We start from the raw sequence: 288,358 nt of genomic DNA, 5'->3' as shown, positions 1-288,358 counted from the left end.
TTCCTCAGATAGATTGCGCTGGATACCTTACACACTGCTTGTAGCAGATTTTAGAACTCTTTCCTTGTGTGTAGTTCTAAGTACACTCCCAGGAACAAAATGATAGTCTGATGGGAATTATACACTTGCATCCTAAAGTTTCTTGTTTCCTGAGCTTGGTTCAACTCTGTCTTGCATTTTTACCCGCTCTCCACTTATGTCATTGAACACAAAGTAGGGGTGACACTGCCAAATCAGAATAGTTTTGTAGAGAAGTGCAGGAATTGTGCCACATGTTTTTGATGTCTGTGGTTTGAGCAGCAGCAGGCAAAGCTGCTGGCCTGTGTGAACTCGTCACTTTGTTATGTAACACTCTCCTGTAACTTTGCTTGCTTCATGACCACGTCCAGCTAAACTGCTGAGAGCCCACAAACAGTGTGCCAAGAGTGTGTGGGTTGCAGGTGTCTCTGGCTATGAGTAGTGATGTGTAAATCTGCAGTGCTGGAAAGATCCATAAAGTTGTACCATAGAGGTACAACTCAGTGAGTTCCCATAGACTGAGAGTTTCTGCTTGAAAAGCCCATCAGCAAACACACTTCTGTCACCTACATGGTGAGTAATGTGGAAGAAAAGTTTTCTTCATTCAAAGAGCAAAAAGTGATGACTGAGAAAACAGATTTTTTTCCATCTTGTTGCTAGCTGGAATGGGATATGCTACTGTCACTCTATTTATTGAGACTTGTCATGTACATCATTGCCCCTCAGGACCCTCAAAACTGCTCTTCCTGTCCATCCCTCCTTCACCTGCTTGTCTTCTGGAGCCTGCTCAGACTCAGGAGTACATCTAGACTTGAGTAACTAGCCTTCAACACTTCTTGCTCTTCTTCCCTTCAGAGGGAGAGGGACAAACCCTGGCGACTGCAGCAGCTCTCCTGCATCTTGGAATCATGGAAGGAACTATGAGCAGTGTCTGTAAGATGTTTCAGATACTTACACTAATTTCACGATTATAAGCTGCACCTGATTATAAGCTGCACTTCTGGGTGCCAGCAACTTTTCGTTCTTTCTCCATATATAAGCTGCACCTGATTATAAGCCACACGTTACAATACAGAGTGTGATAAAAGGTATCTATTCTATCACCATCTGTTGAGGGTGGGACCAGTGATCCTTATCTCCACGGGAGATATTCTGTTAATGGCCCATCCATTGAAGCCAGGCAGGGCATTGTTCTTTATCTTTTCACAACCCATCCTTCCTCCAGCGAGTCATTTTCTGCTAATGGCCATTGAGTCCCACTGTGTGACTGATAAAATTACTTCATCCCATTGGAAGTTGCTCCAGCCAGGGGGAAGAGCCCAACATTTCTTACCAAGATAAAAACAGAGATTTTGGGACACTAAGGGAGCCCCTGTCTCCACTGGACTCCAGAGGAAAACTGGATTTCTCCACATCACCACTGGACCTTTAGAGGGAAACTGCACCTTCTGCAGGAGCACTGCTTCAACTGAACCACATCTGTCACTGCAGGAGGATGCAGCCACCATTTAATGGGACTGCTACCAATACCCTGCCTGACGGGGTGTCAGGTTGTACTCTGACTTAGTCAGAGTTTGGAGTTTGTTTCTTTGTAGTACTGTATTTCTATTTTAATTTCCCTGGAAAGAACTGTTATTCCTAATTCCCATATTTTTGCCTGAAAGTCCCTTGATTTCAAAATTATAATAATTTGGAGGGAGGGGGTTTACATTCTCCATTTCAAAGAGAAGTTCCTGCCTTTCTCAGCAGACACCTGTCCTCCAAATTAAAACAGCAACTTTTTATTCTTTGTCCACGTATAAGCCACACATGATTATAAGCCACACTTCTGTGTTCAGACCAAAATTTTAGTCAAAATGGTGCGGCTTATAATCATGAAATTACTGTAGTTGTTGCATAGTGTTGAGAAAACTTCTGCAGTGTAGATGGGTGGTATTTATTATGTTCCTAGGAATCCGATGGTTTTCAGCCCTCATTCTCAGTTTTGCAATTTTTAAACAAAAGTTTTTAGACTGTGGAGTTTTTAATCTTAAGTGTAGCACCAACTTAACAGTTCTGACATCGGAACTTTAGAGAACCCTTAAGAACTCTTAATTGCTCAGCTTAAAAAAAACTCAAGGCCCAGCACAGAACAGATGTATAGTAATAAACTTATCTCATAATGTCAAATGATTAAACAGTGGATTCTTTTTTACATTTAAATATACAAGACTTTCCATTAAGGGACTTTGTTGACTCTGATAACAGTTTCACAACCATTAAGTTTATTTCTACAGCTATTTGTTAAAAGCCAATAGGGAAAATAATAGAAACTAATTGAAAAGCAAAGCAAACAAAGCAGAGCCTAGAATGTTTCAGTTAATAAGCAATAGAGATTGTATTGATTTCATTTTATAAACAACATTAATCCTCAATAACAATTAAAGTGTAGACAGGTTGCTTGTTTAAGTTATCAGATAAGATGGCCTACTCAGGTAGATATCTCCGGTAGTAATTTGAAAAGGATATGAGGATTCAAGAATCTATTGATCTATCCATCAGGAGCCTGTGTCATGAGAAATGCTCTTGGCAAGATGCAGTACTTCTTAAAACCTCAAAGACTGGCAGTGCAAAATTTCTGCTTCTGGAAAACACTGCAAGCCTAAATGAAAACAGTACAGTTTCAAAAGCAGCTTAACATTTTTCCCCCAAATTAGAGAGATTAATGAAGTGAGGCATCAGATCTTGTGTGCTCCTTGTTCAAAAGCAGTGGCGGTGAATATCTGTAGCCTCAAAGCAGGATCTGCATTCAAGACTGTGGGAAGCTTTGGTCCTGGGTATCCTCTGCTGGCAGAAAACTGCAAAAGCTTTTCCAGAGACACTTCTGCTCTAGGAGCAGAATATAGCCCCTTCTAGATGGTGGCTTAGAACTCTAAGGAAGGCTGGGAAAGAATTATGTGAGTGCAAATTTCTAAAAATAGAAAGGAAAGCTTCTGGCAATGTACACAAAGGATAGCAATGCAATATTCACAGCTCAGGTGTTGACAGGTATTTATTTAGAGTTACTCTGTGACTCTGTGTGCGTGGTGGTGAATGAACACTTCTCAAGGTATGCTGGTGCAGCTGCCTCTGGAGGTGCTCCTTTGGTTTACCTGATGGTGTGGCAGCAGCTGGGAAGAGAGCAGGGCAGGCTCCCTCTTTTAGGGTCATGGGAAGTCCAGAGGCTTACTTTGATTGCTGGTCCATGCTGAAGACCTGGCTTTGGCCAAGAGCCTCCAGCACAGTCTGACTAACCAGCAAATTGGTTCTTGTCTTGTGCCTAAACCGCTTGTGTGCTCATGAATATGCTGCTCTCTTCAGCTCATGGTGGGCAGAACCTGATCTGGTGGCTTGCTATCCAAATGCCTAACTGCCCACAGTCTGTGTGGAAAGGTTGCTTAACAGGCGTGTGTTCAATGCAGGGATCCATGGTGCAAAAATGACTGCTTGGGCTCAGGTTCCTGCTCTGCCACAGGGAGCTTGGATGCTGTGCCTCGTTCACCAATACTGGAAGTTTCTCAAAGCCCCATCTGACCTGCTCTGGAACACTTCCAGGGATAGGGCATTCACAGCTCTTCCCTGGGTGACCTCTTGCAGTGTCTTCTCATCCTCACAGCTGTTCTGCTGAAATTGGGTTGATTTTTATGGACTAGTTCAAAATCCATTTGATTAAAAATAAAGAAATTACAATATAGAGGGAGATTGAATGTGATTCTATGATCTCATGTTAACAACACACATGGGAGAGAATATACTTTGATGTCAGTTGCTGTTTTATTAAACATACAGCACAAAAGTGTGAAATAGTAGAACAGGGATTGACACGCTGGTTTCCTCTATCCAGCTGAATGTCCAAGAGCACTCTCTCTGGCCAAGGTAATATCTGGTTGGTCCAAGTAGTGTGGAATAGCTTTCAAAGGAAAGAGCATTGTTCCCAAACTGCCTTATGGGCTCTTCAGGGAATGAATTAAAATTCCTTTATGGTGAGGAGGAGAGCAGAGCCGGCTCCTCTGTGGATATAGGTGAGGTCACTGGTTCTGAGCCAGGTGGGCAAACTAGGAGTAACCTTCTCTAGCTGTATATTTTGAAAAACAGAGTGCGCTACTACCCCAAACTGCATCATGGTCTTTCTTAAGCACCAGGTTTTGAAACTTCTGCTGGGTGTCCTGTGTCCTAGGAAAATGTAGGATTTATGATAAGGTCTTCTCAACAGCAGTTTCTCCTTTCTGAGCTGAAATGTTGTCTTTGGGATCAGGTTTATGACTCTGGAGAAGTAAAATCAAATAAGACCATGCTAGAAGCTTTTACTTCAGCATTCTTTGTTCAAGATAAGATGCATTGTACTGTATACAAATCACATTGTACAATGGAGCAATACACTGCATATATTGGCATTCCTGTTTTTTTAATATAATAGAATGGGTTGTGTTGGGAGGGACCCTAAAAATCACCTCAACCTCCCTGCAACAGACAGGAACACCTTCCACTAGAACAGGCTGTGCAAAGTCCCACCCAGCCTGGCCTTGAACACTTCCAGGGAAGGGCATTCACAGTTTCTTTGGGCAACCTGTTCTGGTGTCTCACCACCTCACCACCCTGTTACCTAATCTTAAACTCACCGTCTTCCAGTTTCAACCCATTACCTCTTGTCCCATCACTACAAGTCCTTGAAAAAAGTCCCTCTCCATCTCTCCTGTAGGTCTCCTTTAGGTACTGCACCACACAGCTCAGCATGATTGGCAAACTTGCTGAGGAGGCCCTTGATCCCATGTCTGTGTCACTGACAAAGACATTGAACAGCACAGGTTCCAGGACCAGTCCCAAGGAACTCTGGTTGTCACAGGCCTCTGCTTGGACCAGGGAGCCCTTGAAAACAACTTCTTGAGCTAGTTCCTTATCCACTGAGTGCCCCATCTCACAAATCCATGTCTCTTCAGTTTAGGGACAAGGCCGGCATGTGGGACAGTGTCCCAATGCTTTGCACAAGTCCAGGGAGATGATGCCTGTCACTCTTCCCTTACCCACCAGAACTGTACCCCCATCTTAGAATGCCACCAAATTTTTCAGGCTTTATCTGCTTTTAGAAAAGCTGGTTGCCACCAACCATCTCCTTATTTTCCTGTGCCTTAAAATCCAGGCAGATCTGCTCCATAATCTTGCCAGGCCCAGAGGTGAGACTGACCAGCCTGTGGTTCCTTGGGTCCTTCATTTTTTCTTTTGAAAAATGATGACAGGCCTTCCCTTTTTCCAGTTGGTGGGAATTGCCACATCTCAAATATGATGGGTGGTGGCTTAGCCACTTCCTTGGCCAGTTCCCTCAAGAACTGCGGATGTGTCTTGTCACAAGTCCCATGGACTTCTGCATCTTAAGGCTTATTAGATGCCCTCAAATCTGATTTTCTAAGGTGGACAGCTTTCCACTCTCCCAGTCCCTGCCTTTGGGTTCTTCAGTCTGGGCAGTGTGGCTGGATCACTTGCTGGCCAAGACTGAAGCCATCTCCTGGATAACCAGGTCTCCTGTTTCCCTCTAGAGAGGGACTACATTTTCCCAAATCTTCCTTTTATGTAACCTCTAGAAGCTTTTCTTGTTGACCTTAATGTCGCTGGCCAAATTTAATTTTATGAGAGCTTTAGTTTTCCTTACATGATCCTAGTCAATATCTCTGTATTCCTCCCAGGCTACCTGTTCTTGCATCTACCCTTTATAGGTGGAAGCATATAATTATATAATTAAATAATAATTTATATTATCATAATAAAATAATATTGAAATATAAGAAGAAGAATAGGTATGGTTAATTAAAGAAATCAATAGACTGTTGGAAATAAGAGATGACTGGGAGATAAACTAAAAAAAATGACATAAATGAAAGCATTTACTACAAGCACATGTCTGTTTATGATAGGAGTGTTTGGCCATAGCAAAGGAGACTAAAAAAGATGGTAATGAAAAGGAACAAAAAAACCCTGCCTGCCTTAAGGCAGAAGCTTTCAGTTGCCTCAGGTAGAAATTTCCTGTTAACTTTTGTAGTCCTTGGAGAGTAGCCGACTGTCATCAATTCCTGGTCAATATTTGAGTAATGCTCTTTGGCAAGTCACACCATTTGCTATTTGCTCGATCAATGTATAATAGCCCAATGACTCAATATTATAAAACTCAATGACCTGTGAAACTTCAACATTTACATTTCTGTTAAAATCTCAAATAGTTCTTTATTAGTAGGAACTCAAGCTAAAATGCCAAAGAGATAAGCATGATGACAATTATTAGCTGCTTTTCTTAGTCATACTGAGAAAAACTTTTACTAAAACTAAATACTATTAAATGAATGAAACTGCTAACAGGGGGAGAGACAACTCATCATACATTTGAGGGATTAGAGGATGCAGAAGTCAGAATCTGTGCCAGGCAACCCATGTGAATTTTCTTGGTTTACTCCTCCTGCCTACTATGGCATGTTGTAGTTCAACCCAAATGGGCATAAAATATTTACTGACTTTTTGTGGGAGTCCAACGTTGCACAGGAACTCTGCATGAAACACAATCAGCTATCTGGTTATCAAATGTCTGGGCAGTTTAGCAGGTTTTAGAGTGGTGAGTACATTATCAGATGAAATCCTGACCCTATTTGAAACAAAGTGAATCTCCCAAGGGACCGTACCTCAGTCCTGGAGGGGAACCTTCCATTTACAACCTCCTAAAGTCCTGCAGTTGCAGCCCATTTCCCATGTCCTCCCTGGCTCCTGGCAGCCCAGGAGTGGTGCAGAGGCAGAGAGGACCGGGGCTGTTGCTGCTGGGCTGGGTGCTCACACAGACACCGTGTCTCCGTGCCGGCTGCCAGCCTCTGCAAACACATCTCTGCTGACTGGGCACTCCCTGCATGCTCCCGTGCAAAGTCAAACCTGGAAACTTGAACTGCACTGTAGATGACTTACACTATTTAAAGCTATATGTCTGACAGTCCTGAAAGCATTAAAAACACTGAGGTGGGCCATGAAAGCACATCAGGATCTTGGTCCTTGTGTGGTTACAGCTCCAGCTAACACTCAGAGGTAAGTGAGGTCAGCACTTCAGTTCATTTCAGTGCAAGATCAAATGGGTGAAGCTAAACTATTTACTGTCAAACAGAGTTTGTAGACACCAAAGAGCAGGTAAAATAGAGATGCAAGCAAATGTCTGCCTCTCATCTGTTGTAATTCACAATCTCTAAGCTCAGACAGGTGCTGTGATGTTGTGAAGGTTCTGCATCAGAAGGTGCTGGTTCAACCTCCTGGCTTGAGGTAGAAAGTTCAGATACTTTAATACTTTAGTGTATCAGAGCTACATCTATAGTGGTAATTCTGTGTTGAAAAAGCAGACTTAGGTGCATTAGGATATCGCCACAAATTGAAATGCCTCCTTTTTTTATTTATTTCCTTTCCACTTTTTCCTCAAATACCATGGATTAAAGAATTGTCAACAAGCTAGCTCACAGACTTATCTGCCAGAATAATCAAGCTCACAGACTTATTTGCCAGAATAACCATTTGGACAAACATTCTAATTTATTTTTCCTATTAAGAAAACTCCCATCATTGTATCAGGATTGGGTTCAATTGTGAAGTGAAATCGCTAATAAGAAGCAGCTCTTAGTAATAAGCTGATGTAATTAATGGTGAGAGCTGCTATAAGAAATGCTCTGCTAATCTTTGAGGCACAGCACCTGGGATATTTCAGATGAAGCTAGCAGATGTGAGATAGGCTGAGAGAAACTCTGCTGACCAAGGCTGAGTTTCAAAGGGAGGTCAATGGAGCACATGGAGGTACCCAAGCCTCCAGTGGTCGCATCATGTGAAGTCCAGAGTGGTGAACCTCCACGTGTGCTGCCATACCTGGCTTCCCAAACCTTTGTGGAACAGGAACAGTTGATATAGGAGGCATTTCAAATAACACACACGAGAGAAAAATATTTTCTGGCTGAAGAAAGCGAAGAAATGTAAGATGTATGACTCTCCCAATATCTCTGAAGAGATTTTCTGACAATTTCGGCTGATTCTGACTGTGTTGGCTGTGGTATGGTACCTCTGTTCCACCAGACCTGGCACAATGGCCTCTGTTTACGTTGCACTGTATGAACACTCTGTAAACGTACAGTGTGTATGTAAGTGCAGGTTGTTACACGCACTTACTACTTGAAGCAACTCAGAGCAGCTCTTGGGTCACTATTTGCATGAAGAATGTGTGTGGGTTTATCATTATGCAAAAGGTATCAGACACACCTGCTAGAACAAATGAAACATTTCTAGAAAAAACAAACCTGCCTTTTGCTGTATTGAATATCTGCAGTCTGTTCTCTTGCATATTGCACCATTTCACCACACTTGGAACGGCAATACTGCCTTGGGAAAGCTTGTGCCACCCCATTTCATTCAGCTCCTTAAACAAATGTTCGGGAAACAAATTAAATCTGAAGCAACACGAAACAGGCTGAAGAGGGCAGAGAGAACATTTAGCTCAGGAGAAAAACTAAGGTTATGTCAACATAGTACAATGCTGCACAGAGCCAACATATTAATATTTCTAAGCAGCACTGTACATTTGGATGTAACAACATGAGGTAACTTCTTAAATTACCTCCATATGACAGGTGTTTGCTTGTCAGAGCTTGGTGGCAGTGCAGCTTGGCATCATCACAACAGTTCTCTGCCTCACATGGGGCTTGTGCTGTGTTTGTCCTGCCACATCTTTCTTTTAGATGTTTCGATAGCTCAGTGTTATTTTTGATGGGAAGTGACATCTTTGGGCTGCCTGTGAAACCCAAGCTATGTTTTCCAGGAGATGCAAGTGTCCCTGGCTCCCTGCTGCCTCTGAGGGCAGCCCTCAGCAGGAGTCTCTGCTGAGATCTGGAGCAGCATCGTTCTGCACTGTGGAACATTCCATGCTTTCCTTTCCCCTTTTCACATGCATGAAAGGGGTTTGTCCCATTCTAGGAGTAAAAACATGCTTTGGAGGCTAAAGTTCAGTTTACCCTGCCTACCTTTCATTTATTCTGTTTGCTCTTTATTAAATGCAGTCTCACCCACAGACTGTGGGTCTGTGAGGCTGGTGAGACTTCTACAAAGGCTCTGTTCGTTGTAGTATGTTGAACAAAAAAAATTGAACTATAGATCACACATGTATAAAAAGAATGAACAGGGTTCCCCTCTTTACAATAAGCAATGAAAAAGCCCAGTAATATAGGAGGCAAACCACAAATGTTGTTAATTATCCTAATTATTTGAAGCATGTGGACAAGAAACTGCTTTAACATTGAACAAGTAACAGTGACTAGGGAATAAAAGGAATAGTGAAGCAGTGAATGCTAGTTTAGGGTAAGGTGCAATAAGTAGCAATCTGTTAAATATATTAATACAAGAGCTATAAAGAGTTCTGGCTTTCCTTATTGTTCAGTGTGTTGTTGGGCACTACATTTGTGGTGCATGGATGAAAGAGGGTCTAATAATGGACATGAACATAATAATAATTTACTTCCAGTGTTTCTCACTGCAAAGGTAGGAATTAGCTCTATATAACATTTGTGCAGAGCAGGTTGGAAGTCTGTTTTCAGTGTTGTGAGAGAAATACACCTGCAGAGTCCTGAACCTGTCAGAACAATCTCATGTTTCTCAGTCAGTGATGTGCCACGTCATCAGGTTTACTCACCTGCATCATTTGCTAACTACTTAAGCACATTTTGGCTTGGTTTAGTTTTACTTCCCTGTGCCCCTGACCCCCATCTTAAACTGGATTAGTGCTCAGACCTTTGGTGGAGAGAGAAAGACTTCAGTATAGTTTCTTACTTTCTCTCTGGATTTGGTCATCGTTGAGGACACGGTTAACCTGTGCTGTCAAACAGCAAGGCTTTTTGCTCATGTCAGGGAAAGTGAAGTAAGTGCCTTCATTCTTCCTGTCAGGCTGATAAAATGTAACAGAAAGGGAGTGTGAGGCTACCAAGGTAGAGGAAAGGGTGCAGGCTTACTGCATACGTATATCCCCTTGCACCTGCACACAAATCATGACATGTATTTAGTGAAATCATGCTTTGGTTTCCCAAGGGCATGAATGACTGAGTAGGCAGGGAAGCCAATAAGCCAAGAGAATCTTTCAAGTCACTCCATTAAGGTCACAAATTTTGAATTTTTTTGGCCAGTAGAGTGATCTCTCAAATGAATTTGTGCTTCTATTTTATTTATAAAAACCAAGACCAGGTCTTACACCTGCTTTAAAGTATTTAAGTAATCCTAAAGAATTGAGCATGTTTCTTTGCATGTTTTATATCATCAAATCTGGCAATGCCCCTCACCGCCAATATGTATCCACACATGAAAATAATTAGTTGAATATCCATCCCCTTGTCTGAGAGGCAGTGTCATCTGCTCAGGAGCTGGTTGGAAATACTATTAAAAGATGGAGATATTAGGAGAAATAAACAAGAGTGAGAAGAAATATGCAGTGCTACAAAAAGAAATACTGGAGATGAACGTAAGGAGAGCTATTCAAGTGATACTGACAAATCAAGTTCTTCTCATCCTCTCTATATATTACAAAAAGTGGCTACACAGTAAAATTTAAAGTATACACTTATAACCCACAGCAAATGTCTTCTTTTCCTATTGTGCTTTTGTGGCCTGGCAGACATCTCTTCAACGGAGCCATTTAGCTAGGAAAGCAAATTAACTGTTTTTTTCTGTTTCTTGCCCCTTGAAGCAGAAGAAAAAAGGAGCAGGTGCACACAGCTTAACTAGCTGCTGGTGGTGTTAGTGCAGTGTGTTTGTCCCTCAGGTTCCTGCCTGTGACACTGCACTATCCACAAAACCCACTGATGAGTGGTATTCTGGAATGTCCAGGAAAGTCCTAAAAAATCACCTTGACTTGGTGAGACTGTTTAATGACTGCATCAGCCTACATTTCTCTGTAGAAAGCAAAAAAAAAGGGGGGGAAAGGCAGAAAAAGGGAATCTTCTATTCTTCTTCCCTTGACAGAGTTGTTTGCATTTTCCTGCAGATGATACAAATAATGAAAAATATCTAAGTTCTGCCTTGCTTTTACTCAACAGCATTAACTCCTTTAGGCTTTCTAGCAGCCAAGATAACTCCATTATAAAGTTTACATTTCATTTGGAATTTTATGTACAAAGTCCTCAATGGCTACGTGTGTCTCATCGTCCAGTATCTTTAAATTAAATGTATGATCACTACAGGTTCCCTCTGAACTTAGGAAGGTAGTAACGTGGCTAGGAACTTCTGATGCAGTAATATCCTCGGTTCAGATTACAAATAGCTTTTTAGTTTTGCTTATAAATGAGCTAAAGGATTATGCTGGGGCATCTTTGTGGAGATATCACTGATTTGATGATGGGTTGTTATATCTGTAACTACTCTGCTTTTCCTGTTACACAACTTACAACTGGTTCCCCCTTAACAAATGTGAGAGATTTTCCTCTTGGCCATTTTGGTTTTAGCATAAGCAGTCTCATTTACTAGCAGTATGTTAGCTGTGGCTTCTTGTCTATGAATCTGAGAGACAAACCAATGTTGTCAATTTTTTTCATCACATGGTATAAGGAATTCTCTCTGACTCTTCCCATCTTCTCTCAAATGATCCCCTCCTACCCTCTGTTGATGGAAAGTTCTGCATCACTATCTGAAGAAAGGGAAAATCCCAAGACACGCGTGCACACACAAGTTCCAGGAGTACCTTTTCAACAACACTCTCAGGGACCTATTCCTAATGCAGATCACACGGGCTGAAATCATCCTCTCTTTTTGGCTTAATTACATCCCTTATATAAGTGGAGCCAGCTGGGTTGTTGGTTTTTTTTTTCCCCCTCCAGCTTCTTCAATTCCTAGAAGGTTACTTTAGCACAGGGACTATCAGGTTATTGTTGCCAAGGAGTTTACAGCTGTACTCAGAGAGGATGATATACTATCAGTCATCTCATTTGTATCATCACACACACATTTGGTTTCTTTTTTTAATTTATTTTTTTCATTTCTGACCTGGTGTCCTCCATCATCTGGGTGCTCTTGAAAGGAGAAAATTACTAGAAGTTGCCAGGTCCTTATACTCAAAAAAATTCCCTAATGACTTAACTTCAGCAGTGATGGGGGGTGGGCTTTTCTTCTGACTGTGACCCATCACCTGTGTAAAAATCATCCTCATGGCATAGGGTGTTTAGAGGAAGGAAATGCATCTCGTATTCCAGTTCTTTATTATGCCAGTCATGTTGCAGGACTTCTTTTGAGCTGTGGTAGGACACCTCTCTTTTTCTATTCAACTGTGAGTGTTTAGACAATTTGAAGAACTCTTGTCTCCCTTCCTCTATTTGAGCTCAAGTCCTCAATTACATGTAATTGAAAAAGGTAGAGTAACTGGCAGGTGCCTGCCTCTTTGGAAGGCATAATTATGACTATCTTGGAGACTTGGAATTTTGATGACTGAATAATAAAGAAGACAGATGTGTTTGTGTACACACTGACATCAGTATTGACAGGATGATACAGGGACATTTGTAGCTCTGTAGGATGAGGAGGAAAATGAGGGGTTTGGGCTGCTTTCCCCCCCCGCCTTATTTAGAAAATGAGCATTTGTTCTGTCTTAGTATCATTGGATGAGGTGAATTTCTGTTGTGACTATGAAAGATAATAACAGTTGGAGTTAAGACTTAGGCAGTGATTTTTGCTAGCTAAGGGGTTCCCAGTCAACATATTCAATAGAGATTTTATTTTGATTCTCCTTACACTTTTACTCTCTTTTATATTCTTTATCTTCTCAGCATTCTACGGGTAAGAAATTCCCTTGAGTCTGAAAAGAAATTGGAATGTGTGCCAAGTAATCCTCTCTCCTAAACTCAAGGGTATTCTAAGAAAAAAAAAAAAAAAGCAAGGGACTTCAATCTCCTTCAAAAGCACTATCATAGCCATGTTGTTATGTGGAACAAAAAACAAAACCAAAAAAACCAACAAGGACAAGTACTGCTTGGAGGGGAGCAATAGAATATTTAGGTAACCAAGCTCTTCACAAGGTCTTCATTTTCCCTCTGCCATGACTTGCAGGTGGTGATACTGGGACAAACAAATCAGTTGAGAATAAGCTGTTATCTAATCTATAGCTTAATAAAATATTGGTGCTTCTAGGACATTAACTATCTTTTCGTCATATGTTGTTAATCTGCCTATCATTATTGTGTCTGATATCAAAAAATGTTCTCAAAACACTGTTTGGTCAGCAGTCCTCTGTTGTTTTCCTTTGCCTTCTATAGATTAATATAGTCATCTATTATGTCATTGTATTCTTTCAAGCAATCAGAGCATGATCACTGTTGAAAATGACTCACCATTTTTGAATTTGCAAAGGCTCTAAGTGAAAACTGTTGGGTATGTTCTTAACACACCTTGAGCTAAGTTCAAGAATGATGTGTTAGTTTAGGATGATTTCTTTTACATTTGTTACAAGGACTTAATAAATGGTCTGACTCGGCTAGACCTACTCCAATGCCATGTGGAAGGAGTTCTACTTTTCTGTGTATCACAACTCTCTTCTCTTTCACTGATACGTAAACTTAAATAGCCAGTATGTTAATCAAAATAGTGTGGTGATTATAGAAGCTCTGGTGGTGTATGCAGGGCTGAGAAATCTCAACATAAGGACTGGTAACACTGAGAGTGTCTTTATTTTCTCATCAGTTGAGACTTCTTCTCTCTTGTAAATAGAGTATCTGAAAAAGACCATACAGAAGATGGTTACAATTGCATAAGGAAGTGGCTTTTCTCATCTGAAAAAACCTCAGTTGCCAGGAATATGCTTTTATTGCTCCTGAGGGAATAACGAAATAACATAAAATAACTGAACTGAGTGTAAAATATCTAAGTGAATAAGAGATAAAACCAGCTTTAAATAGTGTCTCTTCTTACATTAGGCTATTACAAAGTTTATTAGATCGTGGGTTTCTTTAATTCAGCTATTCCCCATTAGCTCACATATCTTTATGTTTCCCTCCTCTGTTTTGCTCACTGAACTAAACAATTTTGTTAGCTGAGTATCTATGATGTTGTGTAGTCACATCCTTCAAATATGAAATACTTTCATACTTCTCTTTCAATCGAAACAAAGGCGCTCATCAGTGAGATATCTGTGTTCTAATCTCTCTACCCCTTAATGTGGACTACTTTGTTGTGTTTTATAGACCTGCAAAGCCTCATCTGCCTTTACACGCTTGCACAATGTGCTCTGTTTGCTCCCACAAAGCTATTTTGGCATCTGTCCTGCTACGAACACAGATCTGTCATTATTCCTCAAACAGCTTCCTCATGCCCTCTGCCAATTTTACACCAAGTGTAGAAAGTCCTAGAGTGCACTAACATCCTGAGGGGGGTTTTGTGGAATTAAGCTCACTTCTGTTGCTCATGGATGTTCTTCTGTCTGCATTCACTTTAACAGGCACTGTGCTGGTGCTGCGTGCTCAGTGGTATCACCCAGCCCATTGCCGTGAGAGGTTGGTTCTGCTCTTCACAGGATAAAGCAACCACCATTCCATGTGCTGTGGAATAAAAGCCTAGAAGAAGGAAGCATGTGCTTACAAAATTTCTGGTACTAATTCTTACTGGAAGCACTCCTCCTACTGCAAGCACTACAGCTAATATATAGCATTATTTTTTTATGTAGGAATTGAGGAAAAGCTGCATTTAGTAAGTTAATTTGCTGTCTAAGGTTATCTTCCTGCTTTTACTGGTGAAGTAACCCTGGAAAGTTCATTGCCAAAGGCGGTTCTCCTTATGATATGACTACATTCATAATAGCAACTTAACATTTTTATTTGTATCATTTATTCCTTCTCATGCTTCCTTTCATAAATTGAAAGAAAGCAACTCTCCCAATTTGCAAATAAAGCTGCCACTGTGTCACAAAGGCAATAGCACAGTTGTCTTTGCCAATGGTTGTACCTCTTCACAACCCTTTCTACTACTAGGGCATCAGCTAAGCTTGTGATAGCGCAGTCTGAATCAAGGAAAATTGCAGTGTGAAGATAGAAAGGACTGCAAGAAAGAAGGAAAAGGGCAAGCTCTCATTCAGTTCCTCTATTTAATTTTAAAATAATTTTTCCTAAGATTAAGAAAAAGTCAACATTGCATTTTTTCCTTCATTTGGTCTGGTTAAGGACAGAAAAAATAAGAGAATAGTTGCAAAAATAAAATTAGAAGTATTTCAAATATAAAGAATTGGGATTCAAGAGTCAATGTACATTCATCTGTTGGGTGGAAGTTACATATGCAGACTTTTATAGGGTCTACCCATGTTGTACGGTTTATAGAGCTGGGGACTGTGAGGGAGAGCTGCAGGGGAGAGTTCGCATAAGAAAGGAATCAAAACTAAGGTCTCACGCCATGATATGCATTCCAGCTGTTGTCCTGGATCTGAGAGTCAGAAGTCACTCACTTTCATGAACAATTTCTTATTTTTATGAAATGTTTTGAAGAAAAATATTCTTTTGTCAAAAGTTATTTTAAAAGGTAAAGAGAATGGAGGTCACTTTTTGGATAGCAAAAAATCTTGAATCTTCTGGAGTTTGAACAACTGTGAAGACCTAGGTATATGAACCACAGCTTAAGAAAGGGAACAAAACTTCAGTAAAAAGATTGCAGTTGGGCTAAAATATATATTCCTCTGGTCCTTAAATGTGGCATGCCCATTTGCCCTTCAAGTCCATTTTGGGCTGATGCCATAGACTGTTGTGTAAGAGTGGAGTGCACATGAATACTTCTCACTTCTCCAACACATCTAGTCTGTGTGCACTGATAACACAAATCTGTCCTCAGATTCTGTGCCCAGAAACTGAGTTTCTGCCAGCAGTACCTCTTTTCTAGAGTGCTCATATCAAATGCATGGAAAATATTCATAAAAGTTAGACACATATATACAGAAACTATTTAGTATAGTAAAAAATGAAAGCTCATTATCTGATACATTGGAATGAGGAACATTTAGAATTGTGCAATATGCACTGCAGTGATTGAGCATATTACAAGCTGCGTATGACTGATATCACATAAATGATCATCAGTTTGAATGCAATTTGGAACCTTGCCAGTTACACTTTTGATTAAACACTTGATTCTGATGATGTTCTTATGGTGTACAAATATATCCCCTATTATATGATATAAACTATGCATTGGTGTAGTTCATGTGACAAGAATGTGTCTCATGCTCCAATAATTACTTTTAATTGTCATGGGAATTCAACGTTTCCGTTGGAAGCTGGTGTTACAGTAGTTATTCTCTCACATGCAATTATAAAATTTTTCACCTGAAATATTTCTGTCTGTGTAGTGTTAGAATTACTGCAAGAAGTTATCATTTTCAGTGGGAAAAGTATGTTAATCTTCTGATTAAAACAAACAACAATCAAATAAACAAACAGGAAAAGAGTAAGAGAAATATTTTGGTTGAATTAAAAGTGAGCAGGAAAGGAAGTGGTCAGTCACTTCCTCCAAAATCCTGAACAGATGTGTCTGTCACATCTGTATACAACCAGAGTGCCTCTAGTCACATTCAGGCACAAAGTCACTGGTTTTGTACACAGATATTTCATGTTCCTGGGCTATTTCTCACTTAACTGACTAACTACTCACTGCTGTATAATGCTCTGACTTAACATAATGAGTAGTTGTTTCTTTAAGCAACGTTTTAAAATACCTGAAAAATGTCATTGATATCTGATGTAGAGAGCATCTTTTATGTCCTTTGATTCACAGTGATGTTCTGCTTCTCATAGTTCTGGCATAGGCCTCCTACCTTAAGGGCTAGTTGCTCATGTTTAGCCAACAAACACACAATTAATAATCCATGAAAGAGTCCTTTTCTGTTTCATGTGCTCTGTTGAGTACACACATATGCTTTGGTTGATATTAATTCTGTTGAATAGGAAAATCACTCTTTGGATGTCTAACAAAGCTGTTACATCCTGAACCCAATTTCTATATAAAGATATTTTGTAGGGTTGTTGTTCCCTCAGGTACTCTGCTGTGTTGCTGTTCTTACTTCTTGACAACCTCCGTCAAGATGCTTTCCCTTGCAAAGGGCAACAGCTGGCACCTCATTGGCAACTCCCATGCAGTACTATTTTTCTTTTAAAATAGTTTCCCATCTCTTTGTTTCCTCTCAAGCTCACAGAAATTTCAACTCTGGTATTCTCATTGTACACTCTATTTTATTTCTGGGTTTGTTTTTTATTTTGTTTTATTTTATTTCCTGGAGCATTTTAACGAATTCTTAGGAGTTTTCTTCTGCTTCAACCATTGGCATAGCACAGCACTGCCTGACAATGTGTCCACAGTCATTTCCTGTTCCAAGCACTGCTGTATCTCATATTATATCGCTATGCATAACTCTTGCCAGGAAAAAGGGGTCTCAAATTGATTTTTCACAGAAAAACACGGATATATTTATTTGGTTTGCTACTACAAATATTCTTTTTCTAGGTTGTGACCGGGTGAATTCCAGGCCCATTGAGGCCAATGGAAATCCGTCACTTGACTTCAGTGGAGACAGGATTTCCACCCAAATTTTTGCCTGTTTGGAGAATTAGAATTGACAGTGATTGTTGAAAAAAGCCCTGGAACAACACAGCAATGTAAAAAGAAATAATAATAACAAGGTTCTGTCACTTCTGGTAGTATCAAATAATGACTTTTCAGCACGGTGTGAAAGCAATTCAAACAACTAAGCTTTATCTTTTTGCTTGGTGCTTTTTTAAAAAAATAATTCCCTGTTGTTATTTGTGTGATGATAGGATCAAGGAGACTTAGCCACAGATAAGAACCTCTGTGTTGTATAAACAGAGAAAGAAAACAGAGCCTCCTTCAGGCTTCCCAAAAAAGTGCTTACCAAGAGGTGAAGGAACATGGGAAAGCAGTACATCTACACTGATGGCTGTTGTATGTTGGGCTGTGGAGCAGCACCCTGGGAGCCTATTCCCAAGTTTTTCTAGGTGTGATGGCAGAGAGATTTAGGAGGTGTTTTGAAGGATATAGAGTAGCTCTGTGGTGGCAATGACAGATTTCACTTTCAAAACATGAAGAAAAGCTGAAAGCTGGTAGGGGATTATGAGCTGCTGCCTTTGAGAAGAACTGAGGTGAGGGAAAAGCAAGGCTGGGAAGTGAAGAAAAAGCATCTGTGAAGTGCTAAGGGCAGTAAGAGCAGGACTGGAGAGGCTGGGTGGCCTTTCCTCGGGAGAGGAAGCTGTCTCAATTCACCTCTCCCTCCTGTTACGTCCCTAAATACATCTCTCTGGTGTTTCTAGAGTTGTTTGTAGTCACAATCCAAAATTCAGAGTCTCAAATAACATAACTGTCTATATCCAGATAGTTTTCTCCCACCATCAGCAAGTACTTTTGGAACTGGATGAAGCCCAGCTGGAAATAGGATGAGGATTTTCTTGAAAGATTTCTCACACGGACAACTTTTAGCTGGGTTGGAAACATTTCAAAAGAAGTAATTTTTCACTCTATTCCAGCATTTCCTCATCCAGTTAAAGCCAGGGAGTGCAGAGATAATTTTAAAAGAGAAAGGGACTGAAGCCTAATTCCAAAACTACAGTAACTGAAACCACAGAAATATGATCACGGATTTTTTTAAGAGTAATGTGGTTTTCATGAAATCTATGACCCAAATGAAGACTCAAGCAGGCCACTCATTTGCAAGCTATGGCTTATCTTTATTTAATATACATGACTCCAAAACAGATCCCCACCCCTAAGTATTTTCAAACTTTAAGGCTCTTTGGAACCTGCATCTGCACTTCATTTTCCATATATTGAGAATATACAACTCATCTAAAATCAATTGTCACTAAATATGCACCACAATTTTGAAGCACAGAAGTACCTGAGGAAGATGACTCTGGAGACCATCCTCTTGGTGAAACCAGGACTTGGAGACAGCTGTGCTTAGACACAGATGTGCTGCCCTCAGACACCATGCATACAGTCCAGCCTCTGCCTTTAAAACTACTGAGTGGAACCTGTAGATCAATGCAGGTGTCTGAAATATTAATTTTAATGCTGAGGCTTGTACCCCTCTTTATTTGACTGACATGAGGCAGGTCTCTCTTTTTCATCTCGAGTTCACTCTCTTCTCTTGAATCATGGTACATGTCTGCCTCTGCTCCTTCAAATTTTGATGTGCTGCGATGCTTTTTCTAAACCCTTCCTATATGAGCACTCTGGTAATGCAGACGCTCTTTATTGGACCCTATGTTTTTCTGACAGTGGTGGGAAGAGGAGATAAATTTTTTTCTTGCGTGTGAACTTGGGTGTTATTGTGTACGTTCTTTTGACTGCTAACTATATTTCCTGCTGGCTTTGTTACCCACAGCAGTATGTAACTTTCCTTCCTTTGTCCCATTCAAATTCTTAAAAAAAAGGAATGAATTCAGAAAGCAGTTATGGGTTCACACTTTCTAAATTTTATCTTTTCCTTCTTTTTCCTTACCTCACTAGTAGATTCTTCAACTTCATGAGAATAAGCAATTACTTATCTGTGCTATTCCATAGATGTTCAACATGTCTTCAGTTTCCCAACAAGATTATTCCTGCTCTTTCTGACCATAGCCCATTAAGAGTTAAAAAGGGGTTGTGCAGAAACTTGCTTGATTTTACTATGGCTAGTACTGGACCAGGAACTGCTTTCCTGTCCCTCAGTTTGGTTTTGTAACCATGGCTTTCATCCCAATTGCAATCAATTGTAAATTTTCCCCTTGGGCTGTGAACTTACTTTTCTACTATAAATACCAGGTAGATATGAAGATTTTCCAAACACTAGTAATTTTTAATTGAAATTACCATGTTAACTTTTTTTAAAAACAAGCAAAGTATTTTGTTGCTCTGGAAGTTTTTTTGTTAATATTTTCTACATTGTGAAATTCATCTAAAGTGATTGTTTCCTGAAAAAAAGCCAACCAGTGAAAAACCAAACCAATAGTTGATTTCTTTTTTTTCAAATTTGTATTTTCTGACTGGGAAAGTTGTATGAAGAAATTCCCAAGCGGCTTCTTTACAAGTTTATCAGTTTAGAATAGTGACACATTAGAGAGCTGCTTCAAAAAATTCGGTTTTGCTACTCATACAGGTTTTATTTAAAGCCTGAAACAAAACTTACTGTAGGCAGCCACTCTCTGCATTAAGTGGACTTCAAACTCAGAAAAATCAGAGCCATTGACTGCTATCAGTAGTTTCATGTGGCATCTCTGTGGAACTTAATGAATTTTCTCAGTTTTCCAGATGTTGAATGTGAAGCCCACTGAAAGTGGAGGCACTTGCCCAAGGATATGGCATATGTCAGTGGTGAGATCCTGAACAGCAGCAGCAGCAGCAGCATTTTTGCCCTAGACTTTGGTTTGCAGACTATAGGCTCTGAAGGCATTTATAAAAGAACTTTCTCCCAAATGCATTTTCAACTGGCTGTGCCTAATGTTGACAACAGCCTCAGAGGCCCAACCCAGACCTGGAGTCTCTGCATGAGCAGCTTAAGCCTTTAAAGCACAGTTCTCCATCCCATTACTTCTTTTCAGTGGAATAATAGCACTAAAAACCCCAGCAACCCTATATCTGTAACACAACCCACAGGCTGTTACACTCTCTCTGTGGGGTCACATCCTGAACAGTTGTTCCAGCAAGAAAGTATTTCATGGTCTGTATTTCATCTAGACAAGGTTTTTAAAGTTAGATTGGCTCCCACCAAATTTAGTTTGTTACCCCAGACTTTCCTTGAAGGTTGAAATACATATGCCTGCACTATCAGCCTCACTTAAATTTGCCTTGCAGATCATATATTTGGTAGCTGGGAAAAAAATAAATATAGTTGTGCTTTTTTTCAAAATGTATGTCTGGCAAAGAAAGTAAAGAGTTTACACTTAATTTGAAGTTCATAAGGCTCCTATCAATAAAAATATTCAACATTTTCAATCTGTGGCTTAAAATTACAGCAGCCTTCTTTCCATTATAGAGCTCCTGATGTCTCAAGCCATCAGTTGTCAGTCGTGAATGTATTTTGCTGTCAGAACTTGAACTAACAACTTCCTTGAACAATTTAAATGTTTTGCTTTCTGATATATAAGCAGTTGTGAGACATCTTTAATTCTTCCGGTGCTTCAACTTTTTACACTGTCCCTGTTCTACCAGACCACAAACAACAAATGAGCAACCAATGAGCAACAAATTCCCCAATGCATATTTCATTATCCTGAGCAATATTTTTATGTCTCCTTTGTCTGTCAGAGGCAGAACTCAACTGAAGCATCCCCCCAACCCTTGCACACACTTTTTCTTGTTATTGTCAATCTAGCACCCTTTTTCTTTTCAAATCATGCTGCTTCAGAACCCACTGTTGTCAGAAGCAAGAAGAGATTCTGATTACTTCTTTTTCTGCTCAGATTCAAATACAGTAATTTCACGAATACAAGCCGCACCAATTTGACCAAAATTTTGGTGGAAACCCGGAAGTGCGGCCAATATTCCGGGGCGGCTAATACATTAACAAAATTCTAAAAGCTGCCAACACGGAAGTGAGAGCCCGCGGCAGCCCCAAGCCAAGCTGGAGCCCGGCCGGCCCCGGCTGAGGTGGGAAAGCCTGGCAGAGGCGGGGCCAGCAGTGTGGGGGGCGGGCGGCAGAGCCTGAGCCAGCAGGGCGGGGCAGGGGGGGCGGCAGAGCCCGGGCCAGCAGGGCGGGGGAGCCCGGGAGAACTGGGGCTAGCAGTGCAGGGGAGCATGGCAGAAGCAGGAAGGCCGGCGGGTGGGGCTGCCTGGCAGCGGGGGAAGCCCAGCAGAATCGGGGCCAGCAGCGTGGGGGAGCCCGGCGGTGCAGGGGCCTGCAGTGCCGGTCAGGGCGAGGAAACGCGGCGGCGGTGCAGACGGGAGGGGGCGGCCGGCGTGCCTGCCAGCGGCGGCAGTGCCTGGCCCGCTGGCAGGGCGACTACGTTAACGCAGCGGCGACGCGGCCGGCATGCCTGCCAGCGGCGGCAGCGGCTGGCCCGCCGGCAGGGCGAGTACGTTAACGCAGCGGCGGGGCGGTGCTGACGGGAGAGGGGGGCCAGTGAGCCCGGCGGCGGCTGCAGCACCACCCGGCCGGCCCCGTCAGCAACCATGAGCGGGCCGAGCCTGCCTGGCCCCGCCCCGAGCCAGTAAAGCCCTCTATGCCGCGATCCTGTTACTAATTGGCCAATTTGTGAAAGCTGCGCACGGATTCTCGTGACGAACGAAAGTGCGGCTAATATTCGGGGTGCGGCTTATCTATTGACAAAGACAGCAACATTGTCGAGGCACCGGGGGTGCGGCTTATAATCCGTGCGGCTTGTATTTGTGAAACTACTGTACATTTTTGTACCTTTTCCAGTTCATAAAAATTGCAGAGAGGCTCAGCCGCAGTGGAGCCTCTGGTGGCCATTTTCCTACCAGCAAATTTTCTTCTTTCTTTCATGTGTATAGTACTCAAAGTCCAGTGAACATTAGGTGCTTAAATTAGAATGTGGAACATATGAACCTTCTATTCTATGTCTGGTTCTATCTGGCTGTCTGTAACAGGAGTTTGACAGTTTCCTCCTGGAAAACTAAAAGCACAAAGACAAAAGCCCCAACAGGAAAAGGAATTATTTAAATGCCATTCACTAAAGGCATGGAAATGGGTCCAACCATTAGTGGGACCTGTGGAGTAGTAGTTTGGAGATGTCATAAAAACTGCTCCAGTGGTGAGCCAGGAAGAAGTGCAGCTAGTGGGATATGTGGTGTCTCAGTTAAAATGGAGCCACATTTTAGGAAAATGTATTTAAATTAACTTAATTGGATAACAGTGATCATCCTAGAGTGCTGCTGAGTCTTACCTAGTCCAGTGCATTACCTGTCTCACTCCCACAGGGACTCTTTCTGTAAGAAGCATCTTTAAAACTGCAGAAGCTTAAGCCACAGAATTACAAGAAGGAGTGACTTGTTACAGTCTGTGGACAGCCCAGTGTCAGTGTGACCCAGCACTGTGCTCTCTTGGTTGCATCTTGGGACTGGGTTACCTCTTTGACCCATTCCATAAAAAGACCTGCCCTGTAAATCGTGTATCCTGCATAATCCTTAGGCTCTGAGGTACCTCTTTCCACCTCTGTACTTCTGTTGCCATGGCTGTTTAACAATAACCTGCGAGTTGCTGCTTTGCATCCCAGCTCTTGAATTTCAGAGAGGGCCGGCTGCAGCCAGGAGTGCAACGTGGAAGAGAGAGAGGGCAGACTGGCATAAGAGTGCAAAAAAGCACTGTGGCTCAACCCATTGTGTGTGAAAGGGAGGTCTCATACCCCTAAAGGGAATTACTCTTTTGAACTCTCTCTGGGGTAAGAGTAGCAACATGCTAGCCATCAGATAAGAGATGGAGCAGCCAGATATCTGCTCCTGCACCAGCTCCAGCCTCCCAGCAGTCACGTGAAATCTCCTACTGGAATTTTCACACATTTGCCCAGAAGAAACTGAAGATGATGTGCACAAGCTCTGTTGATCACCACCATTAAAAGTGGCAGCAAGAAAAACCTACTAACAGGTAGTTCATATTCAATCTCCCCAGTTTGGAAGACCAAGGGACCATGAAGAAAATGGCTTGGGGAAAGCATCTTTCAAGAGTAACTTTTTATGTATGGCACAGTTCATTTCTTCACATACATTCACTTGGACATTAACTTCATTGTTATCTGCATCATTACATACCTGTCTTGCAAGTGTCCTACCCCTGCCTCATTTCTTGTACCAAAACAGCTCTGGGACATGGTTCAACACATACCATAGTCTAACAGGCAATCATATCCTTCCCGGGGTGGAAAAAGTGAATTGCTAACGAGTATTCTCTCATTTATTTACTCTATGAATATTGCAACAATCCTACCAATTACATCTCCTGGAGCAGATGCTTTTCTTTGGCTTCTATTGATGTGTTGCTAAAAGCCTGGTGTTGTTAACAATATGACAGGGACAAGATTAATGAGATTCAGGTGTGCCCACCATCTCCCTGCCTTTCATGCCACCCCAGATATGGAGAGGAATATGCTGTGACAAGTAGAAATACCAGCTCTTGAAGAAATGATAAGTGACAAAAGCCCAAGAATGAACATTTGGGAAAGTGATTCATTCATTAGTGTATAAATGCTTTAGGATTTATTCCTGAGTTTATATAACTACTTCTACACCATCTGTTAAGTGGTTTGTCATTGACCAGTTAAAATCAAGAGAATGCTGAAGTTAACTGCCTGCATGATTCTGGAATATGGACAGCTTTGGAGTCAAAGAGAGGTGGACATTGGTTTTTACAGGGTTTTAAATTCATGCCATGGCCTTCCTAATCTGCAGAGTAAAATACAAAGTTTCAATTAAGTTAATGGAGAAATGGCATTATTAAAAGCCTGCTTACTTGTTTATTTACTTACTGAACCTCATTCTGACTTCTCTTTTAATTAGTTGATGTGATCTGTGTTTGGTGGAGGATGCACCATACGTGCTTTTCTGACTGTAGGCATCTCACAGGCACTGCAGCAAGCACATAGCTTTCATCCAAATGGGATGTTGAAGACTGAGAGCAGAGTGCTTTGGGGCACAGGACAAAGCTTTTCCCCCAGGTTGATGAAGGGCCCACCCTTGGCTTCTGCTGGAAAGCTGTAACTCTTCTGGAAAGGAGAGCAGCGAAGATCAAAGGCAAAATAGCACCAAAGAATGAAATTTAACAAAGATTCCTCACCCTGCCTAATTATCACATCGCACTTTGAGTCAACATGCAAAGCTACTGGTGCCAGCTGTGAAAAAGGCAATTAAGAACTTTAAAACAATCATAGCTTCAGAGTTGAGAGGAGAAGCTGTGAAGAGCTATGTACAAGTGGTAGACCCATTGATGAGATGCTGGTGAAGCATGTACAGTGGAAAATGCCTTTGAGAGACTTTGAGAAACATGATAAAGTCTAGGTACATTTTAGATTGTCTCTGTCATTCCTAAAATGGTACAAATGGCATTTCAAGAGGGCAAGGCAAATACTGCTCATCATCCAGGCTGGTGTGCTGCACTGCAAGTGCTGTGGGAGAAGTAGCAAGCAATTTGTGTTCTGCTGTCCTCAGGTGAACTTCTCAAAGAGAATGTGTTGTTTACTAACACTCCAAAAAGAATTTAGGTTGTTTGAAACTAGTCTTATGCTGGTGTTCATCTGAGTTCAAAGTCCCACTTCTGAACCTGCGCTGAGGTTGTCACAAGAGGGCACTTTCTTGGCACTGGGTGACTCTGACTCAGAGAGGAAGGCTGTGGCTGGGGAAACGCTGGATGTCAGGGGTCTTCATCTTGATGCCAGTCCTTGAAACAAGATCACTATTTCATCTTTTTAGCATGTGAATAACCTGTTCCAGGTACCTTGTCGTACCTTCTCGCACCACACACCGAGCATTTGTTGTCAGTGGCAGGCCTGGGAGAGCTGTTCTCCAATACCTGATGTAAGGTTTGTGGAAAGCGGAATTTCATGATCAATTTTACTACACATTAAGGACAAAAAATAAATGCCCAAGCATGTTTTATATATACATATAGGAAGAAATCTATGGTATTTCTGAAGTTGTTTCAAAGCCACCTTGTTTCAATTTGAGATTTTGCTGTAAAATAAACCTTCTTAAAAGCTGCATGTCATTATGTTTTGACTTAAAATTAAAAGAACATCGTAACTCCTTTTATTTTGCTAATATTCCAAAAATAAACATTTTACTTATAAAGATTTTAGGAAAATTCATTCCTGTTTACAGTCCCAGCACATGCACCATGCTGGTTCCAATTCTGTCAGCCAAGCAGCTGTCCTGCCATTAATGCTCTTTAGCAGCTGTGTTCTTTCCACTACCTGGGGACCTGTTAAAAAGCGTTTACAGAGTTTCATGTGGACAGGTGTCCCTGAAAAAGCCATGCTGCCTGCAATGGAATGCAATAAGGGCGACCTCTCTCCCAGCACCCTCAGATACTTCAGATATTTTATTTCAGTAATAAAAGAGAAAAGCAAATTATGAAGGTACTCCACCCACCTACCACTTAGATAATTAAAACAAGGAAGTTGTATAAGTTGTACCCTTGAAAAAGTGTCCCCTGGCACGTCTGCTTCTCTTTGTTTCTAAAACCCTTTCAAAAATGAGCTGGCGAGGTTCTAATGAATGAAGCAGTGCAGCAGTGATCCTGTACGTCCCTGGCAGCTGCCTTTTTGTGTAAGCTAATGCTACTGAAGTGTCTGCTTTCATACTTAGGTGCTTTGAGGAGAGACAGCACAGAACATTAGCTCTCATCTTTGGACACATGAACTATCCTTTTGTTGGACAAATGTACACATACAATTCTCTGCCGTATCTAAACGCAAAAATGTCTTCCCTTACGTTAAAATCAGTTCAATTGCAGAACTGGATGTGATTGTGGTCTTGAGAAAAATAACTCAGGTCATACCTCAGTGGTAACTGTGAACTAAATGTCAGCATTCATGAATGTGTGAGTCAGGCCACCTCACCAAACTTTCAAATATGCAGGATTTCCAGAATAAATAAAAAGAACCTACCTGCCAACATTTTCACATATCCAAGATCAAAGTTAGGTACCTCAACAAAAGTCAGATACAGGCAATGCAGAACCGAGCTTGTTTGCTTGCAGTCAGGGTGGCTTGCTGCTGTGCTATCGGAAAATTCTCCCTTTGATACTGGGAAATGAAGCTGTGGGTTTTTCTTGTTTGTTCCTTAGTATTACTGTAAATCTTTAAGAGCCCAGTGACGTCTGCAAGGGTTCCTTGAGAGTGTGCCGGACATAAGTAAACCCATGTTGTAACACCTCTGTTAATGCTCAAGTGCATTGTGCATTGTGACTAGTACATTTTGTGGTTGAAGGGTGTCATTGTGAGTGGTCTGGCAGATGCTGCCAGGTACAAGCAAACTGGCAGAAAGCCTTCCAGTCAGGTTTGGCTGCATGTAGCCAAATAATGTTTTGCAGTGTCTGAGATAAGGAACAGTCTCTGAGGAAAGGTTTTGTCCCTACATGGTCCAAGTGCCTCATGGAAGTCCTTAGCTTCTGCAGGGATGTCTCACAAACCTGACGGTGGTCCATTGTACCTGGTGAGCAGGAGGACAGATGTGCACGTTGCCAGAGCCTTTCAGGTGGATGTAGGGCATATTGGTGACCTGGCACAAAACAGGTACCTGGGTTAGTTCCAAGCCTGTTGATTTAGCAGCCTCAGACCCCAGATGCAGCACTGCACTCTCAGACTCCTCAGCCATGAGGAGCCCTTGTGTGGGAAACAGGAACCTTTGGTCCAGGCCTCTGTTCTGGACCTGACAGAGGTAAAATCCAGAAAACATAGATGACATTACTAGAAACAGTCCTTGGGTTCTGGTCTGTTAGGTAAGGGATCAGTAGAAGTTTGATGTTGTCTGGCTAGTCCACTGTATTTTTAACTTCTGGTATTTGAAAAAAATCATTAGTAACTATATATCTAATTGTCTAGCCCTCTCTACTGGAAAAAAAAAGAAACCAATGGGGAAGGACAAATTTGGCAGTCATCCAGGAATAGGAACTCTCTTATCTGCATAAGACATAGACCACAGGAATCTTGGTTGAAAGCAGCCTCCGGATTGCTGACCTCTGCTCTGACTTCACCACCAAAATCCTAAGCTTTGTCTTGTGGTTTAAGAAAGCTGTGTTTTATCTGTGCTGGTAGTGTACAATCTCCTCACTTCTAATTTTCTGCCTGACAGTTCCTCTGAGGAGCTCCTCTCTTCTTGCCAGGCCTGTCCTGTTTCCATCAGCTTTACCATTTTTCTGGTTGGCTACAGCTAGATCCTTCTTTTATGTATCTCTGGAGTTGGCAATGCTAATTTTCCCTTTGCAGATGGTGGGTACAACAAATGGAACACAGAAATTCAGGGAGTAAGGCAAAAACTATCACTTCACTTGCTTAGTGAGGCATCTGCAACTGGAAAAGGACTCAAGCTGGCATAGCGTAAAGCCTCTTGGACTAATTTTTTCTCCTTAACTTTATTTTCAGGGTTAAAAATTTTCAGTCAAAGAAAAATAAACAAAAGTGGCCAACATTGCTCTCACAGACATGACCAAAAGGGTTTAACCAGTAAAGGAAATAAGGCTGAGAGATTATCTTAAACTTCTTTCCTATTAAAACAATTCATTTCATATATTGCCACAATGCAACAACTTTATCTGAACTTCCTTTCAACCTCTATAAACATGTCCTTAAAATGAAAGCTGTGAATTAATATTTGAAAAATACAGTCTCAGTGTGACATTGGGCAACAGTTTTTGAGTAGTAGTAATAGAGCTTGCTTCAAAATGAAGCATTACATTATCAGATCAAAGAGAATTTAGTTGGAAAATATGCCTAATGTGTAAACCAGCTGTAAATTTAATGTATTTTTTTCTGTCTTTTAGTGAGTTTTGTTGCATAAAACTGTTATTTGGAAGTAACACTCTGGGGCAAAGAATCCATTGAAATAGTTTGAAAATGTTTATTCAATAAAATAGGTAAGGAAAACTATATATTTTAATCTATGGTATACTGAAGTGAATTGTAAAATTTTCTGCTAGGGAATATCCCTTTTCGATATTCAGTCTCATTCTTTGGAGGTGCAATGTTTTTTCACAGAATGATGAGAAAATAATGGATGGAGAGGCAAAGGGCCTGTTTTAGGCACCCACTCAGCAGAGTGACAGGAATTGGTGCTGTCATTCAGCAAGGACAGCATTGTTTTGTTACTGCTGGGATTATCTGCAGGAGGGCTCTGTGGGAGACTGTGAAAGAAATTACAGAAGAGGAAGTTTCATATATGCATGACCCCAAAATGAATGAAGAAAAATAAGATTGTGTATCTAGCCTTTTTTTTTTTTGGCATTAACATTTAAAGCTCTTAAATTTGGATTCTCATTTGATTCCAGCTACTATAATGTGAGCATGGGTAATGAGCATGGGTATACCTGCAGCATTAGCTGGAGAAAAATATTCTGGGGAAACCACAGATACAACAGAAAATTCAGAAAATTTAAGAGTTGAGATCAAGGGAAGGACTATCAGGGCCCAGACCTTTCCCATGGCTTTTGCTCTCTGCTTACTGCCTCTATGTGGCTTCCTTCCCTTTTAAAGCTGTTTCATCACACTCCAAGCAGATTTTGCTGCATGGGGATAAGAAAGGGGTTTATAGATTTTGAAATTGTTGCCTCATGGTCTGTAGTCCAGTTTATTGTACCATAAATGGGTATCAGCAAATCAGAGTGGGTGAGAAAGCACTTCAGTGTGGTTTGGGTTGGGAACAAGGGGCAGGACCAGGGAAGACTTCCCAAGCCACCCAGGTATTTCCAGTAGGGCCGTGCTTCTATGTAGTCATTTATGTTCCCAGACAGTGAAGGGCTTGGGGTGCCCTCCTCGATGTGCCATTAGACAACAAGTTGCCAGGAAGCAGGGTGAGAGTCACTGCTTTTAAAAGACTTTCACAGGGAGGCCTCACACCAAAGGCTCAGAGGGGCAAGGAACAAGCCTCAGCGTGGCAGACATCCACATACAGGGATGCTCAGGTGCACACAGGAGGATCAGCAAGCTCGGCCAAACCCCGTGCCAACAGCAAGCTCATCTTATTTCCAAATGAGGGCAGGGTCCCAGGGGGGACCCCACGCCTCCCACCCCACTCTCCCTTCTCTACCTGTGTGTTCTTTTCTTTCCTGAGGGGATTTTACTTCTTCCTTCCCCTGGCAACAGCTCCATGGCAGTTTTATGCTGCCAACAGCAGCAGGCAGCAAATGCTTTGTACACCTTGGAACAACTTCATTTGAAGGCCATACTGTGGAACAAACCTGAGCAGCTGAGTTCCTGCATGCTGCAGGGGCATGGATCTGCCTAAATCCTGCTGAGGCAGGAGATGTTTAAATGTCTGGTTACGGTTTTGGGGGAAGCTGTGAAGGGCACACAAGACAATGAAAAACCTAAAGAGTGGGGATTTGGTGGTGAATTATGAACTGCTGTGGTTTTGTAGTTTAAAAAAACCCTCTTAAAATGCCAAGGTGAAAGTTGTTGGGTTTTTTTCTGTTTTGTATTTTTTGGGTTTGGGTTTTTCTTTTTTTTTTTTTTTCCTTTCAATTGTACTTATTTTGAACACATCCTGATTAGGGAAAGAGCCTCAGGAAAGCCAGGTATCCAGAGGAGTAATTAGATCCCAAGAGTCAGTTTGGAAAGCTCAGATGGCTCTTCTGGATGTCACCCCTCACTCAAAGGATAATTTAGTTGGTGAAAGCAGTCTGGACCAACTGCAAGACCCAAATTTTCCTGTGCAGTGAAGTTTGCATTTGAACCTGAACAAATATAAAGAATAGAAACTGGAAGCAAGTTATAGTAACCCATGTCTTTTGCCTGTGTTATTTCACAGGACTGTGGCTTGCAGTCACAGCGAGAGAGGAGGAAGAGGCTACCAGCACGATGGAAAAATCCTACAAATAGTAGAAAAATTTACAGGATAAAGGCCGTAAATTGAAACATGAAGATTCAAATCTCAAATACTTGAATATAAGCTATATAGAGCAAGGTAGGGATGCCTTCATCTTCAACAGCCACCTAAATATCTTACATACAATATTTAAGGGTTAAAAATGCTCTCAAGATATTTGTCCCAAATTCCTTGTAGAAGGAAGCACCACAGCCTTGTCTGGCAGAAACACTGAAAGAGTGTTGTTACTGTGCTGTTACACAGCTGCCTTTTCTGTGTCCCCATCATACCTGATCTCCAAACCTGCCTGCCTGCATGCCTGCCTGCCAGGCATTCCCCCCTGGAAGATGATGGTACCTTCATGCTGGCGCTTACCTGGAGAAGCTCATTCCAATTTTCTGTTTATCTGCCAGAGCAGTGTGATCAGGCACGCCATTTGAAAGATGTATTGGGGTTTCTAAGCCTCATGAAACAAGGTAGAGGTTAACCCAGGCAACCATCAGGCTGTAGTTGAAAATTGGCCTGCCTTCAGAGGATGAAAGAGCAGTGGGAGGGTCTCTTTAGGCAAACACAGCTATCTACTGAATTGCTAAAAAAAAAAAAAAAAAAAAAAGCCAACAAAAAAACCTTGATCTTCAGGATGCAGAAAGAAGGAGCTTTCTGAACTTGGAGAAGGTTGGCAAACAGGAGGTTGACAGGCAAACGTTGGTGCCCCCCACATCGAGGGAATGGGGACTGTATTGCATGGATGTGTTCCAGTTGGAGGAGAGCTTTGCTATGTGGAGATGCTCTCGGGTCAGGTGAAGACAGCAGGATTCTTGCAAACCAGATAGGTAAGTCAGCTCCTCAGAGCTACATTTCAAATGAAACCTGGGCCGGTTCATTATTGCAGGGTGGAACCAGGAATTTCCATGGCTTTGATCAAAATCCTACAAAAGTAATGGTTGTGGAGATGGCTTGCTTTGAAGTTTCAAATTAGAATTTTGAGAGAATCCAAAATGCAAGTTAGAATAGGCTGAAATTTGTTTCAATAAAAACATTTTGGGGGAAAAACATAAAAACCCAAACTATGAACTCTCATGGAAATTAAGGTGTTTCTTAAATACACTTTCAAACTCAATGAAAAATGTACATCATGTTTGAAATCACATTGGTGAAAAGATGGTAACACCCTTAAAATGAAAAAATCATAATATTTTCACTGAAGAGCAGATTGAGTGTTATGCAATATGTTTTCCCTCTTTTTTTTTTTTTAATTTATTTTAATTTCAGCAGAAAAAATACAATACAGACTCTATTGTCATAATGCAGTTTTGTGAGGAGCAAGTTTGGGAATTTTCTCCCTCTTTTCCAACTCGCAAAAGTCTTGAAAAAGTTAAATAAGCTCTCATTTATTTTCTGAACCTTCCTTTGGGAAAATCTTTCAATCTTCCAAACATTTTTTTCTTCCATAAAAATTCTTTTGAGCCAAAATTCTAACTTGCTATCAATCTCTAGTGTAAATGAAACATAAAATCACTTTGTACAAACACTGGTGATCAGAGATGGTTGACCTTAGCCCTACTCTGCTCCTTCTAGGGATTACTGTAACTGAGGTTATTGAGGAGGTAGGAGAAATATTTTAATGGAACTCCAGATGTGGTTTGCATCTGTGTGTGTGTGTACATGAAAATATTATATTTATGTCTGTGTGTGTATATATAGGTACTATATATATGTGTGTGTGAATATATAAAGTACATGGATTTGTGTTTTCCAGTTTACTGGGAACTCATATCAAGACAGTGACGTTTGATTGCATCCTGTGAGATGAATAGTTTACACATAGCTGAAGAACAGAGTCACTATTTAAGCTGTAAAATATTCTGGTTTGCTCCACTTTCATCTTGATAGACGTTAATGTAACTTTCTTTTGCCAAACTGAAGATAAACTGTTTGTCTTGCAGTCTCATTCCAAAATAGAGAAATTACTTAAGTGCCTCACCCCTAAAAGGAACAGTATGTGATGAAATAGAATATGCCTGAACTTATATTTAATTTTGCTGACAAATGTCCTTTGAGTGACTGACTGTACCTCAGCTTCTTTTCCAGTCCTTTATTTTTATGAGTTTTTTTTTAAAATACTGATCTTTCCACGAACTGGTGACACAATGACATTTCAGGATTGGAATTTGTCAGAACACGTTTGATGAAATATATTTAACTAAAATATGCTGTTTCTTGGATGCCAAAACATTTTGCAGAAGTGCTAGTGTTGATGAATAGGGAGTTTTCTGTATCCCAGGTTGAGGTCTCTGGTTATGTCTGATCTGAAAACTCAATCTCTCTAACTCAGAAATAGATGTTTCAACACAATTCCACACCCTTCCATTTTAAAAAGTTTTTGTTTTCATTTCAAGACCATGCAAAAAAATTGGAAAACCTGCACAGTTTTGAAATGGACTTATTCCACTTTCACCCAGCCAGCTCTGCTCGACACCTTCTCTCCCACAAATGACTCCTGCCAGGTTTCCAGAAATGGGTGTGGGACTACAGCTATAGTTTTTTTTTCTTTCCCCAGAAGTCACCTGTCATCTCACTGTAGCTTGAGATTCCACAGACTTCTTTTTTTCCACTGAGTCAGGCTATGAGAGCAGACCACAAGCTCACAGGCAGTCAGGGCTGTGACTCGGCTGGTTGGCTCTGGATTGCTGTTCCAGCTGTCCAGGCTGGTTTCAGCAGGGCCACCACTTTGGGTACATTTTTTAAACACAAACAAACAAACAAACAAACCAAAAAAAGTTTACAAATGTTTGCCTTCAGATTCCTGCACAAGGGTAACTTAATTGAAACCCACACCTGGCTGAGCAGGGTTAGGCTGTGCCAAAGAAAGCCTCTGTGCCTGTTTCATTTGAACCAATGGAGGGAAGATAGTTCGTTAAGTCTGCGGTTTCCAGAAATGTCTCTGATGTGGAGTAAAACTCCTTATGTTTTGAACTCTTGTTTTGTTAAACGAGTGCAATGTTAGTTGTACAGCCTGAATTTTAATGACCTATTTCTTGGTTTAGAAGATGGAGTCACATTTTCAACCTTTGAGGCTGTGGTTAGAGATTAGGTAGATAAGTTAAAAGCCTGACCAACTCCCCTAATTAGGTTTTGGTTCTTGCACTATATGCTGAACTTTACAGGTCATGTTTTCACACACTGAACTCTCAGTTCATTTCCCAACACACCTTGAACTTAGAGTAAAACTAGAAATTTCTTATCAGAAGTATTTTTTCTTTGGATTTCCTGAAAGTCTGGGACTTGAATTGCAGAAAAAGACCTTTTCTTTTTTTCTCCTTTTCTTTTCTCCCAAAATTAATGTATCCTTTGAAATTTGGAATAGTTTTGTAAAGTATTTCTCATGTTAGTCAAAATAGTAACAACAAATACTGTGTTCTTCCTTGAAAAGCAGTAGACGCTTCTTCCATAAAGGACCTTGTGTTGCCTTTTGCAGAAGCATGCAGGGGTCAAATTTTCCACCAACCATATCAGGATTCAAAAGTAAAGAGTGCTTGGAGAGGTGGCCTTTGGAGAATGGAGAATGGGTACCTGTCTGATAGGCTGTAGGCTCCCAATCCCCCCAGCATTTGTGAAAATGGGACTTGGGGTTGATGCCTTGGGTTTTAACTTTTATATTTTTCAGAATCTCTGCTGCTCGGTGTGTAGCTCTGAAACTTCACATTAGATGTTAGCAAGTTCTCTTCACAGGGGAGTTAGGCAAAATAATCCCTTCCTAGCTAGAGAACCAAGGACAACCAAAAAGCAGAAACAACAGCGAGGAAAAGGGGGCAAGCCAGGGGGCTGAGACTTCATAGCCTGGGGCTGTGGTTGGATAATTGACCCCAATATGCAGATGAACCAAAACTTACAAGAGTGTAAAGACTTGTGACCAAGATCCATCTTAGATTTGATTTGGGTGCAACCCCGGCTGGGCTCTTGTACTGCCCAGGGTATATCCTTTCAATACATACCTATTTTATCCCTTTTGCTCTGTCTAGTCTCTGTTCCAGGGCAGCCTTTCCAAGCATCAGGGTGACTGAAGCACCATAGGAAAATGACCTGCAGACCTTTGGGAAGTTCATCCTTGGGAATGGTCTGTGCAAATGGTTTGACACTGGTAGCAGTGAAATTTAGTCTGGCAGATAGTATGTGTTTTAGTCAGTTTAAACTACCTCATGTGTGTGCTCCACAGCTGGTGGGCAGGAATCAAAAAGGAGCTTATAGTGGATGTCACTGAGATGAATGCAGAACATTAAAGCAAAAACATACAATTACACCTTCTCCAAGTAGGAATTTATCATTGTGCCTAGCTGTTACAGTGGGTGGTCTCTGTACTACTAATATGATGTAGCTGTTAGAAAGGTATTTCCATTCCTCATAATTTTCTAGTGTTTACTTACCCTTGCTGTGACACTGCTATTGACTCTGAAGTTGTAATTATAACTAATAATTCAGTAATTCTGATGATATATTGCAACAAATTGACCAACAATTACATAGGAAACAGTATTGTGGTAGTCCCCAGGGACTGCCTGGCATCAGACAACTTTAATTAGATCTGACTAATACCTTATCCAGCCTCCAGGGTGTAGAAGATTTTGAGTGCTAAATGATAGCATTTCTATTAATTTATTTGATCATAGGAAATGTCAGTTTGCTAATTGTTCCAATAAAGGAGTCTCCTTTTGCAAAAATGGCATCATTAACATGGAGGGAAATAATTTCAGCAGCTGAAAGCACCAGTATCCTGAGTTGCCAAGATCAATCAGTTCTGTAGAGACAAGAGGAAGTGCTTGCAGAAGTGTCTGGCTCCCCTACAGGCACTAAGTTGAAATTTCTTCTTCCTGTATTCAGAAAATATTTTGAAATTCAAAATATGTGTGTAGCAATTTAAGTTGGTTACCCAAAGAAGAACTATGCACATGAACTGGAAAGGAAAACTACTCTTCCCCATGCCAACCTGTGTAAGAATGATGTTTCTATTTCAGTGAAACATGTGGCATGTGTCATTCTTTTGTTTTTTTCAATATAGTAATGAGATGCAACATGACAAGCTCTTGAGATTTATAGGCTACCTGTAAAGGATCTTTAAACTACAAGTTAGGAAAAGATAGTCCTTATATTCTGTGTCCAACCTCAAAATACATATACATTTGCTTTAAAAAAATGTGCACTTTCCGCAAGGGGAAATCACAGTTTGCATCAACACCACAGGAGAGATCATCAGATACCTACCTGTCTGTCATGTGGAGGGCTGCCATTCCAGGTATCCCTGTGCTTTCCTCCACAGCGCCTCTAATACAGGCACTACCATAATCCCTGTCTTCCTCTTGAACTGCATTCCCAAACGTGGCTCTGCTAAAAAGCCAGCCCCTCTATGGTGGCTTCAGGGCAGTGGAATAAAAGCATTCAATTACATACACAAACCAAGGAAAGTTAAAATGGATTCAGCTTCTCCCATACCTTTCTTATCTTGCTTGTTTCCTAAGCTTTGGAACAGGAGCCTTGTTTAAACATAAGTTAACATAAGACCCTAATTTTAAATATGGACCTGTAGGCAGCAGTATAACATAAGTGTTAATGCAATAACTTTGAATGCAGACCTTAGCTGAACCCTAGAGCCGTGGTGGTTCTGCAGTACAAATACAGTCATTCAGGGGTGATCCTTTGCTTGGATAAAATGCTTCCATTCAAAAGTAACGATAGTGTTTGAATTAATTAAGTTATAACTGAAGTTTTTCCATGATGCTATCTTAAAACAATAACCTAGCAGTGGTACCCACAGCCTAATCAAAATCAGGCTTTGTGGTTTTAGGTGATACACAAACACTTCTGTAGAACGGAGGTGAAAAATGTGGAACATTTCTAAGCGAATTAGGAACCTCAAACTCACCTTCTGAAGTAATCTTGCTACTTAGGAGCAGCTTTTTCAAAGTGTTTATTGCCCCTTTCAACAGTAGCAAAGGGTAAGTGATAAATAGAGAGCTGCAAGTCATGGGTAAGGATTTCAGCGAGCCTGAGGTACCAGTTCAGCACAGTCCTACAGTTCAGACTGTCACTAGCACAACTGGGTTGAGGTGAGATTTTAATTAATCTGGTGGAATCAGGAAGAGGGCTTGAGCATGGCTATGGTGTAAGATATATTTGAGAGAATTTTTTACTGTCTCTGAACCAAGCTTGAGTTAATCCTGAAGCTAATTTGAGATCAAAAGCACAGAGACTGTTTGAAATCTTATCTGAATCAGACTGCCAGAGCATTTAAGGCAAACATTAAATAAGATTGCTTCAATTACTCCAATCAGTCAATCTTGGTAACTGAGATTGAGTTCTTCAGTTCAGAGGCTGATCAACTACTGTTAGATTCAGGTAATAAATGGGGTAAATTAACTGGCACATACTTCTTAGTGCTCTAGCTGGGCATCTGGAAAGAGCCATCCTGCACATTTGGACAACACCGTGGCACAGACACAGCTGGGGCTCCATGTCCAGGGCTGTTGTCTCCAGCATGCAAAGGGCTCAGAGTCAGTGTTTGAGTTTTGACCTACTGTCAGTTTAGGCGCAAAAAAAATCTCAGCTTTCCAGGGGCACTACCTTTCTTAATAGACCATTGGATAAAAAATTACTGTAACACTCTGTGAAAATTGTATGACCATAGGAGAAGATCACTACAATATGAGATAATAATTAAAAATACTTTAACTGAACCTATAGAACACTAAAGTTCTGGCTGAAATCCAGACAAAATCTGCTCATGTAGAAATGTAGCTGTGTGTGAGGAGATTGGCTGTTTCATCAGCAGTTGTTTGTGTTAGAAGGTAGATAGCTCAGATATCAGATACCTGGCTATATGCACAGAATTTTGCAGATCTTTTTCTACCAGAGCTCTTTTTTTTTTCTTTTTCTTTTCTTTTTTCATGACTGGTTTTTGCTTGCAGACACTATAATTTAGAGTTCAGGTTGGGCAGCTGGAACTCAAAACTAGAAATGTGGGGCCAAGTTTCTGGCCTCTGCTTTCCATTGCCTGCCCCAAGTAAGGTCCCTGGGTACATCCTCACCTCTCTTCCCAGACTGTAAAATTACAGTACAGTAAATTCACGAATACAAGCCGCACTGAGTATAAGCCGCATCTCTGGGTGTTGGCAAATATTTCATTCTTTGTCCATAAATAAGCCGCACCTGAATATAAGCCGCTCTGTCGTTCGCAGCAAGGACCTGCGTGCAACAAAGTTGCCAAATAGTAACAGAACCGCGGCAGGGCGGGGTTTACTGGCTCAACTAAGGCTGTGCAGGCTCGGCCCGCTAGGGGCTGCTGACGGGGCCAGGTGGCCCAGCTCGGTGGTGCCACTTGGGGCTGGCTGCCGCCTCTGGGTTCGCTCGCCCCGGCCCCGCTGCCGCCGCGGCACCGGCCGGGCACGGAGAGCGCGCCCCACTCACGCCGCGGCACCGGCCGGGCACGGAGCACCCCCTGCTCCCGCCACGGCGGCGGAGGGCGGGGGCAGAGACCCCCCCCCCCCCTCCCCGAGCCGTGGCAATGGCTGCGCGGGGCCCCTCCGTCTCTCCCCTGGGCTGTGGCAGAGGAGGGAAGAAGAGAGCTCTCCCGCCTCTCTCCCCGTCCCCCGTGCTGCCTGCAGGGAGCCAGGGCAACAGAGTAACACTTTGTAACAATCGCGGAATGCCGGCTTTTACTGGCAGATGCTCGGCTCGGCGCCCTGGCTGGCACGTCTGGGGTTGTAAATGTCAGAAAATTATTCACATATTAGCCACCCCCGAGTATTAGCTGCACTTCCGGGTTTCCACCAAAATTTTTGTCAAATTGCTGCGGCTTGTATTCATGAAATTACTGTAATTTCACGACTATAAGGCGCACCTTTTTGACTAAAATTTTCCCCCAAACCTGGAAGTGCACCTTATAGTCCGGTACACCTTATCTGATGGACAAAGTTCAGAAATTTGCCTACCTGGAAGTGAGAGCTGCGAGCCGTGGGGGGAGCTGGCAGGGCCATGGCTGCCAGGTGGAGGCGGGGAAGAGCGGCGGCGGGAATGCCCCAGCCCCGTGGAGGTGGGACGGCCCCGCCACAGACACGCCCTGGCCCCGTGCAGGTGGGACGGCCCCTCCAGAGGCAGCCCCCGGGCCTGGTGAGGCAGCACGGAGGGGCGGCAGCCACAGCCTGGCCCCGGAGAATCGGCATGGAGCAGCAGCGGGCATGCCCCGGCCCCGCCGGGTGGAGGCGGGCCCGGGGGCCAATGGCTGCCGGGTTGAGGCAGGGCCTCGTTCAGAAACTGTGCGGGGGGAGCTGGGGGCGGAGCCTCGCTACAAAAAAAAAGTGCGCCTTATAGTCCGGTGCGCCTTATATGATTCTACAAAGTTGCGAATTTTGCCAACTCCCTGGGGATGCACCTTATAGTCCGGTGCGACTTACGGTCGTGAAATTACTGTACTATCAAAGGGTTTGCCTGCCTCTAAAACTATTTGAAGCTTCTGATCTACTGCACAGTGAAAAAGGCTTTTACTTTTCCCCCTGGTTTTAAGCTGCTTAGGACACGTAACTCTTACGTCTATCTTTCATTTTGGTCATTCCCTTTCTTTTTCGGAGTAGGAAGAAAGTATAAAGTTGTTTTAAAAAAATTGTTTGTTTCAGGAAAAGAAACAAATCTGAATTACAGATTTGCAGCTCCCAAAGACACAAACTTGTGGTTCAAACTAGAACCAGGCATAGGTATCTTCTTTTTTCCTTGCTACAAATGCAGCTATTTCTGTACTCATATTGAGACTCAGAGCAAGGCCAACAGATTCCTCGGGCGGGGTCCAAATTCAGAAAAAAGGGTGAGGCCCCAAGCCACCAAGTCACCTCCCATGTAAAAGAGGCCAGAGGAATCAATAACATATGTCCTTTACAGCATGGCAGTAATAGTGGAATTTTATAGTGGCTTTCAGTTATAGCCTTGAAATTGATTTCTTTACCTTCTGTGTATTAAATATACATAACACTTGCTGGGAGCAAACCAAGTGATGTGCATCAGATCCCAGTACATCAAACAAGCCCCAGTGTAATGCAGCCATCCATTTATTTTGGGTGCCTATGGTATATGGTAAACTATGAAGCTCAAAAATGCTTGCCTCTCTTTCCACATATAATTCACAAGTTCACAAGACATAGCTTTAATATTATTAGCAAATTGTTATTTGAGAAAAAAAAATAAAGGCAAATTCTTTTGTAAATATAATAAACATCTGGTTGTGATTGGGGAAGAGATTGCTATTTGAAGTCATTCTGAGAGGTTGATAATGCTTCTCCTAAAACTATCTTCAAAATCCCCTCCCTCTTTTGCCTCAAGGCCTAAAAATATATCTTTCTTTTCCCCTTTGATATCCTCACACTTTCTCTCAGGAAAGATCTAGTAGGAAACAGTGCTTAAGATCCAAGGGAAAGGTTCTTATCTATCGCCTCAAACTACAGCTTTTACCTGCTTAACACCTGTAGTTTGATTGATAACACTTTACAAGATGAGATAAAGACCCTTAATGCCATTAGCAATATTCACACCCAGCAATCTTTGCTCAGAGTTATATGTTCTGTTATTACAGTAGTAGTTTCTATTTTCAACTGCAAGCCAATTTATCGGGGTGTGCAAACTTCACTGAGGACATGCAGTCCCAGCACGAATATGACCAAGCACATTCCTGTTTCATGATTAGATCTGAATGAAAATGAGGAGGCAGTGCCTGCAGTTGCTTTGTATTGTGAAACAGCTGTAGACAAACCTGTTGCTGTGATAGTGTGAGATAGCAGTTGGGAGATTTGGCTCACAAGCTCAGCCTGAAAAAGTTCTTATTCCTGTCTGTGTCTTCTCAGATGTGAAGTACAGGCTGGTGGGATCCTACACAGGTTTGCACACCAACCTTCAGATACCTTTGGGAAATGACAGATATTTTAGCAGAAGCACAACCCTGTACTTTGTTCTGCAGAATTCTTAGTTCACAGACCCAAATTTTGGAATGTCATACTGGCTCAGAGATCCTGTTTTTTCTCTGATCTAGCTTCTTGTGTGGTTACTGTTTGTTTTCACAAAATGAGTGTATGCTGCTCTGTAGTGGTGTAAATGAGTTTTCCCAGGTGCCAGGTAGAACATCAGAGATGCAAACTAATAAAGAGATGCAAAGAAAAAAAGGGAAGGGAAATCAGAAAGCAGGATCATCTTAATGTCCCCTGGGGCTGTACAGTTGCAGCAGTGGGAAAAGAAAATTTCATCATGGTGGATCTGGGAGAGAAGAACATCCAGAAGTTGAGGGCTATCACTTGGACTGCTGGCATTTAAGGGCAGTCCTGCCACATGAGGCTTATTAGTATTTACACCTACCAGTCTGCAGGACAGGACATGGAAGGATCAGTTCCAAGTCCTGAGTGTGCCAAGTTTCTCTATGCTTTGGTCTTCTTCCAAGGCAGTGCTGCTCTCTGTGCCTCCATAGCGTTAAATCCCACCCTGAAAAAAACCTTTTCAACCACTGGGGTGTTCTATAGAAGGCCACATCACTCTGATCAGCTCCTGCATTAAGGTTATTTATAAGCAAATATTCCTATTCATTCCAGGTAAAATGGCAGGCACCAGCTGGCTGGATTTCTGTCCATGGAAGAAGGCAGAGGTCTCCTTCCCATCACTCTTTTGCATCACAAAAAACTCTTCAGGGGACACAATGTTTGTAAAGCTCTTCCTGGTCACTCATTCTGTAGGGAAGTATTTTAGGACTTTTTTTTGGTGTGTGATATTTTTAAATAATAAGATCAATATTTGTAAATGACAGAAAGTGATGCCTTAAATACCTGTTCAAAAGGCAACTGTATTATGATCTCATCAGCAGGATAGTTGAGCTTTCTAATTTTTCACTTCCATTGCAGAGAGTTGCTAATTAAAGATGTCATGTAGACCCACACAGGAAGGAAAGAATTTCACAAAATATCCTGTTTCCCACCCATCGGATGGGAATAGAGTGGGGGGTGAGAGAATGAATCAAAGGATGAGCACAAGAATATAAAGCTAAAGCTGCAATAGCGACAATAAGGGTTTGTTCTCTTCCACAGGAGCCTGTCCCAAGAAAGGATTCCTGATGGGACATTTCCTGTTCACATTACTGTCTTTCTCATGAGAATCCAGTCTCAGACCCCATGCCTCCTTGTGGACTCTGACAGATGGTGGTATCCAACTGGACCCTGACTGAGCAAAGTAAGGAAGAGTCAGTGACGTGAGACAATACTGGTGGTGCTGGAGTGTGAAGCATAATCCACAGCCAACACTCATGTTCCAAAAACTGCAACAAGAATAAAAAACACGTGATTGCTTGTGGCCACTCCAAATAAAAACAGTGCAACAGATGTCAAGAATGCAAAGATACTTCAAGGGCTTTATTCTGTTTTGGGTAACGCATGATGATTTTATACCTATGGGGTCCTGTTCCTATGAAAAGATTTCTTGAGAAGTGTTAAGCATAGCTGATGCTTATCAAGAATGATTAGGAATAATCAAATATATTTGATACAATTACCCTTGGAATAGATGTTCTGCCACTGGCACTTTTGGTCTAAATTCCTACTCCTGTCTGTCTTGAGGGTTTGAGAAAGCAATATTTGCCAAGTAGATGTGCTAAGGATGCTGTTCAGCTGTACAGTGGCATGCTATGCATGCTGTGCCTATGTAGTGGCACCCTGCATCTCTTATTGAGAAACTGGACCCTTCAGTTAGTAATTCACACATTCTGGACCTAGGAATCTCTGTCATTAACTTGGTACCTCTTGTAGATGCAAGTAGAAACCTACACAGACAACACCTGACCTACGAAAAACATTGAAGATTTTTTTTTAAACTGTTGAGTGGGCTTTGGTACCAGGAATGAAAAGAGAAAAACAAAACAAATCCCAAAACAACCCAAACTTATTAACCAGGTATCTAACTCCAAGTTTCAGAAGCTCAGTAGACACCAATATGTGGAGAATATAACTGGGGCATAAAACTACTACAGAAAGCATGTGAGGCAGAAATAACAGAGAAATTTTATAGGTCTGTTATAAAATCTAAAATGGATTTCCCTATTAACAGGACTCTGTTGGTTCTATAGAAATAATCTAAAAGCCACTGAGAAAATTTTTTTTTTTTTCCCCTAAAACAAAATTACCACTTTTTGGAATTACTTTTATTTCCTGCAAGTTGGTAGAAACTTTTAAGAGAATTGATAAGAGAAGGGCAGTGCTGTCCTTTAGATTGAGGAGTCTGGTACTCTTGTCCAGTCATGGTGATGTCTGCCTGGCTGAGTGCAGTCACTGAATCCTGTGGGTACCACATGGATAAATGCAAATAAATGCAATAAATGCAAACAAATGCATTAAATGCAAAGCCAGAGTCCTGTTCTGACAGAGAGCACAGTGAATGTTGCTCTCGAAAAAGCAACAGAGACACAACGTTGGAATATTTATTGTTAAATATCATGTATGTTTGAATTCCTGCTTCTGTTAAACTGATACTCTATTCCTTCTACATTTTATGAAGGGGTTTGTGAATTACTAATCTTAGTTGATACCATTATTGGATAATGAATGGAGATGGTGGAAAAATGTGAGAGGGTGTATTTTTGAAAACTTCATCATATGCTCGAGTTTCCAGTTTTGTCCCTAGTGACACTGCCCAGAAAGCTGTGGCACTCACAGGAGCAAAGACCTGGACATGCACTTATAAAACAGGTATAATTTTTTTGCAATTTTCTGTGGACCTGAGGTATTGGATACACTCACTGCACAATAGCAGCAACACAGTTTAGCTGGTTTAAATACATTTAAATGCCTCTATTACATCTGAAAGAACAATTCCAGGAGAACTGAAATAGAGAGAGCTTTCTCAGTAGTTCCTCTTCCAGAATAACTCTCCTATCACTGATATTCAGGAATAGCTGTACATCCTATCTGTGATAGCACCCACTGGAGACAGACCTACATTGACTGACACCAAAGAGAACATAATCTATTTCTATCATATATTTCCTTATAATATCTGTGAATTGCCCATCAAGCTCATCTCAAAAGAGAAGAGAAGTTGCCTATGGGCTGTGAGAGGTGACAGCAAGCATTACTTAAGGGAAATCCAAGGGATTATGTGCCTCACTGAAAAAATTCACACTTATACTCCTGTATTTGAGTATTTTCATTTCTAAATCCTACTCAGGAAAGGTGGATTCATTTGTGGTTTGTTTTTTAATTTTTCTTTTCCTTTTGCCTAATTGTTATATTTACCTGAAATCACTGTTTATATCATTCAGTAGTTTATCACCAAGAACACCTGTGTGGGAACTGGAGATGATAAGGAAATTTTCAATATATCACTATTTTCTATTAGCCAGGTGTAAGCATGTATAGAAGTTGCTATCTGTCTCCTATTTAAGTAAGATAAGGGAATTACAAAGTGGGGTGTGTTCTACCCATGGTTAATTTGTAAAATCCCACCTGAAGAGATAAACACTAGGAAGCTGTAAATCAAATACAAAAACAATGTCTCAAAAATGTTCACTAAGGGATTTTATAACTCATTTTTGTTCCAGAGCAAATCTTGTATTATTTTCTTATTTCTATAAAACTTGTTAACAGCTATGCCACAGAGAGGTATTCACTTACATTGCACTTGGGAACCCAGCTTCTGGGTTTTATAATGGATTAGTACTTGCAAGGATGTATGGTTGAATACAAATATGGGGAGAGTCCTTAATATAATAGAGTGATTTGGGGCAAACAAATTTTGAGGGGTTGTGCTGAGCTAATATGAGTGTTCATCTTTGTAACTTCACTGCAAGTAGAGAGGAAAGAAGACTTGTCCTTTGGAAATACTCATTTGAAAACGTCCTGAGCTGAGAATGACCCAATGAATGAAGGATGGACTTTGTGGACAGCACTGGCCTGGGAATTAGGATACCTGTCATGTGTTTTCACAACTTTTTCTTTCCCTCACAGATGAAAAGTGCCTAAATAGTGTTGGATTCAGAAGCCTCAATTCTTTTGTGGATCTGTTAATTTCCTCCTTATTTTTGAGTTCTCTGATGGAATACCAGTGCCACTATGCTTCTCACTTCCTTTAGACTGAAAGTTTCTAAACTGCTCTTGCCCTGTGCATATTCCTGTGGCAATGTAAGACGGATCTGCCTCACTCAGACTGATGCACTTGAGTACCTGTAGTCAATCCTTCCACACAGAGCTGAAAAGCATAGAAACACTGTTGTCTAACCCGAGGCTTTCTCCTACCTCCATGTTAAGTATGCAAATATGGAGTCTGGCTTTTCGATCTGTTGGATGCCTAAAGCATCTTACCTCTCTTTGAAGAGTTGATTTTGCTTATCTTACTTTTTTGAAACTTCTCAAATATCTGCTTCTCTCCAGCGTATGAGACAAGAATTCCCAGTGGTGTGGTGCAGACCTCCTAGCGTGCTAGCCCATCACCAGCTTGGAAAACTTTGCCAGTCTTACTCTGCATTGATCAAGATTTATCCCTGTAATTGCACAGAGACTGTGCAGAAATCATGGTTCCTGTGACATGAAACAACCAGGAGACTTTTGTCTAACCTGGAGATCTTGACTTTGCTTCACTGATCAGCTCTATGTTGAAAAAGCCTTGCCATCCTGCTGCTTTTGAGGGTTCTTGTCACGGTTCGCTTTGTTTCCAGTGTGACCAGCGAGTCTCCCTGTGTGAGCTTAGCTCTCTCTGCCCATGCTAGGCAGCCTCCATTGCCAGCAGCTGCTTTGCTAGATGAAGGGACTGAAGTGTTGCTTCCATTGAACTGAAAAGACTGGACTTGGCAAGCTCCTTGCCTTAATGAGGTCTGCAAACTGTCTTTGAATCCCAGACTCCCATGATGGCTATTGTTAGCACTTCTCCACACAGCAGTCTTTATATGGGGTAAAATATTCAAAAGGGCTTAAGTGAAGGTCAATAAGACCTAGCTATTAAAATAAATAAATAAATAAACCCCAGACCCATAATTAACAGATGTTTGTGGTCCTGCAATAAGTGAAACTATTTTAACAGCCCTTTGGTAGAAACTAAATGCTGAAGTAACCCTTTGGTTAAAAAGCAGCATGACTGTGTAGCCTGATGTGAAGAGCTCCCTCACTGAGAATGAAGGAGCCTCTGGGTTCAGGGAACAGCTTACTGCACAGACAAACCAAAACAGAGCAAAAAGGAGGGCACTTGGACGAGCTTCCACCTGCAGAGCTGCACCTTGGGGGAGCATCTTGTCTGCAGCAGGATAACCTGCTGCTTTCGAGGCAGCTGATTCGGGCGGTGGCACCTCACCTCATTTCCCTGTGAGCTGCACGTCTGGGGCATCATAAAGCAGGCAGCACAGAGAAAAGCTGCACAGCAGACTGGCTGCATGGAAAGCCACAGCCTGGTGGTCTCCCTTAAGCTGAGGCATGGTAAGTGCATGTCCAGGGAATGGAGATGGCAACTTCAAAGACCTCAGGAAACCAAAGTATTTGTCTCTTGCATACTGGCTACTGAATCAGAGTGGGGAGAACACTATTTCTTCCTATATGAAATTTAGCCTTTAAATTTCCCTTGCTTTTACTATGTGTGTCCAAAAACAAAGTGTTTCATTTTGGGGATCAGAAGGAGCTTTTCAGTGCACATGAGAGCCTCCTCTTTTCATTTCATGGAAAAAAAAAATAAGAGCAGGAGGAGAAAGGGAAGTTGCATCTGTTTAATGCAAGCTTACAAAATATTTTGAATTCACCAGTCACAGTGAAATCAAGTGCAATTATTCACACAGCTCTACATACTTTGCGCACAGAACCATTGAGATGATTCTCAAGAAGATATTTCACTTAAAAACATTCATTTACACAGTGAAGTAGCAATGTTGAGCATGGGAATATGTGTTTTGGATTCAGGACCTGGGTTTGTGAGCATATATGATGGAAATCAAGTCAAAATCCCACTTAGATTTGAGTTCCTCCTCCTGATAAAGCCTACAGCTTCTGCAGTCTATCTGATTGTTACTTGCTTTAGTTGTAATAACCTGGTGTAGGCTGGAAAAGCTTTTCACAACAAACCTCAGCTCTACTGATCTGACTAGCTTTGACCCAAGTATTAGACTGCTTTCTCCTGCAGGCTGTGGAGGTATGGTGTAAAATGAGAGAATCATTTGCCTTTAGGTTGAACAAATGAAACCCAATTTATGGCAACAAAAACTTTGGAGGCTAACTTGCTGTCTCATTTATCCTTCTAAACGTAAATGAAAATCACATGTAAAATTTTATTAATAAAACAACTGTCACTTTTGGTTATTTTAAGCCTGAACTCTGCCAAATGCAAATACAATAAATAATTTTAGAGAGAAAACTGGGTAAGCCAGCCCAAAATCTGCTTTTGTACTTTTTTATAGAGATGCCAAGACTGTTTGATCAGCATGGGAGAGCGATTTGTTGACTCATGGACCTAGCTCTCTCTGATTACTGCTTACATAGCACTTTGGAAAGGTTGGCCAAATACCTTCAAGTCAAGTACCTTGTTATTATGAACATGAGTGCCAGTAACAAAGAAAAAATAGCCCACATGTCATTGAATAATAAATCATGGAGGCAAATAAATGGCTTTCCTAAGAAATGCTCTATTTACATTTTGTCACGTGACACGGCTTTGCTTATGGTCATGGACGTGATAACACTTAAAAGAATACTTCCTTTTCACTGCAGCATCTTGGCATCAATCATCTCACTGCAACTGCATATTCTGGGATCTGTTTGCAATCAGGCAAACGAAGCAACAAGGGAGATTTAGTGGTAAGACCCATTTTTAGCTGGAATGCTGGAGCTCTGTGGGTAAACTTAGCTGGTCTTACTCAGCTGTCATAAACTACCTCCCTCACACGAGCCTTTGGCATAATTACTCATGCAGAACAGGTATTCATCCTCTCTAAGCACCACATAAATGAGGCCATGGTAAAGTTATGCAAAGGAAATATGTATCCAATCTGATAAGAAGTCCCTAATAATTGCTGGTATTTTCCATAATATTAGTTTAGGGCTCGAGCCACAAAAAAGGTTTAGGCATGTAAGCTCTGCCTAACTGCCTTGTAGGCATTTGTGGCCAATATTTAGATCCTCAAAACCCCTCTCAGCTACTGCCTAACCCTAGAGGCGTCTGAAGTCTGCAAGTGCCTATGTTCCTGCCAGTAAAATTCCTGAGGTGCCCAAAGGTCTGCTCCTGGGCATGCCTGGGACTGCCTCTGTTTTTTCTTTCTTCTTTTTTTTTTTCTCCTCTTCCCTTCCTGAGCTCAGTAAGTAGATACTCAGCTCATGTTTAACCCCTGATGGCATCCACCAATGGGACTTCTGTCAAACGTCTTTTGAGAAGCTCCCCACCAAAAAAACCCACAACCCCAAAGGTAGTTCAGCTGCTGGAAATAGTTTTTTAACCTCAGTCTAAGCTCTCCACAGTGACAGGACACCTGACATCAGGTCCTTTTTCTGCCAGAGAGGGGACACTCCCCCCTTATTGCTGTGCTCCAAGCTAAAGGCAAGGATTGTTATCTGTCTGGGGCATCAGGAGGGTTTCCCCAGATGCGGCTGATGTGCTTTTGCCGGGTGTAGACCTGCCTCTCTTTGCTGTGTGAGGGATGTCCCTGGAGTTCTGCCCCAGCTGGCAAGTGTCCCTGTGTCCATCTGTCCAGCCAGCAGTTCTGTTTCCCTGTCCCTGTTAACACCCTGGGGTGCCAGGCACTGTGCCAGTTCAGCAGGGAGGGCCTGGGAGCACTGCAGCTTTCTGCCTCCAGTCTGGTGATCCAGCATTTGGCAGGAGTCTCAGGCTGTGTTCCAGATGGCCAAACCAGCCATCCCTGCTGCCTTCTCCCTCACCCCACGGTCACAAGCCCTGCCCTCTCTTGTGGCAGTTCTGGCACCACTAGCCTCTTCTGAGGCAATTCAACTTCCTAAAGTGCCAGAAAGATTCCCCCCCACACCCTTGGCAGGTGTAGTCTTCTGCAGGTTTAGTGAGTTATGTCATCCCGTGAAGGGAGCCAGCCACCCCAGAGCTGGCTGGGAGAAAGCCTTGTGAGCTGCCCTGCTGGTGGGGATGAGCTGGTGACAGCTCCAGGAAAGGCTTTCTTCAGGCATCCCAGAAAACTGACTAAGAAGCCTAACTTCTTTCTCTTTCAGAGAAGAAGTTCAGTGGTTGATCTGCAAAATTAGCCTGTATACTGCCTTGCACAGGAGCTGATGTTCACAAAAAGTGGCTAATGTAGGGACCCTACACCCAAGGAAGGTGCTGGCCAACACGACACAGCTTTTTTTTGCCAGCTAGATACTTCTTCTAGTGGTTTTTCAACTGTCTTCAGATGAATCATATGAAAGTAGGAGTGGAAAAGTGCTCCAGGCTAATATGAATCAGGTGAATGGGATGAAGGCATTTACCCCTTCCTGCTTTTCACCCTGTAAAATGAGACTTTGGAGATCAACAATAAAGCTAATGCCAAAGCAGTGCAGGTAGGAGAGCCAGCAGAAGGAAAGTGAGATAGAAAGTCAGAATACAGGTGGGATTGGGAGGAAGAAGCAATAGCCCATCGTTTTCCTGGTGTTTCCTGGATTTAGTAGCCTGCTACTTCACAGTAAGTGGCCACCTCCACTTCTTCAGTTTAAAAAAGCATGATAAAACATCTCACAGATGTTTTATTTGTGACCTTTCTGTTGGGCTTTTAGGAAGGAGACCTCAGCCTGGTTGGGTGTAGCTGGGCACCAGCATTTAGCAGGCCCAGATGGAATGCAAATGACTCAGGTATGGAGCTGTGATTTGCCTTTCTCAAAGTGCTAGGATTCTTTTGGATTTAAATTCTTGTGCACAGGTAGGTGGCTATGTAATTTCAAACTTGTCATTGATATATCTTTTATTTTGGTGAAGAAACAGTACAATAATTTTCTTCTGTGGCTATCAAGATGTGGATGAATTGTACACATACACACACACACACCTATCTGCCTGTAGAATTTCCAGTTCTTGGATGTATTCTTTGACCATGGTTGTCCTGGTAGCAGTAGGAGGTGAATCCACAACTTTCCAACAGACAATCTAATGTTAAATACACAGCAGAGGTTATGCTTGGACCAGAGGGTGGTTGATCTGGAACAGGCTCCCCAGGGCAGTGTAACAGCACCAGCCTGCCGGAGTTCAAGATACATTTGGACAAAGCTCTCAGGCACACGGTGTGATTCTTGGGGTATCCTGTGCAGGGCCAGGAGTTGGACTTCAATGATCCTCATTGGTCCCTTCCAACTCAGGATACCATAGGATTCTAAGGAGCTGGGGCAGTTGGCTGGGATGGCTGGTGGAGTTTGAAAGCAGTGTCTAATGTACGAAATGCAAGTGTAAGAAGGATTTGCACTTCACACCTGCTGGTGGCTCCTTTGCTTAATGCTAGGTCAGCTATGTGGCATCTCTTACTTGGTCTCAAAAATGAATATTTCATTTCTTTGACTTTTCAATATGTGGTCACTTCATATAAATATCACGACTTAGTAGATACATTACAGAACAGCAGGATAATGCCCCCAACTCCTTTTCTGTCATGTATGTTTATCTTAAGATTTTCTGTCAGTGTTGAGTGCTGTATATATGGACCTGTACATGTTGAGCCCTTCTGCATACCTGTGAATTTTTACAGCACCAAAGGCAGAGTCCTAACCATTTGGAGGGGTTTCCTGGTGATACAGAATTGCAAAGTCTTATTAACAAGCGGTGTGTTAAATCCAGTTAGAAAACAAACAAAAAAAAATGGTTTGATGTTCAAGTGTCTGTTCCTCCTAGCTTCTACCATGCGCTTTTGCTTTGCTTTTTCCTTATCTCACCCATTTTCAAGCATGGCATAAACCATGTTTTTTCTCAATTAAAGAATTAAATGCAGGTTAAATAAATAGTGTTGTCAGCTTTTGCTGTCTTACAACAGCTTGAATTTGAGACATATTATAGGAGGTCTTTGGTGTTCCTGCTCTCTCCCCTGCTCTCAGCTCTGCTGCTTGGTCTGTGAGAAAATGTGTCCTCCTGGTAGTGCCATATTAGAAAGGAGGGGTGAGTGTTTCCTGTCTAGTGGAGCTATCATCAAGTTTCAGTCCAAATAAAGCTGAAAGGGTCTGCAGATTGGGAGGCTTTTCTGGTGAGATTTGCCCTGTACATTTGTTTTTATAGTACTATAGTTGCCAATCAAAGAAGCAAGCAAGTCACTGCTTAATCCAATGCAGACTAAACAGCAAGGGGACTGGTTATGGGAATTTGCTTACAAAGAGATTTCCTGTTCTGTTTGGAGGTCAGTCCTAGTAAAAATAAGATAGTAGATGGATTTACTTGGTCACTCAACATATAAGTGTACAAGTGATAATCCCAGGTTAGAATGTGAAGAACATGGGCAGGAATCTGAAAAGTACCCACAGAGAGAGACTTCTTATCAATGGTGTTGAGGGGGGACCCTTTCAAACTGACAAATGCCTTAGTTTTGTCTTGGTTGTCTTACTTTTCAGACTATAACAGGGGTGTAGATCCTTAAAAGACAAATTATGGCAGGTTGTTCTTTTGTAATCATACTGGCAACTTTCTTTCTTAGGGATGAGCTAAACTGTTAGCATGTTGTACAACCTAATTTTCTTTTGGTTATTCTGAATTTTCATGTAAATAAGGGAGTAGTCAGTCAAAAATCCAGTCTCCAGGCATAATTTTATAAATTAGTTAGAATATCAAATTGTTTCTTCTGATGTAATCACACTCTTCTAAATGGGAAGACTAGAGCAAGTTTGTTATTTGTGTTGCCTTGGGGAACTCCAGGATATGTTCTATGTGATAGCGATGCCATATTATGGTGAAGTTAGGAAAAAGCTGTGGTCAAATTCACAAACCTGGGACACCCCTGGGTATAAAGAACCACAGCCTGGGAACTTTTTTCATGAGGCAGTGAGATTTTGTTCCTTCCATTACCCTCTGAAGAGATAGAATTGAAGCTGCTTTTCCAAAGGGGCTTTAAATAAATATTCTCATTCTTCCTATATTTCATAATACAAGTTCTGCAAGAACAGCTTCAAGGATGGTCAGATTGCATTTTTGCTTGGAAGATTCCTCATTGGAAAATTAACCAGTCACAATTTCTATGCAAGTTAGCTGGTGCACTGGGAGGCGCTCCCGCTGTCCAGCAGTGTGGTTAATGAATGATACTGCTGTTTGGATTATTTCTTACTCATGGGCCTTCCAATTTCTTCTGAGGAAAGGAACAAAGATGGGCTTTTCCATCACCTACTCTTGGCTGTGGGTATGATAGTCTGGATGGGAACAGCACGGGCAAGAGCTCCGTGTGAAGGGCTGGACAAAGGGGAGAGCTGCAGTTCCTGGCGACTCGAGATGTTGGCACCTGCAGTTACTCCTGGCTGTACAGTAATTTCACGACCATAAGGCGCACCGGACTATAAGGCGCGCCCCCCGGGAGTCGGCAAAATTCTCAACTTTGTAGATCATGTAAGGCGCACCGGACTATAAGGCGCATTTTTTTTTGCAGCGAGGCTCCGCCCCCAGCTCCCCCCGCATGTTTGCTGGCCGAGGCCCTGCCTCAACCCGGCAGCCATGGTCCCCTGGGCCTGCCTGTACCCGGCAGGGGGTGTGCCGTGGGCCCTGGGGCCCGCCTGGACCTGGGAGGGGCGGTGCCGTGGGCCCCTGGACCCGCCCCCACCCGGCAGCCAGGCACTCACGCTTCCGGGGTGGCAAATGTCACAACTTTGTACATCATATAAGGCGCACCGGACTATAAGGCGCGCTTCCGGGTTCAAGGGAAAATTTTAGTCAAAAGGGTGCGCCTTAGAGTCGTTAAATTACTGTAAATCAACACAGAGGAAGGAGCTCACAGCACTGGCCAGTAAAGTCATAAGAACCACAACTACAGCCACTGCCCTGTCAAAGCCCTTTTACTCCTTCTCTCCTTGAGAAACAAATATACCATCAAGCAATTTTGAATTACTGGAGTCCAATCAGAATTCATCTGAGCTTATACCGTGGATGAACCTTTCTTTTTAGATGTGCTACAGGCATGAGCACGGCCCCTGCCAGTCCAGTCTGTTTCTGGCTGCTCTCTGTCCTTTGTGTTACAAAGCCCTATGAATTTTCCTTGTGTTGAGTAATGTTTTTTGGCCCTGCTCCCCTGTATATCCCTTTCCTAGCAGATGTTCTATTTTAATTTTTAATGTATAAGCTATAAATTTCCTTCTACTCTTCTGAATAACTTTTGGTTGTTAAGCCAACATGTTCATCTTTGTTTGCCATAGTTTTGTTGCTTTAGATATCTATTTGATTTCAGAAGTATACACACACCTGTTTTTATCTCTGATGCATTTCCAGCCTTCATATCCATATATCCAAATGGAAATGCTGATCAAGTTGAAAATCTGTAGTTTAAGACACAGACTTTTGATGAACAAATGCAGTTTACTCCAGTAAATGTAGTTATTGCCTGTTGTGACACTAAAATTCTTTTTATATTTTGAGATCCCTTCAATATTTCAAGATTCAGGCATTTAGACTTAAGCTGGAGTAGAGATCTGTGAGGATTCTTCTTTAGGGTGAAGTGCGTGATGCCTGTAGCAGATAATTTCTTTTCCAAATACACGTTTGATTCTTTCTGCAAATTGTCAACCATATGAGCTGTATGTTATTAACATATAGCAGTTATACTCACTGTTTCTGTGTGTCTCCTGGTGTAATGTCTACTTGTGTTCATCTGCAGTTTGTCTTAATAGTGACATGGATGTCATCATTTGGATGCAAAGCCAAGAAAGGGCAGTAAGAGAAGGTATCCTAGTTTGACAATGAGGGCTGTGCTGCATTTCTTAAACTGGAAAATTACAGTAATTTCACGATTATAAGCTGCACTGAGTATAAGCCGCACTTACGGGTGTCAGTGACTTTTCGTTCTTTGTCCATATATAAGCCGCACCTGATTATAAGCCAAATGTTACAATACAGAGTGTGATAAAAGGTGTCTATTCTATCACCATCTGTTGAGGGTGGGGGCAGTGATCCTTATCTCAGTGGGAGATACTCTGCTAATGGGCCATCCATTGAAACCAGGCGGGGCATTGTTCTTTATCTTTTCACAACCCATCCTTCCTCCAGCCAGTCATTTTCTGCTAATGGCCCGTTGAGTCCCACTGTGTGACTGATAAAATTACTGCATCCCATTGGAAGTTGCTCCAGCCAGGGGAAAGAGCCCAACATTTCTTACCAAGATAAAAACAGACGTTTTGGGACACTAAGAGAGCCCCTTTCTCCACTGGACTCCAGAGGAAAACCGGATTTCTCCACATCACCACTGGACCTCCAGAGGGAAATTGCACCTTCTACAGAACCACTGCTTCAACTGAATCACATCTGTCACTGCAGGAGAACTGCAACCACCATTTAATGGGACTGCTACCAACACCCTGCCTGATGAGGTGTCAGGTTGTAGTCTGACTTTGTCAGGGTTTGGAGTTTGTTTCTTTGTAGTACTGTATTTCTATTTTAATTTCCCTAGTAAAGAACTGTTATTCCTAATTCCCATATTTTTGCCTAAAAGCCCCTTGATTTCAAAATTACAATAATTTGGAGGAAGGGGGTTTACATTCTCCATTTCAAAGAGAAGTTCCTGCCTTTCTCAGCAGACACCTGTCCTCCAAACTAAACCAGCAACTTTTTGTTCTTTGTCCATATATAAGCCGCACCTGATTATAAGCCGCACTTTGGGTTCGGACCAAAATTTTAGTCAAAATGATGCGACTTATAATCGTGAAATTACTGTAAATCTTAATTGATATGAGCAAAATTTGATATTATCTTTGCTTGTGTATGCTAACTTGGTCCGTAAGTGTCAATTGATCCAGTTATTTGCTTTACTAAATCTTCCATTTCTGTATTTAGGTATGAAATATAATTCTTCATCATTCTGGGTGTTAATCTTGTCATCTAAATCAATCCCTTCTTATGACATTGATCCTTTTGGCATCTCTTGAAAGCATTCTGCAGATTTCATAATCTCATTCATCCTTGCTTTGAGTTTCCTCATATGAGAACAATTACAGTTTTAGCCAAATACACAATGCTGTGATGTGGAGAGAGCATGACATATCAATATAGATTGCTGGTGGTGATTCTAACGGTACTAACTCAAATTTGTTAGTGTTTTCTATTTGAAATTGCAGCACTTGTGTTTAGTGCACCAGCTTGTTGCTGTTAAGTTCCCTGGTGCTCCTTGGGTTGGCTGGTATTATTTTGAAGTTTAAGCTGCAGTTTTTCCACATGTCAGTTAGAGTAATTTCCCATTTCCTCCAGAAACTTAGATCCTGGAAAGATGGTTCAGATTTCCCTCTGCAGCAAAGGTTGGGTAATCTGGTTGCTAGTGATTCTGCCCAGGGACTTCCATGCACAGGTGCTATTGTTTGGCAGCATTTGTCTTCCAGTTAGGATGCAGGGCACCTGCCCCACTTCCACCAGTTTTCCTAAATACTGTGTCCACCCAGAACAGCTTGAAGCGCAAGAGGAGGTAAAAATGCTAGTTGCCCAGAGACATGGCTGGGCTGAGCTGAGAAAATAGAGGCACCACCATGTCTGCCTCTTCCACAGGTGGGGAAGGCAAACACAAAGGCCATGGGAGGCACCTGCCTCACCTGGAAGTGTGAAGGGAGGTTTCTGAGGGAACATTTAAGGGCTCCTAGCAGAGGCCAGTCCAGGTCAACTCTTTGAAGGAAAATCTGGCAAAGGTGTCATGCCCTCCCCAGGAGCAATGCAGTCTCCTCGAGTGCCACACATCACACAAAGTACTCTTTCCTTTAGTCCTCAATCTCTCCTCTTCTCTTACATGGAAGCTGTTAGCGTGCACATTAAATGGGCTGCTTTTCTTTAGTTCTCCCTCACTGCACAGCTGACCTTTGTCTTAAGTAAAGTACAGTTCTATGCAAACAATAAAACTGCAACCTCTGTACTCAATTTTTCCTCAAGGGGCACAGTCTCTAGGTCTTTACAGAATTTATTGTGCTTTATTCCATAAAGAACATTTTTACTTTCTATGTTTTGTGTGCTTGAAGTAGGAAAATATTTCACGTTATGTTTGGAGGGAAGAGTAGCTATGCAGTCTTTCACAAAAAAATGTCTTTTGACAGCCTCTATTAGCATTCTAATATATTTACTTTAACATTATTTTGGATTCACTATATGTTTTCTACAAATTAAAGATTATAAAAATCATGTGTTGTATTAAATACTTGATCTCCCCCAAATATTCAGTTACTTTTTACTCACTGGCTTGTCCAAACAATGAATTAATTTTTTTGTTATCTGGATGACAAAGGCCAGCCAGAATGTATTTTATTTTTTTCTTTTGAAGTACTTTCTTAAAGGCTTACATTTCACTCTGAGTAACTTTTTGTAAACTGGTAAAAAATCTGAGTGCATCTAGGGAATTTTAAATTTTAATATTATAGTATTATCACTATTGTAAATTTTGTAACACAGAGAACCAGAAACCTCAGTAAAAACCAACATGTTCTTCTGCATGTAATTTTGCATTGTTCCCTGAAATAAATCATTATAAAGTGTCAAAAATTATGGCTTTGGCTACTAAAGAATGTTAGCGAAAGCTCATATTAAAGGTTTGGTTCTCTTGATCATGATTTGAGTTACACAGGGAAACAAGGAGAAATGTATGCAGATATAAATAAACTAACATTGCTGTTTAAAATGTGGTTGTAGAAAGTCAGACTTGTAGACATGAATTCTCTGGTAATTTTCAATCTTCTGGAGTGGGAAGATTCAATAACAGCAAAATAGATGTTTTAAATATTACCTATGTCTAAGTATTAAAAAAATGTGCCACACTGCCAGTATCATAATGCCATAAATGAGCTGCCTGTCAATAAAGAAATATTTTCTGATGTGCTGTGTATCCTACTGTAGGAGTTAATGAAATATGGATGCTGTCCCAGAACAAAATGAGATGTTTAAGGGCAACAGATTTTGAAACAGCTGTCCTGTGACATAATGAAATGAGATTGGGTTTTTTTCTGGTTTAGCTCAAGAAAGTTTCAAAAATTTCTCACTGTATTGTCAGAATATTTTCTTCTACACATTTCTTGGTGAAGTTTGTATGTGTATAACCCCTAATCCTGCCAAGATGTTTGGAGACCTGTATTATCTTTCACATGAAAAGGGACAATAAAAAGCTTGTCTCTCAAGTTGTAAAGTGGAGAAGTAAAAGGTATGTAAAACAACAGGAGTTAGAAAGAATTTAAATCTAGTTCTCCTGTTTGGTCATTCATAACAGGAGGATTAGAGAACACAGCCATGAAAGGCAACAAATTTAAACAGCTAGAAGATTGTGTGTTGTTCTTTTAAATAAAACACAAAAGTTACATTTGGAAAATATAGCCCTATTAGGTTGTCTTACCATTGAATTGTGAGACAGAGCAGTCACTATTCTCTTAGAGATAGTCACACCACTTAAAAGCAAAATTAATGGGTTGGGTAAGGTTTGAGACAGACATCATCTGATGAGCTCTTTGGATGGTGGAAAGTGCTTTGGCAACAATTTCTTTGAAGAAAGCCCCTGATCATTATGGATAGACCTGCTGGAGGGAGGTAGCTGGGAAGAAAGTGGTGTGTGAGGCTCACCTCAACAGCCCCTCCTCAGGTGGGGCAGTCTGGGATGGCAAAAGGACTAAAGCTGAGCATATCCCATCAGTTGCTCTGTGTGTCTGCTTCCACCTGCTTGTAAGTTGGCCAAATATGCTGGAGGGACCTCAAGGAGAAACCTGAGTGTTCAGGGTCCCAGAGACCCTTACCAAACATGGCACTGAGACTGCCCAAAGAGCCCAGTGTGGCTCGTGCTTCAGCTCATGGGGTGGTAGGAAGTTTCTCTGAGAACTTACAGATCATTGAGGTAGAAAGAGTGAACACCTTCGCTGCTTGCAGCAGCTTGTTCTGACTTCACAAGTCTTCAGGCCCTCTTTCCTCCCACTCGCCCATCAGAAGGGGTGTGGCTGAATCCCCCTAACTGCATTGTGATGGAAGCTCCCAGAAGGTGTATTTTGCAACATTTATGGTGCCTCCATAGATGTTAGTCCTTCCACTGAAATTGCTCATGGAGTCCAGCATTTGGAGTCCCAGAAAAGTTGACAGTCAAACCACTCCAGAGAGACAGACAAGAAGGAAAGTTCACAGAAGGTGCTACCTAATCCACATTCAGGAGAAAATTGTTGCATCTCTTTAGAGCTCCCTTCAGTTTAGGGGGGATAAAACTGCAGAACCACACCTCAGGCTTCTCAGAAAAGAAAAAAAAAAAAAAAGCAAACAAAAAATCTGACAGGAAAAATTTATTTATAAATGATTGGAACAAAAGATATTTCTAAACTAAAAGAAAAGCTATAATAGTAGCCAAAGACATACTTTTAGCCAATTTATCTGCAGACCATTTTCTGACCACAATGAAAATGTATCACATCTGCTTTAAGCGTTACATTTTTTCAATATAATCATTCTTTCATTATTCATTTTTAAGCTGAAAGAATATATTTTGAATGGTACAAAGGACTCCTACCATTATACTTTAACAGTACTCCATACAATTCACCTCTGACCTATTTTAAGAAGCTTCTGCCTTTCTATTACTTTATAGGTGTTATTTATTGTGAGGAATTACCCCTAATTTTAGGGAATAACTGTGTATGTAACCACAACATAAAGAAACTTTTTGTGAAATTCTTCCTTTGTTTACAGTAGCATAACTCATACTAACCTCAGTTAATATGGAAAAAATATCAAGACATTTTAGAACTCATATCTGGATTTAAGATCTAAGTTTGGTTGAGTGAAAGTCCTAACTTTTTCCTATTTTATGAATTTATTTTGAAGTTACTGCTTTTGGCTGGAGCTATGAGTTTAAATACCTTTCAAAACTGTTAACCAATGTGATATGCTTTAAGTCACACAGTCAGAATCAGCCCTGAGGACGGCCCTGCATCCTTTTCTTATGGTCTCTTCCTACCCGAGCTTTAAACCTGATGTTTAAACACTAATTGGTGACTATGCAGGCATTTTCTCACACTAAAGAAGTCTAACAAAAAAGCAAAGAATGCATTTTTTAGGTGAGGCATTACTGGCTCACCTGGTATTCAATAAAGAAATAAAGTTTAAATGTTGTAAGATAGATACAGCTATATGCATATAAAAAATGGAAAATGCACCATCTCGCCCCTTTCTCAAGAGATAAAATGTTCCTCCATACATGAACACAAAAGCAAACAGAATCCTAATTGGTCTTGTAGAAAGCAAATTGCAATCTATTTAAATTTTATCACTGATAACAAATATTATTTTATGTTCAAAACTGCTAGTGCCTCCTTTTTTATCATGTTATTCTTTCTATCATGAAACTGTCCCAGCCCCTTCTTCAATCCCATAGAAAGGACCATCACCTGCATTTCCAGGTGGAGCGGCTGTGGCAGAAGCAGTGTTGGGGCAGGGTAGGACAATGCCAGGAAGGTGTCTGTTGGGGACTGGGGGAGTTTTTACTCTTTCCCTCGGTGGAGAAAATTTTTCCCATTAGCATGTTAAAGAGACCTGGCCCGGACAACTCCCTGGTTTCTAATTGTTCAAGACAAAAGAGAGGGGTGGGGATGAATAGCTGTAAGTCGCTTTGTCCTTGGGAGGAGCCACTCGCGCTCGAAGGCCTGAACTCGGAGGAGAGAACTTCTTTTTTCTCTGTGGTGCGACCGGGCCCTGCACTCCGACACAACCGGGATGCAAACAGTGAGCGGAGGTTTTTCCTTCACCCTTCTGCCACCTGGGACGGCCCTGCCGCTGCCGCCTGCCTGCTCCTGCAGTTGCCATGACTGAGAGAAGAGAGAAGGCCACTCTGTCCCCACTCCACCGGGACCGCGCGGAGGAAAAGAGTGTCTGACTGGAAAAAAGGCTGAGACCGAGTTTCGTACTGTTTTGTCACTGATCTTTTCATTGCTTATGTTGTTCTTGTTTGTGTTGTAGATATATCAGTAAAGAACTGTTATTCCTAAACCCATACCTTTTGCCTGAGAAGCCCTTAATTTCCAAATTATAGTAAACTGGGAGGGAGGGAATTTTCACTCTCCATTTTGGGAAAAAGCTCTCACCTTTTTCTTTTCTGTCCCCTAAACGACAGTGTCCCTTTCCCTCTCCTCTCCCCAGAGCACACCGCTGGTTGTGCGCTCCTCAGAGCTGGGCTCTAACTCCAGCAAGATTGCTGAAAAGGCCAAGAGTGCTCCCATAAATGGCATGTTGGCCTTTATCACAACCCACAGTTCTTGTGGGCATGGTAAAGCTCCTTTCAACACTTGGGCTTTGCTTCTGTTGCTAAACAAAATTTGTCCAGGGAGTGTGTTTGAGCACTGACTGCTGAGCATCCTCACTTTGAGTATGTTCCCTGGTTGTTTTGTCCTGTTCTATGTGGTGCTTCATAAGCCATACCTACTCCTGGCACTGGGAAAGCAGGGAGCAGGAATCCATAGTTTCAATAGGCCGTACAGATAAGCCTGAGCCACATTTAAATTCCTCTTGCCAGGATGACCTTTGAGGTCCAGCAGACTCTACACCCTCCAACATCTCTGTGTGCTCATGAAACACATGCAGCAGACTCACATGACCAAAGCACTGTTTTGGTGGACCTGGACATCATTTCCTACTGGATAAAAAAACCCGAACACTAAAATTGAATTCTGTGTCCTAGGGGTACCACTGCACAGTGCAAAGGACAAGGGTGGGGTGCTAGAAAGGACCAAGGCCAAATAATGTAGATGCAGTCAGACTGGCCTCCAGGCCAGGAATAGTCCCTGGATCTGATTTATTTAGCAGTCTTGACGTAACATTAGAATCCAGCACATGTAAAGTTTTACTGTAGCAATTGCTGGGTTTTTTTCTGATTTCTTTAGACTTAAAATCCCTCTGCATCATGCCAACAGACCTGCATAGAAATCTGGGGGGAAATTAACCAAATTTAATGTAATACACCAGTGAGAGTTTTGTTATTAAATTATTGCAATAATCCATTACATTAAAATCTTAAATATTAAATTAATATTTTTCAATTATTTAAGTAATAACAAAAAGTAAAATTTAATTTCTCTTGAACTTAGATGATAAAATATTCAAAATATTTTTGAATTTTCTCTCTTTAATTTTTTTCTGACATTGCCAGTACCTTTAAGATCTCAGTTCAGAAATATATTCAAACCTCAGGAAAGCATACAGCAATTTCTCTCTCTTAACATGTAATTTAGACATAACAATCTTCATTCATCATTCAGGCAAAACAAAGCTGTTCTGCCCTTGATTTAAAGGTTGCAATGAATGCATATTTGCTCCTAGAAAACCAGGAGTGTTGCAGATCTGAAGTTTCCTCCTATTAGCCAGAATGCACCTTGAGATAAGATGCTCCTGTGCTTGTGGAATAGCTGCAGTTTCCAAAGTGGGAGGTGCTCATCTTCCTTCACCTTCTACCAAAAAGCAGAACTGCATCCAGCATGTAAATCTGCCAGCATCTTAGCCTGGTACATTCATAAATGCTCAAAAAGCACATGCACAGGCTTGGTACTTATTGAACCAATGAATTACTCATATGCATCTGAAGGTAATTGAGTTTCTTTTCTGAGGGTTTGTTCTTAGGAGCCAAAAAGTTTTCTAAGTGATCTAATGGGACTTTGTAAAATAGGCTGGTGTTATAGAATTTTCTTGTCCTTTTGCCCAAAATAGCCCTGTAAGTTCCTGAAACAAGTTTTCACCATTTGGGGTTTAAACTGTGCCTTCCATTCCACTGCTGTACCAGAAATACAGGCTTGACTATTCAATCTTGTGGTGCCCACAACATCTGGTTAATGAAGCCTTAGAGTGAGCTGCAGATAAGTGCTGGGGACTTCATAGACCTGGACCCAAAGAAATGTTAAAAGTTGCCTGAACCAGCTGATTCAGGATATACTTTTGAGGTTTGGCATTCTCATAAAGAACATTTCATGAACACAAAGAAACTTTAATGGAAATGTTTGGGAAGCCTGAAGTATACTTTAATCAACTGTAGAAATTTATAAGAGAATAAAAGTAAGTGAGAGTCTGGGTCATACCACCAAGGATTCCAATCCCACACAGTTCAATCTTGAAATCTATTTGAAATAATGAAACACTGGTTGTCTCTGAGGTAAACCTCCTGACATGAATCAGTGTGTAAACTTCAGCTGTTTTGTTTACTTTTAGTTGTTCGGGTGGGGTTTTTGTTTGGTTTATTTTTTTTATTTGTTTCTCATTTTGTTATCACTACTTCTATTAATTACTGTTTCAAAAGAAACAAAAATACCCCAGACACATCAGTTCAAAAAAGCACAACACTAGATCTTTTTACTCTAAATCAGTTCAATGCTAATGTATTTCACAGAAAGGAGCATGCTTAGGTCAAGACTATTAAATCCCATTAAATATTAAAAGCAGTCTGTAATTCTACAATGAACAATACTAGCAATCACAGTTTAACATCTGTGGAATATGAATCAGAAATATGTTATTTTTCTGCCAAAGAAAATGTGCAAGAAAATTAATTTCTCTTATGGAGACAAGAATTTTGAAATGGGAAGTTAAATGGCAAACTGTTTCTCATTTTGGATTTTTTTTCTTTTAAATATGAACATTAGAAAAGAGCAGGTAGAATGAAGTTTGAACATGTTTCAAAAACCTCTTAGCATGCCATCTGGTACAGCAGGTGTGTTCTTTGCTCTTTGTTGATTGACTTTTTGAATGCGTCAATACCAAGTATCCTAAAGGTAACAACTTGAAAAAACAATGTTAAGGCTCTTTCCAAGCCTTTCCAAGGCTGAAATTCTTTGCTTTGTAGCTTCATTTCAAGACAAATATAAATGTTTTTATAATAGTGCAGTTACCCACTGCTAAGTCTTAAACTCTCTGTTTCTACCACAAGTTTTTACATTTCCTAAAAAATTGTGAAGTAAAATCCTAGGGTTGCTGTTTTGCAGGAAAGCATTGTGGCTGATCATGCTGTTGCCTTCTGGCTGCAGATTTTCAAAGGTTTGAAAGGTTTCAGCTTGACAAACTCAGCCTAGGACATTTACACTAATTTCTCTGACCTGGCCTTTTTGTACATGGAAATTTTATTTATGCACAGGCAAGGTGCTAGGGTAGACTAGGGACTGTTTTCTGATTTCAATGTTTTTGTCTGTTATGATGTACTTCTGCATTAAGCCCAGATGTTATGTAGTAGATTTAATATAAATAAAATAAATGTGTTTCAGCTTGCCCAGTATTGGATTCCCTAAGCTCTGTGCAGATGCCTTGGCATAAAGAGCAAAATCCTTTTTGTGAAATGTGGTCACAATGGATGTGATTTTCAGAGGTAAAATTGCATTTAGCTTTATTCTGGTGACTCTGAAGTGTATCAGAGACTTCCATCAATTTCAGTGGGGGTAGAATAATTGGGTCAACAGAGATGGTTTCTGATGGGCTGATTTTAAAGCAGTGGCTGTTTTCTGTAACATCTCTAACCTTTCTGCCTTTGCTCAGAACTGGCTGTCATATTCTGAGTCGCCTGTCAGGAGTCTAAAAGCTGCTTATTTTGAGGGATATCTCAAAACAAAAGGGGAGGGATATTTGAAAAAAAAGTACTGTACCAACTGCATTGCTTTGCTTATGCTGTTTGTTAAAAAGAACCTGTGAGACAGTGGTTAACGCTCATAGGAACAAAACTTTTCTTGAAGCCATTGCCCTTTGTAGGTTTTGTTAGATCCTATGTCCTCATACATTCCTCTTCATGCCTGCACAGTTCTAGTGTATGTCTAGACCTCTTGGAAGAGTTTAAAAATAGGAACAAAAGCAATATTTCTTTGTGTTGTCTTCAAACATATCCCCAGTCAATGGAAGGCATAGGTGAGCCAAGGCCAGCTGCTTGATAGCTACGTATGTTCAGAGTTTCCTATGAATAATGAGTATGGGTCAAGAATTAAGCCCATTCTGGAATTTAATATCATGAGGTTCTGATGTAAACATCACTCCTGAAGAGCCAGAGTGCTGTTCTCCCCATTTAACAAGAATCCCACTTCAGTGCTCATTCTCCATTCAGCAAAGCAAAACTACATGTGCTACCTTCCATCCTCATCAATAAGGTTCTCAAAATCAGGGCTACGTCATGAGTAAAGTTCCACTTTTTCTTTCTTTTCTTTTAAGCTCTGCTTTTGGTGTCCATAAACTGCAAAGTATTAAAGCTACTCCTGAGTGTTTTTTAGGTTCCCTTAACACAAGCAGGGCAGCTCCTTTCACTCCCTTAGTAGAAGTTACTGTTTTGAAAGCTGAAGACTATTAGGCATTCTGGTTATACACAACTGGCTTGTGTGATGCCTGCTTGTACAATACGTGGCTGTAGAGTCAGCCAACTCCATCTTGCCCAGAATATTTTCCAAGCACAAGTTATGGAGGCTAAAACAATTTTGGGTTTAAAAAAATAGGTTAACCTACTTTATAGAGCCTTTGACACTCCATGCTTTAGAGTTGCTCTCAATTCAGATTCTAATGATTTGAAACCTTGAAAAGCATTGTGTGAAAACCATCTGAGGGGCTGAAATGCATCGAGGTCTGGAGGCACAACTTGGAAAACTCACTGCCCCTTTTTTTCCCCATTTCTAAGGTATTTCAATGTCTCTGATGGGTACTACTTTAAAATTCTTTTTCTTGCTACTCAAGCTTTCCTTGAAACTTATGAGTCAGAAGAGCAATTTTTGGAGAGTCTGGAAATGTAATCATAAATATGTAAATGTAATCTAGAAGAATGGGCACATAAGACATGTTGCTAGCTTAAATAAGACACGATGTGCCAGTTTGAGAAAAATGTTGAAATAATGAATGGAAACTATTATTAGTTTTAAAATTTTTATTGATAATTTTCATTAGCATGTTTACTTCTCTAGTTGCAGTTACTAAGGCGGATCCATTGAAGGTCTGTACTGTGTCCAGGACTCTGCAGGTGAAATGTACATCCTATATGGTAGTCTCCAGTCTAACCATAGCATTTAAGACGTCTCTTCATGTTACCCTAGAATACCTCTTAAAACCCGTGGAGCTTCATAAATACCTGGCAGTTCAGGAGCTGTAACACAAAATTCTGAGCTTGACAGGCTCAGTGCTCTGTTTCTGCCGACAAGAGTTTCTACCTGCCCGTGGTTTGTGAGCTGCTGACTGTCTAAATATTTATGGAAAATAACTTATTCAGTGCTACTTACCTGTTTCCCATTTAAGATCTAACCCTGCGAAATTATTCTTAGGCTTATGCCTGTTTTAATTTCAGCTCTCAAATAATAAAGACCTAGGCAATTTGAATTAATACAAACTGACATTTTTTCTTCCCTCACACAGTCTCTGTTTCTCTGTTCACTTATACATAGGCCCCTAGTTTGTTTAAGTTAGTACAAAATCAAATTGTTGCAGGGCAGACAACTTCTTGTGCTGCAGAACTGCCCACAGCCACACTTGCAAGCCCAGGTTTCCCATGTTAACAGGGGCTGGGCAGACAATCGTGCTGTACAGTGTGAACTTTGCTATGGCTGGCTCCACCTGAACAAGGCAGAGGCTCTTTCCTTCAGCCCCTTCCCCACTCCAGAGTAAATCTCTGCCTGTCAGTTGGTGATATAAAGTGTTGCAGGCAGTGCCATAGTGCCCCTCATGTAAGAAAGCATTGGAAATGCCAGCACAGCGCAGTTCTCTCCTGTTGCTGTTAATAATACTGCTCATCTGTTCAGCAGCCCTGCAGAGAGCTATTCAAAGTGCAAATCAGAGGAGCAGATGGCATTTTGGTATTGTTTTCGTTCGTCTGGGCTCATATGGTTCCAGTGGTCTTTGCAAGGGACTGAGGGTGGGACACAAGGGATGTGTCATGTACCCCTTGGAGAGGTGGTTTCTGCCTTCTGGGAGATCAGCTTCAGCATCCACCACCAAAGCACTGTGAGATGTACTTGGCACTAGACACATCCAATTCCCAGCAAAGCACTTCAGCATGGCATGAGGCATTGGGTGAACAGGGAAAGAATATTAAGATTTTAGATGGGGTTGTGGGCTTTTTTTGAATCAGGTTGTTGGTTTTTGCCTACTTTGTTCAGCTTGAGCCCAAGAGATTTTTAGAGATGCTGAGCACTCACTGCAGGAAAATTGAATAGGAGAAGCAAATGCAGGACGCTTTCAAAATCAGACCTTTCCCAGAAAATGGCAAATAAGAACTGGCATTTACGGGTGCTTGTGTCCTTAATGAATAAAACAGAAACTGGAAAAAAAGAAATTTAGCAAACTCCCCTTAATGTACCAAGAGGGTATTTCTGGTTTCAGCCAGACACAAATAAACATGAGAGGATACAAATTAACTTGAAGCTGACCTAGAAGAGCAAGTGATTTATGATTATATTCAAGAAAAGTGGGTTTGAATGAGTTCCATGAGCCGAGTCATCCCTTGGACTTTACCTAGGCCCTGCTGAGTTCAGAGAAAGTCTTACTGTCTCTCACCAGGTCAGATTCTCCTCCTATAAATGTTAATGGCAGTTTTGCCTGGATGTAACTGGGAGCAGGTCCAGAGTTATCACCTATAGGAAAACCCCACCCCTCCCACATATATATCATAGAATAAATATAATATCAAGTGGTTTAATTTCAGTACACATTTCCCAGGTCTCAACAAATGGTCTTACAATAAAAAACCCTAATAAGAGACATATGTTTTTGTAAATACATAAATAGCTGAAGCTACTCTTTAGTTGTGTTACATGACTTGTCCTTTCTAGCAACTTTCCAATAATTTTTCCCAATTAATTGAAAAGGTACATACAGCCCCAAAAGCCTTTTGTTCATCATATCACAGTGCTTTCCTACATTTCAGTGGCAACCAAGGGTCCCAGATGTCGAACTGTACTGGATACATTTCCCCATCAGCATCTGGCTGCCTGGCAGAAACTCCCAACATGTTGCACTGACAGATGTGAAGTCCCTTGGAGCTGCTTCTTGCTCCAGTAGCAACATGGCTTTGCTGTCTCTCTGAATAACCATGCTCACATGGATGCTCCATGCCTTTGATCCTTGTAGTTTAGCTTTAGGTTGTTTTCTCATGGGTGGTAGAAGTATAGATAGATCTCTTGCTGGGATTATTGGCAACAATTTTAATGCAGGAAACATTCCAGCAGTCACCAGGTATATGCTGGAGTGTCCTCTTTGTTAGCGACGTTTGTTTCAGCCCTATGAATAGCATCTCTAAACGCTAGTGCCAGCTTCCTTTCCTAACATCCAGATTGCCTGGAGAGAGGCACATCTCCCTACCCCAGCCCTGGGGAACCACCAGGCAGGGTTTCTTTGTCAGGATGCTGGGAAGCAGAGGTCAGTATGAAACAGGGCTTGTCTAGGAACGCAGCTAGAAGCACTGACAGCAGCAAAGGAAGGGAGGAAAGCAAGGCAGCAGCTTTTTTTAAAAAATCCGCAAGTGTGTATATATACTTATATTCATGTGTGCAGACATTGCTGTCGATGAACTGTGCGCTTCTGCTTCATAAAAGTTTTGGGTCAGCTGAACTGTTGCCTTGGGCAAAAGGGAAAGTAGAATTGGCTGAAATTTTCCGCTTCAGACCTTGACTGGATTTTTTATCTTTGAAAGATTCAGAGGTGTGTTTGCAATTCCTCTCTCCTCACCACCTCTTTTTTCGCAATGAGCTATAACAAGAGGGAATTAGTTCAAAGAACAGAAATACTTCTGGGTGTTGAAGGAAGGATTAAGAGAACTGGGGTCTGAGATGGAAGGTGTAAGTGAGTTGGAAGCATAGCAGTGTGGAGAAGAGCCAACAGAATTCTCCAGTAGAAGAAAAAACTCATAATTTTTGCCAGTAGCGACTGACGTGTTTCGTGCCGTGTTTGGGAGGAGAGGCACATCGCAGGCAGCAGATAGGACATGCTCTACCCCAGCAGTGCTGCTGTGACCAAGCAGTTAAAACAAAAAAAACAAACTTCCTTCTTCAACCCTTCAGCTGCCTCTGAACCCTGTTACAAGCCCTGTGCACAGCAGTCTTGTTGAAATCTTGCTCTGACACAAGTTTCTACTCTGTCTTAGGTCCTCTAAAACTCCTAAAGTTTGCTTAATTTTATTTGAAAAGTTCCTCAATTTTGAGCCATTTCTTGTGCAAACAATGTTTCCCAATAAAGTTTTGAAACTTCCCATGAAGCACATCCTTCTAAAAGTATTCTGGTCATGTCCCTTGCCTTTGATGGAAAAAGACAGTGTCTGTATGAAAAATAGCACTCTGATTTGGAACATATTTGGGTGAACCCACATGCTGGTATTAATTGGCACAATCCCATTGAACTGGCTCAGTCTCTTATAGGAAAATACCATCTAGACCTTGGTTTTGTTTCTCAACATTGTGACTAGAATCAAAGATTTATGGCAGTCCTCCAAGGATGTTAGAGAGATTGTCTTGCCTGCTAGAATATGAGATGCCCACATTTTCTGCAGGGGTCAAGAAACCTGAAGGTCATATTCTCCTCCTGGAAATTCACTGCCTTTATTTCTTCAGCTGTGTAGCACAAAAACATCTACACATATATGTATGTGTTCAAATGGGGAATGGCTATTGGAAGAAATCTGAATTTGCAAATATAAATTCAGTTCACTGTAACTTTCACACATAGTGTCACCCCCACTCTTTAATCTACTTAGTGTGATTAGCTTTGAATTTATGTCCAGTCTTGGCAGGTCAATTCCTGGTCCATCTAATCCTGCCTTTAGGCTGGCCTTTGCTACATTGATAGAATTATGGCTGTGATTTTTTCACAGTCTCCTGCTGAGAAATCCTGGATGTAGCATGGTGTGACTCAAATTTAGATCACAACCGTTGTTCCTGAGGAACAGGCAGAAATGTTTCTGAATTACAGTAATTTCACGAATACAAGCCGCACCAATTTGACTAAGATTTTGCTCCTAAACCGGAAATGCGGCTAATAATCAGGAGCGGCTAATACAACCTCAGAAGTGCCTGCCAGAGTGCTGAGCCGAGCAGCTGCAAAGTCGGCATTTTGCGATTGTTACAAATCGCTACTCTGTTGCACCGCGGGTGGAGCCTGGCTCCCTGTAGGCAGCACGGGGGGCGGGGAGAGAGGCGGGAGAGCTCTCTTTCCTCCTCTGCCACAGCCCAGGGGAGAGACGGGGGGGGGGGCCCGGCGCCGCCATTGCCGCAGCCCGGGGAGGAGAGGGGGGACCCGGGCCGCCCCTACCGCGGCCCGGGGAGGAGAGGGGGGACCCGGGCCGCCCCTACCGCGGCCCGGGGAGGGGGGGGGAAGCCCGCGCCGCCATTGCTGCGGCCCGGGGAGGGGGGGGAAGCGTGCGCAGCCATTGCTGCGGCTCGGGGAGCCGACGGGAGCCCCGTGCAAGTCATTGCTGCGGCTCGGGGAGCCGACGGGGTGCTTTGTCCCTGCCCGCCGCCGCCGCGGCAGGAGCGGGGAAACTCCGTCCCTGCCCGCCGCCGGCGCCACGGGCGCGGGAAAGCTCCGTCCCCACCCGCCGCCGCTGCCGTAGGAGCAGGGGAAGCTCCGTCCCTGCCTGCCACCGCGGGGCAGCGCCGACCCGGGGTGACCGAGCCCAGTGGCAGCGGCGGCCGGCCCCGAGCGGCAGCACCGGGCTGGGCCACCTGGCCCCGTCAGCGGCCCCTAGCGGGCCAAGCCTGCACAGCCTTAGCTCAGCCAGTAAACCCCGCCCTCCCGCGGTTCTGTTAGTAATTGCACGCGGGTCCTCGCTGCGAACGACAAAGCGGCTTATATTCGTGTGCGGCTTATCTATGGACAAAAACCGAAATATTTGCCAACACCCAGAGATGCGGCTTATAGTCAGTGCGGCTTGTATTCGTGAATTTACTGTACATCATTTTATGAGCACTTACAGAGACAGAACTTCATAATCTGGAGGTCATCCTTTGTTGTCTCCAACACTGAAATAAACAGTTCTAAAATAATTATATGACTGGTTTTCTAGTTAAGACAGAATAAAGCTATAACTGTCTTTTAGATAAATATGATATTGTTTTATCCTGTACAAACAAGCTGTATAGCAAGCAGTGTTTTATTCAGAGTAAGCAGTCATTATAACTGAAAGCAGGAAAAAAGGTTGAATGTGGAAAAGTTCATTATACTGCAAGTGTGTTATTATATTTACAGAGCTATTGTATTTAATGAGAAGAACAGTTTGTATCCCAGCAGGAGAGAATATATAAGTGTTCTAAATTGTGGTCAAAATATGCAAGTGAATTGTTTTTTCGAAGGACAAGAAATTCTACAGTAAGTCAGAAAATAAGCAAAAAAAATTTTTTTGGCATTTCATTTATTTTTTCAATTTGATCAGTTATTAGAAGCATGGTTTGTATTGACTGTTTGTTCTGATAAAAAATTGTCAGGAAAGAAATCCTTCTTCAAAAACCCAATTATTTATATAAGGCAACAAGTATTTATGTTGAGGTATGTTTATAAGCTTATATTTTCTTCCCATGAAAAATAAAACCATCTGAATATTAATTAAAATAGCTTGATCATTAAAGTCCTCTAATCATTACCACAGACACTGGCCCTGGTTCAGGAAAGTGTTTAAATACATGCTGGTTTATATTTTTCTCGAAGTCTCAGGGACTTTCCTAGGTTCTAATATGTGTGCACAAGCATTCTTCCCAGTTTCAGGTCCTCTCCTTGAACTGGTGTTGGCAAACCCTTGTCTCCCTCCACGTGCAGACAAAGCCAGGATTTGTAAGGCAGGTTCACTTACAGCACCCAGTTCTCAAGTTCCGATTCTGCAACTCTCGACTCATGGAATATAAGGCTGAGATATTTTCCTATTATGCAAAGCTGCACGTTTAACTCGCTGTTGTTTTAACCCCCCTGGAAGCTTGAGACTGAAGTCTGTTTCCTTGCTGCTGCAGAAGCTTTGCTTTTCTATTGTGTGTGTGTCCCGGGTTGTTATTGTAGGGTTGTGATCTCGGGCTGTTTGGCTAGCTGTGTTTCTTTTTTAGTTTTAGTTCAGTGAAGCATTTGATCTGAAACAAAGTGAGCTACATGTGAACTGAATTTTTTTTTAAAAAGCACAAATTTGGCACCCGGTTTGACTACATCCATAAATTATGGAAATATTTTTTTTACTTCCTATATCCATAACTTTTGGATAAGTTTTGGGACATAGAGACACATTCCCCACACAATCATTTTGCTGGATTGCTTTGCTGCCGAAATAGAAGCCCGAAATACATCTCTCATGGGAGTATGGAGGGGAAAAAACAAAAAAAATAAGTGAATGACAAACCTTGCCATGCTGTATGAGCACAAACTGAAACCCTTGCGAGTGGATACTGCAAGAGTAACGCGTGTGGCTTGAATTGCTGCATAAATGCAAAGGGAATAAAAGGGATGCGCAGCGCTCCGTGCAGACAGCAGCCGGGGAAATACCTGCAGAGCAGGGTACAAAATGCCCGGCCAGGGGATGGCCGGGGATGGTTTGTCACGGCCGCTCCCCCTCGGGGCGCCGAGTGCGATTTTGGGAGGTCTCGGCTGACCCCTGGTGGCTACCGGGCCAGCCCTGCATCCCTGCATCCCTGCATCCCTGCATCCCTGCATCCCTGCATCCCTGCAGCTGCTCCGGGCATCCGCTTCCACCTCCCTGCTCCATCATCTTCAACAGGTTTACAGCGCAGGCTGCCCCTGCATGAAAGGCGACTTAGAATCCTTGTGCAGCTTTTTCTTGTCCTGGTGGAATCTTTGTTCGCTCGGTTTTGTTATATTTTTTAGTACTTACCAAAAAAAAAAAAAAGTCTGGTTGGTGGTTTTTTTTTGGTTTTGGGGTTTTTTGTTTTGTTTTGGTTTTGTTTTTTGTTTTTTTTTTACACAAAGAACAAATATTTAATATTTAAAAGAAACTCATTTCTCCAAAGTGTCACAGAAAAGGTAGCAATTCAACTACAGGTCCACTCTTAAGAATCCCTATTGCATAAAATACATTTGCATTTCTTTCAGGTTTCCTTGGGAAAAAATAGAGCAGAAAGGCATATTTATTGCCTTTCAGCACACCTGAACTTTTTGACTTTTCATACCTAAAGCTTTTCAGATTTTCAACAGGTATTGGGTTTAGTTTTTTATAAGAGGATAAAAGAAACTCTGTCCGTGCAAATTCTTCAAAATACACTGATTTGTGAGAATTCAAAGTTCATTGAAAGAGATAAACTCTTGGTGCCTGGAAAAGGAGAAGGCAGAGCAACAGTTAAAGAAAGGAAGAACAAATGAAAACACAAGAGAGGAAATGTAGAACAAAGTAAGATGACTAATACACCTTAATACCAAGATTTGTTCTGTGGATGTATTCTGTGCAATCCTAAAGAAAGGATCTTTTCCTGGTTTTTTGGAGGGGCTGGGGTTTTCTTCTGAGTCAGGAATGAATAGGTATTATATAGGGTTGACATTATGCAAATGCTTCCAGATCCAGTCCTGATGGTACACAGGACCTGAGCACATCTTTTGCGCATGTAACACTTGGTTTCAGTCTCACAAAACTAGTTTCAGTGGATTTGCCTTATGACTTACATGATGTGTGTATAAATGAAAGAAGAATTAGGTCTTTTGTTTGGGTTTGATTTTAATAGAGAAAATCTGCAGAACTAAACTAAACCCAGTGGAATGGCAGACTCGAATTTATGTGTCCTGCAAAAAGCATCTCCCCATTCTTTTTTTTCTAAATTTCCATTCAGGATTGCCAAGATACATACAGTACGTGTAAGGAAGCCTTCCTCATCTGAACAGCAGCACGAATTTTTAATGTCACAGTCTCCTATTTTTGAAGGGACTTGCTAAAAAGGAAATCTCACAATCTTGTCACATGGATAAAGATAAGTAATATTCCTACTGGATTCATTATCAAAAAGATCAGTGCGGTTATATTCCCACATTCTCATTTCTACTTTCAATGTATTCCAAGCTCTTTTCCGTTTTTTTTTTTCTGTCTGGAAGTGTTGTATATTTTTCATGAGACCTTTCTGACCACTTCCCACTAAATCAGAAGGGTGAAGTGAATATATCTGGCTATGTTACAGCCCCCTCCTACTGGGCCCTTTGCAAAATGTTTGCAGCCTTTGAAAGGAGGACTCTGTACTTGTACCCACAGAGTTGTAAAACTGTTCAAGAGAAGCAGCCAAAGCACAAAGCAGAGGTTAGAGGGTTTCATGCAGTTTGGTTTGCCTTTTCAGTCACTCTTCATGTCCTCTTGACATTTCTCTTTATACCAAGTGCCTCTACACTAACGAACTCAACCAGTCATGTCACCTAAATGTAATCCAGAATTTGACCCAAAACTAAATTACTGAATTAGAAAGCTTTTTTATTGGCAGTTTTATCCTTATTGTCTTTTTAATTGTTTGCTTAAGAGATGGAGGACAGCTCTCTGTCCCTGCAAATTATGGAGTTTCATTGCCTTCTTGAGGACTAATTCTTGCAGAATAAGGATGAAACTGAGACCCTTTGGGTTCACCTCTGCAGGTGTTCCAGCTCCTGGGTTCCAGCTTTGTCCCTGTAAAGTGGATAGGCTGTTATGTCAGGCACCACTTATGGAATGTCATACCCACATTGCAGCTATGTGAAGGATATCTTTGGGCACTAAATATCCCAGCTTTATGGCCTCTGCCTAGTTTTGAAGAACTATGATCTTTGGTTTGTATTGCTATGAATTGATTTTGCTTTAAAAGGCAAGCTGAAGTCCGTGAGTCATGCCTTCCATTAGGCTGCAGCCTGGGTGACATGGCTGGGAGCACCAGGCCTTTTCATACCTGGTGTAGACAAGGCTCTTTCCCTCAAGCTAGTCCACAGCTGCATTAACAGGATAATTGAGGAGCAGATGATTTGGCTGCACGTAAGATGACCTCCAAATCCTTGTTGGGTTTTACCAAAAGTCTGATGCAGCTGTGGAGTGATGGACAGAACCAAAGGTGACACAGATCTTTGTTTTAACCAAGTCTTCAAACAAAATCTTCAAACAGCTCAACTATGTTCTTTAGTGCTTTTGTAACCAAAATTTGCTCTTGTCTTGGATCTTTAAGACAATTCAAATTCAGCCATTATTAGGTGAGGATCTATGCAGAAGAGTATGAGGAAATTCAGCTTTGGCTGACCGAAATGTTTACCTCCTGGCCTTAAAAGTGTGAAAGTTGTGCATTCCCTGGTGGTGTGTGGATGAATAAAGTTAATAGGACTTTTAATATAAGATACAACCAGTGGATCGAAATCTACCACTGCTTTAAAATATGAAATAGAGACACCTCATAAAACTGGAAAGATTTTTGTTGGTAGCCATGGCAATTTACAGGTGTTAAATTAGCCACAATGGAACTGCCTAGTTCCCTGATGCAACAGAAATATTTTGAGACTTACCATGAAAAAATTATTAAAGCCCTGCAATATAGAGAGCATAAAGTTCAAACAAAAATGGAGAGTGCAAAGTCATATCTGTATTTCTACGAAATTTCATAAAATGGGATTTTACACTGCGTAATACAACCTGCTGCTTCAACCAAAATAAGGAACATAGTTGATATTTTCATTAAATGCAAAGTATTTGTAGACACTGGTGGCAATTAGGTGTTGCAAATGCAGTCATCAGTTTGAAACTGAGCATATAAAATGGTATTTTAATAAAAAATACAGTCACCTTGGTACCTGAATCTACCCTTGTTGTATTGCATGGCAGACACTCTGCATTTGACTGCAGTCACAGGTTAACAAGAAGGGAAATTTCGAGGCATAGAATTAGCTACAGGAAAGTTCTCCCATTATTGAATGAATGCAATAAAGACACAGCAAGATTTACAAGGAAAAATTTAATAAAATATTGACTATAAAGGCTACAACATTCTACGTCTGCTCCACAGCTTATATCCAGAACTGTGCGTGTTCAAAAGTCCATGCAAATTGGACTTAATTTACTTTGCTTCTATTTCCTTCTTCAGGAATATGAAGTGAGCACAATAATTTTCCTTTCTTTTATCTATAAATGGTTTCCTATATAGGAGTTTATTAAAAAGGAGGCAGGGTTTGGCTGTCTAGGATGTTAGAGCGATTATGTCTTGGCAGCTCAAGAAAAGGCTGAGTCCAAGGCCCTGACTGTTTGCTAGAGTCTTGCCAACACCGTGGATTCCCCTGATCAGACTAAGAAATGTATGGACAGTGACAAGTGGACTCTTTCCCAGCTCAGTTTTTTTCATTGCTGCCAACTATCAGCTTTTGGTATGATATTAATCTTTGGCTGTATAGAGGGCAATTGCAATTGCCATGCCGAACTCTGCCATGGATGCCCAAGTTTCTCTGTTAAGTTTCCACATAAAAAAAAGTTACTTTCACTGCAAATATTTCTATTTTGAAACAAGAGAGGGAAAAAGAACCTTGCTAGGGAAGTTGTGCCTTCTTTCTTTTTTCCCAGGAAAAACTCATAAGGTGTAGGGGACACACATGGCTGCTCTCCAGATGGTTTTAAAGCACATAAAGGTCCAATCACAGACATAAGAATTAAACTAATTTCATGTCACATCTCTTGACATATTAAATTTATCCAGGTGTAGTTTACTAATTGGCAGGGTATTGATTTTTCTATTGCATTGCATGGCTGTTTTGAAACTGGACTGGAAATGGTTGTCAAGAACCAAGTTTGCCAGCTCCTGTCTGTGCACAGAAATGCTCTTCAGTGTGCAGCTGTGGTGGAGTCTTTTCCTCAGGGATTCCTGACACGGAGTACATCAGCACACCGTACACCCCTTGAACATCTGAGACCATGCATGTAAAGAGCTAAAGATCCATCCAAATTGTCCCAGAGAGGTCTGGACAACATTCCTATTGAAGGTTTACCCTGGGTTGCAGCTTTTCCCATGATCACAGTTTTCTGGACAAATGGCCTGTCAGGGCACCTGCACCTACTTAATACCATCACAGGAAGAAACTTGCCAGCTCCAGATGGATAATGTGTTAGGAATAGTGGTAACCCTTTGTCTTCCATGGGCCCAGGTTTCAATGTCTTCTTTCAAAAAAAACCCCAAAAACAAAAAACGTAAACAAATACAAACTTTGGAAGTCAAAGGGAGGTCCTCTGCATGAAGTGTTTTGCACAATTTTACTTCTGCAATAGTTAATAGATGAATGGGGGAATGACAGGGGTGAAGTATATTATTTATGCTTAGTATGGCCCAACTGCTTCTCAACCTTATCTGCTGTTTCCTTGCATCCTTGTTATCTTACTACCCATGGTGGTCCACAGTGAGTCTGCCTATATCCTCAGCCAGTAGACAAAGTGACTTTTAGTTACTTTAAAACCTGTGGTGTTGGTGTGCCAGCATTGTCAGTGACTCCAGGCAGTGATTGAACACAGAAGTATTTTTCCCTACATTTATGAAACATAAAGATATTTGTTTTGATTCCATCACTGTCACCTCATTAGGCACCAGGAAAGTTAGGTTATACATTGAATCAGTTTTGCACTTGGTTTTGTTTACTTTTCATAAATTAACATGGTAATTCACTGTAATAAAATTCTCCGTTTACACAAAGATATCAAAAGGCATCGTCCATTATTCTCCTTAATGTTACAGCTTTAGAATGTGCCGTGAAAAGCTCTGTTTATATTGCAGCTGGATGGAGCACTTACCACAGGGCGTCACATCCCAGATATGCTCTGCTGCTCTGCAGCACAGAAATGTCAAATCATGAAGGAAAGAAGAAAGGATCCCACACAACTATCACCACCCCAAAAAAATCACCTTCTCCATTAAAATGTCTCTCATCTCACTGAATTAAACTAAACTCTGCCTACTTCCATTTGCACTCCTGTTTCTTGGCCTAGCAGGTAGCAATGAGGTGCACTCCCAAAGGCATGAGAAGGCTGAGTCCTGTTACCTGCAGTGGTCACAAAGGCTGTTCACAGTCATTAGAGCAAGAGCCATCTGCAGTGAAGGCAGCACAGAATTTGGACAAACTGTGTATTTTATTATTGCAAACAACTGATCCTCCACCATGCACAAAATGCGCTTAAGTCCCCCTGTGCCTCAGCAGATTTTGAATTCAGGGTGCCCTTCCCTAATGATCCAAAGTGGTTTTGTTCTCCAAAGAGAAAATTATTTGTACTGCCTAATTTCTGATGCTGCTTGGTGTTTGCAAACATGTTATTTCTTTCTGCTATGTAGCTTTGCTTTGGGGTTTAAGGCTATAGAAGAAAATATTGTTCACTTCTCACATGTGGAAGTGAGTTACTGAGAGCAAAACAAAGCCTAGCTTAAGCTTCTGTTTCTTCTTTTCTCTCTCTTTCCTCTTTGAGGACTGTTTATGTTAGCATGACCTACAGGGGAACTGGAAGTGCACTAGATGATCCAGCAAAGCACAAAACCTCCACAAGTATGTATGTTTTATTTTTGCCTCCTCTGAACTTTTTTTGGGAAAAAAAAAAAGTAGGTAGAAAAAGGAAAGGATCTGATGGGTTAAAAATTCACTATTGTGCTTTGCATCAGATAACATTCTGGCCTATATTTGCACCAGTCTCGGCTGATGTCACTGAATGGACAACACAAGGTAAATGAGATCCAGCCATGCTTTGCCGCAGCACAAAACAAAAGCACCCACAAGAACAGATTTTCTTCTGGGCTTTCAACATTGATAGTTTGAGAAACAGGAGGCATACTTTAAAAGACCATTTTTTATGGACAAAACTTTTCCAGAAGTTTTATGAACATGTACAGAATATTAAAAAAAAAAAGTTAAAAATCTTGCAGGTTTAATTTTTGGGATGAAAGTGTAAAAATTATGGCACTTAGAAATTAAGCTAATAATTAAACCTTTCATGTAAAATATATAAAAATCTTGTACCTTTGATCGATGACAAAGAGTAATTTTTACTAACTTCTGTATTATCATCCATTTGAGATAAGGGGTGATAAATTAACTGTGTTCCAGAAATCCACAGCTCAGAGAAAGGTTTATCCCAGTTTCCAGCATTTGGTTTGTGGAGCGCTGGATGCAGGTCCTTTACTTGCTGGAGCTCTTCTCCCAGCACACTGGATTGCAGAGGATGTTGTGCAGGATGGATCTAGCCCCGGTGGTAGACAGAAGTGGGCACAGTGGATGTGGTGGGCTGACCTAAGTCCTGCAGAGGTGTCACTGCAGCCACTGCAGATGTGGTGCAGGCAAGCATTGAGAGGCAAGGGGGAGGGAAATCACCACAAACTCTTCCGAGATCTCCAGCCAAGTAAGGGAAAAGACAAAGCAAGAAGTATTGGGATATCAGGGAGTAACAGTACCCAGGGAAAGCTCTCAGCACAGCTAAGTGTTTTAGTGGTTTGGTAACATCTCCACGTGGAGGAAGCCTTCCTACTCCATGGGTCATGTCCCCAGGCTGCCCAGAAGCACATTAGCAGGTGGCTGGGGCTGCTGTCCTCCACACAAATGGTCCCTTGCCTCTCTCCCACTTCCTGAGAGACTCCTCTTGCCACAAGGGCTTCTCATTGGACTTGATCCCAAATCCACATAGTTTATGGAAAGGTTTCTACTAAGGTCAGCTGCTTTGGTTTGAGTCAGTACACAGAGGCATTTTTGAATTTTGGGAGCTCAGAGTGGGTTGCTGTGGCTCCATCACATGTTGAGGAGGATGGCGACAGGCGTGGCAATGTCTGTGAAGGGCCAGAGTGGGTTGAACTCATTCTCTACCTTCCCCCTCCTGCATTTTAGGGGTTTTTATGGAAAACACATTTGTAATGTATTCAATTGCATCTATGCAGTGGAGAATTAGATTGGCATAAAGGTAAACAACTGGCAAATTATTCATAACTCAAAATCTGCCCGATGTCTCTTTGTTCCAAAATGTTAGAAATTAGAGACTGCTCACCAGATGTTATAAAAGAAATTACTAATTTAACTGCTAAACTGCTAAAAGGCTCACTCTAGTAATATTTTCTTGCAGAAAATGTCTGTGTCTTGTTAAATGTTTATTGAATACTGTAATTATATTACATTTGCTGTTAAACGATATTGACATTTTTGAATGAAAAGGGGTTTTTTTTGTGTGTGTGGGTTTTTTTTTTAATCCAGGCAGGATCTATAACATGAACATCTGGTTGCAACCTAATGTGTGGCATTGAAACAAAAAAAAACCCTCCCCACCCTCAAAGGAAAAAACCTTTTGCCAATGTTTTTCTCTGTGTATTGTTTTTTCTAAGTAGCTCGGGCTTTTGTAGCAGCAGCTATGATTAAGTACCAGGACTTTCTTGCTATCAGCAAATGTTTAAAGGCAAGTAACCAGCAAAGCTTCAGCAAGCTGATGGCTGGTGAAATAAGGATATATTTAGCAATGAAACAGCTGTTTCTTGAGCAATAACCCAGCTGTTTGGCTTCGAAAATACCTGTTAGAGTTATTAATCATATTAAAAAGTAGAAAAAAATGCCCTGACTCTGGAAGGCATGAAACAAACATTTTAAATGTCTTTTTTTCCTTAATAAAAGAGGTGGCTTTGTCACTATAGTGAGCGTAAAGGAAAAAAAATAAGGGGAGTGGGGTTTGGAATATTTTAGACGTGCACAGGTATTAAAATAGATGCACTTAATGTTCTTGCCAGCTGCCAATCAAGTTTCCTATCATCATTTAATGGACTATGCTCTTGTAAAATTCTTGCAAAATGCTTTGTAGCGTAGTAATTTCCCTATTCATTCCCTCCCCTAACTTTTTCTGTTGAATTACTGGGAAGGGTTCAGGTGTGATGTTCCCTAACTGCACCGCTCTGCATACATTCAATTTTTCCCATTTCCAGCAGGATAATGGAGGACAGAAATTTTGTCTCCCTTAGGTCTTGGGACCTATCCATAGCTTAAAGAATGTGAATTCTACTGGAGGCAAAGAGTAAGACATAAGCATAAAATTCTACCATCTAACTGGAATGTTAGAGACAGACTTTCTTTCATGGGGTTTCCCTGTCATGCATCAGATTCAATCAAGAGAACCAATTACAGTGTGCTGGACCCAAAAACATGTGAGACCCAATTCGAGTATTTAAATTGCAACTTTTACTACTCATAAAGGTGTTGCAGGCTGGAAACATCTACAAAAGCAGAAGTTTTCTTGTACGTAGATAGGACCCAATCCTGGCTGCTGTATATGCATAAAAAGTAATTCTAGTGGCTCCATTGTTATTCCAGGTGGTCCTACCCTGCACAGCTGGAACCGCTGCAAGAAAGACCTATGTATGTACAAAGCACATGTTCTTTGGACAATGCCTTAATTCACTAGAAAGTGGACAGATACATTTCTTTTGGCTAGGTTTTTGGATTTTCTGACTTAGGGTATTCGAGTTTTCTTTTGCTTTACGTCTTTTAAAGAAGTAAATAGAATAAAACCCATATATGTTAAACATCTTAGACCTGAGCTACTTTTTTCAGTTGGAACTGAATACAACAAGAGTTTTAAAGCATAATGCAATATTTTAATATCTTTTAAAATTACATGTTTCATTTACAGGAATCTGAATTGGAGAAGCTATATTTTTTAATTTACTTCATCACTTTTTATAAAATCACCCATTTGAACAGAAATGTATCTGTCAACAATGCAAATAGTTCAGACTTCCATCAAAGAATTAACTCATGCATTGAAGTCTACGTGGACTATCATAGCTAAAATCTGCTCCCATTTATCATGGTTTACATTTTTTGTATTAAGAGTAATCTGCCTGCTGAACAGCAGAATGACTTGAGGGTCTGGCACCATTCCCTCTCAGACTCACGTGATAGAGGGGATGAATGTGCACAATTTGCCCTGGGGCTGGACATTCCCTTGCCTCACTGGATATAAGCTTACCTTTCTCCTAGCAATCCTGTGACTTCACCAGACTTGAGAAGGTTTTGGGAAGGAGGCAAATAACTAGCAGAGCACATCATGGCCCCTTTTTTGGCCACCCCCAGCATTAACTGGCTAATGACACCATGACATCTATAAAATAAATCACCTCAGCAGCTAGACATATGATAAAAATGTGTTTGGACTCAGTAAATATTATGCCAAATTATTGTGTCCACATACACACAAACTGCTTACAGAGCAACAAACTAGCACTAAGAGAATTTTATATACAAATGGAATCATTCCTAGCTTGCAAAAGCTGTTTTTGTTCTCAGATTCTCCATTTCCCCCAGAACACCATGACCTAGCTTGCACATGCATTTCACTGCAAGGCCTTCTTCCAAATCAAATTGAGGACAAAACTTGCATTGCAGGCAGCCAAATGCCCATATTATTTCAGGTATGTGAATGGGTGGAGTTTAAGCCTGGTCCTTAGCAGGATCAGGATGTCAGAGAGTTGTGGTTTACTCTGTAGTGATTTATCTATGCTGGTATTACAATACATCACTGAAGGCTAACAGAAAGGACCCAGGGGAAAGGATTCTGTAGAAAAGGTAACAGCCAGTGAGGACTGAAGCCTGTCTCCATCACTCACTGTGCTGCTGCACATCCCATTCAGTGTTGTGTGGTTTCACCTGAGGGGCCCCAGTGGCAGAAAGGTGAACGGGGCAAATGAGCTTTTGCTGTGGTTAGTGGGTGCCCTGCTAGGTTCAGTACTGGCTTCTGGTAAAGGTCTCAGCCTCAGAAATAGCAAAATTTGTCTCAAGGTACCACCAACAAAACTGACATGTCGGCTGTTCATCCTTTTTTTTTCCTCTTAGAGGATCATGAAATGCTGGGTATAATTTAATGCTGCATATCATTATTAAACATTATAAAAAGTACAGTAATATAATCACATTTATATTTTTATAAATTATAATTTTATTCATAAATACACACATAATATAGATGTGTGCATATATCTTACAGAAAGAGAAACAGAAAAATCTTGATAATATTATCAATCTAAAAAGGTTTAAAGAGAAAAAAAGGAGTCAATTACCTAAGTGTAATCCTTGAGGGGAAAAAAAAATCAATGTTTGTTGTTTCTGAGCATTTTTAACACTCTGGAGCAAATGTAGATGTCCATTTTTTTTGTGGAGATGATATTGTGTGAATATTTTAAAACTTCTCAAGAACTTTTTAAGCAGCCTAATCATTGCTGAACAGCTATCCACCGAGCCAGAGGAGGATTAAGACGTTTGCCAAGATATGAAACGAATCTGACAAAGAGCCTGCCAGAGTTCCCAAAGGAGCCCTTCCCAAGTGCTGTTAACTCTTTCTCGTTCAGTGTATGGAAAACCAGAGGTGTATATTGTCATTTTGGTTGCTCCTCATGGGATGGGTCCCAGAACCGAAGGGGAGCCTCTGTGCCAATCTCCCATCCTGAAGCTGGATGCTCTGCAGCTGTCTCCTCCCCACATGCTAGTCTATCAAGATACAAATGCTAAAAAATATTAAAAGGTAATGACATAATCAATATTTTTATCATCTGTAAAATGCCACCTTCTGACAGTAAGCATTCCAGAAAATTAACACTATAGTAATATATGAGAAAATTTTTAAATTATTAGTTTTTTCTGCAGTTTTAGCCCTTTTTGTCCACACATTTCTGGGCTGATCACAGTTGGCATGAAATTTTGCAGAACTTTGAAATATTTGTGCATTGATTTCTAAAGCACAGCATTTGCCATTACCCTCTTTCTCAGTCATTGTTGTTGGCTCACTCAGACCCTTCCTTCTACTGTCTGGCTGGATTAGTGGCCTTGTGAAATATTTGTGATCATATCTCTGTTAATTATACTAGAATGGGAACAGAATAGTCTCCAAACAATAAGCATTTATTTTTAAGACTGTACTTACGTACCATTAATTACATCTCTTCTTCCTCATCCAAATTGTAACATTTTATTAGTGTTCCTATTTATTTATTGACTTTTACAGAACAAGGATATGAAGTTAGGTTTCAGAACACAAAGCTTTGGTTTATGTACAGTTATTAAGTGTAGCTGAATCCAAGGCAAAACGTACTAGAAAGTAGAAGATGCCAACTTTAAGAACCTTTTTTGCTTGGATAGTTTTTATTCAGACATGTTTTTCTCTTCATGCAGAATTCAAACATGCTTGCTTGAGCAATGTCATCTGCAGGGTTTATAAAGACAGTGATTCTGTTCTTCCAGGTCTCTGTTTTTTCAAAGACTTACAGTAATTTCATGATTATAAGCCGCACCATTTTGACTAAAATTTTGATCCCGACCCGGAAATGCAGCTTACACTCAGGAGCGGCCAATATATAAAAAAGTTCTGAAATTTCCCAACCCGGAAGTGCAGCCGAGGTGCCGAGCCAAGCACCTGCCAGTAAAACCCAGGATTGCGCGATTGTTACAAATTGGTGACTCTGTTGTGCAGCGGGTGGAGCCAGGCTCCATGCCGGCAGCGCGGGGGAGGGAGGGGGGGGCTCCCTCCTGCCGGCCCCACGGCGGGACTGGAGGCGGGGGGCTCCATCTCCGCCTGCCACCACAGATGCGGGCGGGCTCCTGCCAGCGCCGCGGAGCAGCACCGGGCCGGGGCAAGTGGGCCCAGTGGCAGCGTTGGCCGGCCCCGAGCGGCTCCGCCGAACGGCAGCACCGAGCTGGGCCACCTGGCCCCATCAGCAGCCCTGAGCAGGCCAAGTCCGCCCAGCCCCGAGCCGAGCCAGTAAACCCCGTGATCCTGCAATTCTGCACACGGGTCCTCACTGCGAACGACAGTGTGGCTTATAATCAGTATGGCTTATATATGAACAAAGACCTAAATGTTGCCGACACCCGGAGGTGCGGTTTATAATCAGGTGCAGCTTGTGATCGTGAAATTACTGTAAATTCATCCTGAACATGTGCATCAACCAGCAAGATGTCTTTCTTCCTCCTAATTTCCCACTGCAGGTAAAAAAGTTCTGTCAAAAGCAGCCTGTCATGCATGAGACTCAGAAAAGAGGAAAACAATTTTGTCCCCTACAGTCTCTGGGGACAGCAGTCCCCAAACTTGTCAGAATCAGGAATGATGAAGGGTACTCCTCTGGAACAATGCAGATGATAGACAGATTGCATGGCTCTTTCTCCCAGTAAGCCTGAACAAGGCCATTGACAGTCACCCTGTAGTTCATCTCTTTCCACAGCTTAGCTTGATTCAATTGAGGATGTTTCATTCCTTTTACCTGAAGAATGATGGCATATTATAAATCTTGTCTATTTTTTCAACTATTTTAGTTTCATGAAAGACAATACCTCTCTCTACACATCTGGTCTTGGGTTTACCCTTAGGCCATCATTGCTACAACACTACTTACAAAAAGCAACATATCTAAAAATAATGTCCTTTAAAAAAAAATCTTATCAAGTGAAATGTCAACATTTTCATAATCTAGGAGTACCATGAGCAAAAACAGGATGTAGAAATGCTGGTGGTCTGATCCCTAATTGATTTAAAAGACAATAAAGATAGATTGTTTCTTTTAAGACTCTGCACTTTCTTTTCCTAACTCATAATCCCTGCTCTGCTCTTCTCAGTACTAATCTCTCTCACTGATAATTCTGCATGGATCTCACTCATTGAAAACGTCCTTACAAGGCTTTATATCTCCAAAACAGCTTTCTCTTAGCACCTACTTGTTCTTGGAAGAATCTTTTTGTCATGCCATGCAAAGAAGAAAATTAAAGTCAATTCCTCTTTCTCAGCCATTATGTTTGTGAGCTAGAAGGATCAAGGCATAGATGATATATCATTAACTGTATGAAGGTTGTATGTTAGAAAGAGCAAATATATATGATCCTGGAAGTCAGTGGAAGGACCACTGGGAGCCCAAAGAGGGCTAACTAAGCTGTTTATCCATTTTCAGTTGTTTTGTACATGCTGTGGTTGAAGTACTGACAGATTGCCTAAGGATAGAATTAAAATAAACCTGTGTTCCCTGGTTTAGGAACTTCCGGCATGAACACTAAATCTGACTTAATATTAGCCCTGCCTCTGAAGATTCAAATCATTCCATGACTCCAAGTATCATTTTTTACACTGAAATGTCTTCTGCTGGTGAGTTATAAAAATTTCCATTATGATGGAAATCTACATCACATGGATTGATTTTGTACAGCAGTGTGTAGCACTAGTTTGATCAAATCCTGTTTTGCTATTTTATTGTGCATGCTGTGTGTTGTATAGCATTTTTTTACATCTTGCAACCATGCCAATTTCTTTCTGTAGCTTTGCATCACCTCCTTTCTCTTGTTCTTTTTACTTCATGTTATATATGCATACACAAATTGAGCACCACTCACAATTCTTCATTACTAACATTATCTACATGTAGAGAGCTATCCATCAGTTATATTCCTTCTTTATAAAAACACAACTGTAGTCTTTAGGAAGCTAATGCTAAACCTCATTTCTCTATTTCAAGGCTTGGAAGGACACATAAATCATCACATTGGGAGCTTATAAAGACAACATTAAGTCAGTATCAACCTGATGTAAATATTGCATGTAGAGCTATCTGCCCTCAAACCATTTTGTTCTCTAGTATTGCAAAGCTACGTTGACTAAAATAAATGGAAAGCTATGAAAGTGCCTTTCACCTGATATTGTGATGCTTTCAGGCTCTCACATAGGAGGGTGGTCTCATGGTTACAGCATGGGGCAGGAAGACCTTCTTTCATTGCCTGCCTCAACTCAGATTTTCTGCAGGACTTCGAACAAGTTGTCAGAGCAGGTGCAACAGAATGGAGAGTGCAGACTGTTGATCAGAGTTCAGCATGTACAAACCTGCAAGGGTAAGAAATGAGTGAGGTAAAATTTTCTCTGACTTGGGCACCTGCTTTCGTTGCCTTAAAGTAATGGGATATACTTTGATCTTTCTAAATATTGTATTTCAGTATTTCATGGTTATATATCTACAGTAAATGAATGTTTTCTAGATTGCACTGCACAGGGGTCTTTCTATGAACTTCTATAGATAAGCACATAGACATTTTCCTTGTCTTTTCCCCACCTCTCCTTCTTTTCAGGTTATGCAGGAAGTTCTCTAGAATCAAATCAGTGTTTCACTATTGACAAAATGAGCCATATTGTTACCAGATATTTATAGAATTATTCATTGCTATTTCTCACATGAATATATACATGATCTTTTTTTTTTTTGCAATGTTTTCATAAATCTACAGATGAGGTTGATTCCTTCTGCTGAGAGATTTAATTGTTCGTATATGTTTTCCATGGGAATGATGAAAGCCAGCTAGAATTACTGCTGAGTGAACTAGAGCAATCTGGATTATGATGAATGGAAGTAGCGAGTGATGTAAGCAAAACATTACTGAGTTTGATGCACCTATAATTAGAGGGTCATGATATTTCAATTGAAAGTTGCCATGTCAAACATGGGACAAATACAATGCTTGTCTTTTACTCCTGAAAGCTTTTGAGCAAGAAATTAGTTAATCACAAAATGGCATGTGGTTATTACACAGCAAGCTTGCACAACTTCATCAGAACAGGTCTCATTTACATCAGGAATTAATTTAGCAAGTGAGAGCTAAAACATTGGGAAATGTTCCTTTGGATCTTGAGCTGATCCTGGGTACACAAAGTGCCGAAATCACATTAAAAATTTAGTCTTGTCACTAATGAAGAGCTAACCTTTTTTTACTACAGCTTCTCATACCTGTTAGGTTCCTGGCTTAAACAAATCAGGAAACATTAATCTGGGTTCAGGTTGCTGCCTGGAAATTCCTTGTTTGACTCGTTTAATTTGAATCAAAATGTTTAACTTGTTTAATTAAATGTTTGACTCATTTAATTTGAATCAATATCTCATTTTTTTGTTTGTTGGCCCCATAGAAAATTTGGCTCACAGACTACAGGGTAGTTACGTCAGGACATGTCAGGAGGCAGCTGGAAAACTTACCTCTAAGGATAGTATTTACAGAGATGATGACTGCACTTAAAAGGATGTGACCCATATACAGGAAATCATGGAGATAAAGTAGCCATGTTTTTCTAGTAAAACCTATTTCTAATGAAATCTAAGAGTTTCTGAGACATAACTCAAAACTGAGTGTGAGCAAGAGGAGACTGTAAAAGAACATCATTTCTGGACAAGAAACCAAGCAGGCTTTAATTAGAGGAGACAGAAAGTGGACAGAATACTGGATTTTGGAGGCAAGACGTCGGGGGTGCAGATCTTTGCCTCCTGTTCAAAGTAGTGTGTATAATCAGAGTCTTGGTGGCACACAGTGAACCTTAAGTTCACCTCAGTCCTCATTTCCTGAGGTTCTTTTGACACCATTGAAGTCTATTAAAGACAATCTTCTCTGGCGGTATTTCAAGAGAGAAGGGATATGAAATGCAGCAAGAGCAGAGAAAAATAAATGATCATCAGTAATATCCTTTTAACATTGTGTATGTAGAGGGGGAGTGTGAGCATGTGCACACATGTAAGTAATCTGGATTTAAACTGATTTTTAAATTAAATTCTATCAAATGCACAAAATGAACAGAAAAAAGAAATGTTTCTATTCTGCATTGCCTGCATTTGGATAAGCTTGGCTGGCAATAACTGTGAATAAAGAGAAATAAGAGAAAAGCAATTCATAGTGGTGGTTCTGTTTTAGAAGAAAAAACTAGTAACCAGTTATGGTGCCCCATACAGGCTTTGTTACATCTCTTTTCCTTTGCCTCTCTAAAGGGAAATAGATCAGGGCCAGCACACTGTGTATATTAGCAGGTTAACATACTGGGCTATACTTGCACTTTATTGTAAATGTTTTCGGTACTTCTTCTAAGTCTGTGTTTACCTTGGGTATTTTCTTAGTTCACACATGTGAAATAACAGCTGGGACTTGCCAAAATATAGCAGTCAAGTGCTGTACATGTAGTAGCTTTAAAACTAACACAGGTGTCCTAGATCCCTTACGCAGAATAAACAGAAGCACACGATCAAGAGTGCGTCTAACTCCTCTCTTCTGGAAATGACGTGTCTTGAAATGCTTGATCTGACAATCGTGGCCTCTCAAGAAAGGAGTATCACAGAGGTGAAATGCTGTTGATTTCTACAACAAGTGCACTGTCTTTATTTCTTTCATATAAATGCATTACCGTCATAACTTGGATCTATCTATTTCCACCCTTTTCTTTTTCAAAGGAAAGGCAAGTACATTTAATGAGCTCAGTTCACTCCTGGGTCACACCAGAGCAGAAGGACAAGACCTCCATTGCTGGAAAGACCACCCAGAGAGGAGGAAGCTGCGCTTGCCCAGGAGGGAGGTAAGACAAGAAGGTCCCAGCAATTTTCTTCCAGACCCCAAGACATGAGCACCACAGCAGCCTCACGAGCAGAAGCCATGGGGCCCTGGCCATGCAGAAGGGGTCTGTTTCTTTTCAGTGTGAGCACACCTCACTTCATTTGTGCTGGCAAGGCTGTCTGTGAACAAAACAATGCCATTGCATTGAGCTGCTCAGTGTTTTCATGGCTTCTTTTGCTTTTGTCTCCGTGATTTTACACTGCACTCCTCTTTCTATATCTGAAAGAGAAATGAAATAGGATACAGTACTGCAGTGGTAGTTAATATACATGGAAGAGGAACTTGCCATAGGCTTGCCCAGATGTAAGCAGCTACGAATGCGTAAATAATCAAGAATCCCACTGATAATGCACAGGAGCAGTGGAAATTCAGGACAAAATTCAGGGAGGATGACATACACAAGCGTGCCATGGAACACTTGTGGCATCTTGTTGCTTGCATAAAGGACTGGAAGTAGATAAACAAGTTCAGGCACATACAAGAAAGAATAGCAGCAGGTTGCTCCTCCCAAAGAGGTACTGCTTTGCAAAGGTACCCTTAGAGTAGCATTCAAAGTACTGTAAGTGAAGACATTCACTTGGCAAGTTCACTCCAGAGGAAGTTGCATTTTCCATGGTAATCCCATTGACCTACACTTTCTCATGAAAGAATGTGATTCATACTGCCTGTAAGAATAGACTTTAGGTCCTTGGAAGAAGACCATCGACCCTCTGGAATCAATGTACTCAGCTTAAAAATCTGTGAGACTGGATAGAAGCTTCCAATACTACAAATAAAACTAATTTTGACAGATGCTTTATTAATTCTAGCATACAAATTCCTAAGGGTAGTTCTAATGAAAACAAAAGTTGAAAATTTATTTCTAATTAGACAATGAAAATGTCTTTTTTCATAAAGAGTATAAAAGATTATCCTAGTGAGGGTTATTTGTGTAAATTTCCAATGCTAAAAGACTTATTTTCACTGCAGGACTAATCTAAACTGAACTTCAGATGTTGCCCATAGTTGCACTGGGTTTCTGTGCCTGAAATGTTGTCTCTTTTTCCAGCTGGATCAGTTGATCTGATGAAAGACATTGCTTCTCCTTAGAGCTTACCTTGCTGCTTTTGTAGAGATCATAAATCTTATTGAGTGTTTCATCCTGACCTTTCTGTAGAGGTAAAAGTGTCTTGGATTCAGATCTAGATTCCTGAATACATTTCTTGCAGATAATATGATACATTTAGTTTTCCACATTGTGCCTGGCCAGCACAGGATTAGCATGGCATTAATTGATTGCAGGAGGATCAAGTAAATGGATTAGAAGTGCTTCACAACCAAGAAAGGTGATGATCCTGAATGTAAACTCCCTCAGCTGGGGACATGAGATGAAGAAAATAAAATTTAATGAACTGCTTTGAGAAATGGGAAAAGCCAGACTATGTCCTTGTTTCCCAGTATATTCCAGTTATCTCTTGGGATAACTATATTTTAATAGAATGCCAACTTTATTTTTAATATGATCCTTGAAATTTCTTTTAAGCCACCTAAAATGTCATGGCTTTTTCCTTCATCAATCAAAACATATTTTTTTTAACTGTGGGATGTTTTTTCAGTAGAGCTCTCTGTTTTTCTTTCATTGATTTTCTTTTTAACATGCAGTTGTTGAAAACTTAATTTTGAGTTTAGTCAGCTTTGTTCAAGATGCATTGCTATTCCAAGTAGAATTTGTGGTATGTTTTCTTCAGTCCAGTGTTAGGGATGTAAGGCATGATGGATGATGTTTGGAATGGAAAGATGAATGAATACAGCCATTACCAAAGGTGCTCTCTTGATCTGAAAGAGAAATCCATTTCTTTGTTGCTTCTTGATAAGGAATTTACAGCAATGTTGTGTTGGAAAAAAATTGCATCTGAAAAATAAATTTTTATTTAGACTTAGGACTAAGATGAGTTTCGTGGGTTTTGTCTTTTAAAAATCTTGTGAATATAAAAACATTTTAGAAGTATGGTGAAGGGAGTGTGTTCCTATTTTATGTTCCTATTTTTTTATGGTCATTTATTAATCTTTCTATGAAAATTAGCACTTCTTGCCCTGGAAAATTTTTCTACTATCTGTATTAGTGTTGCCCACCCAATGTTAGTAAAAAGCACTTGTTATTCCTGCTTTTAATTCCTGCCTAGAAAGGTCCAGTAAGTTCTCAGACACAGTGTCAGGTTGGGGCAGGCATGACAGACTGGCCAGGGGTCAAAACCCCCTGACCAGAAGTGATGCAGCTCTGTATCATCAATATGGCAACACACGGGAATCTATACACACAGTTTATTTTCTTCATGTTCCTTCTCAGTTGTGTGGGTGTATTTGGCCATGGAAAGCATCGTAATGTTTAAATGGAAGATACTAACGAAACAGTATCTTTCAACACCACATCCATTTGCATGCTTAATTTAAATACTGCAATTGTCGCCCACTGACTTATTTGGCGTGGCATGAAATCAGCATGAAAACTGCAAGTCTCTTCTGTAAAACAACTCAAACATAGGATCTCCTCCACAGCAAATACTTGTTATAAATGAGCTTGAATTCTCAACCAGCATGAACCTGCATAGCCTCCTATTCCAGATGTTCCTTTACACCAGCTGAGAATCTGACCCAAATAACTTTATGCTTCCTCTCTAATGGTAAATGGTTCTTTACCACATGGCAAAGAAGCAATAACAGCCTTACAGGTAGGCAAAACATCAGGCCTCAGAAGTACTGGAGCAAAAAAACATATTTTCAAATACTTTGAAGGCTAAAGAAGTCAAAGCACCCTCATTCAAGAGTATAATCCTGAAAATACAGTGACAAATAAGATAGTAAACTAATAGCTTAATTCTGAATTTCTGAGTGCAGGCAGATTTGGCTTCTGTTTCTGCAGGTTAAGTTGTTAGCCAATATGATTACCTTGCTGATAGCAGAAATCTCCCAGGGAGCAAGCTGTGCCTGAAACACCACACAAACCCTGACAGGTCTCCCCAACACACACCTCTCCACTCACATCCACATTCTCTTTCCCCTTTAACTTTCCTGGCACTCATTGCCTCTGAGGGGCAGGGATACATCAACTCTGCATCTCACACGAGGGAGTATCACCAAGACCTGGGAGCTTCCCAGGGTGTGGCACTACTGGGCTTGCTAGGGGAATCAGTGACACTGTCATTGATTTTAGGAGGGTTCACTGTTGCTCTCCAAGAAACAGATCCCTAACCTTCATAGCTGTAGAGAAAAACATTAAGTCTGAATTCCCAACAGATCAATAAATGAAGGATAAAAAGAAAGGAACTCCATTTTCTAATGTTAAAGTTTTTTTTTGCTTTACTTTCTTCCTTCTCTCCAACTGTGACCGAACCCCAGGACTGCTGCTCTGTGAACAAGAGGTGGCAGCTGGTGCCATCAGGGGAACTGGGGTGAGCTCTCCTTTCTCTCCTTTCTCTCCTGTTCCTTCTGTCTATCCACACCTGTAGGCAGGGTGTGGGGCAAGAAGCCCCCTTCCAGCCCCTACAGCTGCAGTGTGTCAGGGCAGAGAACTGGAGGAGGCCAATGTGGAGCTGTGCATGCCAGCAACAGGGGGACCACATGAATGTGACTGTAAGGTCTTGGCTGTGTGTCCTCAGACAGGAGAACATGCTGCTTCCCAGAAGTGCTTTCATCCATGGTAAGCCCAATGCGCTCTTTCAGAAAAGGCTTTCAGACACATAGCCCCAAAAAGGAAAAAGGAAGTTTTGAAAGGTGGGATCTGAACAGAGGAAGTGACTCATGGGCTCAAAGAGAGATGGGCAGGGAGTGACAGCCAGCCGAGGCAGCAGAAGCGATCCCCAACTGTGCTGAGTCGTGGGAATGGGGGTGAGGAAGGAGCCTAAGGCTGGGGAAGCTGAGTTTCAGGAGCAGCTACAGTCCTACGCTTGCCTCCTGGGCATGGGATTTTTAATGCATCCCAGCACAACCAGCTCTCAGGCTTTCCAATGGGCTTGGCTGCACTATGCCTGTCCCTTGGAGGTGACTCCAGCTGCTGTTTCCAACAGCAGAGCCCAGCTGGGGCCCACGGGGTGCCAACCATTGCGCCTGTAGCCCCTGGCACACCCAGCCTATAGCCCCTGGGGTGGCCACCCTGCCTTCCCCACCTGCGTGGGCACATCACCACCCACTGTGGCACTCCAGCCCTGGATGCAGCCCTTGTGGGGATGGTCTGAGAGAAGGAAGGGTATCTGCAATTTGCATGAAGAACATGAGATTTTTGCCCTGTTTTTCCATTTTGCAAATAGCTATCTTTTGTCACATTAAAGCAGTAAGAGCAGATGAAGATTTGGTTTTATGGGGTTTCACCAGAGATGTGATATGAGAGTCATATGTGGGGGTTTTGCACTTGTCCCTTGCAGAAAACTTTGTCAGGGTGGATTTAGTCTCCACTGATGGGATGTCCTTTTTTACCTGATGCATGAGCACTTTTCCTTCATCCTCTTCTGCACCTTGTAATCTGTGTGCCCTCTGGTAGAGTAAGTTTTCTCTCCTAATGAGGAAGCTCTAGCGGCCAGGACTTTGTGAACACTAAACGAGGAATTTCCTGGCTTTCAAACAATTTCCCCCCTTAATGACGATGTTCTAATAATATCTTCTTCTTTTTTAATTAACTGATCTCTACTTGATCCCTCATCTGCAGAGTACTCAAATAATAAACTGGCTGCAATTCTGTCCTGTGTCTCCTAAAAGGAAGTGAACCAGAGATAACATGATGTTACCTTTTGTTTCTTTTATTTATTTTTCATTTAAGTATCTTTAATGAGTTACCTTATGGGCCAAGTAAGGTAGATCAGATAGAGTGCTCATTTTACTGTTGAATTAGACCTCTTTTTTGTTAAGTAGTGTTACAGAACTCACTGGTGTAGATAAGATGTGCACTGCAGAAATATTACAAGTCCAAGTTTTACTGGGTTTTGCTTTGCGGAATTGATCAGTCTATTTGTAACATGGATGTAAACAGAACTGCATATTAGTCAAGCACTTCTGGCATTGTTTAAATCAACTTCTTCCCCAGAGCACTACAGAGCTAAAACTGGGAAATAACTAGTTCCTCAACTGCTGAGGTCACAGGAGTGAAACAAGTGGTAAGATTTGCTGTAATAGATTAAAATAATGCCCTACAGTTCCATCTGTAAAAGCTGTAGGCAATTATATTCATGTGCATCTCCAGAACCAGGGCTGAAGTTTGGTTTGAAAAATGTTGCAATTAAACCTGTGACAATTCATCAAGGGCAAGATGTGTACAGTATCACAGAATCACAGCATGGTTTGACTTGGAAAGGACTTGAAAGATCATCTAGTCTCAACATCGCTGCCATGGGCAGAGACACCTTCCATTAGACCAGGGTGCTCAGAGATTTTTTTCCTTCTATGCCCAAAATAAAAAAGAAGTGTGCTGTAGAGCCTTTCCTGAGAGCTAATAAAGGTAAAGAATCACTTCTTGGCTACAGCAAATTGAGCTCATCTAATCTTCATTAATTTCACTCAGCTGTTCAAAGAAACAGTGTTTTCATGCGTCAGGTCCTGCTATCAGATCTTTCCTTTTGTCCATCTTCCTCTTAGGCTTTTCTGCAAATTGAGCTATTAATTTTTTCCCATATATATAAAACTAGGACACACATCCTGAAAATATTGACCTGGAAAGGGGAAATAAATTATATGCCATTTCCTGTATCATCACGTCAAACTTCCTCGGTGTTGGGTTGTGATTTACTTTTGATTTACAGACTCCAACACCTGCGCTCTTCCTAGGATCTACTTTTGTTTTAGTCAGGTCTTCTTGAAGAACCTTCATATAAGGTAATTGTAGCAAGAAATCATGACTTACACTTGACATTTTTAGCTTTCTCTGGTAAGAGTGGTCTGGTAAGTTCAGACCATATAGTCCATATAGTTTCTTATTTATTTTGTTTTCGAGTTAAGGTAATGCTTAGCTGGATCAATCAATGACCAGCTGATAAAAAGCCAAATCAGTAGCAAGTCATACAGTATGTCAATCTAGATTTTGAAGTGCTTCCCTGTGATGGTCATGCAATCAGTGCTTCATGACACTGTGCTCCTCACCCTTTCACCCAAAGAATCAGCTTTTCCCCTAAGCTTTTCATCCTAAGGTGATTACCTTAGCCGTCAGCACTCATAAGGGAGTAAACAGTGGCAGTCATGAGAAGCAGCCCTGAGGCCATCTCATAAATAACTTCACTTATGATAGTCCTAACTTCACCTGATAGTGTTAAACAGATGCAGCAGTGGAGCTCAGAAGTATATTCCTAAATGATTATGTATTGTATGGCTGCCTATGTAATTTCATCCTCACCTCTAATGTGTATCTTTTGGCACACTCAGACTGTTCTGGGTTGTATTCTTAATCATCAAGATTAAATTTAAAATATTCTTCTAATATAGTTTTATGTGATTCACCCATCACTGTCCAGAACTTTTGCATCTACGTGGATCTTGGTGAATGAGCAATTAGTGTATTCCTTTGAAACCCAAAGACAGCTTAATTCTTACTCCATTTTTTTCATTGCTGACTCCAGCACACCTTTACTTATATTTATGAGAGGTTTTGGGCTCCCTCTGGTGGTTTTTGAAAACCAGAAAGCTTGAGCAGAACATAAATCAAATAAATGATAGTTGTGTGCACGAGAAGTTCTTATAATTTGCAGAAGACTGCATGCCTAATTCCTCCTCTGTCTTTTACCACACTTATTTTTGAGCTAGTTTTTTTATAGAGGTATTTTCCTATGGTGATTTATCCCGAGAAAGGAGAAAGGCATAGTGATATATCCAAGAGCAACAAAGTAGGTAATTCAGCTAAGGGGCTGTGCTTTCATTAATGGTTTCACAAACAAAACCTGCACGTGTCTGTTAGTTTTCCACTTATTTCTTCTACTAGTTCTTCAGCAGCTCCTACACTGGATTTTAAATTAATCCATAGCTATTTACTGTGGAAAAACATGGTTAAATTATTTCATTCTTGATGGCTACAGTGAAAATTAGTTATACTATAAATGGAAACTCAGACCCCATTCTCAAATTTTCATTTTCTCAATTTAGCATTTGTGCCTGGAGGCTGAAAGGAAAACAAAAATACTGAAACATTTACCTCAGCAACAGGTTTCTCTTTCTCCCCAGGCTCAAATGGGTATGCCTCTTGCTGATGAAAAGAGAACTTGTATAGAAATGTTCCGCATTAATGAACAGTTAATTACAAACATACAGAACACACAAGGTGAAAACTGCTTCTGATCACCCTCTGTTTCTGCTGAAGTCAGTGCTGGTTTGCAAGCAGCCTGGCAGTGGGCTAGGATTTCAGTGCAGGTGTATGCATAGGGGCTGTGGCCCAAAATCTGCAGCTGAGATGCTCAGGTGTTGGTTGTGCATCTGTTGCATGACTGCTGCAGGAGCATGTGGGCAGCCAGGTGACTGCTGGAGCACAGGAATATCTCCAGGACAGTCTCCTCACCGTTTGTTCTTTTATTCTTTTATTATCTACCCCTTTTTTTTTCTCTCTCTTTGTTTTTTTCTTTCGATTTTTCTTTCTTTTTTTTTCCCCAGAGCAATTATGTGATAGTCTGGACAGGAAAGCAGGAAAGGTATAAACATATATGTGATATACAGGAGTCCAGAGGTATTGTGGTTATATCTCCTTTGGATTTTCCTGCCTTACTAAATAGAAAAGCTTTTCTCTTTTTTTTTTTTTTTTTTTTGCTTCCCCCCCCCCCCCCCCCCCCCCAATACTTGTAGGACAGGAAAGAAGAGATGAAGACATAGGATCAAGAAAGTTCTACCTCAGCAAAGGTGTGTGGTTGTTTTCAAAATACCTCTAAATTACTGTAAATTTTTTGATGACTTACTTGATCCTTCTGTCCAATTTGATTAAAATTCAGGAAACAAATCAGTTGCATTAAAATAACATGACTCCCACCTTTTTTATTTTGATTGTATCTAGCAGACATCATTGGATAATTTGGTCACTCGTCATAGGAAATTGCCATTTAACTTAATATTTGAGTGAAATTCGGAGTCAGAAAAGGCTTCAAATCAGCCTGTGTCATGTAAAAGGGATGCACAAAATGCTGGCCCCATGTCAAAAATGGAAATTTATCCCATTTTTTTCCATGGAACCATGATGTTTACACAAACGGCTTAACTAAAAGTCTTGTTGTTCAACTTTATGTATATAATTATATTTCTGAAATCAGTTAGTAGATTACATCAGGTGCTCCCTTTCTTCTCAAGGTGTTAGTGGTGTCACTTACCTATTACAATTAGGAAATGTGGTTTTTGGGCTTTTGTGTTGTTTCTTGATTTGGGTTTGGTTGTTTTTTTTTTATTTTAATTTATTTTGATTATTAAAAACTTTTTCCAAAGGGCTCAGTCCTGCAAGTTCCCATCCAGCAAGGCACTTAGGCATGTCCTTAATCTCAAACATGGGTCTCATCCCCAGGACCTCACCAAATAGAGGCTAAAGACCCTGCAGATGCGACCCCCCAAGCCTCCTCTCTATTGGTCTTCTGCAGAGCTTCCATAGATTTGTTATAGTAATACGGTAAGAATTAAGCCGATGGCATTTAAGGTATTGTTACAAAAATACTGCACAAAGATAATACATGCTGTATTGTACAGTGTATCAGTTTTCAAACCAGGCAAATGAAGCTTTCTACAAGCTTGAGGTCCTTTGTTTCTTCATACAAAAGGGAACACTCTTGTAGCATCTTACGTGGTTTTGATTATAGCATTTGTGATTCTTTAAATATTTATTCTTCAGTAGTTAAGAAACTTGGTGAAGGGGAACTTTATAAACATTTATCGTGGATTGAATGTTTATGTGGAAAAAAAATGAGGCACTTTCTCCTATAGGGAAGAAATACCTTTACATAAAATCTGTGTCCTCAGTTCAGCAGAGCGTCTTGTTCAGGATAGTTATTGAGAATATATCTGGCCTTACACAGATATCCAAGTTTCTGTCTAGACTCCCCAAAATGCATGAAGTTTGCCCTGAATTGATGCCTGTTCCACGTAGCTGCCCATGGATCACTTCAGTATTAGATGTGCCATTTGGCTTTCACAGCATGCAGCTCTCCAGAAGACAGGCAAGTAAACGCTCACTTCACCACCTGAAACGTTTATTTGCTTTGGGGTGATTGGCAGCAGTGTCATGTAAAACACCACAGGGCAAATTCCATTTGATTAAATAATTATCACATATGACCGAAAAATGTACCATTATGTGTGAACACAAATATAAACTCCCCAAACTCCCTCCACTCTCTCCCTTGCTCTGTTAATTTCTCTTTCACAGGCAAGTGACACAATTACTGACTTTAAACTAAAAAGGTTTCATGGTATGGATGGTACACAGAACTTAAAATATTATGTGCTGATTAAAATTTTATACAGTTTATTTAAAACAGCTTCCCTGAGAAGAAGTGGAAAGTGCATCACTCAATGGACCCCAAGCAGTTTTCAGCAAATTCAATCCCACAGAATATTTCCTAGGGAGAGGCAGAGACTGAAAGGCATTGTTTCTGCCTCCTACTGCAAATAATTAGGGTCTCTTTTTGTTGCCCAGTTTTTCCAGGCCCTATTTGGGCAGATTTCCCAGTGACTTTAGTGCAATTATAACTGTTAAAAAGACTTGCAGGATGGCTTCCAGTTCTCTGAACAGTGAAAGACAATGAAAATGCTGTGTACCTCATAAATAAATATGACCAATCACTAGAGGTACAGCCTGTGATTTAAGTGGGTGCCCGGGGTCAGAGCAGCACAGCTGGGCACCGCTGGCTGCTTGCTGTGACATAGGATCAAGCCTGCACTAGCATTATGGTAAAAACATACCTGCTGGTATTAAGATGGATAAACAGAAAAATCTAGGCCCTGCAGATTCCAGTGAAAAATCTGCCCTCTCTTCCCCACTTCCACTTGTGTTTTTTGTGCTCCTGTTCCAACCACCCTCTGTAAAGACAGCAGAGGCAGTGGATGGGTCTGGCTGAGGGGATGAGGGTCTCCTGTGATGCTGCAGTGCCACCCTCAGCTGACACTTGCACTGTCAGTTGGATAGAGGGAAATAGGGGGACACTTGAGGGAAAGGTTGGCTGAATTCTTTAGCTGGTTTTCCTTATTAAGTTTTTTTGCTTTATTAATTTTGTTGCTGTTTTTAGGCACTTTCAGGATGAAGGTCTGGCACAACATTTTCTGTCATCAATAGGAGCCCTTCCTCTGACCTGCAGAAAGAGAGGTAGTGTCTTCATTTGGGATTTTCAGTTCTTTATTTTCTGAAGTGTTTTGTACAACTCAGTCTTCAGGTAGCTTCCAAATACCACTTTGTCCTAAAGGCTGTCCTAAAGGAAAAGTGCTTGATTTCTGATACTGTGTGTATCTGCTTGATTGGGCAGTAATTCTGGATTCCAGGCAGGTTTATTCTAAAAGTGGCATCACTCTACCTTGGTCGTTATTTTTTGCTGGGATTACTCCAAACAAGCTTGACCTGTTGAAATGTAATGTTTCTCATACTAGTTTCCCAAACTAGTGAGGCTGTTGCTATTTCAGGTGGCTTAAAAATATGTGCACAGTTTGTACTTTGAATGTTTAATAAGCTTAAAACATGAAATATATAATGCAGTTTGAACTTTCTAGTGTTATTTCATCACCAAAAAAGCAAAGTCTTGAGGCTCAGCAATTGCCTTTGTCAGAATGTAAATTCCAGCATGTAATACCCAGGCTGTATGTTTCAGGAAATCAGTATTAACCTATTAGTATGCAGTTTTCCTTGGAGAAGAGCCATCTTCACACTGAGCCTGTATTCCTGCTTCAAACCTTCCTGTCACTGTTCCGTATCCACGACCCAGCCTAAGGCTGCCTTTGACGGTTCTCCAGCCATTTCCTGCATACTGCACTAGCACTAATTGAAAATTTGGGTGGCCTTGCTTATTTATTTTCCTGGAATGTAGTGGGTTATATTTTCATGGCACTTTCTCAGCAGTGCAACGTTTCAATTTCAAAACCACTGCAATATGAGGAAAAGTAACCCCCAAAATTAAAAAAATAACAATAAAAAGCAGCATACCTTTTATTAATTTTTACAGTAGTTCTTTTGTAAAAATATATAATGGAAAAAGAATTCAATGTTGCTTTTGTCTCTCAAGATCAGAGGCAAGAGAAGCAATTTAAATACATGTACAAGATGATCACATGCAGGCACAATGAGGCATGAAACTTCAAATGTACAGATGCCATGGAAATGAAAAGATAATAGAAAGTGTGTTCTTTGCAAGTCTTGCAGAGTTCAATAGCTACATAATGTGTGTGGAGGGAAAAGAGAAACAGCCCCCCTGCACTCTCTAGGAAAATTCCAACTATGTCTGGATGTGCCATTGGCACTAGCATTGTGCTTTGCCTCCCTGGATTTCTGCAGGAATGTAATTCCACAGCAGACAGGGTTAGTATGTAACTGTTACCTCCATGATTGGAGATGAATGTGCTTGGGCATGAGTACCTGTTGCAAATTTCAAGTTTTGGTCAAAAGAAATTCATGATCCCTTGACAAAATTTCTAGTCTACAGAATTCTTTTCTCTTCATGCCTAACTATTTTGTTTTATGGTGATTTTTTACTGTGTGCAAAAATTAAAGGTTGGCATGATCCTGTTAATTTCTTTCCTAATACACTAAGTGCAACTACTGAAGTCTTTTGGGAATTATGTTTGTTACAAGAATTCAGGCATAAGGAAATGTTTAACAATGAATATACAATTAAGCTGCTGATTTGTATCTCAAAAATTACTTGGAGGAAGAGTTAATTGGATTCTATTTTTACCTACAGGCACACATCTTTAGGACTACCCAACTATTTGAATTTATAGATGTTTCAGAATGGAGATAAAACTAGATGCTGAAAGAGAAAAAATTGAAAAAACAAAATGTGTCTCCTATTTCTGAGTTTTCAGGATGCTCTTTTGGTGTTTGATCTATAGATCTGACATTTGGAGACCTTTTAGTCAATCACCAAACATTTCTTGCAATTTACTGAAGCAACAAAATAACCAGATGGGTATTTTGTTTGGTTGGCTTGTTGTGGTATTTTGTTGTGGGATTTTATTTTGAGGTTTTGTTGTTGTTGGGGGTTTGTCAGCCCAAGAATTCCTCCATATTTCCATTTCATTCTTTGAAAAGTCAAGATCTCCCCACTGGGGAAGTTCAGATTTTAGCTAGACCTTTCCAGCCTATGCTGAATCCTGTTTTCAAATTCCCTCATGATACATTTCCCAGTGAGAAAGTTGATTTTGGCAGTTAAAAAGTGCCCCAAGCTAAGGGTTGAGCAGCAATCGATCAAAGTGTAGCTTGCATGCACATACTGTGACTCTTTACAATTAACAGTGAGTTTTGTTTCAGCTGGATATTACAAATTCCCTGAGGTGAATGGTGGAGAGAACTGGGATTGTTCTACCGGAAAAAAGAAAGCTTCAGGGCAACCTAATTGCAGCCTTCCAGTACCTGAAGAGAACTTACAGGAAAGATGTGGCAACGCTCTTTACAAGAGCATGTAGTGGCAGGACAACAGGGAAGGAGTTCAAATTATAATTTAGATCAGATATTAGGAAAAAATTCTTTACAGAAGGAGTGGTGAGGCATCGGAACAGGTTGCCCAGGGAAGCTGTGGATAACCATCCTTGGAAGTGTTCAAGGCCAGATTGGATGTGCAACCTCGTGTAGTTGAAGATGTCCCTGGCATTGGCAGTAGAGTTGAACCTAGGTGATATTTTAAGGTCCCTTCCAACTCTAATCATTCTGTCATTCTATGAAGGGCAACACAAATGAATAATTGAGGACTTCACCTTTTAATTATAGCTCATTAATTTTGCTTTGTAAATGAGAGTAGTAATCAATTGGGAAAGATGGGTTGAAATGGAAGAAGACAGGGCTCCTCTAGCCCTGTCTCTCCTCCATGAGGGTTTCTCTGCCTTGTTGAGGATACAGTCACACCATCAGCTAGGCATTTGGCACAACTGAGACACAGCACAGAACAGGAGGGATCTTGTGGTGGGAATATGTGGCACATTTCGAAGTGGGTTTGCTGCACATAGAGGTTGTATCTCTCCTAGTGCTGAATAATAACTAGTGATTGTCACATTCACAAATACTACTAACTTCTCTAATTCTGATTTCAGCTTTTTTTTTTGCAAACACCTTTAGAGAAAACACCAGGATTTCTGTTAAATCACAACTGATGCTGTCTTTCACTGCAGCTAATAGTTTTGGAAAATGGGCAAATGGAATGGAAACTATTTTAGCCAGTTTTCACGTGCCATCCTTTTTTTTCTGTGGCTAGAAACACTTCTACAATCAAAAGAAATTTGTTTACTCCTGCTGCTTACTCCCAACTGAATCATGACACAGGCCCTAAGTGGGCAAGTGTAACGATATCAGCACAGAAAGCTAGCCAGTACATAGCAAGAGCAAACACAAGCCTGATGTCGAAATTTAAAAGTTGCACAGAGCTACAAGGCACCTTATGAATGTGCCCAGTACATCTTGCCTCTTAAGGAAAGACTGACTATAGCTCCAGGAATAGAATTGCTCCTGGAGGTGCTTTTGCCACTTCTTAAAGGCTTCCAATGAACAAGGTTCGATGGATTCCTTAAACAATCTATACCAATATTTCATTGTCTTCAGTATTACAGTTCTTCTGCCTTTGCTATAGTGTTTCCTGTTCATCATCCTGTCCCTCCCAGACATGGAAAACTGGCTCTTAACTACTGTGGTGCAATTTTTATCCCGCTTTCAGAAGTGGTTGATTATTTCCCACAAGCAGGATTTGGGCATGAAAAACACTATTACTATTATTATTATTATTATTATTATCATTATTGTTGTTGTTGTTATTATTATTATATAATAGTAATATAGAAATAAGACAGAATAATAATTATAAATACATTCAGATATTGACCATATTTTGAAATGTGTGTCTCAAAGAATAAAGTGAGTCAGTGTCTCAGATATGAGCTGACCTGAACTGGGGACTGTATAAGGCTAAGTCCAACAGGCTACTTAATGTGCATGCATAATTTTAAGTATTTGAGTTCAATACTCTTGGTAAAGTGAATAATAGACCTGAAAGTGTTTTCAAGTTAATGGGAACTCCTAAGTGCTTTCTTGGACCACAGCCCAAGAGCTCAGCACATTGCAGGGCTAAATACAGATTTAACAGTCTAAATTTAGGCCTCTGTGTTTTAAAACACTGGCTAACAGTCTTCTCAGAAATTTCTGTGGAAATTGCTGAAGATCTGAAGTCAAGGCCAAACACCCCTTAGACTTCTGTGTCTAAGAATAAATGTCACTAAGAAACACTAAAGACTAGAACTGTAGTTCATTAAAATCAAATATTGTCATGTGTTTAACGGGTGTTAGATGAAGCTGTCTGGTCCAGTGCCTTTGATCATACATTTAAGGCACAGACTAAGATTCACATTTTAATGTTAATTGTTTTTCTGAGATACTAAAATATTTTTTCTCTCTGAAAGGACTTAATAATTATATCTAATTGATGTAAAATGCAACCTCTTGCTAACAGTATAGTTGTGATACTAATCTGAATATAAATTAAAATATAAATATAAAAAGTAAAGCTTTGAAAAAACAATTATACTTGGCCCAGTTTGCATAGTTTATCTATCTCATCCACATTCTCACTCCCTTTTTTCTGAGCCCTACTTTTTAATTTTCCATTTCTTTTTCACCCTAACAGACTTAGACATCATTAGGTTAGGAGAAACAAAAGAGGAAAGAAGAAGAGAGAGACTGATAGGGAGCATTATGAAGGGAGAAAAAAAAAAGCAAACAATAAGGTACTTAGTAATAGATGGAATCTTTATTTGTAATATTAAACACAAGAACTCCTGTATAATTTCCTTTAAAGTAAATAGTTTTGCAATTACACTGAATGAGGCAAGTTAGGGAAACAACTTGGTTCCATCAAAATTAGTCAAACTGGTAATTAAATAATAGTTTTTTGTTACTCAAGTTGATTTTTCACTAGGACACATTAAGAAGTGCTGGCTGCTAATGAAGCAGAGATATGCTCCCTTCCAGCGGAGTGGACCTGTGGTGCTCAGGCAGCAATGAACGGTCCCATGGGTACAGTTCATTTCAGAACAGGAGATCTGATCTCTGCGCTCACGCAACATGATTTCTGAAGTCTGGAAAAATATCTGATGAATAGCTTTTCCCTGCTTATTACCAAAGCATGGAAATTAAAGCAGTTGTGCCAGAGTTTGTTCTCGTGGAAAAGAGAAGTAGAATCTCACCCGGAATTTGAAGGACAAAACATGACAAATAGCCTTTGAAGTGGAATATTTTTTTCCTTTGGGAAAGGGGCAAAATTTTAAGTTGGTTTAGATTTCAACTTCTCCCCAGCTTTTTTTTCACAATACACACAGAACAGAAAGGTTGGTCCCAAGAAGTATTTAAACTGATGCAACTTAGTAGTGACACCCTTGACAGAGCTGTGGTATGCAGCATTCAGTATTTTTAGCTGCACAAAGTAATTTAGTAATTTGTTTCATTGGTGCTGTTTAGAGAAACAATGCCTCTGGGTCAGTAGTGCACAGATTCCTTGGATAAATCTTGAAAGGGAAGAATTAGAGTGGTGTTAGCCAAGAAAGTAAAAGAGTGAGAGAATTTTGTGTACTGTTGGAAATGGTTGAAAGTGCAAATACTGTATTTTTTGTTTGATGTGGAAAAACTGACTGTACGTGTTCTGGAAGAAAACTCAAAATATTGTGTGCATTAATTTATATGTTGTTTCTCTTGAAGCATACCAGAAATCATCTGGGAAAAAACACTGATTGGTAAGTTGTTTCCTTCTCTCTCGCCTTTCAGTGAAGACAAATATATTTCACTTCACAATGAAAGTTTCTGGCTTAAGCTCCCAGATAACAGCCAAATGCTGCCAAGGTCAAAGAATTTATTTCTGTACCTATGTATTAAAAAAAGAAATAGAGCTATAAGATTTAAGTAGATCAGTTTCCAGATGCTGGTTTGACAACACAGATCCAGGTGATTTTCAGTTTAGAAGGAATCAGAAAGCAGCTGGTCTTGGGAGCAAAATACAATGCAGAAAATCTGCTTGGAAATTGAAATATCTGTATTAATTTTTTTTTAAATCTATGGGAACTTCCTGAAACCAACATCCACAGGGATGTTCCATTAATGGTTCAAGAAAATAAAGGGAAGTGGAACCAATGAGGTGAAGAAAGGCTGTGCAGTGATTATAGATTTGTTAGAGCAAGCAAGGATGTGTTGGGCTTCTTGGCTCTGCTCCTCGTTCTACTGCCATGGCTTTGGCAGGTTACTGGTATCCAGTTTAGAAGACATGATGTGGTCATGGAAGCAGCCCTCTTAATTTCAAACAGCTTTAGATTATGTACACACAAGAAAAGAGGAAGAGCTTGTCAGTTATAAATCAGATAGGTTCAGTTTGCGGTAATTATGAAGCAAATTATTTGTACATATAACAAGACAGACAAATAATGATGACCGTGGATTTGTCAAGAACAAACTCTATTAAACCAATAAGACCTCCTTTTAAAATAAGGTAATAGGTGTTATACAAAGGAGAGAAGTATTAAAAAGTCTTCATTGTAATAAAGCTTTAGACAATGTTTCTCGTGAATAAGCAAAGATGATATGGTCCAAATTGAAAAACACATAGTGTCAGAAAAATCAGGGCCATTTCTGAGGAAGAGTTAGCAAAATGGGGCCATTATCAAAAGGAGAGATATATTGAAGGACGTTTTTCAAGGGTGTATCCTGTATCTGATACTCCTTATAAAACGTCCAAAGAATGGAGTAGAGACAAAGTTTGATACATTTGAAGATGACATGAAGAAGACAGCAGATAAAAGAGTGTTAGAGAACAGAATTAAAATTCAGCAGGAATTTGTCAAACTGGCTATGAAGGGTTTTCTTCTTAAGAAAAACACAAAAAATGGTATTCAGTAGGTGCAATAGACATAGCACCATCAGTTCCCCAGATACAGGATGGGGAAAAGTAAACAGGATTACAGTTGCCTGGAAAAAATGTAGAGTGAATCACAGGCAAAGCACGAGTCACCACTGTTACACTGTTGTAAAAAGGAAAATGCCACACAAATGGGGTGGAAACAGGAAAACAGCCTGCAAAATAGGCAAACTAATTATTTTGCTCTACTACCGCATGACACAGCTTAAATTTTAGTGTTTTGGGTTGGTTTTTTTTTTTCCCAAGTTTTTCACTGGAATCATACTTGGCTTGGGGAATTGTGTTTCCAGAATGACATTGGGTGTCTGCAGAAGAGTGCAGAGAAGTTCAACCTTGACTATCAGAAAACATTAAATATCAGGATATATGGGATTGTTTGGAAGAACAAGGCAAAGAAGATGCAGGGCCTTTAAATATGGAAATGACTGCTACAGGGAGGAACCAAAGAGTCCTTTCTACAGGCCAGCAAAGACAGACCTTTCACTAATGGACTGAAATTGCAGTAGGGGACATAATCTGAGCATACATTAGATAAAAAGACCTCTAGTGATAAGGGTAGAGAAACACTGGGAAAGATTGCCTGAGGAGATGGCAAAAGCACCATACTGGGAAGACTTTCAGAACAAGATTGAAAAAACAGTTATGTTACAACAAAAGAGTAGTTGATCCTGTCTTGGGGCAAGTAAAAGAACTAGAAAAGGTGATTTCTTAAGGTCATTTTCAACCTTATGCTTCTTAGCATTTTTCTGCTCCTCAGATTTCCCTGGTTATAATATTCACCTCACAAACTTAAACAGAAGTAGGAGGAGGTCTGGTTTGGATGTCCACATGTCAAAAAAATTTAGGCAATAGCTGTAAGCTTGAAGGCATTCAGAAAACAGTTCTGGAAAGGTGCTTATATAGTGCAGAATCAAAGTTAATCCATACAGTTTGTCAAGAGAAGGTGAAAGAGTAAATCTGCTGCATTTCACAAACATCTTCAAAAGGAAGATATTTCTGTTAACAAGAAGCAGGCTTGCAATGGACAGATGCTGCAGCTAGATGAATTTACCTTTTCAAACAACATTTATATTTCTATCAGGTTTTTTTACACATTAAGGTAGTGTGGTACATGTTAGCATAACTACTGAGAAATCTTCAAAAGTGCAATGATGGATTCGCCATTTCTCCAAAATAAATAAATAAAAAAAATTATTCTTTGAAATAAAATGAAGATTTTTTTTTCAAAACAGCTACAGAAAGACCTTCATGTGAGAATGGCTGAAGGAAATTCTACAGCTTTCAATGTTCAGGTTAGACAAGATGATCATAATAATCTCTCTGGCTTTCAAATCTGTTTACCCAACTTTGTAGAGAGATGTAATGTTTACAGATCACTGTCAGATCTGCATAAATGGATTAGAAAAAGGCATGAATGAGCAATTACTCTAGTGACCTCTATGAGGTATAACACTTACTATTTACCAGGTCATTACATTACAAATTGTCATTTCTATCCTCAGTTTTAACTGCATAGATTAATCTCTTTAACAGCATCTGGAGTTCCATAGAGTAATATATTTATATTAGCAGCATTATATATGACAGCAAATGTATACTATATATTATGGTATATACATCATAAGTTATATATATATGACAGATACATATATATATATTTAACCACACTAGTTTTCTTCCTTTTTTTCCCAAAGAGATATGTGGGGTGGTGTTTCTTTTCTCCAGAGGGTCACATCTGCAGTCACTCACTGTCAGCTTTGTTCTGGAGTCACTGAAGGGGTAGGTGATGGTCACTAAACATCAGCTGGGGAAACCACCCACAGCAGATTCAACAAAGTGCACCACACAGGAAGTTCTGCATCGACAGTATTATCCAGGGCCCTATAGATCATAAGATTCCTGGATGTTGCTTGTGGAAATAGGAAGATTTGCCTGTGTGAATGCCAGTGAAGAAAGTACACATGCCTTTTATAAGGCTTCTGTACTTGCAGAGCTTAGCTTGGTTGTGCTGTTCTGACAAATTCCCAAGGACCACGATCTGCATAAAAACACGGCTGAGCAGCTTTTTAGAAAGAGCAGCTTAAAATCTCTAAAGGCTAGGTGACATTTTCACAAGCAAAAGATCTGTCAGCTTGTCCTCACTTGGGGGGTTAACACTGGAGAGGCTGACTTTCTGTAAGTTCTGGTTCCCGCTTCTTAATTATTCACCTATTCAGGGCCTTTTCACTTATGAAAAGGTGAATATTCAATCAAATCTGCAACCAAACTGATTGGCACTGAAATTTATCACTTGAATGAAATCTAAACTCTAAATTGTTGTTTATTACAACCTTCTGGGTACACAGTTCCCTTTATGAACTCCCACAAAAGTCAATGGGCTTTTTGAGCACAGGTATCACCTCTCAGAGGGCTCTGGGCTGGGACCCAGGAATGCAGTGTGCTAGGTGGGGCCTTCTGAATCCACCAAACCTCTCAAAGAGCAGTTTTCTTTGGCACATCTGATGACAGACATTCAATGAGAAAATTCAAACAAGCTGTCATGGAGGAAAAACGTAATTTTGAAATGGGTGGCAAATGGTTGCACTTTTTAAAAATATGATGCCACTTTTCTTGGAGAACTGAGGAGGTCCTTTTCTGCATCGGATCTCAGCAGAAGACTGCAGTTACTAGTTACAACTTTGGAAGTAATTATAGAAAAGATAGGTACCATCTGCTTTTGTTTTTCCCCAGAAAGATACTGTGTAATGTTTTACAGAGAAAAGGAAGGAGTCAGAAAAGTATTGCTTATTGCTCATGGTATGACATATTCCAGTCTACTAATTTAACCTGAGCATGTTTAACCTATGAAAAAAAGTTAGGAAGTTTGTGGGGTTTGGCCTTAATGCTTTTTGGTCTGGTGGTTGTTTTTTTTTGTTTTTTTTTTCTCTCTCTCATTGCTTTTCCTCTCCTTCCAATAAAATTTGGTCTGAATTTGTCTTTTCCAAACAACTGTTGAACAACACCATCAAAAACTGAAAAAGGAGATCTCCTAACTCTTTTCATAAGGAAAAGAACTTGTGTTCAGAATCCCCCCAGGCAATCAAGAGGTTTGGAAAGAAACATTTTTACTGGTTTATCATGAAAGGAGGATGGATTTATGTCACCTGGGGCTGACAGCACTGCTTGAGTACTTGTGCCTGGGCTTTTGCCCACCATCCATCCTCCTGCACCTCTCCTCACAGAATCACAGAATGGTTGGGGTTGGAGGGAACCTCTGGAGATTGTCCAGTCCAACATCCCTGCCCCGGCAGGGTCACCTGAAGGAGGTGACACAGGAACATGTCTAGGTGGGTTTGGAATGTCTCCAGAGATGGAGACTCTATGACCTCCTTGGGCAGCCTCCCTTATACCCCATCCTGGGAATCCCAACACTACTGCTGGGTGAGTTTCTGCCTATAGGGACAGTGCTTGGGAGTGGTTTTATCTTCATTTATGACTGTTGTTCACAGAATCACAGAACCTGCTGAGTTGTAAGGGACCCACAAGGATCACCAAGTCCAACTCCTGGTCCTGCACAGCACCATCCCCAGAGTCACACCATGCGCTTGAGGGCATTGTCCAAGTGTTCCTTGAGCTCTGTCAGGCTTGGAGCTGTCAGGCTTGGAGCTGTGACCACTGCCCTGGGGAGCCTGTTCCAGCGCCCAGACATCCTCCGAGTGAAGAACCTTTTCCTGATACCCACCCTAAACCTCCCCTGACACAACTTCAGGCCGTTCCCTTGGGTCCTGTCGTTGTTGTCCTTGCCGTAGTCAAGACTGCTATAATTAAGTTTGCATTTTTTTCCCCTTGCTCCTCATCACGGGAGAACCAACCCCCGTTTCCTCCGGACGCCTCCAGGCACTCCAGCGCCAGGCAGGGCGAGCGGGAGGGAGGAAGGCGGGGAAGGGGCCTGGCCTGGCCTGCCCCGCCCGCCTCGGTGGCTCGGCGCTCCCTCGATGCGCTCGGGCGGCGGCTGGCGGGGCCTGCGGGCGGCGGCCGCGGGGCGCTGCCGGGAGCGGGGCGGCCGCAGGTGCCGGATGCGAGCGGCGGCGGGCGGTGAGTGACCGGCCCCGGCCCCAGCCCCCGCCCCGGCCCCCGTCGGGCGCTGCGGGGCAGCTCCAGCCCCTTCCCTTTCCCCCCCTCCCGGCTCCCTGGGGCGCAGGCCGTCCCGCTCCCTTCAGCCTCCCCCCGCCTTCCGCTCCCCGGGCGGGGTCGAGCGTCGCGTCCCCGCCCCGGCCCCGTGGGGACGGCGCTGTCGGCGATGGCTCTCGGGGCGCAGGGGGCGTCGCTGGGCTGCGGCCGTCTCCCCCCCAGCGATGACTTCCCGGCTGCAGCAGCTCTTCCTCCTCCCCAGCCCCCTGCCAGGAGCCGAGCACTGCCGGCAGGGCGGGGGATTCCTGCCACCTGCGGTTCCCCCGGGGCACACGGTGTCCTGCTGGGTGACGCTGCCGTGCGAGGTCGGGCCCGGCCAGGGAGCTCTTCCCGGCGAGCCAGGGCCCGGCAGCAGCAGCGGCTCCGTGGCCTTTGCCTCTGTCTCACGTCTGAGAGCGGCCTTAGGGGAGCGCCGGCGCCCGCTGGGCTGCACGGGCTGGGCCAGAGCTGGGCGGAGACCCAGGGTCCCAGAATTAGCTTGGAAAAGGCTTCTGACATCATCCAATCCGACCCGTGTTAAATGATGGAGTCGTTTGGCTCAGCGAAGTGTGGGTGTGCTGGGTGGGGGGTAGAGGAAATAAGCAGGGTAGAGAGGTGAGTCAAAGCTGCTTACTTGCAGGACTGATTTTTTTGAGTAGGGTTTGGGGTTTTTTTGCTGGTTTTTTTGGTTGTTTTTGTTTTGTTTTGTTTTTTGGTTTTGTTTGGTTTTTTAGATTTTTTTTCTTTTAAACTTCGCATTTAGTTGTGCTATCAGGTTTCAGATACAGCTCCCCAAAATGACTGAGTGCCTAGGCAAGTGCAGTAGGAAAATAACAGGGTAAGGAATATGGAAGGAATTGATATAACATGCTGTTTGAGAGATGGTTGCTTTCATTCACACCTCACTTCTCTGAGACTTAGATTTATTTTCTTTTTCTAACTTCCTACACGGTTTCTGCCTCATTTGGACTGCTTTGCAGTCCAGAAGTGCCCATGAGCTGGGTGACCAAACACCTTTCCTCCTTGCTTCTTCAGTTATCCTAATTAGGAACCTGGAAGTGATCTCTTAGCAAAGCATATGGTCAAGGTCTGAAATTTGGGATGATCTTGTTTCCAAAAGGGAGTCTCCCATTCTGTCCACTTTCACTGTTTTCTAAAATAGTCTTCCTTCTGCAATTTCTTCGCTCATTGCAGGTTAAAGGCTTCTAGCCATAGACTCAAAAGCTCTGAATCAAAAGCCAGTAAAATATTAAGCCATCCTAGCTCTGACAGGACATCAGATTAAATCTAAACTCCAAATATTAATTATTTTAAATGTAGTTAAAAACATAAACTCACATCAATTTTCCAGGTTTCCTCATCATTCTTATAACAAGCGAACAGTCTCCTTTCTCCTTTAGCGATTTTTCTGCGTTGCATTGCTATAAACTTTTGTTTTGCTCTTGATAGTTTGGTTTTGCTTATGATAAAGTTGTCAGAATAGTTAAAGACTTTAAATAAACAAACTCTTGGCTTAGAAAAACAGGTCTGTTTTCTTCCTTTACATGTTGCTCACCTGAAGAAGAAATGCTCTGTAATTCTTACTTCCCTGTTTTTATTGTATCTTATAATAGCTTTCACTGATCCAGCAAGAAGCAGCAAGAGGCATGTCTTGTTGCTGATTTCTTACCTATGGATAGCTTGGTTTACAGTTCTTGTGGTTTATGCCCACTCCTTGGACAACAGTGTTTTTACTTAGGTGGAATTTCTGTTGTCTGAAACATCATTTAAAACAGATGCGGTTATTTTCATTACACAGGTTGGACTTATCTCAGTGAAAATTATTTTAAGTTGTAATGGTAAGGCTGGTTTTCTTTATGGATGTGTCAGAGGTGAAGCAATTTAATTAAAAGGTTGTTATCCATCAAACTTAACTTTATATGTATTTTTTTTTAAAGTCAGTGTATCTTGTATTTTTCTGGTCTTCATTCAATAAATTAAAATGTTTTTACAAACTTGATAGTTGGGGCTTTTTAATGCTCTTATTGCTTCTTCATATTTTAGAGCTAAGTAGCAGTCTAGGTTAATGAAATTCCAAATTAATTAAAAAAAAGTGAAATTCTAAATCATTAATAGTAAAAGCAATCTAAAATTGTAGGATTTCTTGTAAGAGTGAACAAGAGCTTTATGCTAGCTGTTGAGAACAAATCTGAGGCAAACTGGATAGTAAAGACATTAAAATCTAATTTACCAACTGTTTTCCTGAGATCCTATTAGGAAAAAAACTGTATCCACTGATACAGTCCATTCTTTATTATGCTGGTCTTCACAGAGATGCTGGACTAAAGCAAAATAAGTGGGTTGAGTAGAAAGGCAGAGGCCACTGACCTCTTTTATTAATCAAAACTTTCAGATATGTTATGTTAAACCACACAATCAATTTCTTTCAATGTAGTGGTATATTTAGTGTAAATTCAGTAAGTCTTAATCACTATACTTAAAATGAAACTTCAGTTTTGAGTTATTTTAGTTCTGTTTATTCTGCACTTTTCAGCTTTCTGACTTCACTTTAAAAAAAAAAAAAATAAAACCAAGAATGAAAAGGAAAAAGTGTTTATCTCAATAGGATCGTGACTGAAGACTGAATATAAAAAGTGTTCTTAAAACACAGATTCTGACAACTATGGAAAATATCCATTAAATAATACACAGTTAGAGTTCTGTGCACCAGGACAAAAGCTTGTGAAGTACATACAGACATACGTGCATGTATTTTGAATGCCTGTGGGTCACTATTTACGCAAACAGGCAAAGAAAACATTCTGTAGGAGAAGTCAGAAGTACTTCATTTTACAGTCGTGGCCTGAAAAATAGTACTCAGAAGACTGTAGATGTTGCAGTGAATTTATTTCCTATGTGAGTTTTTCAGACAGAGTGGAACCTACTGCTTTACTTGAAGCCAGCTGAAGGCTCAAAATCCGAAAACAGCTGAATTAGTATCTTTTAGCAGAAGTCAGATGTTAGCTCTTCAGCTTAACTTTGACCTTCTGTCTTGGACCACCTACATTCTGTAAATCTGGGCTGTGCAACGTTGTCTTTCAAATTACTTTTCCCAGGGGAGAAATATGGTGTTTGGTAATGGAGGGAATCTTGTTTGTAAAGGTGCTTGGAGGATGAGGGATGATGAGACAGCACATGCACAGTGCAGTCACGTCAGATTCGTGTTTCATCTTTTTTGCTGAGCGTGAAAGCAGAGGTCTGTGTTTACAGCTTGCAAAGTATGAGTTCAAAAATCTGGCTGATGAAAATTTTTGTATTTTACCCTGAAAATTATTTTAGGGAATTTCAATCAGCATTTCAGTTCAAAAGCATGTGGATTATTCTGCCGGTGTCAAAAGCTATAAGGAAAAGGGAAGGGCAGCAGGGAGAAAAAATAATTTTTGTGATATCGTGGAGCAAAAAAAGACTCTCAAAACCCCCTGAAGCAACTTCCCTAGAAACTAAGTAATGACAGAAATACCTGAAAATAGTTATTAATTGTATAATTGCTATGTTACAGGCTTAGCATAGGGAAAGATAAGATATGTATTTAGTATTTTAAACAACACCAGGTCATATGCCTCACTCCTCTGGAGAAATTCTTTGTAACTGTACTTTTTATTTTATTTTGGAAGTATTTAGTGCTTTTTCTCCAAAAAGAACTTGGTCTGTGTAGCTTTTCTTGACTACAACGTTATTAATCTTCAGGAAGTATGTTCAGCATTTTCATTAAAAATACTAAGAAAATACCGAGATTACGCCTGGTGATGAGTGTGAAAGCCTGTGTTTCCTTTCTAATTTTGTTTGCATTGTTTTTAAGGAAAACAAAGTTTCTGAGACACTGGGTCCTTAATGGGTCTGGTTTTCCCTTGACCTTAATGGAACTGCACATTCCCAGATTTTCAGCTTTAGGCAGAGGCAAAGGCAGAGCTTGAACTATATTGTGCAGAAACCAGTGGGGTCTCTGGCAGTGTAAAAGTGTCTGTGGATCAGATTACAGTATAAATCCAGGATTTTTAGATATATTTAGATTTGGTTTTGTTTTTTTTTTTTTTCCTTTGACACTGTTGATAACCTAAAAGCAATGTACCCCGTATCTGAAAGTTCATCCAAAAGCCTGAATTAGTTAAAGATTTAAGTCTATACTAAGTCAAATTTCCTTTTTAAAGAGTCACTTTTGTGTTGAGGACAAACTAAACTGATTTTCTTTGTGATACTCATGTCTCAATTTAAAAAGCAATTACTTTCAGTTTTCTATTTAAGAATTCTGTGAGTCTTGTGACATTTCAAATCTCAGAGTGGTTTTAGCAGGTGTACCTTGCTTCTTGCTGAAAAACTACACACTAGATTTTTGGAAAAAGCATTAACAAGCTATGTATATAGCAGATGAGTTATTCACATGTTATTCACAAGCAGGGGAGTTTGTGTTTCTCACAAGACAACCTCACTGCTCTGTAAGCGTAATTGCTCCACACAAGAGATGGGGTTTTAGGCGGATGAGTGGAAATGAAAATTTGTAAGGCAAAGACAGGCTTTTGTTAGAAAAATACCTGTGCATGCAGTCTGTCAGGGAACTGTTCGAGTCTGTGTTAGACCATGTGAATTGAAGAAAATGCTGTAGCGTATGGCTTGAGTACTTCTATGAGAAAGGCCAGAAAGAGGTGTCGAGGAGAGAACATGAAACGTACAAGAATCTTGGTAACACAAGTGTATGTCTCATCTTTTAAATATTTCTTTAAACAAAAGGAATTGCCAAAATAGTCACACAGTAAGTGTTAGTGTTGCAGTCCTACCTACAAGCAGCCAAGTTAAAACTTCAGCCATGTGAACTGTGTGATTACAGTGGTTGTATGGTGTTTTTATAAAGAATATTGTGTATAGTTACAGGGCTTAGAAAAAAAAATCTGTGGTGTCTTGTTTCTTTTCTCTAGAAAAAAAATTTATCCCATTGGGATTAATTTAGTTTATTTTTCTGAACTTCTGGATCTTTCTGTATGCATTTGCATAAGTATATTTGAAAGATTTTGATGCTTGAAGTATTGTTTTCAAATTTCTGCCTGTGAATAACATGAGGTAGAGGGATAATGCGGTATTAAGATTTTTTACCATTTTCCTATTAGTTAAATTATGTACAAAAATTAATCATAACTTTAGAACAAAAGAGGGATGAATGGCTTGACTGGAGGACAGTAGGATAATGACTTCTAGATGAAGCAAACATTTGTGGTATGTTGGAGGTAGAAGCAGATGTAGGAAGATGTACTTTGTGAGAATTTAGAAATTAATGGGAGATTTATGGCCATCTGCGATACGGTTTTGTATAAAGCTGAGTTGACTTTTTTATATATATGTTTATATATAGATGTTTAGGAATTTTCTTTACAATGTTGCTAGATTATAGTGATGTGTCACATAGTAAATACAGAAGCTTTTAACAAGTAGATGAATTAATTTCTGGGGAGTTGCAATGTAATTTATAAGTAAAGTAGCGGAAATTTTGGGGAGAAACATCTGTGTTCAAACTTTCTTTAATTATATTTTCTTCTATGCTATTACCGTTTTCTCAGCAAGCCAGTATGACCAAAATAGACATTCAGAAAAATTGAATTGGTTTGACTTGAGTCTTGGTAATGAATAGGTGCTGTTACATTAAATGTATCAGCAAAAGTGTTCTTGAATGAACACTAATTAATTAATTAATAAGCTGGGGGAATAAATTATTTTCAGTGGGAAGTTACAGAACTTCGAAGCTATCCTTTTTAAAAATGTACTTGGTAAGGTGAAGTATTTTTTTCTCAGGGTTTTCACAAACACAAATATATGCGTCCATGTATATAAGGCTGTTATTGAGATTTGGATTATTGTAGTTTTCATGGTTTTGTTTAATAGTGGCACTTGGAGATTGTCATTGTCACTTAGGTAAAAAGATTTTGAACTGAGGTGAAAATGTGGCTGTGGTTCTGGGTTGTCCAGATGTGTATGTATTGAATTAAATTTGTGTGCTAGTGAGCTTGATGGGAGAGGTATGTATGTTCATGGTAGCAGAACAGAGGGAAGGAAATCTTTTTTTAAAGTAGACTCACTGAAATAGATTTTATGAGTCTTCAAACGTTTTATTCCGCTTTCTCTGTTTGAACAGGTGATATAATTGGCAGATGAAATGATTTCTGAGCTAAAAGAAACAAAGAACTCCCCCCAATTTTAAAAGTCTCTGTTCATCTGTACTATAGGCTATTGTTGGCTTTAATCTATTTTTAGTGTTTTGCTATTTTTGCTTCTTGCTGCTGATGAGTTACAAACTCGGTGTTATATGTGAGCTCATTAACTTCCTTCAGGTTGTTTATGGTATACAATTCTAATGAACAAAACTTCATTTTACAATGGAATGTTTTTGGAGAAAATTCAGCGTTTTGATGTCATCATGTCATCTGTGTGGTTGATTGTTCTCTGTGGGGAATATCTTTCCCCTCTCCAAATAAATAACATCTCAGAACTCCTGATGTAAAAATAGGTCAATATATAGGTATTTTTCACATTGTAACTGACAGGATGCTGTCATTTAAAATGTACAAGGAAATGGATTTGTACTAGTCTAGATTTTTTTTTTTTTGACATGTGATAGATAGAAGGTTAATTGATGTTAAATGGATGCTTTGTTAGCCCTTCATCAGCTACTAAACTAGTACAGGAGGAGTGCAAATCATTACTACAAAAGGCCAAGACCAGTATGTTTTCTTAGTGAGCTTTATAGGTCTTTTTTCTTATCCCTTCCTTCTTTCCCTCCTTCCAAGCACACAAAACATAACCAGCTGCAATGATAGGAGGAGAGAGCAAGCAGCTTTCCTAAACACACGCACACACCCCACTCTCGCTCCGCGGCCCCCCTCTTTCCTGCTCATACCTCAGCAGAGTGACAGCTTCTAGATGTTGCGTGCGAGTGAGTTCAGCTGGTGCTGTGTGGTCTGGGTGTGTGGTCTCCAGCTCAACCGAGAGGCTGCTAACAGGGTGGATGAGAGAGAGCAACACTGTTTACTTTAATTTATTTCGGATGCCGGAACTGTGCCCGGAGTTTCTCCCGAGCCGGGTTCCACCGTCAGCGGTGTCAATCCCTCGCAGCTGCAGCCCAGGCTGCGGCGGGCGGTGAACTCCTCTGCCGAGGGCTCTCCCAGCATCTGCCCCGGGTCCGAGCCTTTTAATCCCTTGTGACTCAGAAATGTTAATGGCATCGCTGAGTGCTGGGATTATTTTGCTTTCACTCCGTCAAGATACATCGCCATGAAGATGTACCTTGCTGGGTTAAGGAAAGCGGGACCTCTGAGATTCTGCAAAGACGGGCTGTTGTGAAAGCAAAACTGCTGCACTCCTTCCCTGTTCACCCTAAAACTAAAATGTCTAGTGTGGCTGGACTATTCAAGAGCCTTTTGAAAAAACACAGAGTATCATATTATGTCGTTTAATACTTCGAGTCTTTTCTTTTTTTGTCGTTTACCCTCTGTGTCACCAAACTTGCACGTCGTCCCAAATTGGAACTGATTTTTGGCATGTAACTTAACATGTTTGTCAGTGTTAATATTGGCTTGAATCAACACGCCGGATATGACAGGGCAAGACAAATGAGGCTTTGTTTTTCCTCTGTGACGGTGAAATTACCCACTTTTTCTGTGTTTGTTCATCTTTTCATTATAAGTAGCTTAGTGGTGTTATGAAGAGTTTCTTTCCCCTAAATGTAAGATTCGTGAGCGCTTCTTGTTTAAATTGACAAGTCTTCTTTTATTATTTAAATAAACATGCATAGATTCTTAATATCACTTGGAATTTCAGCATTGTTTAGCTTATTCACTTCCCAGTCTTTTCTGGCAGGCTTGCAGGAATGGACTTCATATTATTAATGCAGTGTTGAAGGCTGTGGCAATTCTAGGGCACTGAAGATCTCCAGAGGGGTTAATAAATGTCAGTTATTTTCACAGGGCTGCTTTTTGGACGCTTTTAATTCTTGGTTTATGTAGATTGTCGGTGTGAATTTATATTGCTGGGAAGATAAAGCACAGAAAAGGTTGTAATAGTGTTTTTCATCATTTTGTAATGGTTTTGAGTACAAACATCTAGGAAACATTTTGGTTTGTCGTTCTTGGGGTCATTTGCTGTGTCCCTTCACCGACTTTGTCATAGTGTGTTGTACTCAGGAGACTCTCTAGGTTTTCTAGTGAAAACAAATTATTAGATTTATGTACTAGAAGCACAAGTTGGTGTAGTTTAAGGTTAAAAGGCCATCACCTACATTCTGGAATCTGAGTGTTTATTGCTCGTTTAAAAAGGCATGTCATGAATCTTTCCATTTGGGAATCATTTAATGCTGTGATGCCAGTGTAACTCACCTATTGTTTTCAGGTTGGTTTTCTTGTGGTTTTTGTGGTTGTTATTGTTGTGATTGTGTTTTTTTTTTTTTTAAGTAAACAGCATCTGAGGTATACTGTAATTTGCACATGGCGATGCTTTGCTGTTCCCGCCTCAACATTTTTTTAATTGTGTTCTGTCACTTATATGTGATCAAGAACAAATAAATATCTGATACCTGAAGGTTTAAATGATAACTTGTAACTTAGACTTTCTCAATGATGACAAATTGGGTTTTTCTTCCCTCCATTCTTGACAACTCTGATTCCCTTTGCTACATGACCATGGCACTTGCATTGATCTTGAGTCTGTCTTCCTCCAAGAGAATCTTTTAAGTTCAGTGTCTGTTTCAAAGTATCACTTAAAACTTTTATTAAACAGAATTTTCAGTCACTGGAACCATCTTGCTATTTTGTTTTAGAAGTCAGAAACTCTGTTTTAAAACACTTCAACTGCTATTTTTTACCACTGGTGACATTTGTAAGGTGTCAGAATATTATTGCTCATCTTCCAACATTCCATGCCTTCAGGATGTTTGTTGTTTCCCTTTGGGATTTGAAATTACCAACCAATTTAGCATTCTTCAATTCTGAACTTTGGTTATTAATGTATTTCATATTTTGGTGGTACTTCCAGAGTGTAGCAAGATGTAGAAAGTAGAACTTGCTTTACAGAGCAAGCATGGTAGCTACTGGCATTTTACTTTGGGTTTCTCCTCTGTTTGCCATTGAAAGTTGAATGAGGAAACCTATGTAAGAACTCTCATTTCAAACCAACTTTAAGCTGAAGGCTTACAAAACTGAAAAAAACCACCAGAAACAAATAGACTTGTGCTTTCCCTTACACTGGGCGATATTTCATTGCTTCGTTATTTATTTTAGAGTGGGTTTTCTTAGGGCAAAGGTATACTCTCTTTAGCAAGCTTTTAATGCTCAGAATTGCCTGGATTTTTTTATTTTTAACCAAACCTTTGTGAGGACAGTTTATTTGAGAAACTGGTGTAAAGACAAAGGTGATGTTTATGAAAGGCATTTTTTCAAGAGGATTTTGTAGTAGGTGGTCTTTGCAGAGGTTTTCTAACTCCTTGTGCTTTTATAACAAGAATTATGACAAAATAATAGAACAGTATGGGCAAAATTGTGGAAGCAGTCAATCAGATATTCACATTAAATTGTTGGGGAGATTCTGTGAGGAAATTAAATTTAAAAAAAAGAGGATGGAGAGAAATAAAGAGGGAGAGAGAGAGCTTTGCTAATGTGGAAGATTGTCCATTGTAAAAACCAGTCTTGTTAAAACCTCTTCAGTGAGCCTGGCTCCTGAGAGGAAAGAGCTTGTATAGAAAACTGTCTTTCTGCAGTCTCTCCTTGTCTGCATAAGAATCAGTCTTTCAGGAAGAGGGCTGTTTAAAAAAAAACCAACTATTTTATGTAAAGATAAATAAAATGTTTTATTGAAAATAATAGATTTTATCTTTAGGGATAAAATTGCAACAAAAGCTCAAAATTAGGTGGTTGTCGAGTTTTGTGAAATGAAAGGTAATTTTTAGTGAGATTTGCCTTAAATATTTTTTGAAGATTTTTAGGAACTTACCACAGCAGTATAGTGGCTAGACTTCCCAGTTAGCACCTCAGTCATGTTGACTACTGACATATGTCCCAAGAAGGAGAGGAAATGTTATAAATTAATTGAAGGCTCCCAAGCATTTGCTTGATATTTATAATAATGACATATTACAAAGAGTTCTCTTTGAAATAAATGAAAGCAATTGCTGTTTAAAAAATAATAATAATAGAGCATCTCAGTGCTGTACTGCTTTGAAATGTGTTGAGATTTACTGTGGTATTCTCATTCCAGTGAGGTATTTTAAAGCAATTCTGCAGTAAGTATGGAAATACTTTAGAAGAAATACTAGATCTCAGGAGGCTCAGCATTTTTATTACATTTATTTAGCTCATCATGAAGGGGGATCTAGTGCTGATTTCTGAAATCCAGAAAAATATGTTGTAATATTACTTTTGAGGTTTGGTATTGAAACAAGCTAACTACCTGTGTGCCAGGGTATTTTGAAAGCAACAATAGCTGCGATGCAAGGGAATTACAACATTTGGGAGGGGGTCAACCTACAATACCACACAAATAACACCACAGCAGCTACTATTTTACTTGCGTTTCTCAAGGTTTTTTCCTCTCCATATTACCTGATGTTTCTGAAGATGCCTCTTTTACTTTAGTGTTACTGGTACATATTCCTCATAATTATTTACAGAAAAAATTGCTCCAAAATAAAAAGATGTTTATATTGACTAACTGTTATCTAGACACTTGTTCTTCCTGCAGAAGGTGGTTGTATGCATGGGAGGACATAACACTGCTGTTCCTTTACAGCCATTGTGTATCCTTGAGCTCTGCTGGGGATGTGTGAGAAAAGCTGCAAAGGCTACATGGATAAGATTATGAGGAATAGCTGCAGTTTGTTCTCCTTGCTTTTGGTAAAATTTGGGACCTGTTTCTTCTCTAGCATCATATTTCTATTGTGCTGCCCACTGTTTTGTTGGGCAGTGGTGTGGTGATGTAGTTTTGAATGCAGCACAGATGAGAGGAAAGCTGGCAAAGCCTTATGATTCTAGGATTAGGGATGTTGACAGAAGATGAGGTCTATAATTTTCACCTGTGGTAAGTGGATCAATAGTTGTGCAGATGATGTATCTGGACAAGAAGGCTTGGAGTAGGGAATGCAAGGTAAGAGGAATTACCAAGGTGGCTAGATTTGAAATAGTAACATCCCTCTCCCTCCCTGCTTGAATTTGTGGGTAAAATCTCAGTGGGAAAATTGACAGGATAGGAGCAGAAGCAGTTTGCCTGCAAGATGAGGACCTGAAGCCAGTTCAGTAAAATAAATACGAGTAGGGCACTAGCACAGAGCACAGCCTTCTCTTCCGTAGCTGGAGATGACTGTCAGCTGATTTCTTTGTGATCTGGTGATACAGTTCTTTTCTTCAGTGCTGTTCTACTCTTATAGCCTACATCTGCTGACTGCTTGTTTCTCCAGCCTCATGTTGGGTTCGTGGAAAATGTTCCACTATTTTACTGGAGACTAATATAAGACTATTAAGAGCATCCATATAGTACTATATAACTTAATTCCTTTTTCATCAGTTGGTTGTTTGCAAAAAAACAGAGAAACCAATGTTTAATAAAACACATCATGTAGTTTTTAATGTCAATAAATATTCTGAGGTTTGCCAGGTAAAGATACAAAGCCAAACTAGATGTGCATTGTGTGTGTTATCACGGGCCCTTGCTAACCTCCTTTATACACTGGACATGGCTCACATATTGCAATTTAGTATGTTCTTGCTTGTTCAATATGAATTTACATCTCTTATTGATTGCACACTGTTCAGTCTGGAAATTCTCTGAAGATATTAGTACTTCTGGTTTGTTCCAGGTATCTAAATGCCTTTTCTGTGTTAATGAATGTGTTTTCAGAAATAGCTTTTGAGATGAGTGATAACATTCCTACTTTAAATGTGTAAAACTGAAAAACAGACATTTAAAATCAGACATATTTACAGAATTGAGGTGGTTGTTTAGGACTTCAATATTTCAGAGCATTGTGCAGTATTCCCTATATTCAGGATGCATTTCATACTGACTTCAAGTGTGGCTGTGGGCTCTGAAGTTGGACCAGAATTCATTTTTGTTATAGGAGACATGCTATGCACCTATGGTATGGACAGAAGGAGACAGGAGATCCTGTTCTGAGGGTAGTATTGGATTACTTTTAGCATGAGATCCTTCCTCTCCTTTGTACCTTGTCTATTTCCATCTTCATTTTCAGTGTGTGTTCCAACTTTGGAATGTGAAGAAAGAAACCAGTGGGTGGGAGCTTTGATTCTCATGTCAGATCTAGATACTACCACTGAAAAATGTGGGGAGGCTGTGTAGAAGCAATGGAGTGTGTTGGTACAATAAAACTATTTTGTATATGCAGAAGCAGCTGAAACAAGTATGTCTTAATTCTACTATGTCTTAACTGCAGGTGCTTGGAAACTGCAGTTTTGTTGCCATTTATTGTTAGAGATGGTTTAGAGTGTTTCTTGGTTTATGAACTTGACTGTTTCCAAATAAAAGTAAAAAATACATTTTGATTCAAAAAACAATAGCTAAGAGGAACCTTATGAAGTTTGGCTTATATTCCACATATTTTTTACCAACCTGAACTTCCAAAATTGTTTACACTGTTGTGTATGTGTAACCGAGGTTCTGGAATGGTGATGGTATTTAGTAAATGTTGTAATTCAGGTTATACTCATCATATATGTATCATCATATATATGTGTGTGCATATATATATATATGCTCAGCTTCTTATAGCTGTTTGTAGCTGCAGCATGGTCGGAGGTATCTCAGGAACTCAAGACAACCACCTGTGTATGTTGAGAGTCTCTGTGTCCCAGCCTGAGCACCAGAGAACGAGTCTGGAGACATCTTCTGTGGTTTCCAGAAGTTGTTTATTTTATCTAATCTAAAAGTTCTTTCCCTGACCAGCCGAGGTCTGCTCAGCAGGTCAGTCCAAAGCACTGCCCGCCTTCAGGGCGATATTATCTCTTTACACTATAAACTACGTAAACATTATTTACAATTATCTTCCAATACCTATCCATCTTGACCCTAGACCCCTATTCTAAAAAAAATCTTAAAATTCTACTATTTTACCTTGCGATAAACTAATTTATACTCTACTTATTTTTTGTGGCTTGTAATTCTTCATGAAAAGGTGGTAATTTTTCCCAGGAGCTAAAATCAAAGGCACAGGGGTCTTGGGCTCTGTGTCAAGGCTTCTGAGCCCCCTGCCGGCGTCTCAAGCCATCCAAGGTACCCAGAGGGATGTCCTGGGTTCCCACACTGCAGAACTACTCAAAGGAAACTGCTAATAAAAATAGGAATTTGTGATCAGTTGCATTGTAAACTAAATGTAGACCACATTACATAGGTACCATATTTTTGTTTGAGCTACAGAGCTTATTAATGACAGACCTGTTCTGACTTAATTTCAGGGGCAAAGGAATATTCTTCTAGAAATGCTTCTTCAACAATTTGATGTACCTTGTTGTTGATACGTTGGGGTATTGTTTTGTTGATGATCTCTGCTAGGGCAGTGTTTGCAAGTTATTCTCAGTGCATGTTGACATTGGTGCTTTATACAAATAAGTGCTGAGGGCTTCCTCACATGGGGCTATCTATGTCAGTAAGTCTTATTTTGATGGAGAAGTTATTAAAATATATAATCATAGTCTGTTGCTTACCTTAGATTAACAGTTCTGAGCTTTCTAAGGACTGCAATACTAACTTTCAAATAGAGGTTGAAATAGGCTCATCTGAATTCTGACATAAGTAATTTGAAGTCTGTGTACACATCTTCATTAAGTATTCAGAAGGTTTAATTCTCGATATACTTTTTCTTTCAGAAAGCTAAATTTAGTTTTTTTTAAAGTGCAAAGAAGGTATAATTTTTCTTTATTGTTTTATGACTATGTCAAAAAAGACTTTCAGAGTGGTGTTCCATATTTACATTTATATTTCCCTGCTGTTTTAGAAGAACAGTTTGAAATAGTTTTAATAATTTTTCATATATTTAGTGGGGTTTTAATTTATTATTTCTTGATGAACAGATAAAAGGAACTCAGATTGCGGTAACTGAACAGTCATCATGTCTCGAGCACGGCAGCCCCCACTTGTCACTGGTATCTCTCCCAATGAAGGCATCTCATGGACGAAAGTGACAATTAGAGGAGAAAATTTGGGGACTGGACCTGCAGACCTCCTAGGTAAGTTGGAAAAACACCCTTCTGGTACTGGAGAAGGTAACATTTTGGATGTGATTAGAGATAAATTTTTTGCATGATAGAATCTGTGTTGGATGTTATGAGGAATGCCCTCTACACAAATGTGCACTTGAATCCATAAATTCAGGGATGCTGCCCAATGTGTAACTAATCAGACTGACTGTACCTTTTTAAATGAACCCTGAATCCATCACAGCATCATCCTGTGCTGAACATGAAAATGAAGAGCGGATGCTTTTTGCAGGGTAGATGTAATGAGATTCTCCTTGTTAATTTCTCAGGAACTGAGAATTTCTGCATTGAAATTTTCATGTCATAAGTGTTTTCAGTGTGTTCAGAAAGTCACTGGGGATTGCTATGCCTTGAATTAAAGTCAGTTTATGTATCAGTTGAAATTATGACCAGACAGGTTCAGTGATTTAGCCACACAGTATGTTAAAAATCCTTTTCATTGCTGTTTTGATTTTTAACATGATAATTTCATTAGAATCATCATAGCTCTTGTGCTGAAGGAGGGGACAAGATCTTTTCGCTGATTGTCCTGGTCACAGACCTTGTTGATTACTGCTCTGTTGCTTCCTTTTCAGGCTGAAATGTCTTGGCTTATTTAAATTTTCTACATGTATGCTTGACCTTTCTTCTTACTCTTCAGCTAATACTTAAAGTTTCAATACCAGTTGTGGGTGACACATTTTGGCTGTGTACAGTGTTCAGGATGTGAATACCCTGTGGCATAACACTGTACTTTCACTTTTGTTTTGTATTTTGGCCATAGAATTCTGTTTTCTATATAACTCCTACTGAGAATCAAACAAATGTTTTTGTTATTCTGTGAATGTAAGGTTTTGCCTGCGTGCATTTTGTCTTTGTTCGGTGAATTTCAGCTGCTGTGTTATAATGTCTACATTATGGTGCACCACTCAGTCTAATAAGCTCTGGCTTGCATTTATCTGGGGTTTATGGTCTTCACATTCTGAATAAATGAATATCATCAGCAAACTTTATAACCTCTTTATCTTGTCACTTATAAATTACTGAACATAAGTGATCCGGCATATACCCTGTGGAAGCTTTCCTCAGTCAAAACACTTCATTTGCTGTAACCCTGTTTCTCTGTTGCTGAGCAATTTAGCCATTAGAGGTTCATATCCTATAGCTGCTTCATTTTCGTAAGCCTTTCGAGAAGGACTCTGTAAAATCTACTGGAAATCCAAGTTAACTATAACTACTGGAATTTCCCTTATTTCTTTTGTAAGTTATGCATATGTGTACTTCAGTAATTATGTTAGAGACAATTTGTCTAATTTGTTGTGGAATCATGACTCCTCTGAAGGCCATTGGAATTTTGTTTGGCTTTGCTAGAAAAAATATTTCACTTCATGGTTATAAACCAATGTTCACAAATTCCATTCATGGCCACCACAGTGAGCTTTATGGCCAAGTATAAGCTAGTAGAGTTTTCTGCTCCACTTCAGTTTGCTGTCTCTCAAAAGGGGAAGTAGTATTTTCCTGAGCTGCTAGGTGAGGTTGCAATTCATTATAGAATCCGTATTGAGAAATCCTCAAATAATTGGTGATGTTAAAGGTGAGTGTATTTCTGTGTATTTGTGTGGTTGATGTACTTCAATAGCCTCGTTAGTTCGTTGGTATGTTCCTCTTAGAAATGATGAGTGCTATGTTCTTGGAAGGAAGGCATGTTCTGAACTGGACCGCAGTGTTACGTAGCTGACCAACTGCTCATATTTCTTCTTATATTTCTTTCAGAGTAACATTTGTAACACACAGCTGCTAATAATTTTATGCTTTGAGGTAAAAATAAATAATGCATTGCCTTATTTTTTCCTTAGCTCAGTTGTCAGCTTTCTCCAGTAAGCATCTAAGGCCCCAGATATGTAAAGATTTCTTTTAATGGTTAAATTAGGCATGTGTATGTTCCCTGTTACTTGAATGGAAATACTTGGAAAAGTGAGGCTTTGTAGGTATGAAGTTAAGCAAGTTTGAGTGAGATATTTATAAAGTTTATAAAGTTTGAGATGCATTAGTGTAAAATGAAGAGCAAGAAACTTTTCTTCTGTATATAAACACAGTATCACAGAATAGAAGAACATTCTTTTGTTTTCATTTAAGAGAGAGCCCTTAGTAATCTCTTTGTATCTTCGAAACCAAATAAACTTTTTATTTGTAACTGTATAGCTCATACAAAAATGTCAAATCCAAGAGATACCTGTAACATTTGTGTTTTCAAGGTTTAGCTTGTCTTTTAAGACATTTGTAGCTGTATTTTTTAGACATTGTAAAATTGTCCGTATATAAGCTTAACTGAAATCTGAACGTCTCCATAAGGGTATTATTTGTGCCTATTTATAGAAAGGCGCATAAAAAGTGGAAGCTGAGAATGATGTTCTCAGAGATCTTTGTACTATGCAACAGATTCAAATTAAGTTTTATTTAAAGGGGAGTTTCCTATTTCTGGAGAAAGAAGTATGGTAACTCTGCTATCAGAACTTCTGTCCCAACATGTCTTTATTTGTTTTAGAAATTGTGTTGTGCCATTACTGTGTTTCATGTGGCACATGAGCTGTCGATAGAGACTTAACTTTCTTTTGCATTTCTAAGATACAGGCAAAGGCTGTTTCTTGCCATTTCAAAAGCATTGGACCTTGTGATCTTGTTCTATTGACAGCTTTTGGAACTTCTGAGTAGAAAATAATTGATACAAGGATCTTCAAACAGTTGTTAAAATTTTTTTACCCTACTAAATTACAGTAATTTCACGATTATAAGCCGCACTGACTATAAGCCGCACTTCCGGGTGCCAGCAACTTTTCATTCTTGGTCCATACATAAGCCGCACCTGATTATAAGCCGCATGTTACAATACAGAGTGTGATAAAAGGTATCTGTTCTATCTCCATCTGTTGAGGGTGGGGGCAATGATCCTTCTCTCAACGGCAGATATTCTGCTAATGGGCCATCCATTGAAACCAGGCAGAGCATTGTTCTTTATCTTTTCACAACCCATCCTTCCTCCAGAGAGTCATTTTCTGCTAATGGCCCATTGAGTCCCACTGTGTGATTGATAAAATTACTGCATCCCATTGGAAGTTGCTCCAGCCAGGGGGAAGAGCCCAACATTTCTTACCAAGAGAAAAACAGAGGTTTTGTGACACTAAGGAAGCCCCTTTCTCCACTGGAATCCAGAGGAAAACCGGATTTCTCCACATCACCACTGGACCTCCGGAGGGAAACTGCACCTTCTGCAGGAGCACTGCTTCAACTGAACCACATCTGTCACTACAGGAGGATGCAGCCACCATTTAATGGGACTGCTACCAACACCCTGCCTGACAGGGTGTCAGGTTGTACTCTGACTTTGTCAGGGTTTGGGGTTTGTTTCTTTGTAGTACTGTATTTCTATTTTAATTTCCCTAGAAAAGAACTGTTATTCCTAGTTCCCATATTTTTGCCTGAAAGCCCCTTGATTTCAAAATTATAATAATTTGGAGGGAGTGGGTTTACATTCTCCATTTCAAAGAGAAGTTCCTGCCTTTCTCAGCAGACACCTGTCCTCCAAACTAAAATAGCAACTTTTTGTTCTTTGTCCATATATAAGCCGCACCTGATTATAAGCCGCACTTTGGGTTCGGAGCAAGATTTTAGTCAAATTGGTGCGGCTTATAATCGTGAAATTACTGTACTGTAGCTTAGTTCTGGATTTTAAAGTATTGCTCAATTTAAACATGAATTCAGAAATTTTGGGGTGAAAACATTTTTATTAATTGTTTGGGCCAAGTATTTCAGTTAGTCTTAGTTCCTATCACAATCTTTTTTTTCTTTAGAGAAGATGCTAGCATAAAACTATAAAAGATGTAATAAAACGGTATAAGGTTATATAATTGTATATACGTAATATGCATCTTAATGTATGTGTTTTTTCTTTCCCCCATGAAACTAAAACTGGATGGTTAAAATTTTATGAGTAAATAAGCAAATTTTTTTTTTATTTTTAGTCTTTCTGTGTGTATATCCTATTTCATCCCACTTCCTCCCTTTTGTTCAGAAAGGATATTTAAGAAACAGATCTACTGTCCTTTCTCAAGTAAAATTAATTTCAGTTGTAGTAGGATTCAGTGCCTTTCCATTTTTTTATTTCTTGGATTTCATTTTCAAGATAGTTTTTGGCAGGGAGTAATGCATTTTTATGTCTGACAGCCATGAAAACTGCCAAATTTGTCTGCTGTGTCATGTCAGAGACTTCAATTGTGGGAGAAAATAAGTGTGAAGCTTTGGTACTAAGCCACATATGCTGACCCTTTTCTGTCTCTAAGTATTTTCTAAATTGGTCAGAGCTTTCTAGAAATTAAAAACAAAAGTCAAGCCAAGAGGGGAGGAACTGCTCTGCCTGACTAATTTATACTTCAGTACAGCCAACACACTAGTACAGCCTTGTTCTTTTGGACATAAGGCAAAATGTTTCTAGCTAAGGATGTTATTTAAGAAGAACCTAATGAAGTTGTCCTCCAAATTGATACTGGAGCAGTTAGGATCTTGCCAGTTTTCCAGGACAGCAGAACTCCAGCTACAAATCTTCTAGATTTGAGAAAATAATTAATCTACTCCAGCATCTCGAGTCCTGATCTGACCAGAACCAATCAGTTGCTTGGTGTTTGCTTGGATTGATCAGACTGATGCGATGTGAAATCTCAGGAAGCCTTGGACCTTACGTTAAGGTGCACCTTGACTCTTAAGTTATAAGAGGTATTCTTGAACACTAAAGCTTGTCATCTTTTCCTATGAGAAAATACCTTCTTGTATTTCATAATTTGTCATCCTTCTTGTGAGAAAGTGTAGAAGAGGGAATAGATGAACATTACTTGAACAAGGGAAGCTTATTCATCAGAATCAGTCTTTCATTGTGGATCTTTTACAGAAGAGATTGGGATGGAATATTTGTCAATTAACACTATTTCAGCTAAACAGCCTTCTGTGTCTATGAAAGTACTGCTAAACAAATAAGGTTGAAGAGACATTGTTCATTGTAAATATTTACAGAACATCTTTTTTTTTCTGTACAAGGTCATATGGACTGAACTTGTGAAAGACTTGCTGAATGCAGCTTTTAAAGGTGGTTTCACAGAAATGCAATACTGAACAGCAGTTCTCCAGTGTCTTGCAGAAAATCTATTGTACTACATGAAGGAAAAGTCACAGTAGCCCAAAAGTGGTGAAAGGGATTAAATAAGTTTCAAAGAGCACTGTTTGTGTCTCATGAATTGTCACTGGGAAAAAATACCTGAAGTCACCAAGGAAACATCTGAAAAATGTATTTATGACTCCTTGACTGTAATTGACTGTAGGGGACTGGTGAAGGGTAATATATGTATGTAAAACGCATGTAGCATCATAAATGAATTTGCATTGCAGAATTTCAAAAGATACTTCTATTCACAGTAGTATATTTCTTTTTTTCGTCTTCTTTTTCCCAGGTTTAACAATCTGTGGGCACAACTGTCTCCTCACTGCAGAATGGATGTCTGCCAGTAAAATTGTGTGTCGAGTTGGACAGGCTAAAAATGACAAGGGAGACATTATTGTTACTACAAAGTCTGGTGGCAAAGGAACTTCAACTGTTTCCTTCAAACTGCTTAAACCTGAAAAAATAGGTATATTTATTGTTCAAGTCCACATCTGTTTTCTTTGCTGAGCAAATATATGACTGAATACCTCTTTGTATAAAATGTATGTTTGAAATGCATCCACCTCAGGACAGTTTTCAGTTGTTTAGAAAATGCAGAGTGTATCAATGAAATGTCCATATATAGAGAGGGAGTGAGTGAGAGAGAGAAACTCAGTATATGTACTTGATAAAATCCTCAGTGATGAATGAAAAGTAGCCTTTTATTTTTCTTTATGGAATAGCTCTAAACTTCTGAAATTTTAAGACACTTAATAATATATCCAGTAATTGCTCTTAACTGTACTGGATAAATACAAAATCTGGGCCAACTCATAAGCTTTACACCTAAATCCTGAGCTGAAGTTAATCCTTAAAAGAAAGTTGAGTCTTCAGTGTCATTTCTTATTTGTAATTCAAACCATCCTGCAAGACAAAGTCTTAAGTATTTCTCATGAGATGTTTAACCATTGAAATTATTTTGCCAAGCAGTCTAGGACCTCTGCTTAACCTAGAATCCAGTCTAAATACCCTGTGGATTGAAAATGTTTCTCTCAGAACCCGTTGTTGATGAAGCTGGATAGTTATCTTTCCTAACAAAAGAGTTCCCACAAGAACTGTTTTAGGCTTTTATTCTCAACCCTTCAGTGGTAGTTAAATAATGTAATTTCTACCAAGCTGCACTAATACCTTAGTAACAGAAAGGTGAAATGTGTAAGAGCAAGTGTTATATAGTGGAGCTTTTGGTGACAAGAGAGGAGAATTCACATTTGAAAATATGATGAAGTATGGGGATGAAGTAATTTCTGATGTTGAGTATCTGATGGGTATGTTAAAGGAGGGCAAGGCCAAGGGTATGGCTGGCTCCATTTTCAGCTGAGATTCTAGCACATATTATGCCTCACCTTCATGCATTCTCTGTGGTAACGCATTGAAAGTAAAGTGAGTTCTGTGTCCTTGAAGTCATTTATCTTGGCGTGTGGCCAGAGTTCAGTTACTTTTTGGATGGCAAATGGGACAGAAAAGGAATCTTCCGTAGAGTATGCAAATGAGAAGACTTTCAATTAATTGCTCTTTTGAAAGTAGCAGATAACAAGGTTTGGAAAGATACCAAAATACTTACAGGAATGAAAATACTAATACTTTGTGGTCAGGATAATGCTCCTAATGTACATGAAACTGTGCGCTCTGCAAGAGAGTAATATTTGATGCCTAGCCATGAATACCTTTTCAGCAGCTATAATAAAATAATTTAGCATAATTGCATCCAGGTTGTTTTGCCATGTATCTTTCAATATATTACCTAGGCATGCATTTTATATTTATCAGGATTTTTCAAATTAATTCAGTATGTCAGAAGTTGATGGTGCTGGAGTGCCCTTGTTATTTTAAGGATCTGTGCTTTGTTTTCCCTAGGTATCTTGGATCAGTCTGCTGTCTGGGTGGATGAAATGAACTATTATGACATGCGCACTGACAGGAACAAAGGGATTCCCCCCTTGTCCTTACGTCCAGCTAATCCGCTTGGTATTGAGATAGACAAGTGAGTACCAAATGCCTTTAATCCACTTCTTTAGTGGTTTTCTCTATATGTGTCTTTGTGAATTCCAGCAAAGTTTAATGGTTTGCAGGGCAGGGAAAGATTTAAAAACACGTACATCTATTATCTGCTGGTATTCTGTTTGGTACTCAGAGTTGTTAGTGCACATTGCATCCTGCTTCATAATCCTCTATTTTGAATCAATTAGAACTGTAGATAATCGAAAAGCCTGATATATTGAACCCCACTGATGTTTAGATTTTGAGGACTGGTAAATAACCTAAGGCTTCAGATTTATACATTGTAGTTACAGAATACCTACTGTTGCATTTGAGTTTCACGGGGCTTTTAAGGATATTAGATTGCTATCTGTTTCTAAAATTGCACTGTAAAATGTGATTTATTATGCCACATCTGCTAGTTTATTTTATTGAAATGCTAATACTGTTTTCCAACCCACAGTCATCTTTACTTTAGTTCTTAAGTATGGTGGAATTTATGTCTGTCTTTTTTTTGTCTGAAATAGTAACTTTATAGTGAATGAGAAATGGAATTGGGGGGGGTCTTTAAATGGGACACTCTTTAAACCTGCCTAACTCTTAGAAAAAGCATCAGGAATACTTCTCTCAATCAAGATGCCAGCTCTACCAAACAAAAGGCTATTTAAAATTAAGCTGTTACTAAGGTCTTATCTGCTGAATACTCATGTTTGTGAGGGGAGCTGCGTTGGAAAAAATCTGTACTGTCCATTGTTACCTTGTACTGATAAGAAAGCTGCACTTTCCCAAAATCCAGATTTCTAGTGGATCCACATCACCTTCCAGCCTCTGACTGTGCATTTCTTTCCTAGCCTGAATATGTATTTTTTCTTTGTTTTCAAAGTACTAACCCAATTTTTTGTAATAAGCTAGAGATTTTATCTCTTTGAGTATTTTTCTTTAGCCTTTGGTGTAACTTCTGACAGGTAATTCTTTAATGTTCCTGAGTTTTCCAGTTCCTGACAAAACATGGAGCTTTGTACCTATGGATGGTATTCCAGTGTGTTACTAGAAGACTTTCTGTCACTCTTCCACTCTCCCTCCTTTTTTGTAAATTAAAAACCCCATAACAATCCTTTATTATCACTATGCTGCACAGCAACTAGCAGTGAGTGCTTTGTTAGCTGATTCTCTTAAATTGCTACTTATGGTTAAGACATTGTCCATATGATAGATTAAGAATTATCATGTAGAAACTTAAGCTGCATTAGTTTAGGATTTGCATACTTTAGAGTTATCTGTTTGGATGTTTGTTAAATAGAAAACCAGCCATGTTATATTTTAAATGTTTTTTCTGAAGACGTTAGAAAATTTGTTACTGAAACCTGAAGTTTTGTGTGGAAAGAAATAAATCAGAAACATGTAAATACAGCCAGGAAATAACCTTTTGTAGAGGGAGACAATTAGGAAATCTTGGGCAAGCATATTAAGCCTAGTTCATTGTTCTTGATCTCTGAGGTTCATTGCAGGAGAAGCAGAAAGATCATGGCAAGCACCAGTTGGAGAGACTGATCAGTATGACAAGTAGCTGTGGGAGGAATTGAGGGGTTACATTGTGCAGAGGGGAAAGAGAGGAAAAGCCTGGACTGCCCTCGTGCTATGGTTGACAGCACAGTTCTGACTATAGCTGAACATTGTTTAATTAAAGAATTCCTTCTCAATGGAAAATCTTTCATCATTTTCTTGATAAATTGGAGCAATGTGGGGTTTATTTCTAGAAAATAATCTTTAATACCATGTAGTTTAGCTAAACTCACGTTTGCAAATAGTTTACATATGGAATGGGTAAGTATTGAGAAGTTGTACAAGATAGTGAAAAAGGGCCATTTTAATCTAAGAAAGAGAGTGAATAAGCAAGAAATTAGCAATAACCATTACTAGATATGGGAATATTTGAATTGATTGATAGAATTGATAAAAATTGTTAGACTACTTTAAAATAGAAGACATCCTAATATGAGTATAATAATACTGTTGAGTATGCAAATTGGGATGTATTTTAATTTTGAAGCTGAAATGTTTGGCATTGGTCTCACTTGTTGGGATTTACAACCCTTGCAGCCTGATGACTGACAAAGAAGGGAAAGGAGTGCATTGTATTGGTTATGCAAATAGTGGTAAACAAAATAAACATTAATCAAGGGCTCAGGGAGAAAAGCAGTGAAAAACATGTGATTAAATAGAATAGGAATAAACTATATAGGAGCACACTAGAGAAGGCAGAGGAGACTAGAAGACTACAGACTGAAAGAGAAAGGCCCTCCCTGTAGAAAGTGATTATCAGGCATTAACAAATTATACAGAAAAGACAAGCTGTGACATGGGAATAATTTAGTTGTGTTTTTGAGGGGTTTTGTTGTTTTTACTTTTTTTAAAATATGGGTTATACTTGGTTTTGAAAGTTCCTTTTGTGGCTTTTTTAAAACATTTTTAATGATACTTTATAAATTTAAAATGTGTTTAAATATTAATTGTAGTTTTTGAATCATTCAGGTGGATGCTTTCAAGGTGCTGCAAATGAGACCTTGAAATTAGAGAAAATAAACCTTGTAAGTAATGAAAAGAAGAGCTTCAGTACAGCAGTTTGCGAAATTATTAGGCAAAAAAAAGTTATTCAGACTAAGTAGATAGATGATTGGAGTTTAATTGAGAGTGACTGAGATTTAAAGTGAGCAACAGGTTTGAATTGTGAATTAAAGGAAATATGTAATAGTGGGTCTGACGTTCTGTTAATAATTAGAATACTGCCTATAGAAATATTGTAGGAGTAATATATATATACTCAAAATACGCACTGGAATTGTCTATTTATATTCATATTCAAATGTTGCAAGGATGCAAAAAAGGCAACTATGTATATATAGTAATCCTTCTGGCTGTTCTTTAACGTAATCCAGATATTTTAAATGTTACATGTATAGTCAAGATATTTTAAATCTCCATGTATATGTAACATTCAGGCCATCATCTTTCAGCCTTCAGGTTTAGCAAGTAATAAGTATACATAATTGCTTGGTGATAAGTTCTTTACTTTTTCCAAAAATAAGTTGCAGTTCCTGTGTCATGTAACTAAGAATCTCGCTTGCTAATAAAAAAATACTCACTACCTCAATCTTCCTCCTGAGTCAAGGGGCCCAGAACTGCACACAGCTCTCAACGTGTGGCCTCACCAGTGCTGAGTGAAGGGGGTTGGTCCTGCTGGCCACACAAGTGCTGATACAGACCAGGATGCCATTGGTGTTCTTGCCCATGCAGGCACACACTGGCTCATGTTCAGCCACTGTCAGCCAATAGCCCCAAGTTCTTTTCTGCCAGGCAGCTTTACAACCCCTCTGCCCCCAACCTGTAGCTGCCTGGCAGCTGTGACACAGGCAAGCTTCAGCCTTGTTGAACCGCATACAGCTGGCTTCAGCCCATCAATCCAGCCTGTCCAGATCCCTCTGCAGGCCTCACTGCCCTCCAGCAGATCAATACTCCTACCCAACTTGGTGTCAGTCGCAAACTTATTTAGAGTACACTTGATCCCATTGTCCAGAAAATTGATAAAGATACTGAACCGGACTGGCCCCAGTACTGACCCTTGGGGAATCCCAGTAGTGACCATCCAACAGCTGGAGGTAACTCCATTCACTACTACTCTCTGGGCCTGACCATCCCGTTTTTAATCCAGCAAAGAATACACCTCTCCAAGCATTGGGTTGCCAGCATCTTCAGGAGAAGTCAGAAATACTCTGAAATATGTTGATGGAAAATTTAGATCTACATGAGATTTGTGAAAGAATTGTTTGTTCTGATGTACCACGTACTTCTCCCTCCTGCACGACAAGTCCTTGTTTAACCAAGGGTTCCCTGACTCTTCTAACTACTCTGTCAGATTAAGAAAATTCATTCTCTGCAAAACAGTAACATCAGTCAGACCTAGTGGTGGTTACAAAATTTTTGAATAGTGTTTGTTGTTTTGCGTGTAGCAGAGGTCACTCTGGTGGATCCATCTCGTACATGAAAGCAAAGCCTGACATGCTAAGTACATTCCACATACTTCTGTGTCCACCCACTCAATACAGATGCTTTCCTCTTCCCACGACAGCTTCCAAAACAGTTCATCTGGGAGAAGGAAACAGATGATCTTACGCTGCCATCTAATGGTAAATGTCAACTTGCCACCACGAGATAGGAAGAGACTTTCTGGAGGCTGAGATGTTTGTTTTTAAATGGCTTCTATGGAAATGCAGTAAATGTCATCATTGAATGTGATGGGCGTGTGGAAACTTGATCACAGAGATACATGCCAAAAAATTCTGAAAGCTGCAAAAGGCAGTTGCAGTATAGTCCTAGCTTTATGATATTAAAAAATGAAGTAGCACTTTACTGCTTGTTAGGCTGATGCATCAACTGCAGCTACCAGCCTACAATCTCTTAGATTTCTCTTACCACATTCTGCCAGTTCTAAAATACAGTTGCAACTTTGTTTTCATATGTCTAATGAACCCAATGCTACTAGGGAGGAATTGCCAGAGTACACCCTTGTCTTGTTGCTGTTGGAGAGACCTTTGTTAACACCTTCTGATTTGCTGTGTTTAGTCTACCCTGGTGTCCCTTATGCTGGTCTTTTTGCATGCATTATTAACACAGTACAGCTGGTACAAAGCCAGCTTCAAGGAGTCTGACTGGTACCAGACAGAGGGGGAGTGTACAGCAGCTCTAGCTGGAGCTTGTTTATGCTGGTTGCTATTCAGAATCTGTGTTTATTTGAAGTTGCTCCTTTTGACCTTTTGTAAACTCCTGTGGAACTGAGTTTCAAGTTACCTTTTGGTGACTGTATCTTGCTTGGGGACGCATCTTTAATCTGCAAATATTGTCATATATGCTGAAATTATTACTGTAAGATTCTGAAGTTCTGGGAGCAAAACAAATTTTACAGAAAAATTACTACTTGCTAAACTGCCTTCATTGTCTGGCTTTGCTCTTACTTGGATGTGGCTCCTTGGAGGCTGTCATTCACCCATGGAGATTTCCAGCAATCTCTGGAGAATATAAATCCTATGTATGGATACAGGTTTTGTAGTAGAATTTGTAAGAGCCAATGTATCCTGTACTGTTAAATTAGGTTTATTCCTATTAGGCTATACAGAACCAGAAGTTTGGGGTAGTGCAAGGAGGGACATCTATTGATGGGCACTTGTGGTACAAGTGAATTGATTGGACCCCACATGTTTTGAATCCAAAGTACAGTAATTTCACAACTATAAGGCGCACCGGACTATAAGGCGCACCCCCCGTGAGCTGGCACATTTTGCAACTTTGTAGATCAGATAAGGCGCACCGGACTATAAGGCGCACTTTTGTTTTGCAGCGAGGAGCCACGCGGCGCGCAACAAAGTAACGAATTAGTAACAGAATCGCGCCATCGCGGGTTTACTGGCATGTGCTCAAATTGGAAACATTTTAACAGATTGGTGTAGCCTTTAAATGCAGTCCCAGGCTCTCTCCCCGTGCGCGGGCAGGGCCCGGCACTCCTGCACGCTGATGGCGCCGGCTGGCGTGGCTCGGGACTGCCCGCGGTTCGGGGCGGCTGGGGACTGCCCACGGCCGCCGGGCGGGAGCCGGGAAAGAGCTGGGAGAGAGCTGACAGAGAGCGGGGACACAGTTGGGACAGAGCGGGGAGAGAGCGGAGGCAGGGGAGACTGCCGGGACCCGCTGGAGGCGCGGCCGCCGCGCGGGGAGACAGCCGGGACCCGCTGGAGGCGCGGCCGCCGCGCGAGGAACCAGCCGAGACCCGCTGGATGCGCGGCCGCCGCGCGAGGAACCAGCCGGGACTCGCTGGATGCGCGGCCGCCGCGCGAGGAACCAGCCGGGACCCGCTGGATGCGCGGCCGCCGCGCGAGGAACCAGCCGGGACCCGCTGGATGCGCGGCCGCCGCGCGGGGAGACAGCCGGGACCCGCGGGACCCGCGGCCGCCGCGCGAGGAACCAGCCGGGACTCGCTGGATGCGCGGCCGCCGCGCGGGGAGACAGCCGGGACCCGCTGGATGCGCGGCCGCCGCGCGAGGAACCAGCCGGGACCCGCTGGATGCGCGGCCGCCGCGCGGGGAGACAGCCGGGACCCGCTGGAGGCGCGGCCGCCGCGCGGGGAGACAGCCGGGACCCGCTGGATGCGCGGCCACCGCGCGAGGAACCAGCCGGGACTCGCTGGATGCGCGGCCGCCGCGCGGGGAGACAGCCGGGACCCGCTGGATGCGCGGCCGCCGCGCGAGGAACCAGCCGGGACCCGCGGGAGGCGCGGCCGCCGCGCGGGGAGACAGCCGGGACCCGCTGGATGCGCGGCCGCCGCGCGAGGAACCAGCCGGGACCCGCGGGAGGCGCGGCCGCCGCGCGGGGAGACAGCCGGGACCCGCGGGACCCGCGGGAGGCGCGGTTGCCGGGCGGGGAACAGCCGGGACCCGCGGGAGGCGCGGTTGCCGGGCGGGGAACAGCCGGGACCCGCGGCTGCCGCGCAGGAGCCGAGACCCGCCGGGAACTGCAGCTGAGGCAGGGGAGCCGGGACACAGCCGGGACCAGCAGCCACGGGGAGGGACCCGGACTGCCTGTGTTTCGGGATTGCCTTGTTTCAGCGGTACTCGCTCTCAGCTGGGCGTCTGGTGTGGTTGCCCTTCTCTCCATGTCCTCTGGTATTGGTCTCTGTAGTCTCCTGGGAACTGCTTTTCGTTTACTCAACAGAAGACGTGCTAACGAGTATTGCACTCAGCATCTCTAAGCACCTAATTAGCAGGGTTAGATAACAAAGGACGTTTCATTACACAGACCCGGTTGCTCCCCCTCAGGCGTTGAAGCTGCTGGAGCAGCGAAGCCAGATAGCACCGCCTGGGCTGTCGTCCCAGGTTAGAAAGAGTGAAGGGAAAAAAACTTCCCTCAGCGCTTGTAGCCCGGGTGTCAGCGTTGGTCTCAGAACCAGGATGCTTCTTCACCCGTGTCGCAGTGCAGGGCAGATCCCTCCGCGGAGAAGAAACCTCTCTCCTCCGCTTTCAGGTCGGCGAAAGAGTCCCCCGGAATGACAAAACAACCCACACCCATCCTCCCCCCACCACTTCCTTTTGTCTTGAGCAATTAAAGGGGTAATGAAGTCGTCCGTCCAGGACAATGTGAAAAAAACCACCAAGGGAAAGAGTAAAAAAAAAATCCCCTAACCCCCAACACGCGGGTTTACAGGAAAGGTGCTGATTTTGCAGACCTTTGCAACATGTCGGAATAGCCTTTAAACGCAGCCTAAAAGAATCAAAGCACTAACAAAATACAGAGAAAAATCACTCACTTCTATGAAACTTTCAAACAGCTTTATTTTTAAACAAATTAATCTTTAAACAGAGCGGGCAGAAAGCAGAGTCAGACAGCGGGGACACAGCTGGGACAGAGCGGGCAGAAAGCAGAGGTAGACGCCCACAGACAATGGGGACCAGCCAGGAGCTCTAGCCGGGGCGAGGGAGCCGGACTGCCCGTGGGGAGGGACTGCTCGCTGGCGGCTGGGATCTGGTGCGGTCCACGTCGAACGCACTCTCGCCGTTAACAACCACCCTCAGTAACACCTTCACCCACGGGTAGGCAAGAAGCTTTTCTCTGATTGGTTTATTGTGGTCAGAAACGCGGGTCCCGGCTTCCCTCCGGGATTGTTTGGGCGTGGAGATTTAGAGAATTCCCGCGTTTCTGACCACGATAAACCAATCAGAGAAAATCTTCTTGCCTACGCAGCGGTGAAGGTGTTACTGAGGGTGCGCGTGAACGGCGAGCGTGAGTTCAGCATGGCTCCACAGAGGAGACTAGCTTACAACGCAGATTTTAAATTAAAAGCGATTAACCATGCAAAACAGCATGGAAATAGAGATGCAGCTAGGGAATTCAACATCAATGAATCCATGGTGCGCAAGTGGCGACAGCAAGAGGATAACTTACGACTTGCAAAGAAGACAAAGAAAAGTTTTCGCGGGCATAAAGCAAGATGGCCGCGACTAGAGGACAGACTGGAGCGATGGATTTCCGAACAAAGAGCAGCTGGCAGAAGTTTCTCTACTGTTGCCGTTCGGATACAAGCAAAAGTCATTGCGAACGAAATGGGTATAGAGGACTTTAAAGCAGGGCCATCGTGGTGCTTTCGTTTCATGAAGAGACAGCAGCTTTCCATCCGTACCAGAACGACGGTTTATCAGAGGCTGCCAGCGGATTACGAGGAAAAGGTAGCGTCATTCAGGAGATATTGCAAAAGCAAGATCGCTGAAAACAATATAGAAGCCAAACACATCATCAATATGGACGAGGTTCCCCTCACTTTTGATATGCCACTCACCCGAACTGTCGAGAAAACCGGAACATCCACGGTACCAGTTCGCACCACAGGGAACGAAAAGACATCGTTTACTGTAGTTCTCGGAGTTTCGTCGGATGGGCAGAAATTATCCCCAATGGTAATTTTTAAAAGAAAAACGTTCCCTAAAGAAAAATTTCCAAATGGAATAGTTGTTGCCGTGAACACAAAAGGGTGGATGCATGAAGACGTGATGAAGACTTGGCTAACAACAGTTTATGCTCATGCACCGCAGAGGTTCTTTAATCGAAAAGTGCCGGGATTGCTGGTTCTCGATTCCATGCGTGCCCATAAAACGGAAAGCGTGACAGCCCTAGTGGAACAGATGAACTCGCAGCTGGCTGTAATACCAGGTGGTTTAACTAAAGAACTGCAACCACTGGACATAAGCGTTATTCGTTCTTTTAAGGCTAAATTGCGAGTTCTGTGGGAAAACTGGATGGTAGAAGGCGAGCATTCCTACACAACCACCGGCAGGCTGCGCAGGGCAAGTTATTCCACTGTGTGCAAGTGGATACTGGATGCTTGGAGTAAAGTAACACGCGATACTATCATCCGAGGGTTCGCAAGGGCTGACATCATTCCAGAATTTAATACCAGCGACGGCACCGGGGGTGCCGAACCTGACGACTCTGAAGATGAAGATACAGGCGATACAGCTTCGGGTTTGCTGGATGCCACCACCGCCCAATTGATGGTTTCTGATACGGAGGATGAAGACTTCGAAGGTTTCGAAGGTTTGGCTGAAGATGAATAGAGGCGACTAAAAAGTGACCCTGTTTAAAGACGACCCTGTTTAAAGACGACCCTGTTTAAAGATTAATTTGTTTAAAAATAAAGCTGTTTGAAAGTTTCATAGAAGTGAGTGATTTTTCTCTGTATTTTGTTAGTGCTTTGATTCTTTTAGGCTGCGTTTAAAGGCTATTCCGACATGTTGCAAAGGTCTGCAAAATCAGCACCTTTCCTGTAAACCCGCGTGTTGGGGGTTAGGGGATTTTTTTTTTACTCTTTCCCTTGGTGGTTTTTTTTCACATTGTCCTGGACGGACGACTTCATTACCCCTTTAATTGCTCAAGACAAAAGGAAGTGGTGGGGGGAGGATGGGTGTGGGTTGTTTTGTCATTCCGGGGGACTCTTTCGCCGACCTGAAAGCGGAGGAGAGAGGTTTCTTCTCCGCGGAGGGATCTGCCCTGCACTGCGACACGGGTGAAGAAGCATCCTGGTTCTGAGACCAACGCTGACACCCGGGCTACAAGCGCTGAGGGAAGTTTTTTTCCCTTCACTCTTTCTAACCTGGGACGACAGCCCAGGCGGTGCTATCTGGCTTCGCTGCTCCAGCAGCTTCAACGCCTGAGGGGGAGCAACCGGGTCTGTGTAATGAAACGTCCTTTGTTATCTAACCCTGCTAATTAGGTGCTTAGAGATGCTGAGTGCAATACTCGTTAGCACGTCTTCTGTTGAGTAAACGAAAAGCAGTTCCCAGGAGACTACAGAGACCAATACCAGAGGACATGGAGAGAAGGGCAACCACACCAGACGCCCAGCTGAGAGCGAGTACCGCTGAAACAAGGCAATCCCGAAACACAGGCAGTCCGGGTCCCTCCCCGTGGCTGCTGGTCCCGGCTGTGTCCCGGCTCCCCTGCCTCAGCTGCAGTTCCCGGCGGGTCTCGGCTCCTGCGCGGCAGCCGCGGGTCCCGGCTGTTCCCCGCCCGGCAACCGCGCCTCCCGCGGGTCCCGGCTGTTCCCCGCCCGGCAACCGCGCCTCCCGCGGGTCCCGCGGGTCCCGGCTGTCTCCCCGCCCGGCAACCGCGCATCCAGCGGGTCCCGGCTGGTTCCTCGCGCGGCGGCCGCGCATCCAGCGGGTCCCGGCTGTCTCCCCGCGCGGCGGCCGCGCCTCCCGCGGGTCCCGGCTGGTTCCTCGCGCGGCGGCCGCGCATCCAGCGAGTCCCGGCTGGTTCCTCGCGCGGCGGCCGCGCATCCAGCGGGTCCCGGCTGTCTCCCCGCGCGGCGGCCGCGCATCCAGCGGGTCCCGGCTGTCTCCCCGCGCGGCGGCCGCGCCTCCAGCGAGTCCCGGCTGGTTCCTCGCGCGGCGGCCGCGCATCCAGCGGGTCCCGGCTGTCTCCCCGCGCGGCGGCCGCGCATCCAGCGGGTCCCGGCTGTCTCCCCGCGCGGCGGCCGCGCCTCCAGCGGGTCCCGGCTGGTTCCTCGCGCGGCGGCCGCGCATCCAGCGGGTCCCGGCTGTCTCCCCGCGCGGCGGCCGCGCCTCCAGCGGGTCCCGGCTGTCTCCCCGCGCGGCGGCCGCGCCTCCCGCGGGTCCCGGCTGGTTCCTCGCGCGGCGGCCGCGCATCCAGCGAGTCCCGGCTGGTTCCTCGCGCGGCGGCCGCGCATCCAGCGGGTCCCGGCTGTCTCCCCGCGCGGCGGCCGCGCCTCCAGCGGGTCCCGGCTGGTTCCTCGCGCGGCGGCCGCGCATCCAGCGGGTCCCGGCTGTCTCCCCGCGCGGCGGCCGCGCATCCAGCGAGTCCCGGCTGGTTCCTCGCGCGGCGGCCGCGCATCCAGCGGGTCCCGGCTGTCTCCCCGCGCGGCGGCCGCGCCTCCAGCGGGTCCCGGCTGTCTTCCCGCGCGGCAACCGCGGGTCCCGCGGGTCCCGGCTGTCTCCCCGCGCGGCGGCCGCGCCTCCCGCGGGTCCCGGCTCGGCTCGCAGCTCGCACTTCCGGGGTGGCAAACGTCACAACTTTGTCCATCAGATAAGGCGCACCGGACTATAAGGCGCACTTCCGGGTTCGAGGGAAAATTTTAGTCAAAAGGGTGCGCCTTATAGTCGTGAAATTACTGTAAATGTGCGTGACCTTTACATGGAAGCAAGGACCTCTACATCTAATGTTATATGACTCTATTAACTATACTCAAAATATGTTTGAGGGAAGTGAAAGTGTGTAGTGGCTTGTAACCAAATGTATTTTTATTATACTTCTCATTAATATAACCACTATGTGAAATCTCAATTTCTTTTGTATTTAAAATTGTTGCTGAAGCATGAATAAGACTATTTTAAAATGTTCACTGTAGGTCTAATACCAGATATAGTTCTATTCAAGGTAAAATAGGGTGCCTAGAAGAAAGTGCTAGTATAAAAATCTCGTATGTGTACTTTTGCTGAAGTTGTAAAGGTGGAGTAATGCTTGGGGTTGTCAAGGGCAGTAAGCTTCGTTCTTCTTTTTCTGAGGTTTTCTGGATTCAGTTTGTGGTTCCCAGTTTCTTTTATGGTGATTAGTTTTTAATAATGGTTAAGTATTCGTCATGAAGTGATTCTTGTATAATGAGCAAATCAACAGAAAAATGATTTACAGTTTAATTGCGTGTCATCACAATCTAAGCTTTTGCTACTGGTTCATCTTTACCCCGTAATGTTGAAAGAATAGACCAGAAATACTTTCTCAAGTCACATATGGGCTTGTTTATAAGTAAACAATAAGCAAGTTTTCATGAGAACAACCTCCAAAAACTGACTTATTTAATTTACTAATGGAAGTTAATGAAACAAACTTGTGTGTATGTGGAGTCAGTCTCTTTTTAGATGCATCTGGCCAGACATTCTAGAAATGCAGTTGCTTTCAGTTTGAGCATTTTAGTGTGCACTTCATTTTGAAGACAGCTGTAGCAAATCTGTATGGAGCAAGCTGTAGTGTATCTGTTAGTGGGAAAACTACTGGTAAAATGTACAATAAAAATAAGGATGCTAAACCATGGGGTATAACATATTGTTAACATACCTCACACATTCACATTCATGTTTCTAGTTTGTTGTGACTATGTCTAAAATACGTCTGCACAGATAAAAGCATTGTTAATTTATGGTTCTGCACAAATACATCTGCTGGAAAAAACTCCTAATAACTTTTCAAGGCAGTCAAACATCAAACTGAAAAAAAATTCCTTCATGTGTGTCCGTCTTTCTGTAGACAAGATTCATTTGCAGCAATTGATTGCAAGTCTTGGTCTTTCTAGATATATTATATATTTTTAAATAGTTTCTTTTTTTCCCCCAAGGAATTGTATAGCTCATGCATAAGCTTAAATTGTCATGCATATCCCTTACAAACCTGCAGTAATAAGTAGCATTTGATAGTGGTATATTTGAGCGTGTGTGTTTTTTGTGTTGTATCTGTCTCTTTTGGTTTTGGAGAACATGCATGGAAATTCTGAGAATATGAGCGAAATTCCACTTCTATATTGATTGCATTTACTTAAATAGTGCTTGTACAGAATGTCCAAGTCTTTCCTGAAAACTGAAATTTGTTTTCTTGGTTTTGTTTTTTAGCATTAAAAATGCAACTGTCCACAAAGATATCACCGTGTGTGGATCTAATATAAATGCTTTTTTGTACAGTTGTACTTTGTATCACACGTGAAGTACTATCCTTCAAGTTCATATTTCTGTTGGGCACTTTTGACTAATTTGAGGGTAAAATAAATATCTTAAATTGTCTTTAAATGAAGAATAAATTGAAACTTTCTTCTTAAATCTATCAGCATTTTCTGCTTACTGTCATTCATGAAATTTAATATCATTGAAAATCCCAAATCTCACTACTTATGTCTAAAAGTTTTATTTTAGCATCATCACTTTTTCATTGAACACAGGCAATTGTTGGGACCTTCATTTTTTCTTACTGCATTTGTTTCTCACACTATTTTCCCTATATCTCTACTTTTCATATCTGTCATCACTTTTCCTTGCATATCATTTGATTTTTTTCTGGTTTTTAAAAAGTATTGTTTCATGCCCCTGCTGTAATCAGGTGCTACTGATGAAAGACTTATGTACCATGTCATTATGTACGTAGGTCCTTTGTACCTGCTTGTGCTAATGGCCATTTGGATATGAAAAGAACTTCCAGGAAACAACTCCTCTCTATATAATTGTACTTTTTAATGTGCCTGCCTTTAGATTTGTTTCACTTAATCTGCTGTTTGCTTTTTGTAATAAAAACAGCTTTAACTATCTTGAAACTTGTTTAGATTACAGAAAAAACTAAAACTAACAGATCACTGCTTTTGTGTCCATTTAAATGACTTTCCATATGTGTTAAATATAATTCTTATAACTGACTCTGGAGTGCTGCTCCCACCCAAGTTTGCTCTCAGATGAAAAATATGGCAGATTTTAATTTGCATACAGTATACTTTGCATAGCAAAGCTCACCTAAATTGTGAGTATCAGAGAGGGTCTTCGTTGTCTTTTGAGTTGAATGTTGTGATCCAAAAAGGAAATAGTAAATTTTTGGAATAGATGAGAATATTTCAGTTGAAAGAGACATAAGACCATCTAGTCCAACTGGCTGACCCATTTAGGGCTGACCAAAAGTGATCTTTTTTGCCACAAGTAGTCTCTGAAGATGGGATGCAGCTGGTGGTGAAGATGAGAGGAGGGAGTTCATCTGATGATATATTGAGTGCATGGTGGAATGAATATGGCCAACTGTTGAGTGTGTGTCCGGACTAAGGGATGAAGGTTGTCATGTTTTTCATCAAAAAGTGCTTTAAATATTTTTATTACACAGACTTAAAGTGAATAGAATACATTTTCTGGATAAGTATCTTAGAAACTACTTACAGCCTTAAAAATGCTGTTGAAGAGAATCTGTTTCTACAAGGAATTGGCTTGCATGCATTTGTAAGACTGAATAAAAACTAACAGAACCTGCTGACTGTCACTTGACATAAGCCTGTTTTTCCTTTGTTTTGTGTATGGTGAGCAGGCAGATCACTGTGTACTGTTTTACAAGAATATTATTTTAACTTAGTATTATACTTTTTTCGCTGTTTGTATATGATGGAGGTATATTCTGTATATCTCCTTTTGATGTTTCTGTGTGACTTGTGCTGCTCAGGAATCAGTAGGCAATAATTTTGTGAGATCATTTATTTACAAGCTGTCAAACTTCTGATGTCCTGCTATTTTAAAATCAAATAGAAGCATTTTGTACAGACAACATTTCTGTCATATGTATAATAATGAAATCAAAATGGTAAAATTAGTTTTACTTAGAATTTCAGTCTCAGTCATATTACATGTGTCTGTAATAGCAGATTTAATTTTAAGGTGAGTTACAAGTTAATGTTCCCATCTTATAGGGAAATGATTTAGTGTTTGTTGTTAGTTTGGGTTTTTTTGTGACTGTTTTAATTGTAAACTGTTTAAAAGGCTCTGTTTCACTGAAGAAATGAATATCCATTTTTCAGAGGCAGATTTCCTCAAAAAGATTTAGAGTCGCTGTTTCCCGGGATGAGCGCTGATTTCACAAGTGAAAACTTTTCTGCTGCCTGGTACCTGATTGAGAATCATTCAACAACAAGGTTGGTTGCTTAGATGACGTACAAGTAATTGTTTTAAATGCAAGTCATTGATGTTATTTCATTATGCAGTAAATGTGTCAATGGTGGTTTGCATTTACAGCAATAGAACTGTAGTCAAAATTGTCTCTGGTGTTTCTGCTTGACCTGAAACTTGAATAGACTAGTTTGTTTAATCTGTTTCTAAGAAAGCCTTTGTTTTTAACCAGACCTAATTTATGATGGGGGATTTTTTGTCCCCATCCCCCAATGTCAGATGGAAGCTGTCTTCCTTCAAACTTTAGGAATTAAGAAGTTAGCACAGCCTTGAGTGGAAACTCCAGGTGCTAACTCATGAACAGAGACACAGGTTATGGGACTGAACAGTTTACTAAAATTGTTAGTCTCAATTAGGTTGTAATTAACACTTGAGGAAAATGCTACAGTAGCAGAAGTTGGACAAGCAAGTAGGATCTTTGAGATAAATCCCCTAAAATCTTGACAATTAAAATCCTAATTTAGAAATACAGTTGATAGTATGTACTTACATGAATGTATTATATAAATATATTTTTGCATGTATAACTGAGTTCCAAAATTTGTGTTCACATAATACTGGAAGCCATTTTTAATAGAGAAGATGGAACTTTTTTTTGTTGTTTTCAGCTAGATACTTCAATTGGTATTTTAAAGGGACATACCGCTTTACAAATTGTTTTGGTTTTGTTTCCTGCTGATAGGAAAAGATATGGGTTGCTTCTTCATTTTGGGGGTAGGAGGATGTTTGGTTTTTGATGCTCCAGAAATAACTATCCCACTACTTGGGAAATACTTATATTTCCTCTCAAAAGGATGGTGCTTTAAAGGGCCAGAACAGCAAGAAAACATTATTACCTAATACACATATAGTGACAGCATCTTTTGAAACAAGTAACTAAGAGGAGTTATTCCAAATTAATTCTGTCTGTCAGAATCTGGTTACTTTGGGGATCATCAAGTTTTTTAAAAAATCGAGAGGATTATAAAGTAATAAGGAGTAAACAGCGTTTGATGTAGGTCTTTGTAAAAAATTTTCTCTATGTTTGGCCCTTGGACTGTTTCCACTTTGTTGCTTATCCATGTGGGCACCAGTGACACTGCCAGAGAGATGCAGAACAGATCACAAGTGATTGCAGACTGGGGACAGCAGTGAAGAATGTGGGAGTCTAGGTATTGCCTTTGATTTATGCGTGAAGGGAAAAGCTTCAGGTAATAGGGATGCATCCTGTAGATTCACAGATGACTCTACCCCTGGTTTCAAAAGCAGCACTTTTTGCTTCTGTAACCAGATCCATGACTAAAGAAAAAGACTGCTAGGGAGAAATGGAATTCATTTGAAAAGATGGGGTGGGAGTGTGGGAGCATCTTTGCCAGCAGGCTTGCACTTGGATGTCGAAGACTTCAAATTCGGAATATCAGGGGATGGTGATAATGGCCTGCAGTTAAATGAAGGGACAGAGTGCTACCATGGGGTCAGTAATGGCATTAAGAATGCTGTAGATAGTTACAAAACTAACTGGATGTGTCTAACCTCAAGTGTCTTTGCACACTTACGTGCAGTCTGAGAAACAAGAGACAATTAGACAAACATACTACTGGAATAAAGTGGGATAACTCATGTACCTAGTATTTTGGGATGGATAGCAGGAGGCCACCTGGAAAAGATACTCAGGAAAGAAGAGAGGTACTTGACCTTCATGTGAAGAACAGCTGGAATAAATGTATGGACCCTGTTATGAAGCAGGATGGTTGAGATCTTGTTCAGAAGTCTGGAACGAGTGACATTGCAGTGGCATGAGGAAGTGAACAAAATCTTCTTAAGCAACTTGGGAAAGTTTCCAGAGAGCAGACCCTGGTCCTTGTACAAGACTTCGTAATGCCTTTCGTATCTACATGAGGGAGAGCAATCCCAGGAGCTTGTGAGGAGTTCTGGGAATGACTTCTAACACAGCTGCAGTGTGGGCCTTCAGGGGTGCTGCTCTTCTGAATCTGATTCTTACAGGCAAGGCAGGGGATGTGGTAACCAGTGGCAGCCCTGGCTGTAGCGATTGTGAAATAGTTGAATTCAAGACAAAGGGGCGTGGGGAAGGCAAGCAGGAGAATACACACCTGGGATTGGAAAGCAGTCTTACAGAAGACAATCCAGTGTTTGCAAAAGTTAACTGTCTAGTGCAAAGCATCTTCTGGGGTGTATCACCAGCAACGTGTTAGGTAAGATATGGAGATAATTACTCTGCTTGTCGTTGTTAAAGCTGCAGTTGAAGTGCTCTGCCCAGCTATGGCCACTGTTTTAAGAAAGATGTGAGAGCTGAGCCACAGGCTTAGGAGTGGATAAATGTCAGTGGCTATACAGCTTGAATGAGTTAGGTGCTTTTAGAAATAAAAAAGAACAACAGCATTTTTAACACTTTTTCTAGTATCAACTTAAGTACTTCATCCTTCTTGCTGAAAAAAATTTCATTGATTTTTATCTTTGCGTGTCAAGAGCTTCAAGCAATGGTCTCCTCCATCTAATGGAATAAAAAGTGTTAATTTGTATTTTTTAATGAAATCTGGAGTTTTTTGCATATTAACTCCTTTATATTGATTTGTAAAATTGGAATCTTAGTGTTCGAGGTCCAAGAGCAGTGTAAAACTCAACTGGAAAAAATGCTCAAAGGATAGGGTGAATCCAGTCATGTTTTGGATCTAACTATAAGTATCTCTTTAAATAAAGAAACAGCAGAACTGTTTGGTTTTCATTTTCTTCCCAATTCAAAATCTGTAGTCTTAAAAATACTCTGGAATTCTATAAATGTATGTCCCATATAATTTGTGCTATTTTTCTGGAAACACAGCAATGGTTTAGTTCTTATCCTCTTTATAACCTAGCTATTGGAAATGGTAAATGTGTGGTACACTGACACTTTGGTTAGCTTATATCTGTTTCTTCCTTGAAGGACATTCTTTTTAAGAAATCAATATAACATCCTTTTTACTGATTCTTTTAATCCTGGAAATATCCTTTTAAATATAAATAAACTGTTTTGACACACTGTTAGGTCATCAGATAACATGAAACAGTGCTTAAAAGGAGAACTGTACAGATTTTTGTTATTTTGAAAATGCTGCTGATAAGTACTTCTCATATGCCCTAGTGGACCAATCCAGGTAATGAGTAATGTTATTTCTGTCCAGCAGATGGAAACAGAAAATTAGGCAAAATGTTGTGACATAATCAGTATAAAAAGAAAAGTGCTTCTAAGTGCACCAGTGTGCTTTGTCTCCCAGCAGGTGGTGATAGCCTTCTCATTGCCTGGGCTAAATTTTGGTTTGTTCTCTTAATGTGTCTTTTTGTACTAGCTCTTTTTAAAATGGGCAGAATATTGATGGAATTATCTTATGTCTTAGTTTTCTGCTTCACTGATTCCCTCACCTCACAGAGGTGTAGAGGAGTTTTTTGGTTTTGGTTTTTTGGTTTTGGTTTTTTTTTTTTTATATTAGGGAGATTGCTTTGGCCTGCAACTAGGAAGAAAGACTTTAAAAGATGAAAATTATTTGCTATATTTGTGTTTCTGAACTTTTTCATGGTGGTATTTTTATAGTTAATCAAGTAATATAACTACTGAGGTCATATTAATCATCATCAACAAAAAAGTTATATACAATTAATGAAGATTTATTCACAACATAAGACTTCTCAATTATTTGCAGGTACTTGCAAAAAGTAAAGATGTAAAATCAAGTGTAAACCAGCAGAAATTGAGAAATATTATGAAACTAAGATAAAAAGAAAGTCACCATACCAACAACAATGATGAATTTGCAGTTAATATTGCCCTATGAAGTGTCTTTCAAAAATATTTCAGCAGATTGCATGCAAAAACCATGCCTTCATAGAGCAGGACTCTGTTTAACTTTTCTTTATTTGGCACTAATGTGGTATTCAATTCTTAACTGTATGTCCAAACCAAAATAAAAATATTGAGTGAATTCAGAAACAAAAGTGGGAAAGGATTGTGAGTAAAGCTGCTGGGTGAAACAAATGCCATTACTAATGAGACTTCTAACATCTCAGTAGTTAATCTACTGTGTATTAAGTATAGTGAATTCTACTGTCACCTATTTAATATATTGCAGACAGTTAAGTGCGATGTTGCATGTTTAGAAGAAACATCTTGACTAGTTTGTATCATAAAGAAATCTCTTCCATCACAAGTAATAGGAGCCCTCTATTTAGGGCTGAAACTAAAAAACTGAGATCTTTGGACTAAGAATAAACTCTCATTATTGGAAAGCACAGTCATTAGCAATTACTTCACCCTTACTAGTTTTTCTGAAAGGAAGTGGCTTTATTTTCCAAGTAGTTTGTTCTGTTTATTTATTAGCTGTCTTTATTGTTTGGATGTCTCTGAGGTTTTCTTGTTTGTTTTCAGTTTTGATCAGCTCAAAACGGCTGTTGTGAATTTGAAGAAACAAGCCAATAAGAAAAATGAAGGGAGTCTAGCTTATGTGAAAGGAGGTCTCAGCACATTTTTTGAAGCACAAGATGCTTTGTCAGGTAAAGATGCTTTGCAGTTACTAAGTACGGTATAAAAAAAATACTTAAGTGCATGTATGGTTGAATTTAATAATTGAAAAAATATTGTTTCTCTTCATGGTCTGTATAATGTAAAATTGTATAATTGGATAATGAGCCCAAAATCTATGTTGTGTTGGTCACAGGCTAGAACTGATTGATGTGGTTTATTTGCAAAAGATGTCACCAGCTGTATCTTACAGGAATTGAAGGCATTTGATCAAATTGCTTAGAAAAATGCAAGAAAAAGAAGTGTTAAACTGGAGTTAATATTAAGATGACTTGCAAACTGTAGCAACAGAAAAAAACTTGATTTTCATGGTACCTTATTCAATAGTCAGATGGTAGTATTTATATGAATATTCAGACAGTTGTTACTTTGGGAAATCACAGACTCTTTCTGTTCTGCTTGCCACTGGGAGAATGCAGCACACTAGTGAGAATATTGTAGTTGCCATTTATATATATATGTATTTATTGTATATACACACACACAGACACACTCTTAAAACATCAAATGTCTTGCAGGTCAAACCTCATTGTAGGCTACTGTAGTCCTGTCTAGTGAGGCTCTAGTCTGGATAAGACAGCAGTAGTGCCCAGGAAAGCATCATAAATAGGTTTATCTTTTACCACTATGCTGGTAATCCATCCTGGTCATGGACCCCTTTGGCCAAAATCTGACTAGGTTCAGTGACAAAAGTATTAAAGAATTTAGCAGAAAACCTGAAGAATCTGGTGGTACTCATAGGAAAAGGCTCTAAGAAGAACAATTATTTGGCATTCTTTCACCTTTATAAGCTGAGTTTTCATTAAATGCTAGGAAAAGTAACAGGCTTTCTTTATAATTCTTACACATCTTGCAAATATTGAAATCTTATTTTTTTCTTAAATTGTCTCAAACATAATCCTGAATAAATATTGAAAAGTAGCTTGTTTTTCACAACCAAATCTGCTTTGCATATGGAATGTCAAATACTCTGAAAGACTGAGTTCTGTTTTCAAGAAGCTGCTGCTATAGATAAAGTAGTGCTAACAGTGTTACCTTGTGAGAAATATTAATAAAATAATGGTAGGGAAAGCAACCTAATTTATTTTATTGACTACTGTAGTCTCAATTTTTTAAAAATTATAAGCTGTAATATTGTTTTGCATCTTTTACCTTTATCAATGTTATTTTTACCTAATATCAGGGTTTATTGGTGCAGTTCTTTAGCTAAATTATGACTTTAAACTTGGGATGCCTCAAGTGGTTCTTGATGTCACTTTTTGTCTGTAACCGGAGTGACTTGGCTTTGTCTACCCCTCAGTGATCTCCCTTTGGTGTTGAAAAGGAAGCAGACTTTCAGCTTATACACTGAATTAAAGTGGTATAATGAAAGAATGGCCATGATACTGTTTTAAAAGAAAATTCGACACTTAAAACCTCACGCTTAAAAATTCAGACCTGTAACACTGAAGTTCAAGGGCAACATCAGTACACAGTAATTTCATGATTATAAGCTGCACCATTTTGACTAAAATTTTGGTCCGAACCCGGAAGTGCGGCTTATAATCAGGTGCAGCCAAATATATTGATGAGGTTCAGAAATTTGCCAACCCAGAAGTGTGAGCCCGCCTGGCCCCAGCAGGGGAAAAGCGGGACCAATCCGAGCTAGCTCAGCTCCGGCAGGGGAAAAGTGGGGCTGATCCAAGCCCACACAGCCCCGAGCCAAGCCAGTAAACTCTGTGATCCCGTGATTCTGTTACTAATTGGCAACTTTGTGAAAGTTGTGCAAACATCCTCGCTGCGAACGAAAGTGCAGCTAATAATTCAGTGCAGCTTATATATGGACAAAGACCTAAACGTTGCCGACACCCGGACGTGTGGCTTATAATCAGGTGCGGCTTATAATTGTGAAATTACTGTAATACTTAGTTTTTAAATTGTGAACCCAAATTCTGAATGAGAATGCAGTACAGGTCACAGATGCTTTCTGTAATATTTTAATACATATTTCTCTGTTGAAATGTCGTATTAAATGCATGTGCAAAAGGGTTTTTGCTTCTTTTCAGTCAATAAACCCGCTCTTACTGCATATGAATTTTAATCTTGAATTCAGAACTATTTATTTGCCTGTTCTTCCTCCTTATGCAGGATATTTTTGAGAAAGTATAGCTGGAAAAATTGCATGACTTTTTTAAGACATGAACTTGTGATAGGTACAGTCAACTGTCAAGTTGGATGTGGCTTCCCGTAGAAAAAAGTAAAAAGGGACTTCTTTGATGCCATCATCCAACCCTACTGCCAGATGTCAAAGCTTTTTTCAGAACATTTGATCACTAGTTTTCTCAAATGAAAGATGCTGAGAATTAAGAGTAAGCATTTATTAGCGTTGTTCTAGAGAAACAGCTCAGATGCAGATTTTAAAAAACCAACAACAAACCACCAAACAAAAAACCCCAAGCAAACAAACCCCCCCTTCATTCTTCAGCATGCAGTTATGAAATCCAAGCTTTTTAACAAGAGAACATTAAATTTAAAATACAGTCTGGCTAGACAGTGATTGTGCAAGATGATGGAATGGCGCTTTTCTGCTCTTACACATGTAAGAGTGAATCTTTATGTCTTATTTTCACCTTTAAAAGAGTGCAACTAGAATCTATATGCATTTCAACAAAGCTACATGAGGAGTAGTTTGTATTTGAAAGCTGAACAGTTGTTTCAGCCCAAACTCTTAGGGCTATAGCCATTGTTCTGCAAACTTCTTGATGCTAAGCATGCAACTGTCACAGGTGAAAAGTGACTCAAGGGAAAACCCTTACTGAGTACATTTTTTCTGTCTTCCAATATGGTTAAATTTTCAGAGTTGGTTCATTTTGGTTTAGATATTTTTTAACTCTTGCTTTGGGAAGATTTCTAAAATCTAATTTATTTTATAAAGATACGGGTTTTTTGAGGGCAAAAAAGTTAGACTCTTAACTTTCCCCTTCAGATATCTTAGAACACATCTTCTAACCCCTGTGGTTATGCTTCGTAAACTGCGGGTCTGTTGAATTGTAGTTATAGAATGGAGCTACTTGTGAGCAGTTACGTATTTCTCTTAAGTCTCCCTAAATTAGTACAGGATAACTTTTTGTAGCAGGATCACATTAGGAGGTATAACATTTGCTTGTCCAGTTACTTTGTGCTCCTCTACAGCTTTTATACATGCTTTTTTAAAACTCATATACATTTAACAATATTTCTTTCAAATGTTACCTTGATTAAAGAAACCCTGCATTACTGATCATTGTGCAGCTTTTTTCATTAGTTAGGACCAGTAATTTCTGTCTGCTCTTAAATGTACTATCAGACTCTATTACACATTTAAATGAGTATTAATATTTTCATAAATAAGCAATGGAAAGCATAAAAAGCAGTCCTAAGATGTTTATTGTATTTTATAATTTAGAGGCTGTTTACTAAGAAAACAAGAGCTCAAATAGACCAGAACCCTTCCTTGTTTGGTTTAATTTCTGGGAAAATAGAATAGCCTTATCAGATCCCCATGTCTCTCTGCCTCTCTGTTAACTTGGCTGACAGTTTGACAGTGACTCTGCAGAGATGTGCAACAGGAAGTTTATTTTGTCAGCTGAATGGAGCTGTAAACTGAGATGAAGGGAGCAGGGTTTATCTCAACTTGACCCACTTGTCAGTGTCGGGGAGTTCAGCTGGTTTATTTCCTGTAATTCTAATTGCAGCCGAGAAAGTAGCATTCCTGAAAGGGTGGCTGTTTATATATTTGTAGTTAAGATGTATTTTATCGTCATGAACAAGTTGGGTCCTCGACAGAAGTCATTAGGAAAGTTAGAAAATTAATTTTCTTTCAGTATATTTTTTTCTGAAATGGTTTTTGCAATGAACATGAGGCTGCAGTTTCTTCTTATTTAAACCAAAGGAAAATATTAGGGAAATTACTACTTCAGTCGCTCACTCATACAAAAACATGTAGGTACTACATCTCTATTGGCAGGTAAACAAGATGCTGTAATGTCTTTAAAACACAGATATCATGAATAAATTTGAGGTTTAGATTTGTCTCTCTAGTTTCATGTGGCAACAGTTTTTTTGCAATTGCAACTACAAATACATTTTTCGTTATTTTCAGGAAGTCTGTACGAAAGAAGCACTACTGGCTATTACAGCACTGTTCCTTTTTTCCCTTTCCCATTCCTGTTCATATTGCAGTTGACCTATTGTCTGCTACCTTTCTTAATGCGTAAGATAGGATAGTGTGGCTGAAATTACCTGGCTGAAAGGATCCTAATCTGGCCAGTGCCTGGTTTTTTGATTTGGCTTTGGTATTTTTCTTCCTATAGATTATTTTTACAATTCATTCCCGAAGGTTCATTCTGGAATGAGCACATTAGTGATCCAGGATTGGATTCAAGCTGAATGTCTGTGCTGCTGCTATTATGTCTGTTAAATTCATTTGCTCTGAAAGTAAAACAAAAAATATCACCTGAGCTATATTCAATTCTGAGTCAGACTGGGAATTTGAGAAGCTAAAAACTGATTTTAGTCTATCATAAATGTGTCACTTTACCTCGGACTTTCATGGAGTTTTGTAAAATTTGAATTTAAAGAGATTGTATAGAGACAATGCAATTTTTCATTAGTGGTTCTGTTCGCAAACTAGATTGATGATTAATTTTGAAATGGTTTTCTTTTGTCCAATGAAATGCTAGTGCATGACTGGTTTTGCTTGGTAGTGTGGGATTGGTATACCTGGTATATGAAATATGGTATACCAGGTTTTGCTGTTGTCACATTGCTGTTTTGTGACAAATCTGTTTCACACTTTTGCTTTACTTTACTATCAAGTATATTTTTTCAAATAGTATGGATTTTTGTTAAATCTCTGAATTTGGGTAAATCAAATTCAAATATATGATTGCTACCTAAATGTTGTGCAGGTGACTTGAAATGTCTGGAATAGCTTTTTCTAGTTCTCTGTGTGATGTGTGTCTGTTAATGTTATTTTCCTCATCCTACTTCAAGTGATAGAATATTTTCTTTGCAAGGTAAGAACAGTCTGCTGTTACAAAAAGTGATTTTAAAGATTATAATTTCTAGGGCATAAAAAAGAATAGGGCCATGGAAACAGACTGGCAAGAATAGAAGAATCATGCTGCATGTATTGGATTTGTATCTGAGAGCATATCAGTCACTTCAGAGTTCATCTGCATGTGTATGCTTCATAGTAGGTGCAAGTTAGATTATTTCAAGTTAAGAATTATGATCATGCCTCCATGTAGTCATCATGAAGCAATAGCTGATGTGCTCTTTGCTCACTGTCTAGCTTTCCAAGTGGGTACTCCTATCTGAATACTTGAATCAACTTTGTGCTACCCTTACAGACAAAAGCTGAATGAGGATAAGTGCTATCATTGCTTCATATTTTGCCCTTACCTTTATAGGCCTTCTCAGCATTCAAAATGAAAAAAGAGATGTGCTAAATTAGGTATTCTAAAAATAGCCATGCTAACTAAAACTTAATTTAATTTTGCATGTTGGAAACTTGTGTTGTGATCTTTCAGCACTAGACAACAAGAGGGACATTAAAATGAGAAATGTATTCTGAGAGAAGGATAACCTGACAAAGAGGTGCCATAAAGTATCTTAAGTGGTCATAGATGGTTTAGTCTCTGGTGAATGCTTCTTCTGGTCAATTTTTGTAGCAACCAATTATTGCCTTAATGCAACTTTATAAAAGCAGAGGTTATCACAATTGATGAAAGGCTCAACTTTCCTTTCATGCCGGTCCTAGCATGGAATTATGTAGGGAGTTGGGGGTTTTTTTTGTCTCAAACAAGAGAAAATCTGTTTAGAAAATGTGGGAAACAGCAGGAATTGTCACAGACCATAGTGAAAATTCTCTCCCCAAGCCTGTACCTGCTTTTATGCTGGCTGCTCATGTAGCTTCTTCATCAGTTGTTATTATAGAGATGTGAACTAATTACTAGCAGAATTTCTCAAAAGGATGCAGTTTTGGCGTATTACAGTTGCTGTGTGGCTGTCATATGTTATGAAGTTGTTTTGTTTTTTTCAGGTAAATTAACTTTTTTGTTTGAATTTGAAAAATAGTAAAGCATATAGAAAGAGAAATTTTGCAAGTTGCAGTTTTCAAACAGCAAATTCTGCAATTGGTTGTAAATGTGCGAAAGAGTTACCTGTGATAAAATTTCACCCAGACTTATGCTGCAAGCATAAAACCACCTTTATTTCATGCTACATTATTCCATTTTGATTTCCATACCACCTTTTAAACGCAACATTTAAAAGCTGCTTTTATTTTTACTATTTTTGCCTTTCACAGGTGCGGAAAGTTAGCACCAGTAAAGAGAGAATAGCATGTTCTGTACTCTTTAATTCTGAAGAGTTCTGGCAAAGGCCTGGATCCAGTCCTGGAATTTTTAGTGCATCCATAGGCAGAATAACAAGTCACATTTTCCTGTCTATTTCCAAGACGTTTTTGCCCAGCGATATCAGACTTGCTTTAATATAAGTCCATCTGAGAGCAAGTAGTCTGGTCTCATAATGTTTTTAGACTAAAATTTTCGGGGTTTATATATCAATAAAACTTCCCTTGTAGCACTGTGCTTTAATTACCTTAAAATATCCTGTTAAGTCTGTCCATTTTCTTTTATTTTTTCCACTCTGTTGGGTAAACAGGCTTGAAGACGTAAATGCTAGAGAAACAAAACACAATAAGGCAGCTTAAGACAATACTGCATTTAGTTCAATATTTTGTCATTTTTGCTAGGATTAATAATGTTAACCGAAGCAAAGCCAAGTTTGCTTTGCCAATACAAAAATACCTAGAATTCTCAAGGGGGACTGCAGGAATGACCAAACCAAACTTCATGCTATTAACTAATGACCATAGAGAAAGAAATACTTTTTTTTTTTTCAGATTTCCATAGGGTAGTGTATTAAGAGCTTTGTTCATGACATACTGTCTTTATTTCTTTCCTCTTTGCATGCAGCCCTGCATTCCTGTTAAATCCATTCAGAACAGTTTTTACCTTACATAGGGATACTGTCCTCATCAATGACCTTTCTATATTTTGGTGGAATTACAAAAAATACTTAATCTTCCATTAAAGGAAACCGAAGGCATTTTTATTCATGCATTGGGCATGAATCCTGACAGTGTTCTAACATGTGTTCTTCATTCCTCCATTACTGTTCTTTGGTGCCAGGTTCTTAGTTACCACATCAGATCTTCAGAAATACTTTGCTGAGTAGGCTGTGCACTTCTTGTATTTTTCTCCCTCCTGTTTTCTGCATCTGACTAAAAGGATGTGATTTATTTCAAGTACTTTTTTTCTTTAACTGCATTTCTGTGAAAATTAGTAAGATTTTCAGATATGCCAAATGCATTTCTAGCCATCCTTTAGTCAGAAAATGGTAGAAAATGTTCATCTGTGTTGCTTTGAGCTGAGAGTTAGGCTGAGGAAATTCTGAGAATGCCACGACTGGTGCCTACCTCAAAATACGTTTTAAAAATAACTGATGAGAAAATCAAATATTGCAAATCAATATTGCAAATCAAAAGCTGCATTTTCCTGGCAAGTGGTTTAATTTACTAGATTTATAGTTGCTGTAAATCTAACAAAAAACCCCATATCCTTTCCTAGATTAAATAAAAATTTTTTTATCACAAGTAGCAATGAATTAATTGTAGTTTATTTTAATAAAAGACCTGTATTATGGCTTGTTTGACAGATTGAATTTTGCATGTATTATGGTGTATTTAGTCACAGTTAGAGGTTGTGAGTTTTGAACTTAGTTTCTTCACTGTTACTAGTCAGTATCTGCCTGCAGCTGTGAAGTTTGCAAGTTTTTAGATATTCTGACTTAGCTGGGAAACACGAACACCTACTGGCGAAGACGATACAAAATACAGTTATCTGGCCTTAGTTGAAGCATCCAGATGTAGCTTTCCTCATTTTTATTTATTGTATGCTTCTTACAGTAAAGCTCCTAAAAATATTAACAGATTCTGCTAGGTTTCCAACTGCTTTTCCAACTTACATAGTTTGTGTCAGTGTCTGGACAGTCAGGTAAATCCAGAGTAACTGGCAGTTCAAGAAAAATCCCATCCGTCCTTTACTTCAAGCCTTCAAGACCTGAAATCTTCTTCTTACTCTTCTTATTGCAGCCAGTGATGAGTTGAGGGTAAGAAGTTGCATTTTGAAGGTAATCTTAAGAAGTGGGTAGTATGGGAAGAATAAGATGGCTTTCTACCTTCCCTTGGCCATATGCTCCTTTCCTTATACTGCAGTGCTGCCACTAAGGCGAAGTTAAAACAAGCTCACTGATCAGCAAAGCAGCATTTCTTCCTTGGTGAGTTAGTTTTGCACCAAGTTATCTCACTACAACTGCCCTGCAGCTAGATTTGTGTTATTGCTAGATCCAGCAAAAGGAAGCCCTTTGGGTACAGGAGAACAGGGGTTGTCCCAAACAGTATCATCCCACTATTAGATGGATTTAGCACTTTAGGAGAAAAAAATAAGTTGAGTATCTCCAGATTCCTTCCAAAGATGAGGCCTACAGATACTTTTCTTGATTACGTATAGTTTCGCTTGTCTAAACTTCTCAATTGAAGACTTTTTGTCTGGTCCCCATGGAAGGAATAGGCACTTAACTTTTTCAAAATCATTTGATGCAAACAGAGTAAGCTCAGATTTTATTAGAAAGCCTTTTTCACTGCAAAAACTTAAGGCTTCTTTTTTCTTTTGTAATTCAGCCTTGGAACACAAGGAAATGTACCTATTGGTAAATCTCATTATAATGTGTAAAAATAGCTACATTAAACAAAGCTTAAACATGTAGAAGGAAATATAACAAATTTATTATGTGAGCAGAGTAATTTAAGTAGGTTTAGACTTAAGAATGTCCTTGAATAGCTTATTTCATACAATGGTTCAATGCTTTTTGATTTACACTCCTAGTTACATATACTTAATATGTCTTTATCTCTACTCTGCAATGCTTTCCACATTTCTGAAACTTAACACCTTGGCTTACATTTTTTTTTCCCCACTGACATACTTTTCTGTGTCTGAAAGTGCGTTTTGAATTGATTTAATAGGACCATTCTTCCTGAGTTTCCAACATCAAAATTTTAAAACTGGTTACAGATCATGATGTTTTAATTTTAATATCAGCATAATTTCTAAATAAGCTACTTTCATAATGAGAAGCTACGTTTCAAGACTTTCAAGCTTCTCTTGTAACATGGTAAAGAGTGCTCTTTCCAAACTTACGTACAAGAAAGAAGTCCTCATGTTTTACCTTTTGTTGCCAGTATGTATGTTGTGATAGAGGTTTAGATACTACAAGTCACTTTTGGAAATGCTTAGGTTTTCCTCCTTCAGATTTACATGATATTGAATTGGTCAGCAATTAATTGTATGTAATTAATGGTTCCAAAATGCTAAATATTAAAAATCTCTGAGGCAGTATGTAGCTTAGACTTTTATTCATGTCTCTTTTTAAAGTGTCTTTCAAAAGTATGTCTCATAGAATGATTTCAAAATATGTAAATTAAAATCATTACAGTTTGATGTGATTCCAATAGCACTTACAACATTTAGCTTTAAAATGTCTATTTATGTTGTGGTTGCTGTTCTGCTGAGCTTGCTTTTCAGTATGTAACATTAATTGCACTACAGTAATTGGCTGCCTCTGACTGAAAATGATATATAGAAATGAAATAATGTCAGTAGAGCCACTAATGTTTTTGTTATAAAATTGTAGAAATATTCTTGTTGATAAGTGCTCTCCACAATGTACACAAAATATGTGCAACAGTTAACAACACACCATCTTTTAAGATAGATATCTGTCCTTAAAATATGCAAGAATCTGTTAGTTTTAGTTCATTTCATTTAGGAATTGATTGTCTTAAGAAATATGGTGTCCTAATTAGATTTTTTTTTCCTCTCTGATGATTTTAGAAAGAAAATTGAGTTGCATTTGTATTTTCATGTAAGCAAGACTACCTGTAATTCTTTGTATAGTTTCAAGGGATTGAAGGGTCAAATTTAGATGTTTCAGAATAATGTAATTTTCTTTCTTTTTTCTTCTTTTTTTTTAATTGCACTCTGGTGTTACCCACCTGTCTCCTCTATCTCCCTCCCGCAATGAAAATTCCTCCTTTGAAAGAGGCTGGAGACTAAAATGGACCATCCTGTTTCAGAATAGCCACCCTCACTCACTCCTTGCAGTAGGACTGAGGCCACAGGGTTCCTGTCCTTATTCACTTGTTAGCTTGCATCTACATGGCATGGGCAAGTAGGGATGGTACTGGAGAGGAAACCAGTTGGCAATGGCGTCTTTGCATGTGTGGTATGTGCAGTTTATGGCAATATTTCAGACCTAGCTCCAATTCCACCCAGTGGATTAAATTCCAGATACCTCTTTCAGTACATCAGGTATAGTCCTGGAGTGCTTCTTCTGATGTTGTTTCACCTTAAAATTATCCAGTTGAGAAGCTCAGGCTGCTCTACCGTACAAACCCTAGAGCAAGATAAGCTGGAACAGCTGAGAGGCTGCTTTCAGAACTGTATCTGTGTTTTGAACTAAAAGGTATCATTACTTGCCTTTTTTCAAAGCACTGGGTATCACTGTTTTCAAGGGTAGCTTAGCCTCACTTCATTCTACTGAGAACCAGCAGAAAGCAGTAGGAGGGTTTTTTTAAGCCTCAAGTATATGTAAAGTGATAGGAGCTGATGGCCATTTGATAGAGCAGATTTTACACACTAACAGATTGAAAATTTGAAAGGAAAATCATACTTTATATGTGCTGCATATATACAGGAATAATACCTTAAAAGAGATATACTGGTTTGTGCTAGTTGTGCTGCACGTGGAAGAGGGAAGGAGGGCTGTGTGAGAGAGAGGAAGTAGAAGAAAGTTCTACCTACACTACATTCACTATTCATGTTTTTGGAGTAAGATAGTGTCATCAAGCTGTGCTGTTAAGTCTCCCCATCCCTGAAAAAGAATTAATTATTAGAGTAAATGATATTATTATTATTAATATATTATTAATTATATTATTACATTTTATTGTCCTTGTTGATTTATTGTTATATTATTATTATTAACTCATATTATTTAAAAGAGTAAATTATACTAAAAGAAAAAATTAGTGCTGGTACTGTGCATTTCCACTTCCATTAGTAATACCACACAGAAATAAGAGTTTGGGATTTTGGCATTCTAGGACAGGAGAAAAATAGCATCTTCAAAAAAACAAATAAAGCAACCTCCCCTCTGTTTTCCTGTTGTTCTGAGCAAAATTACACAGAAACATGGTGATAATGGTTAATGCTCCAAGAAACTCTTAAATTGTATTTTAGGAGTGCCTTTTATAGGTGAAAAGAAGTGATGGGGGAATGTTCTAGCACTTGATTTGGGGATCATCCAGATTCACAGTGACTCTCTGTAGAGAAAGAGAAAACCCTTTGATTATTGGTATTTTCTTTGTTGTGACATCGGTGACTTACAAAGCAGAAGTATTATGTGTTTCATAATGTTTTATGTTTATTATATGTTTCAAAATGCAAATGTTAATTAATACCTGTACCAGATGACTAATTTAGATTATAATAGCTAATAGATTATTCTGCCCGTATGTTTGTGGAATTTTTTCGTTAAGCGTTACTGTCTTGTTCAAGAAGATACAGGAAGTCTTTGTCAAAGTAATGGTTAAAATTCTGCAGTGCCTGGCCTTAAGCCCTGTCCTCCATTAGACTCTGCTGCCATGAGGCATGTTTGTATTTTTTTGTGTCTAAAAAGAAAAATAACACTTTATTTTTAATTTTAAAAATGTTTAAATGTGTCACTTTGATGTAATGTGTTCCCACCTATTAAAATGTTCTGCATTTTAACAAGACACTTTATTCCAGCAATCCATCAAAAACTGGAAGCGGATGGAACGGAAAAAGTAGAAGGATCCATGACGCAAAAACTGGAGAATGTTCTGAACAGTAAGTTTTGTCCTTCCAACAGCAACTATTTATGGACTTTGGACTTTCTAACGCGCTTTAATGTTTTCCTAGTATTTCCTATTGTAGAAAGAAAACTGTCTCTTGTCCCTTCCCTGTTTGGTGATAGCGGTTCCAGGGTGTGATAATGCATCTTTTGAAATAAGTAGCAGTGGGTACCACGACTTGTGTCAGTTTGTGATAACAAATATCAAAATAAAGATGTTCTAAAGTGTTTACGTTGTGTTAATTTTGGTGACATCGCAATTTTGAAAGGGTGAGGAAAACAGAGAATTATATGGATAGACAAAACTGTAGAAGGATGAGCTAAGCTAAATACCAGGATTGTAAGACATTCAATTAAAGGCAGAAAAAACCCAATTATATGATGTTTGCAGTAACAAGGTCTATTGACAGGATCTTTTTCACTTAGACTTAGGCATTTAGACTATTTGACATGAATATTCTTTCTAGAAACCTTGTTTTCTCTTTCTCTGTATTAGCTGTAAGGTTGTATTGAGAGAGATGGCTTGAATTTGCAAATTTGCTGCAGTTCGTTATGTGTTTCATCAGCTCAAAAAAGTTACTTTTAACTTTTTTTTTTTTTGGTAAATTCTGGGACTTCTGCCAAGATAATTTTACTTTGTTTCATTGTGATTTTTTTCACAGAGGAAGGGATGTTTCCCTTAGTGCTGTATCAATAAGCAGGAATGACATGCAGATAGCTGACTCAGTGTTGGAAAATCTGAGTGTGTTTTATGAAATCAAGAAACTGACAGGGAAGTTCACTGTTTTTCTTCTCTTGTATGAAGAAAGCAGTGACTGTATGTGTGTTTGTGTGGGGAGCACAAAGAAAGCAGGGGGTTTTGTGATCAACTCTAGCCTTTTTCGGTGGGAATTCCTTCATGCTCACAATAAAGGTGTAGTTTGAACATTGTTATTCCCTCATCTTGATGCCTGAAATGGAAAAAAAACTACCCAAAAAATTAAAAATCACCAAAAAACACCACATAAAATCTCACACCTCTATATAAAGACTGTGGCATGTGTCTACATGTGCAGAATATTTGGTACATCTAGGTAGGAGAAAAAGAAGCATTTGCTGAAAGTGAATCCAAGCATTTCCAGTGCAATCCTCAGTGCTCTCTATTTAGGCCATGTCATGCACCAAGCACAGATCCTTTGGAGAGCACTTTCCCTTGTACTAAATAATATGTCAGATTTTAAATAAAAAAACCAAAAATTTTGGTCTGTGATATTTTCTTGTATACACTAATATAAGACAAATTTACCTATAATATATAATTACTGTTTCATTTGATAAATGGTGGCTGAAGTCTGTATGTAGACAATGCAAACTGTCTTTTTCAAGCTGGATCTGTGGAGGAATTTGTGCCAGACACTTCAGAGTGGTTTGAAGTTTGGCTCTGCTATGAAAAGAATTGGCTGCTTTTCCTCACGATACTTTGCAAGTCATGATGGGTGGGAGGCAGGGAAGTAGGAATACAAGGATTTAAAAAGAGTAAATAATATTATGCAAAGTAGTTTAGGATCAAAGCTTTGTTTCTTCTCTGACCATTGAAAAGCTTCTATAATCCATGAGTAGTAGGGAGTGCTTTCAAAAATTAATTCTTTAGTTGAATTGTGCGTTTTGTAGACTGTAGGTGCATGTTTTGAGAGACGACTGCTGTTGTGTTAGCTTGGTTACAAACCCTTAACAATGAGCATGTTGTCCACAGCATCTGAATATATGTAAAGAGGGTTCCAAATTCTTGAATTGAAATTACATGGGATAGTAAAAGACCAGTTTGGGGTTTTAGGAATTATAGATGTTTGGAATTTCTGCTCAATTTAATTGCTAAACAAGCTGTTAAATTTATATTATTAGAAACATGCAGTGTCTTATAATTAATTTAATGAAGAATTGTTTATTAAAGAAGGTAAATCAAATTCAGACTCAGGTTTTTGTCGGGGTCTAAGACAACTGTTGAATAACTACAGATTTATTTTGAAGTAAAAAAATTCACACACTGTCAATGAATCATCCATATTGAAAACACAGACATTATAAGAACTGAAACTTTATCCATGGATTGTTCATCAGTAATCAAGAGATAAAGGTTATTATTGTAGAAAGGATTTGGAGGGGTGGGGAGGGAAGAAATGTTACAGTATTTTAATTTTAAAAAGATAGGCCTATTTTGTATGAAGTATTGAATTACAATAATACATTAATAAGTAATTTGATATATTTCAATTTCTTATAAAGCAGAAGAAGTACCCCTAAAAAAAGTAGAATCATTTCCTGAAATTGAGGATTTCATAAAGAAATTAAGATAGAAATCACTTTGATCTTCCTGCAGTTGTCAATTACCTTTTAAAAAAGGTTTTCATTGAATAAAGGAAAAATACAACTTCATGAATATAACTTCATTTCCCAGGTAGAGTACATTGCTCCTGGGCTGTTAAAAGAATAGACAAGAACCATATGAATTCAAACAAACAAAATGTTACTTACTAGAAGGATTTAAAAAGCAATCATTTCTTATAACCTTGAGAAAAATCATACTTTACCAGTGATTCTGTATTTAAATGTCCAACTAACTGTTTTCATTGTGCATTTCTCCTTAATGGATTAAAGTATTCTATGCTGAATAATATGTGGTGGAAATAGATGTCCTGACAAAATTTTTTTTTACATCAGGGCTTCAAATTTTCAACAAAGTTTAAACATTATTTAGATATAACAATTATTTTACAAAGACTACTTTTAACATGAGCAGGCCACCCACAGTGTTGACTAGAGAAAATGGCATGCAAGCCACCCAGCGAGACTGATGTAATTTTTTTCATCTTTGCTTAAAGTATAGTCACTAGACCAGATAATGTAGAAACTTCTACACGCAATGATCAAAAAGGCTAAAACAGTTCCACTTTTTTTTTTTTGTTAATTAAAAGTAAGTCATAAGTTAAAAAATGCGAATATTCATAATGCAGTGTAAGTCTTCTCTATTACAAATGAAAATTTATTATTCTATCTTAGGAAACAATCTTTTTTAGAAAATAGAATGCTTTTTAGTTTGGATAGAAAAAGTTTTAGGATGATATTTAATGTATTTGTTAAAGAGGATTTGTAGATAATATAGAGACTTAAATATGTGAAGTTGTTGATCAAGGCTTCATCCTGTGCGTGATGAAGCCAGTAAGAGTTTTAATGCACTGTAAAAACAATTTGTATTCATTCTGTTACAGTGACCAGCTAGTTAGACTTTTTTAGACACAACACTGTCTTTGTCTTAACCATTGGTACTTTTAAGTGGTTCAAATATTGTTAATAATTTTTAAGACTTAACTTGAAAACATTAAAAAATTGTTTGCAAAACCCAGTGATAACTTTAGAAGCTCTGACATTAATTTCCAAAATGAAATTATGCTTTTTTTAAAAATGAAGCTTTCTATGACTTTTTCTATATCCTGACATGCATAATTTGGTTGTAAAATGTACATCTGGAGCCAAAGCAAACTATAAAATATCTGCAGCAAAACTAAGCATTTGAAATAGGAAAGAGTGATTGTTTTTAATCACACAGGGGTCTTACCACATTAAAATGCTAAGGGGTTCACTTTGAAATAGAATTTCAGCAGTTGTAAAACGTTAACATAGTTGAACAAAAAAGTATGAAAATCAGCAATAATTACTCATTTGCTCTGAAAAAACCTTGAATAACTCATTAAAATGAAGAGAATCTGTTTATGATTTCAGCTGACTACTTACTCTTTTTCTTACTGTCACCCTTTTTGAAATAGGAGCCAGTAACACAGCAGATACCTTATTTCAAGAAGTGCTGGGTCGCAAGGACAAAGCTGATTCAACGAGAAACGCGCTTAATGTTCTTCAGCGCTTTAAATTTCTCTTCAATCTTCCCTTAAATATTGAAAGAAATATCCAGAAGGTATAGTACTTTAAAAATAGTTTTCTATTTGCTGAAAGTAGCCTTTTGACATTAGTCTTTTTCTTGACAAATGTAAATTCTTGGTTTTGTTTTTAAGGGCGATTATGATGTGGTCATTAATGACTACGAGAAAGCCAAGTCCCTCTTCGGAAAGACAGAGGTTCAAGTGTTCAAAAAATGTAAGATACAGGTTCTGTTATTTAATGGTTTATTTTGTTGGGGTTTTTTTAACTTAAAGGCTAAAATGCACATTGGAGACCAAAGAACTTTATGTGGTTTTGATATAGATTTTCATCAATCCAAATTATAGATTTATAGGAGCCAATTACTATAGGCAATATTTCTGGCAAGTATTGAGTGAGGTATATACTACAAAATGTGAAATCACAGCCAGTTTTATTTATTTATTTATGTTTGGTATTATGGGACGTAAAAAAAAATTACAGTAATTAAAATGTGACTTTGAATATCTTTCTCACATATTGTTGGAAAGACTTGAAAGTCTAATTCTCTGGTTTTTAAGACTGTCATGTGTGATATTTTTAGATGTGGCTTGTTATAAAATGATTTGTATTGATTTCCACATTAACTCCAGAAGTGTCTGATACCCTAGTAAAATAACATAATTTTCAGTTCATGACTCTGCTTAAGGACACATTGGATTTATTCCTGGTCTCTATTCCTAGATTATGCTGAAGTTGAAACCAGAATTGAAGCTTTACGAGAACTTTTATTGGATAAGCTGCTTGAAACTCCCTCAACATTGCATGATCAGAAACGTTATATAAGGTATTCATTTGCCTAGTGCCTTCATCAGACATATGGTGTTAAATGTGTATTTAAATGTTTCCTAAATAGGGTAGAGACTAGTTTTACTATGGTTTAAATACTGATTTTAAAGTTGTGAGTATTTTGAGACTTTATTATTATATAAATAATGGCAATGGAATGGTACTAGTTTTTTTATTGAAGGACTGAAAAACAGTTCTTGAGTGAGAACAATTAAATGCAGCATAATTGAGATTTTAATTTAATTCTTTTAATCTTTAAGGCATGTTGAGATTTTGTTGCTTTCTCTAAACCGACATATTGCAAGCTGTGTTTGAAATGACCACTCCTAGCTTGCATACCTCAAAATAGATTCCTTATTAACTTGTCTTGCACTTCAGCTTGACTTGATGTTGAAATGGAATCATCTTGAGTCAGATGACAGGGAGGCTTTGTTTGAAAGTGGTATTGGCTCTTTTACTGCTCAGGCTAAACAATGAAGTTCCTTTGTATTTCATGAACATGAACAAGTTGCCTTGTTTTCATTAACACTTACAGATCTTCTGTTTTTCACAAAGCTGATACCTGCTGTAGGGCTGCTGAAATAAGCTGATGTAGACTTTAACCTTTCAGTCCATGGTGCCAAACTTTAGCGTGCTCTGGAAAATTTGATGGCTTTATTTAGAAATCTTTTGAGATTTGGATGCTACCAGGGCTCCTAGTGTGTCTTGAGAATCCCAGTGCTTTTATCAGTTAACATAAAAGAAGCAGAGCAAAGTGCTGTGCAGGAGGCATCTGTAAAATTCAGACACCTGCATAAGGTCTTGAGTGTTTTGTGTGTGCACCAGGTGCAGTTGCGCAGGCCCAAGTGCTGTATTGGTGTCTTAGGTCCCTTTTGCATCTGTGAGTTTATGCCTACAGTGACCTGTGTGCATTTATGTAGAGTGCTTCTCATTCTTCTGGATGCTACATAAATATTGCCTATTAACTGGAATTGTTTTTTAAGATGGGTAGATTAGTGTTGTCTGTGTGTGAAGGTGGCGCTGGCTATTCCTTTCCTCTGTGACACTTGAAAACTTTCCAAAGCAGCAGCTTAACCTAAACCAGGTCATGGGACTTTTTCGAAGGATTCTTTGAAAGACTTATAGTTGCTTGTGTGCTTGATTCTCATTTTTTGTTTGGGGTTTTTTGGTTGGCTGTGTTTTATTGTTTCTTGCTTGGGTTTTTGAGGTTGGTTGTTTTGGTTGGTTGTTTTTAAGGTGGTTTTTTTTTTAGCCTCTTGCGTTGAACTAATTACTCTTTAAAAATACCCCAGCCTATGTTACAGCAGACTGTGTTAATGTAACCAAATGTATTCCACATGTAGAAGTATAATAAAGAAGAACGGGGAGTGGATGAATGTGGAATAATTTCGTTCTAATGAATCAACACAATCCCAGCCTAGGAAATTGTTAAATTAGTTTCGTTACTCTAAATATACATGGGTGTACTAGTGTAAATTTTCTGAAGGTAAGGTATGAAGTAAATTTTCTTCAGGGGACTTCAGCAAAAATGAAACTAACAAAATCCAAATTGTAAAATAGTTTGCATAAATCCTGCTGTTTTTATGAGGGTTTTTTCTTCCTTGATACACTTGTTTTGTATGTTTCTGAAGCTAAAGGCTGACCAAGACCTACTGTAGTTTTCTCCTTCAGATATTTAATGTTTATAATTAGGCTTCAATTCGTATTTTCCTCTCATTGTATTAGGTTATTTATACTGTTAATTATTTTATACTGTTCAGAAATAGTTTACCATAGCACTTAGGAGCCAAGCCGATGTATGTATTTCAAGACCAGTGGTAATTGTTTAAACTTAGTGCCTAGAAAAGACTAAAGTCCCCCATAACACTGAAAAGGACTTGAGTTCATAATTTATAAATGTCATCCTGTCAAAATGGTTGTGTAATTTTCTCATGCATCCAACCAATCCTACTTTGACAGTTTATTTTTTGTTCAAGTGCTGCAAACGTTTGTCAAAGAAGAGAATTCAATAGAGTCCTAATTAACATTAGGTACTATTGTAGTAAACCAGCTTTTGTGAGGAAGTAAACATTCCCTGCACTGCTTAAGAAAATATATCAGTATAGTTCATGTTGATAAGCATCTTGACTTTTTTAATCTGTCCCAAGTTTCATTAATGCAGAATATAACAGCATGCCTTAAACTGCAGAGCAGCTACCACTTCTTGAAAATACTCTTTTGAAAGTATTGTCATCAGTATTCTTGAGTGCCATACATGAGACTACATTCCTTTTGTGTTCTCTTCGAAATCACAACAGCTGGCTTCTAATACTCCTCTCTCCCTAAAGACAGACAGTGTTTTGCTTCTGCAAGTTGGAAACCACAATCCTTTTTGCTATCTCTCCCCGCTCCTTTTTTGTCAGACTGTGCATGGACAAAAAAACACCTGACAAAAACAAACAAACACAAAGAAAACACAGGAGCTTGATTTGCATAAGTTTGTGCATGCATGTGCTAAAATTAATGAGCTGGCAGAAATTAATTCCTTCTGTAATTACTTGTTAAGATTACATGATAACACAGTCATATACAGTAGGAAGAAAAATACTGTGTTTTATGTGCTTGAGATGCCATCACTGGTTCGACTCAAATCTGAAGCACTAAACTGCAACCTTGCAAATAGAGTTTCCTACATACTTTACTAGAGAAACAACTGGAAATACTTACTAATATGATGTTAAAAGTTTTTATTTCTGTAAGATTTTTTTGGTGGAATTTTGTCTCACTAATTGAAGAAGGGAGAACACAAAACTTTTGTTTGCAGTAGATATGAGTGTATCTTAATACCTATTCTTGAATTTTTAGAATTATGTAAAAAAGAAAAAGTATTTCTTAGTACTTGGTCTGTTTTAATGAGGCCTTCAGTGTCAAGTCAGAGCTGTGATTTTTGGACTGGATTTTGCAGATATCTTTCTGATCTTCATGCACCTGGGGACCCAGCTTGGCAGTGCATTGGTGCTCAACATCAGTGGATTCTGCAGCTCATGCACAACTGTAAGGAGAGCTATGTTAAAGAACAAAAAGGCAAGGATACATTTTTATTTTACCTTCTATATATATATATGTATATTTGACAGTTAGGAATTTGGCATTGCATTTTATTTTATTCTGTTGTACAGAGGATATTTTAGTTTTCCCCCTCCATTTAGATAGCTTTTTACAAAGTTGAAAACTGACTTAATTTTTTTCTTTATTCTGTTATAAAAATAAAACAGCAGTTGGAATTTTCTTTTTGCTTAATTTATATTTTTACATGGGAAAAGCATTAAATTTCAATTATTTATTCATGGTTTACTGTCCTCTTGAAACATTTCTTTGAGGTCATATCAAATTTGGATTGTTCTTGTATCACAAGATATTCTGTTAGTGTATGGATACACAAGACATTGGGGCGTGGTGGAATAATGCTTAATTCCTTGATGTGTAGTGAATGATATTATGTAGTCCTTTCTTTATGTGCAGTTTCAAAATTCAGATTACTGAATATTCACAGACAAGGGGAGATGGACAAAGGGGATATTTAGGCTAAGTTATTATTAAGACCAATATGAATACAGTGTTATATCCTGGTTTTGATAATGTTGCTCCTCAAAGAAAAGTGTAGGTATTACTTGCAGGCGTGGTAGTGACTTAGCTACAAATTAACATGATGTATCACATTAAAAAGCCTTCCAGCCGGTGGAAGGCTTCTAGCCTGACATTTCTAGTAGTAAAATCTGAAAACTGGATTTTCAAAATTAGGAAATAGAAGTAGTGCCTTGTTTCTCAAGAAGTCTTACAGAGTTCACTACCAGTTCTGAAATGAATAGCATATTGGAATCTGGCATCCCTTGGCTTATAGGTAACTCCCATGTTTAGTGTTAGTGCATGCATATCCCAAGCCAAATAAGGTATTTTATTCTGAGAAACCGCAAAAGTTTTGCTGAGTTGGAGCTGCTGTAGAAATGTGCTGTAAGTTTTCTGCAGAGGCTGTTGCACAGGTTGTGACATGAGGTATGGAGTTCAAGGAGTGCATCGTTTGTGACAACAGTGCCAGTAAGTTTTAGCTTAGAAGTGTGCACAGACCATCTTTGTTCCACTTCACGGTGTGAAGTGGTGTGTAACCAGCTGGAATGCCAACACTGTTTTCCTGGCATCTTGGTCAAAATTCAGAATGTTTCCCACCCCCCCATCTTCTTTCCTTGTCAAAAGCCCCATAAGGCACCACCATCAGCCTAACAACATTAAGTTATCAGGAGCAAAACTCACTTGTGCAAACAGCCATGGTTAATAGTTCTAAGCTTCCTTCTTCTCTCACTTGCAAAATTTTGCATGGCAGTTTTCCACATTTTTAGCAGGAAAAATAGAGGCATGATGATACTTAGTGCTTGAAACTTTTTGTTCTAGTAGTCTATATGATTTTGATATTCTGGCTCCAGTGAATGAGCAGAAAATGTGTCTAAATTCCTAGATTTGTCTTGAAAAATCTCAACATGTTTGGTATTTTTCTTGCAAAAACCACTTACCTCAACCTTAATGTCAAAGAGGCCATTACATACAGCTTTGTTTGACTCACAGCAGAGGGAATTTAAATGACTTGAATGCCTAGCAAATGCAAGTATCAATAGTTAATATTTGGTGCACATATGAAAGAAATGCTAACAGCTCATCAAATTCCAATCATTTTCTTCCTGTCTTCTATGTGGTGTTCCACTGATGATAGTTTTTTGTACAGGTTTTAAAATAATCAAGAATCAATCCTAGCTGATTGAATTTCTCATTTAGTATCTAGTAGGACAAAGGAAAGTTTAAGTATGATTTTTACTTTCTATAGATATTTAATTTGGGGATACACCAGGTGGGAGATGGAAAAAAGAAAACTCAGAAGAATTGGTCTTAACTGCCAAGTAGAACAACACTGGTTGTGATCAGAGTCATGGCATGCATTTTAATCTACTTTAATAGCTGTATGCTTTTCAAATAGGGGAAGTGTGGAGATTTACTTGGTTTGGTTATGCAAGACTATGAGATCTAATCAACTTCAGTTAGAAATGTTATTTATATGTTCATAAGTTCATAGGCTCTTTTTAAGATAAAATATAATAATAAGTTTTCAAACATTTAAGTCTTTCATTTAACACCTGCTTTAAAAATAGTTTTACTTTTTAGTTTATCGAACATTTGGAGGAGGAGATGGCTGGTAAGACTGGGATTCTAATGAAAAGGGCATTAAATTTTTTCTAGGTTTCCATTGTTTCTAGCAGATGGCAGTCTTCCTATTATGAGTGCTGGAACAAGCAGACAGCAATTGTAGTTCCACCTTGAGCATACCAGCTCCTTCTAGTTATTCTTACCTTAGTTCTTTTGCCAACCGAATCTGTGCATTCAAACTGATTGAGTCAAAACTTCTCAGCATTGTAAACTTAAACCTCAGTAGCAGATTGTATCTACTTTTACATTTCTGCAAAATTTTTCACCTTTTAACTGAGCTTGTGCCAAAGCATTTTGCTGCCATTTTATTCGTTTTGAAAGGAGAACTGTGCTCTGAGTCATTACACATGACTTTTACTATTTTAGATAGGTTTGGAATTAGACAAAGTCTCTTATTTTCTTACCTGGATAAGGTTGGGTTATTTTAAACCATTAGACATTCTGGACAGGATTTTTGCAGATGATTGTCAAACTGCAGACACTCTCAAAGACTTTCTGGCCATGATGTATTCAGGAAGGGAAGGCCAACACTGAAATTGTTTGTTAAACAAGTTAAAACACAGTCCTAAACATTTTCTAAGGAGAAACTTACTCCAAATTTAATCACTAGTACATGGGACACAATTGTTCCAGTTTCTCCACACAACTAGAGTGTTGGCGTTAGTCATTACAACTGAAATAATTTCATTTTCTTATATAGAAATAGTATCTTCTCCTGCTGTCATCTGTAAGAAGTTTTGACTTGCCCAGGCCAATAGTAATGACAGTCAGGAAAAATCCCCGATACTGACAAGAAGTAAACCTAGTTTTCTACATCATCTCTAGGGTCCTCACCTAATAATTGCCCTCTTGTTAATAACTTCAAGAGTCTCCAAATTGAAGGACAAGAGTAAGCTAATTGAGGTACCAAGGTAATGGAGTGTACTATCAGAACTTTGTGTATTAAAGGCATATAAATACATGTTTGTTTTAGGTTGATATCTAAGTATGCATTTTTGATCTAAGTGTGAATCCTTCACTACTATCACAAGATTTTTTTTTTTTAAATCTCTGGGCTTGGATATTACCAGAGATTAACTCCATTTTGTAAGAAGTACTCAGCAATTGGAATGATGTCCTAGATGTGCAAAATCTCATTTAATATCATAGCATGGTGCAGTCTCTGATGCAACCTGAAAGAAGAAACCATGGCAAATTTACATAACTGTAATGATCTTGGAGTTCTTTCTCAGATTTTATTTCAGGGGTCAGCAGAAATCCTGTGTGTTTCCAATACTGTCTGTTTCCAGTTAATCCAGTTTCTTTAATATTATTTCCAAAAACTGAAAGGGCATATCCAACTGTGCTAAGCTTTGTCAAATAATTCAGCATTGTGACTTAAAAAACTGACAACTGCCAACAGCAAATTGTTTAATTGAATCTTTGATTTTAATAGACATTGATCATCTATTATAATCTTATCATTAGTCAATCAGTTGCATTTATTTCAATGAGTGTAAGTAGGACAGGGAATTCTCTCAAGTTGTGTGTATGAAGCACTTCACAGCAGCATTTTGGCGTGTATTATTTTCCTTGAGGAATAACTCAGTGTGTGTATGGACATAGTGTTTCCCCTCAGTCTAAACGACCCTGTTGGTTTGCTGATTAATCTTGCATTATGTTGATTAATGTTTCATTATGTGCTAAGATATGGCTGTTGTTACTCACCCATCATTGCCTTTAGCCTATTTCTTGCTATAGCAGACCTTCCTCATGAGGCAAATAAAAAATGCAAGCATGTAATGTTCATATTATGAGAAACTGCTTGACTCCAAGCCCACATGCTTTAAGAAGTGAGTGAAAGTGCAGGTAAAACAGCAGGTCAGAATTTCTCCTGCGCTGAAGTATAAGTAGCCAGGACAAAGAGACCAGAAGAATTGTCAAAGGCATTGTGAGGCAGTATAGGGCATAGCCAAATCATAAAGCTCCCATGCTCCACTTCTTGTATTAAGCCATTCTCCTGCTTTTCTGATTATCACATTCTTTTGTTAAAGGTGCAGCTGTAGATGTGGGACCCACGTGCAATTGGCTGCAACTCTTATGTAGTAGTGCTTATAAATGTAGGGATTTTTTGCATTAAATAGAAAACTTAAAATGCTATCTGCCTTACTCATGGAATAGGCAGTTGTGCTCCTTTATTGTTTTAGAAAAATTAGTTTATTGTTATGAAGGTCTCCTGAAGCATAGGTAAATTAGTGTTATCCATCTAGTCATATCCCACTGTTTTTTCCACTGGGAGGACTTCAAGTAAGTAAAACCAGTTTGTTGCTGTTACTTAGTATATAGACATGTTTAAGAGGTGGTGATGCATGAGACAGAAAAAAATGGAAAAAGAGCATTTTTTTTTCAAGGCATGAATATAAAGATTACCATGGAAGAGTGTGTGCTCACCCAAAACAGTATTTATTAGATCTCTAGTAAGAAATATCTGAATGATAAATTGAATTGTGCTGGTATTTTATGGCTTGTATTGGCTAAAACCCGAATTGCTGCTTTTGACCTTTGATCTTATGATTTGTAGACATCTAGGGACTTTCAGTTCTGGTACCTGGATACTAAATAGTTTCCTTCAGTTAAGATTTTTCATATTTTTAAGCTGTAACTATACTTGGCAATCCCTCTATTATTAAAGCATATTTGTAGTTTTTCACTATGGTTTATGCTTCCCAGATTTGTTGGAGTGCTGGAAACATGGAGAACATAATGACATAAAATGACATGAAAATAAATGTAAATAAATGAGGTTTAGTTTAAAATTTTCCTGAGGCACTGGGCAGATAGCCAAAAGAAGTTAAGCAATGGGATTCTTAATGTGAGTATCAGGGATAGAAGCCGTGGAGGTTAAGACTGTTTTCTGTGTGGCCAGTGGTTATTTGCTTAGACTTTAATAGTGGCTTAGTCAGTTTCATGATCCTTTGAACTAAAATGGGTAGGGACTCCTATCCAGTTACCATCAAACTGGCTGAGAAAGCCTTCATTTCTTAGCACGTTGTTGCAAACTTTGTCAAGTCTCACTCCTACAAATTCCTATTAAACTTTTGCCTGTACCTTTGATGGTGATTCTTTGAGTGACCTAAATCACTCACCTGTGATGCTAATCTTTGAGATTTTGTGTAATATTATTGCAAATAAGCTACCTGTTAATAGCTAACCTGAGTAGAAACTACAGCTGTAAATAGAAACACTGACATGGTTGTAGTGTGATCTTTCTGCTACCCTTTGGTTTGCAAAATATATAATACAAAACTGATTAAAGTTCCCATTGGAGAACCAGCTCTTCAAATAGGAGTATGATACTGCAGTCCCTGCAATGTTTTTCTAATTATTATCATTATTTTTTTAGTTCTTATTGCTGAAAAAAGGTATAATTTTTGCAGCACTGAGTATGTTGCACAGCTCTCCAGATATTGTAAAACACTCTTCAGGGTTTTTCTGTGCCAGAGTAACAGCAGCTGTACTTGGTGTGAAAGAGAGAAATGGATGCTTAGACCATGTTGCTCTTTTTTTTGGTGGCACACTGAGATTCTATTCACCTTGCAATGAATGATCCATCTTTGTTAGATCAGACAGGCCGGCAAGGCTTGTGTCAAAAGGGCCTTTTCAATTTGTTATCCTAGCAGCTGGTTCTCTTCCACCGCCTTTGCTTACTGTACATCTGGAAGAAGAATTCTTGCAGCTGGGAGCCATTTCATGTCTAAACCACATCCCCTGTCCATAGCAGAAATACCCTTTTGACAACAGATGTCAAGCAAGCCCTTAATGGGTTATTAATTAAAAAAAAAAAAAAAAGGTGAGAGAGAATAAAAATTGATCAGTACAAAAATTAATAGCAGATTCACTTTCCTCTTTTACTACCTGTATTTGTAACTTTGCTGTAATTTAGAAATTTTAGTAGAATCCAGTATGTTCATGAGGCATTCTTATTTTATGTAATGCTTTAAATAATATTAAAGTACTATAAAGAGAGTAACTATTGATATTAAAAAGCAAGACAGGTAGCTTAAAATCAAAATTTTAAAGATTATTATGAATGAAGATAGATTGAAACTCTTCAGTGGCCAGAATTTTGCCTTTGTGTCTGCTCCAGTCTTCAGTACTTTTTCAGGCAATTGAGTTAAAGTGAGTTTTTCCAAAATTGCTGATGATCTTAATGTCTATGGGATCTAGTAAAATGAAGTAAATTTTATTTCTGTGCTGAGCTTGAATGCTTGGCTCTTGTTTTAAAATTTTTTGGCCTGAAGGGCTAAATATGCCAATAAGGCTTATCCTTAGGCTGTGAAATACTTAGAACACAACTAGAATAGGCCCAGTTATCCTTTTTGTAGTAAACAGTTTCATTATAAATGCATTTGCAGTTATGAAGACTAGCCTTAAGATTTAAACAAGCATTCATTTTTAAATGTCTCCCAAAAGCATTTTTTTCTATCAATTTTAATCTTCTATGCTCATCTCTTCTCTAGAAAAACAATCCATTTTCTTCTTGATCACTATAAAATGTAAGGTTAGAAAGAAAAAAGTACTGAAAAAAAAGAATAAAATGCAGTTATTCATCTGCTGAGCAGGTTGATTTTGCAGTAATTTCTCTGTTCCCCTAATTTCTTGCCTGGATAAATTGAAATTCTCAATGCAGTGTCATTGAAAGGAATCTTATCCTGATTGTGTCGGTGCGGGCTCCAGGCACTGTGTGTTTGGTCAACAAGCAACAGTGGGTGGTCAGGCTGCAGCACAGGACAAGGGCCTGCTGTGCACAGGAAAAAATGTTCAAAGGTGTTTAAGGCTAGTGAGGAAGTCTGCCGCCCTTCAGAGAGTCAGGAGGCTATAGATCAGCCTTCCCTCGCTATTGTAGCCTGTGAGAAAATTCACTGTAAGATACATAATGGGTGAGAATACACACTAGCTGTGTTCACCTGGTTGCACATCTTGTAGGGTCTTTTTTTTTTAAATTAATCTTACTCATATACATGATGCATGTGCTGTATGTACATGTATGTGTTGTATATGAGCAAGTCTGTGTAATGGCTGACGTTTGACTTAACATGGAAAAATTACTTAATCTAAGGTTGGTCACTTGCTGACAATTTTCTTTGTCACTGCAGGAAGCACTGGCACAATATGAATCCCCTGATCACCAGTAGCTTTTGGAAAAATCTTTACTGGAAGTCATGTAATTGGTGCACCGAGCTGGCAGAATTGCAGAGTAGCTGAGGCTGGATTATCGAGGGAGGCGAGAGATGTGTGACTCCTTCAAGAAACCTCTGCCTGCCAAACCTCGGGGCGGGGGAAAAATCCAGGCAGTTGTGGAGCAATGGATATTGCAGAACAATTTTACACTCAGTTTGGCAATAGTTTAGGAATATGGAGGTAAAGCAGCTTTTAAAATTTTGAATCTTTGACTGGTTTGCATATAATGGAAAAATTTATTTTAGGCAGGTTTCATGTCAGCTGTCCTTTTAATGGAGGTTGTAACGCACTGCTTGCCAAGAGTTTGCAAGTAACAATCCAAAAAATGGGGTTGAGGTTTGTTCATGAGCCACAGGTACTGCAGGAACAGAAATACCCTATAGTGTGATAAGCCTGCAGTTAGGGGTCAGCTCAGGTGGCTTTTGATTTACAGGAAGTTAGAGAAATGGTATCAAAAAGAATTGTGCTTTTACGGTGTTCTTTAGATTCTTATTTTGGTGAGATCTCACTGCACTAGAACAGAAGAAGAGTGAACAAAACCGCTGAACTATTTTTATTTCACACACCCTCTGAACGCGCACCTTCAAAATATCTGGGTACAAAAAGATGAAACCCACTAAAATCCTTTAAAAATAAAATAAAAGTAGTATTGAGATCCCTAAAACTTTGTATTTGCTCTTCTCTTGATTATATAGTTGTAAATGTAATATGGCATTAATTATACTTTTGTCATTACTGTGTGTAGAAGAAAATGTAGTACTTTTATTTTTCCTGTGTTTCCTTGGTTAAATATACACTTGGCACTGGAGTTACTGGCAGATAATGCTTCATGTAGATGCTGTATTTTGGAAAAAATACTTCTGTAGCTTCAAAGATGCAGTGTATTTTTTAAAAGTAAAGATCTACTGGGAATATTTTTTTCATGTTGTTTATACTTTTAAAACCTGTTAGCACAGTAAAAAGTTAAATTCTCAAACTCTTAAAATTGTTACTGTCCTACATTCAGGATCTAGGAATGTAAAAATAGTACACAAATCAAATACTGAGTGGGCAGTAAATTATTATTTGGTTAGTTTATTTAGGTTTATAAATATTATTGTCTGCAGTCCATACTACTATTAATTCATTGTATTACATTACGCTGCTAAATTTAAGCTGCTGGCTCCAGAGAGGGAATGAGTTGGGATAGAAGAAAAACTGTTTGTAAGTTAACTCTCACTTTTTTTACAAGATTTATGCATTAGTATGCGGTCTTCAAGCGCTATCTTCTGGTAGGGGGAAAGCAAGATCAACTTCACTAATGTAGTCCAGATGTTTATTAGTCCTGAGGGTATGTGTGCTGTTGTAGTTCCCTGCTGCTGTGTTATACTTGCTTGTAATGCTAGACAACCAATTAAGAAATTAGTTCATGTTAAACTTTCTTTTCCTGGTATGCCAGCAAACTGATGATGTGGTTTTTCTGGTGGAACAAGAGAGTATTCTCTTGTTTTCTCTTACTGGTGAATATATAAACCATTCAGGCTATGTGGGCTTAGTGCATCAGCAGCAATACAGCTACCTCGAGCAAGTGGTTTTAATTGAACTAATTCACATTAAGGTGTTTTAGTAGTGTGTCTGTTTTTCTTAATTCCGAGGTTTAATTGGCGCTGTCATTTTTAGAGACCATCTGTTTACAAGACATTCCTTATATTAACACGCTGACTGAAAGCTGAGAACTTAAATTCTATGCAGAGAGATCAGAGGAATTTTTTGTTGTAATTTTTGTGAGAATAACATTGTTACACTCTTGCTGCTGTTTTTTTAATAAAATGTATTTTAAATAGCAATGCCTGTGACAGTTTTGAGTTAGCCTTCTTGACATACTTTTTTTTTTTTTCCCAAATAAAATGCAAATATGTTGAGTATCACTCAAATGCTCCTGAAATCCCAGAAACTATGTGAGACACTTAAATTTTCTCAGGGTGTTCTACAATTTTCTTTTTATTCTGTGTGGAATTTCTGTAAGATAATTAATTTTATTTTTTTTTAGTCTGAAGAGGAATTAATTTGTTTTGGTTTTACTGCATTGTGTAAAGTGGCTGGATTGTTTTCCTGCATGCTGATTACTGCAGAGCTTTAGTTTTTTGCTTTCACATTATTGTGCATTTTTAGTTCTTTCAAAAGGAAAAAATCTTTCCATAAATTCTTGTTCAAACTCACTGGAGATCTTGTCTGTGGTGACACTTAGTCACTGCAGGAGATTCTATATTGCTGAAAATTCATCAGTTTTAAAGCTGTCATAAAGATGAGTTGTGTTTAATAATTGGTGTAGGAGTTAAATAGTGAACAGAATCACAGCACAGCATGAAGATAGGAAGGCTGAGTTCACAGAGTCAGTGAATACTGTGTGTCAATCACAATTGTGAATGATGTAGCAAATTGCATCTATTTACTTATGTGTCTTATACTATGAACAGTAAGAAGATGACTGGAAGACCTGACTGCTATTTTGGTAATGATAATGCTGCTGTGAAAGGCTGTAGGAAATTTCTCTAAAAGCCTTTAAAGAATTATAAGAGAAAGAACTTCTTTCAAAATGAACTAAAACCCAATACTGTCACCTATTGGAAGTTTGTAATAAGTTTTACAACACTTTATATTGCTCTTTAAGCCCCAGGTGTTCAAGTAAAGGGATTTAGGTATATCTTTTCTGCCATGCTGTTCTGACACTGGAATAAATGTACTTTGAATAGTTTTTGCTTCCTGTTCCTCCTGAATCTGAGTATTTCAGTGTTACAGCTGGTGGTCATCCTCTATGACCTTCCTGTTATTTTAAGTTAATGTAGGTATCAATGGAAAATATCAACAATATAAACTCAAATGCCAGGATTCTCACTACAAAATTCAGCATGAATTACCAGAGGCAGATATTTCAGTCTGATAAAATTATTTTTTGCATTGAGAACAATGAATCACTGATGTAAGCTCCCCAGTGATGATGTAAAATTGCCATTGCTGGAGGTTTTCAGCATTGAACTGGACAGGGTACTAGATGATCTCACCCTGGCTCCCTTTCCCATGAAAGGTTGGACTGGATGGTCTTCTGAGATCCTTTCCCACTTGGACTGCTCTATAATTCTGTTAATTTTGGTTCCTTTAAGTTTACTTGTTACAGCTCACCTGAGCAATGCTGAAATAGTTTTTGATGACTACTTTCAGAAATGTCTCTATAAGGTAAAATGCATAAAGCAGCAATTTAGATTTTTTAAAACTTACTGACGGTGTCACAGTACATTAAAAAATTATTATAGTCCTCTTATTCTCCCTTATAAGGTTGTTGTTCAAAATGCATATTAGATTCCAAGCACCCACCTCCATCAGATTTTGCAAAGGAAACATACCATTAGTTCATCTGATTGCTGATGGATGGATTTTTTTCTACCTGAGCTCCATAGAGACAAAACAGCTAAGTAATAGTTGAACACTCTGCTCTTTACTGCTTCATCTAGACACAAAAGAAACTTCTGCTGTTGAAAAGTGTATTTAGGACATACACCAGAAAAAAAACATGGGCAATGTCACTAATGGCATAAATACATATTTATCCATGGCTTTCAAGCTACTAATTTTAGGGCATTAATTATAAACAGAGAAAGATACAGACCAAAGAATGGCATTTTTCCTGTGGTACTTGTGATTTTGGGTTTGCGTTGATACAGATGAACGGATAGTCTAAATAAAGCAAGATTAAGAATGTTTTTGTAAGATAACATTTATATCACTGAATTAAATTAGAGTTCCACATGCAGCATTCAGTTTCATGCCAATTGATGTGCAAAATTTTTCTGACTTTTGGGTTTTTTCCCCTCTGCACAGGCAATGCATTGCTCCACAGCCCCATGCTGGACCTGGACAGTGATGTGCGTCCATCGCCAATTGGCCACCTCAGTCAAACTGCTTCACTGAAAAGGGGCAGCAGCTTTCAGTCTGGCCGTGATGATGGTAGGCATCTGTTCTGTTTGAAAAAAGGCTGCAGCCCCCACTGTCCACTGTGTGGTGTAGTCAAAAAGCCTACACTCTTGTGTGTTTGTTTTGTATTGTTACAAAATACAGTTCTTTCTTCTTATGCATCACTGTTCCTTGCTAAAGAAGTCCTCCATGTTTTCTGCAAGCAAAGAGCAGTTCATAAAATTCAAATTCAAGTTCAAAATTTACTTCTTAGACTGTAGTTAAAGTAGTAAAAGTCTTTTTTTCTACAAGACCAGATACTTTCTCTTGCGTGTATAGCCACCTGCTGCCTACTGAATTTTGCTTGTTATACCTTTGTATGTGTTTGCTAAGATGGTTCTCCTTGCATTTGTACCTTCTGTGACTTCACATATCTGGCTCTCTGATTCTTTAAACCCAAAATGGGAAACAAAATGTTTGACTAAGCTCAAGCAGTCTGTCTGTCCACAAGAAACTGAGGCCTTCTGTGTTGTAAGTGTCCTCAATACCCTTGTCCAAACAACTTCTTCTCAGGAATCTTTCAATGGTGACATCACACGAGACAGAAGACATACTTTTCACAGAATAGATTATTCCTTACTGAAATAGCTGTCCTGCTGTTACCCTTGTCATTTCTCAGCCCAAAGCCTTGCATGGAGGTGATAGCAAGTATTGCAAATCAAACCACTAAATTACTAATTGTTTCTGAGGACCATCCACTAACAATACTAATGCCACACTAAATGTAGCAAGCAACACCCAAAATCCAGTTTGTTTGAATTCTTTTGTATGAGCAGGGTCTTAATTGCCTGTATGGCTGACAATTCCACTTCATTTATTTTGCCTTTAGAGTCTTAGTTATGGATCTTTTACAAACTGAAAAACGTAAATTTTCAGCAAGTTTTGCATACTCTGTAGACACCAATTTAAACCAAGATTCAAAGGAAAACTGGAGAATTGGAGCACTATAATAATCCATCCCAATTTCCTAGAGGTAGAATGAGTTGCCTCTGAGTTGAGTTCCTTGGTGCTTAGGTGCACACAACCTCTGATAGCTCTGCCATCCTTCTTCTCTGAGTGGAGAGAAAAAGTGAATCAAGCAAAATAATTTAGGATGCCTGTGCAATAGCCGCCATTCCAAATGTGCCATGATGTGTTCTGTTTTCAGTTTGTTTCTGGATCTTTTTAGTTTTTGGTAAATTTAAGGAATAGCATCTCTAGGCTCTTTTGGTGATTTGGTGTGTTTGGGGTTTTTTTCCTCCAATATGTTTAACAGTGATTGTCCAAGATACTGGTTAAAGAAATCACCATTAATTCAAAACTGCAGCGTTCAGATGGCATTCAGCTCTTGCTTGAGCATATATTCCTGAGAATATATAAGTAAACATGAGAATGTATGTGTAAACAATAGACAATAGCTCTAGTTTCATCTTTAGAATGGTATAGCACAGATTATAATAGAATCAATGGAATAAAATATAGAATGGAGCTTTCTCTAGTAACAAAGTAGAAATATCCTGAATTTATGACCGTACATAACCTTTTGATACAATGTGTAGGTAGCTTATTCTAAGAGGTATCTACTGTCTGCAAGCTTGGGACTAAGCCTGAAATATGCTTCCTTGAGGGGAAAAGAATTTCATAGATGAAGTAAATCTTGCCAGTATGTTTCCAGTTACCAACAGACATCTCTGGTTATAACCTTAGATGAGTGCTGGAGCTTTTGGCAAAGATGAAGTGGTTTCTCAAAGGAGCTGATTTTTTTTTCGTTGGAAGTTGGGGTTTGTAAAAGCTACAGAGCCTCTGCTGCTGTAGCTCTGTTGGCACAGCTTCCTGATGAAGTCACAACTTGTTAATGAGAGTTTTTCTGCCACTGAGTCTAGACCAGTTCTTTGGCAGTCATAAACCAAGCTGGTGAAAGTATCTTACCTGTGTCCACACTAGGAGCTTTTCTAGTTGAGCTTTGACATTTTCATGTGTCCTAAACAGAGATATCATGCTCAACACAGACCATCTTTCCAAATTTTGGGCTTCCTTTATGATATTATTTTCAAATGCTAATTCAAAATGCCTAAACTTCTTGGCCATGAGAAGAAATTAATAGGACAGATACTTGATTCCCCAGTAAAGAAATGGAGCAATACATGATCCACACCTCGACAAATGGAAGCTGCTGAAGGCATGCGGTACTTCAAGGATATTCAAAACTGTCTACCAACACAATAAAGTAGTGAGACTGTGGTGAAGCCTACTATGTAATTTGCTATTAGGCAGCTATTTTTGCCTAATTGGTGAATTCCTGTTGTGTGTAGGCAACACTCTGGAGGAAAGTAGATACAAACATGCTATTTCATGCAACTTTTTTCTTCATTTCTATGGTGTTACATAGGCTGATACCATATTTTTAAATTTATCATTTGTACAAGACCTGAGTTTATACATAAAAAACCACTGCATCGGCACACATGTAATTTTAAAATGTTTTGGGGTTTTGAGTATTTGTTTTGGGTTTTTTCAAAAAATATATGATTTCTTTGTCCAAGTGTTTCAAAGCAGACTGTAGTTCCTGAAGTGAAATACTTATTTATATGAAGTCTCTTATTACTGTTGTGCTGATATCTGTTTTGTTAAATCATTGTAATCGTGAAGGTTTCAATGGAGAACATAGATGGTTATGGAAGACTATTTCACAAGGTTTCCTTTATTTTCTGTGTTAATGAGTACTTCTGCCTCTGTTCAGCTTTCTCTTTACCCCATTTTGCCTATTGCAGAGGAAACTGAAAAAAGTTATCTCTTGACAAGATTTCATTTGAAACTTTTCTAATGTCTTGATTGCTTTCACACTACCATACATTTTAGAGTGGTTTGAAGACAGAAGACTGACTGAATGGATTTTTAGGTGGATTGCCTTAGATATCCCCACAAGGGGAACTATTCTGTAGATACAGTCATAGTGCTGGAACCTTGTAAGCATAGGAGAGGAGAAAGAGTTTGTATGTGTGCAAATTGTGTATACATATATGGACTGGGCTTTTAGCTTTTTATTTTTGCCCAAAAGCTTTTTATGTACTGTATAGTCACTTGTGCAGCAACAAGCTAGTAGTACATTCTTGTTATTTTTAAAAATGTTAATGTCTTTTCCATCCCCTCTCCCCCATTTAGCTTGGCGATACAAAGCTCCTCAGCAAGTTGTATTTGTTGAAAAGCTGACAAAACTTGTTGTGAGTCAACTGCCCAATTTCTGGAAGCTCTGGATTTCTTATGTGAATGGAAGTTTGTTCAGTGAGGTATGGATTCTTCTATATAAAGGATTTACAAGTAACAAAGGTCTGTAATAATTGTATTTGAAATATTATATTTTACTGGTAGAAGTAACGACTTATTTTAGTAAGAGATTTTTCTTTTTAAAATAACATAAGCATACAGTGAAATTATGTTAAATTCTGATAGTGGCAATTGTGACTGTGGCTGTATTCCAGTTGCTGGACTCAATACTATCTGTGTACTTTCACCTCTTACTCATAGCTGGCCCTTCACTGGTGATCTGAAGAAATTGCACATTGCATGAAGGGTAGAGATATGTAAAAGGCAGAGTCATACAGAAAAAATATTGTTTCTTTTCTTTGGAAAAGGAGTACTCATTTCTTGAGTTTTAAGTATTTGGAAGGGAGGTTAAGTTCAAGACCAGAGTTGCAAAATAACCAAGGTACAGAGCAGAATTCACGGATGTGTTATAGGGAGTCTAGCCTGGAAGGTTAGTCAGCTGCAACTACCTGTGCTACTACTCCTTCTTGCTCAGATCATCTGATTTTTCCAAATCATGCAAATATAATCCTGATAATCCAAGAAGGATAAAATCAAAAGTAATTTTTTATGACACATACTACTTTTATATGCGCATTGTTAACAGATTTTGAAAAGATACCTTTCAAAATTAATTTTTGATAAATTAATTTGTAGTATGTTATGTTCTGCTGTGTTAAAATTCTGAAGTCATCACGTCTATCTACTGTTCTTTACAGCTTTTGTAGAAAAAAAAAGCTTTTGAAAAGAACATTTGGAAGCTAATGTTCTTATTTTCTGTTTCTCTAACCAAAGAATTATTTTATTGATTTATTGCTACTGCTTATAAATCAATATACTTTTTTCATATGATTTTACTAGTAGGTAATATAGCCCTTTACACGTTGAACACAATGTACAGAGCATTATAGCTTCAGTGGAATAGATGCTATATGTGCTCCTCATTTTGCATTATAAAAGTCAAAAGAAGGATATTTACACACAGTGTTCAGTGAAGGAAGTAAAACGAAGAATAAACCTTAGTACTGTTGACTTTCAAAATAGTTTACTTCAAAAATAGTTTACTTCATAGGGGAAATAATAACCTTTCTTTTTGACACCAGTACTGTAGAAAATTCAACTTTACAAATTCACCGGTGAAGTTACTGTGTTCTTTTTCATCTGTGTACAATGAAATAGAAGGCAGTTTCTAGAGACACTAAGACTTGAACTGTAAACAAGTCTAAGAAATCTTGCTCATGAAAATGACTGCAAGTGGAAAATGTAGTGATCTTCTGTCCTGCTTGAACAAAACATTGTTTCAGTGTTAAAGTTGAAAAAAAAAAAAAGAAGTAGTTTTGTTGTTAGTCTGTAAGGTACATATGCTCTTCTATGTTTGGGCCTAATTCTGAACTTCTGAGAAATTAGTCCCCATAAATTTGATTTCTTCCACTCCTTTGGTCCTTACAGAAGCCCCCCCAAGTTCTTGGGAAGATAGGAAGGAATCCGTTCCTCCTGTGTGTTCTGCATGCCACAGTCAGTTGAGGATGAGTGGGAGGAGGGGGTGACGTAAGATGGAAAACTTCTAGATACCTAAGAGTATCTGTCATCACAATGCATTCAAGACTGAAATTTTTGTGTTTTACTGTCAGAAACATTACAGAATTTAATCGTCCACGAAGAAAATACTTTTACTATTGCATTGTTTGCTATTTATCATCATTCAGGAAGCAAGGCAACTGCTGCATTTTTTAAGAAACATCCTATAAAAATGGTATACAGGGTTATTTCAGTTAGCTTATACATTTTAAAAATGTAGAAAGAAAATCTCCACATAAGCATTTCAAGATATATTTTGTGTTGTTCAGTTTATAGAGTTTTGGTCAGGAGAGAGTTCTTTTTAGTTATGAAAGGTTAGCTGTATGCCTTAAAATATTGTCAGTTAAGATGTATGTGGTATTTCAACTGTTTGAAAAGTTGAGTTCTTTGAATCACTCTAGGTGAAGTCACAAATGTTAAGTAGTAACCGTTGATCTTACCACAAGATAGTTTTGGTCTGTCTGTGCAGGAAAGGTTTAAGATTGGTCTGCAGCAAAACCACTGAAAAAAAAAAATATATCAAAGATCTATGAATTGCTCTGTTCAATCCAGCTGTAAAACAGTGTGAATTTAAAGTTGCTATCGGAAGTTTCAAGGAATACAACTTACTTTCTTTTTAATGCTTTAGAAGAGAGAAGTGGGAGTTAAATGGAGCAATGATTTGAAGGTTGTTGTCCTTGTCTGAAATTATATAATTCAGAACTTTAACATACAAGAGTTTTAAAGCTATGTAATTTCCAAAACTGTCAGAGAGTTTGATTTTTTTTTTCTAATTTTTGCTCATTTCAAATTATGTATTTTATCTTAAAAATCTTAAATGCTTTAACTGAAGAAAGATTTTGAAAAACACAGCATTTCAAATTAATTATTTGAAAATAAACTGATTGTCTTTGAGGACACCTCTGTCGTGTTATTGCACTTCTTGTCCAGTAGATGTTGCTGTACAAACATAAAATAGGAGATTTTCTAAGTATAAAATTCAACATCTGCACTTCACCTAGGATTAGAAGTAACTTTTTCAATGTAATTTACTCTACTGAGATTTCAGTACTCTCCACAGAAGGGTAGAACTACAAACAGGAAGACTATTAGTCAAATCATGTTTTTCTTCAACTGTTAACTGTCTCATGCAAAGTGTACTCATGTTCCTCTGTTCTCAGAGAAGTGACAATAAAGATGCTGCTTATTTTGCAGTCTGTTTTACTATTAGTTGAATTATTTAAAGAATATTGTAACAAAATATTTATCCTAAACCAAACAAAAGCCCCACAACCTTTCTCCTCACATCATACATTTCTAAATTGCCTTCATTCCAAAAATTGTCTCCAGTTCACATTGATGTCTTTCTCTGGTCAGCTTCCATGCTAAAAAAATACAGTTTTTTCATGTAAACTTGACACACAAATGGACTTACATGTGTTTTAGATCTCACTAACATTGCAGTGAGAAGACTTTATCCTCAGGAAGTTTGTACTGCTTGAGCTACTCTTATGCTTGTCTCTGACTTGGACTTAAGTGCACATTTCTTCCACAGAATTAAACATTAGGGTACTTGCCTGCAGTAAGTTGAGTTTATTGAGATATATATATAGTCTTTGCTCAGTGAAATGCCCTGAGTTCATTTTTATAATTACATCATAAACTCATCCATTTTCACTTCTTGACTTTGAAACCCCCTTTTTCAGAATTATTTTAACAGTGGTTATAAGATACTTACCCTTTTCAATTTTCTCATTTTCACAAGACTGCTGAAAAATCTGGCCAAATGGAAAGATCGAAGAAAAATGCTAGGCAAAGACAAAATGATTTCAAGGTAAGTAGCTGGGGGAGATGTGGTGGGGACAACCTTAATTTCTTTAATTTGTCCTTCATGGCAATATACTTTAGTGTAACCTTGAAAAATAAGATTTCTTAAATAATTTGTGTACCCTCATACTCCTTCTCCTCTCTACTATATGGAGCCACCTGTAAATCTTTCTACCTGTTGTATATAGCAAGTACATGGTTGCTTAAGCATCTTGGTAGAGATTTTTCCTTGATTTTTCTTCCCCTTCTGTGCAGAAAATGATTCAGGAAGTGATGCACTCTCTGGTAAAACTTATACGTGGAGCCTTGCTTCCATTCAGCCTCAGAGAAGGAGAGTTAAGACAATATGGTGGCTGGGAGATGAAATCTGAACTTTCTGGCCAGTGGCTTACACATGTTATCCAGACTGTAAGGTAAATGGATCTCTGGACCCAAAATGTTATTCTACTCATGGAATATGTGTGTTTTAGGACAAAAAGTTTTGTTCATTGTGTTAAATACCCTGAATTTTGAGAACGTTAATGTCTTCAAAAATAGGATTGCAAAAAAAATTGCTTATGTCAGATGGAGGATTCTATGTGTAAGTGTAATTAAAGGTGTCTCATGGTATAGTCTTATTACATAATAATATATTCATTTTTTTCCTATAGCATCTTATGAAAAAATTTGAACAGTGAATGAAGCACAGTTTGATTATTTAGGGTAGAAAGCAATTATTTGCTGCATTTGCTACGTCTTCTGTCTTCTGTCTTTGCCAAAATGGATGAAAATATCATTGTTTTCACTTCGATTATTCTTAGATCCTAATTTACCATTACAGTTGCTTAATGGAAGGTGATACTCCTGCTTATAATGTCATTATAAAATTAATAATGTACCTTTCATTAATTGCAAAATGACTCACTAATACACAGAATTTGCTCTCATATGTCTATAGGGCTTACAAGAATTGTCATTATCTTTTGACAAGTAACTACTCCTTTTGAGAATTACCTGGGTATGATCATGTACTTTTTATCTTGAGTTTTCAAAGTGGATAACAGGCACAGATGCAGAAAAGAAAGGGGTATAATCATGTATAGATGCTCTTAGTGCTAATGGGGTGATACACACCTGCTGTCAAGTCTGTTTAACACTTTCACTCTGTTGTGACTTAAATTTTCTGTACTGTAACCACGTAGAAAAATATTTCCATGTAAAGTTTGTTGTTCTGGATGACTTTTATGGAATACTTTCCATTTAAGAAGGAACTGACTTGATGAAAAGATAGAAAGGGGCACCAGTGTTGCTCATTTATGAGAAGCAAGCCATGGGCTTCACACAAATTATAAAATTTGTAAACTTCAGCACTTGCACATTTGTAATACTGGCTTGGAAATGTAAGCAACGGATCTCTAAAGGTTAACTCTGCTCCTGCCATCTGAGATAAGATCCACACTGGGGCTACAGACTACAGGAAGACTTTCTTTCAGAGAATCTCCTTTTGCTTTCCGGGCACTATCCTTGTAATGAACAACTGAACTGAGGGCTGGGGAAATCCTCTCTCCCTCCTACTCCTTTCCCCACCTTGTTTTCTTAGTGATGGCACTTGAGCAAAGTGGGCTAGACTTTACTGCATAGTGATCAAAAGCAGAGAAGAAAAGGGGCATCTGGAGAAGAGGAATGGAACATGTCATCATAGAGTACTGATCAGTGATGACCAGAAGTTTATGCAAGTGCTGCAAGTGCATTAATTTTCAAGCCCCCACACTTGGGCAGTCTGACAAAATTCTTGTGACTCACTAATGATGAAGCTGAGCTGTTTCCAAGAGGAATCTACACATTGCCTAAGACCTTTATTTGTTACAAAGTTGTGTAATAGCTTAAGCCTTATTTTCATGGTGCGTAACTAAAAGTCATTGTGAAGCACGTGATAGAATTTTACGCTTTTCTGTCATCTCACAAATTATTTACTGTTTTCTGTTTGTATTTAAGAGTTAAGATAAAACTCACAGTATTAGATAACAAGGAGTTGTTACATCTGTGTGGTCTTAATTTTTCTGCTTGTTTGGAAGTCTCACACAGCTGATATCACACATACATATTTGTGTGTATCACACAGGTGGTAGCACTGTCTTTCTCTTGTCATCACGTCTCCCATCCTGTCATTGTCCAGTATTAATAGGTTCCAGAGAATAAATTAAACTATGCAATCAAGTGAGCCATTGCTGACAAGACTTTTTTCTTACTGTAAAGGTAGGAAAGGTATATATTTGTTAGGATGTATTACAAGAGAAAAAGGATGATGTTAGGGGTGTGACAGCTGTGTACTCAGTGGAATCAACTCTAAAGTACAGGACTTCTGTGCAGTCTAAAGTAACTTAAATTTCTTACAGATGGATATTTGCATTCTGTTTCCTGGCTGGCTGAGATAGTACAGATTTTTCTAATCTAGTAATTCAGTAGTTGTACTGGGTGGAGAGTGTCCTGGTTAATGGTGGGGATTTGGTGCTTTGTGCCGGGGGTATGGAACTGGAGCTGATGGATGACTGGAAATGTTCCACTTGTTTGCTTTGTGGCTTCCTATTCCTCCACCTTGGCACTTTCTATTACCTGTGCTTTTGTCAGTATTAGCAGTAGGGCAGATGGCAGTGACTGCCTTTGAAATGTCCTTGCTTACATATCCAGGAGTTGGATAAAAGCAGTGAACATCCATCTATACCCCTGACCAAGTCTGAGCATGACTACAGCTTTTTAGTTGAAAGCTGAAATGCTAATTCTTGCAAGTAGCTGCTGTGTTACTATTTCTAAAGGAAAAAAACCAGAAATTAATGTCTCCATCCTTACCTGTAGTACCAGTGATTTATGTCTGGTCAGAGTTGGAAGCAAAACAGTGGATTAATTTAGTCTGCACATGGTGCAGTAGCTGTATTTTGGCTCCTTGACTATGTATGTTCTTAGCAATCTGATGCACAGCCACGTGACCATTTCTGGGAGCTTAATCACTGTTACTGTTTTCATGCAAGTAAAAAATATCTCAGAAACCCTCTTGTGGATCTTGTGTTTGTGTATTTGACCTAGGCATTCATGTAAAAACAACCAAAAAAACGTTGCTTCTACTCCAAAAGGATTATCCTTGGGTCATAGGACAGGAGATCAAGCAAGTGCAAGAGGACAGTAGAAAAAGGTGGCATGTTGCTGTGATGACATTATTATAATCTTACAGAAAAATAAATCTGCATTAACAATCTTCTTATTTAAATAAATAATTGATCTTCTCAGAATGGGATAATTAGTTTTCAAAGATACACTGAGAATGAAGCTGTTGTATTTATATATGCAGAAAATGTCTGAAAATCTCAGTGTAGTTGTATCAGCTTAAAAAAACCTTCAGATTTACACTTCCATCTAACTTTATTTGTTTTCCAGACTAAGTTCTGAGTCTCTTACTGCCCTCGAGATACCCAATGACATGCTTCAGATCATCCAGGATCTTATTCTGGACCTTCGTGTACGTTGCATTATGGTGACCTTACAACACACAGCTGAAGGTAATAGAAGGCTGCAGCTCCCCTTGCTCACTGTCATTCTTTGTGCCCCTAATTAGGCCAAACCATGCTCTGAAAGATAACTGTGTTTATTACACATGTTGTAGTGGCAGTGGACTCACCTGCTTCTGTAGTTGCTCACAGGAGTTACTCAAATACCTCATTTTCCTACCGGAATAAGTTATGAGTATTTTCTTCCCGCAGTTCAATAAATAGAGTTGGTTAGAACTTGTTTCTTTTGGATTGAGACAGTTCTACAACGCAAGTGATTTATTTCACAGCTTTTCCATGTTGGAAATGTAATTTATTTTCTTTCTTGTGGTTTTCTATAACATGAAGAATTAAATAAGCAGTGTCCCATCCCCAAGGACAAAAAAAAAAAAAGCCCACAAAAACAGTCCACAGGCCTTTTTAGAGTATTGTAGTTGTGTGGTTTCCAGGGCTTTTTACTAACATTGTAATCCCCAGGGTTTCCTGCTATATACACAACTTTTGCCATAAATGTCTGGATTGTGAAGGCCAGTAACACATTATCTATATCTAATGTGACTCTATGCCATCAGAGGCCATTCTTGTTGTCTTGTATTCAACTCTGAAACTTAGATTTCAATGAAGTACATCTTCTAGAAATAAATCCTCCTAAAATCGGGGCAGATTGATCTACTAATTCTCTTAGCAGGGCCATGGGTTTTTTTTCCCAAAAGACTACTTACCCTCAATGTTAAAAAAAATTAGGGTTTTTTAATATTACAATTTAATCACTTTTAATTTTTAACATGTGATATTATCTAGGCTAAGAGTTTTACTCTAGGCTTAAGTATGCCAAGCATAGGTGGCTATATCAAGCAAGTTTTTAAACTTTTGGTGACAACAAATTTTTAATTATCTGTGGTTTATTTGTTGCAATATTGATTTGTAATGCATTCTTGCCTCTTGTTTTATTAAATCCCATTTCACAATTGACATTATTTTTCTGCATTAATATCAAGCAAGCTGGCTGAATAAGTTCATACATTGTCTTGTCTCCTTAAAACTGTAAAGTATTATCACTATTTGAGATTTCACAAAAAGTATGAGAAAGTCTTTTTTGTTTTTCATCCCTTAGCAAAATTGAGTTCAATTGTTTTTTCTTGATGGTGTAGGAGATTTTTTTTTCTTTTAATTGTGACGTGAGGATGATCTTATTGGTCTGACTCATTCCTCTGTCTAGGAACTGTGAGCCTTTCCTCAGATGTCCTGCTGTTTCAAAGGAAGGAAGTATTTAGCTCTCGTCCTCAGCTTATCCAATCTCTCTGCTACCTATCTAGCTTCTCCAGCACAGTGTAGAGAACTTCAATATGTGACCAATGATGAAAAAATCTGTTGCGTTACTTATTTTACCTACTTGTTGCATCATGGCAACAGTCTGATTCTTTGTTCGGATGCAGAGTTTCTGCTCTGCATGTTCTAATTGCTGGCTACACATTATGTGTAAGAAAAACTCTTGTGGTAGTCTGCACCTTAGTTTTTAATACAAGCAATTCATACTTTTCTTTCTTGAATCAAAAGAAAGCAGATCCCTAGAGATGCTGGTATGTGTTACTGGCTGGATAATGTAGCTCTCTTTTGTCTAGCCATAACAGCAGCCTTCATCGACCGCTGCTTCCATTCCCTATCAGTGAAGAGTTTTGGGTGTTGGCTATAGCATGAAACAGGAGGAAAGATGCCTGCTTGTATCATAACTCTCATTCCATACTGTTACATTGCATGCCTTATCTATGGGCACATTTTTTTTTGTTCTTTGCCTATTAAAGAAAATCATACTTCTGGAATATATTTAAGATAATGGGGATTTTTTCCTGTACACAACCAGATTAATTGGGCCCTTGAAAAACTCTTATTATTAACAGGTAATGGATATTCTCATGGAGCTATGTAAATGTATCTCAGAAGTAGCTATGTCTGTAATACGTAAGTCAAAAAGGCTCCTCCTGGACTTTAATGTCACCTCTCTAATATCTCTGAAATATGACTAAAGTGCTGATACAAACTTCACTCACATCTCTTGCTGCATGTTGTAAGTTGGTAAAGGCATTCAGATGTATTAAAATATTCAAAAGTAGTTAAAATATTCATTAGAGCACTTTAGCTTTTCAAATATGATAAACCTGCCCACGCACGTGGGTTTTCTGTTGTCTTATGATAAACACCATATACACACACTGGTCCTGAGAGGCAGTCTGTGTTCTTTCCCTCCCATATGTAGTCACTGGTCATAAAGTTCACAAAGAGAAATTATGTGAATGCCAGACTAGACGGGGAGTTTGCTTGAATGTATTTGACTGGAATTTGATGAGCAGTGAAATACGAGAAAGAAATTTGGTGGATTTTATATTTGTATTAGTGAGAACAGAATGCACAAGTCAGCGGCCACAAAAATATGTAAAGGCTGACCTGTGCAAGTAGAAGAATATCAATTGAATTAAGTAGAAAAGTGAACAGAGTGATTATTCTGCACAATCCCTTAATGCTTTTATCCTCACTGAGCCTATACTTCCATGAGAGTTGCAGAGTATGACTCCGTAACTAAACTTCTTAATTTATCTACTGAAAGCACTAACATTTTGAAGATACCTTTCAGCATGCAGTAGTTATCCTATTTTCTTGGATTTTTAGAAGATATGGTAATTCACTGAAATTTTTGTCCATTTGAAAGGGAGTTTCATGATGTGCAGGCACTTCTGATGAGCAATTTCTGTGTGGGAAAACTGTATGCTAAAGCCCCACAAACTGCACACAGTTCATCTTTGTTCTGTTTACACTTCGGTTAAGTCCAAAACACAGTGATGATGCACAATGCATGACATCCATAGAGAAATTGTGTTTTTATAGTGCATAAATTTTGAATTCACATCCCAATAAATAGTTGTATAGTAAACCTGTATAAGTTAACACCTTTGGGGTGGAAGAGAGTGCTTTTTGCATATGTATTAATGTACTTTTGAAGAAAATCTAGCACAATGGATCCTTGACCCTGAGTGGGCACCATGTGCCTCTTTTATAGTTCTGAATATGAACTATACGCTCTCCTTCCTGTCTTTGCTAAAATGCTAGGCATTTGTTCTTTCATTTTTAATTAGGAGCTGGAGCGTTATAGACTATATGAGACTTAGGTTCTTAGTTAAGTATTTTATATTGTGATTAAAAAATTTAGAAAGTTAAAACAAACCCGAATCCTTTGCCATATTCCTTTAATTCTAAACTTTCCAGTAAACTATGTGCTTCATGCAAGTGCTGCCATGTATCATAGATGTGCTTCTCTGTGTGGTGTCAGCAACACACCCTGTGAGTTCCATTCTTAGTCATTTGAGAGTACTGAAGGCTTTGAAGCTTGCAGTGCTATTTGCTTGTATGCCTAGTCATTGCAGTTCTAATGTCTGTGGTTTCTTTTCAAGTTCAAGGAGTTTTTAATAATTAAAATTTATACCTTCTCTCCTCACCCACCCATCCATGTTTCCCCTATTACTCTGTCCTGCAGATATAAAGAGATTAGCTGAAAAGGAAGACTGGGTTGTTGACAATGAAGGTTTGACGTCATTGGTGGGTATATTTGGTGTCTTGTAGGCACTTTCTTTGCTGGATTTTTTCTTACTTTTCTATGTGTATGTAATGAAAGTGATTTCTATATTCTCCAAAATTTAGATTACTTTGGACCCTTTATCTGTGTGTGCATACTGGTGTCTGTAGTTTTATTAAAATATGAAAATATGGGAAGCTAATTTTTTTTAATTGTTTGAATGGTTTACTGGAGTAAAAAGTCATATTTGAGGTCACAAGTTCAATTCATATCAAAATGCTTCACAACTTAGTAGACACACTACCATGGAATTGGTCTGTAGCTAAATAAAGAGGTCACTTATATGTTATAATGAGAAATTGAACTGAAAAGCAACTAATTTAGGATATTGCCTACATGCAAACAACCAATGACTTGAAACCAAATTCAGATAAATTAGTGAGATACTTTCTGGAAATAAACAGTAATGAGTAATGCCTAAAACACAGCAAGCGCGTTGTAGGTGTGACTTAAATACAATCTGCGAAAGCAGAAAAGGCTTGTGGGAGGGAGAGTTGCTTTGTGTATGTTATCTAAGGGAATGCTCCACAGACTTTTTTAGTTCTTCTTACTTGCTTCTATAAATATGTGTTTGAAGTTGAGTAGGAGGACATTAAGCAGTCACAATATGCACACCGTAGGAAGGAGTGTTGTTGTCAATTGTAGTACTCTAACCAGATTTACAGCTTCTGGTCTTGATTTCAGTTGCTGCTGCTATGGGCAAGTCCCTTAACTTTTCTGTTTGTCACTATGTTCATCTACTGAATGAAAGCGGGGGGAAGGTTCTTCCACAGAAGTGTTGTTTCTTTATGCTTGTGTTGTAGCCTAAATAATCTTTATTAAAAAATTGCTGAAGTCATTTTTGTGCTTAGAAATCACCCATTCATTCCTTGTGTACAGTACTTCACTAGATACGTTTTGAGGCTGTGGTGGAAACGTGCCAAATTTTAATAAGCTGTGTTTTGTCATAGAGAGATTATTTACCTACTAAAGGAAGGTTGAGGTTGAGGTACTATTAGATCAAAGATTAACCAGTATAAAAAGGGACCAAGCAGTCTCTTTAGGGACATTTTAGGCTTGAGGTAGAAACTGTATTTTAAGTTTGTAGGAAAGGTTGAAGACCCCTTTAGCATTTATATTCCAGGTAAAAGATACAGTGAGATACAGAACCAGGTTTTCTCAGCTTCATAATATCCAAAGAATCACAAATCTGAACACTTTTCCTCTCCTGACATGTGATGTTTTATAGTGTGGAAGCAAAAACCCAGGAGCAGCACTTTTCTGCTGGCCTTCTTTTAAGGGATCCAAAAATACTAAGTACACATTGTCTTAGCGGCTTTTTTATTATTTTCATTTTACCATGTGCACATCGGTTTCCCAATGCACCTCCACCATCAACATAAATAAAAGTAGTTCCTAAGCCTAAAGTTGGTGGCATGCCATAAACTATCTTCTGAATGAAAAGCAAGTTTACAGGACTTACGTACTTTTTTGTCCACTTCTTTGACCCAAATCCAGCAAGATGATGTCTCTCTTTTGGAGCAGTGTCTGCTTCATGTTGCCCTGCACAAGTTCCTGACCAATACCAGCAGACAGATGCATTAAAAAAATAAAGTGTGACTTATCAGGGAAGAGAGAAAGACAAGGAAAAAGTGACTAATGACTCTGCTGTGAACTTGTTTGCACTTTCAGGATGAAATTGATACATGTTATCCAGACACTGATATTTCAGGTTTGGAAACTTGAAGGTAACAACAGCCTTCAAACCATTTTTTGTTCCGTTTGGAGCAAGCTTCAGTCTGATTTTCTTAGAAATGCTGAAATACAGTGCTGAAATATTGGACCTCCCAAGCAAAATTCTATACATCTTGGGTCAAGGAGTGGAGGAGGGGGTGTCTCAACAGGAATCTGTAATGCTACCACAAAAAACTCTGAAAATATTTCATAAGCCTTTTATATGAGGCTGCTTGGTATAAATGTCTCTCATTCAGATAAAAAGATATGTATTGATCTATGGTAACATTTCTGTAGGTAATTTACATACAAAAGCACATCACTTTGAAAGGATTCTCTGGTAATACATGAAGTGTGATTTTATTTTTTTTTCCCCTCCCACCCCTTGTTTGGGACAATTTAGAAATAAGGAGCTTACTATATGCCTTGTAAGTTTTTATGTATTTGTGTAGTGTATATTTAATGTGCTTATCAACAACTAACAACTAATTTGACTTTCAGCCATCCCAGTTTGAACAGTGCATTATTCATTCCTTGCAATCTCTTAAAACTGTGTTGGACTGCAAACCTGGAGAAGCCAGTGTAAGTTTTGATTTATGTTTTCATTTTTGTTCTTCTTCTGAAACCCAATAGTAATTTACATGAAAAGAATGTTCAGAGAATGATCCAAGGATATGACTTTCCTCTTGGTTTTTTTTTTCCCATGTACACCTTTTCACTTGTGCTAGCTTTTAGAAAGACTTCTGTTTGTGCTTCATTTGTTAAGGGTAATTTTTTTTTTATGGGGCAGATGCAACCTGTATTTAAATCCTTAAAATTGTTCTTCTGGAAAAAAAAGTGCTACTCATGTAATTTTCAGATAGCACTAGGCATTATATCTAAAATAAAAAAGGGAGAGGCCATTCCTAGGAGTTACTCTTCACTCAGTGTTGTATCCAAATTACTTGAAGAATTTAAATTCAGTTTTTTGTCCCCATCTACTCAGTATCTTGAGGCCCTGATTGATTGAAACATTGATATTTTCTTTCAGGTTTCAGTGTTTTGAGGGAGTTTAACACTTTTTCAAACTCCCTTGGGGCCCTGTGTATAGATATTGTTTCTCTTCTCATTTACATTAATCTTTCTGACTAGCTTGTCTGTTTACTTAATGAATATTATTCAAAAGAATCTGCAGTGAATTCACCTGCATGATGAATCCTCCTTTTTAGGACACAGAGACCTCAAAATATCCTGGGAGCTTTTGCTGCATTAGCCAAAAATTACGCATACCACGTGTACTATGACTTCCTTCCTTTTGCTATGTTATCTCCTCATGCTTTTCAAACTGTTTACTGGGTCTTGTATTGTGTCTCCCATTTTTAGGATGGAAAAGAAAAATCAAAATTGATCCATAAGAAAAGTGTCCCAGCAGCCATTCCTTTAATTGTGTCATCTCTTTAGGGATAAGTTACTCAGGCCTTCCTTGAGAATAAGGCCATTTGAAGTTGTCCTGCTAAAATAATATGCTTGCATCCTCAGGTTTTCCAGCAGCAGAAAACACAGGAGGATGTGTGCCAGCTAAGCATTGGGATCATGCAGGTAACTGGAGCACTTTGAAGTAGGAAATTGTCAACGCAAGTGACAATCAAAAATGTGTGTGTTGTACCTTATTCATGTCCCAAAAGGTAGCTTAAGTTGATGACTGTATTATTCCTCTGGTACACTTTGGATTCTGAGAAATGTTTGACTTTAAAAGTAGGTAGAACTTACTAGCACAATCCAGTGATGGCAAATACTCAGAGAGTAAGTGACAAATTCACGTATTTTAGTGAATGTAAGATTTGTTTGAGATTTTACTGACAATTGATACCCCCTGAGCTGATTTCATCTAACATCTATACACTGCAGTGAGAAGAAAAATGCTGATTTTCATCAGCTGAAAATGTCTTTCACTTTTTGTAGCAGAAAACAGTAACAAAATCTGATTTTTGAGATTAAGTAATAACATTCCCTATCTTTTTGAACCATTTTAATATTCTCCTTGAATAAGAAATCATGAGCCAAAACAACAAAAGGATTATAGTGAGGCTTCTGCAATTTTTACTTGGGATCCACTGTTCAGATTGAGAGCATGAAAACTGTTAACCATGCTAATCAGCAGATTATCACTGCAAAATTTTAGACATGCATCATGAAAATTACTTATCAGGATCAAAAATTACTGTGTTTTCCTACAAGTAAACTATAATGCTTGCAAAATAGAAAATATGTATTCAAAAGCTGTCACTAAACATTACTGTATTTATGTAAGGTTTAAGACAAAACAAGGTGATGATGATTGCTCTGATTTTATTGACTATAGTAAAAGTGAATTTGAGAACGTTTTTTTAGTTCTGGCAGAAAATTTAGATCTTTATTATTTCCTAGGGCTTTATAGATTGTTTGGAACAGCTGAGCACCAAACCTGATGGTGACATAGATACATCGCAGTAAGTAAAAAGAAATAAGATGTATGTGTAGTATTCTGCAATTGTGTGTGCACATCTTAAATTTCAGTGGGACTGTGGTTTTATACCTTCTGTATTTCATATTTCTTATTAATATTTTGCCTCTGAATAGTGATGCTTTGAAATAAGAGCAGGTACTTTTTTATGTCAAAACGTTATGTGACATCATGTAATAAAGAGCGTGCCAGATAATTACTATTACTTACCTTACCCATTTTATTCAGTGATACAAGTTGTGTGCTGTTGAAGCAGATGTGTTGGTTTTGACATGACTTTACATGGAATCAGTTGTACTTGTCACTAAGTAACGTCCAGTCATGGTGAAACATCCACTGCCTTTCTTTTCTTCCTTTCTATTTTTTTACTGATTTTATTTTTGATTCTGCTAAATTCATGAAACTTGTTTGTTCAATATACACTTATGAGCCATTTATTTTAGAGGCCAAAACAAGTCAGAGTAGCCTGAGCTTCCAAGAGTTACGAACATTTGTGAAAAGCCAGAGACTTGGCAAATATAGCTATGTGCATTGGAAAGGGCAAATTAACTCTGGTTTTAATGCAATTTCTTTTTCTTCCTGTTCAGATGACCATTGTCTGGATAAGTGTAAAAACAGAATCTGTGGCAAAACAGAGAAATGGAAAAATGCTTTAGGAAGGAAAGGAAAGGTCTGTAGCTAGAATAGTACTATCAGATCGCCAAACTCCTCCTGCAGGCTTTGTGGGCATCTTGGAAAAACTGAACAACATGGGCTGCTTTGTTTTCTGGTGTAGGGGGGTTTGAAACAGGATTGCATTCATTCCTCTTGGTTTTAATCCACCATGTGTCAAATTTTTTTCGTGTATCAAAAGCACTGTTGTTTTGTATATACTTACTTTTTAAACAATTTTCCTAGTCTTTCAGTTGATGTTTCATCTCCAGATTTATTTGGAAGCATTCATGAAGAATCAAGTCTTTCTTCAGTAAGTTTGACTTCTATATCTAAAAGCTGATGTGAAAATACTTCTCAAAGATACAAGAATGGGGCTCTATTTTATTGTTGCAATATTCTAAACATTGGGGTTTTGGGGTTTTTTTATAGAGAATAATTTTGTATTCTTCAGGGATTTCTCTTGTTGAAAGCACTGGTTTTTATGGTATCTAGTGTACCATGTTAAGGTAGCTCATGAAAGTGATTTTTAAAAGTGAGTCCTCAGAAACTGAAATGGCATCACAGAAATCAGTGAAAATAGCACTGGTGTTAAGTCAGCTGAGGATCTGACTTTTGATTTATGATCTTGTTTTAGATTAGAAGCAGTCTGATTATTAGTTACTTTTTAAAACCCACAAAGATACAGATACTCAGTGATACAGTTTCCCCCAGAAAATTTACTGAGAATAAGTATTGGTTATTTTCTTGGCTTCTTTGCTTTTGGTTTTTTAGGAAGTTGGAAAAAGGTTTTTAATATTCTTGTCACTTTGGTAAATGTACTTTCTTCCATTTAAGTGGCTGATGAAAAAACATAGGTTGCAAGAAACTTAGTGAGAACCTCTTGTGAAATTAATATTCCTTAGTACAGGTTGTAAGTGTTGTCACAAGCCCAGCTTTGCCTAATTTACAAGAGCAATAAGCATTTCTGCTGCAATAAAGAATCACAGACTGCCAAACTGGGGCAAGTTTCTGAATTGCGGACTATAACAACTAGTTCTTTATATAATTTTATTCTTGCAACATGTAGATTTGATATTAATTGTTGACTTGTGGCTGGGGCTTCTTCCTATATGTCATAGGTACAAACACTTAAAAAAGAAAAAAAGGAGTCAATTTTAGACAATGTCTGGCTTCCATGGTATAATTTTCTTATGTAAATCACAGGACATTCTGCCTTTCTTGAATGAGAACAGAGAAAGTGAGTGATTGGAGTAAGATTGGTGTCTGTATTTTTTTAATTCTCATTTTTCAAATAGACTGTATACTGCCTGATTATAACTTAAAGGCAACTCTCAGTCTTAGTCATCGTATTACTGAAATACAAAACTGTCAGGAGTTCTGGGTCTGCAAACCCGTTTTTAATCAGATCAGTGTTGTTATGGTGAGTTTACTGTCAAATAATTTTATTTTCAAAATATTTTCTCAGTTGATTTTTAACTTTCATCTGAGGTAGAAAAATAGTTTGAAATTAAAAGAAGGAGAGGGGAAGAGGGAAGACCCAAACTATTTAAATAGTAGTTCTGTCTTGTTTGGTTCTTTGTTTGGAAACTATATCTTGTTATATCAAGATCAAGGAAAGGCAATTGTGGTATCTCAACACCAAAATATATTTGACTCCCTTCTAGTTAAAAAAATCATTGAAGGATGGACATAAGTTATAACCACCTAGAATTTCTTCAAACTGCTGAAATTATATAATGTAGTTGAGAACCTTCTAGTAGAGTTGGTGAGTGCATTTGTTCAGTACCTGGTTACCTTGTTTTAGCCAGCTTCATGGGAAAGTGAAGATGATCTTCAGTTGATTTTATGATGGTCATAATTCTTAGTATATTTCTTGAAACAAAGTAAAATCCAGAAACAGCTTCTTGGAAAGCTGTCCAAACCTAGTTTTTGTAAAGAAGTCTTAACCACAGTTCTGTATTAGTCACAACTATTCCAATGAGTGCTCTGGATCCTATAAAAAGAAGCATCTTATTCAACATCACACCTGATATTCATTCAGTTCTCAGTAGTTTATTGGCAAAAGTATTTGTAAACCCTACTTTATTTATGAGAATGCTTATTATGCACAGAGAGTCAGTAAAATATTCTATATACATTTACAGTGTTGGTTATGCTGATACTTCTTTTTTCAACTGTCATGCTCTTCCTTCTCTTACTTTTTAGGAGCAGAGGCTTTTAATTGCACTCAGTAACTGCCGTTACCTGGAACGTCATACCTTCCTAAATATAGCTGAGCATTTTGAGAAACATGGCTTCCAAGGTGTTGATAAAATAACTCAAGTAAGTGAAAGCACTGGAATGAAACATTGTTGCTTGAAGATTTTTACTTGGTTTACCTTCTGTGAAAAGTAGGTGCAAGTGTCCAAACATCCAAAATTACTCCTGGGTGAGCCTTCCACAAATGGATGGGACTGCAAGCAATTACGTTGACACAGCAACAAGAGTATAGTCCTGTGTGTTCATACAGGGCTTAAGTAGCTGGTATAGAAAATGTGAGCTCTTGTTCAGGACGTGTATTCAATGGCAGAGCTTATCAGATTTCTTAGTAAAGCTGTTTAATGTCACTGTGTTCTCTCAATGCAGAAAGTTAAAGATTGTTATCTCAGGAATATACTTGATAAATTATTTCATCTGGAAATCTGCATTACTGATAGCTCTTGTTCGTAAACTAGTTCACGGGTTTTTTGTTGTGTTTTGGGGGGGTTTTTTGTTGTTTTTTTCTTTTTCAAAGAACGAAAATGTCAAAGTGGGTGGCAGTAGCTGTCTCATTTTCCTGCCTTTTTGTAAAGATTAATCACTTCTTATGAGAAATGTTATGACTTAATCCTTAGGACCATAAAGTTAGTTTATTTACAGAAATATTTGTTGGTTGGAAGTAAAATGTTATCTTTTCCAGTACAGAGTACAGTATTTCACTCAAATTGATTGTTCAACTGTGTAGTACATCCTTAGTCCCATTATGCCTGAATGTTGCTTGAATTTCTACAGACTAAGTAGTTTTGAAAAGCATTTCAAAGGGACTGCTGTGATTTGCACGATTAGTACAATAGAGAAAATTACTCTGGATATTGCCATTTTTTGCTACTGAGAGTTGGGCCTGGTACAGTTAGAAGCAACTAAGACATCTGTTAGTATGAGTTCAACACCCTGCTTTGCACAGCCACATCAAAGTATTGCCACTAAAATGTTGGTACGTTTATAAATGACCAAATTCAGATGTTGAAGTGGCAGATGGATTTCCAATCTGTGTTAACCCTTTGAAAACTCTGACTGGTGCAATACTGCATGTATGGGACACATCAATGAGTAGTGCTGGGGGGATTTGGATAATTAGGTAGTCATCATAAGAGGGTAATTTTTGAGCCGTTTATTAATTTAAAATGAGGATGGAAGCTCACAGATGTTTAGAGGGGTAGGTTAATTGTTTCAGATTTTTGTTCTGTCACCTAAACTTTTGAAAGGTTTTCATTTATCTAAATATTAGATTTAAAAGTTGTAATAAAGAATTGGCAATTTTAAAAAAAATAGTTTTTGTCTGAAAAGACTGAAACTGAATTATACTTTTAAAATATGCCAAATTTATAAATTTAATTTTAAAGTGAATTTGGTAGTGTGTTTTAGTAAAAAATTATCTGTTCTTACACTGGGCTGTTTTTTTTAAAGTTGCCTTTGTTAGTAGGGAAATCCATATTATCTAATATTCTGAAGTACAGAAATTATAAATGGTAGCCAAGAACATTTCCTTGCATTCTATATGGTTATTTCAATTTTTTTTCTTAGTGTGCCAAATGCAAAATTATGTAGAGCAGCCAAACATTACACTGTGCTTTTAGCACATGCTACCTTGGCACATACTCATGACTCTTGTACTTCTCTGTGGAGATTCTTTAATTCAACTTATCAATTTATTCATTTAGGAAGTAGAAAAAAAGATGTATCCTATAAAATTCATCCAGCTTATTGATTAAGCTTCTGAATAAAATTGTTTCAACAGTGCTGATAATTAGATAACATCAAAGGGTAGAGGCTCAAAATTGTTTTAATGCAAGAATTGAAAACTGTAGTCACAGGGATGTTCATAGCAGAAAGACAGAAGTGTGAGAATTGTATATTTTTGTAAGCATTTAGCCCACTTCAGGATCAGGAAAATAGGTATACACAGTGGATGTTAAGGAATTCTCCTCTGCTTCCTTCCCCCAGTCCTGAGCTCAAAATTATTTTCAGATTAATTGTTCATTCTTTCTTGCAACCTTTCCACCAGCTGAAAAACCAGGTTACCACTATCTTAATTGTGTATTGAACTTGAAACAGACTGAAAAGAACTTGTATGAAGCATAAAAACCTGTATTGAATGTGCAGATGATCCTTTGTACTGAATGACTGCAAAAGCAGAAGGTGGAATTACTGAATTCTGTAACACTTTACTGAGGAACATTGAAGTGGTTGTTTCACAGATTCTTTGAATGGGTGCATATTTGCAGGGACTTTGCACTCAAACTTACTTTTCCCACTAGTTCAAAGCTAAATAGGAATGCTCTAAGGGTTGTTATTCTCCCTAATCATAAGAAATTGAAGTAAAAAATGTCTTGAAACCTGTGTAAGAGGAAAAAAGAGCAAGATTTGTGTATCTTTTTTAATGTGTTCTTCTATTTCAAAATAGGCAGTCAGGTAGAAGGAAAAGAGGAAGAAAATAGCCTTGATCTTCTTATGCCTTATAAAAAGCTTTCCTTTGGGATAGAGATCCTCTTGTGACAAATCAAAGAAGGTTCATCACCTAGAAAAGCAGGAAAGTTGTGGTGTGTCTTGTCTCTGAGCACCAACTTCACCATCCCAACTTTCCTAACATCAGCTTTGACTTCAGTAACAACTGTTTTCCCCTAAACTTGTAATCTTCTTCCTGAAAGCTTCTCTGCTTCTGTTCCTAACTCAAATATTGCAGTTCCTTTTTCTCTTCATTTAACAATGTAGGCATTCCTGAGTAGAGCACAATTTAGAGACATCCCTCTAGTGAATAAGCTTCAACCCTTATTCTACAGTTTGCAGTATTAAATCCTTAGAGAGGAAGGATTTTCTTTTTCTGAATTCCCAGTCTGATCTAGAGACCTGCTTTTAAAGCAGACCTCATTTTTTAACCCCTTTACTTCTGAAAATTATTATTCATATATACGTGTGTGGGTGCCTGTGTGCTCCTTTTCCCTTATTGTTGACGAAAATGAACACTAGTTTAAAAACTTTATTTTTGTGTTGCTTAAGCTCTTATTTATAAATAGGTAAATATATTTCAGCAGAACTCACATGAGATTTTGATGTTAATTTTCATTTAATTTTATTTACATTTAGCATCCATTACTATGTTTAGTTACTGATGTTCTACTTCAACATTTTATGATATGCATTATGTTATAGAATCATTGTAGAAGCTATAATTATGGAGGATGCCTATGTTTAATAAAAAGCCTTGTATAAAATTTAAAGTTGTTGAGATACAGTCAACAAACTGTCCGTAGCTTTCAGTGTGGCTAAGTTGTGTGAATTACAAAAAAATGCATGGAGAACTGTTAAACGGAAGGGTTCTGCAGATGTTAATGAGCTGCAGCTTCTGTTTCTATTGTGCAGAGATTTGTTGAAGTAGAGAGGGGTAGTCCATACGTTCAGTTTCAGAAGACATTCTAAATAAATAATGTATTTTTTTAAACATAGAGAGAAATTTTATAATTAAAATTAGTAAATCTAAAGTATTATACAAATATGTTTAAGGATGGAATTTTTAATGGGTATATTTTAAAGCATTCACAAAATTCAGTTGTTTACTTTGCAAGATAAAGGCCTCCTAACATGCCAGAAAAAAAATCATGCCAGTAGACAGTTACTGAATGATCTGCCTGCTTAGGCATTTATTGTATTTTTCATGAAAATGTCTATTGCTGAATACAATCAGGAAAAAAAAAACTGTACTGGGTAGGATGGACAGATAATATGGAAATTCTTAATTTTTTCTATACATAATTATGAATTGAAATATGTCAGTAATCACTGCTTTTTGCTGAAATTAAAGAAGACATGAGGAAATTTTTTGGGTATGTGATTAAATTTTTTTAGTTAATTATTATTTACTATGTTCTTTCTCTTTTCTTTTTTTGTTTAATTTTTTAGGTTAGTATGGAATCCTTGAAAGAGCTGGATCAAAGACTGTTTGAAATGTACATTGAATTCAAGGCAGATCCAATAGTTGGGTCATTAGAACCTGGCATTTATGCAGGATATTTTGATTGGAAAGATTGTCTCGTTCCAACAGGTAAATATCTGCTTATTAAACTCAAATGATTTTAACAGTGATTGATAGAAGCTAAAACATACTGTACAATTAAAAACTTTTTTCTAGTCTGTGTTTTTAACTTTTGACATGTTCTCATTATGAGTTCTTTCTCATAGACTTTACTTAATTCCTAAATCATTTTTCAAATAACCCCAAATGATTAAAACCGCTTTCATTATTGATAATCTCTTTAATACTTGTTTTTTGTGATTATTTTGCTTCATTGCTTGTACACAATAGAAAGAATTATAAAAGCCATCTTTGCTATTTTCCTATGAAATTCATTGAGGTAGTTTGGGATATTTTCCAATAGAATCTGGCTACTTTGATAATGGATGTAATTACAGTTCTCAAAAGGTAAAATTATGAGAAAATGCGTATTATAACAGTAGTTCAGCAAAGAATGTTAAACTATCAAAGGAAAGGTATAAGGTGTTTAAAATGACTGAGATGTTAGTCATTATTTAGCTGTTTTTAATATTTTCTGTTTTGTGGGCAATTAATATATAAATGAGTCTGCCTTTTTTCTTTTATTGCAATAGTGAATACTGTGCACACTCAGGTCCTTTGAACACATAATTTTTGCTATGTAAAATTGATATATTTAAATCCCTTATCATATGAATGCCTGGTTAATACAAAGTAGAAATTAGTTGCAGTGACATAGTACATGGCATTTTGAGGGTGATCTTGTCCATGGCATTTTGAAGGCGATCTTGTTCTAATCAATTTGTACAATCTTTTTGTTGATTTTTTTCATGGAGTTGTGTGTGGCAGACTTAGTAAAAATTCTGTGGTACTTAAAAATTGGATATGTAGGTAATTACAAGAGGCACTCTGGTAATCTGTGAATCCAGAGCTGCAGGTGCTTGTTTGCTCAAAAGCAAAAGGTTCTTACAGTTCATTACTTTAGACAGAAGTGTCTCTTCCATCTCTTGTTGCTACTTTTGTGCTCAGAATATACATTGTGATACAACATACTGCAGAAATAACTTAGATACTCATATTGCACATTCAGAAACATACCTGAATAATACATAATTTATCATATCTGAAGTATATTTTCACTTGGCACATTTGGATTTCCACCAACTAACCAAGACAAAGACATTGTGTCAGCTTTTTATATGCTCATTTCTTGAGCTAGTGCATTTGTATCTACTTACTAGGCTCACATTGCCTTTAGGATTATTTTGTAGTCTTTTCTCTGTTTAAAGAGACTATTACATTTCTAATACAGGTGGGCCTTAGCCTTCTTGTTATCCAATTTATTGTGGGTTTCATATACCTTCTCTGTAATTTCGTGGCAAAAATTAAAATGAAGACGATGAATATTAGACACCACTCTTCAGGATTACATATCATAGTGTTGGCCAATTCAAAATAGTAGAAAAGTTGTTAGGGGTTTTTTTGTTAATCCCCAAGCTAGGCATGTTAAAAAGGAACATATAGAGACTTGTTCTGTGCGTCTCCACCTTGATGATTAATTACCTTTCTGATAACTAACCTCTGTCAAATGAGCTCTGTTGACTACTGGTGTAGAAATATCATGATTTAACATCAACCAGCAATTAAGCATCACACAGCTGCTCTGTCATTCCTCTCCTGCCCTGGTGGAATGAGGGAAAAAATCAGAAGTGTAAAAGTAAAAAGATCCATGTGTTTAATAATTGAAATAAAATAATAATAAATTTTAATGAAAAGGAAAATAACCAAGAGATCAATAAACGACAAGGAAGAAGAAAGAAAAAGAAGTGATGCAAATGAAAAACAATCACTCACCATGAAGTGACCAATGCCCAGCACAGCCCCAGCAAGCTTTCTCCCTAGTTTATATACTGAGTGTGACACCATATGGTATGGAATATCCTTTGGCCAGTCAGGGAAAGCTGCCCAGCTGTGTCCCTTCCCAGATTATCATGGATCCCCACCGACTCATGGGCAGGGCAGCATGAGAAACTGAAGTTCTTGATTTAGTGTAAGCACTGCTCAACAGCACCTGGGTCATGGATGTGTTATCAACATTCTCATAGTAAATACAGTACTGTACAAGCTCCTAGGAAGAAGATTGGCTCTAGCCCAGCCAAAACCCAGACAAAGAGTAGCTTTGAGGACCTTCAGTTTGTTTGATTATACCAATGGCTCATTGACCCTGGAAATATTTGGTACTCTGAAGATAAAATTAGTAAGTGATCAGTAGTTAGCTTCTTCATGAAGGTAGAGGAACTTCATTATTGAAAAGGACTGAATGAAAGAAAGCCTCTTAGTGGGGCAAATGAGAATCAGATTTTTTCCAGTATTTAATCAAAAAAAAGAAAAAAGATCACCCAAGAGCCATATCATTGATTTTTTTTTTTCAATTAAGTGGTATTTACAAACTACTTTAAATTGTACAGTAAGGTTTTAATTGAGAAAATATACATAATCTAAACAATGCAGTTAATACTGCAGTAGACATACTATCTTTTTTTTTTCCTGTTAGGAAAACTCAAAACAAACAAAGATCTATGTTGCACTTAATCTCCAACAACATTAAAAAATACCTACTTTATTAAACTGAAATAGCATACATATGACTGGGAGTGGGTCTAACTTGAGCCAAACACACCATTTACTCAGGGATTTGTTAAAGAGTGACATACTGACTTCTTAAGGAAAAAAATCATATATTTGAAATCATTACCTGTTTTCAGTAATCTTTATTACTGCAAAATGTAACAATTTGATTTGTTTCATTTTCCTGGTTTGGATTTTGACTTTCAACGTCTTCATTTAAAAAAAAAAAATTAATGGCAAGGCAAACTATTTAGGCCTCAGTTGTGTTCCTGAGCAGTGCTATCAGTGATGTGTAGTGGTGCATTCTTACTGGATGATTACCAGGACACAAGAGTTTGGCATGAATTTTTTTTTAATGTGCTTTTTCTGCATCAGCTTTCAAATAGTACTAGTGATGATAGTAAAAAGGCAAATTTTGACAACAATAGTTCTTTATGTAAAGGGAAAGGGGTCAAAACTTCAGTTTGCTCATATTTAAAGGTAAAGAAAAAGCAAATAACTTCTCTGATTCAGTCTGAAACTTTCAAGCCATCTGGCCATTGAAAATCTGACCAGAACTGAGGGCATGTTGATGCCATGACACATCTTCTGCAGAGGACATTTTTTAAAATGTGCATATGAAAATACTCATGATTTGGTTAGGAACAAAATTAAGAATTTTCTGGTGGTGAATTTCCTTTCCAGTCCAAAGCTTCAAGACTACAACAGTTTCAACAGTTCTCTGCAGAGGACACCTGATCTGGACTGTTGGAAGTAATGCTTTTGGGTAGATGGAATTATTCAGGGGGAGAATGCTAATGCTGAGATAGGAAATAACGTGACTGCAAGAGAGGGAAAGAGTGGAACAAAAAGCTTGTGATGAAGACTGATACCAAGTAAGGAGTGGAGATGGAGCAAGATGGGAAATCAAGACTGGACAAGCAAGTTAAAAACATAAATTAGGATTTAGAAATGAAATTAAATAGAATTAATCCATTTGTATTTATAAATATAAATGGATTGCACAGGATTTTTCGAACAAGAGACAGGTTTGAAGTGCAAGTAAAAGGACAGAGAAATCTGATGCTCACTAGACAAGCGAGCATACCAGAGGCTGCTGCGTAATTTTAAAAAATCCCTCAATCCTTAACCTCTAGGAATAACAGCTTATTAATATTACTGATTAATTTCTTTGCACAGCTTACAGAAGGTAATGTATGAATTACTGTACACTTGGAGTATCTCTACAGGCAATGCTATATGCAGGCAATACCACTGGGTAGCACAGCGATCAGCAAAATGTTTTGCCTTGACAGTGTTAGCAATGTTCTTTTTGGGAATCAAAACTTCAAAAGTCAAGGACTACGTAATCAACAAAATGAATCAAATCCACATGACTTTCCTGTACATGTATTTTATGTATTTATTGCCAATGTTGGTGAGCCAGGTAGACCAATACAGTAAGACAATTTTCTGTTTTCCAATCTGGTTTTTTGTTCATTTCCATTTCCATATCTGTAAAAATTGTGCAGAAAGAAAAATTGCACAAATGCAATAATTTATAATTCAATCCTTAAATAATTTTTTTTTCCCACATGAGTGCACTTGACTTGCTTCATAAAATAACAGCTAATTTGGAAATACAGCTGGTTTTTTATATTAAGTGGAACTGATACAAGTAGAAAAATCTATCCTGAGCTGTTACAGAATTTGAGGAGTGAGTGTAGCATAATCTGGGTGGGGAAAAAAGATGTAGGTAGGTTTCTGTCCACAGTTTGCTATGTCATATAAATAATTCACTTAAGCATTTTTGCCGTTATGTTTAAAATGCCTTCTTTGAGTCCTGTCAGTTTGAACATTCATGGTTAACTTGACTAGCTAACTTGTAAGTTATAGAACATTCAGAAAAATTTATCCAAAAACCTTGATACTATTTATCATTGGCAACTCTGCAGGCATCTGGCTGTAAGTACTGGGGACAGCAGTTTCTTGCATCATAAAATTCATAGGAAAATACAAGAATGAGAAGAATTGTATTAAATGAACAGTTCTGAAGAAGAACTTAGAATTAAATTAAGAGGCCTGCCTTTTGAGCAAGCTTTGAAAAATATATACTATTCAAGTGTGGTACCCTGTTTCTGTCAGTGTGGAAGAGGCTTATGCCTTGCTCATTTAGGCAATTGTCCTGTAATTATCAGGTTGTTCCTTATACATATGCTTTTTGTTACAGTCTTAAATATAAAAAGGGATAAATTGTTTGCATGGGGCAAATTTTCATTTAGCCTACGTGCTAAAACATTTACTGTTTAGTTTTTCAACATCCATGCACTATTCAGTATGAAAGATCTGAATATCAGTGCTTGTGCACAAAGTGATTTTATATTTGGCTCTTTATTTTGATCTAAGGTGTGACTGCTGGTGTTAGAAGGCAGTTTTATTAACTTTATTAGGTTTATTGTTAATAAATAACTCATTTAAGTTTTCGCTTTAATTTCAGTGTAGACTTCTGAGTCTTTACAAGACAGATTTCAATGTTAACATGCTGCAGCAGTGAAATCTAGTTAAGTTCTTTTCTCGTTTGAAATATTGTTCTAATTTATTCTACATTATTAACACAATTAAAAGAGATGAAAGGAGCAATAGGAAACATAGTCTTAATCAGTTGCCAAGTATGTATTTAGACTGGTTTTTTGGTGTATACTGATCAATCTGATAGTTTAACATACAAGGGGTTTTTTTCTTCCTGTTCATACATTTCTTTTTAGATAGTAAATTGTGTTCTGTTGTGGGTTTTTTTTTTCTAGTTTAACAAGCATAAGTTGTGTCTTAGTCGTGTGACAAAATTAGGCAGCTTTTTATTTTTACATTATTTTTTTGTATTTAAAAAAAATTACCTTCTTGACTTGCAGGGCTATAGACTTTTGGAGAGTAAATGAGGTGGTTACTCTGAATTTGGATAGAAAAGATTTCTCTGTATTAATGTTTGTATAATAAAAGCAAAGGTAGTTGTAGTATGTGGGCTTTTGCATGCAAATGGCAAATTACTTTTCATAATATGGCACATTTGATTATATTTAATTTGTTTACATATGCAACTACTGTATTAATTTCTGTAAGACTGTAGTATGTGAGGATTTGTTTACCACACAAAACGTTGATGTTCATTTATTTTTCTGAACAATTCAGATAATGGTAATATCTCTTCATAATTTACTTTTGAAATACTGGCTGCTGTGCAGTCTAGCCATCATTCACTCAGAGTTCACAAGCATGCAGATTTTCAGCTGCTATTCTGACAATCTCTTTCAAATATGTATCTTCTGTGTTTCACTTGTATTGTCAGATATTGGAGGGGTGTTTGTAGTATTTAAAATTTCACATTGCTTTGAAAGTTTTAGGTGATTTTGCACTTTCAACTGAAAGGTGATTGTGGTTTTTAAATATTCATTCTGTACTTGGCATAAATTGAATATAGTCAAGTTATATCTGAATTCCTTCCTCTTTGGTTTGTTAAGAGATCATTGTTATAAACATTTCAAATATATGAAATGCCACTATTGCAGTAAAAGATTAAGTGCGTCAGATCTGCTAAATCAGATTTTTTTATACTTGTCACATCTTTTATCTGTTATTTGTCTAATTTAATAATCTAATAAAAAAAACTTTTAATGGCAATAGCCTGATGAAAAGGTACTCAACAGTTAAAAATTAAATATCAAAAGGCATATTTAATTTGTAGTTACGCAGCGACATACTTGTCAACCCTAACTTTTCTTCTTTTGTTTAATTTGGGGCACTAGCACCCTGCTTACATGAAAGATGACAAGTGCATTTACATCTTAAAAACATTTGGATATAGTACAAATAATTTTCTTTTTCTTTTTTTTTTTTTTTTGTTAGAAATAAGCAATTACTTTTTGACTGAAATGTAGAAAATAGTTTTGTTTGAAATCTCTGTAACCCTTTTGATTTCTCCGAACCGTTTAAAAGGATGGCTTCAAAATTATCTTGCTTACTTTAGGTAGATGATTTTGAACTCCATCAGTCCTCAAAGTGTTGATGGCCTGTCTTTAGGAATTGTCTGAATTTTTATGCTTTGGTAAGGTCAAATTCCGGTATTTTGATGCAGGGATATAATGTACTGTGTATGTGAACAGGAAGAAAACAATGTTTTACAGGTCTGTTGCATATAATGTTAAGGGAGAAAAGTCTTCTGTAGTGGCAAATGAGGTTGCTAAAGGACTTGTCGGTTTGGGGGGTTTTGTTACAAAACGCTAGTAGTTTGTTTATGACACGAGAAGATTCTTAGACACAGCAGTCTTTAAATAGTCTGGTTAAAATATGCTGGTTTTCATTCAAGCTAACTGCTCTTGCAACATACATTAGCAAATTGATGTTTTTCTGCTTCTGGTAAGGAAATACCAACTATATAACAATCAAATTTGTGTGAGTTGAATTCATTCATCCTTAAATGACCCATTCAATCAGCAAATGCAACAATCCATGCGTTGAATGACTACAGTTCTTGCATTTGTTTTACTACATGTAATTCTTCAGAGCAGAATCATGTACTAAAATTGTAAAGTCAAGGGCCCTCATATTATAGCCTTGCCATCTTTTGTGAAAAATTAATTTGCTGCTTGAAACATAACCAAAAATTTCAGTGCACATTTCAAAATGCCTTCATTTGTTAATTTCATTTTAATCTGAAATTTTCCTTCAATTTCACTTTGAGGCATTTAGGTTTCATTCTATTTCTCACTTCTAACAACACTGTATTGTCATATTATATTGGTTTGAATATTGATTTGAATATTTGTATCTTTTTATCTATTTAAATATATAATAAATACATAATATTATATATGTATTTATTTTTATAATATTATATATAATAATAGAATATTATATATGTGTGTATATATATATGTATTAAAAAATTTAAATTTTAAGGATTGTTCTAGCTGGTGAAATGGAATGCACATTGTCCTTGCAAAAGATGAGAACAGAAGAAGACAATGGCCCTTCAGCTTCCTGTAGTTTCTGCCAACACATACCTTTAATTTCTGACTATTATAGAAATCCCATTAGAAACTGTCCTGGAGAGATACTGCATTTTCCAGTTCCTACTTGCTACACACTGAGTTGCATTTGTTTGTTGACTTTATTAGATATCTTCTTGTGCTTCTCCAACTTCTTGCAGGCAAGATTTTCTGCCTCAAATTTTGGTTGAAGTTTTTGTTGACTGGTCTCAGCAGCCTCTAGACTCCACATGTACTAGCATCCAGTAGAGTTTGTCTGCATCTTATCTGGTTTATACCTTATGCTTCCTCTTACTTTTCACATGTCCTCCCTCACTCACAGTTGTGATTTAGGGCTTTTTCTGCTATTAAGCCTGCCAGTAGTTGTTTACCAGGCTGCTATCCATCACTCTTCCAGTTTCTCTTTGGCTTTACCTGTAAAACTTCTTGCTAGGATATTTTGTGGCATTTCTATGTGTCTATGCCTTGCTAAAGACTGTTAGGCTCCGTGAATTAAGCTCCAAAAACATTTTATCTTCGGTATTTTTTTCATTAAAAGTTGGAAAACCTGCATTCTTCTTAAACTATTAAGTGGTCAGCACATTTTAAAATTTACTGTTTAGGCAAGGTGTATTTTTGAAAGGGAAATAATATATTTGGGAAAAGAGTCTGTCTCATTTGAAAAGTTTGAAGACCTAAATGAGGCTTCATTTATATTGATTTAGGGATGGGAAGAGCATGAGTGCAAAATCCTTGTATGTCTAAAATGGAGTCTTACTGTGACTCCTTGGTCAGACAGCAGCCTCGTCTTGTAGCTTGAGAATTGTGTCTGCTCACATACCTGTTCTAACTGATGGTATGACAAGTTACTCTAATACCTGAATGAGATTATAGTTATTGTAACTTCAGAGGCTTTATTTATCAGGCATGTCTGACGACTCAGAAGTCTCTTGTGTTGTCTAGCCAGTTGTAGGAAGTAGTGTGATACTTGTAATCAGTTCAGCATTTTCTTGTTTATACAGTCAGCCTCTGTGAGGGCATGTGTTAATGTCAGCAACCTTTGTTTCGGTTCTTTCTGATTTTATTACAAGTTGATCCAAATTTTTTTTTAGCCCCTCAAGCATACTCTTTGAGAAACATATAAGGTCTTCTAATGTAGTTTAGTATTTTTATGTCTGTCTTTGGTAATAGGATATAATCGCTGCATTGCTCAAAGCAGAAGGCTAATTGGAGATTGGAATCAATGATAATGCATGGAGGAGAAAGGGCAAGCATTTTTTCTCTCTCTTCCAACACTCCATATTTACAAGCATGAATGAGGGTATATCCACTCAAGTTTTGTACTGTCTCAACCCTTTCAATAAAAACAAAAGCAGTAACAAATTGTGTCATCAACAAAACAACACTCCATGGTCTAGCTTGTTGGCACAGTGAATGCTTTCATGTTTATGTTGCATTCGATAGGCACAAATGGCATCTTTATATTTTCTGTCTGATTTACTGAATTCTTTGGGTGCCCCAATGTTATGGAATGAAATGATGCAGAGAAGTTTTGGAGGCTGAGCAGGTTGGGTTTGCAGGTTAGATAGCTGAGCAGAAATGAATGGCTGGAAGTGTGTGAGAGGAAGAACTCAATGGGGTTGGTTTAGATGGATTTGAAGGTCAGAACTGAAGACTAGGGAGGTGAGGGAGGTATGAGAAGATCATAGGCTGAAAAGCTTAGAACTCCAAGTCAATAGTCACTATTACTACTACTTGGTTTTATTTCATTACTAGTTGGGTTATAAGCCAAAATAAATTCAAACCTTGGCTGTGAATGAGGTGTTTGAGCTGTGTTAGACTGCTCCTTCAATTGTTGCTTTTAGAAACCATATTTTTTATTATCTTGGTAATGCTTAAGATAATCTCTGTGGCAATCTTTAACAGAGGTGTAATGAAACTAGTGGAGTGGGGAAAGTAAGACACATGGAAAGTAAAATTTTCTGTAGTCCCAAACTGTGGTATCAGATCTGTTCTGGAGTTACTAGTTAGGCTTTTTGCTTGGATTTATTCTCTCCCTTCAAAGATTTATTTCCACAGGTGCAATAGTTGTAGGCACTTCTCTCTTTCTCTCAGAATATGCAGTTGGGTCATGTTAGCTGGTAAAAGATCTTGTGACTGCTCTCTTCTTCTGCACAGAACTGTTTCCAAGTCCCTCTGGTAATCTTTACCCAGGTCATACTGGGGTCATCATCACAGTTTCAGAAGACAGTATGCATGGGAGCACTGTGAGATCAAGAAGCATTTGCAGATCATGATTAATATTTGGCAAACCTAATTGTGGTGTTGTCAACTATTCATAGGTGAATGTGGCTCCCATTTAAGGTTGATCTGTAGAAGAGATTGGTTTGCTGGCTTTTGTAGCTAACTCATAGTCCTCTAGCTCAAATTATAAAGGATCAAAGATGTGTGTATGTGATTTGGATAGAAAGTCCCAAGTTAAAACTTTAGTATTGGTCCAAATAAACTCAGCTCTATCAAAATTACCACTTTTCTGTGCATGGAGCTGCCTGTGTAGTTCTTATAATTCACACTGTTGTGCTTAGAGAATAGTTTTTTCTTGTTAACCTTTAGCATGTAGGCACTCATTAGAAACAATCCATAACAGTGAGTGATCTCTCCTGATAAAGGTGCTTAGTGTCTTGTGGGGATTCTTCAAGAGCCATATAAAATACGGCATTATACTGCCTCCTGTGCAGATGCAATCAACTTGAAACATCTGGAATTTGCCCCAGACAACTCAGCAAAGGAGGTCTAATAACCTTCATGCCCTTAGTGAACCCACTGGTCCATTCACATTCTTGGTTATGGTTTGAAGTTTTGCCTAAGGGTTCTATGGTCAAGCATAAAATAATACTGATATCAAAATGAAAGAGGAGCAGTAAGAAACTATTATTTTCTAAACCCTGAATGTATGCAGTAGTTAAGGATTCTGTAGCTTTTAACATTTTAAAAACACTGATGAAAATAGTCTCCAAAATGAACCTTGCAACTGGATAGACTTGCAGAGTCCTACTAGCACAGTGGGAAAATAGCTGTCTCCTCAGTACTTCATAACACTTTCTGCCCAAGGGTGTGTGCATGTTTTTAAGTTAAAAATTGTAGTGTAACAAAAAGCCTTGGCTTTCTCTATACAAAACTTCTATACAAAATTCAGCCTGGAGCATATTCTCTCAGTAGCCAAGTTATCAAGCCCTTGAACTCTTACTTTTTAAGTGGGAAAATATGATCGGTTTCTAACAGTACAGCAGATCCATTGTAATAAAAAACATTTCATTAGCTTAAAATTTCTTTACACAACGAATAGCAATTTAAATTTAATGAAACACTTAAACTTTATTGATGTGTGGATGAAATTAGTGTTGGGCTTGTTCAGCAGTTGAAGTAATTCAAAAATATTAAAAGCCTTTACTTTGAACTGTGAAAAATCTTAAGCTTTCCAGTTATTGTGGGTCACTCCTGAGTCAAGATAGCTTCCAAATGTTGATTTTTGGATTAAATAATTTTTAAGAATCTATTGTTCAGGTCATGTAGAAACATTCTTCATTTCAAATCCATGCCCTTTTCAAAATGCTGTAGGGATTCAGTACAGCTTGGACGTGAAAAAAACAATGAAATAGTAACACAGGAAGTCAGCGCAAGTTCTTACCTTCACACTAATAAATAGGATTAATATTCTCATAGAATACTGTATGTGTCCTGAAACAATTTTCTCTGATTTTCTCCTTTCTCATAGCAGACTGAAAGACAGTAAGGTGGCGTGGGTTTTTTTGGGTTTTTGCTTTTGTTTTTGTTTTTTTTTTTGTTTTGTATGATTGTTGGGGTTTGATTTGGTGGTTTTGTTGTTGGGATTTTGGTTTTCATTTTCTGCAGTAACATCTCTAAAAGCTGCTGTTACCTGCTTCCAACTCACTGGTTATTTAAGCAGACAGATAGGTAAAGCTATACATAAAATTCAACTTAGAGCAATTTTTGCCATGAATTTAAGGTATACTCTTGTATGTAATTATTCCTGATATGCTGGTCTACATGCATTTGACTGCAGTAAATGCTGCAGTTTTTAAATATGTACGTTGGTGGAACTAAGGGCTGACTGAAAGGCAAAATGGTGATTACCCCTTCAAGGTCATCCCAAGTTACCAAGTCTGTGGAAAAAGAGCCAAACAAACAATGACTAGATTTTACCATAGAAATCAAATTTGAGAATTTGGTGAAATGAAGCAGAGCACAACCTCCTACTACATTTTCCAAAGAATCCACTGAATCTGTAATCTAAGTCCCTTTCTTCAGTCAGCTTTTTCCCATGACTCGATACTTCCATCATGCCTACTAAATACTGCTCCCTATTAGTGTCTCTAAGTTAATACAGTGGCTTTGATTTGGTTGCCAATTTGCTGAATTTAGTTACTAAAGACAAATAAAAATTTCATATACTTTCATGTATTTCACATATAATTGGTACACAAAGCAATTTGGAAGAAAGTATGTAAAAATATTAAGAACTAGTTCTGTGCTTTTTTTTCATTGTGGTGACTACTTGCATTTTTGAGTTAAGAACATTCCCAGACCTTTGTAGAATCAGGTTCCAAAAGTACTGAGTTTTTTAGGTTGTGTATTGCCACCTCCTTGTTATCATTATACTTTTGTATAATTCAATAGAAATATCAACTTTCAAAAAAATCATCAATGTTAAAAACAAAAAAATACTGTAAGAAACATAAAAATTGAGCATCTTAGTGCTGCTCATAAGCTTTTTCTCAAAGCACCACTTTAGAAGTTGCTTACTTTAAAACAGGTTTTTTTAAAATGTCCATACTCTACTTTCTCTTGCCAATTTTGCCTTTTCTTTTACTTACCCAAGTGTATCTGTCTTAAGTCACTCTATTGAATGCAGGACATGTTTCACAGGTAATTAAATTTTTTTCAGTAACTTGAAGGTTAGAGAGATGCAGAGCAAAAGTGGACACTAAAATTATTAGTGTCTGTATTGTTCCAAACACTTTATTTGTGAAATTAGTCTCTTTTGGATCAATTGACTTCAGTTTTCTCATTTCTTATAATAATAATATTTGAGTGACAACCAAAGTAAATTCATAAACATAGTATATCTCTAAGCCCATTCTTCATTTATGAAATTGCTGTCATTTTGCATTTGACAGGCTATTATTACAGTACCAGTGACTTGAGGAATTATGAGAAGAACACACAGTTTCCTGAGTGAGTCTGTGTTTTGAAAGGTTTTAATAATTTTAGGTTTTATAAAATCATGAAAGGACACCTTCAGGGTGCCTTAAAAATGATGTGTTTGAAAGAAATAAATTAATATTCTTGCAGACTATGCTTGGTTTGTGTTAATGAAAGGAAATACTGCTTGAGATTTTTGGATTCGACTGTTCTCAGTTTTGATAGAGTTGTTGATTTTTGGTCTAACTTACAATTAAAAGAGTAACTGGATTTTCCTGTTGGATTGGTCATCCTGTATCATTATGGGGTGAATAGAGCTACACTCTTTTATCTGTGGAACACCTTTTTAAACTCACGTTCTTCTCATTACATAAGTCTTCCTGTAAGGGACCTCTGGGGGCAGTCTGAAGGGGTTAGTCTGCATTGCTGACTTTGACCCCCACTGACACCACTGTACTTGTGACTTCACTGCTGTAAAGTGAGAGAGGTCTGGAAGTGGCAACGACCCCAAAGTGTGATGAGTTATCACACTGAGGCTTTTGGAAGCCTCTGTCAAAGTTGTCACGGGGTACAACTGGTTGGTTTTTTTCTTAATAGGTTCACTTGTGAAGATTTTGGAAAATAATTGGCAAACAGGTTACATTATTGGAAATTTTATGAGTGCCAGGCTTCAGAGGTATGTAGGCACTAGTTTTACAAGATGATGATGCTCTTCATTTGTCTGCCACCCACCAGATGGTTTGTTTATCAATTTTTCTTAAATCTGAAAAAAAAAATATGAAGAGCTTTTAAGCAGCAGAGCTCTTTATTGGTCAGCACAATCAAACTTTATTTCAGGAAAAAACTGCACACAGCTGTTTGAAAATATGTCCAATACATAGCAAATATTTATATACACTTTGTAGTCTGTTCCCTCTTATGTGCAATATTGTGTCAGTGTTTCTTTCACCTACAGACTTTGGAAACTTAAGAAGGTTCTGTGACCAGGAAGGAGCCATTAAGTTTCCACTCTGCTACATTTCCTGGATACACACAGAGGATCACAGTCCTGTCTTGCAAATTGCTAAAATCAGTGGGAACCTAGTCATATCAGGGACGTGTGCCCTGTTTTTAACACCTTACCTGATGTCTATTAGTAGTGTCTGCTTTATCAAAAGAAAATCCTTTAGCATTAAAATTATTCTGATAGTGGAAATCTAGTGATAGTAGAACTTAGATACATAATGCTATGACATTTATATGCTGAAAATCAAAGGGGCAGAGGGAAGAATTTTGTTTAAAAATTTTCTTCTGGAAAATGAAGCAGCATTCTACAGTAATGGATTGCTGGTAGATAAAGTTCAGGTAATACTGAGTCATCCTTAGATGTATTCATTTTTGTGTCAAGAAGGAGGGTTTGTTATATCTTGAGTGTCTCGCATAAATTTCATTCTTCAGAACCTGTTTTTTTCCATTCAGGAAGAAAAATGGATTTGGTTTAGATGTTATGTTTTAGCTGGGTGAAATGTCTTTTCTTGTAGCACAGGTTGTTTTTTCTTTTTCATCTTCCTCAAACCACCTACTTTAATATCTAATACTTGTCATTAATTTCTGCTGTTAAGTTTCCCCTTAAGTCAAACATATAGGCACTTTAATTCAACAACAACAAAAAGAAGACTCAACATCCCCAAAGCTGTTAATGCTGAAGTAGAAATGGTAAGGCATTTTTTAAAGTAATGCTAAATCTATAGGGCAGCACACTGTTAGCTGTGAAGTGTTTGTATTCTTGTTCTGGCACCAGGTCAAATTTCTGTGGGTCATGTATCTCAGGTACTGGGTTCTTCTAAGGATCATCCATTTGAGTGAGCTGAAACCTGTGTATGCTTAGATGGAGAAGTATGAATGGCTATAACCTCTGAAGGAGGTATTTTTTTACTTTAGGCTTTTTTGTTTGTTTGTTTTTGTGCTTTCACCATTTACATTCTTTGTTACCTGATTTGTGGTTTGAGATTTGGCTGATCCTGCAATAATTTGAGTAATTTGAGAGTCTTCATGGTTCAATTCTAAGGATGGTATGCAGCATCTTTTGCTCAAGACCTTCATGTCTGGATTGGTAAAATTCCCTTTATACTTTGTTACTGTGTTTGGAAGAAGTAAAAATAATTCCGTCTCTTAACAAAATCCTTGCAAGAACATGCATACATATCAGATTTGCCTTCAGCTACCTGCTCCTCTTTTAAACATTTGATGCTAGCAAACACCTCTCCTTCCCAAGTGAAGTTGGGTTTCACATTTTCTGTTGTAGTCTTTCACAATTACATATTTTGCTCCTTCTTAACATTAAAGAAAATTCTTTTCTATCCCATCCCAGAAGCAGTGGAGTTTAATATCTGTAAGGAAAGCAGCAATATTGGTTAGACCTCTTCAACCATCCTTTGGATCATTCTGTGGTTTAAATGAGGTAGCAGAAAGTTCAGAACAGCCTCAGCAGCTTCAATTTTAAAGATATCTCAGTTTGGGCTCTACAAGGAGGCACAGAATCAGTATTATTCTCTTGGTGTTTCCCTCTCGTAGACTGAAGTTAATTCAGAGACTAAGGTATTAATTGCAGTATTGGCAGTCTTTAGAGCTCCTGCTACTCCAAGGCAGCTGAAACACAGAAACTTTCAGGTTCTTTGAATGTCAAGACATAATTTCTATTGATTGAATTTAAATAGTTCAAAAACTACAGGTAACATAAGTCTGAAAGGCCTTCACATTTAACATTTTTAGAAATTAGTTTTGTAGCTACTTATGTCAGGTCCTTCAAATGACATTCGCTGTGTTAGATAAACACACTACCATGGCTGAAAATAAGTGCAAGGTGACTAACTGAAAGATGTAACATTCTGGCCTTCAGATCTCAAAATATTTAGAAAGGTTCTGACTTTGCATGATCAGCCTATTCCCTTGCGTCAGAACTGTTGTTTGTAAAAGCACTCGGCCTCATAAGTTACCAGTAATATCTTCATTAAATTTCAATTATTGACAGCTATTTTAGATCACTATTAGTTCTTGGGACTTTTTCTCGGATTCCTGAGGCATTCTATATTTAATTACCGTGACATATGCAGACAAGAATCTCAAGAAAACATTAATCTGATTCACAGTTTAATTAGTATGGAGCTAGTAAGAACAATAGATTTATCAAAACATTTCAGTTTTACCAAGAAAAACCTGCTAATGAACTATTTATAGTACACACACTTGTATCTATTTTTGTCAGTAGTCTAAGGACTGACTTAGGACAAATGGGTTAAAAAACAGGAAATGTGGTTAAATAAGTGGGTAATCTCTCCAGAGAGTTTCCAGTTTGCCTACACGTTCACATTTTCTTCTTAATGTACTTTCAAAACAACATTAAGTACAGTACCTTGAAATCCATCTCTGTTTAAGGGAGGGAATGTTTCCAGCAATAGCAGGAAGTGGCCTAGTGAGAAATTTCACATTCTCGCTTAAACTGAAATGAGATTCTGGAGTCCCTCTTTTTAAGTGGGCTTTTCTGCTTTGATAACAATGGAGCAGTTGTGTGACATTGAGCTTGGTTCAGGTGTATCATAAGGATCCATAAAACTCTGTGAATGCTGTAATTATGTCTTTCATTCTAGACTGGTTTTAAATAATTACTTTCCTCTAACTTACCTTTTTCTTGTATATGTATTTCTTATGTATGTATTTATTTTTATGGTATTTATGGTATTATCTGTATTTATTTGGTAATATATCATGCACATATTTTTAAAAATATTTATAATCATGTGTGAAGGTTATAAAAATAGTGTTATTTTACTGAACATGATAATGTCCATTTAAACCTCTAAGAGGTGGTGTCTGTATTTCTTTGGGTAAACAGAAGCAATAAGTAAATGAAAGCCACTATTTGCATTGCTATATATTTTGGTTTTGACAGCTACTAATTGTTAACCTTTTTTTTAATCAACTTGAAAAATATTAGTGAGTCAAAATGAGGAGGAAATATAATACACAAATAAGGCCACTTAGGTGGTGGTAAAGGTTGTGACCTGGTAGATCTCCTGTATTTTGAGAGCTATTGCCAGATATGTGATCTGCTCTTAGCATCCTGCAAGCGGTTTTCTGGCAATGTTTTTATCCAGGGTAAACAACAAAGCATGATAGCAAAACTATTTTTAGTAATTAGGAGGAAACAAGCAGGCTTGTCTAGCTGCCTTAATTTAGAAAACAGGCCAGTGGTAGTACCGTTAGCTGAAGCTGATTTCCTATCAACTGTCTTTTAAGGGAGAAACCTTTTGTTACTGTAAAGAATAAAGGTGAGCTGCTTTGTTATGTCCATGGGGAAATTCCAAGTCACATCTCTACTTTTTTTTTAATATATATATTTTTTTATCCTCTGTGAGGTGTCAGGTTAGATGATATCACTGTGTGGGTGGGGGCACTTCAGTCAAATAGCATGACATACTCATGTACCAGTGCTGTAGTTCATGAAAGGCTCATGCATGCAAACAAGTTAGGTCTCTGTCTATTCCTATAGGTTAGGGAACTATCTTGAGAGGTGTAGGCTGCTTGGAAATTAAAATACTGTTTTTCTAAATGGGGTATCGCATTTACTGTAGTAATTGCAAATAGCTGCTAGCTTTTAAAATCAAGAAACATTAGATAATGTGGGGCATTTTCTAATGAGGCAAATACAGTTTGTTGTTTTGGGAACATACAAAATTAAACAGATTGTCAGTCACATTAACTTTCCCTGGTTATAGACATTAGATTTCTGAATAGTTTTGAGGAGCAACACCTTTCCTTCAAATGCATTTCATGCAGCCTCAGGCATGCTGTGCTATGGGTCCTTGTAGATAATGGATGTTAATCTTTTTCATGTCATCCTGGGCACTTGATTCTAATCCAAATTGTTTTGTTTTTTTTTCAAATCCAACTTAAGTGCTCTGAAAAATTCAAGCAATAAGTTTATTCCTTCATATAAGGAATATTCCTTCATAAATACCTTCCCAATACCAACATAATGTAAGCTGTTTTTTGCTATATGTACTTCACAGTCCAGTACCCTGAGTCTCTGAAATATTTTACATAAGGTACATTATAAGTCATGTTTATTTGGAATCCTGCACCCTAAAAATAAAAATATTTTGGTGTTCATTTGAATTTTCACTTTTAGTCTGTGCTACTTCCTGTTCATTTCTTGGGATAAGGTAATTGCTAGATCTTTGCATGTACTGGAGGTGTCAGGTAGTGGTCCATAACTATGGGAAGCCTGGAGTTATCTGTCATTCCATGATTTGAAATTTTTCTACCAAGACACATCTGCACAGATAACCTTTTCTTAAAATTGTTCCAGCAGCTTTTGCATGGAGGCAGTGCTGACTGCTCTACTGACCTGCTGTGACCTCAGACAGTGTTTCACTCTGTAGAGCCTCTTTCCCCTCTCACCCATTCTGCTTACCTGTTTAAATGTTTGGGGTTTGGAAAGAGATTACTTGATTTTTAGCTGGAAGTTATTGTTTAGATTAGATAGAAAAGTGAAATTCTGTGGGATGTGTGGGGCAGCTTGGTTTGTCAGGAGGCATCCATCTAAGGTTGAAAATCCTGCATGGGGCAGGACAGGGCTCACTTGGTGTGTTGCAGAGCACAGTCTGTCTTTTCAAGAGCTGCAGAAATACAAATAATTGTTTGCCATCCCAAAAGGAATCTTGCTAGCCCCTACCACTGCTTCTGTAACAGGAGTTGCATTGGGGAAGAGTGTGACCACATTAGAGATTGCGCCAGGATAATTTTAGTTGAAGCAGGTATTAAATACTGCTATTGCAGCTGCAATGCAGCCAGAACCTAGAGGAAACTTAACAGTTAAAATCAGACTGTTTAAAGAAGTTACATCCACATGGTTTGTGGATACCATTCATTAGTTTCTTTTTTAATGTGCACTGCACAGCACTGATTAACGACTTGCAGTAGATGTGTGCAGCTTTTTTTTTTCCAACAGTTTCACATAACAGATGAAAAACTTACAGAAGAGCTGCTGGAGCTTAACTGACATGCAGTTCAATGTGACTTGCTGTAAAGTTTGACATGATATATCTGAAGCTTAGAAATTAACATTTCCAATACTGTTTTGCTTAAATCTGACAATAGGGTGTATGTAACTGAAAAGAATATATATCAAAAAAATTTAAAAGCCAGTTCCTTTATTAAAACAAAGCAGATTAAATACTTTTTTGCGTTTGCCCTCCTCTAAACTTACTATCAGAATAGGAAATGGAATGTCCAGGAACAGGCAATTATTGGTGTTCTGCTGCTAGGTATGAAAAATATTAATCTTTTTAGATCACCAAATTCTGTATATTACTGTATTTTCAGGAAAGTTTTCATTAAAAAGTAATCAGGAAAAAAAGAGGTGTCAGACTGATTGACTGTTACTGGCATAACCCACCAAACAGAACAATAAATTGTAAAAAATAGTGCGTACAATTGGATGTGTCTTAAAATGCAAAATTTCAGATTCCCAGGCATCAGTTTTCCTATCTCTACCAAGTCATGCTCAAGCCTCAAGGCCAACGAATTTAGTGCTCTCTTTTCAGAAGCTCTAAGAAACATTGCTACCACCAGCAGCAGTTGCTTGCCCAGTTAAGTATTGGCCTCCTACAGAATGGTCTTAGAATGCTCTCTGTTGTTCCCTAAATTGATGGCTCTGTGCCTACCCAACATTCATTTCTGTTTCAGTCCCTCAGAGCTTAGGTTTCTAATAAGTCAATAAGTGAAACAAGTCTGGTAGCTTAGTCAACATCTTAAGAATTGTTCAACCTTTGCTTTATTTAAAAAAAAAAAAAAAGTGGCAGCTGTCATACTGTAAAATTTCCTGCGGATGGTTTTTCTAGTTCCTCCAGAGAGGAACAGCAGCTTTCAAAATTCCTGCATGATTTCTCTTTAACCAAATTTTCCTTTTTTCTTTTCTTTTGACCCTTCATAGCCTTTTATCCTCTGTCTGGTTTACTGCTGATAAGCAGAGGTAGCTGCTGACATCACCTGTTTTTTCTAAACAGTTATGTGAATTTATCCTCTCCTCCTTTTTGCCCAAGAGACAAGTGAAAAGGCTGGTTTGGTGAGAGGCAGCAGCAAGGTTGGATTCCCAGCTGTCCATCTCAAATGAGGTTCCTATCTCACAAGCGTTAAAAGTGTGTTAAACTCAGTGTGCCTGGGTTAGAATTTCCTGTGTGTTTCAGTTGTCCTCACTGAATTTCAGTTCATTCTTTGAACTCTTGAATCTGCAGAAGGCTTAAAAGATGTTTGAAGCTCATATCATCTTTCATGCTATCAATTTACTATAGAAGGACTGGGAACATTTGAAGATCCAAGTTAGCTTCCGGCACATAAAAAGTAGCCTGTGGAGTTCAGTTTTGCTATGTGTGCAACCTTTGCTCTTTTCTTGCATGCAAGTTTTTGTAGCCTCTGTGTGTTTTAGAATTACACAATGTGGTATTGGAGTCCCTACTCTTGCATGCTTATTCAGTCACTTCGGGGGTTTCGTAGTATAACAATGTCATATAAGTACTTGGGGGAGACATATCTCTGAGAACTACAAGTGGGACAACTGGTAGCACCTACACCATCTGAAGATCTCCTGAATGACTCCTGTATTGGCAAGCTAAAAGTTTGGTTTCTGTTAATCCTCAGAACCACAAACCTTTTTCCCTTCTGCTTTTCCCATCATTCACACAGTCATCCTTGCTACAGCTTTACAGTGTTGCTAAAATCGCTTTGAAACATAGTCTGACACATTCAAGTTGCAAAAAAAAAAAAAAAACAAAAAAAAAGAAATTAATCAATGGTATAAATTGGAGATTAATGGATAATTTTATTACATGTTTCTCCAGTAGAAAGTACAGTGGAGAGTCCAAAATTGGAAGATGCTATTTTAGAATTTCTGTCAGCCATTGTGATAGTTGATGGCTGAAAATGTCCTTCATTTTTATGTCTTAAGTCTTCCATCCATTTTTCTTTAGAGCAATGCTGGGCTTTGTTAGTGGCAGCTAGAATTCCAGCAAGTCAGTCTTTGGTATTAAGAATAGAGTGGGAGTGGAATGCATTTATGTTGTAACAGAATAATAACATTTTCCTTAGAGAAATTGCAAGGGCTTGTTGAGACTTTCTTTAACACGTTTCTGTCAGAAGCAGTAGAAAGGCATTGTATTTGTGCTTCAATATGCTAAATAAGAGGTATTTTAGACTTAAGAATGTTATGTTTCACTTGATTAGCCTAATAGTTGCAACCTACAGTTACATGCTGCATTAGCTTTCAGTGCTGTATAATAGGACTGGCAGCATGGTGTCCCAAAAACTGTAATTGCGTGGGCTGCTGAACAGTTGTAGAGAAAGCTGCACAAAAATTCTATTCTAGACAGAATTTTTTCATTTTGAAATGAATTTCACAACAAATTCACAGTTGGATGCCACTGCTTGTATTTCCAGTGAATCATACTCCAGAAAAGTAATACTTAGCTTCAGCAAAGCCTGCCACAAACAGTACAGTGATATAAATCAGAAATTGGATATTTTTTAATTGTAACTTTTCAAAATAGAGTACAGTTATTAACTATGCCTGCAGGTCCTGACATTCCAATATGTTTGGCCTTGTCTCTACATCCAAAAATTAAATCCTTCACAAATAAGACAAAAGGAAGGGCTGGGGGGAAATACTCTTATTACTCTTTCTATTTGTGGTAGGAAACTGATCCCCCCCAAGAGCAATAATTGTCATAAAACCACATATTTCATAGCTTAGCTAGAGCAAACCTTTACATAGTGACCTTTAATTTACAGCCTAACTTCACTGACGGTCAGTTCATTCATACCTTTCTTTCTTTCTTGTGCCTGTGTTATTCTTTGCCTTCTTTCCCTGTCTGGTTCCACTAACTGGCATTTTAAAGTGCAATTGCATGTTCTTTCTGTCTTTGGCTTGTTTAGCTTACCAAGACTAGGTCTTTCAGGTTATTAAATGCTGCAGTTAAGGTAACTGCAGTTTCATGTACATAAACTGTCTCTAAACTGCATAGCATTGCACAGTTTGTGCTGAATTATTTGCTCTTAAATTGTAAAACCTATCGAAGAAACTTAGGAAATGTTTGTGTTGGTACTGAGCTCCCGATCTTGCAGTCATTGCAGGAGTGAGCCTGCTATGAAAGGTCAGGAGCACCTAATTATTTCTTTCAATCCCAATAGCAGTAATCTCCTTTAAGTTCTCAGCTCACCCATTTGACCGTGTGTGTGGTACAAGGATGGAAGATGAAATATGTCTGCTTATGCCCTTTCACTGAGGTTTAAGTTAACAATTTTATCAGCTGGGATAGGCTAACAGTGTGTGATACTAAGCTACACTCACTTCACTTTTACCATAGCCTCCGTCTCCATTCCATTTACTAAATTCATTCTGAGCTCTGGCATAAATAACCATTTACCTTAGCTGAGAACCATCAGACAATGGTGTTCAACACATGGCACTAAAGTTGCTAATATTAGTATTTCACGCTTTTAGAAATTAACAGTACTTATGTAGTTACAGCAGTGATGGCAACTTGGTAACTAACTCTTCATGAAATAGGTTATAGAAAATTTCTGCAGATATAGTGATAGGAATTTTTACTAGCACAGTCAAAACCTGTTTAGTTTGGGTGCTTACAGCAGCAGACTTAGCAGCTCCTACCCTGAGCAAGTTGCATGAATGCATGAGAAGAGACACGCTTGGGGGTTTAGGTGGGATAGGCAGGAAATGAGGATTGTTCCTTGGAACCACATCACCCTCTTACACAACCCACTTCAGTCTCTATCCACTCCAGCTTTTCACTCACCTCCTTGGTAACACTTCTTCCCAGCTCAGCGTGCTGGCCACCTCTGCAGGAGACACACATGCCATCTCTGTACTTTCCTTACCACTCCCCAGCTGTAGCAGGGTTTGAGTGAGATGCTTTGTTAAGGAACACTCATTTGGGCCAAAGAAATGCTGCTTAGGTCACAACTGAAATTTTGATTGACTAAGGAACATGCTGTAGCAATGCTCAGGTATCCCTGCAGAAGGGAGATTGTCAAGGTCTTGTGAAGCAGTGGTGCAAAAGTAAAATCACAGTTCCTGCATGAAAGATCCTACTGTCACAAGATGAGGCTGGTAGGCAGCCCAAAGCTTAATACCACTTAGGTTTACAGACCAAAAGCAACATTTTGCACCTGAGGTTAACTGCAAATAAACTCCCAAATTCACCCTGTACCTCTTGATGTAATTTGCATATCATTGTTCAGTGTCTGGTCAAGTTGTATGTGCTTCTGGAGTGTGATAGAAATTTTTATCTCTGTGGTATGAAGTGTGTAGACAATTTAAGCAGGGGCAGAGTGAAGTAAAAGAAGGAAAACAGTAGAAGAGGAAAAAGGAAGGGGGTGTTGCATTTCCACATGTACCTGTGTTCTTTTGGTGTGGTTCAAGTGTTGGTGTGTAACATTCTTGCTTTGTTTTGCAAGGTTATAGGGCAGGAGAAAAAAAGTCAGTTTCATAAAATTTCTGGTGTTGCTTTATTCCTCCCTCACTTCCTTGCTAAGATGAAAGAAATTTTAAGTTTGCAACCTGGTATACAGTACTGTTTAATTTGTCTTTGGGTTAGTTTAAATGGAAAAAAAACTACCAAGATTTTCAAGGGGATGAATAAAGGCAAAGAGAAAAGGTACTAGAGACGTTTTGGAATGCATGGAGATAGGCTTGTGTTTTTCTAATGCCCAGGCTGCATCCCATTGCACATCCTAGGTGTTTGTTCCTCATGCAAGACAGTCCTGTCGTCCTTGCGTCCTACTTTTATAAAATATTTATCCATAATTGTCTAACAAAGAAAAAGTGTCACCTTTTTTATATCTTGAAGCAAGTTGTGGGATCAATGGTTAAAGGTACGAGCATGACTGAGGTGGCAGTAGTGAGATACTACTCTTCTCATAGAATAGCACATTTTGATGATCTTGGGTAACCCTTTCCAAAACTGTGTTTTGTAACAGGACTAAGTTTCTGCATCAGTGTTATCTGAGGAAAGGTGGAGCAAGTAAGATGAACTGATTAAAAGTTCACTTTGTAATTTTTATAGCATTAGCCTTAATCACACTGTGATCTCTGAGCTTTGCGGTCTCACCAGTCTTTGTCCATGATTCTCCTATTTTACTGTTGATTGAATATATTGAAGGGAGGGATGGGGTCATTACGCTTTCTCTGATTCGTGGTAGACTAATCAAAATCAGAAGCTGAGGTCATGTGGATCACTAACCCTCTCTCATTACTTTGTATTTCCAGAATTTATGTACACTTTAATGAGTTGAATGCTTTCTAATTTTCCCTTGCCTGCAAAGTGAAGGAGCCATAAAAACAAGTGAGGCAGTTTTAGATTTTTGCCTATTTTAAATCTTAGATGACTGGAGTGCAGGCTGGGAGAGTTACAGAATTAAGGCAGCAAAGAGTACTAAGAGCCTGTCCTAACTAAAGCACACACTGCTGGATGTTCTTCTGTTTAGAATTCACTTCTTAGTGTAAATTGACAAGCATTTCATAATCTTGGCAAGAAAATGCTTATTTGACTTCTCCACCTTCCCCAAAAGGAAATTTCTACTAAGGCATGACATCTCCTATAAACTGCCATGAGTAATATATTCTGAACCTCTTTCAGATAAACAAGAGACCTTGCTATTCCTATCTACAATAATTCACAGATAGAGAAGCTGATAAAGTAGTAAGATCTTGAAGACTGTCATACAACAAAGCCTCTTGACTTTGTTCTTTAGAACTTATCAAACTGTGGTGCATGTTCTGTGCCATGGTGTTTGTATTCTAGCAAAATATCCAGAATTTATTTTTTAATAATGCTAGTTTTTTATTAAATTGCAAAGTTGGTGAAATTATGTTGCTAGAGAAGAATACTAAAACAGGAACCTACTGGCTTTTTTTAACCTTCTGCTGTAAGGAAATGTGCCTTTCTCCATTTGATTTGAAAAAGGAAATAGACTGGTGGTGTGGCTATGGAACTTTCTCTTTCTGCCTCTGATTGCAAAAGTTGTAGTAAAAAATGAAAATAAAAAGTACAGTATTGAACAGTAGAATATTATGATGTTGTTGTGACAACAAAATGAAAGTAATTATTTTGCTTCTTCTGTTTCAGGTGTCAGAAACTACTTGAAAGAAGCATTAGTGAATATCATTGCTGTGCATGCAGAGGTGAGGAGAAACTTCAGATCGTTTCATGCTTATATTCATATGATTTCAGTGTACTTTTCCTAGTAAATCCTGGCTTTCACCAGGGTTTTTCACCTGTTTATTGAAGTGTCTTCATTATAGATGAGTTTTAGATTAGGTTTAGCCAACCTGTTATATAACAGATAACTTTTTTTTTTAATGGGCAGAAGGAGATGAGTAGTTCCTGTTTATCCTCTCTAACACTCCATTACACCTTTTTGTCTCCGTTATCTGATAAAGAGGAAAGCCAAATTCTGAAGTTAAATTCTCCCTTTCCATGCAGATAACATGTAGATATATGGCTAGTTATGATGCTCTCTTTCTCTGATTATCTTTATTTTCCAAAATATCTGTAAATTAAGTTCTGTTTCACTTTGAAGGAAATGTTCAACACGTGCCACTCAGAATGAAAAACCAATATATGTCAGTCTTCTACATACAATGGAAATAGGAAAGCTAAACCCAGAAAGTTTTATAGCCTTTGTACAGCAAAATACTGCTTGAAATACCTGAGTGGGTAATGGTTACCTAGGCTAGGGAGTGCATGTTAAAACATTGCTTATAACATAATAAGCTTGGAGGAGCTGCAGTTATTTAGCCTTTTGGGATTATGTGCAGGAATTTTCTTTAAATTAGAACCTGTGTTTTACATAATAGCTCCTTCTAATCATCGAGAGTGTTATCTGTTTTCAATATTTTTTTCTGTTTTAACTGGTTTTTTTCAAGATTACTGTTGCTCCTGGTAGAAGCATTGGAAGTAACATTGCTCTTACCTTGCAAAGTACCACAAGTATGGCTGCTCTACCGTTTCTCTGTAATTAAAATATAATGAGATTCACTTGAGGCTTTTACTTATATTATTCCTTCTTACATTGCAAGAATTCATATAAATTAAAATATTTTAAGGAACTTCAAATTTGACTTGCAGTATTTTTGATGTTATTTCAGTATTAGATTATAGCAGAAGCACTTTCACGGAAGCATTGGGATTTTTACCAAATGCTTCCAAATGAGGGAATAAGAAACACTAAAAACATATGCCAACATGATAGCGATTATTAATATTGTTTTTCAGTGTAGTGGAAATTGATTAAAATGGAAATTAGAGATTTTGTTCTAAAAAATTCAAATGTGACTTACTGAGCTAGGCTTGTAAGCATGCATTCTTACTAAAATGCTGCAGCAGAAAGGTGCATTGCTGTGCTCTCTTCATTGAGACCGATACTGATTCTGGCCTAAATGCCATAGCCTCATAAATTTCTAGATGTGAAATATTATAGAAATATGAGAACATGTGTCAAGATGAAACTCCCATTTCTGCTGCTGAAATTCTGTTAAGATGGGTCAGGATTAAGTTTAGTTAGCAAGGCAGCAAGTTTCTGTAATTTGAAACAGCAAAAAAATAACCATCAGATGAACAACAAGGATAGACTCAAATGGAAAGAAAATTGTTTCTCTACCTTTGAATTCAAATTTAGCTGAAATCAAAATAAGGGCTTCTTATTGCAAATTTATGATGATTCACCCTTGCTGAGAATTATTTTTCCTGGATTCTGTAAAGTAACTTCAAGAGGGCTCATTGCAGGCAGAAATATTCTCTTCTCAGTAGAAGATCTTTGGGCATGTTCCTGGTATGTTTGTGTTGAATTGGTCAGCAATGTTTGGTGCTGAGTAAGATGACCCCTTTCCAGCAGTGGTAACAGCTGGTAGCTGACATTTATGGGGTCAGTGTACTTGCCTGTGGTGCAGACTTGCCTTTTGGAATGGTCAGCCTTATGGGATGCCTGCTACACAGTTCTTTATTAAAATCATTGAAAACTCTGCAGGAATCTTTCTTTCTTTGTTTTTGAGTGTTTTTTCCCTTGTTTATTTTTACGCATATGTATTAATATCTTCTGTCAATTACTGAATTTCCTTGTCAGACATGGGATCCAAACTTTGTGTGAAAGCTAAAGTATCCAGCAAAACAATCCACTACTTAATTCTTTAGACTATTTCAAAGCAGAAACTGGGGAAGTGTTTCAAAACTTAATACAGTAATTTCACAACTATAAGGCGCACCCTTTTGACTAAAATTTTCCCCCGGACCCGGAAGTGCGCCTCATAGTCCGGTGCGCCTTAGCTGATGGACAAAGTTCGGAAATTTGCCTACCCAGAAGTGAGAGCTGCGAGCCACGGGGGGAACCGGCAGGGCCATGGCTGCCAGGTGGAGGCGGGGCGGAGTGGAGGCGGGCACTCCCCAGCCCCGTGCAGGCAGGGCGGCCCCCCCACAGGCATGCCCCAGCCCCGGGGAGGGGCACGGAGAGGCGGCAGGCATAGCCCGGCCTCGGTGACATGGCACTGAGCAACGTCGGGCATGCCCTGGCCCTGCCGGGTGGAGATGGGCCCGGGGGCCAATGGCTGCCGGGTTGAGGCGGGGCCTCAGCCAGCAACCGCACAAGGTGAGCTGGGGGAGGAACCTCGCTGCAAAAAAAAAGTGCGCCCTATAGTCCGGTGCGCCTTATGGTAGTGAAATTACTGTACATTTCATTTTCCTTCTTGTACCACTCCAGTCACGTACTTCAGATTACATACACCACTCCAGCTGCTTGTGTCATCTTCTCTCCCAGCCCTGTGCAGTTTAATGCAGCTTTATCATCATCTTTAAGCTTTGACACAAGTTTGGTGTGTCTAACCTATAATCTCACTTCCTCCTATATTCCAACCTCTTGGCCTGCATTTTCCCGAATTCTGTATAGAAAAATCATACTTTCTTTTTTTTTAATCCACAACAATTTCTCACTTCTGTAAAGCTCCCTTTAAGGAAGATTGGTCTCTTCATACTTTGCTTCAAGCATAGATTTAATAATTTTGTGTTGCAGTTACTTTTCTGAATATGCCACTTTTAAAAGTTACAGAAATAAACAGTTAAAAAGATGGTCTTGATGCATGGAAAAAACAGCAAGGTTTAATATTTTTTGCCAGGGAACTAATCTAAATGAAAATCCATTGACACCTTCATATTCACACAGGCTGTCAAATGTTTCTCTCTGTCATAGAGTATAGCAACACTCGCCATTCAACAGTGGTCAAATATAAAGAAGTCTAGAAAAAATAGCAAAATAGTGGGTAAAAAGTGGCTGAATGTGTAACTGTGTCAGTCAGACAACTGAATTAAAGGTGCTGTCTACAAGACAGTGGTCTGACTACCTGCATCCATCAGCCAAAAGCATATATTTTGTAGTTTAGCTGCCTTTTGGTATAGCAAGAAGGTTATCACAAATCACACAGGCAAATTTACTGATAACAGAGAGGATCGGTCGAAATGCAGGGCAAGCATCAAAAGACATCCTTCATATTCTAATTTCTTTGGAATTTTTTGTATATTGATAAAAATGAAGGAGACCTTTCAGTCAAAGAGGCTTATGGTTTTTATTGAAATGTTGGTATTGAAAATATTTCTGTCGATGGAGGTGTTGTGCTCATGATTCTTCTTTCATAAAATTTAGGTGTTTACCATTTCCAAAGACTTAGTTCCTCGGGTGATGTCAAGGGTTGTAGAAGCAGTCTCTGAAGAACTGAGTCGACTGATGCAGTGTGTGTCATCCTTCAGCAAAAATGGAGCTTTACAGGTACCTGAATAGTTCATTCTGTCAAACAGCTGAATCTAGAAAACCAAGTATAACAGACAGAGATACAATCTGGGTGTTTGTTTGATTTATTGTAGCAGTGAAAGCAAGGAGATAAAAAGGATTAGTTTACAACCTATGTCAGATTTGTGGATGAATACCCTTTGGGATACTAATTCTTGGGTTTGATTATATTTTAGGGTTATCTTTGTGTTAGATGGTATTAAAAGGCTACTTGTATCCTGTGAGATAAAAAGGAACCTAATAGTATCCTCTTTGAAATGATGTCACATACTCTCTTTGGCCTGACATTAAAATCACTTTAAAAGAAAAAACAAACATGTAGTGATATTTTGAGATTTAAAAATCCCTAAAACAGGATGTGGTAGGATCTTGTAAGACTTTGCAGGACTAGTCACTTGTTTGTTATACCCTCTGTACAATACCTTGTTGTTGTAACATGGGAAGAATAGGTTTCTGTCTTTATTTGCAGCTGGATTGGTAGTTGTACTTGCTATTGGGTAAGCTTTAAAGGGCTCTAAGAAAAACACCTTTTTTAAAAAATCCCTCTGAGTCATATTGGTATGGCTGTAACAGAAGAAGAGCAAACTGCCTATATTCATTGTACAGGACAGCATTCTTGCATTATGATGGGAAAATAATTATCCAGTTGTAAGTCTTGTTTTCCAATGCTGCTAGTAATAGCATTGGAGAGAGAATTAGTATAGGAATATCGCAACCAAGTGAGATTGACTCCATATTTAAACCAAACCCATTAATAACAACAAAGCTACACCTAAATCCCTTTTTTCTGATTAAACACCCCACGATAGGGACTTGCTGCCTAAACCCATAATGGAAAGGCTTTTCTCTCCTTACTGTAAGTTTGTCACTCATGGTCATTTTGTGTTCCTCTGAACATGGAAAATCCTGTCTGACAGACAGCAGCAGTGTGAGAGTCATCCAAGCCTTGTTAGACTGAACAAAAAATTCTCATTCAAGCCTCACTCTGTATTCCCATGTCCCATGACCCACAGTTTTGCAGGGCTCACCATTCCACGAGGTTTATTTAGGCTGTGGTGTTGAGAATGGGGTACTGGTACCTCCTAAAATGTAGAAAAGACTCCGGAATCTTAGGTGCAGGACTTCAAAAAGTCTACAACTCTTGAGCTTGGAGCGCTATACAAAAAAAGGTCAAATATTCTGTGTTGAAAAAAGCATTTCTTAAGAGTATAAAAATTTGGGGTGGCTATGTTATATTTTGTGCCAGAAAGTTCTGGCTCTAAAAAAACATAAATTGTAGCTGTCTTCCTACCTAGATGACGGATGGGGAGATACCTAAAAGACAAAGGCTTTCATTATAAATGGAATTAGTTGTCTGTGTTGCATTGTCAAAAGTTTTGTTTTCAAAGATTAACATCATTAGTTGTGTCTAAATGTTACTGTAATCTCTAACTGGATTAAATTTCATCATTATGCTTAAAAGAACAAAATGTAAATTTTTATTAAGTTCACTTTGTATTTTTAAATGAAATTGCTTAATGATCTCTTGCAGAATGTTTCTATTTCATATAAAAGTTGTGATGATAATGATTGCTTTTCAAAGACTAAAGGATGATCTATGGAGTTTGTTTAATCTGTGAGTTCAGTCTCCTTCATAGTTTGCCTAAATGAAAATTAATACCTGGGCAGACAGTGCAGTGCAGGAGTAAAATCCTCAAGCTCTTCTGCCCAGCAGGTGACACAAAAGAAACAAAGTACAATCATTCTACTTCCTCATCTGATGGAAAAAAAAATAAATTAACCAGAAGAACCAAGCATAAAATGTGTATTGACAGATTTTTGTACTTTTGTGTTTCCTTCCTCTCTGGCATAGCTGTGCTGTGAGAAGTTAAGCTCACTGTATTTCATTAAAAAAAAAAATAGTTGCATCCTTCTATCTTTCTATCACAGTGCAGAAAAGATGAAACAGAATTCTTAATTATTACTGCTACTGAGAGACAAACCAGTGTTTTTTGGCTACTACACAGTGACCATGTAAACAGTTTGACTTGAATCAAAAGTATGAAATTGTTCCTTTGAGCAGTCTCCTGAGAGAGGAGCATGGCAACGAAGAATACAGGAAATAAACTGTTAAAAGCCAAGGCTGCTTACAAGGGCAGCGTGCAATAGTGTTTGCCCCTCAAGAAGGTGAAGCTTTGGGATACTTGTGTACACTTGGCGAAAGAACATTGGGTCATTGTTTCTGTATTTGTATTTCTGTCTTTAGGCAAAACTTGAAATCTGTGCACTGAGGGATACTGTGGCCATATACCTAACACCTGAAAGCAAGTAAGATGTGCTGTAATGTCACTTTTTTGCAGTGTAATGGAATCCTTGGTAAACATGCAAAAACACATAATGTAAATTTAGAATGAAAGAATTTTACTTCAAATAGAATATGTGATCTACTGTTTAAATATACCAAAACCAGATGCCTAGCAAGATTTTATCAGTTGAAAGAAAATAGTCGTTACTTTTTTGTTGTTTTTTACTTGGCATTTTAGACACAAACTAATATTTGCCACCAAAAACAAATTGTAAAACTTCTTAACAGCAGTACAGCTAGTGAGGATAATTATGCTAAAGCCAGACACAGAGCAGATCTTGATGAGTTTTATCCAGCTTTTCACAGCAATCTCATAAAGGATAAAGCAAATAACCTGCCAGATCTAGATACTGTCAGAGTCCCGCTATAGAGATATGGAGAGGGCTCTCCATACGCTTATATAATATCCTACTCCTTCTCCACACACCTAATCAGGGAAAGGGAATTCTGCTTCACGCTGTCTTCTAGAATTCAACACCTTCAAAAGGCTTTCAGCAATTTAACATTTCTCACCGAGGCAAGACCAAAGATAAATAGTGTGGGGGGTACTCACACACATTAATATTAAGTAAGAAGAAAAAAAGCATTAGCACCATCAGTGGTTGATGCAGCCAAGACATGTAAAAACAGGTTATGATAGCTGTCAGCAGTTTTGAGTAAAGTTGGTTGATTGAAATTTTCTAGGTGATCTGTAGGATTTATAGAGAGAAACTGTAAATGCTGAGTCTTATACTAGCAGAATATGAGTATTTCTGTTTTCTTTGCAGATCAAGCTTTAAGCAAGCTTTGGAAGCCTTGCCTCAGCTCTCAAGTGGAACTGACAGAAAGTGAGTACAATGCACCCTCTTGTTTCCTTTATGGTCTTCAGAGCCATTTCTTTTTACTCTTATAAGAAAACTTTGCTATAAAAGGGTTAACTTTCACTGTATTTCACCCTTCTGAATTACAGAGCAGAAGCCTTTTTGGACAGAGTCAAGAATAAGCTCAGTCCTTGCCTTGTTCCAGGCCTATTAAATTACACAGAAGAGCTTTATGACATATCCTGCTTGCCCATCCCAGTCTTGCCAGTTCAGTGTAGCTTTTTATTTGTCTCATAGTATCAGTCTATTTTAGCCTTCCTTGTTAATCTTAAGGTTTCTGTGAGTTCCATTGTATTGTTTTACTGAATTTAGTAGCAATAAAAAAATGGCCAAAAACAAAGTTCAGGCTTTTGCAAGCTGATATATGGGGAGCTCATAAAACCGGCATATTTCCTTTAAAAAAAAAAAAAGTAAGGAGGGTCTGTGGCTCTTTCTTAACTACAGGAGGAGGAATTTTGGGTGCTTCCTTTTCCATCATAATGACCTTTGACAAATATGTTGCTTTGCTACATCCAACCTGGTATTTGGTAGACTATTCTACAACCACAGCTTAATAAGGAGTAAAACTAGGACAGACTTGTAATCAGTAGTGTAAGTATAGATGATCTGAACTAGAGATTGGTTTCATTTTACTTTCCTGCATCAAATAAGTTTGCACTTAGCAGTCAGAATTTAAAATATTTTGTAGACACATAAAGAGACTGTTGGTACAGCTCATGGTTCTTGGTCTGTGCCTTCTTCCAGATGTCCTCTGTCTGTGTAGTCAAACCTGCTCTTTGCTAGCCACAAGTCTCAAGACAGCTCCTCATCTTACTTAGCTTTTGTGCTTTATTAAAGTTAGAAATCAGTTTTTGAGTAAGGAGAGATCTTTTAACTCAAATTTTCCAAAACACCTGTAGAATTTTTTTTTCACTTAGTTAGTCACAAACATCTGAGCTTCATGAGACAAATGAGAATCAAGAACTGCATCATTATTACATGTGCCTCAGTGTTCTGACCCCCAGACAGTGCAGAACTTGTTCTGTTTCCCAGGTCATAGCAATGGCTTGTTGTAATGTACATGTACTTGTGTAAAATAACACATTTGTACTCTGAGAGCTGTTTGTGTGCATTCATTCACAATCACTATTGTGATGCTAAATTATTAATGTGGACATGATCATTTTCCAGAGGACTCACTGAGGAAGCAGATATTGATTTTTTTTGTTTAAGTTGCTATTCTTGGGCTAATTTTTGGGGGTTTTTTTAACACGTGGTGTAATTGTTTTTTTCTGATACTGGCTGTTCTGTAGTGCAGAATGCCAAAAAGTTCAGGTAATACATGTCTGCCCTACATGGCTTGGTTTTGAAATAGGGTTCAGAGATCACATTATTCCCTAGATTTGGAGAAAACAAAACACCCAGCCAAGACTGTAAAACAACTTAATGCATCTCCACTGTTACAGTCAATGTTTTCTGCAACAGGCCTATCAACACCATTGCTCCTACACCTGTGGTGTGTGGATTATTTTAAATACTATCCACTGGTCCAGGTGCTTTCTTGATAGCTCGGTAGATGTGAGTTAACTACTGTTATGCCCCCAAATGAACTCATACACAGTTTATTTATTAGGGACAAAACAACATGATTGAGGTGGATTACAGTAATTTCATGATTATAAGCTGCACCATTTTGACTAAAATTTTGGTCCAAACCCGAAGTGCGGCTTATAATCAGGTGCGGCTTATATATGGACAAAGAACAAAAAGTTGCTGTTTTAGTTTGGAGGACGGGTGTCTGCTAAGAAAGGCAGGAGCTTCTCTTTGAAATGGAGAATGTAAACCCCCTCCCTCTAAATTATTAGAATTTTGAAATCAAGGGGTTTTCAGGCAAAGATATGGGAATTAGGAATAACAGTTCTTTACTAGGGAAATTAAAATAGAAATACAGTACTACAAAGAAACAAACCCCAAACCCTGACAAAGTCAGAGTACAACCTGACACCCCGTCAGGCAGGGTGTTGGTAGCAGTCCCATTAAATGGTGGCTGCATCCTCCTCCAGTGACAGATGTGATTCAGTTGAAACAGTGCTCCTATACAAGGTGCAATTTCCCTCTGGAGGTCCAGTGGTGATGTGGAGAAATCCAGTTTTCCTCTGGAGTCCAGTGGAGAAAGGGGCTCCCTTAGTGTCCCAAAACCTCTGTTTTGATCTTGGTAAGAAATGTTGGGCTCTTCCCTCTGGCTGGAGCAACTTCCAATGGGATGCAGTGATTTTATCAGTCACACAGTGGGACTCAATGGGCCATTAGCAGAAAATGACTCCTGGAGGAAGGATGGGTTGTGAAAAGATAAGGAACAATGCCCCAGCTGGTTTCAATGGATGGCCCATTAGCAGAATATCTGCCGTTGAGATAAGGATCACTGCCCCCACCCTCAACAGATGGTGATAGAATAGACACCTTTTATCACACTCTGTATTGTAACGTGCGGCTTATAATCAGGTGCGGCTTATATATGGACAAAGAATGAAAAGTTGCTGGCACCCAGAAGTGTGGCTTATAATCATGAAATTACTTTAATTTTTCTCCTAGAAAAGTCATACTATCTCTGATCTCTCAGTCGTGATATTTAAGAGAAGTCTGCAAATACCTTCCAAAGAGAAGGCTGAGAACTGAAATTTGCAATTCAGCTACAAAAGAAAAGCAGACAGTGTACCTGAAGTCACAGACAGAATAATCAAAACTGGCAGTAATTGTTCCCTTTTCAGAATCTCCTGAAGTTGTAATTGTTTTTCCTTTACAGGTTACTAGAAGAGCTGCTAAACAAATTCAAAAGCAGCATGCACTTGCAGCTGACCTGTTTTCAAGCTTCTTCATCAGCCATGATGAAAACATAGACAAAAACACAGTGCGGACAAATCTGCTTAAACATTGTACATTTTTTTCTGGACTACTTCAATTCCTTTGAACACTCTAAAAAAATCTAAAAAGGATTCCACTGGAAAATAAATTGAGATACAACCTTTTCAGTAATGGTATGGGGTGTCCCGCTGAGTGAGACTTCTGTTCCTGCATACTTTGATAAAATGGTTTTCTGTCTACTGTATTTCACTCTGTGGAGGGAATTTAGTCAATTTTGTTTACATACACTTGTTCATGAAGAAATATTCATCACTGTTCTGCAGTCTCAGTTTCACTTGTTAAAAATACATTGAAATGTATTTTTAGCAAATGTCAGCTTAAATTTGAGTATTACTCATGTTGTTCAGTGTATCAATCTTACTTTCTAGATGCAGAGTGATACTGAAGTGACTGGAAGACATAAATTCTATAAACTGTCGAAAAGTATGTAATAAGCATTGCCCCCTAGAGCTGACTAATAAATGTCCAAATACTATATTAAGTACAGTGCTTCTTTTGCATTTAAAAATGGTAACTTTTTTTTTCTTGTTCTCATCTACAGTTTTGGTGGTTTCAAGTCTGATTTCTTGGGGACTTTTCTTTTCTTACTTATTTTTAATTAAACATGTAGCTGCCTCTTATGTTTCTCCCTTCTATTCAAGTGTTGATTGATGGTACCCCTCACATCTGAAATAAGATCTACCTTCATTGGCAATTAAGAGAAAAGCACTCCAAGTTCATAAGATAAGGAAAAATGTCCAAGTAAAATATTCTTTGGTGTCAAGGAGTAGAATAGTTAATAGCTTCTCATGTAGTAAGGAAGAACACAATATATCATTATTTGTTTTGCTTCTTCCTTCTTACTAGTCTTGTCTTTTCTTGCTCTTACAGGCTTACAGCCACTGTCTTCCTCTTGTTAGTCAGTCCTCTTTTCCTGTTTTCACCACTAGTTATTGGCTTTGTATGGGGGGAAATAGGGATTTAGGAGAGAACAGTTATGCTGCCATTGTTTTGTGGCCCCCACAAAACAAATGAGTTTAATTTTATAACTGATATCATGACTTGGAATTAAATAATGCAGTAATAATATATTCTTTCTGTAATTGCAGTCACTTTGAGTAAATTGTTTCAGGAATAGTGCATAGTTTTCAAACAATTTCTTAATGTCAACTCATTTCTTTTGCCAGTTCATTTATGTGCTTTAAAAATGCAGCGTATAATTCCTATAATATGTAATTTTGGAGAAAGTTTGACGCACATGTAGTTACTTGTTAAAAAGTTCTGTGTAAGTAATAGCATTGTGTGGAATGGAAGTGTGAGACTTCAAGTATATGTTATTATCTTTAAGTACCTGGAGCAATGTCATTTTGTTAAGTGTTGTCCATTCTGTGGTGGTCACAGTCTCAACTGCTGATATTAACTGAAATGATCATCCAGTTCTGTAAAAGATTTCACTTCAGAATAATAAAATATTAAGAAATATGGTCATAAGCTCTTCTTTAATTCCTCACTTTCCAAGAAATGTGATTTCTTTGAATTTTGCCAGTCTACAATTTCTATATTCCTATCAGACATGTTCTAAGTATTGAAAACTTGTTCTGTTGTCTGTACTGTCTTAACATACATTCAGACATCTCTTTGTTGTAAGATTGTTGTCTTACTCATCTTTTACTACTGCAGCTCATTGCTTGTCTTTAAAACCTGAAGTCAGACTTTCGTGTAGGTGCTTGTCTGAAGTAACTTAGGCTTCAGAACATCTCATTGACAGCAATGAGAATAATGTGGAATCGATCAAAATATTCCTTGAATTCCATCTGATATGAATAAATGTTCACAGTGAAGTCAGAACACTATTTGAATAAATCTACTGTGTGGATTAAGGAAGCCAGCGAGCATCATGCTACAACAGGAAATATTGGAATCCCTTTGCGTGGAAAGGGGGTTGGGACTGCTGAGGCTTCATCACCAATGTACAGCAGGGTGCAGTTCCTCTGAAAAGTAGAATCCAAAAAACAAGAAGTGGTCAGTGTGGGTTTTACAATAAAAAACTGTTTTAAAAGTGTTGTTGAAAGTGGGAAAAGACAGGGAGACCACACCAGAATACACCATCAGTCACAGCTTGCAGAGAAGAGACGCAGCAAGGAAATCAAAGTAACAGAAGTGAAAGGCTCTGACATTTAAAGCAAGGTAAATGCTGAAAACAGTGCAAGGGAAAATAAAGTGAATTATTACATGAACTTTGAACCTCTAGAAAGATTTAAAATTGATACAAACTGGAAAAAAATTGTCCTTGAAATAAAAACCTAGAGAACTTCATTTCATATATAAGTGAAAAATATAGAGAGTAATAAGGCTGTAATATATATCTGACTAAAATTAAGTAAAGACTTACAGGAATATTCAACCATTATATGCTGTGTTGAGATATTTAGCCTCTGGAGATATTGAGGTATTCTTCTATTATTGTATTTTGATATTTATTTTGAATAGTTTTGGGTAGTTCAATAGGTAAGCAAAGAGGAAATAAAAAACAAATTCTGCATTAATGTAATTGGGGAACTACACAGGAAAAATATTTTAATCCCCCTGTAAAGTGATGGGGAAAAATATGGAAAAATAGGGAAAAGTTTACATATCTGGAGATTAATTTAATGGAGCAGCTCAAATAAGTAGCCTGAAAGAATGAAGAAATCATGTTCCTTCTCACTCACAAAATGTTTTTTTAATTGAAATTTAGAAATCATTTATGAAATGTGCTCATAGTGTGTAGTTGTCCAAGTTAAACATCTTCCTATGACTTTTTAAAAGCCACTTGGTTTATTAAGAGAACCACAGTCCTGCTGCTTTTCATGCCTGTGCTGAACTTTAAGGATAAGAATGGGCACGAGATGAGAATCGGGCAGGTTGTATTCTGTGTGATAAACCCCTTACATCTTCCTAGAACTCTGACCAGTTTAATTTCACTGTATGGCAGCAGAGAAGGAAATAAGAAGCAGCTGTGCTTTGCAGGGGGCTTTGGCTGCTCCAAAGCATGTGCCTGTTGGCCCTGTAAAACAGGTCTAGTCTCTCAACCTTTGCCAAAATTAATGCATATCTCTGAAGTGAGAGTACCTTATGGTGAAGGTGAGATTTTTTTTTTTTTTTCTCTACCCAGGCAGCCTTTTGCCATTCAGAACCAAGGAAACATTTCTGAAGCAATAGCATGTTTCACTGCTCTATTGGTAAGCAGTGAGATGCAGATAGAATAGGCCTGTGAAAACAAGTGTAACACTGTACAGAACATGAAGCTGGGGAAAAAGGAAAACTTAATTATTGCTTATTCTGATTCCACTTTAGTTAAAAATGTATGATCAGGGGAAAAAATAAGAATTGATTGTTGACATAAAGGCAGACATAGTGGCCATATTTTTAAAAAATCATGATAGAAGAATTTCATGGAGCTCTTTGAGTGCTGAGTCTGTCAAACAAAAAAATCCCTCACCTGCAAAAGTCTAATACTTAGTGAAGCAATGCCTTAAGAAATTTATCATAAAAGTATTCACAAACAACTCCTTTTGAGCATTGAATGTATTGAAATTCAACTCCTTTTTAAAGTTGAAGGTACAGATAGACATTTTCTGTTTCTAATGTAAGAGAAGGTAGAAGATTGCAGTTTCCTAGATACAGTTTTGGCCCCATGAAGAAGGAAGTTTCAAGAATCTTTTGTCATGATTACCATGATCATAAGAGACAGTCCTGTACAGGGGATTGATGCTTCAAAACCTATTGCCAACCACATTTAAGTCAACTCCAGACAACAACTTTGGATGTGTCCAGCTAAGATATTCTTAGCTCTGTTTTTCCTGAAGATATTAAATATTGATTGTATCAATGGATGCAAACACTGATCTTTGTATCCAAACAGATTTCTGGACTCACTAAAAATGAGGGGGTTTATATATTTTACCCACTACCAATATAACTGCTATTTTGCTCTTATCATTGTATAATATCTATAAAAATTAAAAGGAAAATATTTTTAACCTCATCAGAACACACTGAAGCTGAAAATTAATGCAGTGCCCCTGCTGAAGCCTGAGATTTAGGATTCGCGTCTGGATCTTTAACCTTATAAAGCTTTGGCTCTCTGGATCTGATTGATAAGGTTCATCTTATCCAGGGATAGAAGGAGAGACCCCTGAGGATATCTCACATCTGCAATCTCTTTCTGGTTCTTAGGAACTGTAGTTCCTGCATGGCACTTAAAATTTTAGCATCAGTCAGGAGTTAGTAATGGACTCTGACTACTATCAAAGGACATGCATTATTTAACGAGTAAGATGCAAATATGATTTGAATTAGTCAGGCTTCCAGATAGGTTGAAATATTTAGGAATTTGTTAAACATGATGGTGGACTTCAAATAGGACTTCAGTCCTTTGGCACTTCTGGTCTAGATGTGTAACTAGGGGATTTCTGGTTGACTACCCTCATCTCAAGATAAAAATAATTGTAATTTGAAAATTCCTTTAAAAGACTTTTAGGAGAGGATTTGGTGTGTTTATCTTTCAAAGATAAAAACATCCTTAGTTACATGCCAGCCTGTCCATATAGTGATAAAGAGATGGTTCCATTTACCATCCCATTGGCAAGGGCATATGCCATGCACAGCCGTTGCCTCATTAGCAGTTCTCCTGTTTTTCTGTATCAAACATTAGTGCAAAGTGTGCACACATGAGGTTGGCCATAGCTAGAAATGCTTCTGCAGTGCTAACACAGGACACTTTCCTTCTTTCAGCATTCTTAAAGAGAGCCATAGAAAGGGGAGCTAGATGGTTAATTATAGGCAAGAATAGTTTTGCACTAGCTGTGTTATGTATTAAGGGTATTTTGGCTTCATGTGGTTGACAGGCTGCTTTCTGACTTCGCATCACTTGCTAGAGTTTTTTGGCATGAAATGAAAGGCAAAACTGGGAGTAACAGGGAACACAGTTTCATAAGGGAACACGACAGCCATTTGTCTTCACCTTTTTTAAGTTCTGGTTTTATATAGTACTGCCAAGGGTTAAAGAGGAGATATGTGCAATTCACTTCCATTTCTCTTGTGCTGTTTTGAGCTGCAGAGATCTAAAAGCTTGTCTTTAATGAAGGCATTAAGAGAGCATGTCCAAAATGGTATATTTATTTCAGAACAAGGTGTTTATCATGTAAATTATATACTCTTTCAGTATTACGTGACAACCCAAGGGGGCTTTCCTTTGGAGAATCACCAGTGCAACCTTGAAGTCTTTTAAAGCAATGTGCCTTTGGTGAGTGACTTAAATACCACGGTTTGTGGCATTTATTACTGCACTGAACAGCTTTTGGAGTAGCAGTGCCAACAGATCTATTGCAGGATTTTTTGGGGAGCAAATGGGGGGACTGGGTGGGCTTCTTTCCTGCACCTAATTGCTTCTAGTTTGAACATCCCAAAAGGCAACTGTATTCCTTTCCTCTCACACCCCTACTATTTAAAGGCTTGTAGTAGGTTTTGTACAACTCTGCTGCAAGCAGCCCTCCTTGAGCTCAAGACCAAGTAAGGGAAATCTTCAGCCAAATTCCTTTTGAATTGGAAAATTTAAACAACTTGAGGAAAAAGGAGTAAGACAATGGAAAGTGGAATCCAGCCTTATTTGTAACAGATGCTATTAACACATGCTTAGTTTTATAGCCTATTCTGGCAGCCTTTCACCTCTTTCTTCTGAAAAAAACTTATAATATTAAAAGTTCATTGCCAATCCCAGGCAAAAGTGCACAAATAAAATGGGCTGATGGTCTCAATATAGCTCATGAAAAATGCATAAAATGCAAGTTAAGAATTATCTTTTCCTTTATTCCTGAAATGGAATGCAGGTAAAGGAAAGGAAAGCTTTGCTGCATGCTTCTGTGCTTTGATGACACCTGTGTGGTGAAATTACTGCAGTTCTGATGTGACTGCAGATAACCAGGGGGCTCAGCATAGACTCAAACCTGAAGCCTGGTGCACCCAATTATTTCTAAACACATGGTGATCTAGAAACAACCATGAGAGTCTTCATTTTGGTGGCACAGGGTTTCATGCTGCAGTACTAATGCAATAACATTTTTGCAGCCACATATTCTGCTTTGACCAAGTGCAGAACATGCCTTGCTTTTCTTGGTTCATAAGCAGATTTTTAGCACAGAATGTCAAATCAGATAATTTATAAAGTAAAATTAGCAAAATGAGACAGTTTTTCTCACTGCTCATTACTCATTTTTTCTGATAAATTTCACTCATTTTAACTAGATTGTACTTCTCACAGAGGGGCTTCCCGTTTCAGCTTATCTTTTTAGATATTCAGCAGATAATTCAAATGCAAAATGTTAACGGTGCCACTTATTTTTAGAACCTGACATAAGTACAGGCAGACATAGGTTTGAAAATAAGTTAGGAGAGACCATAGAACTCTGAACCATTTGGGTAAAAAATGTTGGTAGACACCTGTTCTAGCTGTCTTTGGTACAGCCTGCACAGGAAAGGGAATCTCCATCGCTGTCTCTTCAGACATCTCCACCTACTCATGCTGGAAAACAGGAGAATGTGATATCTTTGTGCAGAAGGTGAGATGGTTCTTTGTAATAATTAAAAATGCTACAAGACTGAATAGAATGAACCCCAGCAAAATATTCTGTCTCAAAAGAATAAAACCTGCTCTACATTTTGAAATTTCCAAAATGAGTAGCACAACTGGACTAGTTCTGATACCATCTCTGAGGAAGGCATCTCTCGCAGGCACATTTTATTCCTGTGCTGCAGCATTGACCAGGTTGGCCTTTTCGGGACATTATTTAAGTGTTGAGTCAAACAGGAGAACTGATTTCTAGCTCATGTGGACAAGTGGCAGCTTTACAAACCCAGATGGTTCATGGATTAGCTCATGGACAAAATATACGTTTTTTCTTAGGGTCCCATTTGTGTGCATGTTGAAACTCCTTCTAAACCCTGACAAACTCCACTCTCTGGGGACCCTGTGTGCGAGTGCCAATACATTCTGTGTGTATGTGGTTTTCTGCTCCTTAGAGTACTCATTGCACAGACTCACCTGAGTTGTGTTAATCCATACTTCAGTCCAGCCTCTTGAATGCACTTGGGGACCCACTCCATAGCAAATCAGAACTTGTGTGTCAACTTTTCCAGTACCAATCCCATTGGTTTTTGCACCCAGTTTCACAAGCAGGCACCTAAGACAGGATGTAGACTGCTGTAGGTTGTGCTATGATAAGGAGTCCCAAGTCCCCTGGTTTAAGCTGTGCAGGAAGGAACTGGTGGACAAGAGGCTCCAGCAATGTGCCCTCACAGCCCAGAAAGCCAGCCGTGTTCTGGGCTGCATCCAAAGCAGCGTGGCCATCAGGGCAAGGGAGGGAATTCTGCCCCTCTGCTCTGCTCTGCTCTGCTCTGCTCCGCTCCAGTGAGACCCCACCCGCAGTGCTGCATCAGCTCTGGGGCCCTCAACATGTGAAAGACATGAACCATAGAGCAAATCCAGAGGAGGACCACAAAGATGATCATAGGGCTCCTCTGAGAGCACCTCTCCTATGAAGACAGGCTCAGGCAGTTGGGGTTGCTCAGCCTTGAGGAAAGAAGGCTCTGGAGACACCACCTAGCACCTTGCAGCACCTAAAAGGAGCCTGCAGGAGAGCTGGACAAGGATGTTTCACAAGGATGTGTAGTACTAGTACAAGGGGGAATGGCTTAAAAATTAATGAGGAGAGGTTTCGATTAGACATTAGGAAGAAATTCTTTACTCTGAGGGTGGTTATGTACTGGAAGAGGTTGCCCAGAGAGGTTTTGCATGCCCCATCCCTGGAAATGTTGAAGGCCAGGCTGGATGGGGCTTTGACTAACCTGTTCTAGTGAAAACTGTCCCTGACATGGCAGCGGGGCTGGAATAAGATGAGACCTAAGGTCTCTTCCCGCCTAAACATTCTATGACTGAGCCCATGAATTCAAGATTTCTTTGCTCAGAAGAAAGGAGACAAGTGGTGCTTTATTGCTTTAATGAGAATTGAGGACAGGTGAAGATCAACATTTCCGTTTTGAAGACTGATGAAGTGTTGCAGTGAAGGATTGTTTAAATATGAACTTCTGACTTCTTCTAACAACTTGTGTAGGTGCCTCTTCATGCAACTTATGTGCCCTTGAGACACACTTGTGCTTTTCTTATGGTGTTCAGAGTGTATTCTGCTGTGGAACTGAGGAACTGCAAAGCTGGAAACAACACTTCAACGCATGGCTCTGAGGAGTGTGAGGCTGCTGCATGGCTACCCTGGCCAAGCACTCCACCTTTGCCTCGAATTCATCATCTGTTGCATCAGGTCACTGAGCAGATGACTGCCAAACACAAGTGCTGGCACAAGGAAGAGGGTAGGGACAAAGAATGCATGGTCTAGAGCTGGATGGGTCAAGAGCAGCCCTGCTTGAGGTGGGACAAAAGTGCCCAAGGTTCCCTCCTGATATGAGATCAGCCTTGGTGCCTCCCCTGTGACCACCTGTGTTGATGCAAGAGCAAAGACATGAACCTGAAATCCTCCTGGAGCAGAGCCACGGTACAGCTGGGTGGCTCATACATGACAAGCCTTTCTTCATGCTGCAGTGAAGGCAGCAGTGCTCTCACTCCTCTGCCACCCTCATGTGCAATCTATGAAAAAACTGAAAACTTAATTTACAAATCTGTGTAGCTTCTTGTGACACCATCTGACACCTTTGATCTCTGGCTCTGAGTGCAATTAGCAGGGATGAGCACCAGAACTTGTGAGAGCCAACAAACACGGCCCATTGGCTTTGACAGCCCCCAGATCATGTGCCTGGCACTGGCTGTCTTTAATAGCAGAGCTGTGCCACCAGGTGTGCCAGGACATGTGGAGCCAGGAGGTGACACCTCCAGCAGCCAGCGAGTCAGTGCCAGTGGCAGGGATGGAAGTGAGATACTCACAGCCCTGGGCCTCTGCTCTGCCCTGCAGACCGCACCCTCCCGGGTTTCCTGCCTGTGGTGAGCTGTGTCAGGTTTTATCTGTGAGACAGGTTTAAAAGCAAAAAAACAAAAGAAAGAAAAAATAAAAGCCCCCAAAAACAAGCAAACAAACAAACAAACAGTAAAACCAACTCAGTTCTCATGAATGAAAAGCTACTCAGTCTTCAAAAGCTTTCTCAGCCTTTCAGGGAGCAGCGTGTCACTCAAATAACTGAAGAACTGTTGTGGGTTTCCTCTATTTCTTATGACCTTCAGTCTGACTAGCTAGCTTTTACCAATGAGTGAGTGATAAACACTCTCTGATAAAAATGGTTCCGCCTTTCTGGGGAGCTTTTTTATCAGGGTGACCACTTTGGGGAAAACAGCTCAGATTTTGGTCAAAGCTTGGCAGCTCCATTGTGCTACACAAATGGGCGAGTCAAACACATACCCCCTCTCCCCCATACACGCCTCTATTTAAGAAAAGTAAAACTAATACCCTAGGGCTGTAATAATCAGACTTGTACACGACATGGTCAGCCACAACTGACCACATGGTGGTAAACACTCATCTAGAAAAAGGTGTTTGAGGCTTACTGGGAGGTGTTATCTGTATTCATAGTGTCACATTCTCTCTAATGGGGTGTTTTTCCCATCAGCCAGATCCAAGATGAAGTGTGTTTGCAAGATCAGTCTGGTTGCTTTACACATGTTTTTCTTTTTTTTTTTGTTTTTTTTTTTTGTTTCAGCTTATACAAATATGAGTGAATCTCACTAAATGACTCTCCTTTGAAAGTGGCCGATGGCCAATTTGCCATCAAACATCCTTCCTGTGCTTTTATCATGCTGCAGAGAGCAGGGAGGAGAACAAAGACACAGTGGGCTGGTGGAGCATCATCTGAAGTGACTCACACCATGAAGTGTGGGCTTTTTGGAATGATGCCCCAAGTGTTTATTTCCTTCTATTCTTCATCATGTTGGATTTTTTTTGTGTTTTCTTCCCACTTCCCATATCTGCATTTTGTTTGGGTTTACATCTACTCTGATCCTCATATTCCAATAAAACCCAGTTGCTGCCATTTTGTCAGAGTCTTGGGACTGATTGATCCTTTTGGGTTTGTGTTTCATGTGTTTTGCTTGGTCTTTTATTGGGAAGAGATTTTTTATATATTTGATTTATTGAAGGGGGACATTACCTAAAGGTAATTTTGCAGTGGCAATATCTTTTCTTCTTTAAAAAAAAATCTTTTCACCAGTCTAATATTTCAGCTTAACTTCAACGTAACAAAGGTTTTCCCTCTGGCAAAACAGAATCTGTTTTACATTCTGTTATATCACATTTGAAATCATGCCATTTTGGCCCTGGGAAAGAATAGGATGTGTGGTAGGAGCAACACCAGCAGGAGTCAAGGGTGAGCAAAGGTTCAGTCTCCTCAGACCTGTCCAATTAGTAGATCTACACCTACAAATACACATCCTTTTGCTCTTATGTTTGTCCCACAGGATGAAAACTGAAGCTGGAGCTGCTCTAAAAAGCACAATGCATTCCTGAGCGTGAGGAGGAGTAAGTGCTCCGGCTTTACGGGACATCATCTGCCTTTCCTGCATACCTGGTGGAAGATTCCACTGCAGCATCCCTGCAGCTCTTCCCACCTGCACAGGACTGCACCAAGACAGATTTTCGTCTGCTGTACTGCTCTGCAATTCCCAACAGCCATATAGATGAGGGGCAAGGGGTTGTTGACTTACCAGGCTCTTAATTTTTGCTGTGAAGCTTTTGCCTCAGCAATGCTTTGTGACAGGTTAGAGAGACTGAGCAAGTCTGGGGTTTATTTACAACTTTTATCTCCTGTGCTCATTTGCTATTTAGACTATTATCCTAACCCATGCAACAGTTTATCATACAGAGTTGCATTGCCTTTTCCTTGGAGGGAGAGTTTTGCTGCTCATTATCTTACTGAGTACCTCTAAGTGTACTGAGGTGCTGCCATTCCCAAATGGAGCCTTCCTTCATGAGTGTCAGCTGCTCCCAGGCACAGCCACAGTGGCCTTGGCCCACCCTCTCCAGTACATGCCCAATGTCTCCCCACTCTCCCACTTGCCCAGAGGGCCATGCAGGTCAGGCTGCATTTCTGGAGACACTTGTGTTGTCCCATTCCAGGGAATGGGACTCCTTACCACTTGCACGCTTCCTGGTGGCACGCTAGGGCAGTAGGGGAAAAAGGGGCTAGGACACAAAGGGAGTTCATTGAGGAGACAGAGAGAGTGAAGGCTCGGAGAAAAGTGATGGAGATGAGTCAGAAAGCATAAGGAAGAGTGAGTTAGCCAGCAGCATTCAGGGTGAGTGCGCATCATACCTGGTGAGCAGTCCAGGGTTGCCTTCCCCACCTCTGGTTTGGGGAAGCAGAACCCTTTGGTGTCCAAGTGGGGTGAGTGATGATGCTCAGGTAGCCAAGCCTTTCCCCAGAGTGTCATGAGGATGGTGTGCTGGCTGGGACTGTAGCCTTGTGGTGTGACAGGGACACAGCCCTCCTGCAGCCTCTGCCTCCCCAGATGTCCAACAGACCCTAAGGAGAAGCAGAGGTAGATGAGGTTTGATTCTCAGTCTGGAGACAGGCAGCAGAGTGACAAGCCTTTTCCTGGGGCTGCCCAGAACCTCCTCAAATGCCCCACTGGTCTCTGCCTGGGCAGGCTGACCAGGACACCATGGTCCCTTGTCACCCCCCAGCAAGTTCAGAGATAAGGCAAAAGGATCGCAAATACATTTCATGGAAGCCAGCTCAGAATAAAAAGCAACCCTTCATTTCAGGAAACCTCATTTTTCATTTGTAAAACACTTTCATTCAGAAAAAAAGGAGGTGGGGGAGAAGCAAAGCAGGGTGCTGCTTCTTCCCAACCATAGCAAATACACTGTACAGCAACTTTCAGTCTTTGAAAAATGTAAAAACGGGGCACCAAAAAATCCAGCAGTTGCTTCTGTTACAGTTCCTTGTAATTTTGGGCTAAAATATCCCAGGTTGGAGTCTGCCCCAGTCTATTTTCTTTGCCTGGAAATTTTAAGTAGCTGCTGATCATTTAGCTGGAAGAAAATATACTCTTTCTCCCCAGCTCCATGCTTCAAGAAACTTGGTGACCTTTTCCTCATGTCCCCGGGCTTTGGAAAAAGGGCTTGAAATGGGGCAGGCCTTTGGCTTGTGTGTCAGGAATGTGCTGCTTGCCTGCAATAAACCTCTATCCAATTTTTGCCAAGTTATAGACCTCTGAAGAAATAAATCATCTTGCTCACAAGCACTCTCTAGAGCTGGACAGCTAAAAAAATCCTCCCTAGTTTTATTCCACACCCAGGGCTCCCCATGAGCCCCCCCTGGGGTCTGCACCTGAGCCCCCCTGCATAGAACTTGGTGTTGCAGCCCCAGGGAGTGGGTCTTGGTGGGGTCCCACCCAGGAGGAAGGTCTCACCACTGCTGGTCCCGGCAGTGCTGGCAGCAGCAGCCCGAGCCCCAGGGCAAGGCAGGAGCTGCGGAGGGATGGGAAGGCTTGGGGTGGGATGAGGGATGAGAGAGGGAGGGAAAAGTTGTGCCTTAGAGATGGTGATAATGATAGGAAAGGGCAGCAGTGAAGTGCCTGGAGCATATTGGGACATACTGGGTCAGGATTAATCATAAGGATGGCAATTCAGAACACATCCAGGAGGTGCAGCATCAGGCTACAGCCAAAAAGGGTCTAATGAAATGCACTCCCATCCTGTTGCTTAAATTTGCTGTCCCTTCCATTTTCTGTCTTCTTTAGCTAAGGGACCCACCAATCCAGGCACACAAACACTGCACAGACAAGTCAAATACTGACATCTATTAAACTTGCCTATGTGGCCTTCATAATATTCTCCTCTACCTGCATAATACTGTAAGTGAAGTGCAAAATAGGAATAAAAGAAAAACCAACCCAAAGCAAAGAAGCAGTGTGAGACTTCTGTGATTAAAGAGATTTCCTTCGAGAGTTCAAGGTGAGGTGCTTTTATCACCAGGCTTTGTAAATAAGCAGGCCTGTAAGTGATGAGTGGGTTTGTAAATAAAGGGTTGACTTTCTGACAAGCTGAACACCCACACTTCAGGCAGCACTACAGTGGTGACCAGCACCTCTGAATCATGGGTGATGAGGCCTTTCTGTATTCTGAGACCTGTGCCAAAACCATCCCTTATCTCTGCTCTTTTCCCTTAGCTTGCCAAAAAGACCTTTCATTCCTCAGCTCTTTTAGCCTCCTTTTGCACCCACAGAGGTCCCTGGCCCTGGGAGGAGATGGTGGATAGTCACTCCAGTCAATCCCAATCCTTATTCAGCATTCTGGCATTTCCTTCTAAATTAGGATGATGGATGCAATTGCTCACAAAAATAGGTTGCTGGGGGTTTGGGTTGGTTGGTTTTACTTTTGATAGGTATTGATGGTTGCTCTGTCCTGTCTGGACCTGCACTTGCCTCTCACTGCCACCACAGAGCCACCAGGCACCATCCCACCATCCAGCCGGCTCCTTGGAGTCTCTGGGAAAGTGTCAGGCTGTGAATTGATGCTACAAGCTCCCAGCCAACACCACATCTCTGAGCACTCTGTTGAGACCTTGACTGTCAATGCAGGGCTGGAAAAGCCTCCTGCCAGCCCTGTTTGCAGCTGTGCCTGATCCTTCATTTCTCACCTGCCTGTGAGCAAGGACAAGCAAGGAGCAGCATCAGCTCCTGGAAATTTTCCTTTCACTCCCACCTACGACAGCACTACCTGGGCAAGGGTGAAATCTGAGATGTGAGCTCATGAGGGAGAGTTAATGAGGCTTTCCTGGAGATGGGCACCCCAGGGGCTACTTGCAGCAGCCCTGAGTACCCAGGGCAGGTGCAGGTCTTGTGCCTAAGACTGTAAAGGGGTCCATGATCTGATTTCCAGGTCTTGTAGGAATATGACTCCATTAAAAAAAATGCTATCCACATTTTAAAATATTTTTTCAACCATCAAAACCATCATATTTTTCTTATCAACCCTCTCATTATATGACTTTTTCAAAGGTGGTGACAGAGACATCTAGTTAGTAATGTTTCCATTCTTCTGCCACTTGCCCCATTGACTTAGACAGGAAACTTCTGAGGGCAAGAAATGTCACTTATTAGAAGCTACTGCGGCTGCCAACCTCATTTTGGTTTGGTGTCTAGACAGTAAAGCAGAAGAGAGCATTAATAAAAATTGAGCAACCAAATGCCTGAAAGTTCGTGTCTGAACATCTCAAGCTCACCTTTACACAAGGTGAAATCAAACTTGTGAGTTTTTTGATGGTTTTTGTTGGGTTTGGGTTTTTTGGTGTGTGTTTTGATTTTGACTACAACATGAAGATGACCTGATTTGTGTATGTGTCTTGTGCATGTTCTCATTGTGCCCTGCTGCTATTAATTGAAGTAGGAAACTTCGTATGTGATGTGCTGCTTTTTCAGAAGACACACTGTTAATGCTGCAAAAAGGAAAATCAGGGCAATTCTGTAAAGAGACCAGTATGGAAAGACGTCCCTTGCTTTTGAATTCCCTAACTCCAGTAGGGTAGCTTCAGCGTTTAACAAGAGATAAACATTTCTGTTTGTCTCTGCTTAAAATCACGTGAGCTGAGGACTCATGTTTGTGTGGATCTTTTCTAGGAAAACACTTCAGACTGCTCCATTGAGTTCTCCAGGCTCTTACAAATCCCTGTTTATGTTGCCATAGCTTCGTAAAAATGCCAGGAGAGAAAGAAGCCGGCCCCTCATTTATGTGTGTTCTGAATTGCTGTCACAAACAGAGGCTGGATTCATCAGTTTGGGAATCCTTGAAGTGAAAGCAGCACCAACTCCCATCACCCTGCTGAGTGCTGGGAAAAGGCAGCAGGAACGCTGTGGCTCCTCGGGACATTTGGTTGGTGGATCTGGGGATCTTCTGAGTCTCAGATAAACTGAGAGGTCTATTGCTGCCTCCAGCATCAGCGTTCCTGGGGATGAGGTCAAACCAACATTGCTCTTTTTCCTTCCCTCTGAGCACAGGTTTTGAGCTAATATGCTTCCTGGCATTGGACATCTCCCTTGAAAAGGCTGGAGAAATAACCCACACTCCGCATCATCCTGCATTGCAGGGAAATAAACCTTTTACTTTTGTAGCTTGCCTATGTTTCTTTAAAAAAATTGAGGGGTTGGGGGGAGGGAAAGAAATCGGAAAAACAGCATCAGGAAGGAAAACACTAATACAAATGCTCTTGGTCTATCCCTAGGGAAAAAGAAGAGCTCCCACTTTCATTTAAGGTGATATAAGTCCCACACACTCCCCAACAACCATCTGGAGGATGAAGTCTGCTCTCCAACACAGCCCTTGCAGAGAGAACCCCATATCCAGGAGCAAAACTGCAAAAATATCCAGCTTGGCCAGCAGCACTCAGCTGTCCCTGCACCCCCCTACGTGCACTTCAGAGCTGCAATTCATACAGCGACTGCTGGAGTAAAATCAGGAGAAATGGGGACTATATATAAAAGAGGTGGAGTGAAGGCAAGTACTGTGCTTCTGAGTAAGTCTCCTGTTTTTAGAAGAAGCTGAGCTATGCACACACAGCCCCACGGTGCTGCCCTGGGTGCCTGCAGCGGGGCCCTGGTTTGCCAGGCACAGCTTTCCCTCCAGCTCTGCCTCGCTGCCCCAGCACCCAAAACCACGCTCCAGCTGCATCACACAGCACCAGCCCCGGCTCCTGGGGAGGCATCCCCTCTGCTGGGCTTTCTCTGAGCACCTGTGGAACACAGCTCTGGAGAGCCAGGAGTACTCCCAGTGGGATGAGCCTTGAAGTCACTGATTTTGGCAGGGGTGAAGAGGTGTCCTCCCCACCACAGCGAGCCTCTTCTCCTCCGAGTTTAAGCCTCCTTTGCTCATTCCTGGCTGCTGCCTCCAGGGACAGCAGGGTCTGGGAATCTCAGTGCCTCTGCTGAGTGCTGAGTCACCTGCACCCATGCATGGCACAGGTGTCAACACCAGAGCAGGCAGGTGACTGGGGTGACTGGGCTGCGCCAGGCCCCCCCTCTTGATTTCAAATTTCTTAGTGGTGTGAAGTACTTTTGAATGGCTTTCCTTTGATATTTATTATTTTATTTTATTTTATTTTACATTCTATTCTATTCTATTAATTTTATTGTTTCTTGGAGACATTTTTCCCCAAGAAAAATCTTAATGAAATCTTGCTTTCCCCCCATCCTTTGCTAAATTAAAAAAAAAAAAAAAACAAAAACTAGATGACAAACAAAAGCCCAAATTCCAAATGTCACAAAACTCCCTGTTTCTTCTGCAAAACAGAATTCTTATTGTCCCACAGCCCCAACTTATTGACAGGCAGAGGCAAAGCAGACAGACCTGTGGCAGCAGTGGGAAAGGAAAAAAAAGTGAACAAGAGGGAAAAAACACAAACACTTCCACTTGGAATGCATCTCAAATCCCAAGGTGCTTCTGCTGGTTCATTGCCCAGGCTGCAGAGCCATGAGTTGCTGGAGAGTGTGGGGCCAGAGGCTTTCCCATCACCCAGGACAAGGGCTTTCCACATGCCATGGGGCTGGAGAGGGGTCTAACACAGAGCAGGGCCCTGTGAGCACCAAGGAGTTTGTTTTGCTGCATGTCCAAGCCAAACCAGCACAGGCAGCGACAATGCAGCTGTTGCAAAAAAAAGAACACCAATGAGCCACTTCCCTCCTCAGCCAGTGCTTCTGAATTGCAGGGAGGCAGAAGCAGTAAGTGAGAACAAATGAGCAGTGGGGAAGGAAGAGCAGGAGGCAGCCCCATTCAAACTGGGTAGGAGGAAAAAAACAACTTTTAAAAAAAAATCACTGATGTGAAGTTCCTGATGCCAACCATAGAACAAAAGGAACTACCCTTTGGTCTAAGTAAATGTGGTCAAGTAGCTGCTCTCTCTTCCGGCAGGCTCCCAACAGTAATAAGGGTTTTACCTGCAGGTGAAGCATCCTGGTCCCTCCCAGCTGTGCCCAGCTCATGCAATTCCCATTACTGAGCAGCAGGAGCTGCCCTTCTCAGGAGCAGCTGGAAGTGAAAACCATATCAGACAGCTGTGGACATGGTTTGAAACACGGGGCTGCAGAGCCCTGGAATGGCTGGAGCTGTGCAGTGTGGAGCTGTGCATCACACAGCTGTACTCTTGCTAGATTTGCTTTGGTCACATTCTTGGGTTATGCTGCCATGAGTGTTTTTAATATCCTGGAGAGATTTGGGCACTCATTTAGCAGTATTAAGGCATCTGTGATTGCACAGGAGACCCTCTGCCTCTCCTCTCACTGTTTTACTGGGGATGCCCCTGTAGCTGGTGATAGAGGTTGTTGCAGGACACACTTGCAGGCTCTGTCTTCCAAGGCACCCAGCTTGGCCAGGATGGTTGTGCTCTACGGGATGCCAGCAAGCGTGTGCTGGTACTTCGTGTGCTGTAAGATGTGCTCTAGCAATTCTACTTCTTGGCTGCATTTGTTATTTTCACCCCGCCACCTTCTCCCAGACTTTGCAGTGTGGCACCACGCAGAGCTCCCAGCCGGAGCCACCAGCTCATCTCAGTGCTTAGTGACAAAGAAATGCCCGCACTCCGTGCCAGAGAGCTTGCAGTCTGATTTGAAACAAGACAAGATGCAGACAAAACGCTCACCAATGCCAGCATGGGAACATCAAGATGAGCCAGAGGTAATGCCAGTTCAAGTCGGAGCTTTTCCAGATTTACACCGTTCTGTATATCTTTGAAATGACAGAGCTGAGTCTTCAGCATATTCCCTCTGTTTCCATTGACAAAATATATTAGCTGTTGTGGAAGGGGGAGAACCTACATACTTATTATAGCCTTGCTGTTATGCATTTGAGGAGAAACAAGACCCATTAGAAGGCTGAGCCTGACTTAGTATGAATAGTTTAGTACCAGCTGGGGCTGGCAGATTTCAAATCAGAGTAAGAGCTGCGAGTAGGAGCACAGAACTGCAGAGGAATCCCTGCTCCAGTGTGAGAGGCATCACATACTTGGGAGCCCAGAAACTGTCCTTCTCTGTGCTGCACCGCAGTTCTGGCTCTCTCTCAAAACACTGACTGAAAGATGAAGCCATTGAAAGGTTGGAGTTAGTTATTTATGACCAATTTTCTTTTAAAGTGAGTTTTGATACAGAAATATTTTTTCCTCATGCAGACCATCTGAGGTGATTAGCAGGGAATTAACATCCTATAGGCTGTTCTGTAGGATGGAGTACCCAGAATCAGTACAGGCGGCCTTTTTCTCTTTGTAATGATGGAAAGATGAACAGACAGGCAGAGACAGAGGAAGGCACTATTAAACACTTTTAGGTTATCATGCCTGATACAGCCATCAGGCAGAGTCTGATTCACTTCTGGAAAAACTCTGATCCGACACCACAGCCAGACTGCTGAGCCCGTGGCTGCAACATGGGCCTGAGACTGCTGCAAGTGTGAGGTGAATCAGCCACACCATGGGCAGACTTTTTCTAGGTACCAGCCTCCAGCTGACAGCAGGCAGTGGGAGCCAGCTGCCACAGAGAGAGAGCAAGAGCAGCTCAGCACTCCTGGCAGCCAGACCTCCATCTCCTGCCTGCCCTGTGCACAGCTCTGGTGTCTTTTGCTCTTCTTCACCCACAGATACTTGGAGCACCTGCCCCTTGCACTCTGCAGTGAGCTCAGGGCTGCCTGTGTGCCACAGCAACTCCACACCCTTCCCATGGAGATGGAGGCCCCCCGTGTATTCTTGTAAAGGAACTGATTCAAGTAAATTCTGACTCTATATTCCCACCTTTGCTTGACAAACAGAACAGGGAAATGCCATTAACACGCAAGCCTTCCTCAAACCACCTTGTTTTCGCTAGTCACTCGCTGCCAGTCAGAGTGGAAACAACACCACTTCCTCCCACATGCTGTCAGTGCCTAGACTGTAGTTATTTGCTTTTAATTGAATTAGCCAGCCCATTGCTTTTTTGTTATCCTATACAAAGCGCTAAGTTCTGCAAACACCTTGCCGGAGTGACAAAATCAGACGGTGAGATAATTATTTCCACCACATCAGTTGCTTCAGTTCCAAATTGGCCATCAAAACACAGGCAGGTGGCTGGGAGGTTCATGGGATGTCCTCAGCAGTTAGGTAACACCACAGACCCACTCCCAAATAGCTGAAGTCATCTCTGTTTCTTTAAACCATAGACTTTTCTCTCAGGGGTGACAACTCAGCCCACAAAGTCAGTGGAATCGGGATTTTGAGCCTCTACCCCAGCCCTGTCCTGCTCCAGCTTCTTAGATTGTGTTTCACCTACACCTCAGTTTCCACTAAAATAATACTTATTCTGTTGTTGTTGTTGTTACTGCTGTCATTTACACAATTGCACTCAGTTCACAACATTCCTTTCAGAGAAAAGAAAACCTTTGCTTTAATCATCAGATAAGAAGTGATAAACGGCACCTTTGCTCTGTGTACTTATCTTAAAACTCACCTGCCTCTAGTGCATTTAAAATCAAACCTGGGAGATTTCTCACAAATAAGCTCAGGACTATTTTTGGGGTGGAAGGATGGCTTTGGGTAGCCTTTAATCATGGGTTTACTCTGGACCTACCCCAGACTTTTATTTGCCCCTCAGCAAACCTCACAAGGTGTTTTCCTCACACACTGGTTAACTTTCCCTTTTGCCAGGCGGAAGACCTTATTCCCATGAATCCTCCTCAAGCATCAGGTAGGTGACCTTTGCCTGGTGCATTTAGCCTCTCCCCTCCACCCATGGGATGGGGGAGAGGAGCAGTGGCTCCCCCAGCCCTGCCCAGCCCACAGAGGAACTGCAAGGGGCTTGGCAGGGGGAGATGGAGACAATTGATGTGCAAGGCTTGGCTGCATGCTCATGGAAAAGGAAGGACATTTCTGCTGGACTGTGTGATCCAGAGCGGTCCCATGCATTCTGGGAACACGGCACTTCCTTCCACTCACAGCACCTTCTTGCTGGGAGCATGGCCATGGCATTGGCAGTCCAAGGAGCTGGGCTTTCCAGAAAAGAAGTGTTGACTAGCAATGGCAGCTTGTACTTTTGCATCACTGGCAATAAAATAAATGATTAATTGAACTATTCTCTACTTAAAATCAGCCTTCTTGGCCCATTAAACCCTTGGCAGCCTTGATGAGATTCCCTGGTGGACTGCACAGGAACTGTTGTCTTTGCTCCAAAATACTCTTCGCTTTCTACTTCCAAACATGGACCTGGAGATGGCTGGGTAGGAGCAGGAGCACGTGGGTGTCTGTGGGAAGATACTCACCTGAAGCCAAGGAAGCTTGGCTTGACTTTGTTGAGGAACCGAGGAAATATTCAACATCCCACTTTCACTAAGGCTTCACCACATCAGGACCACTTGCTAACTTTCACTCCTCTTAAAAACATTCTTCAGGCTATGCTCTGCTCCTTATCTGATCTCTGGGCTCTCAGTTCCTTCTCTATGGCCACCTTTGTCTCTCCCTCAGCATCATCTTCTTGTCTCTCCACCTGGCCTTGCCGTGACCTTGGCTGTATCACTGGCCGTGGCTTTGCTGCTTGTTTCAGCCTCCCCTTGTCCCTCTGCACAAAGATCCTTCAGGTCTTCTCCAACAGCTCTGAGTCTCCTGATTTTATCTCTCTGTAGCACTGGGTTCACTCTGGTTCACTCTATTCCAGCTCAGGAGTTAATTTTACCCCCTTCTCCAAGTGTGGATGAAAGCCTCCTGGCAATGCCTTCCAATTACCATCTCCTCCAACTCCTCTGGACCCAGCCACACACCTAACATTGACTCCCCTAAACACAACCAGATCCCTACTTCTGACCATCCTCAACCTCCATCCTCTTCTTCTTTTCCTCCCTTCCTCCTGCTCGCCAGAGCACCAATGGCTGCAGCATCCCTCTTGCTATGCTGCCTTCTTTCCAAGCTTCTTTTTTGCCTTCAAGCTCTTCCTCAAGCTTCCTCCCCTATTCCAACCACAACTTGCTGTCACTCACACCCACACTCAGCAGCCCCACTGTCACCTTCCCTCATGGTCAAGGCCCCACTCTGCCCCTTAGGGGGGCCCTTTCACTCCCTTTTCCCTCCTTCATCCTCCCTAGGATGGTCTCCAGACTTGCTCCTGGCCCATTCCATTCTGGTACCCCTCTCTCAGCTCCCACTGAGCTCTTCCAGACCTGCCCTCATAACAGTTCCCATTCCCTCACCACCCACATAATTCACCCTGTGCGGCCACAAGCAGGAGCTCATACCTGTCCACCTCTTTTCCCAGCCAAGTTTAGCTATTTAGCTTGTCTCTTTTCTTTTTTTTTTTTTTTTCTTTTTGAGGGGAGGACCAGTTTTTATACACTGATTTTTGTTTTTACATTTTTTAAATCTTTCCTGCTCCCCATGTCTGCACATGCTGCCTTGTTTCTGAGAACTAGCTGACTTCTCCTCCTGGCCAAAACCCACTTCTCTACTTCAGACCCTTGTGAAAGGCAGAACACACTAAATGGCCCTAATGAGCCCCAGCTATACCTGCAACTGAACTCAGCCCACTGTTCTTCTCCACACTTTGCTCCTTGCATTCACTTGGTTCATGCCTGCAGACACTGTCCTCTTCCCCCTCCATCCAAAGATGCAGAGTTTTTCCTGGGAAAGACGCATTTTGGCTGGAATGGTAGAGAGCAGTGCTGACAATCTTTGCATCCTGCTAGACTAATTTCAGTACTATCCCATCCACAGGGGTGTGCCAGAGGGGCTGGAAGAAGAGGTTGCGCATGAGCATCCACCTTCCCTGCCCACAGCCAGCCTACCTCCAAAGCTGGTGGCCAAGGAAAAGGGTTGCTGGTGTCAAGAGCTACAATCTTCATCCTGAGAACACTTGGTATGTGGAAGGATAAAGGGTTTGTTGGGCCCTTGGGGTATGTGCCTTGTTTTCCACAAGACCTTGCAGGTAAGATGGAGTTCTGGAGCAGCAGAATTAGCGGGCCATGTTCTGCAGTGCAGTCCCTGGGGGCTAATAAGGCACAAGGTATCAATGGACACTCCTCTCCTGGTGGAGTCTGAAAAATTAAGTGCCTAATATGTGTTGAGAGCCTGCAGGCCTGCAGCAGATGCTGTTTTGCACTTGATCTTTTTGCCTCTCTCCAGCCCAATATTTTAATAAAATTTTTCAGGGTGTCATTAGCACCTCCCTCACATGGGAATAAACCTTGCCAATTGTGTAAAAGATTATTAGAGAGGGGTGAGGGAAGCTTGCTAGCTGCGCACACACACACACACACACACACACTCTATCGAATACCTTTATGCTTTACTTAACGATTCTGGCTTTGATATAAATTCCCCAATCAAAAAAAGTAATCGACCTCCACAACAAAAAAACGAAGCCAGGCCCAATAACTTTGCCAGCTATCTGCAGGATGGCAAGCAGCATCGAAGCGGTGCTTCAACTTCCTGCACTCGTGTCCCTGCGCCCCGAGCACCCCCACCGCTGCCTCCCTCCCAGAAATGAACTCATTCATTTCCAGAAAGCGCCGCACCGTGCCCTCCCTGCGGCTGCACCCCGGCTGTCCCTGCGGCTGTGGCGGGGGTGCAGAGCCCCCAGGGCACAGCCCCGGCCCGGCCAGGGGTGCCAGCTCCCGGGATGCCAGCGGGGTCCGGCGGTGTCGCCGCTGCACGGCTGGCCGGGTCCCTCGGCACACGCAGCCTATCGCAGCTCCTGGCTGCTTTCAAACTTCCTTTTGTGGTTTGTGTCGCCTCGATTTATTCATTTCCTTGTAATCTGCAGATAGACATCGATGCTTGCTATATTTAAACAGTGCCTGTAACTGTGTGGGGATTGCAGGCAAGCCATTTTATTAGTAGAGCGATGGTTTTAAAGGAAAGTGAGACTTCAGAGTCATCCTCCAGGCTGGCACTGTCTGGGGCGACTTGCATCCACGCCCGGTGACACCAGGGACAGAGGCTCCCAGCTCCTCCAGCTCCCTGCCACCAGCACCCAAAGGCTCCTCTGCCTCTGTCCCACACAGACAGCAACCAAACCAGCTCATTAGTTCAGATAATTGCGCCGTCTTGAAAATTATATTAAAACTTCTGTTATATTGGGGGTGGAAGAAGCTCTAGAGGAAAACATTGTGTTTGGCTGTAAAGAGCAAAAAGGATTTGCAACATTCCCACTATTTGGAGACATCAGTCATTTATTTCACCACTTTCCTTTGGAAAGTCCATGTGAAGCAATGGAACATAGGATGGTATTCTATGTTAAAAACCACAGAGCAGCCACTTCTGTGGCTGGAGGGTGACCAACCAGGTTGAGAAAAGATGAGATAGAGGGTGAGGACACCAAGAATTCTTCAGACCCAGTCTGGGCTTTTCAACTGAGTTGTGAAAACCCCATTGCTCTAAACAGCTCTGACCTTTCCTATTTCTTGGAGACTGAGTCTCCATGGTAGATGAGGTCACTCACCCTGTTTTTGAAGTCTTCCTCTCTCACTACTCCTTGCATGGGTTTTTTTCTGTGGGAGGGGACAAGTCATGAAGAGGGCTAAAACTCTTGATCATGTGTGAAAAAAGGAAATGAAAATGAACTATTGGAGATGAATCAAGGCCTGACCCATAACTTTGGTTTCTGAGGATATAAAATCATGAAACCCAGAAGGTTGAAAGGAAAAAAGTAGGATATCTAGCTCTTAAAGTGATTTTATTGGAGGCTATACGCTCTGTGCTAGAAACTAGAAATGCTCAGCCTTTGCTTTTATGAGAAAGTTATGAATGGCTCTGACAGGAGTGTGAGAAACCATTGATTCAATCACCTTGAGAAACTGCAGTTTGAATGTGGTGCCTCGAGTGGAGAGAAGCCGCACGCCGGCTTCCTACGGGAAAGCCTAGCACAAATGATTGCCATGATTAGATTCTGCTGATCGTTTCATGGGTTCAAGCATCAGAATCGCAACTGGGAAGACACAAGAACATCCTACTCACAATTACAGGAATTGTGGTGCTGTCTGGAGACTAACCTTCAAAGGTTGTGCCCCGTCTTGCTTGGCATGCACTAAGAGGCACTGTGTGCCTTTAGACCCTGCTGCCAGTGTACACGAAAGCTGAGAGAGGACCAGAAAGAGTCAAAAAGGTTAGCTAGATCCACAACAAACAATGCACATTACTAGATGGCTGTAACCACCAGGAAAAAGATGAAATTTCTTGATGACCATTTGCCAGGGCATCTTACACCAGGAAGAGAAGGCATAAGACTGTATGAGATAAATAGTGCCTGATACATGGGTAGGATTTATCCATGGACAATGACAGGTTAATGCATTTTGGAAACAAACAGCAGCGAGGCTTGAGCCTGAAAGCATCTGACCAGTGCCTGTGCCCATTCCCAGGTCAGAGAGAGAATCTGCATCTTGCAGACCTGAGGAAATCAGGGGTGTCTATCTGCCTGATCTAGATTTAAACATCTGCTCTTCACAAGGGAAGTGAGAAGGAGCAAGCCGAAAAATATGGTGAGGATGGCATGAAATGTGCTTCATCCACATGGTGATGTACACACTGCGCTTGCACTGACATAACTGAGGGAGCTTGGAAAGGATATTTCAGGTAAGATGCAAGTGTCTGCTCTAACCTCACCAGGTTCACATGGGCATTCACAGAACTTCCTTTGGGAGGTGCTTCCATTAATAGTACACGGACATCATTTCTACATGGTCAGGAAAGGGATTAAAAGCTGGGATAAGCAGACAGGACAACCAGAGTCCATAAGTTCTTGGATTTCAAACATTCCTAGAGCAAGAATTCAGAAGCTGGTCTCAGAATCAAAATAGAGAAAGCCCAATGGTCAAAGATGAAAACACTTCCCAGGAATATGGAGGGCATGCATTAGCTGTGGTTTGTGAAAAGTCACCTGGATCTGTCTATTGTCTTAGCTTAAAAGACAGATTTTTTGCATAATTCATGACCTGTCTTTTGTAGGGAGCAGGGAATTATAGTTGAAGCCTGGAAGACTGATCTGAGAGAAGTGCCCAGCATACCAGCTCTGGCCTCAGCTGGCAGCATTGTAAACTGGAGTGGCAGGAGGCTGCCAGCTGCCTGCAGAGACATACGAGGCAGCCGTGCTGTGCAGAAACAATAAAAATGCATTTGCAAAATGAAGTTCTGGGTTTCATTGCAATTGTTTACCAGGGCATGATGTTACTCCTGTCTAAGAGATGAAAACCTGGACTGGGCTCTTTGCACTCTTGAAAATTGCCTTTTTGTGGAACATCACCCTGTGCAGAACCACTCAGCCATCAGCTGTCCAGTCAGCCTCTGCTAGGGCCAAGCAGAGAAATGAGTCCAAACCCAGAACCAAGGCACCTGGTCTGTTTTTCAATTTTCACTTGAGCACAGGTGATTGCCTTTTCCTCTTGCCAGTTACCAAAAGGACAGTGACAACACATCCATCAGTGTGTTCTTAAGTTATTTAATATCTGTCATTCCAAGAGCCTTATTCTGAGACACCTAAGGTAGCTCCTCCTCCACTGTCACTTCAGCACAGTCAGGGCCTGTAGCATTCTGTGGCATTGGGCCAGCTGGCTCCTGAAGCCCAGCAGTGGAGCTGGTTGTGGGTCACAGTGGATGTGACCAGTCCTCTGGGATGCCACAAGGATGTGCTTACCGGACTACACCCTGGAAAGTGAAGTGCTTGAACGGCTGCACATCAGCTGCCTCAAAACTGTTCCAAGTCACAGGGACCTGTTGATGTCTCTTCAGAGTCAACCAAACTCACGAGCATTAAATCAAAAAATCAGTAACTCTGAGCCTACTACCACCAGATCAGAGTTCAGATAAAAACCACCCCGGCAACCTTTATTGTCCTGCCATCCAAGTTCATCTAAATCTGACGCACAGTTCTGCCTGGGAAAGGAGACACGATTGTTTCAATCTGCTTGGCCTTTTTGGTGAGCAACTCTTTCTCTTTCTCTCTTCCCTCCCCCTTCCTCCCCGCTGCCTCTCCACATGTACACACAGACAGCGATCTGCAAGCGTGCAAGAGAAAATGCTTTACTTTTTCCTGAAAGCCCTGTGCCGAGGGTGGTGTTTCCCCACCTCCACGCTGCTGACAAATGCTGATGTAAACACCCTGTATACGCCCGTCTAAAAGGCCACGGGGGTTTTCACGTGAATCCTGCGTTTTTTCCACCAACCCTGTTACACTGTACTTCAGCTTAAAATACATCTCCTTGTTTCTGGTTAACCTACAACTCCTCCAAGGCAGTTTACAGCAGCAGGCAAAACTACTCAGCAGAACCAAATTTGGAATATAGTGCTTCTCTGCTACAAAACCCTTTCAAGAAACAGTTGCAACTGTGGCTGTATTAAAATCAGAAAAACCAACACTGACACAAAAAACGTTTGAGAAAAAAAACCCAAACAGCTATGCCTTTGGTGTTGACAGGAGTAAAACATGTCATTTACAATGCCACTGAAAACATAACAGGAAGGAAGTAGACCTCAGAAACTATAAACAGAATTAACAGAGGTAGGAAGTACCTCAAATGCTTTCACGTAGTGACTGTAAAAATGATACTAAAAGGAGAAAATGTTTCCAGGGTTTTTTTTCTTGTTTGCTTTTTGTTTCTTCCTCGCTTTAGGCATTCTGTTATTTTGAACGGTAAGAAATGCTCACAAAAGTAAATGTAGTTTTAAGTCCTCATATGCAAAACAGTTTATGGTACAAATAACAGCTTGGTTTTCCTTCCACTCACCTCCCTGCGCCATTCCTCCAAGAAAGTTGTATTTGGCCAGAAATTAGATGGTGCTCTTATCCCTCCCTCCTTCCCTCTCTCTCCACAGCTGTTGGCTTTAAATTATGCTACTTCAAGGAAAATAAATTAAAAGTGCATTCCAAAGCCAAAACTTATAATGTGCGTCGATAGTCAACAGGAGTCTGCACAAAAAGAGAAAATACTGTCTCCCCTATCTTCAGACATTTCACAGATCCCATAACTGTATTTCACACCTTGCTTGCTCTGTGAGCTCCTGCACCCAAAAACCCCTCTCAGGACCCTGATTTCCAGCAAAGAGTAAATTCCCTCCCATTTGCAACTTCACTACTTGAGTTCACTTTACCATCCTCCTTTTCACCCTTTCCTAGCTTCACTCACTTTAAAGTGCACTGGAAGCTATAACAACCAGGAACTAAGTGGCAGTCAGAGGATCCCCACATGCTGGACTGGGCAGCAAGGTACCAGCCTGGTGCCCAGCCCCAGAAGCCCTGGAGAAACAGGGGCAGAGTACGGCAGCACCAGATCCCCAGCTGCAGGGCTCTGCTGCACTGTCCATGGACCTGGAAACCAACAGCCAAAGGGGAACCTCCCTGTTTTCCCTTTTTCTGCTACCTGTGGCTAATATTGCAGACATTTCCGTAAACAAAAATCCTTACCTTTTGACCTTTCTCTGCACTTTTGCCTCAAAGCAGAGTTCCCCATAGAGAGCCAGCACAGCTGCCCAGGTTCACAGTGCAGAACCACAGGCGTTAGATTTGTCCCACTACTGAAAACAACACATACGCACTGAGTTGGTAGGGAAATAGAACTTTATTCCAAGACGTGAGCTGAAGCAATGAGCATATGAAGCAACAACCACTAGAAAAAAGTGAAAAACACATCAAATACTTGTATTGTACCAGTTAAGTTTGAACACAGAAGTCCCTTTCAGTAAAATGTACGCCCAGGACAAAAGCACATGCGAAGCTCAGATGGGCACCTAGAGCATTGCTTTTAATGTCTAAGAAAGAGGTCTCCCCTACAAAAATCTTTAAGCCAGGAAAAAAACCCTTCAAGTAACAAAGTAGAAATGATCTGTTCATTCTGCTTGGCACTGTGGAGAAGGAGGGGGATAATATATCCCAGAAGAGTATGCATCTTTAAGATGTATAAATTCAAAGTCCCTAAGACACAAGTCTGCTGCCAGACCAAGTACTGTTTTTTCTTCCTCATTTAGGAAGTCAAGTGAAGTGTGCCTGCTAAGCGCAGGGGGATCATATTCTGGAGTGAAAACTGCAAAGATCACATGGTCTGACTGCCAGCAAGGAAACTTCATTGGCACACACACCCAACAGACCTCTCCTCTTTCTCTTTGTAACAGCACCCTATCACTGAAAGCTACAAACACCATCAAATTTGCAAACATTCAAACAAGTATTTCCTTGACTGTCTTAGTACAGGAGGCCAAATGCTGCTCTCCTTGAGCTCTCTCTTCACATTCATTTCAGTACCAGTGGAAGAAAGCTCAAGTGCACACAAACAGCAGAGTTGGCTCTGTGTAAGTCAGAGGTGGTTGTTATTTTAACCTGCCTTGTGCATGTGACATCAAAAAGGGGTAGCTGGACCATTTCTGTGCTGTTTGCAAGGTCTGCCAACTCCATTCTAATGCATACATATATACATACATATAAATATGCATAATGCATGCATAGTAGCTTACAATTATAAGAAGAACGCAATTTATCTACAAACCTGCTCTTTGGGACTCTAGAATTTTAGTGGTTAATCCACTAAACTCACAGGTAATATGAGTTGAACGGTCATTTTTCTTAACACAGTACCATAAATGCATCACTTTAGAAACTGCTATCATGGAAGCTAATCCAGTAACAACAACGGCAGCAACAAAATTCATTATCAGGACAAGTGTCAGTCAGGCATTAAAAAAATATGTCTCTGAAGAACGGCATTGTTTTCAAAAAAATACACTGAAATATTCTATACAAGAATATAGGCATCACACTTATGAATCTAAATTTATAACCACTTACATGTATTAGCTATTCTCAATAAACCATCTACATTTGCTACCCACCTACAGTAGCTACAGTTTCAAATTGGGAATACCACAAATTTATGTACTTTCCCTGAGATCAGTAAACCAAAATAAATAGCCCTGCAAAGTCAACAGTGTAAACTCTGGATTTACATCTTCTGTAAGGATCAGTCCCCAAAAGCCAAGGAGAACATTAAGCAAACGTAAACACAGCAAACATTTTGTCAGTTTTGAGTTAATTCTCAGTGACTGTGGAACCCTATGTGAGACATAGCATCCAAATGTTGAAGACCCGTCATTTTTATTGTACAATACAGTTGTCCTAGTTGTTCACTTCCCTATCATTGAACCCCTGAACACATCCAGCTGGGATTGTGGATGTCCAAATCGTGACCCAGATCTGCTCTTCCACTCTGCACAATCTTTACAGTGCCTTAAAAACCACTCTGAGGTTCTTACTCTTGAATAGAGGAATGGCGAATAGATCTGTGATAATCCTCTGGACTAGTCACAAGTTCTGGTAAATCATAGCCTCTCAGCAGATGTCCACTGTTTTGTTGAGCAAAGTAATACAGCTGCCTGGCAAACATTGGTTCAACCTTAAGAACAGACAAAATGTTAATCAGACACGTGACAAAACTTCACACTCCTCATCTTAATTATTCAGGATGGTTTTAAACTAGAAACAAGATGGGACAGAACAGTTCTGCTTACCAGAACAGGAACACAATTTCAGTGGTTTCGCTGATCTGTTTTAAACTAGCTCTTGCCTAGCCTAGCTCTGCTGCCAAGTGCCTCACTACCTGCAGACACTCCTTACCTTCACCACCTTCATTAGAAGGGACTGTAGCAGTGACACAGATAATGCATGAAAAATTGCAATCCCTTAGCCAGCCCCAGGATGTGAGCAATGCCTGCAGGACACACATGCCCACAGCCACTCAAGGTGTTTAAATACATGTTGAACATGTCAGAAGTCTTGTCTGCATTGCAAAGTACTTTGAGGACTTAAGTTGAAATGTTGGGGTCATCAGGTAGGCTGAGGTATGTTGCCAAATGACTGTGTGTGAAGTTAGACTTCAACTTAACATTGAGGTTACTCTTGTTTCTGTTCATTCAAGCTCTGATGAGGAATTTGTTCAACCACCAAGTGGGATTTGTATGAGTTAACACTGCCTTCACTTCTGTCTCTTCAGAAACCACCACTCCCTCTCAGGTCTTTGGGCTGACTGTAAATATTTGAGCTGTAGACTGAGAACAAACACCTGAAGGTCTCCTTACTCTCAGTGAAGGACAGGCTGGATGACACTTCTCCACAACCCCTTTGTGCTGGTCAGCCAATCTCTCCATATTAAAAGACACAATAACTGTTTTGGAGGAAATAAATGCCATGGTGGAGATGGGAAGGCAGTGAGACAGGTGGCCCAGGCAGCTTCCAGTGCGTAACTGGAATATAATAATTGGTGGGATGGTAGAGTCCCAGACAGATCAAGAGGTTGGGAGATTGAGCAATTAGCAAAGAGGAAGCAAAGTCCTGCAGAGAGCAGGAGGTACAGGCTCACAGAGAAAACACGAGGACAAGAGATGGATAAAGGAGCTGGAGAGAGGATGCTAGAAAGCAGGGATGGAAAGCTGGAAAGCCAAAATAGGAATGGAAAAGAGTTGAAGGAGAGTCAGGGATGGGCAACCATCTCTATCTAGTCATTGCACAGCTCAGGATGGACTTGTGAACTTTTCTAAACTTCCACCCCAGAGACTTGCTACTTGCTAGGCAGCAGTGTGGCAGCACAAAAGCTAAGGAGAGGCCACAGCTTATGGCAGAAGTCTGACTTGGGATCCATCTGCTACCAAAGGGGCTTTCGAAAAATTTTCAAGAGACACCAGTTTTCTTCTCAAGGATGCAGTAAGCTAAGCCCTGCCACTAATGCATTACCACCTCTCTTGTGGTTTTATGGGCCAATACAGCCAATTCAGAAAGTCCCAGGTCTCAGTCTCTGCCATCAGCCTCTCTCAGAAAGCATCCCGAAACAGCAGCTTTGAGTGTGTGTGAACTGAGGTGAGTCAGCCCATGAGCCTGACAGCTACTGAACCCTGAGGCTGCACAGGCAGCCCCTGCATCCCATCAAGGCCTGAGGTCCTTGAGATGCAGGCTGGGATTCTGGAGCAGCTTCAGGTGCAACATCACCACATCCTGCACTGGCCAGGCAGCCCAAGGAGCTGCACAACTGGGCTGGTGGTGATAACAACACAGCCCATTTCAGGTACATTTCAGCTTTAGATGGGATTTGCAACAGATCACATATGACACTTTTGCTCTACAGAAAGAGAAAATTAGCTGCTATGCTCTACCGAGGGCTACCAGTCAGTCTTTGGCAGATCTGAGAATTAAACCCTGTTCTAGAAAGTGCTGCATTTTCAACAATTTACTACCTCGCTCATAATCTACATGAGGCACAAAAGCCTGACTGGCAAATTCATATCCTCCAAGGAGTGTGCTTGTTTTAGGCTAGGCAGAAATCCTACTTACATGGGCTGTAATTAGTTTCCTCTGCCTCTGTGGATCTGGAAATTCCTCCCCAAAGCACAGAGCGACCTGGTACCTTGGCAGCGGACGTCCATGGTGAGCAAAGGCTTGCAGCTCTGGAAAGAGAGAAAGTACCATGCTGTGGAATAATGATGGGAGACAGGCAAGCACCACACAGCTACTCACACTCCCACCACCAGCATGAGAGAGAAAAACAGATTGGCAAAAAGAAAAAAAATTGTGCGTTGAGATAAAGACAGTTTAATGAGTAAAAAAGAAACAAAGAAGACAAAACAAGGAAAAACAAATTATGGAAAAAGCAATCACTTGTGACCGGCTGACCTACACACAGTCAGTGCCCAAGCAACAGCAACCTCTGGTAAATTCCCCCATGCCCTGTTTCACTTCAGAACACAAGGTCATATGGAATGCAATATCCCTCAGCTGGGGTTGGCTGCCCTGTCTGTGCCCTTCCCAGACTCTTGTCCACCCCAAGACTGAGCTTGTGAGGGCAGAGCAAGACACAGAGAAAGCCTTGACATTGTGCTTGCACTGTTCAACATCAGCTAAATTGTCCCTGTGTTATCAGCACTGTTTAGGTCACAAATCCAAACCATTGCACCATGAAGAAAATTAACCCTGCTCCAGTCAAAACCAGCACAGACCACTAAGACTTTGTGGATGACCTGCAGCACAGTGGAGAAGATAAAGTAACTCTACGGGATGATGAGAGAGGTCAGGAAAAAGACAAAAGGTAAGCACAAGACACTGAGTTTGGAGACTTGCCCTTGGATCAGGGGGAGCTAGTTACAACACTGCAACTTTTCTGTTTGCTTTGTCTCACAATTAATTTCATATGCACAAACCAAGATCTCTTCCAGTTAGTACTTCTAAGGGACCCTGACAGCAGAACCCCCTGGAGCAGACACTACTGGGAGTTGGGAACCATTCAAGCAGACACACAAGAGCAGCACTGAAACCAATGGCTTGGTAGTGCCAGAGACACAAAATAGTGCCAGGCATAAAATTCAGCCACAGCCAGACTTTCACACAGCCACTGCCATGACTGTGCCCAGAGCAGAACACTGAGGTCAGGAAAGGGGAAGGGCTCTACTTCAGCCATGTACTGAGCCAGCAAAAGAGTTTTTTGTGTCTTCTGTGCCCATGCACTCTCTTCTCTAACACATAACCTTGTGCAAAGTTGACATGATCAATTATTATTCTAATAATCAGTCTCCCCTATGAAAAGTAGGAGGGGAGGCCTTTATAAGGTACTTCCACTCAGACCAAAATCTCCAATGTTGTGGACCAAACATTGTTTTTGACACATTTCTATCCAGAAAAGAGAAAATACCATCTAACACAATATTCTTGCTAATGTGCTGTGCTTCTACAAGTTGATAGGTAAGTACTCCATTTTAATTTATAATCCTATTCATACTCTCTGGAAAAAGCTGCAATTAATATTAAAGCCAATGTGTTGTAATTAAGCACCCTCCCTGCTAGAGAGGGAAAGGAGAGCCTTTGGACTTGACATGACAAATGCATCTTTTTCCCAAAATAGCCCCCTACTCTAACTGCAAGACCAAGGTGTGGATTCAGTGGCTACCACAACAGCATCCCAACCCTGGCTTGGACTACCAGCCTTACTGAGAGGGCCAGTAAAACAATGGGCAGCTCACTTACAACATGGAGTAAAGTGTAGTTTTCCCATAGTGTCTCCAAAAAACCCTGAAGAGTGCCATAAGCTCTCTGGGGATAAGGCAAGAAAGAAGAGATTTCCAAGGGACTCTGCTTCCCTCTGAGTGGTACAGGACAGAGAAGGACAATCCACCCAAGGCCAATCCAGCCACACTGCTAATGTGAGACTTCTTTCAACTTCCTCTTTCTCTTATTTTACTTGGCCTCAGCAATTTTCCAAATGCTGAATACCTGTGAGAGTGCCCACAGCACGGACCTGGAGACGAAAGCCCTTTCTTTCCCACCACCAGGATAATCATGGTTTGAGGTTAGCCCTGTGCTTCTCCAAAACCTTCCACTCGCTCCATCTTCCTTTCCAGGCCCAAGTGCATCATCCAACACCAAAGGGCTCCCCATGTGCTTTCCCAAACCTTTCCCACCTCCTGATACTCTAGCTCCAGCTGCCATTCCTTCTGTCCACCAATTATTCTCTGACTGCCACTCTCATACCCCAAGCTCTCTTCCTCTGTTCTTCTACTCTCTACCCAGCTCAATTTACAACAATTACAATGCATTTATCTCTCTCCACAGAGACCATTCCCCTGGTTTCTGATTTATTGCCCCATTTTAGCTTTCTCAGCAGCAGAGGTTTTTCAGCACAGGCCCTGATGCTCTGGTGCAGTTTGCATTTTAGGGTTCAGCTCCTCAGTGGTTTCCCAAGAGCTGTGGTTGGTTCATGCATCTGTCAGTTCTGCATCTGCCCCTTTCTCTGCTGTTCATGATTCCCTCTCCTGGCAGAGATCTCCTGCCTCTCTTCACAGGGAAGTCCCAGTTTCCCAGCATAGGGGAATCCCGGAGCTTGCTCGCAGGTCGGGACCTCAGCACATTCAATTAACACACAGATGTGCCAGGCCCATGACAAGTCACTTACAAATTTCACTGAGCATCATCACATGCAAAAACTCACTTTGCACATGCCACAGACTGTGACTGCAACCACACACTTGGGTTTGCACAGGCACTGGTGCATAAGTAATTTAGGAGGGGTGAAAAATAACTATTGCTTGAGCTTATCTTTGGGGTTAGGTGTCTAAAAAGAGATGTCCTGTCAACCATTTGGAAGAACCCAGAGCACGTCTAAAAAACCACCTGAGAAAAGGGAAAGGGATTTCCAAAACCATCACCAGGCACAGAATTATACATCTTTAAATTAGCATGTGATTGAAGCCCAGCCCAATACCTGACCTCAAATTCCCCTTTTTAACTGTCAATTCTCACATCTATATAAAATTTCTCTTTAAATGCATTTTTTTCTTGGCTGTTTCTCTAAGAGAGTGTATCAGCCTTGGAATATAAAGTATGCTAAAGTTGATGATTTGGATTTAGTTTGTTGGGGTTTTCTAAATTTTGCAAGGCGTTATTCCCCTGAGAGTGTCATGCCAGTGCTGATGCCCTGTTCTAGTAAGAAAACACACCAAATCATAGCCATTTAGTTCACCTCTTAGCAATGCCAGAAATATCAAAAAGGAGCCAGTGTCTATTCCTGCTGCCCAAGCTGTCCTCTGGGACAGTGACCATCTCCCACCAGCTCTTCTGGGTGGACAGCTCTCCTCTCTCTAATTATTAAGGTGTGCTGGGAAGTTGGGTTGAAGCTTTGCCCCTTCCCTTCATGGGCTGGAAGGAGAAGGCACTGTCCTAAAGCACTCCCCTGCTCCCTCTGCACTGCCTTGTGCAAAAGAAGACCTTTCCAGAGAGCTCTGGTGAGGCATGCACCTCCTTGCTCAGAATGTTAGGCAATCCTGAAATTGCAGTCTGTTAAACCCTTTTGAATTCCTAGATATCTTTTAGACACTGGTACAGACTGAAAAGAAGGCTTGCTACTGAAATTTGTATACTCTAGGCAAGACCTCAGGCTTGCTCTGGGTCAAGCTGAGAGGAGTGCAGGTGCAGACCACAAACCTATCCAGGACTTAGACTGGCAAATCCAAGATGAGGATCCAGTTTCCCATGTCAATTTATGGAAAAAACTATTTTGCTAGGTTCCTCCTTATGCCTCATAGAAATGTGAGGGATTGGATGTTACCAGCTGAGCCTCAGTTGACTCCTGCTGGGCTCTGCAGGGGCATTGAATGTGCAGGGAGCACAGAAATTTATAGGATTACTCAAGATTCAAGCACCCCTTGGCTGCATTTGCCCAGAAGTATCAAGGGGCAATTCCCACTTCAACGAAAAGAGCGCTCCCATAAAGCTGATGTGGACAGTGACCAGGTGACATTTCCAAAAGGGTATCAAAGCCATAATGGGAATTACCTGCCAAAAACTGCTGAGTATCGAAGAGCTTGCACGTCTGGTCCCGCTCCAGCTTGTTGGGTCGGTCACTGCAGAGCGCCAGGGGCCCATCCCAGTAGATCCTGCTTTGGCAAAGTCTCTTAGCGTAGAGGCCATCAGGTGCCATCCAAAGAATTACTCCTCGTTCCAGGTGGCTCAGTAATTTTTCTATGTTCTTCCTCTGGCCATTATCCTCTGGATAAGGGAAGATAACTTGGTCCAGGCTGCTGACCTCGTAGCTTTGGCCATGGGATATCCGACAGCCTTCAGGACTGGAAGTTGTCACCTCCTTCACCAGTATTTCACGGTAATATAAGCAGATGTGGAGTCGGCAGTCTACAAGGAAAAACAAACAGACAAACAAACAAAAAAATATCACTGTGATACATCAGTGTGGATGTTTGATGTTTCAGGTCTGTGCTAAGGCCAAGAGACAAGTTTGCATATAATTTCTGAGCACAGTGGCCAGCACCACCCAGAAACTCATATTAGTAAAAAAAAAATATATATAAATACTAAAATTTTTTGGGCACAGTAGCACTAATACTCTCTCATGTTATTTAAAGGGCTACTGATGCATGGGGATTTGGTAGGAACTAAAATCCCACAACATCACATTTCCATTTAAGAGGAAAAATCTTCACAGAAAAAGTTGATGTTGGTCACATTTTCCAAGTTCACGTCACAATTAAACCCACCAGCTCAGTACACTTCCTCAGATTTAACAAGGAAGTAGCTGTGTTTCCCCCCAGGCTTTGCATAGAAAACCCTTCTGCACAGGGGACCTGCAAACTTGCACTTAGCTGCCTGGAGGGAAGCAACTGCTGGCTCCAGTTCCAACAGGGCTGGAGTACCCAAAACCCCCTGCCTTGCTTTCAAATGGCCATTTGGTCCACTTGGCTGACTCCTACAAATTCACACAGCACTGAGAATGAATATATATAGACATATAGTATATACATGTGTGTACAATATATGTTCACGTACACACACAAAGATACACACACCTACACACACACTGACCCTGACTCAGGAGAATAATCCCACTTTAGAAACCCACCAAGTATCACTTCACAAGTCTATCCATTATTTCTGTGAAAAGTACATTCCCACACCTTTTCCCAGAATTACTTAGAAAGGTCCCCAGCATCCAGATATCTGTAAACGTGGCTGAAACAACTTCCCTTTTCTTTCCTCAATGACTTTTTTCTTTTTTTTCCCACCAGGAATAACAAAGCAGAGCAAAGCCAGAGGGCACCAACAGAAGCACTACAAGGTACCCAGGCAACACCAATCTGGGTGGGGAGCGCAAGCTCCTCCAAAATGAAACCCTGAGCCTTAAGTCACTGACACTTCTAAACTGGTAAACTCCCCTGGGAAGTCCTGATTTGGTGTCTCACCAAAGCAACCCAGCACTAATATCACAAGCCAGTGAAGCACTTCCATTAGCTTTAATCACCTCCATCCCTTGGAGCTGGGGCTGGAAGTGCTTAAATATCCTGGAAAACAGAGACTTACAACCATTGATTAAAGGGTTTGTTTGGGGGTTTTTTTCTTCTTTTTTCCTTTCACCTGAAAGGAGAGATGGTGCCTGGGCAAGTCAGAAGTGGGACTCTTGTCAAGCTCCCCAGGAAGCCTGGGGGATTATGGACCTTACCTGACAGAGCGAGGGCTTCACCAGACCTTATGCTTGGCTCAATCGGGATGCCAGGAGTCTGGGACTCAGGAGGAGCACAAGCATAAAAGGTTCCTGTCACCTGACAACCTGTTTTCACAAACAAAAGTCAGTGACAGTGGCCTACAGCCTAAAAGAAAAGCTAGGGCAGAGATCACAGCAATGCAAAAGTGAGTTTTCCTGGGCCCCAACATGAACTCTCTCTCTCTTTCCCCTTCTTAAAAGGTCCTACTTCCCAATTCCTCCAGGTAGGCCAATTCTACCAATCACTCCAGATGTTACCTGGACTGTATTTTCACTTGAGTCTGCATGAAATGGTCCCTTAGCCTTTCTGTATGCCCCTAGTACTTTTCCTTGCTTAACATGTTATTCCATTAGAGAAATAATTTACATTTTTAACTAGACTATAGTGCTCTTAAAAGTCGCTTGCATAAAACAATTCATATTTCCAAAAAATTTACTAATGATGGGTGTAACAATAGAGCTGGGATTAACACTGTTTAAATGTAGGTAAAGAAAAACATGCAGCGGGAGATTATTAGGATTTCATTAGCAGAACTAGTATTAAACTGTTCCAACAGATGCCTTTCAGTAAATGGATTATACCATGGACAACTGATGTTTTTCCTGTTTCTTAATGTCAATAGAAGTCTTTGGAGGATGATGCAAGTGTGACTTGCAGACAAGCATACATTTCCTCGCCCAGTGGCAGGACCCACCACAATCAGGAGCTGGAGCAACAGGGATGAAAAACACTCACTATCTCTTGACCCATTTTAGAGCCCACTGAGAAACAAAGGTTGAGTATCAACCACTACCAACTGCCTACAAATTCAGCAAAATATCCAAATGTGTGTAAGTGCTGCAGAGGATGTACTTCAGGGCAGAGCTCATTCTGCTTGCTACCTTGATTTTTTTTAATAGTGAATAACTAAAAGCAAAGCAGTCTGCCTAATAATTTCGATATATTGCCAGCAAAAGTTGCAGTGCACTGAGTATTTACTTTTTAGCAGATCCAAAGATTTCTCTGCAGCAAAACTGGGAGAAATCTGCCCTCTGAAAATATGGCACCTGCTCCAAGGGTCCTTTCTTGCTTCCCATCCTTTCCTGCCCTTCTGAAGCAGCTGTTTCTCCTCACAAAGCTAATGTCTGCATCCTCAGGTGAGTTACCCTGCAAGGGTCTACAGCACACAGTTCCCTTTCTCTTATGTCTTATTCCCTCCAGGCTTCAGCACTGCCAATTTTCACAATTTGGGCTATTTCCTACAGATGCAGAACTTGGAAAGCCATGATTGTGTTAGGCTCTGGTACTGTGAGATCTTTGGGGAAGGAAACATTTCTTTATTCTGTTTCTGCTGTACCAGCCCCAAGAGAGTGTCAATCCATGACAAGTTGTCCCACTGCCACAGCACTAAAATAAAGTAATAAATCCAGCTTTCCTCTTGGGAGAATAATGCCAGTCTAACCTACAGGGCTGGAGGGAAAACCCCACTGGTGTATGCCTCAAAAACTCCACAATCAGAGAGAAAAGCTAAAGAACATATGTTCCCATTTGGGGTTTTTGTGAGGGTTGCTTGCCTTCTTTATTGCTCAGGGCTTTTGAGACAGCTGAGGACTTTTGGGGGCTGATTTCTATCAATGCAGAGAACCACACAGCCAAAACACTACACATACAGTGGCAGCGAATGCAAGAGCCAGGACAAAGGCAGCTCCCTTTCACGGGAACCCAGCACTCCTCTCCATCCACATCTGTTAATTCCAATCAAAGCCACAAATAACAAGTCTGGAGTCTGAGGTTCCTCCAGGTGGCCAGCCTCAGTGAGCAGCCCTAAACAGGGGCGTCTTACCATTTTCACAGCCGGGCCCTTGCCAGTGATGACCGCGAGAGGCAAAGGGGACGCTGGCGCACTGGTAGGGAATGTCAGGATGCGGCTGCTCCGGGGCAAACTCCCTCCAGTTCCGTTCATGGGGCACCATGTAGTTCGGTACCTATTCAATTTAACGAGGTATTCTTTTAGCAGGCAGCTGTCAGAACTAATGCTATGCATTGCATCAGCTTTCTCATCTCAGCTCCTTGATTTTCCCTGCCAAAGCCCATGGAGGTCTGAGCTGTGCCCAGGCGATGCGGATGGCACTTGGCCACCGCCACCAATGAGGCTTTCAAACGAGTTTCTCACCACTGGTGTAAATAATAAGCGGAGTGGAATAACAAAAGGCAGTCAAAGCACTGCTGGTAAATGTCTGCTTGAAAGAGCAAGGCTTCATTGGGTGCTTGCATTCTGGCACCAACAGAATGGCAGTGCACTAGGAACTGTCGTCCAACAGAAAAGAGCTATTACTCCGGGATAAACAACACCAAGGGAAATCAATTGCCCTGTGGCCTCATCTGACATTAGAAAAGTTGCTTCTCAATTTCTCAGTTTTCATGATGAGGTTTCTTCACAGGGAGAACCTGAGAGCCCCACCAGCAAGGACAGACATAGCACAGAGAGCAGAAATTGTGCTGTTCAGTGTAGGGGCACCAAGCAAAACATTCAACTAATGCCATACCTGGGATGGTAGTGCAGTGTAAGGAGATGCTATTGGAAAGGGATGGTTCATCATTAATGGCTGTTCCTCCATGCTGATCTGTTTTGCACCTGTGTTCACCAGAGGGATGAAAATAAATTATGACAAACACATTTTCAGGAAGTCTGAAATCGGCACACTAAAGACAAATTCATACAACCTGCCACTGAACAGAGAGAGGACCAAAACGCCTTCCAGCACCCACTGGATTCCCTGGGCCCCCTTGCAGTCAGCTCTGGGAAGCAGTCTGTCCCTCTGGGCTCTCCAGTGCCCCACAGCACAGTGCACAGTGATGCCAAGCCTTGGGCTCCCACAGGCTCTGCCTGGCACCAGGACCTTCCTGGAGAGCAGGCACTGCCCTGTCCCTGCCCTGGAGGCTGCAGGTTGGGCATCCCTCACTCCCAGCCCCTTGCCCCCAGGGCAGTTACCTACTGTCTACCCCAAAACTGCTTTTCCCTGTATTCTGAACCTAGATCCAGCATGTAATTTTTTTTTTCTGCCTGTCCCTTGAGCTGCCTGCTTGGCTCTCACTACACAGAACTGGCAGGGAGGCTCCAGCTAAAAGAGCAATTCCTCCAGTGATATGCAGGCGCCTGTCTGCATCTTCCTGCAGGGGCTCCCTTTCAGAGCTCCAACTCAAACGCCAGCAGTCCTCCTGCAGATGCAGCCTCTCAAGTCACCAGAACAAGCTGCACTTGAGCCCCCATTTTGGTCCCTTAAAAGACTTTAAAAAGCTGCAGGGCCATTCCAGAAAAGCACACTTCAGTCCTCATATGCTTGCAATGAGACGTATTCACATTCTGTTACACAGGGAATTTGAGATGCTTTACCTTTTTTCGCTCCTTCTGGCACTATTCTGTACACTTTATAGGGATCTGAGATGTCCAGCTGGCTTCTCTCCACCAGTTCTTCAAAGTCATTGCTCTTGTTCAAAGCACACCTTAATCTTGTCTTCCAGGTAGGGGGATCTGGTTTATCAATGCCCTCTCTGAACTTTCCTTTAAAAAGAGCCCAAGCCTGGAAACATTTCAGATAATCAAAAGAGCAGGAAAATGAGAAAAGGGAAAAAAAGGGAAAAAAAAAAAAAAAAAAGAAAAAAGATTCAACTACAAGGCACAATGCTTGAAACAGCATATGTGTGTGTGCTTACATGCACATGAATTGTTCATGAATTTTCTCCCTACAGGTTTAGGCTTTAAAAAAGCAGCATGGTAAGGTACAAAAAACAGTTTAGTGGGCATAAGAAAGGGGAATGAATGTGGAAACAGATGTGCTGCAGTCCCAGAAGCATTTAGCTCCACACAGAGAATTGTGGAAGGATGGGCTGCCCCACAAATACGGGGACACCAGGGCACAGCCAGCACCACCAGCCAGGCAGTGTCCAGCACCAGCCAAGCAGCAAAAGCAGCCTGCAGAGGCAGGTAGCATGGATGGGATGGTGAGGGGCATCCCTCCTGCCCCGCCAGGCCCAGGCTGAGCCTTACCTTGAAGAGGGCGGCATCCTCCTCCCGGTTGTAGTCCTGCTTGCCAGCGTGCTTCCAGGGGATGCGGAAGATGCTCTTCTCGTCGTTCTCCCACACCAGCCCGGGGTACTTGCCGCTGTCTATCTGGTCGATCAGCCACTGGCGGAGCTTCCCATTGCCACAGCTCACTGAGTTCATCCCGCACTCGCCCAGCTCCAAGTTCATGCCACTCGTGTCAGAGGTTGGGCAGGGGGTTTTGGGGCGCCCCACCAAGCTGACCTCTCACACACGTCCAAGCACCGGCTCTCTGGGAGGCTGTGGAGGAGGCGGAAATGGGTAGGATGTGGGGACAGGCAACCCACAGGTCAAGTGCCGGGCTAAGTCTGCACCAGCGGTGCCCAGCCCCTGATGCCACACACACCACACCAAACAGCAGCCGGCACGCAGGGAGGCCCCGGGAAACACGGTACAGAGCCTCAGGAAACTGGGTACAGCCCCCCACAGCCCTCCCCAGGCACTGCCTGTGCTGCAGACTTTGACAGACTTCCCCCTGTCCCGATACTGTTTCGCATGAACAGACATGGGGCGCTGAAATTTTTATTGTAAGTGACTTAAGGCACAACTGTCTTGTCCTGCTGAGAGTTCAACTGGGGGTTTGCTTTTCAACCAAAAGAGGAAAAAACTGCACTAAAATATACTCGCATATGATCATGCACACATGTGATATCAGGCATATCACGCACACGATTTGGAGGGCTTCACATGCAGTACTGGTTTATATGGCATCTATCTATAACACCACAGCAGCTTTCACAAGCTCACTTCAGCAAGACGCACTTGAACACATGATGTCCTATACATATCTACCCCTCCAACTGCTCCCAGCACGCACACATAGCAACATCCAAATCTATACATTGCATATACCTAAAAGTGGAACGACAGCAACCCACAGAGCCCGGCATAAGGGCACTTATGTGCCCAGGGACGTGGGAGCTTGCAGCCCACCACACGGAGCCCCAAGGCTGCGCGCAGAGGCGCGGGCGCGCACGGAGAGCGGCGCGGCTCCGCAGGGATGGGCGCCCGTCGGGAAGGTGCGAACGCCGGGACACCGGCACCAGTGATGGGGACCTGCCGTCAGCTTTGACTCCCCGATCTGCAAAATGCTTCGTTTGGCGGGTTCCCACTCCACCCCCTTATTACATCTAACAAAATTAAACAATTCCTCACCCAGGAGTCTTTGCCTCTACCCACGGGAAGCCTTCCTGAGCCCCTTGCCAGACAGGCGCACACTACTGTGGGCACATGGGCAGCACTGCTCCGCACTCCTTACACCCCTCCGCAGGGGCAGCGTCCCCCCGGACACCAAACCCGGTCTCCCGGCATCTCCCTTGCACATGGTGCGTCTGGGGGGATGGGGCGCATTCGGGACCACGGCTCCCTAGCGCGGAGCCCGCAGGGTCCGTGTGAACACCTCAAACAAGTGACTTTCCCCCCTTTCACTGAGCACGGAGCGCATCCCTCCCACACATTCCCGCGACCCCCCCGAGGGTAGCGGGAACAAGCCGGGCTGGGGGCTGGTGCGCGCCGTCACTCAAGGAGCACATAACGGGCGGGTATTACTTTTTTTTGCTCTAAATTAAAGAAAAAAAAACAGAACGAGGGGAGAAAAATAAAAGAAAAAAAAAGGCAAAGGGCTCGCTCAGGTGCCGACAGCCAGAGGAGAAGCCCCGAGCGGGGGAAGCCGAGCGCCCGCACCGCCCACCCCGCCTCCCTGCCCGGCCCGCCGGGAGCCGCGGGGCAGCGCCGTGCCCGGCGGGGCTGGGGGTCCCGGGGCTCGGCCGCCCCTCGCTTACCTCTGTGGCGGCGCTGGGAGCGGGCAGGGGCCGCCGGCTGCCGGGCGGCGCTGACACAGGGCGCGAAGCAACTGGGCCGACAGCACCGGGAAGTTTCTTTATATGATGGAGGGCGTCGAATCGGGCGGGGGGAGGCGGGCCCGGGGGTGGAGCCGGTGGAGGGGAGCGGGGACTTGGTGAGCTGGAAAACATCTGAGGCAGTGACACATACCCATTGCTGGTAAACACGCTGCGGGCGGGAGGGCGTGCAGCCCGGCACCCTCTGCGTCCCTGCTGGGTTGGGTTTTTTTAAATCTGTACAGACAGGCGCACATACATAAATAGCCCGGGAAACTCCTACCAGTGAGAGCCGGGCGGCTTTTACTGTAAAGACCCAGCTCGCTACACCCACCAGAATCGTCCTAGACGGCGCCGGCCGGGCCCCCGGGATGCTCGGGGAGACGCGGGGGCATCCGCCCGCCCGCCCGCCCACGCCGTGCCCGGGGCCGGTGCCCCCCGCCGGCGCCCTGTGCCACCCAAACCCTCTTTGCCCGGGCCGCAGAGCCGGCATCGCGGAGCGGAATGAGACACACACCCGCCTCCTTTGCCCCCAGGGCTCGGGCTCTCCCGTCCAGTCTACCCCGCGTTTTGCAGCCCGAAAGGTGTGAAGTGGGGGCAGGGTGGGGGGCAGCAGCGCCGCCCGTGCTGCAGGCAGCGATCCCCGACGGGGCGGCAGCATCGGGAGCAGGGACAGCCGCCAGCGCCGGTCGGGAGCGGCTCCCGCCCCGCTGAGCCCAGGGGATGCTGCCTCCCCAAAGCCCATCCTGTGGCAGCAGGGCTGGAACACGCTCGCTCTCCTGCCTTCAGAGCCTCCTGCCCTAACGTGGTGGGAGCTGGTGGATGAAGGAGCGAGCTCCAGGCTTGCACGAAAGTCTCTCTTGCCGCCTTTCGGGTTTCGAGCACGTGTTTGGTGCCACGACACTCTGGTGTTGTTCTGCTCTAACGTCCCCAGCTCACATCCATCCACATCCTCTCTGCTGCAACGTCTCGGGTCACAGAATCTGTCACCGCGCTGAGCCGGAGGTTTAGGATATTAATTGCAAATCTTCAACGCCATCTTCTGAAATTTAAATGTAATTATCGCCACGTTTGGAGGGAGAAGTGAGAAGCGCAGCGTTTTCAGGTATTGGGTTTGTAACACACCATCCATCCTCTAAAAAAAAGCATTGGCAGGGCCAGTACGAAATCCTTTCAGTTGTGAGCCAAGATACCTTTAGAACATTGGAATACATGTTTGAGATTGGAGGTGACTGCTACTATAAACCAAGACAAGTAACCACAGCTTTACCAAAAGGCATCTGAAAGATTTTCTAAAAATCCAATTCCAATTTGTAGGGTTAAGACTCAGGGCGCCACCTGTAATTTCACTAAGTATAAAACCATCTTGAAATATAACACTGCAAAAGAAACACTTCTCAGGTCTTCTCTTTTGTGGTTTTTAACCAGCAAATTCGGGACCAGGGTGAAACATGCAGATTGGATCTGCACTTGAGGGGAAAAATAAACACCTTCTTTCTCAAATGCTGGAGAATATTTATTTTTTAAAAAATAGTTGCTCTTGTCCAAAGAAATCCATGTATAGATGGAGAGGTAGGTAAGTTGTTAAGAGAAGATACAGTCAGTCATAAAATCCCTAGAGAGTACGAATGTAGGAAATTACCTGGCTGGGTGGTTGGTTGCTTTGTGCAGCAAGAACTCTATTACAAAACTATCTCCATTTGCCTAAATGTTAGAGGATATGATTAAAGCCAGACCCCTACATGCCCACTCGGCCTTTGCAAATCAGTCTTCTCATGAGTAAGACATCCTAATCTCATTAGCTATGCTGACTTCGTTATTCAGTGTTTCTGGACATCACTCATTTCCATTTAAGATGGCAAAAATATGTAGGACCACCATTTTGGTCTGCAAAGTAGAAAGCTCTGATCAATAACACAACTGTGGTGTCCCCATTAAATGCTGCATCACTGGGTGCTTTTTGCATACCCTAAGAGACAATTCCTCCATAACCAGCCTAGCTAGTGACACGAGCACTCCAGCTCCTCACAGCCTGTTCATCCGTTTCTGGTGTTTTCCACACCATTGCGAGCACCTGACGCTTCAAACCTTGCCCAAAAGCCCTGCTGCCTTCATGGAAGTTTTCTGAGTTAATGACTGAAGTCCTCTTGCGAAAATGCGCTTGCTGCTGTTTAACCACGGCAGTCACCACTGGGGCCCCTGTTTTTCACACTCTTAAGGTCACACTGACTAAAGGCATGCCAGGAAAAGTGACTCTTTCTTCTCAACAATCACTCACAAGCTCTCAGCGCACAGAAAGATGGCTTCCACTTTCACCAAACCCCTCTCAAGTCCCAGCTGACTCACCTGGGAATTGCACACAAGGTACAAAAGCAAAGACAGACAGACAGACATCATCTCAAAGCAGCTGCCAAGGGCTCTCTGAAGTGGGCCCCCCACAGAAAGGGGCACTGCTGAGCCACGGGGCACGCATATTAAATGCTCTTGCACCCAGGAGTTTACTCCTCCTTTCCTTCCTCTCTGGGTACAAAGGCTCTCCTGTCTCCCTAAAATACCACTGGGTGAACTTAGTCCCTAAGCCAGGGGGACATAATAGAAGAATGCCAGGGACTGTAAGTGTGGCAGCAGAGATCTTTTGAGGACTGTGGCTTGTTCAGGGCTCTCTCAGCATCAGAGACATGAAATCCCCTCGGGCATCAGCACAGGGGAGTTCCACAGTGCAGAAGAGGAACCTGCAGAGGGGAGTGAGGGGCACCCATTGCCTGGCACTGCTCCACCCTGGGGTGGGAGGGCTGCCCTGGCTGCCCTGGCATTCCATCTGGAATTCCATCTGGGCTCCACTGGGCGTGTGCCCATGGGGGCAGGTCCCAGTGCTCAGTAAAGGTCTGGCCCTCTGCACTCTGGCTGCAGCCCAGAGCAGACCCACCAGTGAGCAGGGGTGTGGCAGCAAGTGAGCTCCTTCCCCAGCTCTCCTCTCAAGTGAAGACCATGGCCAGGGCTCTTTAGGAACCCAGCAAACCTTGTGCCAAAGCCCTTTGACAAATGACATTGGTAAAAGTATTTTCAGAAGTGCATTAAGGCCTTAAATTGGAAATTTTTGGAAAGCCCGCGTTCCCTTTTTGGAAAGCCTGCAGCTACCTGTCTACACCTTCAGCCGTTCCAAAACCTGCTTCCTCAGATGGAGGTTGCTGGTGGCACAGGTTTCTACCATGGGGTTTTCATCCCTTGGAAGTCCTTGTCAATCCTGGTTGCAAGTCCCTGTGGAATGATGTTCTCCATTTGATGCCCAAAGCAGAAGCACAACTCAGACCCAGAGAGAGACACTTTTAAAGCCTCCCAACACCATGGTTGAGTTCAGAAGTTATTAATACATCAGAAATATGTCTGTGGATGTAACTGAATTAATTCAGAGACACTGTGGAAATTCAGGGCAGATTTATGATTACTTTGATTTATTCTAGCAAAGCACCTGCTCTGAAAGTAGTCTGACACGATTCCAACAAAAACAACAAACAATTTTACGCATCTTCTATTGTACTAACTTCAACTTCTGGTATCATAAGACTTGCTTTCTCATTTTGGAAGGGTATTTGCAGTTCCTCCATTTAAAATAGTGACTCCTAAAACAGTATTAGTCAGTCATATATTTTCCATAATACTAATTGCAGAGACATTTTAAACTACTAGAAATAAAGCAAACTGGCAAGCATAGCTATGTCTTTGAAGCAGAAGAGTGTCACAGCTCAGTTGACATTATTTTAGGTGGATTTGGTGGATGTTTTGTTTTCTTTTCCTGTATTTCCCCTTGTTTCATAGCCAAGAATGTTTCAAACCAATTCCCACTAGGCTGCTTTCATGCCTCTCTACATCAGCCCGTGCACGGGACTGAAAGAGCCCTCCACCACATGTCCTCACTTCTGAGTCATTAGAGAATCATGGATCCAGTTACATTGGAAAAGCCCTTTAAAATTAGCAAGTGCAACTGTTAACCTAGCACTGGCCAAATCCACTGCAAGATAAGACAATGCATTACCTGCAAAATTTGAATTTTAGAAAAATCTGGAAATTTACATCACATAAAAATGCTATTCTGTGGCTTTCCTTTGGAGAGAAAAAGTTGGCAAGCACATCCAACCAATGTGGCACACAAGAAGTGTGGTGCCCTTCCCCGGTGCCCAGATGTCAGGCCAAGAGCTTGGAAGCCCTGGGTTGACACTTTCACCTCTGAAAACCAACAGCAAAAATTTTATGGACTTTCTGCTCCTCAAGGAAGGAAGTTACCCATCTCCCCAAAGCATTTCAACCTATGGTATTCCAGCTACTTTCATCAGCAAGCAGTTGTCGTGAATCTAAAGAGGGGAAAAAAACTATAGAAAAAGAAAAAAAACATTAAACTAGTTTTCAAATAAAAAAATAAGGAAAGCACCTGATGCGGGCCAGGAGCTGTTGAGAACAACCTCTCCCTTAACTCAGATAATCTGAG

The 288,358-nt window shown here is 40.1% G+C and overlaps 2 protein-coding genes across 2 annotated transcripts; one reads left to right on the top strand and one right to left on the bottom strand.

The window, feature by feature from the left end:
• The first annotated feature begins 109,035 nt into the window (after positions 1 to 109,035).
• Positions 109,036 to 242,406, top strand: EXOC2 (exocyst complex component 2). The gene is made up of 28 exons (XM_033058326.1): positions 109,036 to 109,076; positions 123,239 to 123,394; positions 128,899 to 129,075; positions 130,503 to 130,629; positions 145,261 to 145,374; positions 149,805 to 149,929; positions 161,894 to 161,974; positions 165,779 to 165,924; positions 166,022 to 166,103; positions 166,611 to 166,713; positions 169,660 to 169,778; positions 181,020 to 181,145; positions 184,293 to 184,417; positions 187,756 to 187,824; positions 188,073 to 188,230; positions 191,226 to 191,347; positions 194,862 to 194,923; positions 197,175 to 197,255; positions 198,192 to 198,251; positions 199,080 to 199,141; positions 200,053 to 200,119; positions 202,015 to 202,131; positions 206,005 to 206,146; positions 231,126 to 231,181; positions 234,688 to 234,810; positions 237,077 to 237,138; positions 237,943 to 238,002; positions 240,818 to 242,406. Exons 2-28 carry the CDS (start codon positions 123,277 to 123,279, stop codon positions 240,909 to 240,911), a joined length of 2,778 nt encoding a protein of 925 aa, XP_032914217.1. The 5' UTR covers positions 109,036 to 109,076; positions 123,239 to 123,276; the 3' UTR covers positions 240,912 to 242,406.
• Positions 242,407 to 268,524: 26,118 nt separating this feature from the next.
• IRF4 (interferon regulatory factor 4) lies at positions 268,525 to 283,886 on the bottom strand. Its single transcript, XM_033081656.2, has 9 exons — positions 283,819 to 283,886; positions 281,984 to 282,277; positions 281,330 to 281,516; positions 280,482 to 280,570; positions 279,779 to 279,920; positions 277,914 to 278,021; positions 276,239 to 276,592; positions 272,252 to 272,364; positions 268,525 to 270,323 (listed from the first exon to the last, which is right to left on the bottom strand). The coding sequence occupies exons 2-9, from the start codon at positions 282,185 to 282,187 to the stop codon at positions 270,180 to 270,182; spliced, it is 1,341 nt and encodes a 446-aa protein (XP_032937547.2). The 5' UTR covers positions 282,188 to 282,277; positions 283,819 to 283,886; the 3' UTR covers positions 268,525 to 270,179.
• Positions 283,887 to 288,358: the final 4,472 nt, after the last annotated feature.

Source organism: Catharus ustulatus, chromosome 1, assembly GCF_009819885.2.
Source record: "Catharus ustulatus isolate bCatUst1 chromosome 1, bCatUst1.pri.v2, whole genome shotgun sequence".
NCBI classification, from domain to species: Eukaryota; Metazoa; Chordata; class Aves; order Passeriformes; family Turdidae; genus Catharus; species Catharus ustulatus.
The sequence above is the reverse complement of the archived record's forward strand: the minus strand, read 5'-3'. Positions and strand labels throughout refer to the sequence as shown.

Bases quoted from the DNA above. Each gene is read 5' to 3' on its own strand.
- EXOC2 (XM_033058326.1), top strand. From the start codon at position 123,277: ATGTCTCGAGCACGGCAGCCCCCACTTGTCACTGGTATCTCTCCCAAT. The intron at 194,924-197,174 runs GTGGGTATATTT...TTTGACTTTCAG, and splicing joins ATGAAGGTTTGACGTCATTG to CCATCCCAGTTTGAACAGTG. The intron at 206,147-231,125 runs GTAAATATCTGC...CTTCTGTTTCAG, and splicing joins AGATTGTCTCGTTCCAACAG to GTGTCAGAAACTACTTGAAA.
- IRF4 (XM_033081656.2), bottom strand. From the start codon at position 282,187: ATGAACTTGGAGCTGGGCGAGTGCGGGATGAACTCAGTGAGCTGTGGC. The intron at 281,517-281,983 runs GTAAGGCTCAGC...AAATGTTTCCAG, and splicing joins AGGATGCCGCCCTCTTCAAG to GCTTGGGCTCTTTTTAAAGG. The intron at 280,571-281,329 runs GTAAAGCATCTC...TGGTGAACACAG, and splicing joins GCCAGAAGGAGCGAAAAAAG to GTGCAAAACAGATCAGCATG.